The 245,000-nt window shown below is 37.0% G+C and overlaps 1 protein-coding gene across 5 annotated transcripts; it reads left to right on the top strand.

The window, feature by feature from the left end:
* Positions 1–113,425: 113,425 nt before the first annotated feature.
* Positions 113,426–229,272, top strand: ZNF608 (zinc finger protein 608). 5 transcript variants are annotated; one of them, XM_087715860.1, is made up of 10 exons: positions 113,426–113,713; positions 116,755–117,772; positions 170,986–171,241; positions 214,550–214,637; positions 216,246–218,673; positions 222,315–222,732; positions 223,225–223,397; positions 224,642–224,795; positions 227,600–227,681; positions 228,272–229,272. In XM_087715860.1, the coding sequence occupies exons 2-10, from the start codon at positions 116,915–116,917 to the stop codon at positions 228,276–228,278; spliced, it is 4,464 nt and encodes a 1,487-aa protein (XP_087571986.1). In that variant the 5' UTR covers positions 113,426–113,713; positions 116,755–116,914; the 3' UTR covers positions 228,279–229,272. The 5 variants fall into 5 exon arrangements, with proteins under 5 accessions (XP_087571986.1, XP_087571983.1, XP_087571987.1 ...); XM_087715857.1 differs by lacking the exon at positions 227,600–227,681; XM_087715861.1 differs by lacking the exon at positions 228,272–229,272 and having other exon boundaries at positions 227,600–227,685.
* The last annotated feature ends 15,728 nt before the right edge of the window (positions 229,273–245,000 follow it).

The raw sequence follows: 245,000 nt of genomic DNA, 5'->3' as shown, positions 1-245,000 counted from the left end.
TCAGCAAGGTCTCACTCGCCATCTTCAGGGTGGTGTTTTCGGTTTCATGTTTGTATGAGTAAAGTATGGTTGGAGTTGCCGTCTTTCTATAAATTTTGGGCGGGGCGGGGTTTGCTGGCTTTGTTTCAGTAAGTGGATTGATTTGCTGTGTGGTTGTATCATGATTGGTAGATTGGTGCTGATTGGTGGTGGCTGTGTGCCCATTGTTGTTTTGTGTTGTAACGGCCTGGGTGTGGCTCGTTTGTTGACTAGGGCTGGTTTCCAGATGTCTGGTAGGCGGGAGGTATCATCACGTTTATTCATGTTGTGGGGCTGTTTTTCTATTTCGATAGCTTCCATAATTATTCTCTTGTTGAAGTGTTCAGTTTTGGAGATTAATTTGGTTCCTTCAAAATTAATTTTATGTCCTGTAGCTTCGTGGTGCTGGAAAAGGGAGAAAGTTTTTTTCTTTTTTTCTTACTGCCTTCTTGTGTTCTGTGATGTGTGCCTTTATTCTCCTGTTCATTTGTCCTATGTATCTTGCAGGGCAGATTTTGCATGGTATTTCGTAGACTCCTTTGTTTTCTAGCTGGATTTTGTCTTTGGAGTTTCTTAAGATGTTGGCTACTTTTTGGACAGTGTTGAAGGCTGTCATGATATTGTGTTTGTGGAGAATTTGCTGATTTTATCTGTGGTGCCTTTAATGTAAGAGAGGAGGGCAATGCCGTTGTCCTGTTCTGTGTCTCAGTTCTTGGGGGGAGTCTCCCTTTGGATTAGGTTGATAATTGTTTTTCTTTGGAATCCGTTAGAGATTAATACATTTGTGAGAGTGTGTAATTCAGTTTTCAGATTGTCTTTGTCGGCTAGGCGTTTGGTCCTGGAGATGAGGGTCTAGGCTACAGATTTGATCTGTGCAGGGTGGTGATGGGATTCTGCATTTAAGTAGCAGTTGGTGTGTGTTTTTTTCCGGTAGATGATGTGTCCTTGTAGATTAGGATGTCCAGAAAGGGAAGTTGGTTGTTTGCTTCTATTTCCATAGTGAATTGTATTTTGGGGTGTAGGCTGTTGAGATGTGTGAGGAAGCTGTCCAGTTTTTCTTTCCCATGTGGCCAAATCATGAAAGTGTCATCAACATATCTAAGCCATATGGGTTTGGGTTCAGATTTATCTAAGGCGTTAATTTCAAAATGTTCCATGTATAAGTTTGCAATGACGGGTGGGAGGAGTGCTCCTTCTATCTGTTTGTATCTTTGTCCATTATGGATGAAGTATGTGTTGGTTAGGCAGTGGTTGGTCAGGTCCAGGATGTGTTTAGGGGGGTTGTGCTTGTTCTGGATAGCTTTCAAGGCTTCTTTTATAGGCACTTGGGTGAACAGGGATATGACATCAAAGCTCACGAGTAGGTTGCTGGGTTGTAGGTTTTGTTTCTTTATTGTTTCTATGAAGTGCAGTGAGTTTTGTATGTGTGAGGTGATGGATTCTGCATAGGGTTGGAGTTGTTTGGTGAGGAATTTGGCAAGATTCTGTCGAGATGAGCCTATGGAGCTGACTATGGGTCTGAGTGGTGTTCCTTCTTTGAGTATCTTGGAGAGGCCATAGAGTTTGGGGCATCTGGAAGATTTCTCTCTGGGGATGATTCTTTGCTGGATATCTTCACTGATGGGAGAGGCTTTTATTTTGAATTTGGTGGGTTTTTTTCCAGGTAGGTGGTGGGGTCTGTGTTTAGAGGTTTGTAAGCGGGGTCTTGGGGTAGGTTGGATAGTTTGCCTTGGTGGTCAGACATGTTCATCACCACTGTGGTGTTACCTTTGTCTGCTGGGAGAATGATTATGTTGTTGTCTTTCCTCAGGTTGGTGAGTGCTCTTTCTTCTGGTTGTTGCTTCTGGGTGGATTGCTGGAGCAAAGGACATTAGTAACTGCAAGTCTGATTTTCTTGGCTTCATCTGGGTTGATTTTGGTGAGTGTAGCTTCAACTCTGCATATGACGTCTTCAGTGGGGATACGTTTAGGGGCAACTGCAAAGTTGAATCCTCTGGAAAAGACATTGGTTTCAGCTGTGGTGAGGGTTCTGTCTGATATGTTGTGTAACTGTTTGTTTCATGAGTTGCTGTAGAAGGGGGGTTGGGCTTCTTTTGTTTTTCTACTCTGTGGAGTTTGTTGGTGTGTGTGTCTGTCTTGTAGAAGGTTTCTGTTTTGCCTCTCCATAGGGCTAGTTGTTTGGATTTGTCCCAGAGTTCTGGGTGGATTTTGTTGCTGAGTTTGAGGTGAAGAGTGAGTAGGTTCTGATTGGTTTGGTCTAGTAGGAATCTTTTCCTGTGGAGTTCGTTTCTGATTAGGGCTAATTCAGTTCTTTTCGGGATCCTTTCGGTGGCTGAGGTTTCTTAAGAAACCCCAAAGACAAAATCCAGCTAGAAAACCAAGGTGTCTTATGGAAGCTATTGAAATAGAGAAACACCCCTACATCATGAATAAACGTGACCATACCTCCTGCCTACCAGACATCTGGAAACTAGCCCTAGTCAACAAACGAGTCCCAGCCACAAAAAACAACATGGGACCCAGAACAACACAGGATGCCACCACCAATCACCCTCACCAGACTCAAACCCAAACCCATAGACGAAATGCAACCACCATCCAGAAGCCCAACCACAGCAGCATCACCAACTTCTGCACCTCCCTCCGACCCCACACAAAGCAAACTGACAACACATGGCCAGACCGCAAACCTGGAGCCAAACCAAAGCCCGGGATGTTACATCACAGCCATCTGCTCAGGACATTACATCACAGAACTCAGGAAGTTACAATGCAAAAGCTCAGGATGTTACAATGCAGCCAACCTACCAGGATGCTGCAGCACAGAACTCAGGATATCACTACACTAGAAATCAGGATGTCATCACACAGCCCAATACCCAGGTTGTTACAACACAAAAGACTAATGGGCACACAGCAAGTACCTCAGCCACACAGGATGTTACGACTAATCTTCATACATCAACTCCATCAACTAATCAAAATGTAACAACACAGCCAACCAACCCGCTTACAGAAACAAAGCCAACACTCCACACACCCCCATCAATATTTATAGAAAGATGGCAGCTCCGATCATGCTTTGCTCACTTTGCTTTAAAGAGCAGTATTTTCATGCAGAATTTTTTCACAACTTGTTTGGAGGTCTGTTAAAGATCTCAACAAAAATGGACCTGGTTGGACAGTAAAATATGCTGGGAAATCTTTAAAATGTACACTGTCTTATAAAGCCTCCATTGAAAACAATATGTTCTAAAATACATGCTTAATTATTTCTTTTTATTTTTTTTATATTGCACTTTGCTGATGTTATTAAAATGGTTATGCAACTATTATCTTTTTAACTATTGGCACATGCAGAGATAATCAATCCGCACAATCCACTTTCCAATAAACCTGGGAAGCAATGAGAAATTCTTGGGTATGTACATAGTGGAATGTATATAACATTGTATTTTGTTCAAAAAATCCTTCTTTATGAAGGATTGATTTTTTTTTTGCTTATCAAATCACACTGAGTCATCTGAAAGATTCCATACAAAGAGAAAGAAATAAAATACAACTATATATTTCTTTTTCGGAACAGTCTCCATCTATAATACTCCATCTACAATGTTGAGAATTATCATTATTCTGAGATTCAGGAAGCTGCAGGTTTCAGAAATTTTTCAAGACTTATGTAGTGTCCTGTACTATCAAATTTGTACCATCTGCTCCCAGAATTAATAAAATTCTAGTCTTTTAGAAGCAGGGTATTGGCTTCAAGAGCTGGGATTAGGATATATAAACTGAACAAGTTTAGATCATTTATTTGTATGTGTGAAAGAATGAAGAGGGAGAAGTTTCTATGCTGTAGCAAAATCTGGGGGGGTGGGGGGATCAAGATAGTAATTCTAAATCCAGGGCAATCTATTAATGATTCAGTGTTTTCATCCTGACTGTCAGCTGATAAGCACATTCTTTTCTTTAGTTTTCTCTCATTCATTATCCCTCCTTCTAAAAAAAACAAAAAAAAAAACCCAATCCTCTTAAGGATTGCATTAAGGAATGAAAGAGTGCGATGAAAGATACTTTTTTCTTAATACCTCATCAACTGCTTGTGTAAATGTTTCATTAACATACTGCTTGATCGCTATTAATGTTGTCTCTTTCCCTCCCCATTGCAATAATTCTGTTCCCTGCACAGCTCTGACATACAAGTCTTCTCTGTAATTGGTCCTGTTTTGTTCTACTGTGTTTTTCTTTAAAGAAACAGGCAGTAATGATGGGGGATAAATTTATGTGCTTTGCATTTGAATGCAATTTATCTAGGTTTCCATTTTTGATTGCCTCAAAATTCAGGAAATCTTTCCAAAACTGGACTAAAATTCAGTTTCCTTTCAACAATGTACACTTTTTCAAATTGTTTAGTGAAATGCATTCTGTTTTTTAAAAAAACATGCTGAAGGAAAAGCAGCACAAGATCATTTAAATACCGTTAATTATAATAATGCATTATATTAGAATGATGCATTTTAAGGGGAAATGGCAAAAATAGTGTGCTTTAAACAACATTGTAAAGAAAAGCCTTCTTCAAGCATTTATTTGAATGCATTAGAGTGGAAACGAAAAAGAAAAATAGTTCACAGACTGGGCCTGCCCTTATTCCTACATTCGGATGTTGGCTTCAGATTCTCCTGGTCACTCCAGCAAATACACAACTCTGCATAAGATGAGGTCCTTCTTTGTTGGGGTCCCCCATGACACCAAAAGCTATACTTTGCCAAAGTAAATACCTTCCCAGAGGTAGTATAAGAGATTAGGAGGCAGAATTATAATGCTGTTGGTTTAAATAATATATACAAGATACACAAATCTTAATGCAAGTTCGAACAAAGAGAAAGAAATCAAATTGGTATGGGAAGAGAATGACCTGCATTTAAAAAAGAAAAAGCTGAAAGAAATCAAAAGGGACAGACATGCTAAAATGAAAAACTAGGAAAAGCTGAATTGTCAAATCCACCTATCTTTGACAATCTCGGGAAACATAGAAGAAATCATGTTTTAAGATATTGTGTGTGTGTCTTGTGTCCCCATCTGTGTTGTACACATTTAATACTACAAACGTTTATAGTACATATACAAGACGCACATTGAATTTGCGGTGAGTTTTTTCCAAGGACACATATACATTTTAGAAACATCAATGTTACTTACACAATTTAATCCTGTTTCCTAAACATGTGCAGAAGAAAGAACAGCAGCCTCTATTAATTCAGACAGGAGGCCCAAAGCAGTATTTGTAATCGTTTGAACACCAGGACAGTTGCCAACACGATCCTGCTTTTTCATGTTCTGGACTACACAGAGAGCTAAACTCACATTCCAGGCAAAAGAGCTCACTCCCTTTGGAGAGTGGAAAAAGGAGAGTCTGGGACATTAATGGCCTCATTCTCTCCTAATGTTGAACACACCCACGCTTGAATAGGGTTGTAGCACTCATAGCAAAAAAAGGCTTGTTTTTTGCCAGTCAGAAACAAAGTAGGCATGTGTGTCTTAAAATAACCAACTGCTATGGCCTCTGGCTATTCACTTTTGAAGTGTTTGTTTCTGTGGTAATGCTATATAGTCTAAATCAACTCTACTTCAATAGCATGCTTTTTGCTAAGAGATAAGTCCAGCTTTCCATCATCAGACTATTTCCAATTTAGTTATTTTCAGATGCACAGACTAGAAGAACATCTTAGTACTGGGAAAGTTTTACAAAAAAAAAAAAATCTCAAAAGGCAGTGACAAACTCCATCTGTAGAAAGAAGATATTGACGAAAACAACGTGGACAATGTCTGTGCAATAATCATTAAGAGTCAAGGTTAATTCGGAGGTGTCTTCATAGTACAGAGTAATAAACTTTTCCTCAGTTCCACCACAAAACTGCGAAACCCTTATCTGCGCTGACATAAGTGCGGGGGGGCAAATCCGTGCCATCCGAAGTGCTAAGGAAAAATGCGACCCTACCGCGATGACATAATCACGGAGGGCAAATCCGCAACTTCCGAAGCACTCAGCACCCTAAACCTAACCCTAAACCTAACCCTAACCCTAACCCTAAACCTAACCCTAACCCTAAACCTAAACCTAACCTAACCTAACCCTAAACCTAACCCTAAAGCAAACCCCTAAACCTAATCCTAACCCTTACCTTAATTTAAATTGGCTTTCTGACGCCGCGCTGTTTTAAAGTGCCCTTCTGCCGCCGCGCTGTTGTCGCGGCGGTGATGATGCGCGGTGATGACGTCACAACTTTAGCGACACGGTTTTATCACCGCTATTTTGACGAGCGCGGTTTTGTCGTGCCACGCTTTTCCTCAGTGCCATGTTTATTCTTTCAATTAATATCACTTTAAATATCTTCTTTGCCACACCAGCGAAAAATATGTTTCCATCTGTGCATTCACCAATTCTAACGAACTTGATTATATATATGATTGAGGGCTATGAGAAGACTTTCTATAATCTTTCCAAATCCTACAATTAGGGGTAGTATTCAGCAAGTTGTGATCAGTAGCGAAAATTTTGGATAGTTCGGAGAACTGGTAAATACCAACTCTGACTGGCCCCGCTCCCAACTATTCTCTGCCTCCCGAGTCCCAGCTGATTGGGAGGAAATGGGGATTTGCAGTAACCTTCCCCTGCCACGCCCACCAAACCAAGCCATGTCCAACAAGCCACACCCACAGAAACGGTAGTAAAAAAATTTGAATCCCACCACTGCATACCATGTATTGCTATAGTTTTAATATGTGTCAAATATCATTCAAATAAACCAGGACAGTTCTAATATTTGCAGAACAAATACGATCGTACTCAAAAATAACTATATTTTTCAGGAAATAAGGAATAAGAGCTTTTAGAGAATATACTTTATTAGCCTCTATGACATATGGGAGATCAATAAATATTTCTATCCTATCCCAATGTTTATTTGCTTAAAATATTTGAAGAATCCATTTTTTAAATTAGGATTTTAGTATCAAAAGAGAAGTTAGTTTATATATTCTCTAAAGTAGCTTTTCTAAGTTGACCTCCCCTTGAACCTTCTGCTTAAATCACTGGAGAAATCACATGTTCCTGTCTGGAGGGCAATTTAATTAGGAAAATCTCAGTGGACAAAGAGCTAACTTCATTACCAATGCCACTATTCAAAACAAAATCAGATAACCATCACTGGCCCAGTCCCAGCTATGTTTTACCCAAAGCAGAGATGTGATTATACTGTATATGTCTTGTCTATTTTGACCCTGATGTGAGATATGAAGTGGTAATTTTCAGCTTGGAACTCATATGCTTAAGTATTATGGTATATTGACTGCCATATCTGTAGCAATCAGATTTTCATATGAATTTGGGACAGGGGTATACTTTAAATAATAAGAATGTAAATTTAAAATAAATATTATGCTATACAATATGAACAGTCCAACCTGTTAAAAGTAAAGTTTGCCTTCAATTTTTCCAGCAATAAAATGAAAGTAAATTGCCATTCTCTTTGTCCACATTATTTTTCAAGTCTGGTAAACAATTTTGGATTTTTCTAGTGTCTCTTAATCCAAGATATCGCAAGATCTTCTGGTTATTTTTATTTAGTTCGTTACTTGAGATTAACCAAGGAGATCTAAATGCTACTGGTATCAATACTTGTGTGTGTGTGTGTGTGTGTGTGTGTATTAGATTTTTACAACCCCTGGTAAGCCCCAATTATGGGAGGAAGCTAACTGCTTCCATCATCTGTCAATCGGCTCGTCACAAGAGTCCATCACGACAGAAACCCAATATTTTTACTGTTGCCTTTGTTATATTTGTGTTTTTTTATTTGTTTATTTATTTATCAGCACAAATAAAAAACATATATACACACACACACACACACACACACACACACACACACACACACACACACACACACACACACATATATATATATATATATATATATATATATATATATATATATATATATATATATATATATATATATAGTATGTAGGAGTCACCTCTACTAAGAAATGCCTGCTTATGGGACCCAGGAAGAGAGCATTTTTTGCCATGGCACCTGCCCTGTGAAATATCATTCCCCTGGAACTTAGTCCTTGCCCTTTTGACCTTTAGGAAGGGCCTGTAGACTTGGCTTTGCCATATTGCCTGGTGATCTGGTGGTGGTGATATCATGGAGCCTGCTAAATGGTTATTCTGTTGGTGAGTTGAATTGCATTATGTTTTTAATTGTTTTAATTGTTTTTAATATGTTTCAATAGCTTTTTGCTGTTTGATTTTGGCCTTTTTTATATTGTTGTTTGTGTTTTCACTTTGTGAACCACTCAGTCACACAGTTGAGATGGGCATATAAACTGAATGAATATATAAATTATATGAAACTATATATTGTATACATGACAGTATCACTGTGCTTGTTATTACATAGTTAATGTATCTGAAGTTCAGGTTGGTTCTCCAACCATAGTGTAAATTAGAATGACAAAGCAAAGCCGTCCAGGTATTGTTAAATTGTAATTCAACTATGGAACAGCAATCTCTCAGATACCATTATGTGTACTGTTGTTTTTTTTAAGAAAACAATTACACTATAGTTATTGCATCAGGTTTGCGGACTGAAATGTTATGTTCTTGTTCATCCTTATGTTAGGGGAAAGTGATCTGAGTTTTGGTATACTGATAATCACTTTAAGGTTGTAGGCTGTATTGTATTATTGGTTTGTTTCTTTTTATTGCAACATTTTTAATCTAATTTATGGAAGTTGGGATACATAGCACTCCAAGTTATTGGCAATTATATTTGCCTTTAGGTTTATTATAATAAATAAATAAACTCAGTTCTAGGCCATTTGACCAATAGTGAAGAAAGTTGAAAATTCTCTAACCCTAAACTAGACCTATTGTAGTTGCCCTGCTTCGGACAACATAAGAAATTGTGTTTAGTTTTTAAAATGTATATGGAAATTTCTGATCTCCATCAATAAGTGAAAGAAAAGGAAAAGGATGTGGAGATGAAGATTTTGCAAATCACCTTGCCTAAATGGAAACATTGTTTTCCATTATATGTGTATCAGTCTAAAGTTGAAAAATACAGTTATATTATTTTATATTATGACATTAAATATAAGTACCACATTTTCTCAGAGACTTTATTCTTTGCAGGAAATAGATTGGAGGGAGAAAATATAAAGCAGCTAGTGAGAAGTTTCTTGCAAGGGGAGGAGGTGGGATTAAACTGTTGACAAACAGAATATTTTTTGTGACTATAGGAATCCCATTTCCAGGGAAACTAAGGCTAGAAAGCTTAGGCACAGCATCTCAGAGTTAATTAAAGGAACGAGTGGAAAGCATCAAGGCTGCCTCCCTCCTCTATGAATAATTCACTGCTATATCCATTATTAAAGACTGTTACTTCACCACAACGATTTCCAGCCTGCGATGGATTGGTCTCAGAAATGAGAGATAAATTGCAACGAGGCCTACAGCTATATTAATAAATTGATCTGAACATTTATTTGCTCATCTAATTAGTACTGTAGTTTTTCCAAATAGTGGAGTAATGTATTACCTTGACAGTCTTTACCTGCTGTAAGATATAATTAACAGGTTTTTTTAATTATATGTAGCTGTGCATGTATGTGTGTGATCGGTGTGTATGTATATGCATTTGACCGTGGGCTTGTTCTCTTCAGGCAATGTACTGCAGACATGTCCAGATGTTAATATACTGCTCAACAATTGTACTGCCAAATGCCCAGCTTCTTGAGATTGTAGATTGTTAATTGACTTTTAAAATGCTCTCCCGTTGCCATCTTCTGCAAGAAACAAAACTGTCTTTATTGATATTGTATCTTTTCAGGATTTTGTAAACCAACTTGAGAGGCTGGATAACTAAAAGACACGTATTAATGCTTAAAAGAACCAGGCGAGCAAAGAAATTAAAATACCTTTGTGTTGCATGTAATGGAGAATGTTAGTTATTGAAATTTTAAAGTTTTGGGCTTTGTCTCTTTTGAATATCACATCTCTGTTTTTTTTCCCTAAGCGGTTTATCCTTAATCAGGAAAACAACTATAATTAACCCCAGTGCCACAGATGGCCCTCTGCTCTGTGTCTGTCACCTCACCCATGACTTAAAAGCTCCCACTAGCAACTTCCTAATCAGATAAATAGCAGAGAACATTTGTTACCATGTCTTCTTAATCCTTTCCCCCTTTCCATTATATATTTGTTAATTGCTTCTGAGCATGTGCAGCAGCTGCATATGCTTAGAATTTTCCTCCACCCCATGTTATTAATGTTATCACTCAGCAATCTTTCCCCTCTTTAATATGGTGGTTATTACTTTGCAACCACAGTCAGCCTTAGAAAGCTTCAGTCTAATCCTGGAAAGTAGGTGTTCATTGAGGATCACTATTTCTTTCTTCTCAATATGGCATAACAGCCTTCCCATATTTGCATTGTGACCCTGGGTTCTAACCCATCTGTAGCTGATAGTGTTTGTAGCCAAGTCAAGACTCTCTACTGGCCACTCCTAATTCTGAACTTTTCAACCTTTCATCCTTCCATTGCTTATCTTGTCAAAGAAATGGATGTTCAGTGACTAGAGGAGAGTAGACTTTCCTGTGACAGTCCATAGTAGCCAGATGATGTGGAGATTTGCCTACAATGAGATGAAGCACAGCAGATAATGTGGATATCTTGAGCTGGTGCAAATCAGAAATTTACTTTTGATGGATAGCAGGAAAGATGGGTGGAAGTTATCTTTCAAGCAAGCTGCATAAGAGCAGAATATGAAACCATGTGTTCCTGCCTTCAAGAAATGATCAGTGGCCTTTTCTCAGGAGAAGGCAAGCTAGTCATGTGGATCAGTCTTGAAAAGGCCTAGGAAGTGTTGTTCAAAGTGGTTTTATCATTGCAAACTAAACACGCTTAAGAGGGAAATCAAAGACATAAAACATAAAAGAAAAACATGACCACCCTATAATGAATTGTGAAGTAACTTTACACCCATAATTAATGATAACTTTGCACGTGTTTCTTAATGTGTTGAGCTTGTTTCTAATTCAAGAATAGTGTTGGTAACTTTTGGGAAAGATATCAAAATTGATTTTGAATACAAAGGGTTTTGGAAAGTGGGAAGAGGGGAGCATGCAAACAGTGGGGCAGAAGTTTGGAAGGTGAAAATTAGATTTTTTTTAAAAAGGCTGCAAAACGCAGTCAATCATATTCATCCCCCTTATATCCTAAGCAGCTGCAGTCAGCAATGTTTCTAGCACACTGTTAGTGATTTTACCCAATAACTGTTGTTTCTTTTCTTTCAGAAATTTAATTTGCTTCTGTTATGCCAAGGTCACAGATTGGGAAATCTTCATGAACGTTAAGTGTCTGCTTTGATGCCAAGGGTCAGTGCATTAGTACAAAGGGGGAATTAATCCAATGTGCCAGCACACCCAATTATATTTAAATCGCTTTAAGTGAATGACTGTGGGTTCCTTTTCTTCATTTCCATCTGGACAGGCAGAGGCAAATCAAAGGAGAACTTCACACATGAATATTCAAGATGAAATATTGCTTCATTGTCAGCTCTAATTGCTAGTTTTACCTTATTAGTAGAAGCTTTTCTGAAGCTGAGGCTGACATCCATTTGTTTGCACACTGTTATTAGTCAAGACTCACTGAAGTCTTGTAATTAACACCTCCACATTATCTCATGCAGTGAAAGTAAAGAAAAACACATATGACTCACTTTGTTTCGGCTTTGTTCTTATTTGCTGTAGCCAGGTCCTTGAAAGGGATATAAGTTTATCAGAATGCCATATGGGAAGCAAAGCTATGACAGTCTCATCATTCCATTTCACACACCCCCACTCCCACCAAGCACTACTAACTTAATACTAATCAGCTGTAAAACTACAGAACTGAGCATTATATCATATATCTATATATTTATATAATATTGTGGGTGTATGTTGAATGGCATGGTAGCCTAATGGTGAAGATGTTTGTCTCCTACTCAGAAGGTGAAGAGTTCAATCCTAGATAGCGGCAGGTGTTTTTCTCCTAGAACACAAAGAAAAAATACCTGTTGTGAACTCTGCCTGTCATCAAGAAGGGCAGTAAATACTGATACCCTGAATTAAGGGATTATAGAGTTGTACAAAAAGGTGTGTGTGTGTGTGTGTGTGTGTGTGTGTGTACTATAGACGTACACTGGGTGTGCATGACACATAGGCATGTATAACAAAGAATCTGTTTTCCTAGGGGTAACAAAACTGTGATTTATTTGAAATGTCCTTGGGTTTGAATAGCTTTGAACCTAAACAAGATTGATTTTAACAGATTTAGCAAATGTATAAATCTAAGTAAGCTGCCTTATAATATGAGCCTCTACTCCAAAATTACTTTGATTTGGATATTCAGAGAGATATAGTGTATTTTAACAAGTGTTTAAAAAGATATAGTGTATTTTTAAAAAAGCTTTTATTCAGAAAGAATGGTTTTATCTACATAGTACTTTCAAAAAATGCTAAAACAATACGTTTCTCAACCTTGGCAGCTTGGAGATGTGTGGACTTCAATTCTCATAATTCCCCAGCCAGCCAATTCTAGTTGAACTCCACACATCTTCGAACTGCCAAGGTTGAGAAATACTATATTACAGGACTGTTCTGTTCTGTTGAATGGTTTCTCAGTTATATTTTTGTCCAAGGAGCAAAAACATTAAGAGGGCTTTTGATGAAATCTGTCATATCTGGAAGGATAAAATGAAGCTTGTTTGAAAAAGGGGTAGTCAAATATTTTTCTGATATTCTATGTCCAGAAACCATACAGTTCTGATATACCTTGTATAACTTCCCATGTCATTTGAAAAATAAATAAGCCCCCCTTAATTACTTTTCATTTATCATAATCTATCACAACTCATTAGTTTCATGCAGCTGTCCTGAGGTTTTGCAGGTTTCATCTCTATCTGTGATATGGGATAAAAGCTGACAACCATCCCCATCCAAATAATGCGAGACTTCTGCATTATGCAATAGCAATAAAATAATTGTTTTTAAATACTATCCTTTTGGGATTTTGCTCTTATTTTAGAAAGGAACACTTCTATGATGTATTTAAGTTTTATAGCAATTTCCCAACAAAATATGGGGGAAATAATTGTATTTCAGGGAGGCTTTCCAAGAACGTAAATGCTTCTTCACAACATGCTGATAGATAAATTAACACAGTATTCAGAATACTTCCTTTCCTTAAAAAGACACAATTTGATCTGGAACGTTCATCCATTCAGCCAACACTGAATTGAAACAAGTTGATTTATTATTTGTTTTTTTTAAAACAAAAAGAAAAGAACACCTCTTGCACAGCCTTTAATTATGACTGGCTTTAGCTGTTTATAAAGTGTTGTTATTTGTGTGATCTGTATACCAATAGTACTTGACTTATAACCATTTTTTTCATGGTGGTTCAAAGTTACAACAACCTTGGGAAAAAAGATTTATAACCTGTGCTGCACTTACAACTATTGCACCATCTTTCCAGTCTTGTGGCTCCAATTTGGGCTCACATCAACCAATTCACATTTATGACTAATTGCAGCATCCTGGAGTCACATTGTCATGATTTGGGGCCTTTTATTCCAAAGTTGGGAAAATTGGATTCATCTAAAAGTTATGTGACTTGCTTACTGCCCACTGTAAAAAAATTGTCATACAATTGTGTCCAACTTGACTTACAATGGCAACGAGGTACAACAAAAAGTCTGGCCCCAATTGTGGTTGAAAGTTGAGGACTAATCTTAGAGTTATGTCAATGAACAAAAACAACAAAAATGGAGTCAAATTAAGATGTGTACTCTGAACTGAATTAGGAAGGAGTAAATTGTTTTGTAAGGCCCGGGCAAAGACTATCCATTCTTCCCTTTGTATGGTTGGAATTGAACATGTGAGGGAAGGCATGCTTACATGTACATACTAATGTACATTCACACACATATGTATATAGACATAGGTCTAAGGGGTCTAATGTTATCAATTTGTTCTGAAAATATGTTCTTGAATGCAGGAAAATGGATAACAATAGCACAAGCTGTAGCATTTAGACTTATGTACCACCCCATAGTACTTTATAGCACTCTTTGGACTGTTTGCAATGTCAGCATATTGCTCCCAACAATCTCAGTCCTCATTTTACCAACCTCAGAAGGATGGAAAGCTGCATCAATCTTGAGCCTCACCAGGATCGAACTGCAGGCTATGAGCAGAGTTTGTCTGCAATACTGCATTCTAACCACTCCACCATCAGGAGCATTATATATAAATATAATAAAACTATGACTCTTCAATAAGTTGGCATTGAATCCAGCAATTATTAGAGATTTAACTAAATTAAACTTCAAAAATTCATCCAGTTTTATTTTAAATGTTCAAACTGTCAGGAAAATATTCATAAGGCATATATGATATCTATTATTAGCCAATAGTGTCTGTGAGAGAGGTCAGTAAAAAATGATTGCAGGGGCACCCACAATGAAATCCCAATTCCCTTTGTACATTCCCAATGCATTTTTCGGGATGATGGAAATCCATATATCTGCTTTGTAAAATGTTTTTTTGTCACTAGCTAAGGAAACTTTAATGAAGCTCTTTATCGAATGCATTTTTCATTCTTTCAGTTATTGATCTAAAAACACCTCTGTGCTGTTGTTTTATTATCATATTTTTTATGAACAATTAGTCACCAATACTACTGTTTTATTGTGACATGGGAAAATTGTTAACATGAGTACTTTCATTACTGTGATTCTCCAAAGGTTAGTTTTACTTTTTCAATTAAAATATCTATAAATATATGCAATAAAAAGACAGTAAATCATACAAAATTATAATCTCTCTCGCATGTGCCATATCTTATTTCACATAGTTAAAATAGTTACATCTAAGATCCCAATAAGGAATATGTTATTTCTTTTATGCATTCTTAGTGTTGTTCCTTTCTATATGTTGCCATTAAAACTTTTAGTTTACTCCATAAGTTAGTAAGTATTTACATATAGCTAATATGAATGTTCATTTATTTGATGCAAATGCAAAAGCCATAAAATGATTTTTTTTTAAATCTTACAGTACCCTGTATTTTCTGGTTATGACACACAGCTGTAAAATAGGAAAATAACAAAGATTGTTCAGAATCAAAGCATTGAATAGTTAGATTTATTGTCACATCATTGTAGAAAACTTTTTATCCCATTGCAAGATACGATACCAACCCTTTTTTTAACCATTTATTCATTCATTTCCAAAATATTGTATTACCGTCTCAAAAGACTCTGGACAGTATGTCACAAAGCACAGACAAAAGAAGGCTGCCATAATAGTCACTGTAAACTATCATTAAAATATAATTGAACACATAGTTATCCAATTATAATCAATTAGATGAGGACTGTTTTTGGTCAGAAATGCTTTCAGTGCCTTCTTGAATGGCAGAAGCAACAGGGCCAAGTATACCTGTAAGGGCAGTTTATGTGGGCAACTACAGAGGAAACATCATTCTGGCCAATGGCCTTCTCAGAGGTGGGTCTCTAAACATTCTTCTCTGTATCCTCCACCCTGCCTCTCCCCAAGTGAAGCAGAAACATATTGGACAAGGGTTTTCAACCACCTTCAACTCATCAGGCTCAAATTTGGCAATACCATTTCAAACTGAAAAATTCCAAAACTTTGGAAGCAGTATACTGCTTCCATACTTCTGGCTTATGTCATGTGATTCACTAAGCTAGCGGCTTTCCTAGGTAATAATTTTACTGCACTATCAGCATGTTCCATTTACAGAAAATTTACTGTTCACTCAGACGATGTCAATACTATCTAAGAGGGGTTCCAGTATTGATTTGTTTCCACCATTGATTTCCATATTGTAAAGTCCATTTTTTTCATGTGAAAAATTGTTCACATGAACATTGTCATTCATCCCTCTTTTGCAATGCTTCTTTTCAATTTGGAAGTCTGTCCTTCTAAGATCTTGTATCTGTTGAGTTTCATTTCTCATATTCTTATTCTGCCATATTATTTCAAAGGAGTTGGTTCTATTTACAAAGTAGATCTTTGGAATTTTTTTTTAATTTTTATTTTAAGGGAGAAGAAAAAGAAGAAGAAAATACTTGTTTTATTCTTTTCAGTGCAGAGAATTTCTATTGGGCCCAACCTTCCTTAGAGAAAAGAGGGGGAAATTATTGAGGACATGGCAAGAATTTGATTGATTGATCTGAACAAACCTAACTCCACTAGTGACTTATCATATCTTCTAAAATTATCCAACTGTCACTGTGCTAAGATAAAATAATAAGGACAAGCTTCATATAATTTCAGCACTGTCTGACTGATGCTAAGAAAAACCTATAAGTGATTAGTGGAAAAATGCCCAGAATCAGCCATAGCCTTACACAACAGCACTGCATATCAGAACAAATAGACAAAAGGACAGTTTTTTCCCCCAATTGTCATCACTCTGCTTAACAACTAATTCCCACAACACTGTCGATAATTTACCAAGAATGTGTTACTATTATTCTTCTCTACCTTCTTAGTATCTACTCTCCCCAATTATGACTATAAACATGTTGCTTGTATCTTTCAATCTATATTGTTTTTATTGTTTCCTAGTACGATTTGATAGCTTATTAGTAACCTTGACAATAACTGTGTTGTATTTTTTTATTCTTGATGAATGTATGTTTATTCTCCTTATGTACACTGAGAGCATATGCATCACAGACAAATTCCTTGTGTATCCAATTACACTTGGCCAATAAAGAATTCTATTACATAGTAATATAAAAACAAGAATAGTAACAAAGCTCTATAGAAATGTACCACTAATTTGGATGTATGTTTCACTACAGTAGCATGAGCTCGGATAACTACATGAGCCAAGATTATCCTCTTATGCTTCCAGGATTTGTTGCTTGCCAGAGGACATTGCTTTTGAATACACACAGTCCCATATTTGAAATACAAAAAGCCCAGGCCAACAAAATGACAAGTCTGAAACTTAATTGACCATTAAGCAGTTATATGTTTTCAATAGGATACAATGATTTGGAATTTGGCATGAAAACTGTAACATAGATATTATCAGCTGCGAATATTCCATTGTTCCATCACTGAGAAATAACTATCTTCTACCAGTATGTCAGTCTGCATGTGGGAGAGATGAAAGTGATAGCAAAAAGGAGACACATTCTAGTGTGGACAAACCAGTTTTTTTTCTAGATCTTTGTCCATGGAGAAGATATTTGGAGGGTTTCAAGTTTATTCAATTGGATAAACTTGTGACTGAGGACCTTGATAACCCTTGCTGCAGATTTGAGTGCCAACTAGACATAACATTCCCAGTAATGGTTATTAGAGAAAAAGATGCTATGCTCACCTGTATCTTATTTCCAATCCTTGGTGGTGTAAATTAAATTTCAGCACAAGGCTGCAGTTCCTTCTGAAATGAAGTATGAAGCACAGAAAGGTAAGTGTTACATTACTAGATAGTACAGATACTTTTATTGATTTCATTCTTCCTCTTGAATGGTTACTTATTGGAAATATCATTTTAGAATCAAATGACATATTTTTCAACTGATGAAATGAGAAAAAAACCTTAAACCACCCTCTCCGTCAAAAATGATGCAGAGTTTTGGAAATTGCACACAGCCACAAGATTAGTATGGGGATATGTAAATTAGCAAGTCTATCTTTTCAAATTAAATATATCATGGCACAATGAAAGTATCTAATAAGGGACTTTACCTCAGGGGTCTCCAATCCCTAGGAGGCCGACTTCCGGGCCTTGAACCATTCAGAATCGGTCATGGAAGTGGTGGGTGATGTGCATCCCCACTTGTGCGAACAGTGTGTGTGTGTGTGTGTGTGTGTGTGTTGCATTTGTGCAGGCATACATGGGTGCCATGGGCGCAAATGGAGCTGGGTATGCTTGCCCGCCACTCATGCAGAACCATCTCACACACACACACACACCGCCTGCTCACAAAGCTGAAAAGGTTGGGGAATTCTGCTTTACCTTATAAAAAGGATTAGTATGCCATAGTAGAAAAGGTATGTATGTATGTTAGTGGGAAGATAGACTTTATTCTCCTTTCCCATTGTTTTTGGTTCAGTTGAATTAAATATTAAACTGGAAACCACCCAGTACTATGGCAGCTGAGGAAATGCATAAGATCTCAAGAGTACTCATCAATCTCAAAATGTTTGCTGCCTTCTATATGATAATGACATATTAATGGACATACACACACACACACACACACACACACACACAAGTCTATGTATATGTATATGTATATGTATATGTATATGTATATGTATATGTATATGTATATGTATATGTATATGTATATGTATATGTATATGTACATGTACATGTACATGTACATGTACATGTACATGTACATGTATATGTATTTGTACAGTATATATGCTCTGAGGTATATATGCTATTATAATAGATTTGGGAGAGGGAAGAAAGCATATTTAATGTTAAAATATTCAATGAATCTGAATATTCATTGCAAAGCTATTGGTTGTAACAAGCAGTTAACATTCATTTTGTTGCTTGACCTCCCATGAAAGGTTAATAGTCTAAAATCTGGTCATTAAGTGTGGTAACAAATGTTTTTCAGGGAAATTATTGCTTCCATAAAGTCCAATCAATGGCTCCTAGGCAGCAGCAGCAGCTTCTGATTCCCTGTTCTGACTAATGAAGAATTAACTATTTTCAAGCAGTTAATAAAGACTTTTCGACAATCTGATGCAGAGCATGATTCCCTTGCTTTGTAATTAACATATTATCCCCAGGGTGCTCTCACATATGCAAACCAAGGGTTTTTTTTTCTTCCTTCCAGAGATGACAAGCCACAAACACTATACTGTTTCAGCTCAGAGGGAGTTGACTACTAAGCCAAAGCAAAGAGATTCTCTGGAAAAAGGGAAACATTGAGTCTTTACCAGTCACTTACCAAATCATACTGACAATGTTTTGTGATGATTGAAATTTTTACATGCTGCTTCCCGACTAGTTGGAACTCCGGATCCATTAAGGAGCTCCAAAGACAAACAGAAACTTTGGCAACAGTACATGAAGAAGTCAACGGCATTGTGTGTAAAAATATGCAACCACACAATCAAAGCACATCACAAAAATAAAGGGAGAAGAACATGTATTCCATGTAAAGGTCATCCCTTTCTTGCTCAAGGATATAGAACATTTTAAAGTCAAAAGTAAAATCATGTTTATTCTTTGCAATTTTTAAAGGCATCAATGGGTCTTGAGTCAGTGATGAAAAGTATAGCCTAGTTCAATGTTTCTCAACTTCATGCATGCCTGAAGGCTGTGGAGTTCTGAGAATTGAAGTCCACACATTTTTAAGTTGCTGAAGTTGAGAAACACCAGGTGAGTTTGTGTTATCTCCTGACCTTCTCCCTGATTTCTAATAAGGGAGTGGAATGGCTTTCTTTGTAACTGAAAAATTTTCAGGCTTAGCTTCAAAACCTGTCACTTGTCAGTTCATTTGATGACAAAGCCAAACTGTACACCTGCCCAGGGAAAGCTCTTCTTTCTTTTCTTTAGCTGGTATGTATGAAAAAATGCTACGCAAAAACAACGAACAGGGTCAGGGACTTCTCTGGGGCTAGAAAGTATCTATCGGCTGGAGTACAAGCCTCAGCAGATTTCCAGGGATGCTGTCCTGGTTGGATTCCAACCCTTGATGGAAGATTTGGTGAATTGCAATATGTGCAGACTTAATGACTTCTTACCAAAGACCACAATGTCTAAACTGTTTAGACTTTAGAATGACATCTTTTCAATCAGTCTAAAAACTGAAATGATTATTCAACTCTGAATTCCCTGTACCATAACTATAAATGTTTTCATACTGGCATTTTATTTATCAACAATTTAAAACTACACTTAACATTTTTACAAAATTGATTAGTTTGGATGAACAAAGGTATCAGTTAAACTTGTTTATGAGGCATAATGTGGAAGCTTTTCTTTCATGGCTAACCTTGAAATGAGTTTGTGCATTGAGCTAAAACAAAGCTTACAGTAGCTGAAAAAAATTCAAAACTTGTGCTGTAACAACCACCAGGCCTAAGAACTTACAGATTTTAACAAGCATCACATTAAAACTTTGAATAATGACATTTTTGCTATTACTCATACTAATGCAATAATTTATTGCATTAGTATGAGTAACTTATAATCCAACTTTAATTTGGATTTTACTCTGCCCTCAGTTAAGGTCTAGAATAGGTTACATATTATTTTATAGAAAGAGGTTTTGTTGCACCAACATTATAGCATTTATATTTTCAGCACAAAAATACAGTAGAGTATATATTTATAAGTAAATTGATCATAGTGTCCATTGAAAAATTCTCATTGAATTTGAAGAAAGCTGGATTGGAAGCAGATAAGTGTGATTTTTAAAAATGGATTGTGAGGGAAATGACTTTGCCTGTGATATTCTCTGGAAGTGAAAGTTGGACTTTAAAACGGAATAGAAAGAATATTGATGTTTTTGAACAGTAGTGTTTGACAGGGTTCTTGAGAATTAAATGGTTAGTCAAGAAAACAAACAAATAGGTCCTAGAACAAATCAAGTCAGAATTCAAAGCTCAAATTATCATATTTTGGGCACATTACGAAAAGACCTAGCTCTCTGGAGAAGTCTACAGTGCTGGAAAAGGTATGATGAAAAAGAGAACAATCAGAAGCAAGGTAGTTGGATATAATTAGAGCCAATGGGTGCATAACTGAAAGAGCTGAAGGGGACTAGTTGGCCACAGATTTTTCCTGCAAAAAATACTTATATGTTGTTGCTAAGAGTCCACATCTACTTCTTAATTCCTTCTTTTCCTTTCCCCCCTCCCCCATAAAGACATTTAAAAACAAAAGCCTATCCCAACAGAGTCATGATCCTAAAAAAATTAATCAGAAGTGAAAACTGAAGAAAAAGAAGTACATTTTAGGGAAAGAAAACCATTAACATGTTCATGTTAATTTATATCAACCTCACCCTCTTCAGCTTCACAGGTTGTATAAGCATAACGGAACAGAAATTAAGCTAAATTAAGTTTCTCCTCTTCATTTTTCAAAGTTATTGATGATAATGGTGGTAGTAATGTTTATTCAATCAGTGAGAAGAAAAAATATTGGTGGTTTCTAAAGAAAACTAGGAAGCTTCTACTATCTATGCAATAATCAAAACCAAATCATTATTGCATTGAATAACAAGGTCAGAATTTCTGATGATGTCCCTGGAGACAAAGAGGCAACTTGTTCCCAACACTCAAATTAGACAACATTCTACCTGGTGTCTTTTCTTCATAATGTATGTTGTTAAAGGGCTACATCTCAAATGTTTTGCAATCATAGTACACTATTTTATAGGTTTGATTTATATAACAATCTTAAACCAAGAGTCTCTGATGGATAGTTCAACAAGAATACAGGATATTAATGAAACTAATCAAACCCTTCCACACACAAAAAAGGAAAAGCTGAAGTGGTAGTTGTCCAAATGTTATTTTCATAGCATTTTGAAAAATATCTGAGATTTAAAGCTATAATCTTGTTAAGTACTGAATAGCTTATCCAGGTAATGGCACAAACTGAAAACAAAATTAAATACATGACATTCAGTAAATTCCATCAAGCAGATCTGCCTCTCCACAGAACTTGGATCCTATGCAAAAAACCGAAAACTATAAAGACGTCAGGCAATGCAGTAAATAAATAACAGTACATGGCTTTTATTCAAATATTTGCTGCAGTGAGGATTTCATGTACATGCTTATAAAACTAGGCATGGTACACAATGACTTTAAGAGATGTAGGTCATACATAGTTATGAACTCTGGTCTTCATCTGGAAAAACATGCAGTCCTTAGTGCCAGGAAGGCAAACATAGTTCCAATTTACAGCATCCCTTCCACCTGTCATTGAAAATGTTATAAACACAGTATTTGTTTTCTCAATGAAGATTTTAGAACCTTGAGGCTTGGCTTTTCTCTTTTTCATCTTATAATCTATAATTTGTATTGACTGATTCTTGAATTCACGATTGCTTTCCCATCAAAATGTTCTTATTGCCATTTGGTGCAGTCAATTTTAAATGATCAAAATAGTTTCCAATTAAAATCCGACCATCTTTTCTTCAGCCTAGCACTGCAATTCCCTTCTGTGTGCAGAAGGAAGCTGCCTCTCCCATTTTGGCAGACAACTCTTTCCCTCCATCTGCTTAATGACCCACATGAGCTACTGCAAGTGGGAAAGTCAGGATCAATTGAGCAAGGTGTTCATGTGGGTGTCTCGCTTAATGATTGCAATGACAGAAATTGCAGGCTCAACTGTGGTTGTAATTCAAGGAATATATGTCCTGTTATGTGATATGAATAGAATAGTGGAAACAGGATGGGAAAATAAGAAAAAAGTATTCCATATTGGGATTTTTTGAAAAACCAAGACTGGCAAAAGAATAGAAAACAAATAGAAACACTCTATGAACGATTCTCAATGGAGGGATGTACAGTAAAACATTCTGCCTGGGCTTGACACTATTGATTCTCATGCCCATCTTACTTTCTTTTTAAAACCTGAGTTATATATTTAGGTTAATATTTTTAGGGCCAGGCTATTATCTTTCTAATTTTTTTTATTCCATTCAATTATGTCTGATTCTTAGAGACTGCCTAGACAGGTGCTTGCCATTTTCTTGCCATTGCCTCTTTCCTAGGGCTGACAGAGAGTGACAGAGAATGAAAAATGCAAATTTGAAGGTGTCTAGGCAACTAATTACTGTTTTGGTAAACATTTGCCTGTAAAATGTCTTTTCACTAAATCTCACATAGAAAGCAAGCACATACTGCATATGCATAGACAACCTTGCATGAATTGTGAATACCAAACAGCACTAAGGGCTCTTTTTGCGCATAATCCATAGGCAGAAATTTGTTCAGATTAAACTATTCAGCATAGATGCATAAGGTCTATTTTCCTAATACTCAGATCATTTCACAAGCAATTCATGGATGAAACCCAGAGCTATACGTAGTTAGTTCATAATGAATAATTAAACTGACTCCAATAGCAGTGCTAAGAAAGGCTGAAATGTTGGCAACGGGTTAGCCTTGGTTTATTTTCTGAAAGGCAAACAGAACTATTTCATTTCGAAGACAGTGATATTATATTTAAAGTTATCTATTAACATGGGCAATTGACTCAAGTAGGATTTATGAACAGATAGTGCAATGGAACACTTGCATTAATTAGAATCTCACTGAACTGTGCAAGATAAGAGCATTTTGTAGAACTTTCAAAAGTCAAGGAGATCTAGTGGTAAAACAATGAAATTAGAATTTGGTTTCTGAATTGTGATAACAAATGAATAATTGAATTCAAATTGATAAGCTGCCTTCCTGTGCAGGGTCTTTCTCAGACTAAACATGTATTCTGTTACAAAACACATATTGAAAATCATGAAGGGCTTAATCACAATTCCAGAAACTATAAACTAGATTAAATTTCTTTCAGAAACAATCAGGCCAAACAACCCTACTGGCTAAAAAGGAATTCAATACTCAATGCTTTAAATAATAATCAATGCTTTAAAAAAGCCTAAGAAATTAGGGACAGGATGTCCTGATGGTCATTTATCTGACTAAATATAACTTGGAACTATACCCAGCAGACTAATGGGATGCAGCTGAGAGTCTCCAAAAATTACTACTGAATTAAAAATGTTCATGTAGCATTAGGAGATTATTACTGAATAGGGAGTGAGTAATCAAATGAAATATAGCAATAGTACTAGCACTTAGACTTATATACCGCTTCATAGCCCTAAGCTATGAAGAGTCAGCATATTTTCCCCAACAATCTGCGTCCTGATTTTACCTACCTCAGAAGGATGGAAGGCTGAGTCAACCTTGAGCTTGGTGAGATTTGATTTACCAAAGTCTCTTCTCCCAGTCTTTCGGGCACTGCATTTTGTCTTTACTTTGGTTTGGGCTACAGGACAAACTGAACATCTGGCTTCCAAAGAGGCATCTGTCAACCATGCTTCATGTCACTTTTTGAAGTGATTCTCAGTTCTCCAGCAGGATTTCTATAATTATGGGATTGGCACTCTTGTTAACTCAAGTTCTGTTTTATGTGTCTAACTCTCTTTTGAAAACGTGCTAGTCCCATGTCAAATAGAACATCAATTTAAACAAGGAAAGAGAGCCACGTTCTTTGGGTCTCTGGTTCTGTCACTAACAAGTAAATGTGTTACCTATTTTTTACTGTTCACATTTATGTATTTGGAGGAAGCAGTTCCACCATTTTGTTTACCCTACGCTTTACTTCTAAATATTATAATGCCAGCACTATTATTAAAAGGAATAATTCTGAAAGACATTAAAAACAGCAATCCAGTGGCTTTTCAAGCAAAATGCATTGGCTTCTTTTCCTTTAAACCAATTAAAGGTTAAGATAAATAAATCAGCATGCTATCTCAAATTATGAAATTCACATTGGCCTATTTGTCCACTGCAATTCTCTACCTGTAATTAGAAACTGAACCAGACAGAATTGTGTAGCATGTTTCCAACATGTTCTGAAATTATGCACAATTTTAAGAGCAAAGTTATTTTTTTGGTGTGATGATAAATTGTTCTGACAAATAAATATAGGATTTGATTTTGTTTTATTTGGTTCAAGAGAACCTATTATAAAATGTTTCCTATGTAATGTTTTGACATGGTAAACTACAACTTGAATTATTTTAAACAGGCTGTGTTCCTACTCAAAATATGTTAAATTGCAATTAGCATTCACTCTAATTCACATTAGCCCAAACCTTAGCCCCTTTACTTCTTCACCTTTGATATATAACTCCAAGTTTCAGAATGAAGGAAAATGATATAAATTTTCAATAAAGAAAACATTATGTTATGGCAGTATTAAATGAGCAATCTGCAATCATTTTTAAAATATTAGATTTTATTTCCCACTACTGGGAAGGTTGTATATTATGAAAAATATTTTCACAAAGAAGAATTGAATCCAGGCTATATATAAATTTAAAAAGTGTTTCTATCTATGTGGTAGGTAGGGACATGGTGGCTCAGTGGCTAAGATGCTGAGCTTGTCGATCAGAAGGTTGGCAGTTCAGTGGTTTGAAACCCTAGTGCTGAATAACAGGATGAGCTTCTGTTACTTGTCCCAGCTTCTGCCAATCTAGCAGTTTGAAAATATATAAAAATGCAAGTAGAAAATAGGGACCAACTTTTGTGGGAAGGTAACAGCGTTCTGTATGCCTTCAGTGTTTAGTCATGCCGGCCACTTCATGGAGATGTCTTCGAACAGTGCTGGCTCTTCGACTTTGAAACGGAGATGAGCACCACCCTATAGAGTCAGGAACAGATTCTTCTGACGCACACTAAAAAGTTGGTTTTTCCAGCAAGCTGGCCTGGCCTGAACAGAATAAAATAAATAATTAATTTAATTGTTAATTTTAATCTAATTTTTAAAATTGTATTGTTAATATTAATTGGGTTTGTTTTTGGATACTTTATTTAATTTCCTTTTTAACTTTTGTAATATGTGTTTTTTTTAATGTTGTACGCCGCCCTGAGTCCTTTGGGAGAAGGGCGGTATATAATAAACAAACAAACAAACAACTAGCACATATGTGCAAAGGGAATCTTTACCTTTACCTTTAACTATGTGGTAAACTCTTCTAGGTTAGCCTAAGTCTTATATTAACAGGGTACATTTACTCCCTCAGATAGAAAAACCCAAAATTCATCCTAGCATCTCTTCCTGGGATGATTTGTATTATCACTGCTAATTGCTATGTTCAAATATTTTAATATAATGAAATGTTACCAAACAAAATGAAATTTGACAAGGCCTTGAGTAAATAGGCCAAGAATAGAAATGTAAAAATAAAAAACGTAATTTTTCTATTAAAACAGAGAAATGGGGCATACTCATAATTGAAACTAAGATTAACTTAGCATAATGCATCATGATTGGAACTAGTTGGCAAATATGGTGTGTGACCAAATGACTTTAATAACAAAATCTCCAGAAGAAAATTACAGCGCTAACAGCATTTGAACTTGGCAAGATCAGCACCTTGTCCATTGTTGATTCTCTTCAGCTGAGGTACCAAGACTATAAACAAAAGGAGATTTTTCCATGAGGATTTCCAAGATAGTATTAAGGAGTTTTCTGGACTTACAGAACCTATTCTTGTATTACAAGCAGAATGTTATGAAATGTAAACATAGCCCTCAACATAATGCTGTAGGACAACAAGTACATTGTAGTATTCCCCCGTTGTTGTGATCCATCATCCAACAAGCATTTTTTTCAACTGTAAAGCCACTCCTCTTCATTGTATATGCAGCTTACAAATAAATGTGAAAACATGCCATGCCTACTAAATGAAACTCTTTGCATAGATTTATTTAAGCCTCAAGACATTTTAAATTTAATATTGTTTTCTTTCCAGCAAGAACTCAGTTCTCAAGGCAACACATAAAAAAAACATAATTCTATCCAAGTTAGAATGCTCTGCATCTTCCGAAATCAAAATAAGGTTGTAATTTACTATGCATATCCATTTTTTAAATTACTCAGATGCATAATAGCAACATACATCAGCAAGGGATGACAGCTGACAATTCTTTTATTAAGAAGTTGTAGTTTTCCCATATGCCAGTTTTGCAGGCAAGCAACAGAAATCCATCAAAATTCTGTGTCTAGCTGAAGACAAAAATTAATGCACAATGTGCTAAACTGATTATATAGTTCATTGCTGCATACACAGACAAAAGCAATACAATAGCAGAGTTGGAAGGGACCTTGGAGGTCTTCTAGTCCAACCCCCTGCCTAGGTAGGAAACCTATACCGTTTCAGACAAATGGCTATCCAACATCATCTTAAAGACTTCCAGGGTTGGGCCATTCACAACTTCTGGAGGCAAGTTGTTCCACTGATTAATTGTTCTAACTGTCAGGAAATTTCTCCTCAGTTCTAAGTTGATTCTCTCCTTGATTAGTTTCCACCCATTGCTTCTTGTTCTACCCTCAGGTGCCTTGGAGAATAGTTTGACTTCCTCTTCTTTGTGGCAACCCCTGAGATATTGGAACACTGCTATCATGTCTCTCCTAGTCCTTCTTTTCATTAAACTAGACATACCCAGTTCCTGTAACTGTTCTTCATATGTTTTACCCTCCAGTCCCCTAATAATTTTTGTTGCTCTTCTCTGCACTCTTTCTAGAGTCACCACATCTTTTTTACATTGTGGCGACCAAAACTGAATGCAGTATTCCAAGTGTGGCCTTACCAAGGCATTATAAAGTGGTATTAACATTTTACGTGATCTTGATTCTATCCCTCTGTTTATGTAGCCTAGAACTCTGTTTGGCAGTTCAGTTTTTTGGCAGCCGCTGCACACTGCTGACTCGTATTTAAAAAGTTGTCCACTAGGACTCCAAGATCCCTCTTAAAGTTACTACTATTGAGCAAGGTACCACCTATACGGTACCTGTGCATTTTGTTTTTCTTGCCTAAATGTAGAATCTTACTCTTTTCATCATTGAATTTCACCATTCAACAAGTCAGTATTCATACAAAAGGAAGAAAAAGCCAATTTTTAATTGTAGACATGGCAGTATCAGAATCCTAGCTCCTTCACCAATTCTGTTACCCCTGGTATCCATTTACATTCTAAAAATGCTCATCTGTAAAATGAAACATGTTTATTTTAACAGATAAATATTTTAAAAGATACTTAAATATTTTTAAATATATGGATGATGAAGCCATACTTCTGAAAGCTAAGATAGTGGCATGCAACAGAATAAGTTTACAAAATGTAGATGCTTCACAATCTATAAAACAAGCTATGTTCTCTACAAACAAATTACGTCGCATTACTTTATATTAAACAAAACAGTAACTAGTCTAGAACACCTAAATGAGAATGGATTTTTTTTTTATAGAGCTGATTTGGTGTGGTGATTAAAGCATCAGGTTAGGAACCAGGAGATTGTGAGTTGTTGTCCTGAGTTAGGCACAAAGCTAACTGGGTGACTTTGGATCAGTCATTTTTTCTCGGCCCCAGGGAAGCAGGCAATGACAAACCATTTCTGAAATTTTGCCAAGAAAATTACAGGGACTTGACCAGCTAGTTGCCTGATTTTAAGGCATACACACAAAAATGGTTTTTGTTTTTGTTTTGTAAATCTTAAACTATGGTAACTTACTGGATACCTGCAGGCAGTTTTCTTGGCAACTACCATTAGTAAAAAAATGTTCACTGCAGCTACTGAAGATAAGGCATTGGTTGGCAGTGAGGCAGAACAACAGAGTGGGACAGGGCCTTATAGGTCTTCCAGTCCACCCCCCTGCTAACCTATACCATTTCAGACAAATAGTTATCCAATCTTTTCTTTAAAACATCCAGTGTTGGAGAACCCACACCTTCTAGAGGCAAGCCTTGCCACTGATTAATTGTTCTAACTGCCAGGAATTTGCTTCTCAGTTCTTAGTTGTTCTCACCTTGATTAGATGCCATCCATTGCTTCTTGTCCTGTCTTCAGGGGGCTTTGGAGAATAGTTTGACTTCCTCTTCTTTGTGTCAGCTCCTTAGATATTGGAACACTGTTATCATGTCACCCCTAGTACTTCTTTTCATTAAACTAGACATACCCAATTCCTGCAACCATTCTTCATAGCCTCCAGTCCCTTAATCATCTTTGTTGCTCCTCTCTGAACTGTTTCTTGAGTGTTACATATTTTATGTTGTGGTGACCAAAACTGGATACAATATTCCCAGTGTGGTGTTACCAAGGCATTATAATGTGGTGTCAGCACTTAGTATGATCTTGATTCTGTACCTCTGTTAATGCAGACTAAGAATGTGTTGGCTTCTTTGGCAATGAGCCTTTCTGTCTGCCTTAAGACTATGACTGGGGTAATCAATGTAGCAGCAAATATGTCTATTATAGAATACTTCTTTTTACATTCTCCTTAACATGGTACTTTTCATAAAAGACATTTTTTTTGTTAAGCTGCTATCCTTTGCTATATAGTGGATATGACTAGCCAGCTTTTTTCAACCATATCTCTCTTTCTCCATATCCATGCAACAATGCAGACACCTAAATAAAACAATTTTCTCTTTGCTGATAAGAAGATCACAGTAGATAGTCCTTTAGATTGTAATAGGCACTCATTCCCACAGGACACGTTAAGGAGAGATGGAGGGAAGATGAACTTTTTTGCACCCAAACCAGGGAAAGGATAGCTGGTCATCCTGAAAAAGTTTGGACAATTTTTGGAGAGCTGAAGACTCAACAGTTCTAGAGTTCCAAGAGAGCATAACTCAGGGAGAGAGTCATGAAGAATGAAAATCATCAAGGGAATAATACTAAATAATACAGAGGGCACAGTCAGTTACTGTAAGGTACATGGAAGGAAATATAAAAGATTTGACCTGTGAAAGGATCACCTGTAAAGTAAGATATTGCCAGTTTTTCTGATTGAGCTAAAGAAAAAGCAAAACCTGCCACTCATATCTATGAGCTTTTTTGATACTGTAATAAAAAATGTATATAGAGGTAGAATTGGAATAGAGAATTCATGAATTAAGTTTCCAAATAATATGCAATATGATTGGAGTTGATTGGTCAAGCCTTAACAGTCCAAAGTGGTCAACATGTTTATTGAGAAGAAAGAAAGGAAGAAATGAAGACAGGGAGGAAGGAAGGAAGGAAGGAAGGAAGGAAGGAAGGAAGGAAGGAAGGAAGGAAGGAAGGACAGTGTAGTTTTGAATGCTGGCTTATTAACAGTAAATGAACTGTTTGAAATGCTACAGAGAACAATTAGAAGCTTTAAATCATATGTGCAAAAGTTTGAAATGTTATATGCTTTATCAGTAAAGTGTGAATAAAAAGAGAACCAAAAAGCGGAATGCCAACAGTCTTTTCAATCAAACTTCAAATCCTTGTATACACTTCTGTGCTAGTACAAATAAACTGATAAACAGATCAGATTACAGTCCAGATAAATAGATCACAATCAGAGCATAATAGAAGTCTACGAAGCCTCCATCACAGTAAAATGAAAATCTGTTTCAAATTACCCTACTCTACTTCAGAATAATTCAGTGAAATCCAAATCACATCCCTACTAACAACAAATCCTTTATGTGCTACAATTCTTTCCAATGAAGGACTTATGATGTTAAATCAGAAAGTATAGTGCAGCCATTCTATTATCCCTTAATGGATCTTTTTTTCCTGAAAAGAAAAATAATTTAAATGGCACACAAAGACATTTGGATCCCTTGTAAAATTGCAGGAATAAAGCAGGATGACTGCACAATAAAAGCCTCATCTGGAAGTTACCCTAAGCGTATTCCATTTTAGTTTATCTTTGAGATTTATCATCTCATTTCTCTGGGCTAAATATATTCTGGTTGCTCCTTCTAGCTCATTGCTCAAAGATCTGAAGCAAATGAGGATTTGAGGTTGTGCTAAAGCACCAGATATATTGCTCAACAGCTTCATGAAGACTGGGCACAACATGACGTTTGTGCAAGAATATTTCCCATACATAGGATTTGTACAGTTGCAGCTTCAATGAAAAACCATACAAATAAAGCTGGCATTTACAGATTGCCATATCATGGGACAATTGAATATACAGATAGTAGGAATAAACTACAATCTCACTGAAAATATTAGGAGTTTCATTCTGCACTGGTCAATAATCATGAACAAAGAAAAAGAATGTCATTCATTCACTCACTCATTTTAGAGGCTGCCCAATTCCCTAAGACTCTGGAAAGCTTAAAATATTAATAAAAACAAAGAAAACAATAAAATGAAGAAAAGAAATCATATACATCTAGAAAAAGAGGTATGTATGTAAGATATAGATAGATGATAGATAGATAGATAGATAGATAGATAGATAGATAGATAGATAGATAGATAGATAGATAGATAGATAGATAGATAGATAGATGTTCCAGCATAACTCTGAAATGCCTTGAGCAATTTCAACCAAACTTGGTACACAGGTGACTTACGCTCTGGAAACAAATACTTTGGGGGTTAGACAACTCTAAAATCCCTCGGGGTGTGTGTTCTGTTAAGATACAGCCTATTTTGCCTTAAAATGACTTCTACTGTACTGCCATAAAATGACTTCTACTGTACAGTGCAGTGGAGTTGTCATGGTAATGGCTTCACAGTACTCTACAAGGGGGGGGGAATCCAACATTAGAAATTACGTATGTTTGGTCCAGACATTTTCCCCCTATAAATAAATACCCGGGCAATGCCAGGTTATCGGCTAATTAAAAGTAATTCTTACCTGTATCTTTTCCTAAGTCAAGGCATCACTTTACAAAGTTCTTACACATCATCTGTGGTTCCTCTTTACATTTATATAAAAGGCTACATTTTGGGAATATCAAACATAGATTTCTAGAAATAAAGCTAAAATTATTGGAAGAATTCTTATAGGAATAGCTGATGGAAAGTGGGTGGTAGCAATGGTGAGAAATTACTTAACCTTTTCCTTATACAGAATTTTAATTGATCCTTTCAAATGTGTCCCAGCTGAAGACATTTTTGGATGGATTTTGTGAGATTAGGGGAAAAGGGAAAGGTGCCTTGAAATGAGCTGTAGATGTCCTCAATTTATAACCAATTGGTTTATCAGCTGCTTAAAGTTACAATAATGTTGAAAAAAGTGATTTATGAGTGATCCTTGTACTTACAATTGTAGCAGTGTCCTCCATGATCATGTGATCATGATCTCAATGCTTGACAAGCAGCTCAAATTTATGACTGTTGCAGCAACTCAGAATCATTTGCAACCTTCCCCAGACAGCTTCCAACAAGCAAAGTGAATGAGGAAATCAGCAGGGAAGGTCACAAATTGCAATTGCATGATGTGCTACTTAACAATCACAGCAAATAAAGATCATAAAATCAGATGCGGTCATGTGATGTATTGCTTAACATCCATATCACTTAATGAGGAATTTTCAAGTGACTTTGTAAGTCAAAGATTAACTAAATATTTACTGAGAAAATCAGTGGTTGATGATCAGTCTTCATACATCCTCCTATCTGCTGATTATGTCCAGCAAGGTTCCTTTATTTGGTATATGATGAAAATCCAGGGATCGGAATTTTTTCTCCAATGATTGCAACCATTTAATAAGATAATTGAGAGCATTTTTTGCCAAATAAAGCAACAAATTCATAGAGTGCCAGTTTTGTAGGCAGCTATATATTGGTGCAATGAGTTCTGGGTAATCCTGTGTAAGAATATGTATGTGTACTAACATTTCATATTGCTAAGCTCTTCAAAGCAGTTCCAAAATTGAACTTGCCAACAGCTGTCACATCCTCATATATTGATATATATTTGCATTTCCAATGAAGCAGAATTCTCAGAACCGACCACTAACTGCCATAGAAATGTTTGTGTGTGTAACAACAGATTATAATTTTCCTTCCTATTTCAATCATTAGAAAATTTGAAAAAGTTTCATGTTTCAATTGGATTTCTAATAATTCTATGGAAATGTCTTCTGTAGTGTGCCATGATGTTGACATTCTCTTGGTCTACTTGGGGATTTGACTTTCAGTGAAGAGTGACTGTCTTGTGCTTTTAAGCTTAATATTGTTTTTATGTTCTTTAATTCAGCATTCAGTGAAATGTCCACTTTATTCGATATAACTGCTCACATGGAAAATTTATTTTACTTACTTGGTTCTTCAGTATGGAGCTTTATCCTTATTAGAACATAATTCTTTTATCTTGTCCAACATCTGTACCTTTTGTCCTGTATTTTTCTTAGCCTATCAATCATATCTAAAATGTATGTATAGTTGCCATTCTGTTTTTAATCCTTCTTTAATCATTTGAGTAGTGTTTTTGCTCTGTCTGTAATATATATAATTATATATATATGAAGGTCATTATGAAGATTTGAGTTATTTTGTCAGTTATTTTGACTTTGTTAATTGAAGGTGGTGATGTCACATTCCAGTAATAGTCCTTATGTGTCTCCATTTTATATGCTGTGTAATTTAGATATCCATTATGATTTCACTTTTCTGTTTTCTCAACTACCAGATTACATTTTACTGTCTTATGTTATTCATTCAGCTGTTTATTTCATCATTCTTATTTTCTACGCTTCCAGCCAATGTGAAAATGTTCTCATCAACATCTCTTATTTAATACTCTGGTTCTAGGTATCTGGTTACTTAGAGTAAATGGACTGCTCAAAGTCTTCAATAAAAATTGTGACAATGGAAATCTGGAACACTAACGAGGTCACCACTGCTTTCAATATCTTAACTGAAGTCTTTGAATAGGTCATTCATTTTGTAAATGGCAAAATTCTATCAGAATACCATTTATTTCATACCAGGTGTGCATATATTAAGTTTTTTGACATGCATAGTGGGTTTATCAGGGACAATGAATCATCCAATGCAGTATTTATTAATAATGACACAATATCTAAACTTAATTGGATGCTTTAAATCCACTCGTAGTTTTTTTTAAAGATATCAGTAAAATGATTTCTTTCCCACACCCCTCCCCCCTGAATATCTAATTTGTAATAATTATTTGCTTAGAATAATTATCCCATAAGTGGGAACAATGGAATGTTAGTTTTCTACATTTTCAAAGCCCATAGAGTCTAGCTGGTGTGACATTTTTTTTAAGCAGTGATTATTTGAAAATATTTCAAACTTTTTTCTCAGTCTTAGCAGACATTGTTTGGTATCTGTATAAATCTGGACCTAAAATGATTTTACTAAGGGAAGGGAGAATGGATATCTTGTTGTAATTTGTCCTGTTCAGTATGACTACATCATTTTCTTTATTTGCTCTAAGAATGATAATCTATTCTGGTGTTTTAGCTTTTTATTTCCAATAAAGCATTATCTACCCAATCTTTTGATAAATTGACTCCCTGCCCATCCAAAATATCACTGTAAAGGAATTTTAGCAAGTCCAAAATAATGTAACAGGCAAAAAAATGTTAATAGAAGGCATATTTAAAACCTTTCAAAAGTCTGAGAAACTGAACTAACAACTGTTTCCAGCCAATGTACAAATGTCAAGAGACAATGACTAATAAAACTGGGCTTTTTGATTGAAACTCGGATAGGTTAAGTGATATAAATATTTGACATGTCTATAGAGATTCCCAGTCATCCAGGTCATGGTTGTCCCAAAGGTACTTTTTCAAAAGGCAATTGGGCTGTCTTTGTTTTTGCTTGAAGATGTTTCACTTCTCATCCAGAAGCTTCTTCTGTTCATTTGACCCATAAGCTCCTAATCCATTTCCACCCATGCTATATACATAAGCAGGAATTTAAAACTGAATTCCACATAAGCACACTGTGTAGATAGATTCATACCAACATCTGCAGCAAAAAATCCTATGTAGAATATGTAACGTCTCCTCCCCCACTCTATTTTACATCATTTTTTTTGTGTGTGAATTAGAACTATATATTTGAAATATTGAAAATGGCAATGAACACAAGCATATATATACACTTAGGTATCTTCTGATACTTGAAGACATGAATAAAATTAATGCTAAAATGAACAGCTTTCTTACATAAGTAGAAAAATGTTTTGATAAATCACTTAAACTATATTACTTGTGTTTAACTAATTATGTATTATTGTTTTATTTCTGTATTTATTTCAGTTCAGATTCTAGTGGGGTAACCATGTTAATTTCTCTGGTTTTTGTTTTGCTGCAAATAGGGCAAAGACACCTTAGTCATTAAGGTTCCACAAAACTAATACAGTTAATTAATCAGATGGTTAAATCTTCCTAATGTCAAGGCATGGGTACTTTGCAGATTAACATGATACTTCAGATCCATAAATAAGGATGAGAAGGGCATATTCAATCAAATGAATTTTTAAGTAAGAAAGGTATTTTTGATCTCAATGTAAACTATCTGAAGTACAAAAAGACAAAGCTAACAGCCTTATGGATCACTATGTGTAATCATTGAGGTTAATGCTGGGAAATGAAGGACAGTGCTTCCATGGAAATACCAAGCTTCTTCTATTTTTCTGAAAAACGTTAGCTGTTTAACATTTTAAATTTTAGGACCAAGATTGTTGAGAAGAATGCCTCATTTAAAGAATAGAAAACTAACTAAACACGATAAAGTAATTTCATATTGCGTAAGTAGAAGTATGCATAGAAAGAATTCACACCGTTCTTCAACCTTGAAACTATGCTAATAAGTTTAGGGTGATAGACATGAATATTTGAATAATGGAGCTGTTATTCTAGCCTAGCAAGATTGTCTCAGGAGACACATAATTGTGTATTTGCCAGGCCATGACTAAATACAGCTCCAAGAGTGCATTTGGCATCTGTAGTGTAGATGAAGAATCTTGATGCAGTCTGTGCCTGCATTTTTTTTAAATTAAATTGCATTTTGGTGGGAAACTATATGCCTCCATTCTTGATAGAAGGCATATCTATCTATCTATCTATCTATCTATCTATCTATCTATCCATCCGTTCATCCATCTATCATATATCTATCCATCCATCCATTCATCCATCCATCCATCTATCCATCCACATATCCATAATCCATATATCTATCCAGAATTTACATCCATTTGTCATCTAAAACTTGAGCATTCCAAGAATGATTCTGATTGCAAAAAGTGTGATAGCATTGCAAGTATTCAATTAATCTTTAGTATTTTTATTTTAGTGGGCGATTGGGATGTATATATACATCCATACTCCCCAGATATATATATATATATATATATATATATATATATATATATATATATATATATATATATATATATATATATATATATATATATATATATATATATATATATATATATATATATATATACATATATATATATATATATACATATACATATACACACCTCTGGGGAGTATGGAAGTATTCTGAAGCAAATTATGGAATCAATTGTGTGCATATACATGCCAAATGAACATTACTGTTAGTACAATCAAAAGTAAAAACAGAGGCCCACCTACCAGCTGCTCTACTGATCTCCTTAATGGAAAAACCTGGAGAAGAATTGCAGAATCCTGAATGATCTGAAATGAATAGATTTATAATTATCTAGACTAGTTTCATCGTTTTTTGTCTTAGGTGTTTTAAGAACACCTGAAAAGATTGTAAATAGAGATGTTTGTGTGTGTAACATGGACACACACACATAGACACATTAGACTGAAAGCTGATTATAAAACAGATCACAACCCTAACAATATGAGTAGCTTCAGGAGAAACCATCTGCAGATCTTCATCCTATAATATTCTGTATTTTCTTTTTCTTTTTACAACAGTCTTGTCCTGCCAATAAAAGATCAAATGTTTTCATTTACTGGGCTGAATTTTGAGAAAGTACTTGATGTTCCCTCTGAATCTGCTCTTAGTTACAGATCATTAAAGAAACCGGTCTACTGGTGATTCTGTAAACACAGACATGAGTTGAAAATGCTCTTTTCAAAGCAGAATGCACAGGCCTAATGTTAAGTGATTTCCACTTCAGTCTATCTTGTTTGTACAGTTTGCAGTTTTCAAAACTATATGGTTAGGCAAAAAGTTGAAGAAGCAAAGGAAAAAGGGAAATAAATCTGTTTAGGCACTGTGTCCAATTTTTACTAAACCTTTTATGCAAAACCACAGAAATTATAATTCTCTTGAAAAACACTCAAAGGAAACAGCATCCACTTCCTTATGTTCACAGTGATGTGTTTTAGATAAATTACCATATCCTAAAAACTGATAAGGAGGATGTTGCATGGCATTTTTCCTTCTAATTGTCAACTTAAAATTCCTGAAATATTTGTTGAGATTCATAGAGAGAAGGAAGAAATGTTGGAAAGGATTGTCTTGAATGTTCTTCCAGCTCTGCATACATCTGAGAAACAGAGAGGGGGGAATAAGAATAACTTGTTAGTTTCTTTATAATATTTTAGTTTTGAAGACTCGCTGGTGTTTTCGGCTTTGTGCTTGTGCGAATGAAGCGTGGTCGGAGCTGCCGTCTTTCTATAAATCTTGGTCTGTGTATGTGGAGTGCTGGCTTTGTTGCTGTAAGTGGGTTGATTGGCTGTGTAGTTGCATCCTGATTGGTAGATGGAGTTGATGTTTGTAGATTGGTCGGCTGTTTCGTATCATCCTGTGTGGCTGAGGTGCTGGGTGTGTGTCCATTGTTGTTTTGTGTTGTAACGACCTGGGTGGTGGGTGGGGCTCATTTGTTGACTAGGGCTGGTTTCCAGATATCTAGTAGGTGGGAGGTATCATCACGTTTATTCATGTTGTGGGGGTGTTTCTCTATTTCGATGGCTTCCATAATTATTCTCTTGTTTAAGTGTTCAGTTTTGGAGTTTAATTTGGTTCCTTCAAAATCAATTTCATGTCCTGTTGCTTTAAGGTGCTGGAAAATGGAGGAATTTTTTTCTTTTTTTCTGACTGCGTTCTTGTATTCTGTGATGCGTGCATTTATTCTCCTATTAGTTTGTCCAATGTATGTGGCAGGGCAGATTTTGCATGTTATTTCATACACTCCTTTGTTTTCTAGCTGGATCTTGTCTTTGGGGTTTCTTAAGATGTTGGCTATTTTTTGGTCAGTGCTGAAGGCTGTCTTGATATTGTGCTTGTGGAGAATTTTGCTGGAAGGTAAAATTAGGATTCAAAATGATCTTGATGAGCTTGTACAACAGGACAAAATTAACTGGATGACACAGATGGAGTGACAAATCGAAGGTCCTGTATCTTGATAGGAGGAATCAAATAAATACAGGCAGAGGAGACAATGAGGAGATGGATAGCTAGATGATGGAGGAGAGAGAGAGAGAGACAGAGACAGACATAGACACACAGAGAGATCCTGATCCAGCTAAGCATCAGAAAGCACTTAATGCAGACATTTAAAAGTTCAATGCAGTTTGCAGTGTCTTAACAGAACATTGCTGGGATATTTGCAGTATAGGTAGCTTGCTGCATCATAATTGATAATAGCAAATTCAATTATATGTTTTTTAAATTCTGTTTTTAAAGGCCTTTATTCCTATCACTGACAGTTTGTCAAAAGACCCTAAAAGCAGTATATAAAATATACCTTAGACTGAGTTAAATCCAATGTACATTTCCAATATCTTTTGCAACAAACATGCTCAACCTGCACTCTTACAAAGTAGCATGGTTAACAAGAAGATTATGTTGCATGACCTGACTACATGTGGAGGGCATCAGATCAAAGAAGATTACTCTACTTTGACCAAAGTAACTATCCAAACTCTCAGAGTTTTTTTCTGCCTTTAAATTGATTCTTTGAAAAGAAATGACTGGAGGTAAACCTGGGGTCTTCTGCATATAAACATATATTCAAAAGGGTGGATTGTGTTCTTCAGAAAGAACACAATGACTATTTGTGCAGAGGCAAATACTGTTTGTCAACGCTCTTGATTTAATGAACTTTTTCTAACATGTAAATTAAAAGTTGTTCCTTCTCGATGAGTCAGAAATTTATCTCAACATCTTGTTGCTTTTTTGCCATTTAACACTCTTTAACATCAAGCCACTTTTTACATCACTTCACTGCTTTTTGCAATGGAGACATGAAATAAAATTAATATCTCTGTTTTCATCACCGAATTATGAAAATATATATTAAAGAGCAGTTGCTAGCATGGCAGGGCTTAAAGAGATAACTCATAAAAATGGTAAGCATTCTTCTTCTCCTTGTTCATTAATGTCCTGATTATTAAATGTAGAAAATAATATACATTCCTGAGTTATAGCTCAATTTATTCCTTTCATGATCACTAATGAACCCTGATGCAAATATTGTTAGGCTTGAAGAGACAGAGAGATAGCTGTTTATTAGTTTCAGTGACCTCTTGCCTTAGGGAATGAGGAAATGATCAGACATGTGTGAGCACATTTAAATAAAATGATGTCCTCATTAATGAAAGGTAAGGTTGTTTCTCTGAGTTTGAAATATCTCATAGATTACAGGAATATGCATAAAAGTTAGAATGCGGGGAACTGTTTTCTATTCATTTAAGCAGTATCTTGCATATATTGCTATAACTACACAAATATTTTAAAAAGATCTTCCAAATGTCCCATGCACAAAGCAATCTTACATTCAAAATACAGTATGTCAAAGTGTTATTAAGAACCTCAAAGTCCTCTTAGCAGTCCTAATAAGGTTTATCTAATTTCTGGAGAAGTAAATTGACCTTCAAATATGTACAGATTTAGGCTTCAAAAGACCATATGTTGTGGTTCTCAGACATACACAAAATACAGGAAACTTTTAAGCAAAAGATCAATATTTCTCCCCCTTCAGCTAATTGACCCAAATGGCCAGATATATCATTTTCAGCAATTGTGAATGAGCAATTTAAGCCAGAAGCATCTGTTTCTTCCAATGTATTTGATGTGGTAGTATTTTTCTCAAAATATACTGGTATCAAGATTCCATTATGAATTTGTGTGAATGAAATCAACAAAAATCTCTGGACAGAATTAGAACTAGAGCTCACTTGTCACACATGTGGAGAAGCATGAACTGAACATATTTTGTCTCCCTTGGATTTCAATTCGAGAGATAATTGATCTACAAAGGAGCTTATGCTGCAGTGAAATTGCTAGTTTTGAAGTAATGCTTCTGTAGAAAGAGGGGGAAATAGTATGTTAAGGAGGATGTAAAAAGCATTTATGCAGTGGTCCAAATGTCTGTATTCATAATAATTTTCATTAAAACCTGGAAGTACATATGCTATTTCAGTCTACTAACACAAATTCTTCAAATAACATGAAAGAAAAATAAAGTCATTCTATGTCATGCATGTCACCTGTATTTTTGGTAGACATTATCTTTCAATCTGAAAGAAAGCAAATCATTTTAAAAGAGGAAGAATAATTTTGTGAAACCATTTTAACTGGAGTTTAGATTTTTGACACATATCACAAGACACATCAATGCTAGGATTCTGCACCACTTCAAAAGCATTTCTGGACTTCTGACTTTATGACATCAGCTGATATTTATGGCTCAGCTGAAATCACAGCAAAGTAATCTTTCTGGAAAAAAATGCTGTTCTATCAAGATTGTGGTTGCCCTGTTTTCCTCTTTATAGGAATTCTCTGCCACTGTTTTCTGATATTTGAGCTTGGGTCTTCAATATGTAATATGTAATATGATATCTGTTTTTGTTTTCTCTCATAATAAGCCCTTTTCAACATAGCATAATTAATATTTATTTATTTATATGTCAACAAGTACAAGGAAACAAGTATGAAAACACATGAAAAAATGGCACAAATAAATGGATATAAATAAGCAAAACATAGCCATAGACACATAAAAAGAGTACATATAAATGGGACAGTAGAATCGAGACAGTAGGCACGCTAATCCACTTGTGCATGCCCCCTTAGGGACCTCTTAAGAAATACATAAAGCTCATGGTAGCTTAAGGCAAAAGGTATGGGGGTTAGAGGAACTAACAACAAGATCAGGTAAGGTGTTCCATATATTTACTACTCTATAGCTGAAATCATTTTTCCTGAAATCAAGATTAGAATGGATTACATTTAGTTTGTATCTATTGATAGCCCCTGTGTTATTGCAGTTGAAGTAACAGTAGTCATTAACAGGTAGGATGTTGTGGCAGATTATCTTATGCACTAAGGTCAGGTCAGGATATAGATGGCTCCATCCATTCTCAGCAGGAAACTAAGGTCAAAAGCATCATCAAAAGAAATTCCTAAGAAATTCTACAGCATCCTGAAAATGAACATAAACAACAAAAAATTCTCACATGTCAGTAATATTTCCAGGAAATTAATAATAAAATAGTAAATGACATTAAGATACATTTTATAAGTAAAACAAAAAGGAACAATCTAAATAGGTATTGCTGTTAAATTTTTATGGAAACCTACATGTCATCATATTACTACCGATTATTTCAGATAGTTGAAAATGTCTTTAAATCTAACCTGGAATATTTGAACATCAGGGAAAAAAACAATTTCTGTTTTAAATAGTTCCATTTAAAAAAATATGTGAGTTGTAAAATATTTTGCTAAATACTATGATTTAAAACACCATTCAGAGACCAACACTGATTCAGTTAGGGGTAAATCTTAGTTTGGGAATAGAAAATAACATTGAAAGGACACTAGTATCTCCTCCAGTTGCTTAAAATGTTATTTAAAATATTTTTTAGAGTTATATTTGTTATGTTTAGAGTTATGACAGTCTCCCATCCTTGTTCTTGTTTCTAATATTTATGATTTAATTCCAAGCTCTGTGATATTATTAAAAGTATAGTGGCAAGTTGCTATAATGACCTTTTCATTTTGTTCTTAGGTGGTAAACAGTATTTCCTGCTTAATATACCTTAGTGTTGAAAAATACAGCAAGAGACACTCTGGCACACTTAATTTTTGACCTCGGAGAGATCTTATTCTCTCTTGGAAAATAACAGTGACCTCTTCGGAACTCTTAGCTCAGCTTGGATAAAATGAAAACTTGAATTCCATTTTTTTTAGCTTTAAAATATTCCAACATTTCAACCTTACTTCTGTAGCTGAAATATCTAAAAAGGAGCTGTTAGGTGTTGCATTATATTGGCATTTGACTATTCACTCCTGTCATATTTCACGATATATCTTATTTTTGACTCTGGATATGCAGTGCTATTTCATTATAGTTCTCGATATCTGTTTCATGAATCTTGGCATATTTTGACTCTATTATTTTCCAAGAATCATCTACCTTGGAATGAGAAAGGATATTTTGGCAGGAAACTTTTAGCTGATGCTTGTAGCATATCCTGATAATTTTTTACTTTGCCATTTCAAATCCCTTTTAATTTTATTACAACAAAATTATATTGTTTAACATTTAAACATTAAAAGTAAAAATGTTTAGCATTTACTTAAAGTTGATTTTTTTCTCTTCCTGTCAAACCCAAATTGTTCAGGATTCTGTAACTTTTTCTGGTCTTCTCTTTCTAACACAACTGACAATCATGTCTCACTCCTTCTAGCATATAATTTTGTTCTCAGGAGCTTCTCTGTAGGAGCTGAGGTTAAAGTTGCCACAATACCTACAAGCTCCTTTTATATCTCAGAACCATTCATGATCATTAGGGCTATACAAAACATTAGTAATGTGGTCCAGTTGATGGTGATTTGATGGAATCACCCTTTAAAAGTAGCTCAATATTACAATATCATTCTCCATTTATAAAAGTTAAGCCAACTAAGTGTATTGATGCCTCTCTTTTTTTTGCAGCTGGGTTGAAACTGAGGCCACATGATGTTCTTTGTTTGGGCAAAATGTGTCAATTAGATCCCATATGGTGTAGTAGTTAGTGTTGTTAGGCACTGTGAGACTGAGACTCAAGTGATGATGTTATTTCAGTTGCTTTCTTCCATTTACCTCAGAGAGTTTTTATTGTGAAGGAAAACTGAAAGGAGGAAGTGCTATGCTGGTTGTCTTGAATGAAGGGTGGCATATAAATTTAAAAATGAAATATCAGTAAGAATGATGTTGTTCCCTTTGCCAAATAGGGTTCCTTGCTGAGTGAAAGCTGAACCATCTCACACAGCTTAATAGACATACAGCCTTTGGACTAATTTCTAAACTTCTACACATGAGCAGTTCAAATCCCTCAAGGGAACAAGTCTTTTCCTTAACAACTTGCTGAGCCTTCAGGAAAAGAGAAGAAAGCTGCAAGGAAGAGGAAGAAAGAAAGAAACAGATGTGTCAGAAAGAGAAAAGTATTTCAGCTTTGTTGTATGCCACCCAGAATTGCTTGTTTGATGAGATGGGTGGCTATAGAAATTGGACAAATAAATATATGCATGTCAAAGAAAAAAGAATTGGTATGCTTATCATATTTGTAGTTTGTGTCTCTGCATTTGCTTCTAACTGATTTGTTTGGAGCAAAGTGTATTTCAACAGAAAAATACTTCCAACTCATCAGATAAGCTGAATGTACCATAGATTTGAAGATGCCAAATAACAACAAAATCCAATCCTGATTATTCTCAGAGTCTATTTGTTCATTCTTGGAAGAAGACTAAACATATAGGAACATAGCCAAAATAATGGGTGTGATGAAATCTCATACATATACATCATAGTCGGATAATTTTGGACCACTGAAAACCATTTATGAAGGCCTAATAACACATTAAATTAATCAAACTCATAAGAAATGTGGGATGGAAGAGAAGATTAATTCTCTCTCCCTTCCTTTCTTTCTGTCACAGTCAAAACCTCCTGCCTTTCTGAATGTGAGAATGAGAGTTTCCATTTAAATGAAAACAGAAGGTTTAGATAGCAATTCTTTAAAAACTGTAGCAGACAGAAAAGAGTTCAATGCTCCTTTTAATGAGGCTGCTCAGAAGAAAAAATGCCATGCATGTTAATTGCAGTGGAACAATTAATGTCATGTCTACCTTATTCAAGAATTTGTATTGGAACCTTTTGAGCAATGGGAAATGAAAGAAATACGGGGAAATATTCTCATTCAGCTAAAGCAATGGTCCCTTAAATACAGTAGGCTAACCTAATCAACATTGGCTATTTAGGAACCTGCCTATAAGTGATGTTGCATCTCAACTTTGCATTAACCATTTTGAATGTTACAGCACATATGCCTACCAAGTTTTCTTGGCAACAGTATGGAAATGATTTACCATTGTCACCTTGTTATTTCAACATCTGAGTTAAATGTATAACCTTGGAATTCCTTGGAACATTGAACAAAACATATTTGTTATGCGTAGACAGGCAAGCATAAAATATGCTGGTCCAATGTCCAGCTAAGACCAAATGAGGCTTGCCAACTGTCTTTTAAAAATTACCCTATCTTTTCTTTTTCTGTTTCTCTATCCACAGTTTTCTCTGTCTGTCCTTTCTTCAATGTCCTGCCTTATGGTGATTGTATTTCATTCAAGAAGGAATACTTATTTCTTCAGCATCCATTATAAGGAGAACTTTGAGAAGTTTTATTTATCTTACATTTTTAACACCATTTTAACAGAAATAGCTGCTAATTGCTCAAATAGAACTATAACAGTGTGGACAGATAAAAGACAATATGTAGCCAAAACATCTGGGCAAGGCTCATGATTTCATCCTTATTTAGCACATCAGCTAAAATATCATTGATGACATAGGTACAAATAGAAAGTAGAGAAGGGGGTAATATACAGGAGCTGTTGCCTAGGCAAAAAGATGATAAAGCATTGTTAAAGTCCAAAATAAAATAATATTTCTAAAAAATATAATCAAGCAACAAATCAGCAAACACCTAGAAGCAAACAAAGTAATAACCAAAAGCCAACATTGGTTTGTCAAAAACAGATCATGCCAGACTAATCTTATTGCATTCTTTGGCAAAGTGACAGAATTAGTGGACCAGTGGAATGCTGTCCATATAATTTACTTGGACTTCAGTAAGGCATTTGATAAAGTAGACCATAATCTACTACTAGATAAAGTAGAAAAATGTGGGCTAGACAGCATCACCATCAGATGGATTTGTAACTGGCTGACCAACCATACTCAACATGTAGTCCTCAATGGAACTACATCTTCATGGAGGGAGGTATGCAGTGGAGTACCCCAAGGCTCTGTTTTAGGCCCAGTACTCTTTAACATCTTCATCAATGATTTGGATGAGGGGATAAATGGGGAACTCATCAAATTTGCAGATGACATCAAGCTGCAGGAATAGCCAACACTCCAGAAGATAGGCGTAAGATACAGAAGGATCTTGACAAACTTGAACATTGGGCGCTAACAAAATGAAATTCAATGGTGAAAAATGTAAGGTTCTACATTTAGAAAAGAAAAATAAAATGCACAGGTACAGTATATGTAGTACCTTGCTCAATAGTAGTAAGTGTGAAAGTGATTTTGGAATCCTAGTGGACAACCATTTAAATATGAGCCAACAGTGTTCAGCAGCTGCCAAAACAGCCAACAAAGTTCTAGGTTTCATAAACAGAGGGATAGAATCAAGATCACGTCAAGTATTAATACCACTTTATAATGCCTTGGTAAGCCCACAATTGGAATACTGCCATTCAGTTTTGGTCTCCACGATGTAAAAAAGATGTGGTGACTCTAGAAAGAGTGCAGAGAAGAGCAACAAAAATGATGAGGGGGCTGGAGGCTAAAACATATGAAGAGCGGTTGCAGGAACTGGATATATCTAGTTTAATGAAAAGAAGGACTAGGGGAGACATAATACAATATCTCAGAGGTTTCCACAAAGAAGAGGGAATCAAACTATTTCCCAAGGCACCTGAGGGTAGAACAAGAAGCAATGGGTGGAAACTAATCAAGGAGAGAATCAACTTAGAACTGAGGAGAAATTTCCTGACAGTTAGAACAATTAATCAGTGGAACAACTTGCCTCCAGAAGTTGGGAATGCCCCAACACTGGAAGTCTTTAAGAAGATGTTGGATAGCCATTTGTCTGAGCTATCCTGCCTAAGCAGGGGGTTGGACTAGAAGACCTCCAAGGTCCCTTCCAACTCTGCTATTGTATTCTATTCGCAAGCAGCTCAATCACACACCTCCCTAATTCACTCGAATATAAGAAGTTACAGAACAATCAGACTTCTAAGACTCTGTTATGATAGCAAACCTCAATGAAAGTAATTGTGCTTCCCGGGGAATGGATTTCCCAGTCTGGTCCACCATGTCCTGTTTTCAGCCTCATGGTACTTCTGGTATCCCAGCATATGCAATTTCCTCTTTCTCATTTTCAACCCATTTTTCATCCTCTTCCTCTTCTAACATTGTGTCCATCATGCTGTTAGTGCCATGCCACTTCCCATCTTTTCTTTCTTGGAGACATGTGAATGGCTTGGCACTTGAGATCGAGTTCATATTCCTTTACCTGTTCCTGCTTTTAGGAACAGATAAATCTAGACATGGGAACATTCAGACACTACAGCTTTCCATCAACTGAGTACTGGATTAGGCATGACTGGACAGTCCCCATTAGGTACAGATAAAACTGCAGAACTCCTGTTAAAATTTGACTGGAAGAAACAAGCAGGGCCTCTCAAGGTAATGTGAAAAATTCCTGAAATGTCTATTTTACTTGAAGAAATGAGCGAGATGAACAAAAGAAAAGAAAAAGCGAAGAGTAGCAAGTCCTCCTCCATACTAAATAAGAACTGAGCTAAAGAAAGTGAGAATTATTTGCAGGGAAATGGACAGGAAACAGCTTCCAGTTGCAGCTGCATTAAAATTTTGGATTTCTCAATTGACTTCTGTGGACTAGAGGAATTACATTCCTGCCAAAATGTAAAAATAGCTTCTGAGCATATACCAGAAAAATCATCAATCCAGAAAATAAGAGGTTATCCATACTCTATTTATAATTAGGTGTCTCTCACTCTGCATTTACCCTGTCCTCCTTTTCCAGCCACTAAATTCCTCTCTCTCTCCTTCTCCCTCTTGCTCTTCCAGTTTCTACTTGATCAAAAAAAGTTACTCAGTGTTCTGTGTGCACTAAAAACGATCACTCATTTAACTGTCTTATTGAGATGTTCCCTTTTGTTGTTCCAAATAATTCTTATGTATCTGCTAAAATCTATTTTTGAAGCACAGATCTTGCTCTGTTAAGCAACAGAAATGTTAGTACTGTTCCCTGAACAGCAAAAACAAAATAAAAGATACAAATACTGAGTATGAATAACTTCTGTTTCCTAGGCTGACAGGAAAAAGCAGTACTGCAAACTTCTGCATAATATTTAGGAGAAAGTTTAATTTAACCCAGAGATGTAACAGAGCTGTACTTAAGTCAGTCGCACAGACTGCAAAACTAAGTCCTTGTTTAAAATTAGTCCTGTTGTATAAACAGAAAGTACCATTTCTGTCTTCTGCATACGATGAAACAGTCCTGAAAATTAAGGTTCTGTGGCCAATCTTACAGGAAAAAATAAAATAAGGTGGTTATCCGAACAAGGATAAGCATAGTAGTCTTTAGAGCAAAAAAAGAAAGAAAAGAAAGGAAAGAGAATGGACTATGATTTTATTCTTTAACCTACAAAAGTGTGTGTGTGTGTGTGTGTGTGTGTGTGTGTGTGTGTCTGTGTGTGTCTGTGTCTGTGTCTGTGTCTGTCATTACGAATGATAATGACAATATATCATAAATTGGAGGTGAGTCAATCAGAAAGGTCGGCAGTTCGGCAGTTCAACAGTTCTAATATTTAGCACCATGTAACAGCATGAGCTCCCGTTACTTGTCCCAGCTTCGGCCAACCTAGCAGCATGAAAGCATGTAAAAATGCAAGTAGAAAAATAGGGACCACCTTTGGTGGAAAGGTAACAGTGACCCGTGCACCTTCGGCATTTAGTCATGCCGGCCACATGACCATGGAGACGTCTTCGGACAGCGCTGTCTCTTCACTTTGAAACAGAAATGAGCACCGCCCCCTAGAGTTGAGAATGAGTAGCACATATGTGCAAGGGGAACCTTTACCTTACCTTAAAACGAAGGATTTCATAAAATCCTTGAGCTAATTTCATTTTACCTCTTATATAAGAAATCAGATCAATTTTCTGAAAAAGCAATCTTTTCCCTCCTTGCAATACACTGTAGGTAAGAAAGAGAAGAAGGCATCAAAAAGAAAAGATGCCAGTAGCATAATAGATGTCTCCACTAACTTGGGGCTATAGTTTCACCCTAGCCTGCTTCAGACCTAAACAGTACACAGCAGCCATAGCTACAAACTCAAAAAGTAAAAAAGAAGTTAAAAAAAAGGTTGTCTACCCTCAGCACAGCAAACATTTCAAATACAGTAAGTTATACATTACTTTTTAATTATAAGATATTAGGCCATTTCAATGTAACATGACAAGATGCCTTATATAAAGAATAATAGGGAAAAACCCAATAGAACAAAAACTAAAATAAAAGAATCCAGAAAAACAACCCCAACTAAAACTAAAATATCATACAAAGGGACCATTAATCATTTTAGTCCAAGAACTAGTAAAATATACACATCTTGAGAACTGCTTTAAATAGGGTTGGGGGAGAGGACACACGTTTCAGGAGGATTATTGTTCTGGAGGCTGGCATCATGATAGACCAGTGATACCTCATGGGTTCCATCAGAACACATTTTAATCAATGGGACCCAGAGCATGTCAGAACATATGTTATGGGTAGAAACTACGAAACATAGGGGTGCTGCATATTTCTAGGACCTATGCCACAAAGGACTTTATAGGTGATAATCAGCAATTTGAATTGCACTCAGAAGCTTAAATGTGATGCCTACATTAAAACATTTACCATATTTTTCGGAGTATATTTTCCTCAAAAAAGAGGGTGAAAATCTGGGTGTGTCTTATACTCTGAATACAGCATTTTGTTTCCTCCCAAAACCCCGCCCCTTCACAAAAATGGCCATGCAAAGCCTTTACAAGGCTTCCTGGGTGCTGAGAAAGGCTCCTAGGTGCTGAGGAAGGCAAAAATGAGTGAAAAACAGGCCATTTTTTGCTCGCTTTTGCCCCCCTCCAGCCTCCAGGAGTACTCTGGAAGCCTCCCAAAAGCTACACATGTCCTCTTTTTTGACAAAAACGGGCACGTTTTGACAAAAAATGGGCCATTTTTGAGAGGTTTGCAGAGTGCAAAAACTTTTTAAAAAAATTTTCCTCTTCAAAATCTTGGTGCATCTTATACTCTGGTACATCTTATACAATTAATAGAGAGGAAGGAGACTTGTGGCTTCCCTGATACTGTTAAGTAAAATAAAAACTCACCATTGTGGTTTATACTAAAAGCTGTAAGAGAAAATAGTGGGAAATTTTGAAGGCTTTTATTTTTTAAACAAGAATCACTCAATGTCAAAGAAAGAAGTTAAAATAATATAAGGCATTAGTAGTAAAATGGTCATACAAAAGCACTAATCTCATAAATACTGCTTCTGGATGTAAGCATCACAACCTTTGTTTTAACATTGAGGCAAGATTAGTGAGATAAAGGAGCAATGGGGAAGAAGTTATGCAAGCCACAGTTAAGACAGCCTGAAGGTCAAAGTTGTAATATTAAGTAAATCTTACATGGTTTTATAAACTTTAATTTATTATCTATGTGCAACTGACATTTTAGCTCTTGGTTTAATATCAAACGTTTCAAAGTAGTGTTGTAGAAAAATGGTCGATAACCCTCTTATGCAGTATAATTGGAATTCTCCATGTTAGAACAGTTGGTTTAGGAGAGATTTTTGTAAATGTTAATAGCTGTCTTTTTAAATGTTGTAAGTCTGAAATGCTATGAAAAGCAAAAGTTTAAATGTCAGCATTTCTATAATTTCCACAAAGTGAACATGAGATACTTTTTTAAAAAAAGGGGGAAACCTGATGTCTGATTTCGGATGTCAAAAGACATAATTGATCTCTACATTGTTGCTTTTTGTTTAAACTTGTAACAAGCTTGTATTTCAAAATGGCACACTAGACTTTGTACGTACAGGTATTCTTACCAACTCATAGTAAAAAACTGGGATGAAGATGATGAGACAACCAAATGCATATTCCGGATTTACTACTTTGTTTTTTATCACTAGTCTTTCCAATAGTTCCATCAGTATTTTAAGTGCCTGGAACAAAACATTTCATTTTACCAAATGTCTAACCATTAATGATAATTTCTGTGCTCAGGTTTTTATTGTCATGCAATAGATATGAAATGCATAAAATTATTTCACTTTCTTTGTTCTAGAATCTCTGGAATTTTTTATAGCTTCATGGCATAGATACATTTAACAAATCAACTCTGGAATTTCCCTTCTGAAGAACAAATGGCAAAATGAAGATGGTTCTAATGATATGACACAATGTAGGGCTGGAAAGTAGATCAGATTTTCATAATTCCTCTCTGAATAAGAAGAGGACTTGAATTGTCTTAATTGTCCAGACATTGCTCCTCATAAGAAGATTGCAAGGCAGAAGTCTCCAGTTGGATTAGAGCTCTGGGGGATGGAAAAATAGCCATTTTGTTCAAACCATGGTTGGAGCCTTTCAAAGAACACTTGGTTTGCATTACTTCCTTTTCTAATCACTTTTCTAAATTGCTAGTTAACTATTTTTGGTCATTAGAAACCGTCAGATTAATAAATTAGAAACAGTGGGTCAGTTGCCTTCAATCTTTTAAAAAATGTTAAATATAAGTTTAAGGACTTAAACAAATTGGAATAAATAGTAAGCTTGAACTTTAATTTCCAAAAGTTACAAAGGATCAAGGTCAGTAGTTGGTTTCCATTTTTTTTTACTGCTGGTTTGCTCGTGAGTGCATATTGGACTGGGTGGGTAGGCGGAGCCTCCTGCTTCTCCTACTACCAGTTTGCCCGATCTGGGCCGAACCAAGAGCAACCCATCTCTGATCCAGGTGATTCAAAAGAATATTTTGGAATTAATTATAATCCTTATCGTAAGAAAATGCGTTTGTTTTGAGTACTATTTATTTATTTATTATTGATAAAACTGATAGGGTGGGGTATTGAAGGTTGGATATTAGAAAGAAGTAAAGATTACAATTAATGGAGAAGAACACTTAAATTTGACTTACTAATACAGAATGACCCAAACAAAGAAATCAAGACATTATTTGAAAAGAAAGTTGTTAAAAGTAAAAGAAAAAAATATAAAGTTGGTTTATTTAAACAAGGTTAAAACAGGTATGTTGTTATCACTGGTAACTCTAAATCACCTTTTGCTGATCAGAACTAAGTTTATGAGGATTTGAAGATTTGTTTACAAATAAGAGATAGGATATGAGAAGAGTTCATTTATTGAATTTGAAGAGAAGGGGCAAGTAGCTAAAAGAAATTGTCATTTCTTTATATATTTCTTTTCCTTTCCTTTATTTATTTTTCCATTTTTTGTATTCTATATTTTTCTGCACTTTCTATTATTTCTTTTTATTCTTTTCTTGTTTTAACTTGTAATCTTCCTCAAGTTGAGCTTATCTCTTGGTGATTGCACAGACACAAGTGGAACAGCATTTTTCAGTTACCACCATATTCCCTAAATCATATTTATAATTGAAATATAAGTGAAATTATTCTTGAATAAAGCAGCTCTATCAGATTATTATGAGGGATAATCCCTCTTGCCTAGATATTATGCTGGCATCACACTTTGTAGAATATATTTGATTTTGGCTTATGTGAAGCCAATCAATTGCAGTTTATTCAATAAATCACAGTTAAGCAAACTATAGCTTGGCACTTTACTTAATAATTTTTTGGGATGTGGAAAATAAGTGCTGGCAAATCTAATGTGGAATCACCAAAGAGATAAGAAATATACTTTAAATGAACTGGGGCTGTCAGAATCCTATAACACCTATGTAGTTATCCTGGTTCCCCTGGCATACAAACTGGCCACAGTTTATCACATAATAGTTCCTCAAGATGGTCTTATGCTAATTTGTATATTAAACTGAGACTTATTTTGTCACTGAACTTGAAATGAGATTGGCACCTGTATTGTCATAAGCAATACTAAACTACATTAGTAAAAGTAGACATTCAGATCATCAGATATGTACTAAATATTTATTATGTAAATGTTTGTAAAAACATTATTTGTAAGTAAAAATGCCAACATACTTTATCCAAAACATTGTTTAATTATGACCTAATTTTTTTAAGAAAGCATTTGTAATTTTGTGCATTATAAAAATGGTGTTTGTATTTCAATAACCAATGCAGTAATGATGAGATAGAAAACTTCTTTGCATATTTTAGTCCCTTCTATTTTGACACATTTGCAAATTTCTCAGAAAGATTTCTTAAAATAAGTTGCAGAAATAAAAATATCAGTATTGTATAATATAAAGCATTATGTCAAACTAACAGGTTATTATAATTATGTAGAAAAATTCTGATGTATTTTCTAGGAATAATACTTTTCAAATTTCACTTTGTACGTGTACATATTTATATAAGGCATGCATATAAGACAGAGAGAAGCATCTATTAAAAATGTGTGTGTTTATATGAGAGAGAAAATAAAAAGGAAGGAAGGAAGGAAGGAAGGAAGGAAGGAAGGAAGGAAGGAAGGAAGGAAGGAAGGAAGGAAGGAAGGAAAGAAGGGTTTATGTCTCAATGTTTGCATATAATTTAGTTATTGATGCATGTTTCTGAATATGTATACATTAATATATGCACGCGCGCACACACAAATATACACATATTATTAGGTGATGGATCGCATGACCTTGAAATCAGCACTAGCATTTTGTCGGTGGAAAAAGATTATTTGCAAAAGTGATAACAAATTTATCATTCTTAAACTTTTAAAAGGTTAATTATGTTCTCTACATGAGCATGGAATAAAAGCCTGTTTTATCTCTGATGAGATAAAGATGAACCCCACAGGACTTCTGTTTCTTCTAACTTTGCCTGGAAACCAAAGTATCTGAGCTGTCAATTAATTCCTATCAGCTCACAGATCTGTATGAACTACGTTTGATTTTCTGATCCAAAACCTGATGACTCTTAATAGCTGGAGCTGTCTACTGACTTTAAACATTCTCAGCAAGAGAAACTTGTTATTTTGTTATTTTATGGAACTAAAATAAATAAATAAAGGGAGAATAAGATTTTAAAAATGCAAATTAAAAACACATAACTTCAGTTTTAGCTAGCTAATAATAAACCATATATTTTCCCCTTGCTCACTTGAACTCAAAACAAACAGCAAACACTGCTCATCATCACAAATCACAGGGTCAGGCTGTACAATATTAGGATTAGGAGGCTTTTTAATTGCCACAAAATAGTGAATGGCTAACAAAATAAATTTTAGAGACAAAAAGCAAATTATGTTATGCATAGTCCTCATGTTATGATCACATATATTCAGTGACCATTGAAAATTACAAGAGTGCTGAATGGGGAGGACTTAGGGTCCATGAAGTTGTGGTCTTGCAGCATCTGTAGTCACACTCTCCTACGGCCCCTTGCAACCCACCCTTGAGCTCCTTATCCAGGTCTCCTGCCTCTTTCTGCTTAATGAATCCACGGGTCCTGAGATTACCATAGCAACCAAGGCTACCAGGATTACCACCATTAACCAATGTGGTCACATGATATCTCACTTTATGACTACATCACTTAGCAACTGCGAGCCCAGGCTCAATTGCTGTCATAACCCAAGATTTACTTGTTTCTGTAAAGAACTTATTGGATGATGCTCTGCGAATTCAATGTAGTTACAGAAATGTGGGTGCGGGTATTTTTCTGCCACTGTGTAGGCTCAATTCTAGCTCTAACTAGTATCTGGGTGGATTCAATTTGATTTTTATTCTATTGTTTCTATACCCATTGGATTTCCCATTTCATGCAATAAACCATGGAACCATTGGGTCCCAAGAGCAGCTGAATCTTTGCCTTTGCTAAGCTCCATATTCTAAAGATCGGAAGACTCTTGACTGAATCATCTGTTACATTGCCAATAAAATCCCTCCTAGCAATCTTCCTATCTCTGTGAGGCAGACCATTTTAATTAGTCCCTTGCTTCTGCAGAGGACTGGAATGCCAATGAGTCTGAACTCTATCAAATGGTAATCGCTATGCATTAAATGATGAGAATGATAATGTGTAATTTTAAATCCTTCTCCAAACTACAAGAAATACAGTACCAGACTGAGAAAATGCCCCTGCTATATGATCAAGGCCAATGATTCATTGAGATAGCTCCCCGGGTAAGCAAACAGAAAAATCAATTTATCTTGTCAATGGAATTTAGCAGAAAATTCAAGAGGGAAACTTTAATAATCCTTCATTGGAGAGTGTGAAAACAAGAAGAACTAACAGGTTTCTGCTGTAGATGGTACAGGAAGTCCTCGTTTAACAATTGCATGTTTAGCAATGGCTAGAAGTTACACTGATGATTGCCCCCCCAAAAAAAATGTACTCATGATCTGATTCCACAGTTCCAATGGCAGCATTATCCCCTGTGACCATATGGCTGCATTTTGGGTGCTTGACAACTGGCTCATCTTTTCATTGGCTCCTCATCTTTTTATTTATTTATTTGATTTGTCAATCGTTTACAAGATAATAGGTATAATAATAAACATGAGTATGAATAAAATGGGTACGAATAAATGGGGTAGGACAGTAGAGCTTATGCACGCCCCTTACAGACCACTTTGGAATGGGGTGAAGTCAATAGTAGCAATTTAAGGTTAAAGTTATGGGGATCTTTAGGAGCATTTGAGTGTTCTGCAAACATGTGATATGATTTGTCAGAAACTGGCTACTCCCAGATTATATTCTTTATTTGGAATTGGTGATATTTCTGCCATTTGTGGACTACTCACCCTTCCCATTCCTAATCAGCAGGAAAAGAGGGCAGCTGTTTCCATTTCTAACAAGCATATTTTCCTTGCAAAGTGTTATCTTAAAAAACTCTGGAGAATTGGCAACGTGCCTAATGACTGAAGGAGTATAATCATGATCTTTTCTTCCAAAAAGAATGAAAAGGAAGATGTGAGAGCTCCAAGCCCAGAGTGATATCAACACTAAGGAAGATTCTAGAGTTCGTACAGAAACAAATCTATGAGCACTTCAAAAATCTATACCAGAAATCAATATGGATTTGTCAAAAAAAAATCTTGCCGGATTAAATTAAACTTATTCTTTATCAGGTTACTGGTTTATCCCACTCAACATATCTTATTGACTTAAACCTCTCTCAGTTCTTATCTTATTATTTATGTATCAACATTCTTTTGCTGTTCAAAACAGATATTGTGAAAAACACATCTCTCAGCACATTTAACTAGCTTTCTGAGAAACCAAGAAACATAATTCCCACAGTCTTCTATGAAGTTTGGGAATGATGTCTTTTGATTTCAGAGGTTGACAAAACATTAAGTTAGTACTCAATTAGTTTGGCATAGTAGCTGAATATAAGCAGAACCATACTCAAAATCTTGCAGATCTGCCAGAAAGACAATCCTATTCTAAAGGTAAAGGTTCCCCTTGCACATATGTGCCAGTTGTTCCTGATTCTAGGGGGTAGTGCTCATCTCTGTTTCAAAGCCGAAGAGCCAGCGCTGTCTGAAGACGTCTCGGTGGTCATGTGACTGGCATGACTAAATGCCCGAACGCTCACGGAATGCTGTTACCTTCCTACCAAAGGTGGTTCCTATTTTTCTACTTACATTTTTACATGCTTTCAAACTGCTAGGTTGCAGAAACTGGGACAAGTAATGGGAGCTCATTCCATTATGGAGCACTAGGGTTTCTAACTACTGAACTTCTGAACTTTCTGATCAACAAGCTCAGCGTTTTAGCCACTGAGCCACCATGTCCCTATTAATCCTATTTTACAGACCTACAATTTCTAAAGTAATAATTGCATTTTATTCTGCAATGGTCAGAGCCCATCTTCAGAATTTATCTTTGTAAGCAGCCTGGAGTCACAGAGTAAATTCAGAAGCCATATAAATTTTCATAAATAAATAAATAAAATTATGTTCAGTTCTGTGCACTGTACCTTAAATCACAGGTACACTGAATTCAGATACACTGGGACTACACATTAAGTACTATGAAGGAAAAATGAAGGAAAAAAAGAATGAATTATTGAAAAGACTGAGGAGGACTATGTTGCTATTCATCAAATATTCGAAAGATGTCACACAGAAGAAGCTCAAAATGGGTTTCATTGTTGAAGAATGCAACAATGTAATAATGGATTCAATATATTTACATAATGAAGTATGTAATAATGGGTTCAAGATATAGGAGGAAGATTTTGATTTTTAGAAAAAAAAACCTTTTCCAACAGAATGCAACCAGTTATCAAGAAGGGTAATTGGGTCCTTGTCACTAAATTTAGTTAACTGAAGAAGAGCAATATGTCCTACTATGTATGACCCACTATTGGATAAAGGGACAGGGATGACTTCTTTTGTTCTTATTGATAAATAAGTGGTCAAATTGGAAATAGTCAGGCATTTAAATAATTAATAAGAAGCATTTATATCACTGCCTTTCATTTTTGGTGTCACCATTAAATAAATATTGATACTATCCTCACTGAAAATTATCAAGTTCCAATGAAATGGAAACATCAGATGTAGAAAATATCACACCGTTTGTCTTTCTCTACCTTAAACACTATTCTGAAGTCTACTTAAGAATATTTCCTCTTACGTTTTTCTTTAGAATGCTTAAAACCTCTTATCAGGGTTTTTTTTTTAATAGCACCATGCTAGAATTAGGAAAGGATGTGTAGGCTGATGGATATTTTGACAAGTCTCTCCAGTATATTGCTAAGCTGTATTCTAAAGACTTCTAAATGAGGCTTTATTTCCCAGTTCATTAAGCAGCAGAACATTCAGAAATATGTTTGCAGGATATCTTATTATTTATGGATCAATATTCCTCTGCTGCTGCTAAGCAGAGAATGCAACTCCAAAATATATAATTAGCCTTCCTACAAACTGTGATACAATAACATATTATAATCTATGTAAATGTACAAATGTTCAGCTGTGCTATGTATGGAGCTTAAATATTTCTTTTTAAAAAAATCCACACCATGCAGATATTATTACGATACAGAAACGAACAATATTAGGTTTCCTTCTTGTTTATAGGAACAACTGAACTGATACTCCTTGGGTATTCAACCAATTTTGCATAGTATGATTTTACCACCACCCAACAGCACTAATGTGTAGAGCTATTAGGACTTTTGATTCAGGGAGTTATATATTTCCTACCTTTGCTTTGTTGGAATGCAGCTCTTTTCAGAATCAATTGAATACCACTTTTCCTGATGCAGAAGTACAATAAAATAAGCAATGGGGCATTTGAAAGAACGAGGAGTTTGATATTCTTTAAAATTGTGCAAAATTTACTTCACATAGTATGAAATATTTAAGATTTTGCTAAGGCAATCTACTACCCCATCAAATATGGCCTTCTCCTCCTATAACTCCTACAAGCATGGTTTAAGATGTGGTGGTTATAAATTATGGGAAATGGAGATCATCACACCCAGAAGATACTGGATACTTTCTACAGATAAGACTTTCTATCGGTAGAAAGCTATAATCAGTAGTGTGTGCAGTATTTTAATCATTTAATTATTCAGCTGCAAGCTGAAACATCCTATATTCATTTGATTTTTCTGAATAACACATAAAACCCATGACCAGTTAGTTGACTTAATTTATTAGTCAAAGTACACCTGAATTAAGCAATATACTTGGATTTAATCTGTTTTAGGCTTTACTGGCTCAAATCTGGTTCAACTGGGTTATGGGCTGGGCTCATAAGATTGTAACAGACATTCTGTCAATCAACAGATTAATGTGTGTGTATAATTGTTATGAGCAAGACTTTCTTTCCTTGCCAACATGCCATGGTATTGCACAAATAAAGCCCTTGAGCTAACATTAATCACTGAGTTTCTTTTCCGTAATGATTGTTTTTCATTTGGAGTGATCAAACTTCAGAGATGGCCACACTGCAACAACACCTTTCATTGCAGCAATGCTGAAGTGAAAGGAGAAAAAAGGACATAACAGAAATACTGGGCAGAACAGCACTCAACATTTTGCCAAGCATCAATTGCCAGAAATACATCGATCATCAGCAATGAGGTGGCAATGACATTTAATCAGTGAGGTGACTTTGGACATTATCAGAAAAACAAAGTGGTAGAAAATGTAATCAGAACCACAGTATTCATATAAGAGAATATTCATATAAGAGAATATTTAGCCATAGCAGAACAAATAAGGACAAGCAATGTAGACAAGCCATGGGATTCTCATCAATATAAAAATATACATCCCTCTCATAATGATATGGGTCTATGGACTATACCAAAGCAAAGGAAAAAAGTGCATATGCGGATTTTAACATCAGTTAAGGAATTAGAAAACAGAATCCTTTCAACCATGTTCTAAATAGTATTAAAACATTGGTGTATATCCTTTACTGATTTTTTTAAATTTCTGCAGCATTAACAAGTGACTCTGGGTGGCATATATAATAAAAACATAAAACAATTAAAACAGTATTTATCATGAGTGTCAAACTCAAGGTCCGTGTGGTCCTTAGATCCAGCCCGCGGAAACAGTGAAAGAACAGCCCGCGGTGCCTCTGCCAATGAAAATAAGAGATTGGGATGGCCGAGGGGGATCTCCTGAGCTCCATTTTCACTGGCAGAGGGTTGCAGAAGGACATCACAGCTAAAAACAGAGCTCGGGAGCCTGTTTTCGCTGGCAGAGCGCTCAGGCCACCACAGGTGCCCCCAATATAAATGATGTCAAGCTGGCCATGCCCACCCTGGCCAAAGCCACCCTGATCCCCTGAGGTCAACAGAACCTTGATGTGGCCCTCAGTGAAATGAAGTTTGACACCCCTGATGTATATGACTGATTGACTGACTGACTGACTGACTGACTGACTGACTGACGAATATTTCCCTGGATATATAGCAAAGAAATGGAATACTTGAGGCTCCTGGTCTAGGCATATACCCAAGTATGTGTGGCCTTATGAAAGGTCAATAGGGGTCATCCTAATCTTTGAAGGGAAAATGTACTAAATATGCGCTCAGGTACTTTGAAGAATAAGTTGACTTTCTCTTCCCTGTGACAGCCTCTCAAGTACTGGAAGATAGCTAGATGTCAGCACTAATCCTTTCCTTTGTTAAGCTAGACATACCTATTTTCCTTTACTGTTCATCATGTGGTTTAATCACTAAACCCCTTGTCATCTTTGTTGTTCTTCTCTGCACCCTTTCTAGGGTCTCAGCATCCTTTTTTGTATTATGGTGGCTAGAACTGGATACAGTATTCCAAGTATGACCTCACCAATGCAGCATAGAGTGTTACTATAACTTTTTGTAATATTGATGCCATCCATATCAGTGGCTAGCCTTTTTTGGCAGCTGCAACACACTGGTAGCTTATACTAAAATGATGGTATACTAGAACACCATGTTCCCTTTCACAGTCACTACTATTGAACCAAGTACTGCTACTCTATACCTGCATTTGTCTTTTTTCTGCCTAAATGCAGGACCTTGCTTTTCCGACCACTGAACTGAATCTTGTCAGATAGGCCCCAATGTTCAAATTTGTCAAGATCCTTGATTTGACTGAGAAAATGAGTGGGAGAATGACTAAGAGAAGATGATCCCTTATTAGGTAACCCAGCCCCAAGCCATGAAAGGGCTTTAAATCAGCATCTTGAATTGCATCTAGAAACATACTGGCAGTCAATGCAACTCATCTAGCAGTGGTTTTACATGTGTTGAATATCTTACCCCTTTTACTCATGTGACATTCTGCAGCAGTTGGAACTTTCAGATGCTTTTCAAGGGCACGTTGTAAAGTGATCCAAATGTAAAGCATGTTGCAGTGATCCAGATAATGGTTATGAGGGCATGAGTGACTGTGAGTAAAACCTCCTGATCCAGGAATGGGCACAACTGCTGCATAAGCCTAAGGGGTGAAAGGCTTTCCTGACCATGGTTGCCACTTGCTGGTGGAAAATCTTGTGTCTGGAAGGCCCAAATAGTCAAAATCACCCAGTTTTGCTTGAATTGAGTCAAAGCCAATTGCACAATATCCAGACCCTTCCAGCCTCCAGGCTTGGGGACAGGACATTCACAGCATTATGCAGGTGGACCAGATGGTGATAAAAAATTAGGTCTCATCAACATATTGATGATACTTCAGAGTTACCTCACCCCAAACCATCAGATCATCTCATCCAGAGGCCTCATATAGGTGGTAAATTGCAGAGAAGAGAGAACTAGCCCCAGGTTACCCCACAAAATAGAAGTTGTGGGCTGGATTTCTGTCTCTCCCCTCCCCCATGAACACTGACTGAAACTAATGCTGGACAAAGGAGGAGAATGTAACATGGTGCTACCACACCAAACCCCAAGGGCTTGTCTAGAAGGATATCATGATATATGGTATTAAATGGCATTAAGAGGACATGAAGAGCAAAGAAGGTAATCTATGAATGCTAGCAATTCCATTTCAGTCTCATAACCTAGCCGAACCTTAACTGAAAGAGTCCAGATAATCTGGTTCATCCAGGCAGCTGGATGAAGCTGCAGTTGTCATGTGATCATCTTACCCATGAACTCTTCTTTTCCCAAAATGAGATTGGAGATTGGATAAAAGCTGTCAAGTCTGCTTGAGTTAAATGATGGCCCCTTCAAGAGAAAGAATATCATTACTTCCCTCAAGGAATTATTAATCACTTCCCAGACCCAATTTCGCATAATGTCCTGGGTGGTCCAACCAGGAGGCACATGAATCTAACACAGAGGTTGCCACACTAGCAGGTGCAAGAGCCTTGTTTACTCCCTTAGGTGAAACTCCACCCAGTTCAATCTTGCAAGACTTAGTTTCCTTAGCCTCACTTGGAACTGCTTTAAAGCTTTAACGTTAATATGTTAATGTATTAATGAAGCGTGGATATGAGCAATTTTCCCCCTAGATGTACAGCATATTCCTCACAGTGACTCTGGAGGTGAAACCGAGTATTACTTCCTTGAAGGAGGAACCTGTTCTCCGAAATTGGGCCACTGGGTGATTAACTGTGGACACAACAAGGGTGGAGTAATAATGATTCACTGCCCTTAAAGCAATGAGATAGGCTCTACTTTTGGCTCCAGTGTTCTATTCCAAAGGGTCGTGGAGCACACACCATGATTATGTAGTATACCTCAAGCTCATCAATTGTTATTCTTTTTTATGAAAGACAGACAATTCCAGCTACATTAAAACTTTTGAGGCAGATCTTTGGTTCAAATCATATACTGCAGGATCCAATCTGAGTTGGTCACAGGACCAAAGGTTTATTCTTCTAAGCTTTCAGGCTCATGCTAAGCCCATCATCATGGAACTTTTCTCTCTCCAGAATATGGGTACAGGGTTGTTTTATTTATATGACTTGTTGTATTTATATGGCTCCTGAATGTGTGTTGCTTTTGTTTATTGCAACATGACCAATGATTTCGGGTCTCCTTGCCTAACCGCTCACTCATGTTCTTGCAATCTTAGCTTCCTTCCCATCTCTCCTACATGGTCACTGGGGCAATTCATTCAGGAAATCCAGTAAGGAAGCTAACCACCAGATTGTGAGAAAATGAATGAATGGTTAGAAGAGGAGACTCAAATTAATTGGTAGCCTAACATTGCAATGAACGTGCATTCAATTTCAGAGCTACTACCATTGTTGGCTGAGCAGGGACAAAAATAGCCAGAGAAATCATTGAAGCCTGGGAAATGTGTCCCTTGTCAGTCAATAAGAGTGCTGACTTACCACCATCATATCAGGTACTTAGGAGCTGAAGGTGCAGCAACACAAGGAAATAATAATTAACAACTTAATAGCCACAACACCTTTATTAAAAACTAAAAGTCATACACAGTAAGGAACCATATAAATACAATATATAGAACAGCACAGTGCATATATTCTGGACAGAGAGAAGTTCCCTGATTATAGTTTCCAGCACAAGTCGGAAAATCTGGAAGAATAAACTTTGGTCCAAGTAACTAACTCAGATTGATCCTGCAACATAATCTCGGGACACTTATATTTACCTTCATTCTCAAATCCTATATGGTGCACAGATGAGAATTTATTACAAGAAGGCTTCAATGAAACTGGTACAAACAACATTCTTGAGAGTTATACTTGCTGCCCCTAGAGAGATAACAAATGCCCAAGATGGATTGGAAACAGAAAAAGCAGAAAAAATATTCTCTAAAGTTTGAGGTAACTTCTCCCCTTCTACACTGCTGCAAGACATGTTAAATGTTAAAATTAATGTTAAAATTACATTAATTCAGGGTACATACTACCCATGTGATGCTATGAGCTAAAAACAATCAGTTTACTATTGCACTGTAAATTTTACAGGAACTAGTAGATCAATTTAATTTTAGATCTATTGTGTATATAATGGAAGAATGGAAAATGGTCTTTGAGAATATCTGAAACCCTCCATTAGTTGCTGAGTAGCTAAGTTGTATGCTATCACAATAGAAATAAGGCAAAAACTAGTACAAGGGTAATTTTATTGATTTTCCCCTCAGTCTTATTGTGCTGTGGTTTTATAGATTATAGTTATATTGTTAAAATGACACCCTTTAAGGTTTTAGAAATTATTTTGTACTGGTTTTAGTTTCTTGTGTTCTAGCCTCATAGATTATAGCTTTAATGCTAAAAATATTATGTGCTTGAGAATTATGTAGAGTTACACTGCTAGTGTTGTATATACTATTATATACTTTCTCATCCTGCTTGTTTTGAGATTTGTACTTTCTATTTGTTTGGCATTTTGTTTATTTTGTGCTGGTCAGTGACTGAACAAAGATTTCCTGACAGTGAACTTGTATTTGGTGGACCCATTGCATCTCATTTATTACATATTGTTAATTGCATTTTTCTATTAAGGTGTTAATTGTGAATTGCTTAGAGTTATAACATTTTCTCTCCAGTGCAAACTCTGGAGATCCATTAGGCTATCTTTACTCAGTCGATTGCCATACCAGCAGGGAGTGAGGGAAGCTGTATATTTGTAGTGTTTGCTAAGGAAAATCTGGCACAAGAGAAGCATTAGTTTTGAAATACAGCCTCCATAGGCAAAGTATTGGCTACTTTGTGAAAGTATTTATATTCAATGAGAATATGATTGTAAACTTTGACTTTCACTTATATTTTTTGGTAGTCACTATTCCACTATTGTGATTTACAGGAGAAAATACTATTTCAATGTCCAATGTCTCTCTCTTTCTCTCTCTGTCTTTCTATTCTATCTATTTTCCTTGAATTACTTTCTTCTCCCAAAATAAGAATCTAACTATTATGCAAACATGCCTTGGATATTCTTGATTTCCTTCATGTTAGGCATGCTTTCAAGGATCATCCAGAATTTCAAATTATTAAGAAGACAGTGTCTGGGGGGGAAAGTACTGAGACTCCCAAGTTGCAATCTTTATCAACTTAACTCTGACTCAAAGATTAAAGAATTGTGGTAGAATCATTAGACAGGAGTATACAAGTAAGTTTAACATGATACTGCTGTTCCGTGCTCTGTAACCATTCATATACTTTAAAAAGTCAAGGTAACAGTCTTTTATAGTTTGATGAATACTCTGTCCAGGTCATAATTTAAAAGTCTCACCATTTCTCAAAGTTGAACTAGATGATACATTCTTAATAATGCTTCTACATTTCTGGGTTATATTTATTACATGAAAATCATATGATGGTCCATTCATATTGGGCAACTATATGCTAGATAGGGAAGTCTGCTCTTTGTACCAATATTTTTTGTGGGGGAAGATCCTTTCATGTAACTATAGGTGGATTAAAGCCAACTCCATTGATGGCAATGAAGCTATTATTCAAAATAAAACAAAAACAAAAACAAGAGAATGAATAGCTAGATTTAATTTTTTAAAAACAACAACCAGAGAGAAAGATTATTATCTTTTTATTGTATGTGATAAGTGCAGATCAGCCCAAAAAATGCTTTATGGTAAATAAAGTTGGAAATCTCTGCATTGTTCAGTTTAGAATTCTTGCTAAGAAGTCTTCGTGCTTTGTCCAAAATGAACTATTAGAGTAACCATTTTGATGGAGGATCTGTTGATTAAATTACAACTGGGAAGCATGAAGTTACTTCTGCATTACTTCAATTTGGAGAACCACTGATTAAAAGATGATGCACTGTCCATAATATAATTGAAGGAAACAAAATTGTTTTCTTTTGTTCAAGAGTATAGTACCAAAAAATAATCGGTTTTTAAAAAGTTTAAAAATGTTTTGGTTAAACCTTGGGAAGAATATTATTAGGCTATGAATTGTTTAACCATGGAAGAAAATGACTTTAAAGGCAGTAGACTTTCCTTTATTAGAGGATTCTACACCTACCAATGTTTTCCCATCAGCAAAAGATTGGAGTAGGTAACTCAAAGGGTTTTTTTCTATTCCTATGGAGGCTTTTTCAGTTCTTTTAAGTACCACTGATTTTCACAGTCCTGAAATAAAATAAGCACACATGGGCTTGCAGTTCAGTTAGAATCTCATAGATGTGTTTTGAATGTCAATCTGTTTATGCAGGGTGATTAGGCAGAGAGGTTATCACAAGTCGACTGTGTATTTCTGCACCATTAAAAAAATAACAATATCACTTAAAATATTCATCCAGGATTCTTTGGTAATTGAACTGGTTGTATAATTGTATAATAAATACAATGCAATTTAGTATTGCTTTACTTTGTGCCATGGAAATAGCTAATCCATTCTGATTTTTTTTTTTAATCTGGTTATAAATTTGAGGTGATCAGTTACCATTTAGCTTTTCCAGAGATAGGTAGGTTATCTGATCTTTCCTGAAACTTCTATCTCTAAAGACCCTCAAGCAAAATATCTACTTATTTTAGAAGGTGTTAAGTCAGAATTTTCAGGTTTCACCTTCTTGCTGTTTTGTTTTCCAGACACTGGCAATTGTTCATTGACCCACACATGAACTTTTCTGTCTTTCTCTCTACAGCTTTCTCTACCCTTTTGCAAACACTCAATTCATGTCATGTATATCTATCCAGATCTCAGGGTTCTGTTTAACTTAAAGAGAGTCTGTGATTGCCAAAATAAAAACACTTTCAGAAATGTTTATAACTAGGGGTTGTCAGGATAAATTCCAAGAGTTAAAAGAAGAGAAAGATCTCCAGGGAAATAATATTTTCATAGCTCAGACTTCCTCTTCTAGTAGCTCTTCCTTTTTCATCTTTATCAGCAGCAAAAAAATCTACAGCAGGCATGCATGCAAATTTAGGTCTTGAAATTTAAATTGCCTTTTTTATTTGACAAGAAAAATGGTGTTTTATAGCAAGCAAGTATTTTTTTTTCTTAAATTGACAGGATTATATATCTTGAGTGATTTTTTCCCCATGTTCTTTTTTAATTCTTTGGACTTTCCTCCACCCTTAGTTTTGGATGTTACTTCATCAGAGTAACAAAGACTACAAAACAGCTAAGTTATGGGTAACCTCACCCCCAATATTATTTTGTTTCATTCGGTAAATATATCTCCTGTAAAATTATTGAATGTGGTTTTGTTGTTTATTAGTAAACCTACTAATTATGAGTTCAAAATCTGATGGCTAAGCAAAATAAAAGAAGCAGGGACACATATTCTGATGAAGAGAACTACCACAGATATTTATATGTGCTTCAATTAACCTACGTTTGATTTTAAATGTAATCCATAAAGCCCTTGTTGTGGCCCGCCAGCGAACAGTGGAACAGATTTGGACAGTGAGGAGGTTAGGGAGGAACATGAGCCAATCCTGGAGTCTGGTGAAGGCTCTAATGAAGGCTCTGTGTCGAAAGCAGAGTGGGGGCCAAAGCCGTATGCCAATTATCAGTTGCCTTCAGAGGCATACATCAATGAGGCAGACAAACAGCTGGAGCCTATTCCCAGTGTGCTCATCCACAGAGTTGCCAGATGAAGGGAACAGCTAAAGAACAGGGGTCAACTTGGGAGTAAGGCCACAGGTGGATGATGAATCACCCCTCCCAGAGGAATAAAAGAGGAGTATGCTTTGCTCTTGGGAAGCTAGGTCAGAAGCCCTTTTGCAATTAAGTGAAAATACAAACACAAAGAACTAAGAGTTTCCTTTACAACTACATTTGCACTACATTTATTTAAAGAAATATAATGCACAACAGTCTTTCCCCGTCTGGTGTATTAGAAATGTAGTACAATTTCTCTATTTTGCAGTCAGGATGGGAGTTGTAGCTTAATGTGTGGAAAACATCAGGTTAGGAAATCCTACCATGGCTTCAAAGATTACAAAATCTAGTTTCACTTTAATTTAAATATCATGTTTAGCTTTGAAGTACAACATGAAAAATTACAGTGAAGAAAACCAACAATAACAGCATCCCATAATGGGTGGCATTGAGACAATCCAATTTAAACCAGATCGCTGGAACTTTATCAAAATCGTCCTACTGTTTTCAAGTAAAACATATTCAAGTAAATCAGATCTAGGCTGAAATTACTCAGAAACAAATTAATGGTCTTAAGAATGTATGAATTCAATTGTGAGTGAAGTTAGTTTGGAATATTATTTTTACCCTGAGGAAAATATATGGTTTCTTTTCCTAAGATGGAATGTCTGAGAATGTTCTCCTTAGTAAATACACATTGCCTGATTCATTACCTTTATTGCTGATTCATAGATAACTCTGAGGTAAGAGTTTCTCTAGCAAGAAACTGATTCTCCTTATTCTCAGAATTTTTTCTAGCTTTTTTTTTTCCTCTTAAAAATACGTTTATTTAAGCTTTTGTCATCTATCGATAGAAATTTGCCATCTGGAAGATAGCATCAAAACAAATTCTAATTTAGTGCTCAACATTTTCTTCTGTATATATTTATGTGCCTTAAAAGTCCAACCTACACGCCAAAAAGCTAAGTTTAGAGAACAGAATTTTGCATAGGAAATGGAGAGAAGGGGGAGAGAAAAGAAGAAGAAAGAAAGAGAGCAGAAAAATGGAAAAGGACATGCCAGAGAGAAAATGTTAGTTCAGTGTTTTTTGTGGGGGTCTGTTCTTGCTTCACTGGGACAAGAAATACTACCTATTATTATTTACTTCCGAAGAAGTCTAGTTCTTAATAGAAAAAAAGTTGTCCAACTGCTGACCTTACATGCAAAATACTGTACATATCCCTTGCTTTTGCTGGACTGCCTCTGCTGATTTCTTTTGCAGCAGAGTCCATGGAATATATAGGTATGCATGCATACACAGATATACATATATATCTATATACACACACACATACATAAATACATACATAGTATAAAAGCCAACTAGCAAAGAGCCAGTCTGCTAACAAAAAAGGAACACTAAAACAGAACTGTAATAATTGGATGACAGTTCACTGAACTGAGAACACTGAACTGAGAACATGGTGAAATCAAAGGATGGTAGATTTAAATGATTCACAATGTAACTGTCTGGATGCTGTTACTATAATGGATAAATGACAACACAGAAACTATTAGAGGCATTTTAAAAGCCTTAGCAAAACACTAAACTGTCATAAGGGGGAAGGGGAACATGAAATTTGGTGCGTGATTTCACAACCAGGCCTGTTCAGAATTCATTCCCAGGTTTACCTCAGCCAGTTCCTGGTTCACCTGTTTCTCCATTATACTTTTGTTATGCTTGGATTTCTGCTGTACATTCACATATGATGAGATTTATTCTTCACATGCCTGACTTCTGGACTTCCTCTGCTTTCCCAAGCAATAGACTATATCTGTGGAAGTGGTGAAAGGATGGGTAAAGCTACTGCTGAAATCAAGATGCTGCCCGTGAAAAGCAATGTTTTTCAAGATTATCTAGTACAGGTAGTCCTCAACTTAGGACCACAATTGAGCCCAACATTTCTGTTGATAGTGAGACATTTGTTAAGTGTTTTTGCCCCATTTGGTGACCTTTCTTGCAACAGTTGTTAAGTGAATCACTGCAGTTGTTACGTTACTAACATGATTGTTAAGTGAATCTGACTTTGCCTGTCAAGACAGTTGCAAAAGAGATTCACATGATCCAGGGATACTGCAACTGTCATAAATATGAGTCAGTTTCTAAGTGTTTGAATTTTGACCACGTGACCACGGGGATGCTACAATGGTCATAAGTGTGAAAAACTGTCATAAGTCACTATTTTCAGTGCCATTGTAACTTCGAATGGACACTAAATGATATATTGTAAGTCAAGGACTACCTATAATAAGGCTTAGTCAATAGAAGGTAGTGGGGGTTATCAAAAGTACTGGGAAGACCTCAGCTTTCAAGGTGCACAAGCTGATCTATTTAGATTCATGTTTAGTAGGGTTATACCAAATAGTAGAGAAGGTGCAGGGTTACAAAATAGTCAATTTCTCACATCCCTTGGCATAGCTGAGAAAATTGGTATAAAATAGTTATTACTTAGCAGTTCTTACTTAGCAATCTGATCACGTATTTCAGCAACTAATCTTAGATAAGGAGGCTTTGAGGTTGCATCAGAGGTGGTATTCAGCCAGTTCTGACCAGCTAATTGGAGTCCCAGCTGATTGGCTGGGTCTTCTTCTGTTGCCCTGCACAGGACAACAGAGCTAGAAAGCAGGTTAGTGGGGTGTGGAGGGAATGGAGATTTTACAGTATCCTTGCCCTGGAGTGGGATAGGAATGTTGATTTTGCAGTATCCTACCCCTGGCATGCCCACCAAGCGATGACCACCAAGCCACACCATGCCCACAGAACCGGTAGTAAAAATTTTGAATGCCACCATTTGGTTGCATCAAATGTTCTAAGAGGCTGCTTGTGGTCTGTCTACTTCTAACAGTTTCCATAAGAATTCCTTTGAAAACATAAATAGCTTCTGCCAGTTCTTCTTTCCAAAGAATGTACTTTTATGCTAGTAGTCAGTAAGTGCACAGCTCACTCCTAAGGGAAAGTATTAACTAATTCACCATGCTTTGTTTTTGTTTTGTTTTTTGTTAAATAGCTGGCTTTGGTGAATTTTTTTCTCTTGTCCAAACTGCTATAACCTCTGTTTCAACCACTAACTCAAGTTAAACTGGACATTTCCCAATATAACCCTTGAGTTTTTCAGATCAGAGCACAGAGTATATATAAGGCCCCATGCTTATCATGGGCCACAATGCAGGTTCAAATTCAGATTCTGACAATGTTACTGCAGCTGCGTCTGTGGATTATCAGCCTTGGGAATCTTAAAGCCACGATTGTTCTGAGGAAGCTGATCCATCACAGGCATCTCCTGATCAGATGATGGCATGTCACACACACACACCCGCCCCATGCCCCAGCTCACAAGGCATGTAATGGCAAGTAGTGCAACATCATTCAGTGAGGCTCCTTGCTTGGCAAAGGAGAAAACCTGAGTAATTGCAGCCAACTACCAGCAAACAAATATACGTAGCTGCTTTTCCTTCAGTCTTCATTAGATTCAACCATTTGGAATTCCAGCTTGTGACTCTTGCTCCTTTGTTTCTTTCCTTCCTTGACTGGTTTACCTGCTGACTCGTCTCTAATTCTTGGAATGAATTTGGTCCACTCTGTTGCTGCCTGAACTTCAAAGGGACTTATTTAGGCAACCACACTTTGCACAACCCTTGATTCATATTGTCTACTGCTATTTACTTACAGTAGCTACAGTAAATAACTCCTTAGCAACTTTGTGTATATCTGCGTGTTTGCAACCTGAGATACAACTATCTATCTCAGATTGCAAACACGCAGATGCATGACTTCCAGTGGTGGGTTGCATGCAGTACGCCCTGTTTCAGGTGTATCAGTGCCTGCCCAGAGCACCGGGTACCATTCTGGTATGGTGCTCCAGAGAACCCACCCACCCACCCGCGATCCTTACCTGTATTTAAACTCTTTGGCGCTTCTGCACATGGCGTGTACAGTGCCTGCACAATGTTCTGCCAAGCAGCTGGAGCATCACAGAGACTCACGGAGGCCTCGCTGGAGATCCAGAACTCACCACTGATGACTTCCTTTGTGATCATCTTTTTTAGGGTTGTTGAACTGGCGGCTTGTGGGCCAGATGAGTCATGCAATGGCCACGCCCACCCCAACCTCACAAAGGGAAAAAACATCACGAAACATCACATGACGGCAATGTGACAGCGCGAGTTTGACACCTGTGATCTTTTTAATGGCAAGTGGATCAAATGTGATCAATTAGCAATGCCTGGGACTGTTATGGGAATGCATATTTCCAGGCTTCAGAGGACTAATGCAATATACATATTGCTGTAATGAAATAAAGGCCATAAACAGTAAGACAACTTAGCAAAAGGATCTAAAAGACTTATTTTTAGGACTACTTAATAGAAAAACTGAGAGAATTGAATGGAGTCTTGAATGCTATCATTATTCTTTGGTTGTATTTCTTCTTCTCCCTTCCAGATTCTGAAATACATGTGTCAAGTTTCTTTTAATTTCATTACTGATTATTTAGTAATTATGATAATTAAGAAAGGAATTGTAAATTGGGGAATTGATAAGGACAGAGGCAGTGGGCTTCCATATCTAAAACCAAATCAATTGACATCAGCCTAGAGGCAAAGCATTCATTGAAGGTTTTATCAATTGTGCTTCTTAATTTTTAACTCCCTCAGACATTTTTTCAAGAGGGAGAATGGAATGAACTTCAGTATGCCTCTTTCTAATATGAACAGTCTAAACCAGAGCTTCTTAGATGAAACAAAGGACTTGTCGATTTAAGGGGTCCAATATCATTTTCAACTGCTTTTCCTTGTCCCCAGAATGCTTCTTAGGGGGCCACCACAGGTGGAAACCTGACAACAAATGATAATTTTATACCCACCTCCTGCATTATGGCGCAGTGGTTAAATGCAGCACTGCAGGCTACTGCTAGATCAGCAGTTCAGCGGTTCAAATCTCACCGGCTCAGGGTTGACTCAGCCTTCCATCCTTCCGAGGTGGGTAAAATGAGGACCCAGATTGTTGGGGGCAATATGCTGACTCTCTGTAAACCGCTTAGAGAGGGCTGAAAGCCCTATGAAGCGGTATATAAGTCTACTGCTATTGCTATTGCTATTACTTTCTCTCTCCTGATGAAGTTTTATTTTGCTTTATCCAAACTCTGCATCCCGATGCCATGTGATTTCAATTTGTTTTACATTTAATAATGTGTCCTCATAACATTTCTGTTTTGTTATCAGATTTTCATTCTGGATAGTTGTGTGTGTGTGTGTGTGTGTGTGTGTGTGTGTGTGTGTGTGATCTTCACAACATGATTGAGGATACATATGTAGGTGCCATGAAACCGAATACTCTGCTTTCTCTGGGAGAACAAATGCTTTCTATTCTGGAATGTCTGGCTTTAGCAATATGAATTCTCAGGGACAGAAGCCACTGTGTCATTTTCCATCATTAATAAATCAGTCATCATCATAGGGACTTACAGCTGGGGATGAGTGAACTCTATTATGGTAAGGGCACCTCCCATGCCAGTTACTGTGTTAAATCCACAGCCAAGTGCTATTATAAATGCACCCTTAATTTAGCAGTTTTCCTTGAGGGAAAAAGATTACCAAAGAGAGCTCCAAATTAAATAAATAATAAAAGGCTTCAATTTTCATCAAAAGCTTTTCACTACTTCTAGAAGTGATGAAAAATATCGTCAGGAGACATGGACATTTTTAGTTCTTTTAGCCATTTAGCCTGAAACACAAGAAGAACAAAGTGTAATTCCCTTGAAAACTGTTGCTAACTTCAGATACTCTAACCCTGCTTTTATTCTGCATTTTGTTCTATTTTTTTTAAAAAAAACCTGGAAATAAATAAACTTATATATGATTTATCAGAAGCTTTACATAAATTAAAATTGTGATTAGGGATGATAACAATTAACAGAGGTTTTTTTTAAAGGAGGGTGGTGGGAGAATCAGGCAGAATGCTGAGGTTGAGGAACCTTGGGCTAAATAACAGCTTGAATAAGGTTCAGCAGGCTACTAAGATGAAACTGCTATGATAGGGAAATACCATTAGTATTCAAGTCTTCCTCAGTAGCACATTGAGTGCCATTTGACTGGGAGGTCCATCATAACAGCACTACATCATCAGACACTTTGTGTTGTTTTATCCATGTAATTTTCTTGATAAAATATAGGAGTGGTTTAACCATTGTCACCTCCACAATATGTTTGGGAGGTGCTTTTGCTCTTGCTACTAATCTGATCATCTGTTTCCAGGGTGATAGATATGTTTTATTCTCCATGTTCAGGGATTTATTCTCCATGTTCAGGAATAGTTATTAGCTTACACATCCCTCAAATAAGTTTTATTCCTGACATATACAGGAAAGTGTTGGGAGTGTGATGAAGTGGTATTAGTAGCAGCTGTGCTCTGATCTATTGGTGCCAGTGAAAAAGGCCAACAGCATGTTTGTGACACATAATTCCTGGCATAAACAGAGATGATATTGTTGGCATACTGTCTATTGGGACTTCACCTTTAATGTATATTGGAATTGGGGAAGGTGATGATACTGCTTCTGGATTTCAATATGAGCCACACTGCTCCAACCTCAGTATAACAGACTATGTTAAATTAGCTCAATATAAATAATTCACTGATTTCTTGACTCCAATCTGCTTCTCTAATTGTAAATTTTTAATAAAATATTGATGTTGTGGTGTTGTGGTAACTTAACAAATACTTGTCTTAGGTGTTTTGATATGTGAAAGAAATGGCAAATGACAACCTATATATTTCATTTGTGGGGGAAAGTGTGCAGAAATTGCCAGATTCAATCCAGCTAAAAGGAACTTGGGACACATTTCATTGTTAACAATTTTCAATGATTACATATCATTAATGCCCCAACAGGAGTGTCTCCTCTATCCAAGTTAAAAGGAAACATCTTTTTCCTTTTTTAAAAGAACTCAAAATTGTAACATAATAAATAATTTCGCAGAATTATATACACTTTTATTTTCTTCCTTTTCTGTTCTAGCCACCTGTGGAGAAATGGATGGGCTACGGTGGAGTGGGACTCTTCCAGAATGGAATTGAGATATCTTGCTGAGTGCTGAATTCTAGCAATTGCATGTCTTTATTTAAAGCAGATTTTTTTTTGTAACAAAACATATTACAACAATCTAATTTGAAACTGGGTAGGTTAATGATTATTCACAGAAACTAATACATGGTGTGCTTTACATTTTTCTCACTGAATATATTGTATCTTAAACCTTATTTCAACACAGCATCACTTTTCAGACTGATCTCTCTTATCTGGAGCCTGCTTTAAAGAATGACTATGGTAGGAAGTATAATTTATTACAAATAAAGTGTGAATCACAAGCACTTTCTCAAAGAAAGCCCCTTAAATAATCCTGGGTACAAATTTGACAGTCATTTCAGTAGCGTATGACAGGTTATTGGAAAGGTTTAAGGCAACCAGCTCAGACTCAAGCTTTCAAAAATTCATCACTGAATATTTGTTAACCTTGCTGTCTGTGATAGTTGTAGCACCAAGATAATAACCTTCAGATGGAGATAAATTGCTATCTTTCAAAAGATTATCTTCCATCTTAATCGAGTTTGCTCTTACGGCTAGGAACAGCCAGTGACCTTGTTACTTAAACAACAAACATTGCCACTATTTCATATTTATACTTGCATTTCGTATTTATATTTAGCCTACCAAGCTCTCCTTCAGGACTGTTAAGCCTTTATAAGGTTAAGTTAAGCAAATTAGATGGCTTGAAGAGAGTAACAAAAATATCCTACCAACATTTACATAATAAAAAAACAAAATAACAAACATCCTTTTATACATTATCTAATAACTACAGAGCCACTAAACTAAGGTCAGTCCAAATAGCTAACATGCTTATTTTAAGAGCAATGTGTCCATTTTACAAATGAGCAATTTTATCTGCTTAAATGAACAACTGCCTCGTGGATTTAATGTATGTCTGTAAGGGCTGAAACCAATGAAGCGGGAACCAGTGATTCGTAGGTTAAAGATGACTGTTATGTACACCAAATACCACTACCCAAGGGCACTGAATGACATGCCAAGTATCTGTTAATTTGTAAGGGAGAAAGGATTATATTTTAAATCTTTGAAGAAATATAAAACATCCTAATATTTTTGTACTCTAGCAGGCAATCAACTGGAGTGTGCAAGTTTTCATTCTTCAATATGTTAGTTTCTACATTATTATCCCTACTCTCTATTAAATAAGCTCTGTATTTGTATCTTATGCTGAGAGGTTGAATTAGCTATTAAGTATCTGAAGACCAAAGAATTATCACCAAGCCTATGAATAAAGCAATGCCAGATGAAGAGCTCTTTCAACAATATAATTTTTAGCAATACAGAACATAGAATAATAGAATTGGAAAACATCTTGGAGATCATCTGCTCCAACCGCCTTCTCAAGCAGGAGATTCTATATAATTTTGGACAATGGCTTCTTACTGAAAACTTCCAGTGATGGAGCACCCACAGCTTCTGGAGGTAAGCCAGTGCAGGAATCCAGATGTGCATAATTTGGTGGTGAGTGCATTCTCTTTAGTTGCAGAGTTTATACAATCTTCCATTAGTCATCCAGAAACCTTTCTTTCTTTTTGAAGGCACTTTCAACTCAGCATGGTGTTCCTACTTGCTAATCCTTCCAAAGCAGTTTGGAGTTTATAGTGCAGTCACTGTTTGTGTTATTGACCTCAAAATGCTGACAAGAGCTAAGCAACATGATGAGTTAACCAGTGCTTATGTCAACTGATCAACCAAGAGTCCCCAAATTTTCATTTGTTCAGTGTTCCATTCTCTGACTTATAGTAATTCATGGAACTTAAAAAAACAAAAAAACACAACCCTGTTGCTCCCTCTGTGTTTTCAGTGCATAATTTCCATGTTTGGCCATTTAACAAAAAAACAAAACAAAACTAGAGATAGAAAGATAGCTGTCAAAATGGTATTCCAGAAAATGGAGACGATGGTCCAGCATCCTAATTTTGCACCCAAGTGCTTTTCCTAACAACTGCAATCAATCATGGCTATTAGTTGGGAAACAGAACCACTCTGTGTCTATGGGGAGGAAAAAAGAATTGTGGCTTGGAGCTGAGGAAACAGTATAGTGGATGCTACTGATTTAAATAGAGAAAATTAATATGGGATAGTTTCTCCAGAGAAGTATCCAGCCCCGCTTCATTCGCGACTGTTGTGTATTTTAATATTGTTATGTATTGTCTTATTTATCCCCTTCCCTGTTTCATTGTGAGCCGCCCGGAGTCCTTCGGGAGAGGGCGGCATACAAAACCAATAAACGAACAAGATTGTGAAACTGACTAGAAGTGAACTAGAAAAATTAAGTTTCTGAAAAAATTAAAATTATTGCAAAACTTGGAGTTCAGACAGCTATTAAGTTAAATCAAGTGTTCCTGCAGTCAGGAAAAGAGCTTCCTCCCCCAAACCCTGAGCCCTCCTGTGCCAATGTTACACAAAAGGACATTGCAAGTTTAGCTGTGCTGCAGATGAGCTGGAAAACAAGCAAACCTCATGGCCCAAGGAGGAAAATGTTGTGTGAACATAGTGACGTGGCATGGATCCCAGATTTGCACAAATATTTTGAGTGGAAGCGCCCTGAACAGGGCTATGAATAATTCTAGTTGGTCTGATATCAATCATGAAATTTCCCCTCACTGAGAAAATACCAATGGCCAAATGCACAAAAGGGAGAACACATAGGGTTCACAGTAAAGCAAAAATACTGTTTCTGTTCCTATGTCCATTTTTTGCCAGTCGTTTGCCCTGTGAAAGAGAAACAATTGTTGGATGAACAACATGTACTTGTACAATACATCTATTTATGATCCTTCATTTACAAAGGGGGGCAAAACATGTCACATTACAGAGATTTTTTTAGAGAAGATGAGGGTCAACTATCTTTGGTAAGGAAAAGATTTCTCATCATCTCCTATAATTCTAGAAGTAGATAAGAGTAAACATTTATCCATATGGCATACAAACAGTCTGGAATATGATATCATTATATGTGGCACTGACTGCTCATTTATAAGGCTTCTCAGTGGTCTAGAAACATTTTTACAGGACAGATGTATTGATGGTTATTAACTTTGATAACTAGATCTATTTTCTAGATCTTCTTAATAGTCTATACACAAGGTACATACAATAAAGTATGGAAGAGGAGTGTGCTTTTAAAGGTATTCTTCAACTTCTGATCATTCATTTAGTGCCTGTTTGAGATTACAATGGTACTGACAAAAGTAAACAGACCAGACCTCACACTTATGACCATAGCAGCATCCAAGTGGTCATGTGATCAAAATTCAGGCACTTGGCAACTGGCATACATTTATGATGATTACAGCAACCGGAAGCATGTGATTGCCATTTCACCTTCCCAGCCAGCTTCTAACTAGAAAAATCAATGGGGAAAGCTGGTTTCACTTATTGACCATGCAATTCACTTAATAACTATGGCAAAAAGGTTGTAAAACCAGGTGTGATTCACGTAAGAACTGCCTCACTTAAAGTTCTGATTCCAGTTGAAGTCATAAATCAAGGACTATCTGTGTCTTCTATCAGTGAACTTCCTAGATGTATTAGGTGGGCCACTTTTGAGATGGAATGATGATGGGATTGCTTAGGCCTAAGCAATTAGGAGTATTCACATGTTCTTATTTATAACATTTGAAAATAGTTAGATGGACATGAGACAGGCATTATTGAGAAAGGTATCATTTTAGAAGAAGCCTTTAGTACAGAGGTGTGAAAATGATGCACTGTGGGCCAGATGCATCATGCACAGTTCATGGCCACCCTAGCTCCACAAAGTGGAAAAACATGACAAAATGTAATGTCACTGCAACGTAAAGCCGTGAGTTTGACACTCATGCTTTAGTACTCTCTAATATTCTCTGATTACGTAGAATTATCAGATTACTGAACTCTAATAAACTACTACTTTCTCCCAGGGACATCATGTTTACCCCTTACTTACACATACACATAACTATTTATTGGTAGTTTGTGTTTTAAAGGTGTATTATAAAATAAATGTGGTGTCATTAAAAACTACAATCAGAATATGGTAAACAATGGACTTTTGAATTGGACTCTAAAGCAAACCAGCACATAATGCAGCAATAATGTTATATGTGCCAACCTTTACCTACTTCAATAGTAGCCTCATGTAAAATGCATTGCAATAGTCCAAATGGGAGATGACCATGGCATGAATGACTGAGAGAAGGGCCTCTGATCCAGGAAGAGGTATAAATGGTGCACAACATGAAGTTGAGCAAAGGCCGCGCTAGACATGAGTCTTTAACTCATTCAACTTGTTGAAGAGAAGTTGTGACTCAAGGAGGACCCACAGAATACAATATAAATAAAAAAGAGCCAAGGTGGCGCAGTGGTTAGAGTGCAGTACTGCAGCCACTTCAGCTAACTATTAGCTGCAGTTCAGCGGTTCAAATCTCACCGGCTCAGGGTTGACTCAGCCTTCCATCCTTCTGAGGTGGGTAAAATGAGGACCCGAATTGTTGGGGGCAATATGCTGACTCTGTAAACCGCTTAAAAAAGGCTGAAAGCCCTATGAAGCGGTATATAAGTCTAACTGCTATTGCTATTGCTAATATAAAGGTTTATGCTAATGCTGTCTAACTTTCCATCCCTTTACAACTTACTTAAAAGTGATTATTGTGCATTCTACCCTGTTTCCCTGAAAATAAGACCTCCCCAAATAATAAGTCCAAGCGGGCTCGAGTGCATGCACTAATATAAGCCCTCTTTCCAAAAATAAGTCCTCCCCTAAAATATTTAAATGCATGTGCAGATGGTTCCCACCATTTCCTGGGAGGGGAAGAGGGGAAATGTCCCACGTGCCCCACATACACCTGACAGCCTGACAGGATGATATGTATTTCAAACTGTGCAGCTTATGTTGCACAATGAGGCAAATTTTTATCATACTGTAATCTCACAATTGCTAATATGTATTTACTAAATAGTCACATCCTAATACCACAACTTGCCATTGAAACCTATTCATTATTCAGTTTTATCATTCTAAGAAACTTAAAGCTGTCCACATCAGATTGTTGCACTAGTTTTTTTACAATCCTTTAAGTCATTTAGCTGAGAACTTAGGGTGGATACACAATAATTCAGTGAGTTAGATGACCACAGGCTTTTTGTCATCCTGGTCTAACTTTAATCATGACATTATTTTCTTAGAAATCCAGTTGAACTGAGATTTATTTCCAAGTACTGACAGGTCAGAGAAAACTGTTAGTGGCTGTTCATGCTAATGTATGCTGCACAGTAAAGTTATAGTTGCCAAAGGAGTGTAGAACTTAGATTTTCCTAGTATTAAATAATTTATTTGGATATAAACCCTACTTGTTTCAACACAATATAGTTCTGTGTGTATATACTAAGGGTCACAATTTCAAGGACAAAGTGGATGTGACAGCAGCAAATCTGTTTAGGGAGACAGTTGTGGGGACTCTCTGTTTTGCATCTATTTCTAACTCTCATATAAATCCTCGAACTTCAGGACAATCATGTCTCCCACCATTTTGAATGTAGTTTAAAATAGATCTAAGATTGATCTAGAACGTTGAAAGTATTTTCAGTTGTGTTAGATGCTATGAGCCTAAGCATATTTATTTGTATTTGGAGCTCAGAGAAATACTGTCCAATAAATATTTGTTCTAATCTGGCAAAATAACTGAATACAGAGAAGTATCCACTCATTTGTTAGCCAGTAACAGAATAGCTTGTCCCATCTGCCAGGGCCATGACTAAATATACATCCCTTCCTTCTCTTTACAAAAACAAAACAAACAAAAAATTGGCCAGCTCTCCGTGATGGCAAACCTCTATTGTCTTCAAGCTCCTAATAATTATTGGCATGCCAATAATCCTGCCTTTTGTCTCCTTTACATAAACCTGCCAGCATGTTACTATGACTAAATTGGAGGAAGGACAACCAAGGATCCTGTCTAATAGGAACACCAAGTTCTCCTTAAAGAAAAAAGCAATGATGTACCACAATTTCTGAAGAAGTGTTTGCTGCCTTGAAATATTATTTCTGCATACACAGTTACAAGTTACAACGGAAGGGGAATGTATCCAAATTATTCACAATTCCAGTCATATGATAAGGCTTTATGCATTGTCACTCACGGGCATCTCCATTTGAAAGACCATCATCCTTTCTAAGATCTTTTCATGGAATATAGTATCACATTCAATTTCAGTTCTTAGAACAATGAACTCTGGCAGTCTTATTGCAAACAAGGAGAGTTTGATACTTTTCACCCAACATTTATTTAAAATAGATTGGTTCATACTGAATCTGTTATCACACAAGATGAAGTGAAATCTCTATAAAATGACAAAAGTGAACTGGTAAGTTTTATGAAGGATTTGCCATTTTATACTACAGAAAGTCAGGTGCCTGGAAGATGGAAAAAAGATGACTGGCAGATAAACCATTCAATTACTGGGAATAGTGTATCCAACTGTGGCTTCTAGAACCATCTATGGAGATAAGGCAGCATCCCATGAAGTCCCATTTTAATGTATCATTATTCTCCATAGGCCACCCATTCCTCTGTGACATTATCTACCTTCTTCTTCCCTTTATGTTTGTTTCAGCCCTTCCTGCTTTAACAGGAAGATACGGTTGAGCTCATCCCTCACTCCTGTCCCAATGAATCTGCCTGAAACTTGGTAGGATTTATTTGAACATTGACATTGATGTATAATCTGTTGAAAAGCAAGTCAGAATGAATGGATCTCAGCTTTTTTTCCCTTGGCATTTGATGACATTTCTTGTTTTCAATCAACTCTGGTTTTCTGGGGGTTAAGGGGAATATAGTAGTAACAAATCTATGAACTTGGCAGGCAATCATTTGTAGAAATTAGCTCAATTTAGAATTAACATTATTTTAAGTCATACATACTTTTCTAAAAAGAAAACGTAATAGTATTTAAAGGTGCTAATATCTAAAGCATAATATTTATCTGAAGTCCGGTTACTTTCCTCAATAACTGTTGAAAAACTAAAGAAATTAACCATTGTTTCATTCCCCCCCACACACAATTGTTTGTTTTTTGATGGCTTCTCAGTGGAAGATATGCACATTTGGGATGGATTCACATGTTAAAATGAGCAGCTTTTTTCTAGGCGCTTAATATGGCTAATAAACAAATTTTGTGACCATTTTTTATGGAAATCAGAAAGCCATACTACCTTAGTATATTTAAATCCCACCATACATTAGTAAGGGTACAGTAAGAAAAAAAAATTGCACAATCAAATGCACTTAATGTCATTTTATTCTTTACAATAAAGTAGTAGGAATTCTACACATGTGAATTCTGCAATTGTCATAAGTGTGGTGAAAGGGTCATGTCACTTTTCAGTGCCATTGTAATTTTGAATTGTCACTAAATGAATCATTTTAAGTTGAGGACTACCTCTATCTCATATAAAAATACATTTCACATCAAAATTAGTCTTAGATTTCCTTTTGAACTCATTCACTATAGATGCGACATTAAATGGTATTACAAGAGTGATATTTTGTAGTTATATTGATCCTCATATGCATTATCTCAACAACAGTAACTATGTGGCATACATCAGTATTATTTTAATCCTAAATTACATGTACATGTATGCAGAGAATTAGGAAGACAAATGATGTCCTTGTCAAGGAAATTCATGGAAAAACAGTTTTTGAACTCAGAAATGCTATAATCATAGCTCAGTTTTTAGTGACTGTGCACATCTTTCTAAAAAGACATATTAAATATATAGAAGTGCCTAAAAGCTACCATTTCTGGGTTGGGAAAGAGAGGTAAAATAGCTGTGTGCTCTCTGGTCTCAGATAGCTGTTTTAGGAGCTGCTCTGGAATGTCCCCACATACAAGTGCATAAAATTACTTTTTGCTTCAGCCCATGTATTTCAAAGCATCTTTTCTGAAGGATTGGCACAGTCCTGTTTGCTGCACTACATCAATTCTGTTGTAGGAAAAAATGAATTAAATGTTTGTAATTTTTTATATAATGCTGTTACATTTTTGTCTGATTTACTGCTGATGGGGCGGGTACTTGAAGCTATGTCTAGTAGATATATATACTTCCACTGTGTGGAAGTACTGCTAAATCCAGTTCTGTTACTGGCAGTTCAAACGTAATTTGTTTTACATAGTATCTTCCTTTCACAAGCTGGTGAATTATTTGTGGCATCTTCTGGACAAAAGATAAAAGGGTCCTATTTATGCTCTGATAATCTGATCAGAATATTGTAATGTTTTCTACAGGAAAGCAAAACATAATTGGTACAAACATACGAGAGGTGGGATATGACTGGTACGCCCCAGTACAGACGTACCAGTACCTGCTGGGAGCACCAGGTACTGTTTTGGTACAGTGCTCTGGAGGGCCCGCCCGCCCACCCGCTCTCCTTACTGCTATTTGAGCCGATTGGGGCTTTCGTGCATGGAGCGTACAATACCTGCATGATGCTCCGCCAAGCAGCTGGAGCATCGTGGGCAGTAAGTACACATGTGTGTGCTGCATGTGAGATGTGTGCGTACATGTGATGGACACCGGGCCCCGTTGCAGCGTACCAGTTGTAACGGGATCCGGAAGCCACCACTGAAACATACTATGTGAAATCTAGAATTTTGAGACTGGCAATCAGAGATAGCACTACAGATAGTCCTCAGCCACATTACTCAAGTTTCTTATATACTGTCTGCAGGACAATGTGTCTACCTTTCTAACCTACTCACCCATCCATCCACCTATCTGTCTACCCAACGTACATATCACACAAGGCAGTGGACTTATGAGGTCTCATTTCATCCTGAGCAAGAGGAACTCCAAAGTTTACAAGTTAAACTTCAACCTGAAAGAAGGCAACAAGCAGCTAACTTTTTAATGCTGCAGAATTCAGGAGCAGCATGAGATTGTGGACAGGGATAAAGCAAGTGATGAGCAAGGACAAAGTAAGTAAGGCTCCCATTTTTCCTCTGGCTGGTGTGTCTTGCAGCTGTCTCTCTTTTTAGTATTCTCTTGTTCAAAGCAGAGATTGGGAAGGGAGGGAAGTCAGCTCACAGGGAAGTCTGAGAAGGCTTTTCAAATTTGTCTGAGAATCAAATGTTACTCAAAACCACCAGTCATCTATCCCTCTTTGCTTTACGCAACAAATACTAGCCAGTTTTAAAATCATACCTGATTATTATTTAGTGACAGAAGCAATAGGTGAATAGGGCATTTATACTTTTCAGCAAGTTGGAAAACAAAAAGTTAAAGAAGTGGGAGAAATTTCCTTCTATTCAGAATAGACAGAAGCATTAAGGAGGATTTCTTGTCTGGGTCTCTTGAAAATGCTTGAAACGTGACTAGCAGATTGCTATGTACTTGGAAAGCTAGGCCATTATGTCAAGTACCTTGAATGTGTAAACAAGAATTCTCTGGCCTTTCCCTGCAGAACTTTTCTGAGGGTTTGGAATTTAAAACTGAATTAGGTTTTTATTTTTCTCCGTTGATTTTGCTCTGTTTGCTTTTCTGGTGTTTTATTGCTTGATCTTTTATTGGTTTTAAAAAAATGTTTAAAGTCTGTGCATTTGTGTGTTTTTTTAAGTTATCCATTAATCTATCAGAATAGCAACATTGAAGATATATTGTATGCATTTGTAAATACATTAAATAAGCAGTTGGTACTGTGGGCATTGCTAATCACTAATTGCATTTGTCATGTTTGCAAAATTGCATCTGTTCCTAGATTAAATATGTACTGGTGAAGACACTTGGACCAACATTTCCCAAACTGGTGCCCACTGATATATTGTTTTAACTACCATGATCTCCACCATCATATATTCAAGAATTGTTATTGCGGATGACTGGTCTAGACCAGGACACTGACTGATGACATGGCAGTTTAAGATGGCATCAACAAACACATATTTATCATAATTCATTCAGTGATAACTGTATTTCAGAAGAAGAATTAAAGCATGCAAGCTGTTTAATAAGAGATATTATATTCATAGCTTTTGTTTATTAACTATGGAAAAGAGCCATATTTGCTTTGAATAGTCAGAAACAAAGAAGTGAACAGTTTTGAGCCAGACAGCTAGTCTAAAAGATAAAATGAAAGACATTGTGTTTAAAGAAAGTGGGATAAAACACATAGATCCAACGTCAGATAACCACCACCCCTTTAAACAATTAAGGATATTTTTCAGAATATTTCCATAAATTTCAATTGTTTTTTATTTGCAGAGAGCAAGCAAATATTAAATATACAATAAAACTGTATAAAGTAAAAATTAAATCGATACATTTTTGTTTGAGGCTAGCCCATTATTTTTGCTACTCAAAAGCCCTTAGTCCAAGAAAAACATTGTTTATGGAATTAGGAATGTGGCATGTAATTATTACATTCCTCTATAGTACCAGTAAAAATCTGTTTGTTATTATCTATAGGATGGAGTGTTTTTATAGTGCCACAGTTTCACCTCCCCTCCTCTTTATTTTTGCCACTGATTACCTTACTGAAAGTATGATGACCATCTGACATTTCTGTGTGTGTCATGTGTTAGTGTTCATGATCTCTAACAATCTCTATGAAGCACAACCATCATAGGCTTGATTAAATGCTTTAAACGAAACATTTATGCCTGCAATTTAATCTAGCACATTGTGGTGAATGAAAACCCAATCAGATGAGAACATAGCCAGTTGGAGCAAATAAATGCCAATGGTTGCATGCACCAGTGCTTTGCCAGGATATTTTTTTTCTCACTCTCTCTTTAAAAGAGTTATTTAAAGTAAAACAAAACAAATAAAGCCAATGCAGAAAATGGGGCAATCTTTTTTGCAGTTCTCAGCTATGCAGTTAGAGCAATTTCAATTACTGTACACAATATTAGACTGGTCAGCGGTACACTTAATATCATTAAAGTAATTAAGTCTGGCAGTTTGTAAGGTCAAATCAAGGTAGCTGTGTAACAACAGCACCAGCAGAAAATTAGTGACATTTCTGAGTAAATTATATTCTCCAGATTGTTGTCTTAATGCTAAATAAATACTGTTATGCTAATGCAGGGACTGATTACAGTCTAAAAATTAGCACAATCCCTTTTTCAATAGTCTTCTACGGTTAACATTTTTAAAACATAATTAATAGCTTTTGCTCAGTGGATCTGGTAATATCTCTGTGCATCTCATTTACATTCCTTTATAATATGCTGACAGTGCTAAATATCTCCAAGAAGAGGAAAGGTTGGGGGAAGGGAGCTGCTATTTCACAAACTAGAACAAAATGGTTTCTCCTGCTTTCAAGCTTTTCACAGAAACAGCTGTTCAACTGTGATTTGCAGTGCTTTTTTTAACATGCATTAATAATGATCAGGAAAGGTTCTGTAGTATTGTTAGGGATGGGGTGGGGGTAAAAGGGAATGAAGATGTTTGCCGTTTTCCTGTTTTAGGGATGTGTCCCAAATCTTTTGGGGAGCCCATGTGAAATGTAATTGCTCTTTTGACCTCTATCTTCCAGATCCCAGGAAGAACTACATGAGTGGATTATTGCAGGAATGAAAAGCACTCTGACCTTGTGGACAAAACCCCTTGCTGTATTGAATGCTGCCCATTATGCTAAAGGCAAGGCAGCTCCTGGAGAGTGGCTGGAATTTGAGGCAGAGCAGCTTTCTGGGCAAGCAGCCAGCAAAAACTTCACAGTCAGTCAGTCAGTCACAGCCAAGCATCCTGATCAGCCAAAGAAACTGGGAGGTGGATTATCTGGAACTTGCATTAGCACACAGTCTCAAGTGCTTTCAGACTCTGATCACGGATTTCTGCCTCTGTAATATAATTTTGGATTAAGCACCTGAACTAGCAAAACAGGGCAAAAGTAAATGAAAGTTGGGGGAGGCATAAGACACATAGAGGTAGAATAAAACCATCCTCTATTATAGATATGGGTTCCGGCCAATACTACTGCCTGTTCACTTGAGTGTGTGCTTTGCACATGCGCATACCCTTAATGTGTGCTGCTCCAGCATGCACAGTGCAATTAAAATTGTTCAGAGCATGCACAGAACTGAAAAACAAGATGGCGGTGCCAATGGGGCCAAACAGGAAACCGATTCATGGGTGTGGCAGGCCTGGGTCGCTGCCAGTTCCAGCGACCTAGGCCGCCAAACCACTACCAGTTCAACTGAACTGGGCCGAACCAGTAGGAACCCACCACTGCTCCATTATGTGGGATGGCTTACTTTTGTAACCATCGACATAACATGAAAACCTCTTTCTCTAATAGGAGGAGATAATATACAACTGTACAACTGTATAGTTGTGCTATATTAGGGTTTTGGTTTTTTGTTTTTTTTAAAGAAAAGTGGGAAAGGAGACATTATTTCCATAACTGAATGGTTAAAAAATACATACCTTTTTATTGCAGCTTACTAAAAAATACTCTGAGTTTCTGAAGGTTCTTTGTTCTCCAAGGACTAGACACACCACACAAAATCTTTCATTGCAACACACCTTCCCAACCACAGGTTATTGCTCTTGGTCAACTTCACTGTTTAAGACATTGCAATGTGATGTTGTCACATAACTATGAATTTAATAATCAGCCCTTTATACATAGTCTATTAATACTCAGTTCAAACAAAAGTGTCAATATTTTTAAGGTGAATACAACTTTTGCCTTTTTTTTTTTTTTTTACAAATGTTCCTATAGGAGTTGCAATAAAGTGCTGCTTCAGTGTGATTATTCCTTTTCTAGCTGTTGTCTGTTGTCTCAGGCAAAGCTCTGAGTTCCAAGCAGGACTTCCACCAAGGTATATTGCTCACCATAGACTGTGATCTTGGCGGCTGAGTAAAACTTCTCTTGCCTATTTGTGGTAGAGGCCAATTTCCAGATGTGACTTCCACTTCTTCATTTATTGGTCCTTTGCTTTCACCTTTCCTACACAGCTGTCTTCTCACTTGTCTTAGCATTTGTTTTTGTAAGCTTAAAACCTAGGTGAGGTGAGGCTGCCTCCTCCTTAATTGAGCTGGGTGTGGCTCAATTAGCTAAGTAGCTAGAATGTAACTTCAATTCCCTGTGAATGCAGTTATGGGGAATGGATGAAGGTCTGAGGGAAGTGGGGAGGAGTAACGTCTATATGACTGCAGCTAAGAGCCTATAGCAACAACACCAACTTCATTCGCAGACATATTAAAATGAAACAATACAACATTATTCTTAAACTTGGCTTTGCTTATTCCACTTTGATGAAGAAAATTACGCAGTACTTCTGCTTTAATCTGAAAATGTACCAAAGACTGTGATTATATTTTGGATGGAGAAAGGAGGGAATCCAAATTTTGCCAAGGCCATCTCACTGTCCTTAAAATCAGGCAGAACAAAAAGAGTAGGCAATTGGTGTTAAGTGGATTACATATGCAAGAGTTGTTATTACTAGATGTCTGTGGAGATTCTCAGTCATTCAAGTCATAGTTGTCTCAAAGGTGCTTTTTGCTAAAGGCAACTAGTCGTCTTTTTCCTTGAGGAAGAAGAAAATGTTTCACTTCTCACCTACCTCAAATGTTCTTTTGATGATCTGCATTACTGCTTAGATAAGTGCTTTTATCTGGCCCCCAGGTCCAGATAAGGCCAACTGATGCCTATGCAAAGCCAACAGTGCCCTCTCTACCGCTTAACTGCCAAGACATTAAAACATTGAATATGGTGAAAAGACAGTTTTCTTCCAGGCAATGCCCCATACCAGATTCCCCACCAATATTAATTATAAACTTTTAAAAAAATTATTTAATACTAAATAGGAGTGAGCAATATAAGCAATTTATTTTCTCATCCACAGCTGACTTTCGACCACCATCTGACGGCTGTGACCAGGAGGGCATTTGCCCAGGTTCGCCTGGTACGCCAGTTGCGACCCTACCTGAACCGGGAGGCTCTCACAACAGTCACTCGGGCCCTTGTGACCTCTAGGCTGGAATACTGCAATGTGCTCTACATGGGGCTGCCCTTGAAGAGCATCCGGCGACTTCAGCTAGTCCAGAATGCGGCCGCGCGAGTGATTGTGGGTGCACCTCGGTTCGCCCACATAACACCTATCCTCCGCGAGCTGCGCTGGCTACCTGTTGATCTCCGGGTGCGCTTCAAGGTGCTACTCACCACCCATAAAGCTCTCCATGGTAGTGGATCTGCGTACTTGAGAAACCGCCTCCTGCCAATTACCTCCCTGCGACCTATAAGATCACATAGATTGGGCCTCCTCCGAATACCATCTGCCAGTCAGTGCCGACTGGCAACTACACGGAGGAGGGCCTTTTCAGTAGCAGCTCCGACCCTTTGGAACGATCTCCCCGTGGAGATTCGTACCCTCACCACCGTCCAGACCTTCCGCACAGCCCTCAAGACCTGGCTATCCCGTCAGGCCTGGGGATAAGATCACAATCTGTCCCCACCCGAATGAAGAATGAATGTTGTGTACTATTTTACTCTTATGTATTGTTTTATGTTTATTGTTTATACCCCCCCTCCCTATTTTATGTAAGCCGCCCTGAGTCCCCGCGGGGAAAAGGGCGGCCTATAAATATTAATAAAATAAATATATCAAATAACCAGGGCCATAGGAAAAAAATGCAAATGTTCAGCACTTTTAATGCATCCCCCCCAAAAAAAATAATAATAAAGGAAAATGCAAATACAAAAATTACTGAATATTTTAACCACTCTCCTAAAGATTATAAGATCTAGTCTTATATTTATTGAAATTATATACTTTCAAGGGTATATTTTTCACTTTTGAAAATCCTTCAAACCCTACTTTTAAACTTGAATTTTTCACCATGCCAAAGAATTTTTTTAGCAATTAAAATAGATTAAACTTGAACAAGGTATATAAATATTTGTTTTTTAAAAAGCTGAAAGTCAAGTGTGGCAATGAAAGAGTTAAAAGCATGATAGCTCTGGAGGAATCTGTGGTAACCTGAATCTGTCAGGGCCATGTGCCAATTAGGACTGGGGTTAAAGCAAGGGTTACATCAGATCGTAAGTAATATTGCTAGTTTTTCTTCTATTTCTGAGACTTCATTACTTCAGTTGCTCTGTTTCTTTCTCCTTCTCCTGCTAATAGCTCCCCATCTCTATCCCAAGATTTATATTTCTAAGAAGATGATATAGGTTTACCAGTAGTTTATACCTACATTTCACATACTTCACATTAGAGTAGAGGTTACATGAAGCAAAAGGCCAAATGTGAGTCACATTTGTGGCCTTCCCTGGATATCCATCTAGAAAATTATAGGCTTTGAAAGTTCTATAGGTATACATTTGTTTATTTATTTAACAAAATTATATACCACAAAATTTCAAGGGCATTCCATGTAGAAAATTCAATTCTGGTCTGTAAGAAACCATAGATAGGAAATTCGTTTGTTACTTTCTTTTCTGAAAAACAGAATGTAACCATTTCTCCAATCCAAAAGACAATAAAATTAAGTGAATATTTCCCTTATGGTTGGTAATAGGCATGGCTGTTGTGGAGGAGGTGGGCCAGGTTATATATCTGTCTGAAATTAGGTACATAGATAAATTGCAATTAAGTGGGACACAGGAATCATGAATGACAAAAATGCTATTAATGTAAGCTCTTCTCGGGCTAAATAATGAGCACCAAGAGATTACTGGCATGCATGCTAAAACTGGATATTTCTAACTTGACAGAATTTTAAAAGAATGTGCCCTTGATGGTGGGAAGCAGGTTTTTGTGGTTAAGACATATGCTCCACATCCTTTAAAATCAAAAGCAAGCCAAGAGCAAAAGGGTCAAAAGTGTATTCCATTTTTAACAATGTGTTAGGAATTTCAGCCAACCAACACATTCTCAAGGAGATTTGTGCATATATTCAGTTTTGGAAATTATTCCCAGCTGAATCACTGTATCCATCTCCACCTGCCACTGTATGTATGTAAAGATGTGAAACAGCTCAACAGCAAAGCCACTTTTCCAGTTTCAGAAATAAGTAGATACTCAATTTATTCAAAGTGGGCAGCCAGGAAGGCAATATTTTATTGCTGAAATACTCATTCTGTTAAGCAACGTGTAAGTTTCTTTATTCTGTGTGTGTGTGTTGTAGAGTGTATTCCCTGTAAAGAAGTCAACTTCTGGCAGACAGTACATGAAGTCACTTCATTTAGGAGTTACCCTGAGCCCTCAGGCAGGGGAAGGGGTCATTAAAAGTAACAAGTATCTGAAGAGTACAAGAAGAATAGTAGCTTTTGTTTCCTTTCAACTTCTGACATTAAAATATGCTGGCAACAAAGTCCCTTTAGTGAATCCAACAATCAGAGCTGCTTCTTCATTTAAGGAAATGAGATTTAAACAAAGAAAGTAAGAAGGCCACAATTATACTGTAAACTCTTCTCTACAGCAGATGATCAGATGTACAGATGTACTCAGGGCTATCTAGTACATTTACTACCTGGAACAGACCATTTTTGAACATTCTCCCTTCTTCATTGCTGAAAGCTAATTTAACGTAGTGGTTTAGGCACCAGACTACAAACCAGCAGTCACCAGATGTCTGCAATGACTTGGAGGCATGCCCCCCCATTTTTTTAAACCCGGTCCTTGCTGTGCTGCCTTTGACTGCCAAATAACTGATTGGTGTGTGGGCAAGAGTGCTCAGACTTCACACCCAGTGTCAACTGTTTTGGCAGTGCCCCCTCTTACTGCCTGCACTAGGGTGCCTCCCTGCTCCCTTGGTACACAGCTGTATGGAAGACACTTATTCATACATGTAGGGATCTGAGAGAACAAGGTTTATATTTCTTAGAAAGAAGGCTTCCGCATACCTGTAGGCATGCAAGTGATTAAACAGTAGAGTACTTAAAGCAACCATCTCTTTCTAGGCTCACCTAGTTGCTTCTGAAGCTGCTGTCTCTATGTAGAAGCATATGCAAAGCTGCTCCACTTCCTTTGTGCATTCTACTCCATGTGTCCCATGTTGGTAGTGTTGGTGGCTAAACAATAGAAAGTCTGCACTTTGCATAGTTATAACATATGCAGGCAAGATAAACTCAGTAAAAAATAACATAAGTCAACTGATTATTCTCTTTATCCTAGATGCAGCACTACATATCAGTATAAGAAAATGTACAAGCTCTAAATAAGGTATCTAGAATGAATTCTTGCCAGCTGGCAAAGTCAGAAGAATTTGAAAAAAAGAAGGTAGATTTTCTTGCAAAGTATTTGATTTGTATTTAAATAATCTGAACTATGAAGCTTTTTTTTATTCTAATGAGACCATCTTACTTTTAATAATAAAGTCTCGTGTACCTTTTCCTTAAAACTGGAATAGTTTCTTTTTTTAATTTTTGGGTGCTAGGGTTAGGCAATGATGCAGCGCAAGTAAACAGGGTTGAGATTTACACAGTTTGTATTTTTTAGAATGGCCAGGAGAGGTGGGGAGTTGTGAGGGTTTGTGTGTGTGTGATTTTAAGAAGTGTTAATTCTGGTAACCAGCAGAAAAAGCTTAGCAACATACAGTATGTGGTCTATGATGATCATACCATTTTAAATCCAAGAAAAAAGATCTAATTTATATATTAATTTTCACTTTACAGACTAAATGTTAAACTACTTTGCTTGGTAGTTGGAAAAGTTGTAACTGGGAACTCCAGCATTGTCGACTAGATTGTCTAGAAAAAATAAAGTAATGCAAAGGCAGATTACCTCTCTAATAATGCCAGGAAAACAGCAAGTATGCAAACACTAGATGACATGCCTTATCTCATAGCTTTTTAAACATTTTTTTAAACCTAAGGCTTATTTTATAATAAAATATTTGTATTTGCTGCTTTGCTTCAGTATTGAATCCTAACATGCCATTCATCTGGAATGGAGTAACATGGTTCTGGGAATAAAGGAAAAACATCTTACTTGCAGTGTCTCCAGGTTTTTAGGGGCACATTAGAGCTTCTGGGGTTGTCCTTTAAATGAAGACAGGCAAAAAGTGGTCAAACATATAGCCTGGCATATGTACCAGTGCCAATTTTTTTTGTACTATTGGTTTTGTGGGCCTGACTTTGTGGATGTGGCAGGGAAAGGATACTGTAAAATCTCCACTTCCTCCCCACTCCAGGAGAAGCTTACTGCAATATCCCCATTTCCTCCCAATCAGCTGGGACTCGGGAGGCAGAGAATAGATGGGATGGGGCAGTCAGAGGTGGTATTTACCGGTTCTCCAAACTACTCAAAATTTCTGCTACTGGTTCTCCAGAACTGGTCAGAACCTGCTGAATACCACCTCTGGTATGTACCACATTGTTATTCTCACAGTGTACCCAAAATAAGATCCATCAAAAAATAGTTTTTAATTTTCATGCCGATAGTCAAAGGCTGAGTTATAACAATACATTAATCAACGCAGTATTGTTTATTTCAGCTGGTGTATTTTTTTCTTCCTTTAGATATAGATGACAAATGTCAGGGTATGCCAAGCACAATGAAAATCAATTCAGTAAGAATTGCTTAGTTTATAATTGAGTCCACTTATGAGTGTCTTTTAGTAAAAGTAACACTTTCCTACTTTCAAAAATATTTATAAACAGCTTGCCTTTTTGAACTTTCACTTTGGGTGCAGTCTGTTTATTCCAAGTACCTAGAAACTTTTCAAAAATGTGAAAAGCATTCCACTAGGTATTTTGAGTGTCTTATGAGGAAGGTATTTCATATCAATAAATCAACATAGCTGAATTAGAATGTTGACTGCTTTCTAGTTATTAAAGCATAAAAACCATCAATCATTGCTCCTGTGTAATAACAGGTTTATCTAACTTAGAGGGTTTAGGAAAAGTACAGCTTCATGGACTGCACTGAATCTTATTTTTCCAATCTTTTCTCAGTTGTTGTGTAGCCATTATGAAGCAACTATTATACTTCATGAAACAAGTTTGTCTTGTTTCTGCATTGGCAAGTGGAGTTTTTCTTCAATAATTTAAATTAATTTCTCCTATCATAACTTAGCTTAGTAATTCAGTAACAATAATTTATTCAATAATGTGTATACCATCTTCTCATGTGTCTAGCCTTGTTTACTCTTTGTACTTTGCCATCATCACTGTGGGTATCTGTAATTTATCTCCAGGAAGTCCTTGATAAACCAGGGAATGCTTGCTTGGAAATAATCTTACCCAACATTTTCACCACTTTTTAGTTCCAGATCTCATCAAAACCAATTTCGTTGTATTTATTTTGTACAATGACAATAAAGACTATACTATGTATGGTAAAATTGTTAGTGGGAAAATCCTCAACTTACTGCATAAAACTCAAAAGAATCTACAAAGCATCTGTGCTATGCTAAAATATTAATAAATAGATAAAATAAATTTGCCTTGATTTTGTTTGGTATAAGGTGTGGTGCAGAAAAAGACAGGCTTTGAATAGTCAGTTATTTTACTCTAGAACCATAAAGAATATTTCTGAAAACTTGCTGGTTTGTTTCCTGCCCACCTTGAAGAGCTGATAGTCCATAATGGTTGTTAGTCATTATTTCGCAATGTCCACCTCCTGCCATTCCACCCATCACATTTTGAAGCTTCCAAAAGGATCCACTACCCATTTTTGGATAGTAGCACTTTTCCTCTCTTAAATCAACTTAAAATCTCCAAGTAGTCCTTCAGCTGCACTATGAAGTCTCAGTCTACATTACATGTAGTGACAACTGGCCATCTGTAATGGGCTGCGATGTAGATGACAGATGTCAGGATGAATGACAGGTGGAAGAGCACAGCCAGGGCAATAATCAGATAAGAGATATCTCAGCCCAAAGAAAGAATGGGGTGAAGAAAAGCTTCTCATAAAAGACCCTCCCTAATTCTCTGGAAAGTAAAAGCAAGGGAGGAGAAAAGTCTATTCAAACTTGCAAGATTGTGTCAATGCATCCTTTCAATATAGGTAATGTTGATACTCATAGTTTTGGTTTCATGTCAGAACCATCTTGAAGGGATGCCATCAATCTTACAAATCTGCTCTTTTATAAGAGGGAGAAGATCAAAACTTTGTGTGGGGGTCTGCTACAATGAGCTCTGCAGTAGACCTGCTAGTCAGGTGCCAGAAATGAACTAATAACTATCTAGACTTGTTTCAAGAGTCTTGAGGCAATGGTATATTATTTGCCATAAAATGAGTTGGTTAACTTTATATATATAGATTTCAGCATCACTTGCTTCTGAATATAATTAATTATTTTAGGCACATGGCCAGCTGTGTTTTCACATCTGCACTGTTAGATATATGATTTTATACTTTGTACTTATCTTTATGAACTTCACATATTTTATGAGAAACATCAGAGAGAATGGTGATATAAATAGCTCTGAGTCATTGAAAAACATTGATTCTATTCCAAAGACAAATGGGTAACATCCAGTATCAAATGATAAGTGTTAGGATGGAGGGAACACTGGCTCTTTATATTTGCACCCAACATCACTGTCCAATTTTGTCAGCTTTATGTGATTGATAAGAATCAACTTTCACATTAATAAAAAAGAAAAGTAAAAAATGAATTAGGAATGAGTACAATATTTCAATTTGAATTGCCTTGAATTTTAAACACCCATTTTGAATGCAAAACAGTGGCTCCAGGTTATTTGGAAGTGTTTCTATTTTAAATCAGTTCTAGTTTTGAAGACAAAGCATTTCCCAATATATTCATACAACCCATTTTACAACCATTGATTTGATTTGATTTCACATTTCAAGTGAAGATATGCCATTAAATTATTGATAAGCACCTAGTGAAGCTATACTATCTCCCTCACCCTTTTGATAAGTGAGCCAATACTGTTAGCACTGAGATGCAATTTATTCATGTAGCATATTCAAAAGTTGCTCTTCAGCTTAAGGATATTCAGGACAAAGCACAAGATGACTATAGTGAAGGAGAAACTCAATAGGAAAATGCAACAGTATTTCAAGTATTTTTTAAAAAAACATTCTGTAGCATCAATAAAAAATTCTCCACTGTGTTACATTATGAAAGGTTTGGGTTTGATTTTTTAAAATAGAAAATCACTATATGGCATTAGAGTATGGTGGTACGTAAGAAGTACTGTATTTTCACGACTATAAGCCGCACTGAAAATCCTAAAATTTGATCCAAAACCGGCAGTGCGGCTTATAACCCGGTGTGCTTTATATGTGGAAAAAGATCTCCCAGCTGCTTTCGCGGCTTCCTGGGGCGCCAAGAACCTTCGCGCTCTTCTCCGCTCCTCGCGACTGCAATAGATGTCCAGAAGCGGCTTTTGGGGCTAATGCGGATTGGATTTCCAGCTCGATAGCCCCTGCTGCTTCTGGACGTCTATTGCAGTTGTGAGGAGCCGAGGAGAGTGTGGAGAAGAGCGCGAAGGTTCTTGGCACTCCAGGAAGCCGCGAAAGCAGTTGGGAGAGGCGCACGGCTTGGTTTCTCCTCCCTGGACGTCGCAGCAGCAGCCCCAAACTCACCGATCTCAGTGTTTTTCGCATCGGGGTGTGCTGCAAGAGCATGCCCCGATGCGAAAAACCCAGAGTTCGGTGCGCTTGGGGCTGCTGCTGTGACGTCCAGGGAGAAGAAACCAAGCCGTGCGCCTCTCCCAACTGCTTTCGCGGCTTCCTGGAGCGCCAAGAACCTTCGCGCTCTTCTCCACACTCTCCTCTGCTCCTCACAACTGCAATAGACGTCCAGAAGCGGCAGGGGCTATCGAGCTGGAAATCCAATCCCCATTAGCCCCAAAAGCCGCTTCTGGACATCTATTGCAGTCGCGAGGAGCGGAGAAGAGCGCGAAGGTTCTTGGCGCTCCAGGAAGCCGCGAAAGCAGCTGGGGGAGGCGTGCGGTTTGGTTTCTCCTCTCTGGATGTCGCAGTAGCAGCCCCAAACTCACCGATCTCAGTGTTTTTCGCATCGGGGTGTGCTGCAAGAGCACGCCCTGATGCGAAAAATACAGAGATCGGTGCGCTTGGGGCTGCTGCTGCTGCGACGTCCAGGGAGGATAAACCAAGCCGTGCGCCTCCCCCAGCTGCTTTCGCGGCTTCCTGGAGCGCCAAGAACCTTCGCGCTATTCTCCGCTCCTCCTCGCGACTGCAACAGATGTCCAGAAGCGTCGGGAAACATGCGGCTTATAACCCGGTGCGCTTTATATGTGGAAAAAGTTTGAAAAATTAACGTTAATTGATACTGCGGCTTATAATCCGGTGCGGCTTTTGCTCGTGAAAATACGGTAATCTATTTCACTCTCAAGTTTCTTTATCATCATTTATCTCTTTCTCATAGTTTATTGTAGCAATTATAAAATCCCGAGAAGATTTTTATGTATATATTGTTCATGTACAAAAACTTCTTCCAGAATTTTCACATGATGGTAGATTCTAAGAGTACCTGGGGATGACAGTTCCCTAACAGCTTCTTTTATGGTTTCTACCACTTCCCAAAGCCAAAAGAGGCTGTGTGTAAACAATGGATGAGTTGCTAAGCAGACTGCAAACAATGTAACCTGCATGTTTTTTTGCTCTTAAGATCAAGGAGAACACCTTGCTTCATAAAGCAGCCTTTAGAGGATGCTTTGAGCAAATCTTAGCAAAACCAAGGGTCCTCTTGAAGATCTTTACTTCTGTTATTAAAAATGACACAATGTCAAATCTGGTAGACCCAACCCCACTCTTTCCTTAGCATCTTGCAAAAGTTTATATCTAATTCTTGGTTTTCCCTTTGTCATATGAACTTGGAAAAATCCTTCTGCCATTGTTTAAATGGAGTATCACTTGCAAGTGATACTCCATTTAACGTCTGAAACAAAAATAAGCATCTTTGTTAAAACATTTACCTTAATTACAGAAATTATACCCAATAATGATAAATGCAATTTATTCCATCTTAATAAATCCTTTTTGATATCATTCCGAAGAGGGAAAAAGTTACTTTGAAACAGTTTTGCATTTGTCAATATAACCCCCAAGTAGTTCACTTTTTTCCTCAACCTTAAAACCAGACTTTTTAATCAATATATCACATACATATACAATTATTTAGATCAAGTTCAATTCAAGGTGCTATAGGTACAATGCCGTATATGTCATAGGGCCTAAGATATCTGAGGAACTGCTTTTTCTACAATCCATGCTGCCCCTCAGCATCTTCTGGAATAGTGGGTGCATTCCAGGTGTCCTCTATTAAAGGTTAATATCTTGTGAAATCAAAGAACAATGCCTTCTCTGTTGGAGCTCTCACCTTCTGGAACAGTATCTCCCTAGAAATACTGGACTGTGCTCCCTTCCTAGGGCTCTGGAAAGTTCTGAAAACCTGGGCTTGGTCACAGGCCTGGACTGATGTTTGTTTTGTTTAATGGTCCCTGTTTTGTTTTGGATGCCCTCCAGAATCCACTGAGGTTGGGCGCTAATAAATTTAAGTAACCAAAACCTTTTGAAACTATTTTTTAAAGAAAGTCCTCACATTATTTATATGACATGCAGAGGCCACATTTCAAAAAAGGTTGGCAATGGGTAGGAAAAGGGGTAGGAAAATGAGGTGGTATTCTGTCGGTTTGCCCCAGTTCAGGCGAATTGGTAGCAGCAGTGGGAGGCTCCGCCCACCCATCCAGACATCATCATGGATGCTCTGTGCATGTGCGCGCAAGCTCCCAGTTCCAAATCGGTAGTGAAGGTAAGAGAGAACTATTAATGGTAGGAAAATATAACATAAGCTATATTTAGACTGATTAAAATTATTTTCAATGAAACATTGAATAATTTTTAATGTTCTCTCACATGAAAATTATAATATTGGAATAGAATATTCTGGATGTGAATTCTAAAATGATCAATGGAGTGACAGATGTCACAGCCAGATCACCCTCACATTCTAAAATGTAGTTGAACTATTCATAAGTTCATTTTGCTCAGTTATAATCTGGAGGAAATGTGTTTGGCTCTTGCCTCATCTTGTCATCTACTCCATCAGTCCCTTGCAGCCATGGATTCATCTCTGTCGTCTCGTCTACACGCTTTTTATCTATGGTTGGAGATAAAAAGCAGCTTCTAAAACACAGCCGATGAGAAAAGCAGGCAGAGCTGGGAAGATCACTTCACTCGTTAGCGCATTAGAGCTGAAAAAAAGCTTTGAAAAAGCTACATTTGGAGTATAAGACACACCCAAATTTTCAGCCTCTTTTAGGGGGGAAAGTGCATCTTATACTCTGAAAAATATGTAATTTTAAGACTGTGACAAATATTTTTAAAAATTAATTTTGTCATCATGACCCACCTGCACACTTCTTTTTAATAAAATCAGAAAGTCAAAGCAGCAAGCTGATTTTTTTATTTTTTATTTTGCATTGATATCAAGGATACCAGAGTAGAATATAAGCTTTTTGTAAATATATGAAGATTCATCTTAACCCAATGCTTTTTAATGCTTCCCTTTCAATTTTATTTCTCAGACTTGTTTTTTTAAAGGGTGACAATTGACAATTTCATCTCTTCTATTTCTTATGAAGTAAAGAATATATTTCAATTATCAATAGATATAGAAATATCTATATTTGTTGCAATGTATTTCTTTTTTTAAAAAATGAAAATTTTTATTTACTTTATTAACACAAAGGTATTAGAATGGCTTCATAAACTGATGCTTTCCAGTACTGCCACAGAAATAGTTAAATGATACTATACTGAAGCTGAACATTCAGATTTTTTTTCCCTGTGAAATTAATGCTTTTAGGGTGAATTTATGTCTGTCAACAAGTAATGATCATAGATGTGAGTTGGCTCATAATCCAAAAGTACTAGGTTACAATGTGTTGTCATGGAAACAGTGTTTTATTGCATTTTCTCTACTTGATTTAAATCATTTGACAATCATAGCAACTGTTTGCCTGTCTTCCCATATCATATTTTTTTTAAAAAATGCTAATGATAGACGGACAGACAGAATTTTGCTACGAGAAAGAAAAAGAAAGTGACAAGCTTTTATTTAACATAAGACCTTTGGTGAACCATTTATCTCACAAACTGTAAAGTTCAATCCATGATTAGTCACTGCAAAGCTTTGTCTTACTATGGCTCATTTTGTTGATTGCATCATATATCTTTTATATTCACTAGAACTTTAGCTTGAAGCAGCATTTGTTCAACAAGAGCCATGTTTCCTCTGACACTGTTTTATGTCATCTGAAACATTATTCTTTGAATCCAGGACCCATTTTCAATTGAGCAAAGGTCTGTAACTAAATACTGCATGTCTGTATTTATTCAGGATCCAGAGTAAGAAATATCCTTGTTCATGTAACATTAATCACTTTCCCAGTGTTCAGCTGAGGTCATTGCCACATTCCTAGCAGTATTACACCGAGTCAAGATTAATCACGTACATTAAACCCTGCAAGAGACCCAGTGGAAAGGATTTGAAATTACACATTTAGTAAAAGAGAAAGGGGGGAGGGGGAGGAAGAAGGAAAGGGAAAAAGATTTTTAAAAAATGTGTTAGTATATCAAGAATTGGATACCTGCTTGGATTTGTCTTCAATTTTTGCGCAGTTTACCAATGCCAGCTTTTCATTAGAAAATAAGACTACAGGGAATGATTAGTGTTGTCTTGATATTTTATTGCTGCAAACCACCATGGGGGATCTTTTTTACAGCTGAAAGGTGAAACACAAATGGCCTGTAAATAAATGCAAGTTAATTAAGTGATCTTTAGACTAACTATGATTAGGATGGAATGAGAAGTGTACCTACATATACTCCAATTGAATGACTATGCTTAGGTTATATATTGTGCTTTGGTGGCTGATACAGCTCATTAAAAAAAGAATGAAATATATTCCCTGTTCCAGAGAACTATAGCTATAGATGAGTCTATGTACTCCTACTAGGAATTACTCCTACAATGTAGTATTATTGTGATAAAGTCTACCACACATAACTGTGTAAAGATCTAGCTGATATTGGAAGTTGTGTTATGGTGGAGAATGTCTCATACCACATTTCACACCTAGAATATACAAGTTTGGATTGTGTCTGGATTTCCTCCAAATGTCAGTTGTTTCTGGAAGAGGAACAATTTAATGTAAAATCAAAAGCTGCTTTCCAAGAACTTCCAAGAAGATTGCAGTATTCCAGACACATTTTCTAAACAATTTAAAATCAAATTTCATTCAAATATTCAGTTTGTATACCCATCTTACACACTATGGTGGCTCACAACAATTAAAAGACCAAAAACATTAATAAAATTGCGAAGGAAAAATGTATTAAACCCAATAGGTTAAGACTATTAAAATCACTGCAATCAGTAACCAAGGTACAGCACAGTCATGACATTCAGGATAGCCATCAAATAGGCTATACTGAATATATGTACCACCAATAAATCCCCAAGTGTGGTGATAGAGCTGTTTTCAGAGCCTTCTGAAAAGCCAATAGGATTGGGGCCAATCTAGGGGGGGGGGGCTGCATTCTAAAGGTTAGGTGTTTGGGGAGAACAAGCTCTCTTTTGGGCCCCATCAGATGAGATTCCTTAATCGATGGGACCTGAAGCACATCATCCCTATGTGACCTCATGACACAGGTAGATATAGAAAAAATGCATCTACTGCTTTTTGTTAAACTTAAAATACCTGAGGCCAACATTGACAAAAATATATAATGGTAAGAGAAAACACGAATTAGACAGAAGGTTCCAGCATTAAATGAATCACAATGTCAGGCCTGCATTTATATTCCTTTTAGAATTTTGGCCTGCCACACTTTCTCTTATTTAATTATGCTGTTTCTTTAAGTATAGTCAATGGGAGGGGGGATTAGAAGGAGTAGGATTTTGGAATGTATTGTTTTTCATTCCTTGCTAGAAGTCAAGGTCATCCTTTGTCTCCGCACTTTCACACCTGACCGGAAGAACCTGAGCATGGACACCAGCGTGGAAGGAGATTGGACCATGTGATGGATTGTGGGTGTGGGGACAAGATCATGAACTTTTAACTGGATGGGATTCTGATGTAACTTCCAGAGTTGGGATCCCACAGCTATGTGCCAACATGCCTGCTTTATTAAATTGGAACTTTAAGCATAGTTTTGCCTTCGATTCTGATTTGATTCTACATGGTATTTGGAACGCTGACACACAATTAATTAACATTTATTTTATTAGATCTTTGAAGAGAACTTATTTTAATTTATTCTGAGTTATTCACAATCTGAACTAGGTATGATTTAAGGGCATCCAGTACAAAACAAACATTGTAATGTATTTTTTAAATTTTTTAAAAAATGTTTTCCCTGTAATTCTTGTGAGCATTACTTTGATTATATGTACATTTGTCTATGAAAAGAATCAAAAATTTTATATGTATTTAGTTGTAGTTCAATATAATTTATACTGAATTAATTATCAACTTGAATGTTTCTACAATTTCATCAATATCCAGAAAAACATGGACCATTTTAAATGAAATAAACTAAACAAAGAAATAGTATTTTAATTAGCAAAATAATTTAATCAGATCTAAAACTGCTCAATATAGTTAACTAAATATTACAGAAAAAAATCAGCCTTAGCAACTGAAAAACTGAAAATTCTCTAATTATAGTGAAGTACATTTACAACCCACTTCCCACCTTCATCTATTGCAGTTGACCAGACCAGAAGAGATGAAGTAGCAAAGTCTTAGTGTTTAGTTCACTTTTATTAGGGTTTCCATTATATTTGTATATTTTATAGTAATTCTGTAAGCCTTTCAGGTGAGAATAACTCCCAGTGACATGATATGGAAATGAATGAACATTGCCTTCTTTAATGGTATTTTGTCAACTTTTCATACTAACCTACAGCTTTTGAATTCCTAGACGGCCCCCATCCCAACCAGGACCAAATTTGTTTTGTTTTATAGATATAACACACTTGGCCAGATGATTTTATACACATATTTAATTATTCAACCCTTTACTAACTATTTGCTCTTTCATGTGTTCCCTGTACTAGTCTGTTATAATAAATATTTACCTTAAATTGCAGTGATTTGAATACATTGCCAAAAAGGCATAAATAAATGTGATCAGTATACACACACACAAACACACAAATCTGTACATATCAATAGTTGTTCCATTTTCCAGGTCACTGGCGCATATGATCTAATAGACTAGTTATGTGGATTATTGCATGCATTTGTTTATACTACATTTTATAAATTCCATCACAGAACCCAAGGCAACTTTTTGATAATCTCCTACTCAGAAACAGATGGATTGCTTGGCTTCAACAATGCATCCTGTTCTCCATACAGTGTAGTAATTGATCAAAGTATTCTGTTTTAATGTAATGTTTTTGCAGGAACAGATTTTTTTTAAAAAAAATCCTATTTGCTGCGCAATAACTTTATCTTGAATGTAAGAATTTTTCTTATTTCACATTTATTTTATACAAGGATACAGTGAAATCTCATTTAGCAAATTAATTGGAAAGATGGACACACATCATTGAGGAAATAATATTGGAGAGTAGTTTATAACATAAAAAATAGTTACTTGTATTAATTAATGTCATTTGCATGTGCACATACAAGTGCATTCTTTACAGAGGATCACTTGAAATTTTATGAAGGTATATAAAAGAACAGTAGGTAGCCAGATAACTTCTATAATTTCACATTTCAAGCATTAATATGCTTGCTTAAAAATAAGTATCACATTTAAACACACTATAGAAGCACATACACATTTCTATTCTGCTTTATTCTGAGTCTTGCTATTTAGTCCTTGGCAAGTTACTATTTGCTAAGCTTTATTGTACCAAGACATATTGGAATAATACTTGAACTAACCTCTTGTGCTTTGAGATCAGCTTTAGAAATCATGCTTGTGTGCTTGCTGATGAGATCAGTGAGCACAATGATAGCCCACTTTGGGGGTTCTCTTCCAACAGAATATATATTTATGTATCACTTCCATTTTGAGGACCCATTTGTTTCTTTAACAGCTACTTTAAGTGTAATTATTTTAAAGCTCATGGTGCAACCTTCTACATTTTTTACTCTGCAGTCCTATTAATTTCAATGGTTCAGTAGGTAAAAGAAGTCAAAAGAATCAAGAGCTGTAATCCTCTACTCATGTTCTTGAGAGTGAGTACACAAAGATCTTACATTGTGAGGGGTATTTCTAAATAAATATGTCCAGAAATGAGCTGCAGAATGAATAAGCGCAGACAGAAAATAAAGTGGTATGGAATGTCCACTGTACTTCCATCAATATAAGAAGAATGCAGGAGTGACCATAAATTAATTGCATATACTGATTTCATTATTTTTATTATTTTTCTATATCTGATAAGAAACCTCTCCAATGAATAGAAATCACTGTGGACACTTGCCTCCTAACAAGGTAAAACAGAAAGTACACCATCAGGAAAATTATTCTAAAATAAAATAAAATTTTCATTGACTATCGGAAGATGAACATCAAAAGCCTTTCTTTTTAAAAGAGGAGATTTTCAAAAGGTCAGAGTTTACTCTAAATGTGAAGTATAATATCTTTAGAATGTAATAATTAAAAAAAACTATTACAATTACAGTAGTCTTATCTGGACCCTGCAGCTGTATTTCCTTGTTTTGCATTGGCAGTGTGTATTGGAAGGTTATGACAAACCATGAAAATTGCATCTTAAAGAGTTTTCTTTCTTTTCCTATGATCTGATTGAAACAGACAGCTACATTTTGTGTATATATAATTAGGCAGTAAAATAGTCTTTGAAGGCAGATATCATTTAGTATGTGACTCACACACAACAGGCTTTCATTCAACAGCTAAAGACTGATCTTTTTAATGCCTTAACTTGCTCAACCTGTTTTCAGGATTCTATACTCTACAGGAGAGTGAGGAGAGAAGAGAGAAAAGGGAGAAATGACAACAATCAAATTTTGAATCAAATTTCTTCTGTCATCTGAGAGGGAGAGGGAGGGGGGAAGGAGGGAGAAAGAGGGTAGGAGGGAGGAAATGTGAAAGACTAAGACACAGAATCAGAATTGGATAAATATGAGAATTGGATCAATCTGAGAAGGCATTGCCTCTGCCACCCACTTCCGTCCTCATTTAATAACCAATACGGCAATGAATGCTGCACCAGCTCTGGGTGTGCCTAATTCTCCTTATAAAAAGCTATTGCAGCAACAATAAAACTAAGGTTTTTTTTTCATCATCACTTCTCAACAAACTAATACCATCGATTTTCTTTCATTTTCAATGCAAAGTTGTTTTTTTAAAGAAAAATAAATGGCATTCTGTTCTGTCAACAATCATAACATTCAAGTGAACCATCCTCATAAAAGCAGAGCTATCTTACAAGATGTGATTCATCTATTGCCACAACAAAACATTTTCATGCACGGTAGAAAATACAAAAAGCACCCAAGTTGAATAATGCTTCAGTTTGTTCTTACGCTTTCTGAGCATGTTTGTTCCTGCTTTATTCCTTAATACAGGTAGTCATCAACTTACAATCATAAATTCAGTGACCGTTTAAAACTACAACGATGCTAAAGGACTTACAACCTGTATCCAAAGTTATGGCCATTGCAATGATCCCATTTTTGGTCAGAAACATCTTGTGCTTCTATACAGTCTTGTGCTAGCAAGAGAATAAAAGGTTACAGAAGAGAAACTGGGTCCCCAACTTTTGACTTCATCCATGAATTGGCATCATCCATGCAAGCCCCAATACATTAAGTTTGTTGGAATGTGGTTTCCAGCAAGGGAAAAAAAAGACTTTTATAAAAGGAGAGCAGGATAAAACATTTCCAGATATGCCAACATAAATATTTCAAAGTTACTTTTTCATCACCTTTGTAACTAAACAATTGCTATCCAAAGCACTTGTTAGCTATCTATACTACACTACTAAAGGACAAGTCCTTGTCTTACTTTCTATTTTAACTGTACCATATATTGACGAAAACACTTTCTCATATTTTCACATTCAACTTTCTTCACAAGCATTTTGATTTTGCAAGTGGACAGCATATAGTTCACTGGTAGTCTGGGTATGTTGCGTACATCTACACAGCATAGTTTCTCTGCTTGGTAATGTTTCTCCACACCCTCTGTAAATCTCAAAACTTGCTGGCTTGTGTTTCTGATATGTTTGGAACTACAGACCTAGCAGGCAACACCTCAGTAGCTAGGCAGCTCAAGTAGCCAAAAACAGAATGAATAAAATGGTGCCAATTTGTGCCTTCTGTTTCAGACAACTGCTCCCATACCTTCTAGTGCTCTGTGAATTAACACATCTCTTCCATCTTCCTTCACAAAGACATTCTGACCACAGTCCAGAATGTCATGTCCATATGTACATTGGTACTTAAAGTTTGTGAACTTTTCTGAATTTTCAGTATTTCTGCATAATTATTCCCTAAAATGTGATCTGTTCTCCACACAAGTCGTAAAATAAATAAAGAGAACCCAATTAAACAAATGAGTCAGAAACATGCTTGTTAATCGATTTATTAAAGTTGACCCATACTTACATACACATTTTACAGTGAGCTGCAAAATATTTCTTCCAATAGTTTTCTTTGGGAAAAGTAGCAAAATAAAATGGATTTTTGAAATAATTAAGAATGCATTGTGAGGCCTCAACATTTTTGTTCATAGGGTTAGATCAGTGTTACTGAGAGAATGCTGTGAACACAACATTTTAATGAATTCTAAGTGAATATGTTAATTCAGCACATTCTGAAAATGTTACATATCAGCAAAACCACTGCAATAATATGTTGTTTTAGCTTTGTTTATTATAGAAACAATAACAATCTCTCAGTGTTTTCTCTTGAAATAGCATCTCTGGAATTTGTAATCTACTTCCAAATCTGGAAAGTCTATTGTATAGTAATGTGATTTGGTTACAAAAAAGGCATAGCAATATTAGCTTAACTTTTAACAGTAATTTCCAATTGACAGAAGATAATCATTCTGTTTCTTTCTGCATTGGTCAGACCCAATCTCAACTATCAGAATTCCTCAGTTTATGACCATTCACTTAATAGAGCCGAGGTGGCGCAGTGGTTAAATGCAGCACTGCAGGCTACTTCAGCTGACTGCAGTTCTGCTGTTCAAATCTCACTGGCTCAAGGTTGACTCAGCCTTCCATCTTTCCGAGGTGGGTAAAATGAGGACCTGGATTGTTGTTGGCGGCAATATGCAGACTCTGTAAACCGCTTAGAGAGGGCTGAAAGCCCTATCAAGCGGTATATAAGTCTAACGGCTATTGCTACTTAATGACTATTCAAAGTTACAATTACGCTGAAAAAAATGACTTAGGGCCAGTTCTTGAACCTAGACTGTTGCAGTGTTTCTGCAATCATGTGATCAAAATTTGGCAACTGAAATGTATTTATAATAGTTCCAAAATTGTGGAGTTATTTTTGATTGCCATTTGTTGTGATCTTTCCTGGGGGCTGCCAACAAGCAAAGTCAATGGGGGAAGCTGGATTTATTTAATGTCTATGTAATTCACTTAACTACTGTGGTAATTCACTTAACAACCTCAGCAAAAAAAGGTTGTAAAATCAAGCATTATTCAACCACATAGGTTAGTGGAGGATGTTCCACTCCCAATTGTGGTCCTAAGTTGAAGAGTACCTATTTTTTGGACACCATTATATCATTTGAATTCTATTGATGGTAGCAATTATATTTCTAATAGGATATTATATGCAATCATGCCATTTATAAAACAGGTTTCTTGGTTCACCATCATGGGTTTAGTATGTGTGACTTTTAAACGGAACCTTTAAAAAAAAGAGTTATGTCCATTTATTCAGTTGTAACAATAATGTAACACATTTACATTAATTTATATGACATCAATTTAATTAACAAGCAACTTTTAATTTTCATTTCTAAATATTTATAGTACACCAATTAGAATTGTTTCAGAGTGTATGATTTCGGATAAATTTGGAAGGGCAATAAACATAGTTAAGTTCAATATTCTACAGGTTACATACAAAATAACCTAATAGAGCTTATATTCGAAAAAATGAACCTTTATGACATTTATCAGAAATTCTGAGGAACTGATATCAATCACTGTATATACTGGTATCATTAAACCAAACAGTTTTAATAATTTATGAATGGAAGTTTGATTTTCTATAGACTAGGACATTTGTTTGATTAATTGCTTTTCAGAAATGTATATAAAAAAGAGGATTTATCCCGTCCCCCCCATGATTAAGATAACCTTCAAGGAAATATACAAAGACATTTAAAAACATTTTTTTAAAAAAATCAGACATTCAAGAAAACTAATTCCATGGGCCCACTTAAAGACATATGTATGTAGCATGTGAGTATTCACATTATGACTACAGTTCAGCCCAAAATTTCTGTTGCTAAGTGAGACATTTGTTGTGAATTTTACCCAATTTTATGAGTTTTCTTGCCACAGTTGTTAAGTTAGTAACACAGTTGTTAAGTGAATCTGGCTTCCCCATTGACTTTGCTTGTCAGAACGTCAAAAAAGGAGATCATATGACTCCAGGACACTAAACTGTCATAAATGTGAGTCAGTTGCCAAGCATCTGAATTTTGATCACATGACCATGGGAATACTGCAATGCTCGTAACTGTGAAAAATGGTCACATCACTTTTTTTCAGTAATACTTCAAAGAGTTACTAATTGATCTGTGGCAAGTTGAGAATTACCTGTACTTCTCTATTTAAAGAGTTGATATAACTGCCTATGTCATGCAGTAATTCTACAAACATGCTCTCCCTAGGTAGCTCACAACAACCAGTTAAAATAATATACTTTCCCATTTCCATTTTGTTATATTTAAAATAGTGCCCACATTTTTTTATGATCCAGAACACTCTTTAGTAATGCAGATAATGTAATAACAGATGTCCTATCGGCTTTATATAAATAGGCATAAAGACGTACTATGCTGCAGTAAGAGATCTGAACTTCAGTGTCTGAAAATCAACCAGTGAAGTGCTATAAAGGACTCATCCATAATAACAATTATATGGCATATTTACAAAACTCTTTATAAGATGGAAGGCCTTCAGAGAATACAAGCATATTTCTAGCTTATGTTTATTACAGTGGATCTTCTGATTAATTTTCTCTTTAAGAAATTTAACAGAAGCATAAATTAAAACAATTGGCCCCAACACTATTAATCACTTTATATAGCCAAAGGGGTTAATATAATTATCCCCCAAATGCCTCTTTTTTCTCATTATTTTCCCAATACATCTTCAACAGTCACAATGAATCACACAGGTCTCTAGCTAAATAAGGCTTTCTTTTATCTACACTGGTGCTTTGCTACAAAAGCAATAAACCCAAACCTACTCAGTTCACATGTGCATTAAATGATGGATGTTTGTCATCTATTGATCAACATGGATAATTGAATTTTGAATCTGCCTTGCAAAATATATCCAGCTGTAAATATGTAAATTGATTAGAATAGTAAATAAAGAAAAAAGCAATTGGAAAGTTTGTCATCTTTATCTCTGAATGCCAAATTCTACTACAATTATGTCTTTTGTTTTCCTTGGACAACAGCCATAGTCCGGTCATACATCTTTAAGAATAATAGCAGTTAGACTTATATAGCAGTTAGACTTATATACCACTTCATAGGGCTTTCAGTCCTCTCTAAGCGGTTTACAGAGTCAGCATATTGCCCCCAACAATCCGGGTCCTCATTTTACCCACCTCGGAAGGATGGAAGGCTGAGTCAACCTTGAGCTGGTGAGATTTGAACAGCCAAACTGTAGAACTGCAGTCAGCTGAAGTAGCCTGCAGTGCTGCACTCTAACCACTGCGCCACCTCGGCTCAAATAAAGAGAAAAACTACATACAAAATTCTTAAAGATGGATAAAAAGTGCACTCACCTTCAACTGGAAGTATGCAAGATGGGCTTGTCACTTAATTTTTAAAAATAGTTCAGAACTATGCTATTTTGTTCTTTGAAATATTAATAATCACAATTGCATCTAATGTTATGGAAGTGGGTCCTCATTTACATCCTTGCTTCCCCATTTGTTATAAAGTCCCTCTAAGAAATTTTGAGAATTAACATGAGCGTAATTAGTAAGAGTACCACATACCAGTCATCTTTGTTCTACAGGCAGTGAGGCACAATTATATGCAATTCTGGATGACAGCTGGATGTGCACATATTTATATCTCTCTATAAGTGACTTTTAGTTGAGGCCCTTGTGTAGACTTCAAAGGCAAAAAGTTGGCCTATCCCTGCTTGATTAAGAATTAAAGTTTATGAGATTATTTGTGGGGTGAGCAATTAAATATGTAGATATATATGTTCAGGAGGTGTAATCTGTAGACACATTAAATTATTTGTTTTAATGACTGTTATAGCAGCACTATATTATGTGAATGAAAAACTTCAAATATTTGCCTGTTAGCGTATGTCACTGTACTTTTCAAACACATTTAAAATAAATGCATTTTTCATTTTAATCAATCAATACAATTCTTTGGTCAACTAGGAGATGAAGAAGAGGAGGAGGAGAATGGGACAATTAAAATTAACCATTGTAAAATCCCCCTGATGTGATTAAATTACTGCTGCATTTCACTTTACCATTCAAACAATTGGGATCTGAAATCAAAATAACGGCAAAGTTAAACACAACTAAAGTTAAATATCTTCCATCTTAAACAAACTTAGGTCTAGGTAAATCTAATTATATATATGAAATAAAACTTTTGAAGAACATTAGATGACCTTTACGTAGATGCAAACCTATGAGAGTAAGTAGGTAATGGTAAAATATTTTAATAACTACCATACCAACAACTATCATTGTTTTAATTGTAAAATGGTAATCAATCCTAATAAGCTCTGTATTTTTTATACAAAGTAACTACTGTTCTAAAACCTGGGAACTAACAACACAACCAGCCTACCTTTAAAACCTTACTACTTCTATTTTGGCCGTATTTTGTCTTCCTTTTCCTGTGATAATAAGATGAGACAGCCATTCCTGCTTTATTAACAACATGTTGCTGCTAAATATATGAAGAATCCACATGGGCCTGCTAATATGCTCCAGGTAATTGTGCCTTTTACAAAACAGCATGATTCAATAACTACGCCCATTAAAGTAGGCTTATTTTTGAAAACACCTACCCCTTTCCCATTAACCATATTCTGAATTATAAGAATATTGTGGGATGTAGTGATGCTATTTCACCCCTGTCAGTTTCAGTTACAAAAACATTTGTTCAATGGACTGTCCTTCTGTAACATTCGGATTGTATAATACAAATAAAGCAGAAGCATGTTTGCAATCTCACCCAGTGACCATTCCTTGGCGAGAGAACAGACTAACTATTCAGAAGCAATTTTCTTCAGACTGAATTTATGTGCTGACCGTATAAGATCACTTCCCATAATAACCCTCCCCCTACCCAGTGTTAAATACAATCTGTCTCCCACTCACTGTAATAATAATGTGCAAATGACTGTAATTTTGCAGACATGAAACAGCCTAAAGTGAAACATGTCTAAACAAGAGGTTGATTTTGAAAAATGGGGGCTATTAACCAAATAAGTAAAATATATATTATTCAAAAAGAAAAAAAAAGAAAAGAAAAATCCAACAGTGACCTGTGTAAGTACTATTTTATTTAATTCCTCCTCCAAAAAGCCCTAATCATCTCAATGTTGATTTCTTATAAATAGTAATGTGAAAAGCAGTGAGTAAAAATGAGATGAAATATTTGCAATTTCATTGAAAAAACAACATGGGAAAAATAAAAGCAAAGGAAGAAAAATATTTTCAGAGGTTCATGTCACTGACATTCTCTTTATCCAGAATTATTATTATTATCCAATAACTTAGTTCAAATATGCTTTTAGCAATATTCTGTAAAACAAAAAGATCCAAATATCATATGCTGATTAGTTAGCATAATATACATTTATCAATGTTCATACTTTTCCCTTTTTCTACCATCTTTCAAATACCTTGACAACATAGTTATATTTTTATTTTATAATCTGATTTCTATTTAAGTAAATCTTATACATAGTTTCAGAATACACCATGTTTTAGAGTACACATATATAGGGGTTGTCAAAGTGCAATCTTATTAAGACTTAATTGTTCACAGTTCTGTTAAAAATTACTTTGAAGTCTCATCTACAAACTTTATTTAACACACTGGCAAAAACAGTGCTTCACAATTAGGTGAAAAAACAGCACAACAAAAACATTTCAAAGCAGTTTACAAAGTTTAGAGTTTTATTATTATTGCTAAACATTTTTATTGCAATCTTCATTTCTTTAACCAACAAATTTCACCTTGTTTCAAAAGCTCATTTGCTATTGTTAGCATATTGCTGTGTATTCTGAGACACTGTGTGGGAATACAACCTAAGAATTGGAACAAAGCTTTATTTAAATTGCACTGCACTGCTATAAACAGACCTATTTTCCAGACTCCTCACTTCCAAGAAACCTTCCATTTTTTAGCAAGACTGTAGTTATTTAAAATGCATCAAAGTGTTTCTCAAACTTGATTATTCCTCAATTCAACCGCTTTAAAATTTACTATTTTTCCTCCCAGTTTGCTGCTGACATAAGATCCTGTAATGAAGTTCAAGTCATTCATCTATTTACTGTTATCTATTTAGAGAGAGTGGGGGGAGGGAGACATGGGGGGGGGAGAGAGATGGCTGAATTTGCAGTATTTATGAACTGAGATGCTTAATACACTACTGACATTTCAATAGGTATAGAACTGGCTATCTCAGCTTTTCCTGAAATAGCATTAGCCTCAGCATTAACTACTTCTCCTAAATTCCCTTTACTACAGTATATCCCATATAAAGTGTCACTCAATCACTTAATCCTTTCTCCAAGTAAAAGAGACGGTTTTCTGGCACTAATTTCCATAACTTTTTTGTAATTTCCTGAATAAGAAGGTTATACAACTTTTTCTGAGCTTCAAGAATCTGCTATGCAAAAATATCTTTTATACCAAATTGAATTTGGATAGTGGACACGGTAGAGGGAAACAATGATTTAGTTTTCTCTTTGCAAGACCAGATTATGTCGCAGAACTAAAAATTAAAAGGGCTCTTCTTGTTGCATTCAAGATTTCCCAATCAAATATCCAGATTGCCTTCCTGGAGGGTTCAAATTTTACAAATGAATCTACAGACGCAAGTTCTTACTTTTTTTAGCAGGCAGTATCAGAATTATAATTTTAAGAGATGAATTACAAATTGTGATCTTTTTTACTAGTTAACAATGAATTATTGGCATGGATTAATATAATTACTCTGTGCTTCATAAGGTCTACATCATAACTGCAAAGTGCATAACTGAACAAAGCAAAATTTATTTCTATACAAATATAGTCTTGCATTATTGTCATTAAACTATACTACAGTTCACACATTGCACTAATGATTTTGTTAAATTTTGTTGAATAAGCCACAATGGTCAGGATCACAAAGAATTCTGTGCCATAAATATATAAAAAATAACAAACTACATGAGTAGTATAAATTAAACCAAATCAAACAAAATCACCTAATAAATTAGTGACATATGTGGCTATTTCATGATTGGTGTGTTTGTAATCAAAACCCTTCCTTCCATAACATTTGTTGGATGCAAAAGTACCAAAATTTAGTGGCAGTGCAGAACTGTTCCAACCATTGTTAACTCATTAAAAAAGAAACTCAATTATGGAAGTTTTTTGCAGAAGAATTTTAGAGCAATTGGCAAATATGTAAGATGTGAGCAAGAATAACTGGGCATTGTGTACATTGGCTACACTTGTAAGTCTTTTTGACCTCAACAGCAGTGGTAAGCACACAAAGCGGTTCAACCCTAGGTTTGATCAAATGCAATTCTTGCCAGGCAAATATATTGTTTCAAGGAGGCTCATCATATTTATTCATCCAGAGATTTAGCACCAAATATCGAGCCGAGAACAGAATAGCTTTTAGGTATCAAAATATCAAACCACACAATTGAGTGCAAGCTGTTATAATCTGAAACCCCATACTTCAAATTTTATACTTTTAACATTTGGAGAAAATTGTTCTTTATCTGTTGAAGTATTTCTTTAAAAACGCATTCCTGATTCCCATTGATGAAAGATAACAGCAAAACCAAAAGCTTTTAAAGAAGCTATAAAACACATATGTCCATCTAAACAATGGCTGCTATTAACTATCGTGCACATGCTTAATGGTTTATTAGGCATGACCTCTGAGAGCACTATCTTCCAATAACTGGACGTTTTGATTATTTCAGGTTTTGCTTAAGTATGTAAAATAGGCTGTCTGGAACAAAATAACATACTCTGTACAGAAAGAGTGGGGGAAGGGCTACCGAGATAGGTTCCGCCAATGCAGACTTTGCAATTTTCTGACACCAGAATATACCACAGCTTTAGTACATTCTTGGTTGTACATCTACAACAAAATATAATTCTTGATGAAGTGCTTCACTGCAAAGAGGTTAACTGGGGGAAGGGCGACCAGAAAATAATTGCATTCTCACTCATGTGTTCACGCGGTTGGTAAGTGGTTTCTTCCTATTCCAGTTCACTGCTTGCAGCAGTAAATCAGCAAGCTGGAAACAAAAGGGTTACTCCTCTCCATAATAAAAATCGAAATGCCCTACTTAAGTCATATTGTAAAAATGAGCAGAAAATAAAGTGTGGAAAAACGAAGGGAGAAGGGTGAGAAAAGGCGATCGCGCAGCATGTCGGCTGAATACCCCTGCAAAGCAAAGAGAATGGGGGAAGGAGAAAGAGACTGTTTTCCTTTGGGAAAATATCTCTCCCTCTCACACGCACCCCTTTCTGCTCTGGAAAACACACATCAATATCAGAAAAGACCTACGTACAGAGTCAAATGGTACAGAGAGTCAGTGGGGGGGGGGAGAAAACACTCGGAGAAACAGTAAGATTTTTCAATTGGTTCTTGGAAAAGGCGCACAAGGAAGCCATTAATTGTGGCTTTGCCTGCAGACGCAAATCTTAGACGCTGAAATGGTATAAACGAGGGAGTCCCCACTATTCCGTCTCTGGGATATATGGTGCAGTCCTACCCCCTCCTTACCTGATCCTTTCATTTAAATAAAACGTATAGGCTAATGCCGTAATTGAAATAGGAAACATATTTATATCTTGCTGTAGCAAGAGACTTGCCTAATGGAGGACTCCTATAGGCTGAGGATTGCAAAATACAAGACTGTGTCTGTATGTGGGTGTGCGCGCATTTCTCACACCCTCCGGCAGCTAAGAAGAACCACCATCCAATGAGACGGCTCAGTTTCATAAAAGCTGGCTTCTGATTGGACAGAAGGGAAAGGGCATTGGGAACAAAGAAAAGTCCCTTTCAGGTACGGGAGTCTAGGCTTGCTTCACACTCTAGCTTCTCTCCAGTTCTGATTTCTGCTGTTCAGTAGTGCAGTAAAGGCAGCTTGATTTATGCAGTGTGTGTAAGAGAGCGAGCTCATGTGAGAAAATGAAAGGCTCTATGTTTTCAAGTTTTTTTTATTTCAATTTAGAAAAAAGCCTTTAATGGTTCACGAAATCTGGTGCTCTTTTCTTCAAAAGCCCCCCCTTAATCTGTCGAGGAAATTAATTTTTTTTCCAAAAATAAAAAAAATCGACTGCAACCATACACACTCATTGCACTTGTAGAAGGAAAAGGTCAACTCGATTCGATACAGTAAGTACGACTTCGTGTGTATCGATAGCACTTAGAGGGGATATCTTAGAGCTATCTTATCTCTTATCTGTCTCTTTTTCATATGAAAAGGGGAGCGAGCGTTAAGAAAGATGTGCATTGCAAAGAAAGCTTGGTTGTAGGTGGGTTTAAAACAAAAATACACCAAAGGGTACGTAGGAGAGGGTGAAAGCATTGCAATTTCTCACACAAATCATCCTGGAAAGTACACTTGAGGGGAAGAGCAGGGGGGAAGGAGCGCGCTAAAGCGTATTACCTTTTGGGGTTTAACTGACCAAATGGGGGAAATTTTTTAAAAAAAAACATTTAAAGATCGCCTTGTTCCTTGCTTCAAGATCAGCCCTAAAACAAAAGCTTGATAAAGAAAACCGAATTTAAGATCCTTTGGAAGGGAAAGATTTTCTTCTGTCACATGCAAATAAACAATCTGCTGTTAAAAGTGGGGCAGGAGGAGGATGCCCGTGTGTTGTGGGTGCAGTGAATATTTTTCTACCACCCTTAAAAAGCTGCTCCGGTTCCCCTATCCCGCCCATAGAACTGCCATGATCCAATAAAGAAAATACTAATTTGAATGCCACGGAATGTTTCGTTGTGCTGTAGAGAGAAAGAGAAGAGAGGCATTTAAAAATCCGCCACGAAGCCATCCTCCTCATGGCGAATTCCTGATGGCACCGAATTCAGAGAAAGGGCGAGAAAGGGGACGATCGCCCTCCTCCCACTGCAACAGACGGTTTGCAAACCTGGGGTGCTCATTTCACCTCTTATATCGGGAGTAGTCACTTCTCGGGAGCAGCGTTTCAGATGCATAACTTGTAGCTGCTCCAGCCCCAGCAGGTAGGGAGGGGGAAAGAGGGGATGAAGGAAGAGAGGAAATAGATTCCCCCCCTCCGCCTTTTAAAGACCAGATCAGTATTTTCTTGATACGGTTGTCACCCATTTTTTGTTCTCACGACAACCAATTGAGCCCTTGATCCTCACGTGATGTGAAAAGCTTGAACTGTAACAAAATCGCTCCTTTTAGGTGGTTGGTTGCTACTAACCCGCCCATCCCCCTCCCTCCTTGCCTCCCTCTTCTGTTTTCTCCCTGATACATTTCCAGCGAACCGACTCTGCAGTTTCCAATCTATCAACAATTCATTACCGTTTTTTTATCTTCCAAACACCAGCTAATTAAAAATACTAAAGCCAAGATCGAAAGGCGAGAAGGGAAGAAGGAAATGTGAAAGATGAACCAGCGTTGGCTGAAACATTTTTCGAGAGTAGAAGGGAGGACCAAACAAAATCTCTGTTCTAAAAATAATGACACATTTTATCTCTTCGGATTCTTAATTACCGAATGGCTCATTCTGTGATCTGTTTGATTTAAAACTACATCTCCTCTCCAGGAACTGGTATTTAATTGGGGGGAAAAAAGACCTATTCCCTCAAAAACTTTCAATCATTTTCTCTGTTTAGGAATATTTGCTTCATTTTCAGACTTTCTTTTTTTTCAACACTCCATCAGATGTTTTGATAACTGGTTCATCAGACCCTGATTTTATTCCCTCCCTCTTCTCCCTTCCATTCCCCCCCCCCTCAAGTTAGTTCAAGAAGTCAGATCTGTGAGCACCGGAGGAGGAAAAAAAACCCACTTCCCAACTAACAGGCGGAATCCAGCCCAGATTTTCAGTCCTTTCCCTCCCCCCCCCCCTTTCACTAATTTTCCTCGATGTTAGCACATTCTGCCTTGTAACAACCGGACGCCTGTAGGTTTGTTTCATGGAATCATTACTTACTGATCAGGATGGCTACAGAAGCTGGAACTGAAGACTGGATGTGAACTTGCGGAAAACGTTTTTCAATTTTTATTTCTTTATTACAATCATATCTTGGTGCTTGTTCAAGGAAAGAAGAAAAAAAGGATTTTTTGTGTGCTTGTGGCTTCTGGTGTTTTGAATGTGAAATACTATCTTTCAGCCTGTGAAGTTGTGAGGAACAAAATACTTAAGAAGGAAAACCATTTTTTTTAAAAAAAAAAGGTGGGAGGAAAGAACCTCTTTTGTGTGCCAAAAAGGAAGGAAATATGTTTCTTGACGATTACAGTGCCCGAAATGTTAGTTGGTTTTTACTTCTTGATTACTTGCTCTTTAAGTAAAATGAAGTGGGATATTGAGTTCTTGCTGAGACCAGCAAGAACAGAATTTTGATTTCTCTGGCTTAATTTTAAAAAAAAATGATAAAGGATTAAAGGTAAGCAATGTACATAATATATATCTAAATATTTGGACATGGACATTAAGAGAAAAAAGATTCCTTTAAAAATAATTTTAGCTAAGCTGTGTCAAGCACACACTCTCTTGCGGTTAGAGGCCACCTTGGTGTAGAACGTTTAAAGTGTATGTCTTAATCAGTTTCCTGTACAGTCAGTAATACTATATTTAACAGTCTGAGCAGTAGGTGACCTAAGTGGACATTAGAACCACTTTGAGATGTGTTATCTTAAATGCATTTTAAATAAAAATGGTGCATTCCTTTCCCTCAGATTAAAATCTTAGAATGAATGTACTTTTATTGTTATTTTGTTCTCAGAGATACTTCCTTACAGAAACAAGCTAATTCAGTCTAGGGAACAGATACAGAACTTGAAGGGGGTGGTGATTCCCCCCCCCCCCATAATGGGGAAAATGGGTTTTAGAGAGAGAGGTTTCCTCATTGTGCTTAAATGATACAGAATCACATTTGATAGTTTTGAATTTTGTGGAATTAAATGCTGCAATTTAAGAGTATAATTATTTGGGCTTGGGGTTTTTTGGTTGGTTTGTTTTTTGGTTGGTTGGTTTTTTGGGCACATGGCATTTTAAGAAATTATCATGGATGATGGGATGCAACCGTAGAAAAGAGGCTTATTATCAAAGGCTTCAGTTTTACAGACATGTCAAAAATTAATATATGGAATGTCTTTTCTTATGTGCCTCTAATATCAGTTTGACTGTATTCTGATAAGACCCAGCCAAGAAATATTCGACTTTTCCCCTTCCTCACAGGAAAAGGTGGACCTGGACTTCAGGGTATATACCCAGATATACCTGGGGGAGGAAAGCAAGAAGAGTTACACTTTAAAAAGTCCCACGGAGATAAACGAATGTCCCCTCATCTACAAAGGAAAGTTCGTCTGATTTTTACTCAAGAGTTCTCATCTTCAGGATGTCATTGAACACTTCCACTGCTGGCAAATGTGTGGATCCAAACACAGTTGATACCTATGACAGTGGTGATGACTGGGAAATCGGGGTTGGGAATTTAATAATTGATTTGGATGCAGATTTGGAAAAAGACAGACAAAAGTTTGAGATGAATAATTCTACCAATTCCAAGGATTGTGGGAGTCTTGCTTCTAGTGGAGTTAATCCTACCTCAGCCTTAGCTGATGGCCTAAAATTTTCTTCTGTTCAGCCCCCTGCTTCTCAGGGGAATTCCTCACACAAAGAAACTAGCAAATCAAAAGTGAAAAGGAGTAAAACTTCGAAGGATGCTAGTAAATCTCTGCCTTCTGCTGCCTTGTATGGAATTCCTGAAATCAGCAGTGCTGGCAAGAGGCAGGAAGTCCAAGGGCGCCCAAGCGAGGCAGGTGGCATGAATTCAGCACTGGGTCAAAGTATGAACAGCAGCCCAAATGGCAATAATAGTACCACCAGCATCAATAACAACACTCTTGCCAATTGTGGGAAAACTAAGGAGGAGAAAACAGGTAAAACCCAAGCCAGCAGAGGCTCCAAGCGGGATAAAGATGGAGGGAAATCCAGGAAAGACCGGCAACTTGATCTACAGCAAGGACCCTCAAATAACTCTAGCCAAACTGCTCCTGGGCACTTGTACAGTTTTGGGGCCAAGGGAGGTTGTGCTGGGAGCAGCATCCCTTTCAATTGTACCTCCTCCTCCACAGCTGGGGATGTGAACAAAAGTGCTCCAGATTCAGGGTTAATGGGGAACTCTATTTTGGTAAAGAAAGAAGAGGAAGAAGAGGAAAGCCACAGGAGAATAAAAAAGCTGAAAACAGAAAAGGTAGGAGTAATTCACCATTCATTGTTCGATAAATTTTGTACAACTCTGCTTCGGTTTGTATGTGGTTCATTATTTCTTTATAGTTAATGTTCTGAATTGCCTACCTATGGCCTGGGGTTATATGTTATCTGACATGGAGTGTTTGGTTTTTAGGAAAAGATGTCTAAATTGTCACTTTGATGGGTTTTGCCTTCATTGTGTTTTATCTTGCAAGTTGGGAGGTTGTTGTGATTGCTGTTTGGAATGAAGCCTTTTGTGTGTATCCTACATTGAAATCCTGGTGGTGTCTGTTGGAGGGGGGGGGAGGGGAGTGGAGGTGTTCTGTCTCTCCAGGTATCTGAATAACTTGCACCATCCTTTGATTTACAAGGAAGAGCGATTAAACAGGTTCTTGATTCCTTTAGCTCCTTGAATTAGAGAGATAATCTTGGTGTGGGTGTGGGGAGAAGGAGTTGTTAGAGAGTTATTGCCTCTTGTACAAAAGCCAAGACGCTCTACATAATTCAGAAACTGCCATAAGGCATGCTTTGTCAGCAGGCATGCCGTGTGCTTAGAAGCTGTTTGGTGCAAGTCCAGTGGGGGAGGGGAACCCACACTGTCCTGAAATCTGTGTGTACAACCTTTATCTCCAAATATAGATGAACACTTTGTCCTCTGTCCAGAAGTCTCTTTTCTTCTTATCTACATTCTCAGAGAGTTCCTGGATGTGCACTGCGTGTTTGTTGAATAGCTGAAAAAATGTGTGTGTTTTTCTTCCTCTTCACTAAAGTCTGAAGAATGTGCTCTGTTAAGGATAAATGGCCTTGCATTGTGAGGGGAAGTGGAAGCTACTGATTTCTCTTGGCTGCTCACTGGGGCAGGGTTTGGGGTAAGCACCAATTGTTCTGTATCCAGAAGACAGAAGGTTTCTTTGTCATCCAGGGAGCTATTGTTGCGTTATAATTAAGACTCAAATTAATTCCACAGGTTGTTTAAACAAAAGACAACCCCTCCCTACTTCCATGCAGAGCAATGGTTTGCAACATGATTGTATACAATTGTCTTGACATTATTCCTCTTTACAATTCCCAGCCTAATGTCCAAAAGTGAGAAAGTTTTTAGCTGGCTTATTTAGTACACTACAGCTTAAAGAACTCTGAAAATGTGCTATTTAAAAGGCATTTGGTGAATTTGCACAATATACTTTAGTAAATATTAGGCTCCTGTAACTCCTCAACAGGAAACTGTTTGCTGCAAAAAATTGTGTGGTTTAAAAAATGATCGCCAAGGTAATTAATTTAGAGCACATAAACCTTATATAATATATAAAATTGATTTCTAATTATAAGCCTGCAAACTAGGGCTTTGAATGGTGATTCAACACTACCTCTTTCTCCCCCCCCCCTCTGCTGCTACCTTCAGCCAATTGAAAAAAAACACTAGCTCAGTTTACATCCTAAATTTGGTTTGTCTTCTGAGTTAGTGCAGTGTTTCTCCTTGGTCTGAAAACTATCCTAAAATCCAATGCTTGTTTTTTTTTTAATTAACTTAGTACAGTAGGCATTTGCTTTTGTTGCCAATAGTCTTCAAATTGTAGTTCTCTAATCTGCTTTAACTATCTAGATAAATTGCCCTAATCCAGTCTTCACAATAGTTGTGGTTAAAGAGTCAGAGCCATTTGATTGGATTCAGTGGATGCCTGGAATGTGGGAGGTGCTGCCCTTTTGTAACCCCCTTAGCCTTTTAATCTTTCAGCCAAATGTTCACATTCAACAATTTTGTTTAGCTGGCAATCTGAACATTTCAGTATCTCAAAGGCTGCTGTCATGGCAACAAGAGATTAGAGAGTGGTGTGGTTTTCTCCAGTTTTTGTGTTCCTTTTCATACTAGTCGCACAAGAAATTATATGAGGAATGAATTCATACACAAGCAAGTACATTTCAGCCAGTGTAATGTAAATGAGGTAATGTGTAAACTAGGAACAAACCAGTCTGGAGTAGCTTTTTGCCAAAAGAACACTTCTCATTTCAGTTCTTGTCTGTATAGAATTGGTAGAGCTTGAATTACTAGTAACACCCACTGCTGCAGCCTTATATTGACTTTAATGGCTTCACTTGTTAGAGCCCTGCAGAGCTGCCCATTGTCTCTGGAAGGAGGATGTTGGCTTACTGTCTTAAACATCCTGAGGTTTTTTTTTCCTTTTACTATTGAGGGAAATTCCTTTTAATCAAGTCATGTGAATGTAAAACTAATAATATGGCTGTTTTTCAAACAGGATTTAAAAACAAACAAACATTCAAGGGCAGCCTTGCTTGGAAAAAAAACCTGAAAATTAAATTGGCCTTTATTGAGAGACAAGTTGGGGAAGAGCCCAAAATAAAATCTTTCTTGGCTTCAGCATGGATCTGGCAACAGTGGGTGAATGAATCAGTTTATACACTTAAATCTGGATGTCTTTTAACTTGTTTCTTTTTTAAATTAAGCAATCGCTGAACATTTAAACTCTGAGGTTTCTTTCTTGGAATAGGGCTTTTTTTTAACAACAACAATAACAAAAAGACAGTTAAAGCTTCCTTAATGGTGTGATTCCAATTTATTTTCTTATGTATTGCTGAATTGCCAATTTTAGGTTTCTTCTGTTTATCTTTTGAAGCCATGTGAAAATATGTTCAGTGGAATCTTTTGGCATCCACTAACTATTTCTTTTAAGTTTGCAAAATGTCAGAGGTTATGTGCTTGTTCAACCCTTTTGGTATTTAGCATACCAATTACATGTTTCAGTGAGTAAAACAAAGGAAAAGATTTGGTTGCCAGGATGTGACAGGAGGGGCTGGAATGTTAAAACCTGCTCCATTTCAACATTGCCAAATTTCAACTATCAAGTTACAGAAAAAATTAATCAACCTAAGATTTGGCTGTCTGGTTTTTTTTGATATTTTGCCTACTGTTTTTTTGCGTGTTTATCCAATACTTTGCATGATAATTTTATATAACTTCATATATAATGTTATATAATGTGTATAATATACCTTAATGCATTTAAGTAGGATATGTGTTGTTAATTGGTTGTTCTTTAGAAGAAGAAGTAGAGGATGAGCTGTTCACTGTTTTATCAGCATGCAGAGTAATTTTCTGTTGTAATTAGGTTGCTTCTTTGTATTCATGTACATTTATTATAGTGTGAAACTTGTAACTGGTTGTAGTACACATTCTGAACTTTTTCATGTTTCCTTTAATGTTGAAGGATAGTGAACATTTTGAAAATGTTTTGACTTCATGAGGTTATGGAAGTATATGTTGTTTGTATGTAAATATGCCCATGAATGCTAGGATTTGGGACTCATTTATTCATAGTTGAGTGAGAGAAGGGGCAGAAAGGTCACGGGTTGTAGCTAAGAACAAAGTCCATTGTGATTTGACAGCAAACAGTTTTGAAAGCTACATAAGAGATTTAGCTGTTGAAAACACTGATAACTACTGGGTGCTTAACAATGAGCTCAGTTCAGAGTTCTTAATGTTCTATATAGGGTTGTCTAGTAGTGTGACCACATTTGGCTGGGAGCGGGGCGGTGGAGGTGAAGAGATGCTGTCTTTAGGCTGAGGAAAGCTTTCTTTGTGAACATACTGACCTCCTCAGACAAGGTCCATTCTGTATTGAATTCCTCAGTAAGGTTAAAGTAACACTGAAACAGTAGAGAATGGTGAGAAATATTTATACAGCAGAATATTTAAAGAGATTTCCTCATTGTGAACAAATGGGAAAAACAAATTGATTTGACATGAGATAGCAGAAAATGTTACCATTATAAATAATTTCATAAATACCCAGTTGAAAAAAAGCAAAAAAATATAAAGCTATATTGATATTAAATTTATTCTCTTTATTTTAAGAAGTTTTCCTTTAAGCCCTTTTTAATGGTAGCTATATAAGTACTATTTTTGTAAAGCAGCATTTCATGGTTCGGTAATTGAAAAGAATGTTAATGCTGCCAAGCATAAATATCATATAACCACAGAGGTGTTCAATAACAAAATTCCAAGTAAAGTGGAATGTGTGCATACTACTTCAAGTTTTCAGAGTAAAACAGAGATGAATAAACTCATTGGCTGATCTTTGTTTTTAGATTTCAAATGTTTAACTGTAACTTTATAGAATAATCATAAATTGCTAAAATAAAAAAGCTCAGGGACGATATATATTATAGTCACCCATATTTTTAATGAAAGGTTAGTTTGACACTGAATAATTGAGAATACACATAATCAACTCCAGCAGGCAACCACAATGAGGGTCAGTTTTTCAAAAGACTCATTACTTAGCAAGTGGTTGAATTATTCCATCATTTTTTTCCCAGAGGCAAAAAAGAAAAAAAGAACTTTGAAGAGAGAGGGAAATCTCCCAAAGGATAAATTTAGTGAGTTAATACCATTTATCAAATCATATGTGATAAAAGCTGTCCACTTACATTTCTAAGAAATGAACTCTTTAAAAATGTTAAGTAAAATTATTGATATATTATGTGAAAACAATTGGTTTTTTTTTTAATGGAAGCTCTAAATTTCTTAATTCTTAAGCAGTAAGATTCTTGACTGTTGATCATGCACCTTGGATAAAACATCATCCGGCCTTTGTTTGAAGTCTGTTATTGAAGCTAATGACTGGTCTTGTGCCCCCTTGAGATAAATGACATTATCTCTGAGTAGGCTGACAGGAAACAGGCATGTTAATGGTGAAGCTGCAGGGAGGATCTGCTGTAGTTCTGACAAAAGAGTTAAGCATGGACCCCTGGTTGTGATCATTAACAAACAATGCATTCCTGCTTTTCCTGGCAGGGCTGTGATAATTGGAAAGCTACTTTATCAACAATTACTTAAACCTTAAAACTACTTGTCCCCATCTCAGTTATAAAAAAATCTGGTCTTTTTCAGAGGAAGAAAAAAGCTTTAGCATTCAGTGGCAGAGATTCTGTTCTATGTATGAATTATAGTTGCTATAATATCACTGGCCTTAAAATGAAAAACAAAACAAAATACCAGTGTAATGAATGAACCTTGTTGGGCTCAATTCCCTGGGGGAACCTATTAAAAGGCCACAAAAACAAAGCAATAGAACACTGTTAGTTGTCATCTACAACTTATCTCAAGCCACTGAAACATATTATTAATAAGCTACAACCCATATTGCACAATGTCACTGCATTTTCTATTATCAGTCCGTTATCTGCACTGGATATCAGACCCATGTTTCAATATTGTCAACCACCCAACCTTTAACAGATTTTCGCAAGCAATACAAACAGCAGACAATATGGAACACCACTGGTAACAGCTCAAATGTCAACTTTGCCTCACATTTATGGCAACAGTACATCACAGACCCAAATACTTTATGCACAAGATCAGAGATAAGTTTACATGTTCTTCTTTTAATATTCCACTATTTGCCAAAAAAAAAAAGCCATTCTGTGTTTTGTGTTGAACAAACAGACCAAATGTTTCACAAAATAACAAATTCCTACAAGTTTGACATCAATGTTCAAAACGAAGATAAAATAATGCTGGGACATTTTAACCCAGGATATTCAAGATCTCAAGGTAACTGTTCTGGAACAGTGAAACTACACCAACAGGTTTGAATGAGAGATTGCTTACCTTACATCAAAGGTTTCAACTATTTTAGAAAGTCTTAACAAATAATGGATTTGAAATACATTACTATTTCTAATTGATAGGATAGAATCTATTTCACATTTTACTTACTTCAGCATTACCACTTCTACATCATCAGGATGAAGTTATGATTTGCTATAGTCTGAAAAAGTATTACCAGACACCTGTTTTTTGGCTACCATAGACGAAGATGGCTTAACTTCTAAAATGCCTCTTAGGAATATAATTGGCCATATGGCACTTATATATTGTACTTGTACTTGTACTTGACGCCTCTTCACCCATCGTGGGTATAGGCGACTTCCACCTTATATATTGCATCATTAAATTATTTGAACAATCTAAATTTATAATCTAGTTTGAAACATTTTGAGATCAATATTATATCCCCGTAGTACTAGTTCTAAAAGCAGTAAGAATATATGTTTATAATGTTTATTGAAGTGTGCAAACAACTTGAATTTCATGGAAATTGAAACTTTTAAGGATTTATAATGGTAATCATATACCACAGGGGTGTCAAACTCAAGGCAGATGCTTAGATTGGGCTTGCGGGACCTCCCTGGAAACAATGAAGGTCTGGTCCGTGGTGCCTCTGCCAGCGAAAATGGAACTCGGCAGAGCCACGTGGCTGTCCCGGGCTCCATTTTTGCTGGCAGAGGGTTGCAGCAGGTCATCACAGCTAAAAATGGAGCTCGGGAGCCTGTTTTCACCACAGAATGCTCAGGTCACCATAGGCACCTCCAACACAAGTGATGTTGAGCAGGCCAGCCCACCCCCCGCAACCATGATGTCGCCCTCAATGAAATCGAGTTTGACACCCCTGACATAAACAGTACATATTCATGTCTTTACTTTTTATCAACTGGAATCTGCTACTTTTCCTTCGGCCCTGGGAGAAAGAAGTGCTATTCAGAATGCTACTACTTCAATTCAGTTTAGCCATCTATTCTTATATATGACAAAACAGAATAATTCTTATTTATTGAACAGATTACTAGTATTAATTAAAATATGTATTAAAGATTCTGAATATTTGTTGACTGGTTTCTTGTAACAACTGTATGCTAAACCAATATATATACTCTACAATCTAGATAGAGAAGTAAAGATTTGCAGCTTTCATGGATAATTTCAGTGAGGATGTTCCATGAGCCTCCAAGATTCTTATGGTATTTTTTAATATGCTGTATTTTCATAGGAAGCAGTCATATTCCATCTAATGATGCGTTTAATTTTTTATTAATTAAATATATTAATGTATTTTAATTCATATATTATAGCTGTTGTAATGGCCATACTCAAAACTTAAAGGATTTCTACTTTTACCTAGCACGTGCCTATGTCTTCTCTGTTTTTCTTGACTCCATCCCTGTGGTTCTCCTCTTCAGTTGATCCCATAGCTGTGAGAACACATCAAATAGGAGAAAGTGACATTGGAAACTCCTGAAAGCTAAGCAGAGGCAGTTTGTGAGCTCAACTTTGGTTTCACATGACACTTTCTAAGATTTCTCACTGTAAGCAATTGCTCAGCCTTTTTCTATTGCTTTCTCCTTGAATTTAAGAAATAAGGTGAATTGATCTCATAAGTTCTGATGTAGCTAGTAAAGAAAGATATCTGCAAATACACAGACTTAAAATATGTTGACATTTCTTCCCACTTGTTTCATGTCGTAAATCATGGAAAGTGAAAAATCAGAAAACAGCAAATAAGGGCAATGCATACTAGAAATAGTCCTCAATAGAAAACAAAAATAAATTAGAAAGGAAAGATGGAGAACAGGTGCCTTAGGATTTGGGTGACACAGAAACCAGCTTCAGGGCTTTTCCAAGTAGAAAATACATAAGAGCAAAAGGTTGTCCTTTAGGAACAATTGCAGGAAGAAGAACTTTGAATTAGAGGTTGACTAAATATTATAATTGTATAATTGTCAGGAGCTTTGAAATAAAATCATAAACTCTAGGAAAAAGTGGCTTTCTTTTCTTTCTCGAAGTAACCAAATCCTGTGATGTCAGAAATTACTGTATTTTTGGAGTATAAGACACACCTTTTTCCCTCAAAAAAAAGGATGAAAATCTGGGTGCATCTTATACACTGAATACAGCATTTCTGGCCTCCCTAAACCCCGCCCCTTCACCAAAATGTCGTGCAAAAGGCTGTGCATAGCCTTTAGGAGGCTTGCAGAGAACTGCTGGGGAGGGCAGAAATGAGCGAAAATCAGACCATTTTTTGCTCGATTTTGCGTTCCCCAGGAGCACTCTGTAAGCCGCCTAAAGGCTGTGCATGCCCTTTTTTTGACAAAAAGGGTCTGCTTTCACGAAAAATGGGCTGTTTTTAGGAGGTCTGCAGAGTGCAAAAACTTTATTTTAATTTGCCTCTTCAAAATCTTGCTGCGTCTTATACTCTGGTGCGTCTTATACTCCGAAAAATACGGTAAGCTATGTTTTCTATAAGAACATTTAATAAAATGATTGAAAAAAATAGCAGCAGATCATAAAAGAAACCAAATGAGAACAATTGTTTGCATTTATGAGGGAGATGAGGTGAAATTACATCTTGTCTCTAATCAGATGCTTATTTGTGTATTTTGATAGAATGTGAAAAAGGATGGACACTTTTTAATATGTGAAAATAATGAATAGTAGGCAGTATGTGGTTCCGTGGAAGGAAGAAACATTGAAAGAAAAAAATGACTTGAAGTGCACGTTTATTTTTTGTTGTTGCTATATGGAAATGAAAGTTGACTATGGCAGAAGAATTAAAGTATGTTTAATGTAGTGGGAATTTATTACTTGTAGAAAAACAAGAAAATACAAGGTCAAGAATGGATAAGTGTTAAATAAATAGGGATTGTTATTATCAGATTACAATGTGCACCCTTGCAATTAGAAGCCACTTGGGACTTCTGTGGTATCGTGGCACCTATTTGACAATCCACCCTTTGAGCCTTATGGATCCAATTAATTTTTAAATGGCACTTAGGGAATTTTTTATTCTTCTGAACAGTTCTGTTTAGAGCCTGGTAAGCAGTTGGCAGTGGGAGTTGAATTGAGCACTAGATTTTATTGCCCCTAAGTAGACTCTTTTGGGGGATTGGTTCAATTGGTATCTTGGTTTACCAGTAGAATATAAAAGGGAGTGAAGAATGCAGTAGAAGAACATAGTGGTTATTTGATCTAAAAAGAGAATGTGCCACTAGACTCAAGGTGCTGATGGTTAATGCCAGATCTGTTTGCAATAAGATCATCTTCATTATTCATGCCTCTGTGTTGAATGGAGCAGGAAATGGCTTGGTGAAGGCAACAATGCACCTTACTGAAAATATGTCTAGCTGGCATCAGCTCTTCCAGCATGCTTCAGAACATTATTGGGAAGCAAAGGTAGTTCTGGTCATGTCAACCTTCCCAGATAAACGAGACAGGGAACACTTACCAGTAACTTGGGTCCTTCTGGACTCACGGTTTATAGTTTCATATTCTGAGAGCTTCAGGAGGCTGAAGCTAGAAGGTTCCTCTGTGCCAGTGCCAATGCTTTGAAGCAGCCCCTCAAATGGATATTTGCTGTTGTTTTGGACATAATTTAAGGCTGAAGTTTTATAAAAGGCATTCATAGATGTGAGAATGGTAGAGTAGAAATAAAACAGGTGAAATAGGGTGTAGTAGAAATGTAATAATAATGAAAATGAATAGGATTAATGTGCAAGATAAATATATAAAGAAAGAATGAAAGGGTTAAGAGAAAAAACAAAGTTATGGTTGAATGATTCAATGAGTTTTTCAGAAAGAGAGATGACAAGAGACATTATGAAGCATCATGTGGTGTGATTGAAGCAAGAATGGTTTCTAAGACTGAAGGGCATGGAGATACACAGTGAATGGTGTAAGCTAAATTTAACTATTATTTTTTCTATATATAGAAATATATTTTATATATCTATACTATATATAAAATATAATATACATATACAATATCTATATAATAAAACATATCTTACATAGTGTATATCTTTATATTTTTCTATATATATTCTATATATTTAATTTCTTTTGCTTACTATTTCTGTTTGTACACTTTCTCTAACATTTCTTATTCAGAAAATTGATATCATAATTTAAATATATATATCCGTATATTATTTTTGGTCTAAAAAGGGTGAAGCCAATCAATGATGGCATAAGTGCCACAGCTGCAGTCCAGGGGGATGGGGGCTTCATAATCTTTTTCCTTCCCATGAAAAGGGAGAGTCCATAAATTCAAAGAAGGAAAGGAAGAATTCCCTAATGACTGAGATATTCAGCTCATATTCACTATTGATCTTTCTTTTGTTAACATCTCTCTCTATTCCAGAAACAAAGTTTCTGCTATGTTTTTGCAAAATTATCTGATAAACAAAATGCCAGATGCTTTACATAATTTGTTTCTGATATTTTATTGTGGTGAAAAAGTCTCTTCCATCCCCATGCAATTGGTGGTGCAGTTGTTGTTTGTTGTTTATTAGTTTTGTATGCCGCCCACTCCCGAAGGACTCCGGGCGGCTCACAATAAAACAGGGAAAGGGGATAAATAAGACTATACAAAGAATATTAAAATACCCAACAATCACAATTGAAGTGGGGCTGGATACTTCAGTAGCCCCCCAGCCTGCCGGAACATCCAGGACTTAGTAGCTTTACGGAAGGCCGGGAGGGTAGTAAGGGTCCAGATCTCCACGGTGTTGATTTTGTTAATACTGTTGTTAGCGATAGCAATTTTATTTTGAAAAGCCAGTTATTCACAGGTTAGGCAAACTATTCCAATATAATTGGATTCCCTCCCTTCAAACAAGTGTTTCTCCTTACAATTCTCCTGCTGTGCAAAAGAAATGATGACTGAGCAGTGCTCCTGATTTGATCACTACCCTTCTTTCATATCAGTGTCTGTGATGTGCTTTTTGGTGTATGACTCTAAAATCTGTACACAACAACCTTTTCAAATGATCGTTGTAGAATGATTGTTTCCTCTTTATTAATTCAAAAGATAGAGAGATGTGGTAGAAGTCATATCTTTGCACATTTTATTAAGAAATCAGTTTAATGCTGGAGAAATTCCATAAGTGAACAGTAGCTGGATGTTTGATACAGAATTTTATTTATGATAGGAAATTTGATATAAAGCTTGATAAACCTCCATCTTAATGTACTATAAATGAAGTCATATAATCTCCATGTAGATAAGATCAATTTGTTACCAGAGTGATGTTTTTTCGGGTGTGCCAAATAGAAGTTACATTAAAATGATTGTGTAATTAAGCAGGTAGTTTCTAATTCTTCATCAGAAATAAAAATAAAGAAAGGTGTAACTTTAGAATGGGTTGAAGATTTATTTTAAATTGATTTAAATAAAATCAATTTGATTTAGTCAAGAGGAGTCAATGATTTAAATTGTTTCTTTGCCAGTTAGGAATATTCTATACCAGTAGTCCCCAATCTTTCTGGCACTATGTACCAGCATTAGTTGCAGTGGGGGGGAGGGCATGTTTTACACATGTGCCCACTGCTCATGCAAATGGAACTTTGCATGCTTGCCTGCTGCTTGCGTGGCCCGGAAGTTGGTAATCCATGTTGTACACCAGATTGTCAAACCCAAAGCCTGCGGGACAGATCCTGCCCACTGGGTGCTTAGATCTGTCCCCCGGGGCTGCCTTGGAAACAGTGAAGGACTGACCTGCAGGGCCTCTGCCAGTGAAAATGGGCTCAGGAGCCTGTTTTTGCTGGCACAGTGTTTGGGTCATCACAGGCATCAACACAAATGACGTTAAGCTGGCTACACCCAACCTGGTCATGCCCCCCCCAATACAACCCTCATGAAATCGAGTTTGACACCCTGTTCTACACAGTAATCATTTATAGTAAAAGTGCAACAGGAATATATTTACAACAGGAATATATTTTATTTAGTACTCATACTGAGAGAGCATACTTATTTTTAGGAGCTACATATTATTTAAAGAAATTATTTAGTTTCCTTTTTGTATGGATTTTAAACAACATTGAGGTTATGTATAATTATATCAAATAACCAAAAAACCTGAAATAATTAGAAACTGAACTAGTTCCAGTTCAACTGTTTTGCACTTTGGAATAGATTTTTGTCATGATAAGGGCAGAGAACAATCAAATTTGTAACGTATATTTCTTCAGTCTTTAATTTTTCAAAGAGTTAAACATTATTATACACAATTTTAATTATTATAAACAACATTACAATCAAACAAAATGTGAAATGTAAGGGAACTGTAGTATAATATAGCCCACATCTCTTTTTGGTATTGGAGTCGTCTACTACAGCCTCCATGGCTAGTGGTTATCCAGTCTTTGTTTAATACTTCCAGCAAAGGTAGAGTATACCTCTTCTCAAGGCAGTTTGTTCTGTTGTTGGATGGCTCTTCTATTAGGAAATTCTGGCTAATGCCCAAGCTGTTTGAGGAGTTCTTGGTGGTCTCTGAGCTTGGTTGTTTTCCAGTAGAATTGAGGGAGAGGTTACATGTGGGTATTCTCAAAGTCTGATTGGTCCAAAGACTGAGGGAAATTTCTTTAATGTTCCACCATTCCCTATTGGCTCCCAGTTTCCTCTCAGTCTTTGGTCCAAGCACTGCTTTGGCTCCTTTGGAAGAATGGTTCATTATATTTCATTACCTAAATTGGTAACATCTTCAGTGCTAGTACTGAGTGGGATTTGCTCTCAGTTTATATGCTACTGAATTAACCTGTCAGTATTGATGGGAGTGTTCTTGAAGGTTTTTTTGGTTTGGTTGTGTTTGGTAGTTTTTAATTGAACTATTTACTTTGTCATTGTAATTGAATTCCACCTGCCAGTTCTTTTTCTACTCTTGAGAGCTATAGAGAATAAATGGATGGTCTTCAAGTATTTGTAAACTCTTATTATTCTTTAGGTTTAGGGGAAACATACCCAATAAATGTTCTTTGTAGGATATAGGTTTGAAAATCTTTACTATTTTTGTGCTACTTTTTTGCACTCTTTCTAGTACTTCTGTATCTATCTTGTTTTGTGGTGACCAGAAATGGATGCAGTACTTCTAGTGCAGTTTAAACAGTGCAGCATAGAGTAGAACTGTACCTCTTTTTGTGATCTTGATTCGTTGCCTCTTTGATCACATTGAAAGACTGCAGTAACTTTTTGGTAGTTGCAGCACACTGTGATATATCTACTGGATCTTTCTCACAAGTACTGATGTCAAGCTATATACCATCTAGCATATACCTGGCTTTTCTTTTCTAAATTCAGAATTCTGCCTTTCCTACCATTAAACTGCATTTTGTTGGATTGGGCCACATTTTCAAGCTTTATCATGAACTTTTCTTCCGTGATATTCACCCAGACTTCTGTCATCTGACTATTTGATGGGTATCCTTTTTATCTTCTCATCTGAGTCATGCATAAAAGTGTTCAGTACTAGGGATAGAACACAACCAGAGATATCCCACTTGATACCTTTTATGTTAACATAGTGCCATTAAGAATCATGTACTGAATATAGTTATTAAATTATCAGTGATTCTTATCTGGTAGAGCGATCATCCTTTCCTGCGTTATTCCATTTCCTCAATCATGAGGTTATGGTTATGGTGAACTTCATAAAAAGCCACACTGAATCTTAAGTCTAAGCCACTATACTCACAGCATTCCCTTAATCTAATAATTACCACTAAATGAGCAATGAAACTGTATGCTATTAGGTTAGAAGCTTCTTCAGTTTCTTTAAAAAATGTATAACAGTATAACAATGGTGGGTTTCAAATTTTTTTAGAACCTCTTCTGTAGGTGTGCCTGCTTTGTGGGAGTGGCTTGCTGGCCATGTGACCAGGGGGAGTGGCTTGCCAGCCATGTGACTGGGTGGGCATGGCCAACTTGTAAAATGTGGTGAAACTCACTTAACAATGCTCTTGCTTAGTAACCAAACTCTGGCTCAGAAACTCTGGCATTTGAAGCACACAAGTCTTAAAGCTGTCAAGTTACAAGACCCTTGCACCCCTAACCCTTAAAAAAAAACCCAGGGGTGTTCAAACTTGACAGCTTTAAGACTTATGGACTTCAACTCCCAGAATTCCTCCTCTTGCTCTTCATCTTGATGATGTGCGGATGGCAGGGAGAGGGAGCTGGAACCGGTTCTAAACGGCACTGTAGATTTGTGGAACCTCTTCTATAGAAGAGGTTAGAACTGGCAGGAACCCACCCCAGCAGTATAACAAAACTACATGCCAAGCATTTAAAATTACTTTGACAATTTACTATAGCTTTCACACATAAATATTTAGCAGTGTGTATTTTGCTGTTTCAGTAAAAAAAAGATGCCTCCTTTTAATATGCAAACATATACAGGTAATCTTCACTTAGACATTACAATTGGAATCAGAAATTCCATTACTAAGCAACCTGGTCATTAAGCTACACATCACATAACCAAACCAAACTTACAGTGTCATCATTCAGTCATTAAAAAGACATTGTAGCACTGCAACTTGCAATTTAACTGTTGGCTTTTCCATTGTTTCTTCTTCTCAGAAGCCAGTTGTGAAGTGTGCAAATGACAATCACAGGATCGCAGGATGCTGTTATGGTTGTAAATGCGAGGACTGGTTGTAAAGTTATTTTTTCAGCACTTTGTAACTTCAAATGGTCACTCAACATGTTATTCATTAAGCAAGGCTACTTGTATGATAGAATTGCTTGAGTTCCTCTTCACCCATCAAGGCTCAGGGCAACAAGTCTTCCGTCTGTATTATTTCTACATTCTCATATTCTTCAGTTATATCTTATCAAGCACTCTTCATGCAGTAATTGCTTTGTGGGATTGAGTGTATGCTGTTAAAGTGATTGTACTAAACCAGTGATGTAAGTGTTCATTCTTAATTGCAGAGAACAAAAAGGTTGTTGCATAAATAAAAAAGCAAACATTTTTTCATTAGCTGTTTTGTGATATCAACTATTGTTTTTAGAACAAAGTTGTAAAGGCCAATTTCTGCATGCTTTTTTACAGCTGCAAATGCTAAAATAGGAAGCATTGATAATGACATTGAATCAGCCATCGGAATCTTAGATTTTGAGGACAGAGCCTCCAAAGTAAAAAACACTAGTATGGTTTTGCATAGTTGCTGCTTCTTTAATATTTCTGGGGGAATGTACTGATCAAAGTGGAATTGCAAAAGGCATGTCTTCTTGTAAATTACCATAATGTAATAGCAGCTGCGGTATATATTTATTCACATCTAGGAATTCCATTACAACCTTAAGAATCCCATTAAAAAGCTAGGATTGTAGCTTTGTATGATTGTAGTCCTTAAGAAAAGGATTATGATGTCAAAAGAATACATAATTTGTTCTCGCTTAATAATTGTAATTGGGACCATAATTTCCACCTGTACGTGATGTGATAATGAAGTACAAATTCATGTGACTGCATTTCTTAGTGACACAATCCATGCAACAAGTAGGGCTTGAGGGTCATTAATTGAGGACCTCACATAACCATGACATGTGATTTCTTACCGACTTCCCCTAAGCAAATTCAGTGGAGAAGCCAGTAGAACATTTCATAGTGTGTATGGGCTGAAGGGACGCGGTGACTCAGTGGCTAAGATGCTGAACTTGACGCTCAGAAAGTTGGTTCAAATCCCTAGCACCACATAATGGAGTGAAGTCCCGTTTCTTGTCCCAGCTTCTGCCAACCTAGCAGCTCGAAAGCATGTAAAAATGCAGGTAGAAAAATAGGGAATGTAAAATAGGGAACCTTTGGTGGTAAGGTAACAGTGTTTCGTGTGCCTTTGGCATTTAGTGATGTCGGCCACATGACCACGGAGATGTCTTCAGACAGCACTGGCTCTTTGGCTTTGAAACTGAGATGAGCACTGCCCCCTAGATTTGGGAACAACTAGCACATACTGTATGTGTGAGGAGAACCTTTACCTTTATGGCCTGAAGAAGGGCTGCTGCTGTATCGCAGGAGTTAAGCTGGGTGGGACAGAGAAAAGTGTGGTGTGAGCATGTTCTACAGTAGGAGATCTCTGTGATTTCATCCATAGCCAGGTTCCTCAGGAGAAAAAGGAGCAAGAATGACTTGCAACATTACCAATTGGATTTCCCACTGATTTTTCTTGTGAGACGTTATTAGGGGTTGTGACAGGCCCAGAGACAACACTGCGGAATCCAATTGAGTTCAATCCTTTATTTGTCTATTCCTAATGGACAGAATCTTGCCATATTAAAACTGTACTTTCTAATCTACTATGTATATAAGAGATTATCAGAGACATTATTAATGATTGTATAATCAAAAGAAGTATATTCACACTGCTTGAGCACATTAAAACTAGTGAAAGAATGTCTAACCACAATATGTCCCAAAAGTGATTTTCGAAAAGGCAATTGGACTTTCTTGGGTTTTTCACTTCTCATCCAAGATGCTTCTTGAGAAGCAAAACCCAAGAAAATCCAGTTGCTTTCTGGAAAAACACGTTTGGGACAACCATGAACCTATCTATGACTGAAAATCTCCATAGACTCTAATCACAATAATTTCGTCAACATTTTCTTTGATTTTCTTCAAAAACAAAATTCTGAAAACTAAACAGGAAAAAAAGTGAGTGTAAAAGAGAAATTGTAGTTTGTATGGGGAGGAAACCAGCATGAATATATCTGTTGTCAAAACCACAAGACAAGAACTTAGAGAGCTGTAAGAAGCAGTACAGGAAAAACCCAACTCCAGGTTTCATTTCTGTATTATAGATTTTATTTATATTCCTTGCTGGTTTGGCTAAAAAGGACAAGTTAAATTTTCTCTTATGCTTGTTGCAATTTAGTTTTCCTTTAACAAAAAGTATTCTTCAAAATGGGTTATGAGCACTATATAAATAAAATATATATTGTAGAAAAAAATAAGTCTCAATCATATTTTGGGATTATAATCTGAAAGGTGTTGGTGTAGAGATTGGGATGTGGCTGTCTACATGTGTATATGCCCAGAAAATATATGATATTTGGGGGAGGACGAGATGAAGGTTGGCATTCCATTCCATTGCAGAAGTGGTATTCAGCAGATTCTGACCAGTTCTGGAGAACCAGTAGTGGAAATTTTGAGTAGTTTGGAGAAATACCACCTCTGACTGGCCCCACCCCCATCTATTCTCTGCCTCCTGAGTCCCAGTTGATTGGGAGGGAATGGAGATTTTACAGTAACCTTCCCCTGCCATGCCCACCAAGCCACACCCACCAAGCAATGCCACGCCCACAGAACCGGTAGTAAAAAAATTTAAATCCCACCACTGTTCCATTCCATTCTATTTTCCCCTCTTCATAATTTAAATTTAAAATCAAATTTAGTTCTTTAACTTCCTGAGAAAAAAGTAAGACCATAAAGTATGAATAATGAATTTTATCTTCAGATTGACAGTACAAGTCTATTGCTATTTGTTTTTCGGGTAAGTCTTACTGTTCTGTTGTAGTTACTGCTAAATACGTGTGCATAGGTTTAATTACACGAATACACTATTTAACTGACAACTGGAAAGACCTTCAAAAAGAGCTTCTGCAAGCTTTTCAGAGGATTCAGCTGCTTTAATGCTTCAAATGGATGCTTTATTTGTGAAACCTTGTGAGGCACCTTTTTCAAAGCTTTGTGCTGTGCCCAGCTCTGCAGTATTATTAGTTTTCACTGTCACTTCTGAACTGTGTATTTCTGCCCCTTGAGTGACAGTAATAAGAGAAATATATTCACAGAGAGCCTGCTCCTTATGAGTGCAGGGTTTAAAGCTAAACATTTTAGCTGTAATGTATGTATTCTGTTGAGTAATTTTAGGAAGCCGATACTTAAGTTTTGGAATTGATTCATGTTAACCAGGAAGCAGATGGCATTGCGCCACAAAAGTATAATTTTACTTAAAAGAACTTTAAAGATTTTGATGTTTTTCTTCTTTTTTTCTTATTTCCCTGATGGCTTCTTTTTATTGAAGGGTAACTTGAGGAGATCTGGTAGCAATTTTATTGCCTTCCCATGACAGTTTCAAGTAATAGCATGGTTTTTGGTTTCTAGTCAATTTTTTTATACCAGTCAGCTTGATTCTGGTTTTTATCAGTTTGCAACAGACTATTAAAAGTAGGTTTGAAATTTTCTTGACGATTCTAATTCTGTTTTTATATTTTTGCAACAGCAAAAGAGTGAACTTGAACTGATCATAATATTAGCTTCTTTTTTCATCTTCTTGATTAAATAAAGTACCTGCCTTGAAAGACCTAATTTCTCAAGGCATTTTTGAGAATCTCTGGTGTTACTAGTAGTTCACTGTATATTGCTTAATTTTGCACTGCTACATTCTTTTTATTAGGTATTGATTTTATCTCAAATTGTTGTTAACTATAAGCTTTATTTAGAAACATTTTCTTTTGATTTGTTCTAATGCTCTATGAGAGGAGCTTTTTCTTCTTCCTCAGAAATTAGATTTCTTTGTGGTTTGTTTTTAATTGTTTTTTCCCCACAAATTTGGAGAGAGACTGAGCAAAGAAAGGCAGAAGAAATTATGTTGGCTATGGAGACTGTAATATTGTATGTCACCTTCAGAACTTAACACATTGCCTCAAAAACACATTGCTTCCAACAGCATTTGAACATTTTAACAATGACTATGCAGGTTGATTGTTGTTTTGTATAAATAAATAATACACTCCTTCCTTATAATTTATCTTTCTAGAAAATGAATAGTCAGGGTCAGTTAGAGAAAATAAGGAAATTCTTTCCAAACCAATTTTCTTTCAATGAAAAAAAGGTGCATTCCATAAAGACACTTTATGCATATAAAGCTACAGTGCCTATGTCTCTTATTGGATGCCACAAGGGTGAATTCATTATTATTTAACATTCATCCAGGATTAAATGAGAAGATAACAGTCAAGGTATGTAAACCAAAATCAAGCCATGGTCTCAGATCTTAATCTTTGATTCCATTCTGGATTATACCTTGAAGTACAATATATCTCAGCATTATATTGAAAACTGCTCAACAAATGATGTAAATTGGTATTTAATTTCTATAGTTAGTATATAGAAGTCTTGTCAAATTTCCCTGACTTAAGTATAGTTGAACAGGACCATTTTTGGATTTGCATTACCATATTTTTCTGGTGTATAAAACACCGGAATACAAGACTTCTTATTTGTCTCTTCAAGATTTTGAAGTGACAATTTTTTAAAAAAAGTTTTTGCACTCTGTAGACCTCCCCAAAACAGCCTGTTTTCCAGAAACTGGCCCATTTCCCCCCCCCCAAAAAACTCCGGCATGAATAGCCTTTAGGAGCCTTATAGAGTGCTTCGGGGGGGGGGGAAATTGAGCAAAAAATGGCCCATTTGTCACTCATTTCTGCCCTCCCTAGCCCCCAGGAGCACTCTGCAAGCCTCCTAAAGGCTCTGCACGGCCATTTTGGTGAAGGGGTAAGTTTTCAGGAGGCAAAAAATGCTGTATTCAGTGTAGGAGACGCACCCAGATTTTCAGGCTCTTTTTTGAAAAAGGGAAAGGTGTGTCTTATATTCTGAAAAATATGATAACCTTCCTTTCATGATAGAAAATAATTGTTTTGTTTTTAACAGCAGAGTATTATTATTAAGACTATTATTTTAACAATTTTTGGACATTCTGTTCTTTTAAAATGTGGATACAATAAACAAGATGGCAAACATACCAATTGTCCTTTGTCCTTCAGATTTCCCACAAAAACAATGTGAGATAAGTTGAGTTGAGAGATAGATTGGCTCAAACTAACCCAGCCAGTTTTACATCCCTAAGGCGGGACTGGACTTACCATTTCTTGGTTTCTAGGCCAACATCTTATCCATTTATCCAAACTGGCTCTTGTTCTTTATTCTTTTGATCCTAATAACTGGATACTTAATCAGATATACAGATACATATTTGGACTCAAAAGTCTGTTACTGAACTATGCAGTAATTAAGCAAGACATCATGTTGTCAGAAGCACCTGTAAAGAACAAAAATGGCAATTGCATTGCTGAGGTGGTCATAAATGTCTGAAAGTTGAGAAATGCCTGAATCCTGATCATGTGACTGAAGGGTCAATATGATGGTCATAAGTATGAGGACTGATCATAAGTTACATTTTCAGTTCTAGAAAAACTTCAAACGCTTGCTAAACAGGATGATCGTTAAGTCTGTATATGTCTTTGCTTTTGCTGAAATATTCTCAGATCTCATTGAAACTTTTCTATACCATCCTTGTCCTCCCTCCCTCCCCCCTCTCTCCCTCTCTACCCACCTGTGTCTCTGTCTCTATCTCTATCTATCCATCCATCCATCCATCCATCCATCGCTGAGAGACAATCTCTAATGAAGACTGCAGAAAAGATATGGGCCAACCATATTCCTTTTTCAACTTCCATTGCTGTCCAGAGAGAACAGCATCTTGGTTTATATTTTCACATTTTTTCTCTCTATACACACACAGACACAAAATACACAAACGCACACTCACAGTGCAGCTTGTGATAGTGGGAAAGTTTACGTTTTTCCTCCAATTTGATGAGAACTCCTCACATATCACTTGAGATTGGTCAGGTCAGGAATTGGACACCACAAGAATCACTGGAACTCAGTTTTATTGTTAAAAGGTATAGAAAGATTCCCTCTTCTTCTCTACCTAAGAGAATCAAGGGTGCGGCAAACTTCAAACTTTCTCTATCTCTCCTCCTTTCTGGAACTAAGTTAGTGTTTAGATAACAGCTGTTGAATTCATTCTTCAAAGTCACCTCTGTACCACACATACTGAGAACGCCATTCACATTCCCAGCATTGCTCAGCTGGGAAATGAGAAATGCTAGTGGCTGGAATGATATAATTGACATGATGGATATGAGAGGGATGATGTTCGTGAAGCATCTGTGTACATCTTTTCAGTAATATAATACTTCTGCATTTGCCATCTTGTGTTTTAATTTTGTAACCTCAAACCACAACTTCAACCCTGCCAAGAAAATTACATGAATGTTGTCACCAGAAGTCAAGCTTATCTCAAGGGCATGCATACAAACAAAAGCTTTCGCCAAAAGTGTTTTAAAGTTTTGCTAATTTTTACTCTTTGAAAGCAAGTTGAAGGAAATAGATAAGAGCATTATTTTTGCATTTATAAATTTGATGTTTTTAAACAAATCTTATTTTTTACTTTTGATTTTTTTTCATTATTATTATTTTTTGTCTGTGATTATACAAATAACTTGGGCAAATAACATGACCTGATTTTGCCTGGGTTTGAAAGCTAAGCAAGGTCAGGCCTGGTTAGCATTCAGATGTGGAATGCCATATATGTAGGCAAATTGGGAAGTAAACAAAAAAGCATTCTAGAAGGCAGTGGAAAAACCACTTCCATACTGTTGCCAACAACATATTTTAGCCAGTTATTTTCATAATACCTCAGATGTTCTCATAGAATAGCATTTTTGTTGATTAAACACTATGCCCCCTATGGTTCTGGACGACAGAAAAAAATACAACTCATTCTAAGCCTACCTGTGCTGTTGTTCAGATGAGTAAAATTTTAGTTTGTTTGTCATGTTTTGCTTCATTGTCATCTATAATCTTGGCACTTAGTTCTAATTCCATGTTAGTTACTCAGTTGGATCAGCCTGATGAGGAAAAGATAGGCTTTTTCCTAGCACAGCTCTCTTTTCTTTTGGAATAATCAGGAAGATTGTTAAATTCTATTCAGCAATTGTTGTAAGGGGACTCAAGTTGTGGGATAAGGAGATTTTGCAGATATATTGGAATATATATATACATAGAATTTTAGAGCATTGTGACTATTATTCATCCATAGTTTTCTGTATACAAAAAATAAATCTTCCGTTGTGTTCAGAACTTAGCTTGAAAATGCCCCTTCTAGAAATGTATCTGGACCTGATGTAGCTCATTCTGGCTGGAGCTTAATTGCACAGGCATTTTAAAGTTTGATTTTTATTTACTTTCATTCTTCATACACATGCACACAAATACTCCATGTATACAGTATATATTTCTTATTTCTTGTATAGTTTTAGGATGAAGGATGATATTGTAGGAAGTTAGCACCCACCCCTCTCCTAGAATTATTAAATATTCCAAAAAATATTAAAAAGGCAGAATATTAGTTTCATTACCCCTGCATGGCCCAGGGGAGTCTGGCATCCAATCAGGATACCTCTCCTTACACAGGAACAGGAAGCTCCAAGGTGGGGCCCAAGAGAGGGTATAAATCTCAATCAATATCTCTCTCTATCTCTCTCTCTCTCTCTCTCTCTCTCCCCCTCTCCCCATCCCTCCCTCCCTCCCTCATGGTCGATTGCCCAGGACCTCAAACTATATGGTCCTGTCCACCATTAAACCATCTTTCCAAACAGTTTCCATGTTTCCAGTGTTTTTCTTCCCACTTGGAACTGAACCCAGATGGACATTTCTTAAACCAATTTCAAATGTTTTAACAAAGTAGTGGGTATATCTTGGAGTTTTCACACTGTAATGATCTTTTCAGGTGGATATTTGGTAGCTGTAGTAAGACTGTTTCTTTTTCTTTTCATTTGGGAAATATTGCAGTTATCTGTCCTTTACAATACTCCCACTATTTATTAAGAGATGGTTCTTTTTTATATATATATTTAAACTTTTCCTTTATTTTCTAGACAATAATTTGGCTCCCAAAGGTTCTTTCCTGTGGGGCTAATTAGTATTATGGTGTACTCTGCTCTGTCTCAGTGTACTACACCTGAAAAATCAGCCACTCAGAACTAATATTTAGTTAAAGTTAAAAACTTATTTTTCAGAGTGCACCTCTAAAATCATAATAAATAGCCAAGAATTATTTATTTTTATCCTGCCTTTATTATGTATACAAATAACTCAAGACAAACATGTCTTCCTCCATCTTTTTTCTCTATTAATTTCGATAAGAGTACTCTCTCCCTATCAACCCAAATCCTACACCTGGGAGCGTTGATTGATTGGGTCAAGTGTTTCTTTCTCTGGATCGCAGGTCCAGCTTGTTGAAGTTAATTAACCAGATCCAGAAGGGTCGTTGTGTTCCTGTAGCCCTTCTTTCCAGCTTGCTGGGAAAATCCATCTCATGCATTGAAGTGGTCCTGTGGGCGCGACTACATGCCAGGAGGCTGCTGCCATATCAGAGGGCTGATTCTAGCAACTCAACGCTCAAGGTCCCTAGCCTTGGTTAGGAGACAGTTGGTGGCACTGGCCACAATGCTACCTGGGGAGGGGCCCCTCTCCACTACCTTGTTTGCCCTTAGTTAAGAGGTTCCTCAAGGGGGTGGCCCACCTTTGTCCACCACCAGTCCACAGGTTTCCTACGTGGCACCTTCTCACGGTACTACGGGCCCTTATGGTTGAGCCTTTTGAACCACTCCGGACGGTTAGCTGGAAGCTCCTCACTTGTAAGGTTATGTTCCTGGTAGCTATCACCTTGGCTAGGTGAGTCTCGGAGCTGGGGCTCTCTCCTCCAGGGAGGATCTATGCACGTTTCACAATAACAGGGTAGTGCTATACCTGGACCCGGCTTTCCTGCCAAAGGTAAACACGGTCTTCCACCGGGTGCAGGAGGTGGTTCTTCCGGACTTCTGCCCAGACCCGACCAGGGAGCGGGAGCACAGCTGGCACCATTTAGATGTAAGAAGGGCCTTACAGATTTACCTAAGGCGGATGGCAGAGTTTTGTAGGTCTGAGGCTCTGTTTGTGTCATTCCAACCCTCGTCGCTAGGGAAGAGGGTCTCCCTGTCCACCATTAGCCGCTGGATCCGTCTGGCCATAGCCCTCGCCACGAGGTGCAGAACTTGCCGGTTCAAGCCGGCATCACGGCCCACTCCACTAGGAGTGTGGCCATCTTGGCAGCCTGGGCCTCCGAGGCCCCTATAGAAGACATCTCCAGGGCAGCGACATGGGCATCCCTGTCGCCCTTAATCTGGCACTACAGGCTGGATGCCTTTGCATCTTCCAATGCGGCATTCGTCCGCAGGGTCCTGCAACAGGTCCTGTCGGATCAGTGAGGGCCCACGCTTGGGATGAAACTTGGGTATGTCCTATCTCTGGACCATCCTGCAAACTCACTCTGGAAAATGACAGTTGGTCTTACCTGAACTGTTATTTTAAGAGGTGTTTGCAGGATGGGCCAGTTTCCACCCTAGGTTAGATAGACAGTGTTGGAGGAGGAGGTGTCTCCTTTGTGACTTGTTTTCAGGATCTTGGGAGCGCATACTGCATTGAAACTGGAGTCAGAGGAGAGGAGCCCAGAGGCGTGGCTTCAGCTTCAACCAGTCTCGAGGCCAATTGGCTGTGATAATACCATTTCTAGCCCTATCCAGACAATCTGTATATTTGGATAACGATAGCTCATTTCTTATGTTATTTGAACCCTAAGAAAGAAATTTGTTTCCCATATCAATTTGCACTTGACAACAGTTAAATTTAGTGTGGGTTTGACCAGGCAGGCTATTCCAATAGATAATATTCTTCACTATCACCTTTTCCCTTAAACATTTCCATTACTCTTTTTTTCTTTGTTTGCATTCTGGGTGAATCTCATTTATACTGATTAAAATTTGCCAGTGCAACGTAGCAAGCATCATAAATTTAGTGATACTACTGTGTAAACCAAAAGCTTCTCCATCCACTGTTTGCTTTGTGGTAGATTTATTTATTTTCTGCATGCCATGTGCCTCAAGCTAGAAAGCTAGACTTTTAAGGTTGTGTATCATCTAGTCACAGCAGATGGCCTGTTTCCAGTAATATGCTTTTATTTCTATCTCCTGTCTCCTGGCTAACATAATCTTGAAAATAATGATCATTCTTTGTATCTCTTTATAATCCCATAGTAACTGGAGAAATAGTTCTGCTATTACCAGTAAGAATTTGTTATGAATAATGGAAAAATATACTTAAATTAATAATTTGACTGATAATTACACTAACAGATCAAATTGTGTAGGCTTTTGATAAGTACAACATGAATAGATGTTTTGCATTTTGATACTTTCCTTCCGAGCCTATACAGAAAATAATAGCTTCATAGCTTTGTGCCCTTATTGCTGAGATATGACTGAGAAAACAGCATGCCTTATAGTACAGCACATTCATTTTCATCTAGTACCCGTTTATTGCCCTGAGCACTGTAAATCTGTCAGCTCTTCACGATGCTTTCACCTCTTTCTTCATTTGCTCCAGCTTCTAGTTTGACAATGTTCCCCTGAGGCAGAATTCTAATCTGCTTCCAATTAGTTGCAAAATGTGACTGAAATTTCCACATTATGACTGCTGTTTTACTTGCACGAACACATCTAGAAACAAATTAATGCTCTTGAATATTTATTTTGTGAGCTCTTAGATTTACTTTCAGGAGGAAATTGCAAAATGTTTTCAAATGACGTACTAGGGCTACATTTTCACTAAAATTTTAAACCTAAATCTGGACTTTAAATATATATTTTTTCTAACTAAAAAGCGAATGAAATATTTTTGGCATCTTGAAGTTCTTGATCATTTATTATGGATGGAGGGGTTACATATTGCTGAGTTTTCAGTAATTATTTCATTCTGTTTTCAGTAATGTCTTTGTACTGGGAACAAAAATAAGCAAAAAGTCAGTCCTTTAACCTCTGTGTAAAGAATATATGTTTTAAAAATATTGATCTAGAGGGCCTAATGCAGGGGTGTCAAACTCAAGGTCCAGGGGCCAGATCCAGCCCACTGGGTGCTTAGTTCTGATCCACAGGGCCATCCTGCAAACAGCCCATTTTCGCTGGCAGAGCTCTCAGACCACACAGGCATCCCTGACTCGAATGACATATAGCTGGGCACCCCCACCCTGCCTCTCGAGGTCAAACACAACGCTGATGCGGCGCTCAATGAAATTGAGTTTGATACCCCTTCCCTAATGCGATAGCTTACCATGTGCTGCACCTATGCTTTTCACCTTGATTATTTCCACAATTAGTATACAGTAGAACCTCTGATCACAACCATAATTCATTCCATAACTTTGGTCAAAAACTGATTTGGTTGTTACCTGAACCTAATTTTGGAAATATGGGGCTTACAAAAAAAATGGTGCAAAACGAAAATTGTGAATTTTTGGGGTGGAAACTAATTTGGTCGTGGTCAAAAGTGTTCGTGACCAGAAATCTGCTAGATAGTATAGCTGTGTAATAGATTCCCCAGACCATGCCATTCTGGATGATCTATGGATGATTTAGAAGCTTTCAAAAACAAATTTGCAATTTTTAGATAGGGCCTAGTCCTAAAAAATCAGGGTGGCTGTGGCTAGAAAAATCAGTGTTGCTGTAGCTAGTCCAGTATTTTCTGGAATCTTCTATCTCAAAATTATATGTTTTGTAGTTATGTACCATACTGTTCGCAGTATAAGATGCACTTCCCCTTGCTAAAAAAAGATGGAAATGTTGGTGTGTCTTATACACCGAATACCGCCATTTTTGGCTTCTGGAAATCCCGACCTGCACACAGGCTTGTTTTTGCCAAAAATGGGGCATGCAGAGGGTTTGGGAAACCTGCAGAGTGCTCCTAGCGGCTGGGGAGGGCAAAAACACAATGTGTGTGGGGTTTGGGAGGTGAAAAATGGGCCCATTTTTCACAAAAACAGGCATTTTTGCCCTTTCCAGCCCTCATGAGCACTCTGCAGACCTCCCAAACTCTCTGTGCCCCGTTTTTGTAAAAAACAGGACTGTTTTTGGTTTCCCAAACTTCCCACGGGTGCCGTTTTTGCTCTCCCCTGTCCCCAGGAGCACATTGCAGGCCTCCCAAACCCACTGCGCACGCCGCTTTTGTAAAAAACAGGCTTGTTTTTCACCTCCCAAAACCCCCACGCATCATGTTTTTGCCTTCCCCAGCCCCCAGGAGCACTCTGCAGGCCTCTCAAACCCTCTGCATACTCCGTTTTGGCAAAAACATTTTTTTCTTGTTTACCTTTTCAAAATCTTGGTGTGTCTTATAGTCTGAAAAATACGGTATATATTGTAGGCTGAGGGTTGACCGAGGTGGGTAAAATGAGCACCCAGACTGTTGGGGCAATATGCTGACTCTGTAAACCGCTTAGAGACGGCTGAAAGCTCTATGAAGCGATATATAAGTCTAACTGCTATTGCTATTGCTACTTAAGGTGTTAAGATTTAAGTATTAAATCACTCTCTCAGATCAATCCACCTCAAAGGAGAGTTGTGGGGAAAACAGGACGAGGAAGGAATGTTGTGTACATTATGTTTGCCTCCTTGAGTTACTTATAAAGTACTACACAAAACTTAATTACAGTATCACTCTTATATTGTATACTGAAATGAATCTGAGGAATTCATGAAAAAGGGTCCTAGGAGGTCAAATAGTAATTATCAAAATTAGCCAAGAAAGAAATGAAGTTTTAACTGTCATCAAGTAACCAGAACTAAAATAAATCCCTAGTGCTATGGATCTTTCTCAACAGGGAAATTTGAAATCTTAGTTTTGTCTGCTGCAAAAGTTACTCAATATCATATAAATCTACTTAAAATTAAATGTGAAAATGGAATAAAGGTATGTAAATTCTAGAATATAGTTTCTGGAGGTTAAAAGAGGTTAAAATAAAGTTCTGATAATCTCATATTCTGTAGGAAAGAATTATAACTATACAGTTTGGAGTAACATTTTAACAATCGCTGGTTAACAGCTCTGTATTTATCCCAAATAGATATGACATATTGATTAATATAGTAGTTAGCAAAATTGTGTAATTTTCAAAATGTGCATCCGTTTTAATTTTTTTACGAACATTTCAAAATACCTTGAAGTAATCTTTTTTTTTTTTGCAATCTGAAATACAATGAAGGAATTTTATAGTTTTAAAAAGGGCAACAATCACGTCTTATTGTACAATAGAATAATAAATTTACAAATACATTGATTTGAAAAAGAATTAAACAAGTATTTCAAAGGTGCTGTTCAAAAAGTAACTAAACTTTCTTTTCCCCCCCTTAAAAACATTTAGTTTCTCATCCTAGAAGTTTCTTCAGTTCTGAAAAATGTACTTACAAGTTAGTATATCGTTCTGTAGCATTTTGTTGATTCTAATAAAGATGTTTCTAAACAATATTTTTATTCATGAATTATGTGTATGTGTGTGTGTGTAAAAAAAAATCAGACAGCTCATTCTTTTTTGAAAGGCAAAAATACATATCACAGTCCTGCAGTTTTATATCTTCTGGATGAATTTGTTGCTTTTAAATATCACAAGAACAAAATAATAAATAGAATCTGTGAACTTCTCCATTGGATTGTAGCCAAGTAGCCAGAGGAAAAGGGGGAAATATGAAGAGCTTTAATTGTACAGCAAATCATTTGTTTGCAAATTAAGACTTATTCAGTAGCCAAATCTTCTGGACAACTAGGTAAAAGAATGAGATTCTGAAGTCTAGGGCAGGAATCACCAACCTTTCGGACCTCAGAGAACACTAAATTCATAATTTTAAATCCCGCGGACCACTAATATGATCTGCCTAATGACTGGCTGGGTGGGCATGGATAGGTAGTTATGTGACTGGGTGAGCATGGCCAACTCAATGTCACCCACATTGAGGGGCGCCTCGCCAGCCTCTACTCATCCCTCCCCTCCCAACCACTCCTTGACTCCCCACCTGGGCTCCTTAGGGTCCGAACAGGAAGTTGTTGGAGCTAAGCAGCCACCACAAGAAAGAGTTGGCAAAACAGCTGGCTCAGTTCAAATTGACCAAGGAGGAGGCTCGGCAGAAGCACCTCACTAAGGACTACGAGCATAGGCTTTCCAAGCAGAGGAAAGACCTGTGAGAATGGAAGGCCAGGTACTGGCGCCTGGAAGCTCAGCGGGCTGAGATACTCCACCAGTTCGAGGACCTGATGCAGTCTCACTGGAGCAAAGTCTTCTGGTTTTCGCCATCAGTGGCACTTCCCTCCAGCTTTCGTCGAAACCCCCACACCAGGAGGCTGAAGCAGACCCCAAGTCAGAATTTCTGCCCCCTCCAACCCACACAAAAAGACCCAGAAGGGGGAAACTCTGCAGCAAAACAAATGTTTATTGCACGTTTCCATCCCAGGGGGCGTAGTTTGAGGACCCCTGATTTAGTGCAATATAAAAAATGCAAATATTTTTTCTGCGGACCACCAAAAAGTTTCTCGCAGACCAGTTGGTGACCACTGGTCTAGGAAATGAACATCTGGCTTCATATTTTGTGACACATTTTTGCTATTCACATCCCCCTCCTCCCTTGCAGAGGCATAAGGGGGAAGGGAAAATGGATTGTTTGATAGATAAGGCTGCAACACAATGTGCATATTTGAAAAGGGAACAAAAGATTACAAAAAGAGAACTATCAGGTTCTTCTGTCTGTTAGGAACCTGACTATTCTAGAGCATCAGTTGTTATAAGCAAATGGAGCTTATCCCTTTGGTTTGTTTCAGTTGGAAAAAAATAGAACTAAACCAATGAGACATTGCTTTGAACTTGAACAACTATATTTGCTCAAACCTGTCTTTCCTTACATGGTTCAGTCATCAACAAGACGGTAAAATTACAGAAGTTGGCCATTATTTCACTATTCTAAGTAATTAATGTATAGCAGGAACTGATAAAATATATGCAAACCCATGTCAATCACTTTTCAATGGGAAAAAGGAGACCTAGTTTTATTCTACTTAGTGCTATATCTATGCTAAATTTTGGACTCTTGGAATAAATCATACTAACTTCAGCTCATAATGGAAATAAGGTGGATATAATTATCCACACATTAATGTTTTCCCAAGGTGCTTCTACTTTGATCATTAGTTACATAGAACAGGAATGGGTAACTTACAGTTTCAATTTTCCTTTTATTTGTGATTACAAAGCCCCTTGCAACTTATATAGCTAAATTTTTATTTCTTAATAATTTGGGCAGGAAACATATGTATAAGTAATCCTTGATTTATAACTATAATAGGGACTGGAATTTTAGCTGCTAAATTATGTCATTGAATCATAATGTGACTGGACCTGATTTTACAGCAGTTTTTACTAAATTGTTAAGCCAATCAGATGGTCATTATACAAATCATATTGCTGTTAAATGAATCCACCTTTCCCAAGTAACTTTGTTTGTAGAGAGCCAGGTTGGAAGGTTGAAATCATGATCATGTGACCCAGTAATGGTATCCTATTATCTTCACTACCAGTTTGGTAGCGAGAGCATTCTGCCATCGAAAACAGAGCTCGGGATGACTCCCTCCAATGTTCCATTTTTGGCTGCAATGGCCTCCTGCAACCCTCAGCCAGTGAAAATGGAGCACGGGAGGGCTGCCCGTGGTTCTCCTAAGCTCTGTTTTTGCTGGCTGAGGCACCACATGCCGGTCCTTTGCTGTTTCCAGGGCAGCCCTGCAGGCCAGATCTAACCACCCCACACATTGGATTTGGCCCCCAGGCCTTGAGTTTGACACCCCTGCTTTATAGAGAACTAAAACTTGAAAACAATTATTCCTCCAAATCCTGCTTTTTTTATTTGCATGATAAGCAAGAGCTTGTGTCCTTATTCCTCACAAGTTTACCTTTAGCTTTCACCAGGATATTTGTAGACAGTTTTAGTCCCCAAATATAGTACACATTCAAAACATCAAGGTAGAGATATTGAACAGAATTCCTGCTTTACAATAAATAAATATGTTTTCCTTCTTCACTTGCTTATTTGCTAGCATTTAAATGCATTGACTTGTACATAGGTAACTGCTGTTTACCTCCAGCAAGTGCAAGTGTCCACCATATATGTATAGGTCAGTGATCACTAACCTTTTTTCCTCGGGTGCTGAAAGTGCATGCATGCCCACACCCATAATGCCATGCCCCCCGCATGCCCCACCACCCACACATGTGCACCTGCCCCCACGTGCCCTGTTTTGGGCCTAACAGGCCTCCCTGAAGCCTCCGGAGCCGGAAACGGCTCGTTTCCGGACTTACAGTAGGCTCGTTTTTCAACCTCCCCAGGCTCTGGAGGCTTTCTTGCGGTCTGGGGAGGGCAAAAATGGCCTCCCCCATGCCCCTGGAGGTCGGTAATGGCCCGTTTCCGGACTTCCAGTAGGCCCATTTTTTGCCCTTCTAGACCCTCCATGTGAATCCTGTTCTTACCTGGCATCCAAAATGGGCTGTGTGGAGACTCCTGGGAGAGAAGGGGTGGCGGGGCCAGCCAAAAATCAGCTGGCCAGCACACGCACATACATGCTAGAGCTGACCTAGGGCAATGGCTCACATGCCCGCAGAGACAGCTCCACATGCCATATGTTCGCCATCATGGGTATAGGTAACGTTCATGCATATTTTTCCATATAGTGTAACTTTTTAAATTAATTTAGATGTTGTGTTAAGCACTATAAGTATATATTTTAACATTACAAAGTGTCTGGAGATGCATAGCAGGAAGATAGAATACTAATGTGGTTAAATTTGATTGCAGGCTTTGCGTTCACTTTCTAAGACAAAATAAACTTCATGGGTTGTGGTGGAAGGAAAAACTATCCCTCTCTTTATGAAACATAAGAAGCACATAGATATTAAGCATTTTTTGTGCCAGATGATTTCATGATCAATGGAACTCCCTTCAGTTACAAAATATTTAATAGTCTGGATAAGAGTGTACAATTGTCACCCATTTTCTCATAAGCAAGTTTCTGCTGATCTCAGTGGGAAATTTTTTCATGCAAGTGAGAGAAGGATAGCAGGCTATGAATTAGGTGATTGTATCATAGTTAGCTTATTAGTTGCCATGCTGTGTTCTGCCCTACCCACTCTGCAGGCAACTGGAACAACACTATGAGATGAGATTTCCCTACTGTGAAATCGGGGAGCTTTACCAACCACTGAAAGCTCTCTCTCTTTTTGTTATAGTTACTGCAGTTCATAAGAGAACTAAGAAAATACATACAAGCAGTAATTTATCTGCACAGTAGTTTCAGTCATTAAAGATAATTCATTGTCAAAGTAATGTTAAGGATTTCACAGTATACTATTTCTTGCAGCAATTTTGTGCAATCTTTTTATTTTTCTAGTATTATAAATATGTGATACTGTTTTTCAAAACAATAACAAGTAATGCATGGGAATATGGAGACCACCATGGCTAAATTAGGGATGGTTCTGAATCTTAGACCTAATATGAGAAATGAATATTTATTTAGAATGTAATGGTATTCCTGGGTAAAACTTTCTTGTCTCTAAAAGAAACAAGCCACTTTTCCCATGCAAAGCTGAATTGTTTTTCAGTAATATTTTCTTACTAAAGTTCCATTAAATAACAATAAATAGTATCTGTAGACATTTCTGAAGCATGTCTGCTGAAGCATGTTGCATAATATAGTTTTTCAGTTCACCCTGGCAGTTTGTAATTGAGAGTTGATACATACAAAATTTAGAATCTCTTGGCTTGACACTTCAAGATGGAATTTTTCTCTGCATTTTTTTTCTTTTCTTTTTTGAGACAAGTACATTCCAGTCTCACCAAACAAATCCAGTTTAAACTTTTGGTGACATAGCTTTATCACAAAATTGATGGGTAGCTGGAACATAGCCAGTAAACTAAGGCAGGTTATGTTCAAGAAGCCCACTTATATGAATACTGGGTAGCAGATTCACTTATCTCATGGAGGGGAAGCAAAAAAGACAGCATAATAAATATGACGGCAGGGTTGTGCAAATGATTCAGAAAAACACTATCATAGAAGGTTCAAATTACTTTATATGCTAATCCTTACAACTCAAACATTAGTTCCGTATTTCTGAAAGGATGAATGTATGTTAAAATAAGTGAAGGAAGATCTGATCCAGGCTACTTCTGATTCACACATCACAATTTTTTTCCAGCATATATAATATCGTAGTGGGTTTCTATTAAGAAAGCATAATGTCATATTAACTGATATCTACTGCAATTTTTAATAAAGCACATTATATCTTATGTTGGGATGCTAAAGCATCATTAATGCAAATATTTTCAATTCTTATTTCAAAGAATAGTGAGTTCTGCTTTGAAGAACTCTGGATTTTACCTATTAAATCAGATTATCCTGGACAAGCCAGGGCTTGCAAGTGCAGAAACTTCAGAATGCAAATACATTTTCATGATCCCAAATATTTTATAAAATATCTCCCTTCCATTAAAATGAATGATAAAAAAATCCAAAGTTTACAGTTTGTATTTCAATCTTTTTTTAGTTTTGAATTATTTCAATAACTGTTTAAATCTTGTAATTTATTTTATTTAATTATTTATTGGCACGTCAAACAAAACAAGAATAAGAGAAGAAAAATACAATGAAAGAGACCATAAAGTATAAAGTAGAAATAGCTCCCTATTGATATTTTCCAGCTTTAAGTAGAGTAATGGAATAGTGGTCAGGGCAGTAAGAGAAAGCAGATTATGAAAAGGGAATTAGCGAAAAAAGAGTTGACAAACTGGTAGAATTATTATGTAAAGAACTATTTCTGTTTTTTAAATTGCACAACTTCTGGAAAGTTGTTCTAACTTTCTACCACAATCAACTGTAATTCTCATCTACAATAAAATTTGAAACAAGTCTTTGCTTTACATGTTTTATGAAGAAAAATAATGTGTAGTACATCAAGATTTAAGTATGTGTTTTATCTAGTAGTATGGAACACTTATTTCAGTTCTGAGCACATTAAATGGAACTAATTCCACTGAAATTAGTGAAATCACAGGAATTTTACTCCCCTAAATTTTTAATATTCTTATTATGGTACCAGTTAACATGAGTGTGTATTCCTTGGTCTATTATGTGGCATTTAATTTTCTTTTAATGGAAACTAAAATTCACATTTATGAAACATCTCTAACACAGGCTTATCCAGTTTGACTACTTTAGTGCCAAATTTATTCAGCCCCATGTGTTCTTCTCATTTGCCTAAAAAGGGAACATCCTTGTTACATTTGGTTACAAGCTCATTGTGATTCTGCTGCTGAAAGGGTATTGCATTGCACAAAACTGCAATACTGGTTCAAAGACTTAAATTTTAAGTTGTAGTTTTTTTCACTGTAAGGATCAGGGAAAAATCTCTTTGGATATCACAGAAGAATTTTCGTTGGTGAACTCTGTATTCCTTTGTGCAGCTGTCCTATCTTGAAAGGCTAGGTGGATCTCTTTAGTTCAGCCTGGGAGATAAAGAACTTTAAGGACAGAGCTGGCACCAGACCAACTGTAAACGTTGTGCTCCTCTAGTCCTGGTTTATCAGTTGCTCTGTCTGACACTTGTAATCCCAGGGGGAAAAAATGAGAGTCTTGGAGGTAAGATTTCTAATTCTTAAAAAGAGCTGTGACAGTACATTATTAAAAGGCACCCCTATGATTGAGATTTATTTCACACCAGCATGTGATCTGGCACTGAAAAGAGGAATATCCCAGGGCCCTTATCTTCTGTGTATTGCATTAGAGATGGATTGAAGTTGAAGGCAAGAAAAAACAGACTTTCAGTTTTGACTTAATTGAGGAGGGGAAAAGACTAGGTAAAATCTAAATACCAGAATGTTAACTGACCATGTAAGGGATTTGTGTAGTTATCACTATTTTTATTGTCCTTGCGTCTGGGGGTTGGGGTTTTTTTTTGTACTATCACTTTTATAGACATATTTAGCAGGTCATGTCTTTCTTATCATGAAAATGCTGGATGAGATAATTTACTGACTTAATTTGTGTTATTAAAGAATGGGAGCTGGATTAATTAAGCAAAAGTAATTCCAGATGCACACTTAATGCTATTTACAAGATTGATTTATCAGATGTAGTCTTTATCTTAGAGTCTCAGTACTTTGAAAGTCTGCAAGTTAGAGGCTGGCACCTTAATCTGTAATTGGGATGCCTGACAGTTCAACCGCCATTTCTGGCAACTAAGTACTGTTTTCAGTTCCAGTGAGTGGGTTTAGAGTTGCTGTTTCAAACTCTTTCCTTTTACTTCTTGTGAGGAATTACAGCTTTTCAGGTTTCATATCGCTTTATTATAGTTATAAGCAAGATTTCTGCTTCATTTAGAAAACAAATGCACAAGATGTGTATCTCCCCACTTCATTATCTTTAAAGATTTCAGATGAAAGGAAAACAGGTTCTTTTTTTTTTTTTCCGCCTGGTTTACAGTTAACCTTCTGTTGAACTTGACAGTTTCAACTGGCGCAAACCCTTCACTACGTTCTGGAACTCTCTCCTTTCCATGTTTACAGAGAGAAATTATGGGAGTTAACCAGTGATGACTGATACAGTTTTTCACTCTGGAGAGTAGATGTTTCATTCCTAATTTAAGTGGCCTTGACTGACAAGTTATTTTAGCCAAAAGAGGCAAAGAAATATATTTTAGTGTAAATCGGTAGGAAATGCATACCTTGTCATACTGCTTTCTTAGTAGTTTAAAATAAATAATAATGCATAATTGAAAAGGCAAGGGTGTTTTTATTATACTGGGTGTGGTTTTAATACCCAGCCTAAGAATGTAAATTTGCAATGAAAAGATTTAATCCAAAAGAAATCATCTATTTTTTTTACTAGGAAAATAAGTTTCTCAAAAGACTTATATCTGTGTGTTTAAAAATGTAAGTTTTATACAATAAATATGGATTCAATAAGCTTCCACTGTTTATAGACAAATTTCTTGCTCCATTTATTTCTTTAAAAAAAACTAGTAGTCTCTGTATCTTTGAATATTTCATGTTTAATCCATTATTTTAAAATAAGGTTGCTAGATTTTTTTAATTGGCAATACTTAGTTTGGCAGTTTCATGATCTCTTAAAACAATTGTAAATTATGATGTATGATTCTTTTAGTGAATACAAGGCTCTTAACACGAAGAAAACTATAACTATATTGAGTCTTTTAAATGATAATTAAGAAATACAAATTTTCTTTTTTCTACACAATTTTTCTTTAGGTTTTTGAAGGAAATACTAATTGCCAAGCATTGAATAAAAGTAATTATTTATTGAAACACGGTCTTCCAAGTTGTTCTCATATTTTGATTATTGTGTCATTATGTACTTTAGGAACATTCATTACTAGAGTGGAATATTTAGTTGTATAATAATTTGTTTTTCAATTTAAAAATGTCAGCTTGTAAAAATTCATATGCTGGTATCAGTTGGTTAGCTTTATATGAATTACAAGTGCTTTCAAATAGCATTCTGCATAGAGTACCTGACAATAAATTACATAAATTTGAATAAAGGGCAGATTTTGACTGCATATTCATATATAAATATGCTCCAAGTATAATAATTGAATCTATATTCTTGCTGAACTCATGTAAATATTCTTTTGGTGAAAAGTGTAGTCACTTATAATTACTTATTTAACATATATTACCTGGCACTTTCCCGCTATATAAGACAAAGATACAAACTATAATTCATTCTCTTTGGCAGAGTTCTCTGAAATATAAGTAATTACCCACAATGCACAGTAAATAATCACCATGTGAAACCATAGCAAGCTATGCTTCACTCCTGGACACGTCCATGTAGTATTCTTGACAGCTGTATGGAAGTGTTTTGGATTGTTGCCTTCTGAGATTTTTTCCCCAACTTCCCAGTATCCAGCTCTGGTATTTCCCCCAGCTCTTACATTCAATTGCTACTCAGTCCCAATCTGCTTAACTTCCATACACAGACAAAGTGATACCACCTGATGATTTAAGGCTTACTGTAGGAGAGTTATCATTTTCCCTTTGTGTTGAATATAAAAGCTATTTTGAGGTTGATCTTTTCTTTTATCTTTTTGTCTTCCGCATATATATTGCGGAAGTTATCCATACATATATATTGTTTTGTTGCTGCAGGTGTTATTCTTCTTATAGCCCACAGTCTTTCCAGTCTAGTCTTTGTGCCTGATTGGCTAATTCTCACTAGCACTTCATTAACAAAAAATAAGGTAGTAAAGTTTTATCTGCCTCAATAATTGATAATTTTATAGTATTGTGTTGTCATTCTCAAATGTTCCACTCAACACATTTTTGCTAGCCAAAAATATGCACTAGCAGACTAATTGCAGGGTGAGTATTCTTACTCTCTAATATACAGGTGTCAGACTTGCCACGTCACTTTGCTGTCATTTGATGTTTTGTGACATTTTTCCCATTCGCGGAGCTAGGGTGGCATGGCCTGCATGTGATGCATCCGGCCCACAGGCTGCCATTTTGACACCCCTGCTCTAGTATAAGCCTGTTTCAGGAAGATCAGATGAGGAATTAATGGAACTCAATTTGATGATATGAAAACACTACTGTGTTTCTCCAAAAATAAGACAGAGTCTTATTTTCTTTTTAGACACAAAATATGGCTTGGGCCTTACTATGAGGGGAGGGTTTATTGTTTTGAGTTTGCCAGGCAGCTGGTCTCTTGCAAGCGGGCTCCCAAAGAGCCGGGCACAGCCTCATGGGTGAATGGCTGTTTTGCACTGTTGCAGCAGCGCAACACAACAGCCATGAAGCGACCACGCTCACAAGCAGCCATCCGGCAACCCCCTTTCCAGCTGGGCACAGCGCCATTCAATGACTTAGGGGTATCACCAAGCCACGTGAGCACCTTTTGCTGCCGCCCGACTCCTGCGGCTTGGCGTCTTTGAAATGTCAGTGAATGGCGTTCTGCACAGCTGGAGAAGGGGTTGCGCGAGAAGCTGTTCACAATACCTGGCCCAGCTCATTCATTTATTAAATTAAATTTCATTTATTAAATTTATAGGCCGCCCAATCCCGGAGGACTCCAGGCAGTTTACAATGAAAGAAGAAAAAAAAGAAAAAGAAAATAAGCTCTCCTTGCAGAGCCAGGGCACCTCCGCTGCTGTCGCCACCGCCATCCCAGCATGGCTTTTTTGGTGGCTTCCAAACCTAGTCTTCTGGCAGTGGCTGCTCTGGGCATATGCTCTATGGTTGTACACTCTACTGACAGGCAACCCACAACCATAGAGCGTACGTCCAGAGCAGCCACTGCTGGAAGACTCCGTTTGGAAGCTGCTGAAAAAGCCATGCTTGGATGGCGGTGGCGGCAGCAGAGGTGCCTTGGTTCTTCAGGGAGAGCTGGGCCAGGGCATTGTGAGGCTGGGAGGCGCGTGACCAGGAGTGGAACAGCCGCTCACGCAACCCCCTTCAGCCATGCAGAGCGCCATTCACTGGCATTTCGAAGGCGCCAAGCTGTGGGAGCCGGGCGGCGGCAAAAGGCACTCACCCGGCTTGGCGATACCCCTCATTGAATGGCACTGTGCCCGGCTGGAAAGGTGGTTTGCCGGGTGGCTGCTGTGCCTGGCTCTTTGGGAAGCCTGCTTGCAAGAGAGCAGCCGCACGGCAACCCCCCTCTTCAACTGAGCACAGCGCTGCTCACCAACGTAGCGGCATCCTTAAGGCGGCAAGCAACGCGATCACCTTTGCCACCCCCTGGTTCCCGTGGCTTGGCATCTTCGGGATACCGCTAGGTTGGTGAGCGGTGCTCTGCCTGGTCGGAGGTAGGGGGTTGTCCAGGGGGCTTATTTACGGGGAAGGGCTTATATTTTTGCCCACCAGAAAAATGTGGCATGGCCTTATTATCAGGACATCTCGTATTTTCGGGGAAACACAATATGTATAATTGAAAAATCACTTGTTTACTAAATGTTACTATAATAGTATGAACAATCTCATTTGAGTATATATGATATGTGAATTTGAAGATTGATATGGAAATTGAATAAAATTGCATAAACTTTTTTCTTATGTGATAAGCCACCTCAAGGCTGCTTAGATTCACCTTGATAACACAATTTGTACTTTGGGAACAATAGTTTTCATGATTGAAGTAAGAGGTGATGCATTTTACACTTAATGTAGCCACATAGCATTCTTTTTTACTACCTCCTTAATTACAAAGGCCATTAAAGCATTGTGTAGGAGTCTTTTATAGGTATACAAGTATAGTAGCTGATCAAGCAAAACACCTTTTAACATATTTACAAAGCCTATTATTTAATTATGATGAAAATGGTCTGCTAATATGAGCCTTATGCCCAGTATCAGGATATGCTTTTCATCATGAGATGATATATACTATTTCTACAGATACAGTTTATTTAATATTTAAAGTAATATTCCAAATTATATTTCATTTCATTTCATTTATTAAAATTTATAGGCCGCCCTTTTCCCTGAGGGGACTCAGGGCGGCTTACAATCACAAGGGAAGGGGGTGCAGTATCAAAAGACAAAACAAAATGTGAACAAAGAAAAAAATAATAAAACACAACTTTCGTTCAGCAATCAACACTCGGGCGGGTAACTTGGAAACCTATCCCCAGGCCTGCTGGGAGAGCCAGATCTTGAGGGCTGCGCGGAAGGTCTGGATGGTGGTGAGGGTACGAATCTCAACGGGGAGATCGTTCCACAGGGTCGGAGCTGCAACAGAAAAGGCTCTCCTCCGTGTAGTCGCCAGTCGGCATTGACTGGCAGATGGAATACGGAGGAGGCCCAGTCTGTGCGATCTAATTGGTCGAAGGGAGGTAATCGGCAGGAGGCGGTCTCTCAAGTACCCAGATCCACTACCATGGAGTGCTTTAAAGGTGGTCATCAGTACCCTGAAGTGCACTCGGAGACCGACAGGTAGAACCAGACCGACAAATTATAGAACCAGATCTGAATGCATTTTATTATGCAAATACACATTTCAGTTTTCTGTCTATACCTTGTGTTTTCAGTTTTGAGGTAGAGTAGTGAAATATTTTTGTAAACATAAAATGAGCCAGTATGATTAAAAATACAATGGAACCTTTTTCATACCTAACAAAAGAATTACACTAAATGTGATTTTATTATTTACAAGATGCCATAATTTATCTCTTTATATTATTTAAAATAATTTAGTGTGCATTGTTTTGTTCTGCTTCTATACAGAGCTATACTAATGTCATTCATAATTAATTGATGATCCTTTTCATTTCCACTGGTATGTATTATTCATTTATTAATGGAACCCTCTATAAATCTAAAATGTAATAACATGGATTGCCCTGAAAATTGAAAATAACACCTACACATAACACCTGTAATTTGACCCAATGTATTTCATTAGCATGTTATGATTGGGAAGCAGTGAAGGGTTTTGGGTGGATTGTTTTAATTCTTATACTATTCTTCTGCAATTAAACATATTATAGAATTATTGAGTTAGCAACTGCTTTATAAGGAAGGTTACTGAACTTTTAACCAGTACAGTATGCTAAAGTATTATATAGTAACAATTGTATAGTTCCCCAATTATTTTGAAAAATAGTGATTTGAGAATATTTTTCCAGGTTTCTGACAGTTTTTTTAATTACTAACATAAAGTTCATAAAGTTATAGCAATATACCTCAAACAAGCAATTCATGACATTATCCTTTAAATGCTGAATTAAAGCAGTTACCCATGAAGGAATGGACCCAAATTCCTACATGGTGATGTGAGAGACTAATCTACCGTTATAGGAAACATTTTCTCACATTAAAAAAGTACAGTTAGAAATAGCAATGGATTTGAGCAGAGATATGTCTAATAAGTCTAATGCATCTGTGCATTCAGAAAATATTCAGACCCCCTTCACTTTTGTCAATTGTTTTATGCTGCAGCCTGATTCTATAGTTGTTTAAATTCATTTTTTTCTCATTAATCTATGCTCTGTAACCCATGATGACAGGTGAAATCAGAATTTTAGGAATGTCTGTAATTTTTTTTAAAAAAAATAAAAACTGAAATACCACATTGGCATAGATATTCAGTCAGTCCTTTGTTGAAGCAACTTGGCAGCAATTACAGCCTCGAGTCTTTTTGAGTTTGATGCGACAAGCTTTGCACACCTGGATTGGGATATTTTCTGCCATTCTTCCTTGCAAATCCTCTCAAACTCAGTTAGGTTGGATGGTGACCGTTGGTGGACAGTCATTTTCAGGTCCCTCCAGAGATGTTCAATAGGGTTCAAGTCAGGGTGCTGGCTGACCCACTTTAGGACATTCACAGAGTTGTCCCTAAGCTACTCTTGTCTTGTCTTGGCTGGGTGCTTAGGATCATTGTCATGTTGGAAAGTGAACCTTCAGCCCAGGCTGAGATCCAGAGCACTTTGGAACAGTTTTCATTAAGGATATATCTGTACTTTTATCCATTCAGGTTTCCTTCAACCGTGATCAGTTGCCCAGTTCTTGTTGCTGAAAAATACCCCCACAGCATGATGCTGCTACCACCCTGCTTCACTGTTAAGATGGTATTGAGCAGGTGATGAGCAGTGCCTGGTTTCCTCCATACATAACATTTATATTGAGGCCAAACAGTTGACTCTTGGTTTCATCATACCAAAGAATCTTGTTCTTCATAGTCTAAGAGTCCTTCAGGTGCTTTTTTGCAAACTCCAAGCAGGCTTTCATGTGTTTTGCACAGAGGAGGCTTCTGTCTAGCCACTCTGCCATAAAGCCCAGACCGGTGGAGGGCTGCAGTGATGGCTGTCCTTCTGGAACTCTGACCCATCTCTACACAGGATCTCTGGAGAACAGTCAGAGTGACCATTCTGCTCTTGATCACCTCTCTTACAAAGGCTGTTTGATCAGTTTGACTGGGTGACAGCTCTTGGAAAAGTCCTGATTGCGCCAAACATCCTCCATTTGAAAATTAAGGAGACTGAGTTCTTAGGAACTTTCAGTGCAGCAGAAATTTTATTGTAGCCGTCCCAGATCTGTGCCTTGCAATAATCCTGTTTCTGAGCTCTGCAGGCAATTCCTTTGACCTCATGGCTTTTGCTCTGCTGCCGTATGCTTTATCAGCTGTGAGGCCTTCTATAAGAGAATTGTGTGCCTTTCCAAATCATGTCCAATCAATTTAGTTTCCACAGTGTCCAATCAAGGTATAGTAACATGTCAGCAATGATAAAGAGAAATGGGAGGCTACAGAGCTAAATTTCACATGTTATTCCAAGGAATATGAATACTTATGCCAATGTAATGTTTCAGTTTATCACAGATGGGCTGCTACACTGCAAATTTTAATTTGGTTTACATCAAAATTTATTTCTCCTTTTCTAGCAATAATCTGAGGAAAGTCAAAACCTGGCTATTCTGGCAGGCCTGGGGCTGTTGACCTCATTGTTGAGGTCCAACCCTGATCGTAACGAATGTATGCGTGTTGATTTTACCCTGTTTTTATTTTCATTTTTTATTATTTCTTTTTTTCTTTCGTTGTAAGCCACCCGGAGTCCTCCGGGATTGGGCGGCCTATAAATCGATTAAATAAATAAATAAATAAAATAAACAAAAATGCCCCTTCAGTGTCAACCAACTTTTATTACATATGTTCAAGAATGCAACAAGATGCATTCTAAATATTAATATCCATCCACGTAAATCATGTTTGTGTTCTGTATTTCTATGTATGCTTATTGGTTACTGGTTTCTTGGTATAGTAAAGTTTGAACTGTTATTTGTAGTAACACTTCCTTAGAATCTCATCTAAGTTATTCTGCTTTAAAGATTCCAGATGCCACTGAAATATTCAAGCTGATGTTTCTCTAAGAATCAGAGTGATATTTTATTGACCAAATAGTTTAAATATATGATTGCAATTGCTACATTTTTAAGAGAGAGGCATATGACACTTTTCTCTTAATGCACAACTTAGAGTTCTGCAACCTTTTACAACTTCCCATATGTTAATGAAAACATTTCTGAAAATTGGCAAAGCGACATACCATAATTTGTGCCAGCTATTTTCATAGGCCAGTTTGAAGCATGGGAAGAGAGAAGAATGCCTTGTTTTAGTGGTTGAGTCAGTCTGACAGGCTTTCACATTGCCCCTCCTCTTATTAATATTCTTTTTGATGTGAACTTGTAAAACACAGGATTGGTTGTTAATCTTAAGGATCTCGAGGGCTTTTGGCATTGGTCCATAATTTATGTGTTCACATGGCTGTTGTCTGACTACTAATGATTAGACAGCCGTGCTATCTCCCAGCTAAATCAGTGTTGCTTATAAATCACACTTGATAAATGGCAGTTTCATTTCTTCAAAGGCTCTGTATACATCTACATGCTTTGATAAAACTGCCAGGGGCATGTCATGATTTTACAAGATTTTAGGTTGGGCTTGTTTACATTTGGTCGGGCAAAAGATTTGAATTTCTATGAAGGGTAAAAGCACTGATCAAAAAAAAATAAATACATGCTGAACAATAGAAATATGCTGGAAAAATACTGATCTTGTGTAGAATGTTTTTTTAAGCAGGTAGAATTACAAAACATACTTCACCAAAAATATAAATATTCCAAATATTAAAATATAACAAAATTAATTTGTTATCACGTGAATTAATAGTACTATAACTTGACTTAATTCATCATTCTTTTGAGTAATTTTATGGAATGTAATTGTGTTACACTGTTTTGCCTCTCATAACATAATATTTCTCGTGTACATCATGGAATGTGATAATAGACATTATTTTCAGGATTCAGTAATGTATCTCCATCATTTCTCAAGTTTTTCATCCATTCACCCTTGATTTATTTGTATTGTATTAATATAGGTGTTGTGGAGCTGCACTTTTCCCTCTCAGAATTGATTTTTTAAATAAATATATTTAATATAGAGTAGTGGTTTTTAAACTGGGTTGCAGCATACATCTAATTTGGAATATTTTCAGAAGTTCTTTAACCAATTGTGTTCTTGGATAGACATCCTAGAACTGGGATGGCGAACCTATGGCACGTGTGCCACAGGTGGCATGCAGAGCCATTTGTCAGGGCACGTGAGGCATTGTCTTGTCAGATGACCAGCGTGCATGCGCACGCTGGCCAGTTAACTTTAACCTTTTTTTGAGGCCATTTTTCGCCCTCCCCAGGCTCCAGAGGCTTTATAGGTGGCCCTAAGGGCAAACTGGAAGTTTGGGAAAGGACTTCCGGTTTGCTCGTAGGGCCGGTTTAAGCCCTCTGGAGCCTTCAGGGGCCTTCTGGAAACTTTCCTGAAGGCTCCAGAGGACTAAAAATGGCCCAACGGACAAACCGGGACTTGGGGAGCGCCCGTCATGCGCACATGCATGCTAGGGGGGTCGCACATTGCATTATGGGTGCGGCACGTCCACGCATGACCTCCCTGCGCTCCTTCCCTTATGGCACACGAGCCAAAAAAGGTTCGCCATCGCTGTCCTAGAAGATGGTTTACTAATTACATGTGATGATTAAATAGAAATAAAGTCTGCTTCCCTTTACCTTACTTTCCCAGCTTCCCCTCCAAGGGATGGCTGGTGAGGATATAAGGAAGCTGCCTGTCCCAGAGGGCTTGGTTCTGGGAATGGGACTGTCGTTGGATGAATGGAAGTGAACCATAGGATCATTGTAGTTGCAGCCATGGGGTAATACGATAAGGATTGGGTCGCTCTCGGGGACTGCTGAATTATTGTTTTGCAACACTATATTCTGGCTCCATGAGTCCTAATGCCAAAAAGACCCCTGATATCCCTCCTAGATTGTTAAAGTGGCCCAGGGGGTATTGCTTGAATAGATTCTGGTGCTGATTAATAATTCTTTGTGGAAGAAGATTGTTCCTTTACCTCTTACATTTGATTCATCCTTTTCTCAAGAAGTTATCACTGGATCCCACCATAGTGAAATATGGAATTGGAATTGATTTTATTTGTAGGCCGCCCTTTTCCCTGAGGGGACTCAGGGCGGCTCACAGAAACCAGGGAGAGGGGAATACAATACAATACAATACTACGACAACAACACATAATAAAATAATACGCAACATGCATACAACATTCGGGCGGGGTAGTGGTCCTTATCCCCAGGCCTGACGGGCGAGCCAGTTCTTCAAGGCTGTGCGGAAGGCCTGGACGGTGGAGAGGGTACGAATCTCTACGGGGAGCTCGTTCCAAAGGGTCGGGGCCGCTACTGAGAAGGCCCTCCTCCTTGTGGTTGCCAGCCGACATTGGCTGGCCGATGGGATGCGGAGGAGGCCTAACCTATGAGATCTTATAGGCCGTAGGGAGGTAATTGGCAGAAGGCGGTCTCTCAAGTATCCAGATCCACTGCCATGTAGGGCTTTATGGGTGGTCAATAGCACCTTGAAGCGCATCCGGAGATCAACAGGTAGCCAGCGCAGCTCGCGGAGGATAGGTGTAATGCGGGTGAATCGGGGTGCACCCGCAATCACTCGCGCGGCTGCGTTCTGTACTAGCTGAAGTCGCCGGATGCTCTTCAAGGGCAGCCCCATGTAGAGCACATTGCAGTATTCCAGCCTAGAAATCACGAGGGCCCGAGTGACTGTTGTGAGGGCCTCCCGGTTCAGGTAGGGTCGCAACTGGCGCACCAGGCGTACCTGGGCGAATGCCCCCCTGGTCACAGCCGCTATATGATGGTCGAATGACAGCTGTGAATCCAGGAGGACTCCCAGGTTGCGAACCCTCTCTGAGGGGTGTAAAATTTGACCCCCCAGCCTGAGTGTTGGATTAATGGCCGAATTTTTGGGAGGAAAACACAACAGCCACTCGGTCTTTTCTGGGTTGAGCACAAGCTTGTTAATCCTCATCCAGTCCATGACGGCTTCGAGCCCCCGGCCCATTACGTCAACCGCTTCATTGATTTGGCACGGGGCGGACAGATACAATTGAGTATCGTCCGCATATTGATGGTATCTAATCCCGTGCCTACGGATGATCTCTCCCAGCGGTTTCATGTAAATGTTAAATAGTAGGGGGGATAAGACCGAACCCTGCGGCACCCCATATTTCAGGGGCCTTGGGGACGATCTCTGCCCTCCCACTAACACCGACACCGAAATATGGTGGTTCTATAGCAGCTAGAGAGGACTGGATGCTGGATGGGGTTTTGTTTTTGGAATAAAAATGTATGAAAGGGTGCAAGTTTTGGAAAGTAAGTTATGCCCAAGACATGTTGTGCTGAAAGATAAAATGCTTAAAAGTAAGATAGAGGTTTTTGTTGTTGTCATTAGAATAACATTCTAATTCTGAATTAGATGTTTGTATTGTGTAGAATGTATGATCAAATGGCCCAGCATATTTTTTTATTGCTTTTTTGTTAAATGTAGTATTCCCACAGTTGCAAAAGGAAAGTCCCTAGTACTTTTATATATCTGTATTTATACCAACGTAGTAGGAAGGAGGGAGTGTGTTTTGAAGAGAAACTGTTTTGGTCACTGGATTTCATTGTGGGATTTTATTGCTCCAGGACTGTAATTCAGAAGAGTTTTTAGTACATCAGAGACCAATTATCGCATCCACAGCTTAATTTTAGGGCTGGTGAAGAAATGGTGGAGTAAGTATGTATGTATATAAAACAACAATTATGACTAGACAGAATAGCAACATTCATTTCCCAGTCTCTTCTTTCTCTCTCGTTTTTGTTTGGTTGAGGTTTTTTTTTTAAAAGTGTGTGTGTGTCATGTGAAGAGCTCTTACTCCAGTCCGTGATCTATTTATTTACAGATATTCATTGCCAACTTTCTAGTACAAGTAGCCTTCATTAGCTGATGCACTCATAGATCTGGGCAATAGAAAACCCTGTTATCCTTGTAGGTGCTAATAGTGATCCCAAAAACTGCAATCATGTGAGAGGAGCAGAGAAAAATATGGTAGCAAAACCTGTCTTCCATTTTGCTTATTTTTTTTCCTTCAATGGAACCTGTTCTGTGATAAATATCAACAGCAATGCCCACTATGTCCTACACCTGGGAATAATCTTGCCAAAATAACAGTGAGGAGCTGCAGTGTCATTTGTTCTTTATGTTAATTTTCCTCATCTTGTCACATCTGATATTGTGCAGATATTGGACTTATATATTTTTTCTTCTCTATGTCCCATGCAAGATTACTGTCTTCCTGGTTTTGCTGTTTTGTCTCTAATTGTTTGTCTTTATCATCTTCTGAAGGTTTGCCACAAACCTCCTTAAGAACAAACAAACAGCAAAAACAAATTATTTTTTTATTAATTTTGCAATTACTGATTTAGAAAGAGGAAGGTAACTTTCTGGGAAATACAAGTAGTCCTTGTTTAACTGTAATCGGGACTGGCAATTTTGTTGCTAAGCAACACAGTCTTAAATTGCCATGTAATGTAACTGAACTTAAGATGGCAGTTCTGATGCAGTTGTTAAACAACCAAATCACTTGGTTGTTATGTGCAATGTCATATGATGCAGTACTTCTTGACTTGCAACAGTTCATTTAGGGATCATTTGAAATTACAATGGTACTTAAAAAAATGACTTATGACTTATATTTCACACTTATGATAGCTTTCACATAATCTTGTGATAAAAAATCAGACCCTTGGCAACTCACTCATATTTATGATGGTTGCAGGATCATAATGTTGTGTGATCACCTTTTGTGAACTTCTGACAATGTCAATGGAGAAGCCAGATTCACTTAACAAACTTTTTTACTTCATTGTCAAACTTTTACAGTTTCATTGATTCACTTGACAACTGTGGCCAGAAAGAAAATGAATGGTAAAATGGTAAAATGAAGCAAAATTCATTTAACAATTGTCTCAGAGAGAAATGTTGGGCCCAATTGTGATCATATGTCTAGGGTTTCATGGATGTTCTGCTTTTATTTCTGCTTTCTATTAAGGACTTTAATGATTCCCAATCCCTTTCTTTCCAGTCAACAAATTTGTTACATAGGCAACCCCTGATAGTTTGGAACTAAACTGCATAACTACCTGAGGATTTTTTTGTGAATGTTTATGCTGTGTGCCTCAAAATGATGATGATTGGTTTTTGGCAAGAGGAGTGAGATACTGCTCTGGAGCCTAGTCCTCTATCTTTCTAGTTTCTCTTCTCTTCTATGCCCCATTCCTGTGACCTATTGTACTTGATTAGATTTGTTTGAACCTAAATTCTAGCATTTTAAAATAATTTTTGATTAAATTCTATGGTACACATAGGTTAGGTAGGTTGATGCTAAAGTATACTACATCTGGAGATAATATGGAGGAAAGTACAGAAATAAACTGCATTATCTTTATTCCAAAAGCATGAAATTAAAACTAGAAGGCCTCTGTTACTAGGAGACACTACAACAGCCAAAATTCATGTAGTGCAAACTCTGGCTCTCTCTCTTGAACTTAGTTCAAAGATAAATATTGTTTTATTTTATCCTTACTTAACTGATGACTGATTTGCAAAGAACATCTGTTTTTGAGGTCAGCTGCTTTTACATTTGCCTGCATATTTGGCTTCTTCTTGAGAAGCTTTTTTTGTTTAATGCTGCCAACATCTTGAAGTCTAATGGCAGCAGGATAAACACAGAAGTGCAGAGCTTCTATACTCAATTCATGCTTTTTTATTTTTGTTAGGCAACTGACAAATGTGATTCAAAAATCATATTTCAGTCAATTTCCCATATATTTGGAATGCAGGATTATGGATAGAATTCTAGTATAGGATCTGGATTCTATTGTTTCTTTTTGTGTTATATTTGTTTACATGTAAAATTCTTCTTCTTCAGTCTCTTATTGAGACTATGAGGAGACTCCTGTAATTTTGACAAAATTGTCTAATCTGCTGCTTTAAGTTCTGATTAAGCACATGAGTGGTTCTAATATTTAAATTATATTGTACCCATTCATCTTTATAGTCTCCCTTGTGTTTTCTCATCTATGCATTTTAGCAATTAATAGCTGAATTTGAAATAAAGAGAAAGGGGAAAGTCTTTAACCAGCTTTCTCACTTTGGAATGTTAGAGATATGTTGGACTTATCCATAATGCCAGGTACAGGTATCTGAATCAATTATGGGAATTGAAGTCTAATGTAACTAGATTTTACCCTTTTGGATAAGGCTGTTCAAAGACTGCTAGTGTTCTCTCTGTGCAATATGAACCTCAAAAATCTCAAAGGTGATAACATTTCATTGTGTGATTACATACATTTCAAACTTCTTTTTTCTCCTAGGCGGTGCTTGGAGTGTCCAAGCATGGGTTAACTTTAGCTTGCTGATTACCTATATATAGTAGTTGATCTAGTATTCCACATTTTGTATATAAAAGTGCACTAAAGTGACTAGAAACCCTTATTTCCCAGTAGACTTCTGGCAACCTTGCCCTATTGCATCCTGTTATCTCTTCAGAACAAAATTTCATTCAGTTCTTTGGAGAATTGTTAATATTGTCTTACTATAATTAAGTTCTTTTTCTGCAGTAATGTATCTTTTGATTCATTTGTCAGATTTCAAGTCACAACAAACCAATGAATTTCTACACTGGCTCATTTATAAAAGTGTATCTCTACTATTCTTTATTATATAGTAAAATGCATTATTCTATAAGCATCCCTTTTAAAGGCATGCTTTATAAAGCATCTTGTAATGGTATGTGTAGGGATGCGGTGGCTCAGCGGCTAAGATTCTGAGCTTGTCGATCAGAAAAGTTGGCAGTTCGGTGGTTCGAATCCATAGCACCGCGCAATGGAGTGACTTGTCCCAGGTTCTGCCAAGCTAGAGATTGAAAGCATGAAAAAATGCAAGTAGAAAAATAGGAACCACCTTTGGTGAGAAGGTAACAGCATTCTGTGCACCTTCGGCATTTAGTCATGCTGGCCACATGACCACAGAGATGTCTTCGGACAATACTGGCTCTTTGGCTTTGAAACAGAGATGAGCACCCCCCCCCCTAGATTTGGGAACGATTAGCACATATGTATGAAGGGAACCTTTACCTTAATGGTATATGAGAAAGACTTTGGAAGAGTGGGCAAAGAGGAACAGTCTAAAGAACAGTCAGATATGAGACAGCATAATCCACATATACTTAGTGGGCAGAACAGTAGGCTCAGAAGGAACCTTCACTAAGTTCTTTGCTGTAAAGGTGACCACGTGATAATTGTACTTTCAAAGATTCTGTTAACATAGATTTATCATAAAGTAGAACTAGTTTATCTGGTTGTGTTTCCTGTTTGACCTACCTGTTATGGCTAACATCAGTCTTTCAAGTTTCATAACAGTCTCCCAAACAGAAAATTTAGGAGTAACCTCAATTCTTAAAGAAATCTGTTATCTGCCTAGCACCTGGCAGCAGCATTTTATTGCAAAACCAGCAGCAAGTGGATATCTAGATGACTAATTTACATAATGTCATGATGTAGCTAATGCAACACCTGAAGCAGAATTTGCCTCAACCAGTAGCAGAGCAACCAACTGTTAACTCGGCCCTAATTTTGACATACGAGAGGGTATGCACGCTTATTCTTCTCCCTCATTCTAGTTTTTTATTGTTACCTTTTAACCAGTAAACAATTATAGTTTGTTTTTCAAACTCATATGTTAAAGTGGGAAAAAATTCTGAAATGATTTATCTTGCTCTGATTTTTGTACATCTCAAAAACTTGGCATTTTCTATATCCGCTGCTATTCCATCTCCTAAAAAATACTTGGCAATATTCTCTTGGTTGACTGAAGAACAAGTGGCCTTTCTAGAGTAAAAATAGTTCTTTTCCTCTCAGTCCCTCCAGCATCCCAAAGCCTTCTGCCCCTTTTTTGTGCAGACTTCAGATGGGGCCATGGATGCAGTTTTATTCCAAGGGAGACAGATTTATTACAATACAATACAATGGCAGAGTTGGAAAGGAACCTTGGAGGTCTTCTAGTCCAACACCCTGCCTAGGCAGGAAACCCTATACCGTTCCAGACAAATGTCTATCCAACATTTTTTTTTATTTAAAATTTTTATTTTTGAATAAACACAAACAGATAAAACACAAAAAAAGCCCCCACCAAACCATCTTCCATTACAAATTGCAGAAAGTGTGTCGATTGGTTACAAAAGCTTCCGTGCATCCCTTCCACAGTCATCACCTACAATTCATGTCAAATCATATATTTTACATCAAATATATTTATATATATTACTGTCATCATACCTTAACCTTCATTTGACTGTAATTGTTTTTACGTCCTTTTATCTAAAATATTCCAAGTTTAAAGCAAAACCACAAAATGGCATTCCATTAGCTCTTCCCAATATCATCCAATAACATTACATCTTTATAACATATTTGAAATAAAAAATGGTTATATTTAATAACAGAATTTCTAAATCTCCTTTCGTAATTACCAAATTTATATCAAATTTCCTCTTATCAAACCAATACACACACACACACACACACACATACACACACACACACATATATATACACACATTATTATCATTATCAATCATTTATTTAACTATATCGATTATCACTTAATTTTTACATAATGCTCTAAATTTAACTAAGTTTGGCTTAATTTTTATAATAAGCTTTCATATATCAACCTGTGACTTTCCAGTAATAGTGCAGTCTTATGTCTCTTGTCATTTGTGGCATTAGTATTCTGGTTAATTCCTTAGTAAATTTTGTATAGACTTCTCTTCGCAACTTGTTCCTTGTTGCATATCTTGTATAAGCTCAAAACCGTCCATCTGCTTCTTCAATCAGCTTATCTTTGGTTATCACTAGTGCTTCTAACAAGATTTCGCTCATTGGTTCCATAAATTCTCTCCTTTCTTCTTCTATGCCTTGAAATCTGGAATAAGGCTCCGGTCCATCTTTCTCCCCTTTCCATATTCCAGTCTTTCCATTTCCAACCATGCTGGGTTCACTGTCGGTATCAACAATTTTCTTATCTCTTTGTTTATTTTTTCCTTCAGTTTTTAGAGCTCTGATTTCCACTTTCTTCATTTGATGAACATCCTCAATTTTTCCATCAAATTTTACTGTTCTACAATCTATGATCTCCAATCTCTTCTCAATTTTCTCTGTTACTTCTAATAATTGAATTTCAAACATAATCTTTTGCAATGTTAAGGTTTCTTTTTCATGTTGCGCCATTCTTCCAACTTGTAAACACTGCCACTCTGGCATTCAAAACTTTTTATTATGTTTAAAGCAAGTTCATTTATAAACTTTCAAGACAAGGCTTTGTTTTCATTCCACTCCAGCTGCCAATGATGTTCCCGAAGAGCATCTGTTTAAACAACCCATGCTCTTCTCATTATCACTCTCTGTAAACAAGCTGAAGAACCTTGAAATACAAAGTCAAATGATGAAAAAGAAAGGACAATATTTACAAGACTCAAGACTCCAGCCTCCAAGTGACAGTTTTAGTTCCTTTCCCTCTGTTCTTATAGCCTTCTTTGTATTCCTTTTGTATCTTCTTTATATTCTGGGCTTAAAGAAAACAAAAATTCTAAGTGGATCAAAAGAAAAAAGACTATCCAATCCAGCATTATAAAAATAAAGAAAAAGATTTTAATCCATAGGTAAAAGAAAGAATATAAAAAGTAGAAGAAAAATTAATCTGTTCAATTTAAGGAATAGGAAACATTTGCAGAAGTTCCATCCATTAAAAAAAAGGATAACAAACTATCTAATGTGGCTTAATTTCGCCATTTATTCTCTTCTGTTTTCAAATTTAATTTAGCTTTCATTTTTTTGGGTAGACTCTTTTATAACAAAAGGATTTCCTCACCAGATGGACACACTTTCTCTTTCCATTTTCCTCCCATTCCGGAGCTGTCCCAACTTCAGCAGCTTCAAAGGCTGTACTTCTGTCACCGGCAAAAAGAGCTTCTCCTGGTTCAATCAGGGACTTTGCGGTGTCCCTGAGATCAGTAGGATGTACTCTTCCTTATCACTGTCTCTTCGGGACGGTTTAGGTGCAAAAGGACTGTCCAGTGGCAAAAGTATCGACTGCGATCTTGGAGCTCCAAGATAGCATGTCGTGTCGTCAGCTTCCTCTCTTTCCCCAACATCATCTTAAAAACTTCCAGTGTTGGGGCAATCACAACCTCTGGAGGCAAGCTGTTCCACTGATTAAGTGTTGTAACTGTCAGGAAATTTCTCCTCAGTTCTAAGTTGTTTCTCTCCTTGATTAGTTTCCACCCATTGCTTATTGTTCTACACTCAGGTGCTTTGGAGAATAGTTTGACTCCCTCTTCTTTGTGGTAACTCCTGAGATATTGGAACACTGTTATCATGTCTCCCCTAGTCCTTCTTTTCATTAAACTAGACATACCCAGTTCCTACAACCGTTCTTCATATGTTTTAGTCTCTGGTATTGGTCTTCATATATATTCAATTCTTCTTGAGAATCTAGAATGTTGTAATCTATTGGCATAGTGCATATAGAGATCTAAACAGTGTGGACTTTTGTAACTGACAGATGGAGAATGATGTAATAAAAATAAAATTGTAATTACTTGCCATTGGCATCTGGTTGGACACTATCATGACAAAATGTTGAACTAGTTGAACCTTGGACTGATTTAATATAACTGTTAGATTCTGCTGTTTTTATGCCACGAAATTAAAAAAATGAATTTCTTCCTAAAGTAAGATTTTTTTCCCCTCCACATTACTGAATTATTATACAGAATTAATATGTTTATTTATTGATACATTTCTAACAACATTCCTTTTATTTTAAAAATAACATTTTTTCCTTTGTGTTTACTTCTAGGTTGACCCGCTCTTTACAGTGCCTGCACCTCCGCCTCCTATTTCCAGTAATTTGACAACTCAGATTCTACCTTCCTATTTTTCACCATCTTCGTCCAACATTGCAGCCCCTGTGGAGCAACTTTTGGTACGGACTCGTTCAGTGGGTGTGAACACTTGTGATGTTGGAATAGTAACAGAACCTGAATGCCTTGGACCATGTGAACCTGGAACCAGTGTAAATTTGGAAGGGATTGTATGGCATGAAACTGAAGAAGGTAAGATGTTTTCTTCCATCTCTCTCTCTTGGTTGGAACATTGCATTTGATTTAAAATAAATATTGCTGATAAATAATAAAAGGTATGCTTTGTTTTGTTTCTACTGGGAAAAAAAATATTAGGTTAGTCTAAGTCTCAATCTAGCCATAATTTTACAAATAAATTAATCTTTTCCGGTGTTTGTTGTTTTTGAAGGATGGGGTTGGATTCTGTTCTAAAATCTTGTTACACTATTACATTGATGATATTTAGGTTTAATGCATTATAGGCACACTATAAAATATACATAGATACTCTTACAAGAAGAATTACAAAATTGTGCAATCATTACATTGATATTAAAATTGTTTCATTTTTAAAAAAACATCTACAATATTCCAGTAATATATACAAGTAGAATAAATCGTTGTTAATGAATTTGCAGCAAATTTGATAAGTCTCTTGTGTGTATAGGCAAAAATTATAATTGCATGTTAGATGTTTAATATTTTGTTGAAGTGCCCAGAGAGCTTTGTGATCATTGTTTGGGAACTGGAGATTTAGAAGATAACCTCAGTCAACTGCAGTTTCATATAAATATATATTTCCTTAAAATAACGAACAAAAATTCAAGCTACTGTTTGAAAAATGAATTGAAAATTACTAACAAATAGTCTAGACACTAAAAATGAATTTGAAAGATAATTATTTTTGACAAATTAGAAGCCACACAAAAATGTAACTGACATGCTTTTCAATATTGTTTTTTAAAAGATTCCTCTCACTTGTGAGAGTGCTGCACAATTACTATATCCACCTGCTTTGGAGAATATGGTCTGAAATATTGAGAATTATTCAAATGGATTTTTTACAGATGTTTCCTTCTTTATGTTTTAATAGTCTTTAATTACTAGTGATTTAATAGCCTGTGTAAAAGGAGTGTGGTTATTCGTGATGATAGGATGCTGGGCTAATGATCAACAGGTATTTGAGACCCAGTTACTGTTACCGAATGGGGTGAGCTCCTGTCATATACTCCAGCTCCTGCTGACCCAACAGTTTGAAAGCAGGCAACCACAAGTAGATAGATGGCTATCGCTTTGTTGGGCAACTTAACAGGAAAATGAAAGGAGCCCCCAACTGGGCGTCCCATGGGCAACGGAAATGTCACTGTTCAATCCTTTCAACACGGAAGCATTTTGTTGCTTCTGACACGAATGTAGTAATAGCCTATGTGAATTGAAACAAAGAAAGGGAATTTTAAAAGTGACAACGCATTCCATTGATAATAAATCCTAATGTATTTTGGTTAGAAAAGCTTCCGCAAAGTTTAATTCTGTGGAATGGAGTATGAAATATTATCAGAGTGCATTAGCTATGTTAGCAAAATGTTTTAGAGACTGCCCTTCTACTTGTCTTCTTTATATGTATATCTTCATCAGATTCATAAACTAGATTGACACTGTAAGATTATTTTTAAAGGTCACATAAGCAGTTTTAAAATACTTCAAGTGAGATAGCTATCTATTTTGGCTTTAGTGTTCACCTTAGTGAATTTCACAGAAAGTCAGAGTCTATGAGAAAAAATTATGGTGACATGGAAGAGCAATAACTTTTAATACTGTTATTTTTGCTGAGTAAACTAAACATCTGACCCCACAGAATTAAGAAACATCCCTTGTTAAACGTCTGGAGGGCAACAGTATGCTATGTTCTTACGTACTTTCAAGAATGACATTTTATCTGTTTTTCTTCAGTGCTCAGATATATTCAGCCAAGAAGACTTTTATTTATTGATAAAATATAACACCTGATCTGTGCTTATAGATTCCTGTTCCTGTTGTTAGTAAAAAGAGTAGTCTATCAACCTTGTTACTTATCTATCCCATTCTGATTGTGCATTTACAAATCTGGGCAATTGGTTTGGCATAAACAAGATAAAGATAAATCCACTATCTCCAAATGTCAAGTGTAAAGAAATTTTAAACTTGCTATATATTTTTTTTGACAAAACTTCTCAAATTATACTGATAATATAATGAATAACTTGAAAGAGTGACATATGATACTGCTTAACCGCATAAGCTTCTTAAAGGGAAAAAAAGGAATGCTTCAGATTTTTCTTAGAAATTTACTAGATGTGCTATGTTATGGAAAACTAAATATATCTTAATGTAAACTTAATTGGAAGTAAATGATTTTAATTTCATTGCTAATATGATTTTACTATGGGCACTGGGTTTAAAGTTCTGATTTATATGGTAGTAATGGAATACATTTTTTCTTGACGGGCGCTTGCATATCATTTTAAATAGTGAGCCAATAGATCAGGACATTGTGTAAACACTCATACTTGGCTAATTTAAACGGGAAAAATAATTCAGTATACAATAAGCTAAATTCTAAAAAAATTATAAACTTTATTTGATCACACATATAGTGATACTCAGTATTCATCTGGGATTCATTCCAGGGTGTGTGAAGAGTACTAGAAACAACAGATACCAAGCAAGCCATATTACTTACCACGTGACCTTTTATTTTGGATGGAAGGTGTAGCAAATCATTATGTAACTAGAGGTGGGTTCGGTCTGGATTGGGTGGCAAGTAGTGGCAAGAGGAGGCCCCGCCCACCCGCCCAAGCATTGAGCCTGCGAGCGCACAAGCAAACTGGTAGTAAAATAATTAGAAACCTACCTCTGGATGTAGCCAATCCCAGCAAGTTCTATCTTGTGCGTTGAGTACAGGGAGAAAGATAAGTATTGGACAAGATTTTTGCTTCAAATGCGTCAAGTACCAAATTTACACTCTGTAAAAAACCTATGATCAGAACAAAATTACTTTTTCGCTAACCATCTTACCACAGGGTAACATTGAGTGGTTTACAATATTAAAAGGACGGAATTATATACAATAATATAAAAATATAAATATTCAACCCTAACTGAAAGATGGGAAGGGAGAGGTAGTAGGATGAGCAAGGAGATGAGATATTTATGAATCTGTCAATTAATCGTAATATGAAGCCCCCTATTGGAGCCCCAAGCCAACTGCCAAAACCTGGTCTTTAGGCAACATTATAATTTTTAATCTTAATTTAAATTAATTAAATGTATGTATTCAATATCAGATATTTTAACTGCACTTTAATGCTTTTAAGATATTTAAAATGTGTCAAAAACAATTCAAAAAATTATGCAATACTACAACATTTATGAAAATATAAATGTGTTGTGAGGTTTTAGTAGCCATTACGGAAAGACTACTTGGAAGCCACATTTAAACTAGAAGATATTTGCATTGAATTCCATATAAGAATAAATTAAACTATGAAATATTGCAAAAATATATGTTAAAATAACAGTTTCTTACTTGAAAATAATTAAAAATATTTGTTTATGACAGTAATACCAGAATTTACCACTTAGTAGCTATGGTAGCTTCTGGAAAGATAGCTTTGTTGCTTTCCTAGGGAAAGCTTAAGAAACATATTTGGACTAATTTGAATTGTTAATAGCCTTAGGAAATTATAATAGCTGTCTTGCTTGTTTCATCTTAGACGCCTTTGCTATATTTGTAAGTCAGCAGGTGGTTTAATAATTAAATTACTCACATGCTAACAGGCACAAGTGTGATTGAGATATCAATGGTTCTAGTTATCTACATTTTTATTATTCTCCACCAGTTCTAAGGATACATATATTAAAAAATTCTCTATAACCTAGTTTTTATTGTTTTACAGATGCTCAAAATGGCTGATGGGTAAATGTGCCTGTGCATATTTTATCATCATCATTATTAGGACCCTTAAATATTATCAACACTATATGCTATTTTTATTCTTTCCATAAAGGATGCAAATTATGTTTTCGAATGATACCTGTCAGAATGAATTATGCAATGATCCAATATGACTGTACCAGAGGTGGCTTCCTACCAGTTCAAACCAGTTTGGCCAAACTGGTAGTGATGTGTCAGCCTGAGTTGCAGAACTAGTAATGACCACTGCCTGGCCACGCCCCCAAACTAGTCCATGGGAGGAGAGGGCAGTGGTAGTGCCAGCAGCGGCGGACAGTGCTTTCATCCCTGTCCCAGCCATGGTAGCAGCGGGCGTCCTGGAACATCCTGGAGATTTCCTGCACGGCTTTGGCCAGGATACGGCGAGCAGCAGCCCCAAAAGCTGGCAGGGTCCCCAGCGCCGCAGAGTAGAGTCGGCACTGCCTCTGCCAAAGGCTGCTTGCCTTTCAGGTATAGTGTCTACACCAGCTGCCTCTAATCTGCAGTTTACTTCATGAACACCATGCTCACATGTAAACTGAGATTAGAGGCAGCTGGCAGATCCTGGCTTACTCGCTCAGCTGCTTGCTCCCCAGAGCTCACAGGCAGCAAATGAAACCGCTGCCTCCTGCCTCCGTGCATTGAGGAGGCCAAGCAGCAGTGGGAAGAACATGGAGTTCAGAAAGTGGCTGCCAACGATGCCCTCAAGTAAAGATTTGAATGGGAGGCTTGATCCCACTTAGGAGCCTCAATTTACTCGTGAGCACCATTGGCCTTTCTCTCTGCCTCTCCTGGCCAATGTTGCTCATGAGTAAACTGCAGCTAAGATCTCCCGCGAGTTGCACCCTCCTCCCAGCTTTTGCCCACACCTCCGTGGCGGGGATGGGGCAGTCCGGCAAGCCGGGCGCCCAAAAATGGCACTGAGGCACAGACAAATGTTGAGAGGGGGGTGCAACATGTGGAATGGGACTGGCTGGCGCGCCAGCAGGAGTGGGGTGTTGCAGCTGCAACTGTGGGAAAGGCCAGTCAGAGGCAAGAAGGGGTGCTCCTCCCGTGGCTCCCCCAAATTGCTCCTCACTGCAAGTATGTCTCAGCCGTTTTGTGCAGAGAAAAACCTTGCACAGTAAATAAAAACTTCCCAAGAGTGTGAGAAGTTGTTGCCTCATATTCATGAGAAGTTTTTCTTTATTGTGCAAGGTTTTTCCCTGGCTGAGAGATGCAACGGAGCTGCCAAACTCTGGTAAGATGCATGTCTTGCAGTGGGGCGCAATTTGGGGGTGGCAGGTGTGGTAGGGTGGGACCACTAAAGAAGGGGAAATGGGGGCAGGGGTAGATAGGTAGAAATTTCAAAAACTTTCCTACCTTTTCCTGTGGGCATGGCTTGGTGGAGGGAGGGTCGTATGACTGAGTGGGCATGGATATGACTGATGTCAAGATGGCTACATCCACTCAGTCCCCCCCACAGCCACACCTAGCCCTGCCCACTGAACCAGTAGTGAAAATTTTTGAAACCCACCATTGGACAGTACTATATTTATATGTCTGTACTATATTTATTGTATGATGTCACCTAATTACAAAATGTATCTTGAACAGTTACAGTGATTCCTCAATAAAAGGCAGTGATAGGTTGGAGAGAGTGTTAATTATAATTGGAGTAATATTGTGTCTGGAGAAGGTTATTTGGCATGAATTCTTAAAACGGTAATACCTTCTGATCTAACACTGAAAATGACTGTATTTGAAAATGACCTGATTATGTAGGTCACTTATATTCTCTTTTAAGACTCTTAACTACTGTCACACTATTTTACTCATCTAATTTTTTTGAAGGTGATAAGAATAATGATGCTTAATGTCCTTCCCCAATATTTAAAGATAATTTGACTATAACATTTGAAATAGTGTATCAAACTTGTGCTTTGAATTATATTTACGTTAATTTTTTTCTGAAGTAATCATGTTTAATAGCTGAGCTCCCAGATTTTGAGATATATTTCTTTAAAAAGGAGTTAAGTATTTTGACTTGTAAACTTTCAGTAGATAAGGACACTGTTTCTGCCTAACATAGTCTGTTATAATGATTGTTTGTTTGTTACTGCTGTTACCTGTATATTTTACCTTTTTAAGTATCAGTGGTAATATCAAAACTGTCTTTAATGTCAAAATAAAAATGCAACTCTTCTGTAAAATGTTAACATAACATTAACAACATAGTAATTTTTGTGGGGTTTTGGACTATTGTTTCCCATTTCCTTTTAAAAAAATGTGTTTTGAAAGAATAGCAGTCATGGACTGAGATCATCAGTGAAATGGACTTTAGATATTTCCTATTTATGTGTAGAAAACTTTGTATATAGAGTCCAGCAGGTTAGGGTGGTAAAGTATAATGAAATAAGGGAATACTCATAAATTATTTCATATTAGAAAATTCTTAGAAGGAAGTTGCTGAATTGCTGCAGCTAACTTCTACAACCACAGTGTATTTGGCACACTGTATCCACATAGTTTCTGTACCCTGCACACACTTGGCAAGGCTACCTGAAACAGCCATCCAACTATCTCACTTTTACGTACAGCATTCAAAAGAGTGATTGCATATATTTCCATAGCAAGAATATTAAAATGTTGAGTCTGTAGGTTTGCAAGGAAGCAGCAAACTATGCAAATAACAGTAAATAAAACTTGTCTTGATTCTTCTCTGCAGAAAAAGGACAAAGACAAGCATTGTACAAGTAAACTTTGACTTACAATACTGGAAAATTCATTGTTAAGCAGTGCAATAGTTAAGTGAGGCATCATGTCACCACACCTGATTTTAAAAACTTTTTCTGACACTGTCATTAAACTAATTGCCCACAATCATTAAGTGAGACATCACATGACCTCAGTTTGTGACCTCCTCCTGGCTTTTCCACTGACTCTGCTTGTCAGAAACTGACTAGGAAGGTCCTAATGGCAATCACATGGGTGATTGCAGTAAGATCCTACGACTGTGATAAATGTTGGGTAGTTGTCAAGCACCCAAATCACAATCATGTTTGTGGGACATTGTGATGGTCAGTATACAGACCAGTCATTAATCACTTTTTTTAACACTGCTGTAACTTCGAACATTCACTAAATATATGATAATTAATCAAGGACTATCTGTAACTAACCTGAATAATAGGCAGAATTATCCAGAGAAGACCTAATGGGGTCTTCTCTGATGATACTCCCTATCCATCCATCCATGTCACCAAAATTAATTATTGAGCTTTTAGAAAATGGCAGCTGATGATCTATGTAATCCTAGTATTTCTACTTTCAACATTACATTTCTTAAATTTCAGTATAAAAGTTTATAAGTACTCTGGTGTTTTATTTATCAATATATTTGTGATATCTTCAGGACAGAATATTTGATTTCAATAAATAGTTCATGTTGGGAAGTGGAACAATAGGTTAAGACTATATGTATAAATGTGGTAAGCTAGCTTTGTAACTGGTTTTGTCCCCATGGCAGCCATTTTTGTGAATAAATACTTAAAATAATTCCTACAGGAAAAAATTCCAAATCTGCCTTTTGGCCAAAATATTTGTGGATTCATCTTATCTGCCATTCTGGTTTCTAATACCTAGCTGTGGACTAGTGTTTAGACAATATTTCATCATTGTAAGGATCATACAAGCATTTGCACAAATGACAAATAACAGCTGTAGATTACTGTTCTTACTAAGTTTGGAGGCAGGGAAACTTCAGAAAAAAAATTAAGTACAATAAAATGAGATCATGTGCATTATTAATTGTGTTTTCCTCTTCAAAAAATTAGGAACCATTCATGTGAATCTCTCTTTGTATAGTCATTGTTACAGTACAAATTGAGATGATTCTTTTCTGGTAACTAAAAATATGTTGCAAGATTGAATGGGGATTGCAAGAAAGTATATTTCACAGGTTCAAGTGAACGATGGAAGAAAAAAAAAGTCTACATTTCATTGGTAGGAAGTCTCTGCAAGAAATCAACCTTAAATAGAGTATCAGAGAAAAAAAATGTTGCTTAAAAAGTAAGAGGTACAATCAGGAAATAAGATATAGTCTGACAATTACTTCTAAGAATTCAAATTACCAATGGAGATTTGCCAAAAGCTTCAGCACAACTAACACAAGTCTTTTTATGAATCAAATATTTGGCATCCAAAGACTAAGTGGTATGTTCTTTCTCGCTAGTCTGTATGTGTAACCCATTCAGACTCACAGTATACTGTAGGGAATAAATTGAGAAAGGAAAAGATGCTTTTCTTTTGCTGTTACTGCTAAATGATACAGATTTTTTTTTTTACAATAAGCAACACTAGATAGCTTGAAAGAAAGAACTAATTGGGTTTTTTCTAAAAATAAATAAAGAGACTTTAAATGTCTGAGAGAAGTATGTATAAACTCATCTTGAAAAAGGAACTACTAAATAATAATAATAATCTCTGTTACTGAAATGTATCTTGATGTTGAAACAAATTTGACTGTTAGCCAATAATAACTATGATTTGTTCGAATAATGATGTATTTTCTTGAAAGCTAAACACAAATCAAGCCAATGCTGCTCCTGCAGCATTTGTTTCTCTTCATCATTAGGATGATATCGCTTCTTAAAAACAATGTGTTGATTTATCTTCTTACTTACAATTCAAGACCTTGACTTCATGCAAGTCTTGGATTTTTCTGTATAATATCCATTCAGGTGTTGAATGGAGGATGCTCTGCCACATTGGTTATCACTTTGCAAAAGTTAATATAACGTGCACTTCACACAAATTCTTTACTTTCTATGTTTGTATACTTGTGCAGAGGGGGTGAGGGAAGGAAGGAAGAAGAAGAAAAAACTGTATAAAATTAACTTTAAAGTTATTTTTTAAGCAAGTTATAACTCAACCACACTGGATGATATTGTCCCATCTTTTCATTATGTTGATTATGAGTCATTTGAAAGACAGAGAATCCAGGACTGAAAATCTGGAGTAACAATTTTCTTTCCAACACAGCAGAGCTATCAGTTTAGCTACACTCCACGCTCAATCAATCCAGTATTTGGCATACATAGATAAATAACATATGTTAGTATATAATTCAACATCAAATAAATATATTTAAACTTTATTTCTCTTTCCAACAATGTAAATATTGTCAAAATGATATGAACATAGAACCCCAGTTCCCTTACAGACACAACTCCATGGAGTTCTCTGGAAGAGCCACTACGGCAGGGCCCCATCCAGTGGAAGATCGGGGACTGTCCATGGAAATGTGTGAGGTAATTGCATGCACCATTTCACAGGGCATCACTGAGAGGCTTCAACATAAGGAGGTTCAGTCCACTAGACCACCTCACCCTCAGTTCCAGTTTCTGGCAGCAGAGATTGTTCCTGGAGGCCCCAGTCACCTACTACTTCTGCAGTCAGCAAAGAATCTATTTGGGATGAGGAGGAGCAGGTGACCAGGGCTTATTGGAAGATGAGAACCCAGTCCCCAACAAGCCCACCTTTTCAGGCCTGTTTAAGCTGTCTCTTTTTAAGGCCATTTTGAATAAGGCCAGGGCCTCAACTCACATGGGCAATTCCACGCAGGGAGTGCAGGATGCTACTGAATCGCAGGATCCTAGTGACGGTCTCTTTAAGAAACCTGCTCTAACGCAAGACCTGGTTTCTGCACTGTTTGTAGTCATCATCCAGCAGGGTTCCCTTGCCAATCCTAGTGTGGGCGATAAGAAACTCTGTTCAGTTGAAAACAACCTGGAGAAGCTCTTAAAGCTTCCCCTGGTGGACACCCCTGTGGCATCCTTGACTTCTAACTCTATCCTCCCGCAGATCTCCTTGAGGCCCTCAAAGCGGAGAATAAGAAAGCAGAGAAGGCCTGTTATAAGACTCACCAGGCAGCGGCATCCACCTCCTTCTTTACCAGGGTATCTCTCCTCTGGCTACGACAATTACAATCCAGACTTCCGTCCAAGGATACTAGGTTACGCCAGGATGTTTAATTAAATCATAGGAGCTGTCAAATATTCGTCAGATGCTTCCCTCAATGCAGCCAAGTTTGCATTGAGAATCCTGGCATCCAATGTGACCTCACACAGGCTTCTTTGGCTTTGCCATTGGCAGGCAGACATGAAATCTAAATGGAAGCTGGCATCCACCCCCTTTAAGGGAGGGAAGTTATTTGGGGAGTCTCTGGATCCTTTCCTGGTGGAAACCAAGGACAAGCATAAGGCCTTCCTTTCTCTCCCGCAGGGTGCAGAGAAGGACCCTTCAGGTAAGAACCAATGGTCTTTCTGTTCATAGGAGTTCAGACTGGAGGAATTCCACCTTCTTTCATAGGCTATCCTTTCAGGCCCCTGATCCCCCAGTCAGTGCCGCTACCTTTCAGAAATCCTATTCCGAATGATCGTTCCAAGGACAGATCTTCCTTTCGTGAAGGGGTAGGCAGCAACTGGCCAATTGCCAGCTCTTTCGGGGAGGGTTCCTCCAAATGACCCTACCAAAGGAACAAGTGACCACCAACACATCCCTCCTACATCTCTCCCATTGGTAGCTGTCTATCTACAGCTGTACACCAACCAATGGGAGTTGATTACCATGGACATGTGGGTCCTGAACACAGTACACTGGGCCTAACCCTGGAATTCCTCTCACCTCCCCCACTGACCTTTGTCCGTTGCCCAATTCCCACCTCTCTTCTCAAGAGGTGTCTCATGCAAGCAGATTCAACACTTGCTAGACATACATGCCATAGAACTGGTTCCCATAGGTCAGGAGAGAAGGGGCTTCTACTCTGTCCTTTTTCTTGTTCCAAAGAGCTTGCGCGGGTGGAGAGCCATATTAGATCTAAAAAAGCTCAACATGCATCTGGTCTACAAATGCTTCAAGATGCAATCCCTCCAGACAATCCTGAGTTGCATCAGGCAGGGTGACATACAACATCAATAGACTTTAAAAAAGCATACCTTTGTGTCCCCATTCAGCCATCACACCGAAGGTTTCTGAGGTTGCACTACACAGAAAGGCATTACCAGTACAAAGCCCTGCCGTTTCGCCTGTCATTGGTCCCCAGGACCTTCACAAAAATTCTTGCCACAGTAGCAGCTCACCTCCGCTTTCGCTCAGTGAGACTCCAATATTATGTAAACAACATACTTATCCACTCGACGTTCATCTCCCAAGCTCTTCGTGACCCCCAAATCGTCCAAACCCTGAAGCACCACAGGTTTTCTGTGAACCTGGAGAAAAGTCACGACTTTGACTACCAGTATCTTCCACCCGGGAGCAGTCATTGACACAGTGAGCTGCCAAGTGTTTGGTGTCACAGTACCGTTTGGTCAGCATCAGGTCGTTGGTACAACATGTTCGTGTCTCCAAGTCAGTAACCATAGTGACTCTTTCCCAGTTGTATTGTGCTTTGTTATAGTTCCCTGGGCTCGCTTGAACGCAAGGGAACTCCAATGGTTCCTCCTACCTTCCAGCGAGTTGGCGCCAGCAGTTCCACAAGGGTGGTCCAAGTTCGTCCGAAGGTTATGTGATCACTCAGGTGGTGGCAATCCCAGGCCATGACAAAAGGGTGCCTATTCAAGGAGCCCAACTGTCTCATCATCACATCAGATGCTAGCCTGTATGGCTGGGGCGCACACCTACAATCACAGGTAACACAGGGCAGGTGTTCGCAGGCAGAACTCTCACACAACATCAACTAGATGGAACTGAGAATCTCCAGACTTGCCTCCGTCACTTCAGGAAAACATTGTGGGTCAAAACATCTTGTTGCTGATGGACAACATTGTGACCAAGGCACACATCAACCCCCAGGGTGGGACTCGATCCAGAGTTCTCATGGCGGAGGCGGAGACTCTGGGATGGGCAAAGCATCACCTCAAATCCCTGAAGGCAGACCACATCTCGGGAATAGACAAAGTAAGAGAGACTGGAAGAGCAGGACCACCATAGACAACTCAGAGTGGCACCTGTGCCCAACTTTGTTGCACCAGCTATCACAATGGTTTGGTCTCCCAGTAGTTTATTTATCTGGCAAGGTCATACAAACCCTCCATGTGTCCAGGAGATCTTCCACCATTCGAATATACGATGCAACTTGGGCTACATTCTCCACTTGGTGCCAGTTGCATCACATTGAATCTATCGCAGCGTCAATTCTGCAGATTTTGGACTTCTTACAGGACGATCTGGATAAGGGCTTATCTCCCAACACCTTCTGGCAACAAGTGGCAGCTCTATCCACCATCTTGTCAATAGACTCTTCTCAATCACTCAGCCAGCACCCTAGGGTGCACACCTTCCTGAGGGGGGCTGCTAATCTTCACCCTCCAACTTTCCATCGATACCCAACCTGGGATCTTTCAGTTGTTTTGCAGTCCCTGACTTCGGTGCCCTTCGAGCCTCTCCTTTCATCCAGTCTCCGGTATTTAACTTTTAAGACTGCCTTTCTCATCGCCATTACATCAGCCGGAAGAATTTCAGAGCTGGCAGCATTTTCAGTCAGGGAGGACTTGTGTATCATGCATCCTGACAAGGTTATTCTATATTTGGTTTCATAGGGCTCAGAAAATAATTCTGCCAAATTTTTTGCCCACATCCCCGACATCCCAGGGAATGCATGTGGCATACCTTAGATGTCTGTCACATAGTCTGCAGATATATCAAGAGAACGTCTTCCTTCCGCAGATTGGAGTCATTTTTTGTGTCTTTTCAGCTGGGCTCCATGGGCTGGAAAGTGTCATCTTTGACCGTTGGATGTTGGTTGTGGGCTTGCATCAACCTAGCCTACAAGCATCAAGCCAGGCCGGTTCCAGCCCATATAACTGCACACTCCACCAGGAATGTCACAACCATGGCCACTTGGGCAACACAAACATCAATTGAAGAGATATGCAAGGCGGCAACATAGTCGTCCCCTTCCCCATTCATCAAGAACTACGTATTTGATTCATTTGCTGCAACCGAAGCTTCAGTTAGAAGAAGAGTATTGCAAAGTATCCATTCGGAATTACAAACCCTGAACAGACCTTCTTCTCACCCTGGAACCACATAGCTTGGGTGTGACCCATGCTTGGACTCTCCAAGCAGCACACAGTAGAATGACTATTGGCTTACCTGAACGGTCGTTCTCTGGGCTCTGCGGGAGAGTCCAACTCCACCTAGGTGTCTTGCAACTGGTCCTGGATTCGGCGACAGCAGCAGTGTGTCGCAACAGCATCATCATGTCCTCAACAGGATCACGGCTTCATTTCAAAACTGGCTTCAATAAGGAGCAGGAGGTGTGGCCAAAGAAAACTGAACTCGGTCCTTGGGCAGATAGGCTAAAGTTAACTCATGCTTGGACTCTCCCGACGCGCCCAGAGAACGACCATTCAGGTAAGCCAACAGTCATTTTCTATTTTACTTATCTTTTTTTCTGTTCAATTGTGTCCAATTCTCAGAGGAGATTGCTTGGACAAGTCCCTGTAGTTTTCTTGGCAAAGTTTTTTTAGAAGTGATTTGCAGTTCCTTCCTAGGACCGAGAGAAAATAACTAGCTCAAAGTCACCCAGCTGGCTTTGTGGCTAAGAATGGAGTAATTTATATACACCAAGATGAAAAATTGGGGTTGGGAGGAATCTAAAAAGAAGTGAAAAATCCACTTCTGTTAGGAACCATGCCATCATTGTTAGGTATTATGGCTTCAGAATTTAATGCAGAATTTATGGGACAGTGGATATTCAGTGAGAGCATTTACTATTTCCTCCTTTCCCATGCACTTAGACAGTTCCTAATCTGTCCATCAAGTTTTCTGCTTCAATAAATTGGAATTATCAGTCGAAAATATGGCTTCTGGTTCTAGTATCAATAGTTTAATGTAATTTCTGATCCTGCTCTCAGCTTATCCTGAATTTTGCTCTATATTGTTATTTCTAATTTACAAGTTAACACATTGATGAGATTATGGCAAAATGTCATTGTATCAGAAAGGCAGCTGTAGCTGATTCTAAAAACATCTAAAAGAGTTTTCTGAAATTGGTTCTTTGTAAAATGATAATGCTAAAAGTAAAAATCTCTTTACAAGGATTTATTAGATATAGTATCTATTGACAAGCAATCAATTTGTGTCCTTTGGTTGTCTTTGGATCTGATAAACATAGCAGCAGATGTAGAATTAAAATCTGGTTTCAGTTTTAATCAAACTAGTGTTTCAAAATTGTTTAATACCAGCTTTCTTACTTTGAAATGTACGTGTACATACCATGATGAGTTCATCCTAGCAACTGGAGTTTGTGGAGAGAGAGGAAAGAGGAAACAAAACGTCAAAATGATTTGGAGGTCATTTGTGAAGAGGTTGGGTGGATAATATCAAGGATGGTTGACAACAGCTTTATATGTATTACTAGTAAGACTGCATTGTTATGTAGCTTGGCAGTATGGCATGAATTTGATTTGGCAGAAAGGTATGAATAAATATCTCATATTCCAGAGAAAATAAATAATTTTCTGGCATTAAGCTTTTATAGGACATAGTCCATTTGATCTAACAAAAGATTCGTCCTTCTCCTCCATATTGTCAAGTTATTAGAAAATATTCCACAATATTATGCAATTACTTCTCTAGGATACCAGAGATATTCAAAGATTTCAGTCAGTAGTCTATATGTTATACACCCTTTTTATAATTGCAGTATGCATTATACATTTGATTCTATTCTGATACATAATTTCTACTATTATGGGAAGGTTTTCCATTACTTAAGTGAAATAATGTGACTGTATAACATGGTGTTTGCTTGGTTCGATCAATATAATTGTTAAACGCCTGACTCCTGCTGATTTAGAGTTTTGTAATGGCTCAAAGTATATGTTAGATCAATCTGATAGCAAAAACAAGCAAATCTAATTCATACCTTCCCATTGCAAATATATATGTTAATCTCTAAGTATATGCTTCTGGATGGTGAGATGTTCTGATTAGAGTGGGTACATATATATGGGGGTGTGTGTCTGCCCTCCCCGTGTATTGTGTTTGCATGGTTTTAAACTACTGCATGCATGTATTGAGAAATTACATAAGTGTGCAGTCTGCAAACACAGCACTCTGAGCCACATGATACAAGAGGGAGTAGGATAGGATACTTAAATTGTAGCAATTGTAGCATTTCTCCCATAGGAATATTTTCCCCACGGTTCCTAGCAGAATCCAACCCATTTTCTATCTTAATCTATTTCTGGCTTCTCTTACCACACCAAATTTGGTCCTTTTCTGTTTTGTTTTCAGAAAGTTACCTTGCCAATTGACAGAGAATCCAAGGCCCTTGATAATTCATTTCCAATATTTCACTGAGTTGGAAAGCATAAAAAGCATAAGATAAGCAAACTGAAGGAAAACTCAGTTGAATGTGCTTTCTAAATACGTATTTCATTTTCAAAGTTTTTAGATAAATCAAGGATGGATAGATAGCAAAGCAAATATAGTAAAGGGGAGTTGTTAAATTTTATGAAGAAAGCTTTTTGCCAGTTAACATGAGATTTGCATCTAACTGAAAATATGTCCAATTGATTAAAATTAACCGAGTTCTTCTTATAATGAAATCAAATTATTTGTTTTCTTTGAGAGATTTTCACAGTAACATTTAAATCCCAATGTTAAACAGGAATATTTTCTTGTGTTGAAAAATTTGATTTTAAGAACAGAATTAATGGATTTTCAAATTTTAAAGCTAATAATAATAATAAAAATAACAATAAATTTCATTTTTATTTTCTGTGTATGTAATAAATGTATTTTCAACAGTCCTACATACTTATTCTAGCATTTCACTTTTGCATCTTTTTGTGGGTGTGAGGAGAAAGGAATTTAACTTCACAGTCACTCTAAGCATTTTTATTGTGCTTTAAGGCATTAAAAGACTAAATAAATTAATAAATATCCTCCAAAAACTTATTTCAATTTTCTGAGGTGAAGTTATTTTATTGACTTTCTCCTATGTTATTTTCATAGTTTGTTTAATAAGTCAAAAAGTGTGGTTTGTTGTTGCTTTATTTGAGGACTGTTACTGGAAAGAGGAAATGATTTACAGCAGTTCTTGGATGTGAACTGATTTTGTAATCATGTACTGCAAATCAAGGAAAAATAACTGAGATTAAAAAAAAATGCGGAACAGACCACTAGAGAAAATAAACCAAGCCAAAAACTGAAAATCAAATAAAGTCCTGGCAGCTCTTCTTACAAAAATATATGAACCCTCAAAACAACATCTAGTCCCCCCCCCACACTTGCAATTATATATTACTTCTTTAAGTACTGTATATGAATATGAAATAAGCAAACAATAAGTAGGCTGCAAAATCATATTCCCACCCCCTTTACACATTGTGCAGCTGCTCATCCTGGCAACATCCATTTTCAGCAAGTAGGTTCAGTCTGCCAAATAAACATGATTTTATTTTTTTTATTTTTTGCTACTTATGGTCTGTTTAAATGATTGATTTAAAATAGTGTGAAATTCTGCAGACATAAAGAGCTAAAAAACAATATTCTTAAATAACTCTTGACATAATCTGCACTGCATTGTCCAAAAGGGGAAATATATATTATATGCAGGTGGATATTTTTTTAAAAGACATTTTTGCAAAATAGCTTCTTCTTGGAAAATTAAATACAGCGTCTGTATTTTCTTATGAACAGAATTTGCAGAATACTGAAAAAAGCCATTCACCTAAACATATACCCAGCCTATAATTAGAATCAGTAGGATTTAAAGCTTGAAATTTTGGATTGCCATACACAGTATAAGTTCCACTGTGGCACCAAGTTGTCTTCCAGGTCCTGTTTTTTTTTCTGAAGTATAAATTTGATGGGCTAAGAGTAAATATTTCATTCAATCTAAAAACATCTCTGCCTGTCTAGACAAGAATAATCTAGGAGAAACATATTTTACAGCAACTTAGTTCAATAAAGGCAGTAGCCGAAAGCAGAAGAGCAGTCTACATTCAGATACATAGTTTATTCAGGCAAACCTGCTAATTTGTTTTCACCTTCAAGGAGAGTTGGATCCTTTGTATTTTGGGAGCAGTGTCCAATGTAATTGTTTCCTACCCCTTAATCTTCAGTCTAGTTGACAAGGATTAGTGTGCACAGAAAAGCATGAAATGTTGAGTACATTTTTTGTGCTTCTCTCCTTTTGAAGTCCTTGGAGCTGTGCCTGAAGTGTGATGTGTGATACAGAAGCACAGTACCTGTTTTGATCATTTGCAGTCATGAAACTGACATATGTCAGGATATGTTTGTATGGTGAAAAAATATAAGAATATGATAGGTATGATGTGCAATTAAAAATACTTTAGATTTGAGTCCACTCCAAAATTTGATGTCAGTCAAATCTTTTCCTTAGAAGCCTCCGTTCTCTTTTTCATTCTTGTAAAAATAACACAGTATTAGTTGGCTAGAGGTGAACCTTTTGAAAAAGGGTTTCATTTTTTTAAAAAAGTGAAACAACAGTAAATACTGTTAATCGTGTTATATATGGTAAACTGCCATATAATGCAGTGTAAGGTAATTTTGGATGTTACAGCAAAAGAATTGGGATAATCTTATTTACTTTTTGATGATTCCTTGACTAAATGTAATTCTGATGTGAGAAGAGGAAGGGAAACAAGATTCTTTCTTTGTTGAAATCGCCTAATGTTCTCATTGCTAGAAGGATGTGCTTTATTGATCATTGTAACCTCTTCTGCTTTATTACAGTTTCATCATGGAATCTGTTTTCAAGGACTCCTTCTGAGAATTAGTTGGAGAAAAAAGCAATTTGCTTGTGTTTTCTAATCATAAAACAGGCTGAACAGATGGCAAGCCAGACCTGAAATAGTTTATTGGCTGCCTGCCACCATCCTATGAATTTTTATTTGTATAGATAACAATTTTATTTTTCCCTTTTTGGGGAAAATATGTGTGTAAGTCTTGGGAAGATTAATCCTTCATTTCCTGAAAAATGTATGCTTGTAGAACAAATGTTGGAGCAATGTGCCATGCAAACCCTGCATTGTGTCAATTAGGAGGCGTAACATCAGGAGACTACCCAAGCTGTCAAAGGCCAGAGCAGCTTTCAAAAGTTCTTTTATTCATGACTCTTCCTGAAAGGGAAAGAAATTTTCCTTTAGCCTCAAAAAGGGAGCAGTTAAAATAGCATTCCACAGCAAGCCCATTGTTGAATCACTGACCTCATAAGGGCTGAGTAACTATTTCAGAAATAAATCTGCCTACAGCATTTTGGAACTATTGAGAGAATAGCAAGTGGAAAGAATGGCTTTACATATTTTGGTCAAAGCTAGCATACATGTAATGTGGCTCATTCATCTAAAATGTAAAAATAAAATTTAGCATTTCCAGTGACTATATTAGTGATATAGAATAAGAGAAATTTGTCATCTATCATATTAGTACATTTAATAATAACATTTTTGACTCTAAAAGGAAGATTGAAGGAGGCAAGAACCTATAAACCTTTTTTTTATTCTTGGATGTGCTCAAGATGAATGTTGTTAGAACCGTGAACAATGCATTTCTGGTTGCCTGGAAACCCAAACATTAGCATGTAAGGGAAAGCTGATGAGTTTGTTCTGAATGCAGAAATATCATACAATTTGAACAGCATTTATTGATTTTATTTAAACTCTATTTTAAGGACTTTTTTAGATAACTGTATTTTATGGACATTTTTATAGTTTTCTTCTCATGAGTTATAAGGCAGATAAAGTACAAAGTGATTTATTACAAGGAAAAGCCATTACTGGGGATTTGTTTTATAACATAAGGCAAAATAATTATCTTCTTGGTCATCCAGAACTGATACTCATTGATTGGAGTCTAAGCCATTTTGAATTTCAAAAAGCTTCAGGTTGTAGTTAAGTGATAATGGGTTCCATTATCCTTCATGAAATGAAGTCATTGGACTTTAATTGCATGATTTGATAGAAAGTAAGGGTGAATATAAAATCTAAATCAAAACTAAAAGTCTATTTTTTTTTCTCCAAGGACCTGGTAAGATTTGGAAAATATGGAGTTACTTGAGTAGCACATGTTTCAAATGCCTGGTTCTGCTTTTGTAATTGAATGTCTTTCCTTTGTATTGAATTTCACATCTGGAGTAGTTTTCTTACAGACAGCTGAAAGTTTTCCTTACAGTGTAACTATTTATTAAATTTGAACTATGAAACCTGATCACACCGCTTTCTTGAAAATGTTTTGTCTGGTACAGTAATCTGTGCAGAGGTGAAGCCAATGGATCTTGCCACCTTTGGCTTTCTTTCCTATACAGCATGTATGGCTAATCATTTGTCCAAGTTTTCCATTGTCAAAACTTATATTTCAGGCAAGACTCAGCCTGGGGACTTATTTTTCATCACTAGTTGTAAAAGCAAAATCTGGAACTCTTCCGGCAAGAAAGTGCCTCTAAGTATCTGCAGAAGTCTATTCCCCTCTGTATAGAATAACAGCAGTTATTCCTCACACATCAATGATTAAACAGTATGGATTCCAGGATGATTTCAGTCCTGCCACTTCTCACTTTACACATCAAACATTCACTGTGTAACTCACTGAACTGAACCAATGGTATGCTTTAACTGCCTTGAAAGAAGACAATATCAGCCACTTCCAAGCTAGTAAACTGCTGAGCAGAAGTGAATCTCCATGAATATTGAACGTGTGTAGATACCAGGAAAATGCATTCCGTCAGAAGATATTTTTGCACTCTTATGTCATAATTATTACTTGATAAGTTCATTTGCATCTACAGGAATTTTATATATAGAAGATAGCATTTCAGTTTGCTGATCTGATGATGGCAGAATAATTTTAAAAGGCAGTACAGTGGCATTTTCATTCAGCAATGGGCTTGAGGGATGGAATCTACCTAGTTTTCTTATGACAGAAGACAGAACATCATGATTCTTAGCAATTTAGCCACCAGCAGTCGTCTGCAGGAGTTTTCAGATCAGCTTTTTGAAGCTTAAACAGAACTGTTAGTAGTTGGGAAAAGTGATTGAAAATTCTACCACCCTTCCTTGTTTCAGTGATGAAAATCTTCAGTTAGTGGGGAGAATATTCATCAGTCCCTGTCTGGCTTCTTATTTCACTTTTTGCCTCACATGTCAGAATTTCTCACATCCCTGAAGAAAATAACATTTCAATTTGGCAACAAAAATCTATCATAGAAACATAGCTTTTTACGGATAGTATAAAATTCCACTTCATTTAGAAAAAAAATAACTTCCAAGAATATAATCATGTACAGCAATGTAAAGCATAGCTAAATTATTATGAGTACATCTTAAATATTTGGTTATGATACTATAATTGTACTCTTCATATAGTTATCTGAACAAGTCTTTTTTTCTGAACTAAACATGTTTGTGTTTTTATGACTTAAGTTACATGATTTACTATTTGGTGGGATTTAACATTTGGGTTTGATGTACTTTCTGCTATCACACAAATAAACAAAAAAGTGTAATTGTAATCTCAAACAGTGGCCTGTTGGCTATTGTCAGTTCATTTAGACAGACTTCCTGTCTTTAGAGTTCATTGGAATCTTCAGGAAAATTGATTATTCTTATAGTGGTATTGAATTTATATTGTTGAGTAGATAACATTTGCAGTCCTCCATAGGTCTTTTGGTAGTTAATAGCTTAATCCTTAAGACATAGATATAACATTACAGCATCGATATTTCTCTGTTCATATTTTATCATTCTCTTCTGGGCTACCAGCCAATTTAACCTGTGCACTTTATTTCTTTATCTGTTCTTCACCTCCACTGAAATCTACATTGCACATGTATCTGCAGTTTGCTTTCTATTCACAAAGGCATCCAGCTGGGAAAATATAATGTGTACAATACTCTGTGCTTCAACTGACATTTCTCATAAATTGCAACAAAAACATTGCTATCAGCAGCTTAATAGTAGGTAGAATGCAGTTCTACATATCATGTCTCAGCAGGATGCAGAATCTGTGGTTATGAAATTTTCTATTTGTGAGTCAGGAGAAGGCAAAAAGACACTTGTATAGCTGATTCAGGTTGGAAGGAAAACCAGGTGAAAACAGATTCATTGAAATCCTGTCTTTTTGAAAAGATGTTATGGGAACTGAACAATGATAGCATCATTCTTGCATTTTGCTGAATTGCTAGCATTCGAGACCCAAAACCCACAGGAGGTTTTTGTGATAAGCAGCTCAGTAAAGGCTACATCCTTTTCTTTTCTGGAGGGATGGCCATCTCTCTCTCTTTTAAAAAGAATAATAAACTCAATGCCAAAAGACTGTTTAGAACTATGTTGGGTTATAACAGAAATTTTAATTCGGATGCCTCTTAGAAGTAGCATTTTTATTGCACTGCATTCTGAGAAATGAATTTGTTCATTTCATTGTCAGATTCCTGCAGGGCCTTCTGAAGTGCGTGATATCTGTTTCCAGCTGCATAACTAGCTATAAATATAATCTGTTCCTCATAATAGTTTCTAAAGAATTATCCCTCCTTTCTTATCAAAAAGTCTAGATTGGCACAAGTTCTCTCACTGAGCTTTATTTTATGTGTGTACATTTAAACCCATAGTCCAAATCCAACATTCTCATTACTGCATTATCAGAATCCTAATTATTTTAAAGAGATATGTTGAAGTATGAAAATATTAATTTGATGTAGCAAGCACCAATAGAATAAGAAGTAATTACTTTTAATGAAGGACTATTTAGGTATGCATTTTAATGCAGAAAATAGGGTTGTGGCTACAAGTAAAACATACATTTTTAGGCATTTTTAGTGTGTTTAGTTATAGTACGGAAAATAGTTTGGGGAATCACTAATCACCGAGTTAACTCTATAGAAATATTATCTATTTGTGCAGTTACAACTGAATTTCAGAGCATTTAAGAGACAATTCCCCAATGACTAACCATCGAGTGGCAAATGAGCAAACAGCCCTGACTGAAGTCATCATATGAGTTACACCATAAGGACTACCTGTGCTAAAATAATTTCCTTTGGAAATTCATCATCAAAGTCCAGATTGTGCCCTTGCTGTTCTACTCATCCTTGCTCTTTGCATGATGTCTGCAGTCTCCCTAGTACATTCCAAATAATTACAAAATCTGGATTCTAGCCACTCTTAGCATCTTCCCATTATTGATCTCTATCCCCACTAGCATTTTTATTGCTTTCAACTCAGTCCAGAAGAAAGACTTGAATAAAGTTCCTCACCATGTTCAGAATTAGAATTAGGTTACATATCTCTTATCAGGAAAGGGTAGATTCATATTTATACATGCCTGTACACCAGAGCAATATAGAGGAGTGCAAAAAATGGTTTTGCCAGTCTTTTATGAGGGAAAGGCAAAGGATTGCTTTTGGAGGGCAATAAACAGAGCAATTAGCAAAGTTGAGGTGAAAAGAATGCATGGTAAGTGGCTTACCAAGTGTTCTTTGCACTTGATTATTGGCTTTATCAGATTGAGCAAGAGTAGATTGAAAGTTCTCCCTTATTAGCTTTAGGAACAGACAACACTATGTCAAAGTATTTTCCATTGATAGATACTGAGGTGGTTGTGAAAATATGGGTTCACCTTTAGGGGTGTATTGATACAGTTTAGAGATAAAACACATGGCAGTGAGGTTACCTCTGTTCTTCTCTCTTACTTCACTGGGATTTGTTGAAAAAAAATTGAGAAATTGGAGCATGGGAAGAATATGACTGCGTTTTAACCTACATCTTTATTCATCTCAATTCTGTCAGTGTGAGCAGTCATCCTCTGAACTTCTTTTTTAAAGAGAAAAGTAATTTTAATGTGTTTTGAACAAAACAAGGAATTTCATGAATTTGCATGAAATAACGAACAAGGTATGCATACAAATACAAAATGAGAAACTGTTCCCAGTTAAAGTGCTTTTAAGAATTTGAGAAAGTGTTTCTTAATAAAAAAATCACTACAGTGTAGAAAAATAGCAAATAAAGTAAAAGAAGGTGGGGGTGGAGAAAAATATTTAACCAGCTAATTATTTTTTTCTGTCTTAAAAGTCTTGGAGATACTATTCACTAAGTTCTTCAAATGTCCACTAAGAAATTCATTTGATCCTAAGGAAGGTGACACCACCAAAAAAGTTAATATAAGATTGTTATTATGAATGAAAAAGGTAACCTAATAACTGCGAAGAATCTATAAGCTGAATAGAGACGTTTGAATATCATTCAGGGTGAGACTACTTTATAATAGTATATGTGCTAGATAGGAGCAGTGTTTCTCAATAAATTGTGAAACCAGTTTTGGATATACATGTACAGACCAAAGAAATGCCATATTAGATTTACATTCTGCATATAAAATGTATATATCCTGAAAAGCAAATTAAATGTGTTTCATCCTCTACTTTCAGTGTGCTTCCCTTTGGTACACACTGGCAAATGTGCACCTGCACACATAGTTTGAAGACACAGCTTTATGCTCTGTTGCATTGTTCTATTTAAAAAAAGTCTTGTTTTCTTTATTGCCCTTATCTATTACATCTATAAAATTTATTTAAGCAGTGCCAAATCTCTCTTTTGAGCCTTACTTCAAAGACAATAACCTCTGTCAAACTGTTGCAAGGAGATTTGTTGAATATGACTGATCATTAAATTGCAAAGAGCTAAAGATAAAAACTGGCTGTAGGGAACCAATGGAAACTGCAGATAGATGTTAACTAAGAAACATTTGGATCCTGTTGATTTCCTCTTATTCTAGTTTTGCTTTGTCACTATTTAACTGTTAATTTAAAAAAACATTATGGAATTTGCTAATACTAAGGCAATATAGAAAATTATGAAACCTCAAAACAATATATACTGTACTAACACAGGGGATAAAAATTAAAATTGTTGAAATTTGTAGAAATATTGTAATCCTCACTGCTATTGGTAGATCACAGCTTAAGGGCACAATTGGAACAAGGTAGACATTAAGGAAGAGTTACGTGACCACTCCACTTAGCGACCACAATCCTGGGACTCCCAGCTGCCATCATTAAGCAACAATCATAGATCATTAAGTAGATGGAGTCCCGGGTAAGGAGCATGAGGGTGTCTCAATGTGGGTGAAGCCCTGGTAGGTCCAGTGAAGGGTAGTGCAAGCCCCAATTGAATTGGGATGAAATTGCAAAGCCTCACCTATCCACTGGGCCCAGCATTGCTTAAGATGCTGCACAGGTACTGCCACACCCATCACTTGCCTATCTCCCCTGCCAATCTATGCACACAAAGCAGAAACTAAGCCAATCCATGGCACTTGCCCTGCATCGCAAGAATGGCAGGCAGAATTTGGACAAGCGCAGGGTGCACAGTCTCATGAACGTGGAGAAAAAACTGTCTTGTCATATAACTGGATGTGCCTCATGAGCTTTTGAAGAAAAACAAGGTGACCTCAGCACAGCACAGCTAATGGAGCATAGGGCAGCAGGGGCAACTGGGGCTTTGCATAGTGGTCCTGGCATGGCTGGCGGTGGTGTGGGGCTTGAGGCATTCTTCTGTGGCAGCAATAGCAGTGGACCTGAAGTCAAGTCTTGGGGGTGGAGCTAGTTGACTGAGAATGCTGAAGATCCCAAGCCTATACTTCAGCCCCAGCCCTGGTGCTGCCACTGACAAATGCCACATCAGAAGGAATTGGGAGGGGGGCATCCCTGCAGCCATAATTGTGAGGCGCCTGATTTTTGATCATGTGACTGCAAGGGTAGTGTAACAACTATTTCAGCATGTGTTGTAAGAAAAATTTTTCAGCACTGTCAAAAGGTTACTGAATGAATGTTGTAAGTTAATGACTATCTACAGTAATCCTCTGTGGGAAGAATATTTCACAAGTGGGAATTACCCAAAGCTCTTTTTCTTATGAATGTAAAACATATTGAAAGTACTTATAGAAGAGTTTAGGATACAAATTGACAAATACATAAACATAACTTTTGTAGTATATTTGGATATCTATCTGCTGGGTGTTCTCCAGGACCTTTAATTGAACTTGGAAATTAATGGACACCTTACATAATATGTTTTGAGTCTGTATCACATAATTCTGTCTATATTTAGAATTTGGTACATTTTATTTACCCAATTCAGATCAAATATATATTAACTTAGCAATCATAATGAATATAACAACTTTGTTCTTTAGTAGTTGTATGCATATCTTTAGGTTTTGTTCACTTTCTCATATTTAGATTATTGTATGTGTTTCCAAATGTGTGGGAAGTGAACATCAATATTTTAATTGAAAGGCAATTCCTGGAGATTGCTTGCATAGAATAGTATGAACCTGCTCAATAAAACTTGGTTTTAGTTGTATTGTGGTTTACTAGACAAAATATGCCAAAATACTTAGATAGTTGTTATCTTTAGCAGGGCGGAATATAATAGTAAAAATAAGGAGCATAGATTTTAGAATTAAGGAAAAGAAATAAAAATAGAAACAGAATTATGTGGAATTACACTATTGTGAAAAATGAAAAAGAATGGTGGAATAGTAAAGAGAAAGAAAATGCATGATAAAATACTTGTAAAAATAATAGAAAATGTATGTCAAAAAATAAGAATAAGAAGCAGAAGTTATATAATAAAGAAACTAGCTGCAAAGAATATGATCAAGAGCATTGAATGGTTGATACTAAAACAGAAAGAAAAGATTAATTGTTATGTTAATGGAAATAAAAATTGGAAATGGAAGAAAAGAATTAAACAAGGAATTATTAATAGATTTAATGAAATTAAAAATAAGGGATGGAAAGATTTTGGGTAAAACTGATAGTACAAATGGTTGAAATCTTTTTTCCCCCTGATTTGTATAGGAATAATAGTTCAGGAATGAATTTGAAACAAATGTTTAAAAAGTTTGTATCCAAGAAAAAGTGATAAGTGAATCACAAATGTAAAAGAATTGAAATATGGTGAGCCTGCAGATGGAGGTTTTGTGACTGTTGAAATGTTAAAATATTGATGTGGCTTGCTTATGGAATAGGTCTGTGATTTGTTCAAACAATGTGTGAGCATCTGTGCCTGATGATTGTAATTGTTCCCCAATACAGAGGGGAAATATAGCAAGATTGAATGGGAAAACTTCAAGGGAATTAGTTTTTTGTGTATTTACAAAGGTATTTGACAGAATTTTGATCAAAACTGTGCAAAAATGACTGTGAGCCAAACATGGGAAATGCAATACATTTTTATTCCAAGGAGGGATATTTTCTTACTTAGCAAATCACTGAGAAATGTATGAATGTGAGAAAAAAGTAATATGAATGTAGGTTTATCTAAACTTAGGTTTTATTTAGCTTCTTTATCTTCTTTATCCAGTTACTCGCTTTTTTTTCCAGTTGTTTAACTAGCTACCAATCCATCAGACCAGAAAGATATACTTCGCTTTCTTTTCATTTAAAGTCCAAGATAATTGATTTTTAGAATGGCTGCATCTGATTTCTGACAAAATGATCAATAGCTATCTTTATTGCAGGACAGGAATGACATTCACTTGGTTCTGCTTATTTCACTTTTGGGATCCTGTTAGACTCCCGTATTTAATTTTAACCTTTCAAAGATTGCAGATTAATCAAAATACAACATTGAAACATTACTAACATACTAGATCTTGCAAATTTGAATATTTAACATATTTAGTGTTTAGTATTCTGTGTACGTTTAAAACCTGAAAATTATAAAGGAAATATGAGATTAATAAGGTATGCATAATTATTTTCTTATTACCAGTGAATATATATTGCTGGAGTCCAAACCTGTTTTTCTATAATTAGTTACTGTGTTATTTTTTGGGATTTTGTAAAACAATTCTATATTTTTTTAAAATCAAAACAACATAATAAATTAACTTAATTGTGCAAAAATATAGTCCTGATAATTTTTTAAAAATTATTACACAGCCTTTTTTGTGTTTTTATTTTAGTGATATGGCACAGGAATTAGGAATTGTGCAAAGTTTATTGTCATTTTTATTTAAGATTTCATTAGCCAAAATAATTCCTTGTCATGTGTTGCTTTTTATTTTATATATTTTTAAACTTGTTTGAAATAACACAATTGTTTATACATATTTTGATTTATTCAGTTATAAAATTTATACACCACTTTAATCCACAATAAATGAAATGTGTGTCCAATTTTATTTTTTACAGGCAATAAATAGTTTTTTTTTAAATTTAGTAAGTATATTTAGAATTTTCTTCCCACATTCAGTATATTTTCACAAATTCCTTACCTTTATGGAAACTCACTGACCAAGTTGTTGAAAAAAGTCTGCCAAGGTTCAAATCAAAATGGCAGAAAGGCAAACTCCCAATACGCAAACTACATCTCAATCTAATACTTAAATTACAGATAACGTTGAGAGACAAGAACTTTCCATTCAACTGACTACTCAGCCAAGGTATGCTCTGACTTCTAGATGTCAGATATTATATGTACCATATAGCTTGGACAGAACAAGCTACTAATTCTAAGAAGACAACAACCACCATGCAGTAGGTGTACAATATACACCATATTTGTAAACTTTTTTTGTTTACCATCACACCAGAATATACAATTATATATACAGTATATAAAAGTGTTAGGCAGTTGTGCAAAAGTACTGTAAACTAAGAATGCTTTTTGAAGAAGTGTTAATAGTTTATTTTTATCAATTAACAAAATGAAAAAGAATTGAACAAAGAGAAATCCAAATCAAATCAATATTTGGTGTGACCCTCTTTTGCCTTCAAAACAGCATCAATTCTTCATCTTGCACAAAGTCAGGGATTTTGTAGGATTAGAGTCAGGTGTATGATTAATCAATTATACCAATGAGGTGCTAATGATTATCAATTTCATAGGTAGGTTGAAACAATAATTAACTGAATCAAACAGCTGTGTAGGAGGCTTAAAACTGGGCGAGGAACAGAAACTCTGCTTCTAAGGTGAGGTTGTAGAAGACAAGTTTCATGTCATAGGTCATATACCATGGCAACAGAAAAAAGACAACAGGTAAATTATATTGAATCAGCAAGGCAAAGGTCATACCAAATATATTGATTTGATTTGGATTTCTCGTCTTTTCATTTACTTTCCATTTTGTTAATCAAAAATAAACTTAACATTTCTATTTTTGAAAGCATTTTTGCCCAACTGTTTAATATTTTTGCATAGTACTGTATATATATATATATATATATATATATATATATATATATATATATATATATATATATATATATATATATATATATATATATATATATATATATATATATATATATATATATATATATATATATATATATATATATATATTACGTATCTCTTCTTCCACCTCTAACCCACCTCTTGGTTTTAAATCAATTCTGCCAAGGTTGGGGGTAGGTGAGTTGGCTACCTAGTTGAATACATTTCAGAATGAAGAGCCAAGTTGCAACTACCTCCTAATTTTATTATCTAAAATATTAATGAGGTATTTTTGGAAATGGCATAGGATACTGAAACTTTCTTTGAAAAATGCCACCTATCCACTTAAAGTAATAATAATATAATTAAAAATATCTATTAAGAAATCAAGAGGGCAAGAAGGAGTCTAGCTGACGCCAAGGGAATTATCTATGGGAACACTGAGAGCAGGAAGAGGAAAATAAGAAGAATGTGAACAATAGGAGCTATGGAGTTTCACTTGGGCCTAATGCAGAGAAGCTGTAAAAGCTGTCAAGAAAAGTGATTGATTGGCTCTTGCATTCCAGTCCCTAGTGCAAAGCAATAATGTTCCTGCCTCTTTGGAGACAGTTTTATGTGCCACTTGGGGTCACCGCTTATCAGACGGAGGGGGCCAACATTTCAAATGAGGCTAAAGTGCAGTCGATAATTCAGATGAATTTGTGCATGTAGTCCCAAAGTGAAACAAGTCAAAGCACTTTACGCTGATAGTGATATTTGAAGGTAAATATGAGTTACAATTTGTAGCTGATTTCATTTGAGATGGAAAAGAGTAGATTTTTTAAAAAGAAATATGAGAAATCTGCAGCCCACCCTTAGAATCTCAAATAGTTTTGGCCTCATTCTATTCAAGTTAAAGGTAGACTAGGTTTACTGTGTATACAAGAAAAAGGAAACTGTATTAGCTGCTTGGATCACTGCAGGTCAAGGAAAGTTCAAGTCAATGTGCTCCTCATAAAAAACAAGAAAAGCAATCACCCAATGTGCTTGGGGAAAAATACAAGAAAATTGACCATTTAATTTTGAGAAAGTGTAAAGGAAACATTTTAAGGTTTTTTTTTGTTGTTTTTTTTTGTGGGAGAAGCCTTTCAAAATATCACTTTCTAGGGATAAAATTACATGAGATACTTCTTTGTAAAGAAACCAATTGTAAAGCATCTGTGTGGATATTAGAATAGTGGCACTAATTTAGTTTGTTTATACAAGAAGCAATAGATAATCTGTCTTTTTAGTAAGTTACCTAATTCTAGTAGAAGCTAGCAAAGGATGTGGGCTGTCATTATTTACAGTTCAGTAAGCTTATTAAAGGACAGAACCTTTCAAAGTGCTTGAATACATTTCAGCTTCTCTGACACAATATAATATCTTTAAAGTGTAGAAAGAGCAAGGGAAGGAATCATTGCTTTTGGCTTCTAAAAAGCTTAAGACTTCAAAGAGAGCTATTTGAGATCTAGTTTTCTTCTAACATAATAGGTTTGCTTGACCTCTTTTTTGTTTCGTGACTTTATTTCTAGAAAGGCTAGTATTTGAGTACAAATTGCATTGCCTGAATTCATGGATTCTTTAATGGGTTTAAAAGACACAAAACTCACAATGGCAGTGCTTTTTATTTTTCTTTTTTTAACCAGGCACAGATCAAATCAAACCCCTTTGTGACAGATGGTGTAGCATACAAAGTCCTTAAAATCATTATATGGTCATCCAAGAAAAACACGCCATACTATATTCCTTTTTATTTACAATCACATAATTTATAAATACATAGATTGTATTATAAATATAATACCAGATTCTTACTACTATAGGACACAGTTCTCATGCAAGTGCTCTGATTCCTGTATTCTGACATCTTGCCTGTGAATGATGTAGAAACATTCCTGAGACTACCATTATCTTTCTTTGGATACCAGTTATCAGTCCCTGTCATTTGCTATAATGAAAAAGCAAGTATTTGCATACTGTTATGAAAGATGTGTGCTGTGTGTGAAGAACAGGGAATGGGACATTGACTAATCAACTTGTAATAGACTAAAAGTTGCAGGACACATATCAATACTTTTTGTGGCCTAATTCTGTTAGAACTTATATAGAGCAATATGAATACATAATCTTACACATTTGACTGTGCAGCAATCCACAACAGTCCATTGATAATTAATGATAAATTGATAAAAGCTCATATTTTCAGTTTTCACCATTTTTACTCTGTAGTTCACTCTGAAACCTTAAGGGCATGAGTGTCAAACTTGCGGCATCACGCTGCCATCACATGATGTTTTGCTATGTTTTTCCCCTTGGCCGAGCTGAGATGGGCGTGGCCTGCACATGACACATCGGTTTGCGGGCCACCAGTTTGACACCCTGCTTTAGGCCAATGACAATATATATATAATAGCAGTTGAATTGAAAAGGATGCAATTAAAATAAAGCTGGTTTAAAAATAAATCTTTCTTTTTGAAAGCTGCTCCTTGTTATTAAGGGCACATTGGCTTTGGTATTTTTGCCATTCCCAACCTCTTCAAAGAGGAGACAATAATGTCTTTAAATAGTATGTGAAATTTAATACACACTTGCATATTGGGAAAATGGAGCCCAGTGACTTTCACTATTTTTCAGCTGCTTTTTTAAATTGCTGTTTTAAATTCCATTGAGTGGAATAATAAAGGAGTGATCATGTCTACTAGTTGGCCTTTGTAAAGACTGACTGACTAAGAGGCTTTATGATTTACAGAGGCCACAGCTGGCTGCCAACTGAGCTGCAGGGATGTATTCTCTCTTGGGTCTGGTAGCTAAAGATGAAAAGGACCCCAGAGCTGGCACAAAAGCAAATAAAATGCTTTGACTTTAAATAAAGCATCATAATTTATATGAGGCTCTGCTTTTCAGTCCCAATAAGATTCATGAATCAGCCGCAGCTTTTGGAGCTTGTGCTTATCTAACTGTCTGATCCTACTGTATTTTGATAACCATATCCTGAAATAGACATCATTATTTTTACCTCCTTATATCCTCTCCATTCCCTTATCCCCGCTTTCTTATTTCAAGGAACAGAATCGACTCCTTCCTCCTAATGTTTCATTATCTGTTGTTGGATATTTTCCTATTGTTCACACCTGGCAGCCTTTTATAGCCATAGAAAACAGTGGGAGAGTAATTGCCAAATACACCTTGAGGTTTATTTACTTATGGTTTACATATGCCCTTCCTGCTGAGTTCTTTCTAAGCCTTTCACTGTTTTGAGAGCAGGAAACAAAGAACTCACAATATCATTTTAGAAGTTAGTATATGCAAGGTTTGGTGGAAGTTTAAAGGATTTTTTTTTTGCACAGGTTTGTAATACAGTCTTATTAAATTGTTTATAGTTGCCTTCTTTGAAGTCTTAAAATAAAGCAAGATGAAGGAAATAATTGTCTTTTAAAACATAAGTTTAAATGTGTAACTTGATAAATGTGTGTTTAATGTGAAAGTGGTTACCCTCTTGAGGCCTGTTCCTGTTACATATTTTTAAAGAATAACATTCTTGGAGAGATGAAAAAAATAACTATTTTTAACACTAAAATTGAAGACACTGGAATAAAAGTAAATAAGTCAAGATGGAAGATTTCCGAAACATTTAAGTCCTTTCTGTCCAGTTTGAACAATCTTTCCGGGGTTCATATGAACAAACTGAAAGTGTTCATACATTCAAATGGTAGAAAAGATAATCCAAAAAGTTGTTTGTATAATCTTCCCTTGATAACAAAAGAGAATTGTTCTGCAGTTAGTGTTATGAATGTGATATTTTGGGATTTTTCAGCAATGCTTTTTAAAAGGTATGGGTGTTTTTTTTAAAGAAAATCTACATTATTTTAAAATAATACAGCTTTCTCGTCTGTTAATTGATTAGCAAAAGATTTGCAGTACATTACTTGCAGATGCTTCAGATTAGGAGTGCAGATCATTTTGCTTATTAGCTGCTTTCTTTGGGGAAAATTCAGCAGTGATAGCCAATCTTTTTAATCTTCGGACCGGATGGAGTAGAGGAAGAGGGGATAGTTTTGTGCAAGTAGCAGGCACGTGTGAGTATGCAAAGTTCTATTTGTGCAAATGGAGTTTTGCATGCTTGCCTGCTGTTCAGTACATAGGATCATTGCTAGCTGTTAATTTTTCTGACATGTCCAATTTTTCTTCCTTATGTTGTTCTCTCACTTTCCCTTCTCCCTTCCATCTCACCTCTTCTTATATCAGCTTTCCACTTTGCCTCAGTAACCTCACCTCAGGGAGAACCACTCTGGAGATTTTGAACATTCAAAAGCATGGAAAAATAGCTTTTATAACTACCGTATTTTCACGACCAAAAGCCGCACCGGATTAAAAGCCGCAGTATCAATTAACGTTAGTTTTTCAAACTTTTTCCACATATAAAGCGCACCGGGTTATAAGCCGCACTTTTTTTTGCAACATTTCCCCCCACTGCCTGCATTCCGTTTCCTAGCCTGGCTGGCCACTCGTTCATTTCGTTTCCCTCCCTGCCTGCATTCCGTTTCCTAGACTGGCCACTCATTCATTTCGTTTCCCCCACTGCCTGCATTCCGTTTCCTAGCCTGGCTGGCCACTCGTTCATTTCGTTTCCCTCCCTGCCTGCATTCCGTTTCCTAGACTGGCCACTCATTCATTTCGTTTTCCCCACTGCCTGCATTCCGTTTCCTAGCCTGGCTGGCCACTCGTTCATTTCGTTTCCCTCCCTGCCTGCATTCCGTTTCCTAGACTGGCCACTCATTCATTTCGTTTCCCCCACTGCCTGCATTCCGTTTCCTAGCCTGGCTGGCCACTCGTTCATTTCGTTTCCTAACCTGTCTGCCTGTAAGATAATAAATGACAGTAAAAATATAAAGCATAATTATTCTTTTTCTTTGCCATTCTTATATTATTATTATTCCATTTGGAAGGTTATAAGGTATAGTTTAAAATGCTTTGAAATCCCCATTCCCTCCCCACTCCAGGGGTAGGATACTATGAAATCCCCATTCCCTCCTCACTCCAGGGGTAGGATACTATGAAATCCCCATTCCCTCCTCACTCCAGGGGTAGGATACTATGAAATCCCCATTCCCTCCTCACTCCAGGGGAAGGATACTATGAAATCCCCATTCCCTCCCCACTCCAGGGGAAGGATACTATGAAATCCCCATTCCCTCCCCACTCCAGGGGAAGGATACTATGAAATCCACATTTCCTCCCCACTCCAGGGGTAGGATACTGCAAAATCCGCCTGGGGAGAGAGGGAAAAAGAGGAGGTGTGGGACAGATCGTGGGATCACTGGTTTCTGAGCTTGATGGGCAAAGATCCCCCACCCCACCACCTCTTAGGGAAAGAGGAGGTGTGGGACAGATCGTGGGATCGCTGGTTTCTGAGCTTGATGGGCAAGGATTCTCCACCCCACCACCTCTTAGGGAAAGAGGAGGTGTGGGACAGATCGTGGGATCCCTGTTTTCTGAGCTTGATGGGCAAGGATTTCCCACCCCACCACCTCTTAGGGAAAGAGGAGGTGTGGGACAGATCGTGGGATCGCTGGTTTCTGAGCTTGATGGGCAAAGATCCCCCACCCCACCACCTCTTAGGGAAAGAGGAGGTGTGGGACAGATCGTGGGATCCCTGTTTTCTGAGCTTGATGGGCAAGGATTTCCCACCCCACCACCTCTTAGGGAAAGAGGAGGTGTGGGACAGATCGTGGGATCGCTGTTTTCTAAGCTTGATGGGCAAGGATTTTCCACCCCACCACCTCTTAGGGAAAGAGGAGGTGTGGGACAGATCGTGGGATCGCTGTTTTCTAAGCTTGATGGGCAAGGATTTCCCACCCCACCACCTCTTAGGGAAAGAGGAGGTGTGGGACAGATCGTGGGATCACTGTTTTCTGAGCTTGATGGGGAAGGATCCCACTATCTTACTATTTTATTTTTCTTTATGTACACTGGTCACCTTACCCAAGGGACTTCAAGTTTGAGCGTAAAATCGGGAGGGAGAGATTTTCGATCTTTTTCCATACATAAAGCGCACCGGGTTATAAGCCGCACTGCCGGTTTTTTGTCAAATTTTAGGATTTTCAGTGCGGCTTATGGTCGTGAAAATACGGTATGTAGAAAATCATTGCATGTTGTTTCACCTTTCTATACATATGAAAGCACAGTATTCAAATACCTTTTTTAAAATTAAAAACTAACAACCTTTTCAGGATCTAGCTTGGATCACTGAGACATTATTTCAGGTTAAAGATGAAGTTTATCATTTTGATCTTATTACCTGTGCTTATTTCACCAAAAAAGGTGTTTTTCCCCTTTTTGGGGCATTAAAAGATTGATAAAGTAGCTTTGATTTTTCTCTGTATTAAGAATTACAGAATTAAATATCACTTTCAACTAGTTACGAGTTTCTAGTGTTTCAGTGGTAGGAACTAAATGCTAAAAGTAATAGAATTAACTTTATGCCTCATATTTTAAGTGATTTATGTATCAATTAATACATGAATTAAACAATCTAATTATCGAATACTTGACATCTGGTATAAGAGTAGTGGGGTAGTGAAAAACAGTAGAAGCAGGAGTCTGGTGTGGCTGACAGCCCAGCCACATCCAATTTGTACTCTTTCCTCCTCACCCTTTGCCAAACAGAAAAATTATTTACCTGCCCAGCATAGTCCAAAGAGTGTGAAGTGGAATGGCACTGACTTAAATCTTCTCTCACCTCACCAGAAATTAATTTGGTGCTTATTGAAAAGAATTTTTGTTTCTGCCAGGCCTATACTGGAACCAACCCATTATTTATATTTGCTTAAACTTAGTGTACATCATCAGGGAAAAATGTAAGAATTCACTCCAATATAAACTGCTGTAAAAATAACATTCTTTTAAAGAGCACTGCTCTATTACCATTGGGTTTTTGTTTTTTGCTTTTTATGCTAAAGAAAACCTTGGCTCAAGAATTAGGTGACACTTCATTCAGAAATGTTGAATTCATGTTGAAGCCAGATTTTCTACTATAATATACAAAAGCAGAAGGCTACTAGAGATGCAAGAGAAGAAAAATGATGAGAGCTTATTTTAGTAGCCTAGGCAGTTCAGTATTGACCTCCTGTCTTCCTGAGAAAGAAATAGATGGTGGTGAATAAGCTAGAGTCTAGTTTTCCAAGAAGCTCAATGATTTTCCCAAATCAATACAACTCATTGGGCTTCAGAACAAAGGCTGCATGGGATGTGACAGTGATAAAAGTGGCCATGTGCTCTTTTGAGTATTAAAGCACAACAGCCCATGGGGAAACAAACCTTTTTTATAATACTTTTCATGTATTAAGATGTAAATATTTTAAGATTGTAACTTCAGTAATTTCATAGTACAGATTCTGCTGTTGTTTTAGTTTGTTATATTTTATTGTACACTAGTATATATTAAATCATGCAGGTGATTATGTAAAGCAGTCAGATTATATAGAACATTTGTTGAAAGGTAACATATTTTAAAGTCTTGACAAGCAATATGATTAAATAGAACAGTGAATCTTCGAAGTAGCCACTTTCCAAAAGAAATTTTCTTGATCAGGCTGTCTATATTGCCAGTCTATTTATTAGAAGATCCTTCAGTCCCTTCATCTTTAAATGCACTGTATTTTGGGGACTAACAGCACAGCAGTATATCTCAGAGGTTTATAATTGTGGCAGAAATGTGCTAGTATATAAAATGTGACATTACAGTGCTTGTTATTAATAATTCCCCCAAAGAATGAATGCATACATGGGGGGAAAAGTGAAAGGAATATTTAGACAAATTGTATAGGTACTATTTGGCCGTGCTATTAAGTCCGTGAAAACACAGTCAACTTCCATTAATGCAATTCTTTCACTTCTGTTACTTACTGTCTTTCCTACTAGAACTTGTCGAGTCAGCATGCTCTGGATCCCATCAATGACCCGGGTGATCTGGTGGGTTCCAGGAAGCATGCCTTCTCTGTTATGACACCTATCTTATGGAACAGCCTATCCCAAGATCCTGCCAATCCTGAGCCTTTGGCCTAACAAAAGGCTATGAAGGTTCTTCCCCTAGGTACTGAGACCAGGATGTTGATTGATCTCTGGTTTGGAGGTAATTTGTATGATGAGTTGATAATGTGATTTTTAGGATCTAGATTCTTTTAATTGATCTATATAGTTGGTTTCTTTTTATTTCTATCGCTGCCAGAATTTCTTGAATAGATGGATGGCTGCATAAATATAGTAAATAATATTCCCATCTCCAAATTCTGTTTCTTGATGTGGCATTAGAATACATTTCAGGGGAAAAGCTTATGCTTCTTTTTATCTCCATCCATATTTCAGAACTTTATTTCTGCTTTTGATTTGAGCACTAGCACATATACTGTATCCCCCATATTAATTTCTTTACTCTAGTTTTGTTTCAAAATCTGATAGAGTTTGGATTGAAAAGGCTGCTACAGAGAGTGTCACTGTCATAATTCCCTTCTTTTCTTTTGTTGGGTTGGAAAAAGAGATATTTCCTTTGTCTCAAAAATTCTGCAGATAGAAAAGGCAATCTGAAACATCCAGCAGACTTTGAGCAGTAGGATGCCTTCATCATAAAACAGAAATCCATCTTATCATTGATGAGAAAATCTGATCATCCTCAGGAAGGTATTACTGTGACAGAAGTGGGACAATAAAATGTCTTAAGCATGTGGAATATAGAGCAGAAAGGAACCAGGTTAGGGTTTATATATCTATGTACTATCATTGACTTTCCAGTTCCATGCTTTTCTGGTTGAAGCACTTTATTCACATAATTCACTTCTGCAGTAGGTTGGCTATTTTCTGAGCTTTAATCAAAAGAGACCTGAACATGGCAGGCTTGAAGACCCCAGCTAGGGGAGTCTACTCCTTATCCGAATCCTCGTCATCTGACAGCTCGGAATCCTGAAGGGCCTGGTCCTCATCATCCTCCAAAGTGGAAGACCCCAGGTTCCTATCTTCCTGGGCCGGAGCCGCCCCTGATTGGCCCGTTGCCATTATCCTCTTATCACATTTCTTACGCTTTCTGGAGACAGAGGAGCCTTTTGTTGGAGGCCTGCTGTAATACCCTGTCTAATAGCCTCAGTAATGATGGATGCCATATTGGGAGAAGAAGTACTACTATGCAGGCCGGCAGCTACCCATACCATAGGGAAGATGGCAGAAACTGCGGCCCCTGGCTGTCAGTCCCTTCTGGGACAGAGGTGGAGGGGCCTCCTCCATGTCTAGGTCCTCTATCCCTGAGCCCTCACTGTCTGTAGATAGAGCCCTAAGAAGGAGAGGGAACTGTCATCACCTGGGTCACTGTCTCCGACCGTTTCTGTGCCTCATTCTGGGCCTTGTCAATTTGCTTGTCTATGGCCTTTTGCCTCCTGAGTTCTGCTCTCTGTGACCTTTGACTTGCCCTTGGTTCTACCTCCCTTCTTAGGGGAAGGGGATTTGCGCCTGCTGGATAGGTGAAAGGTAGATGGACCTTCCAGAGGATCACCCAACAAAGAGGATAAGGCCTCTCCTGCACCTCCATCCATTCCTGTATACTATCTGACTAGATATTGAAGGTTAACAAATGGAGGTGGATATCCCAATTAGGGCCCACTAGGGCCCGGCTTCTGAGTAATGAGCAGAAGATGGTCCTCCTAGACAGGCACGCCTGGGCCTGTCTCTTGCCCGCAACAAGCGACCCAATGGTCCCTGTGCCAGAAGCCTCAAGTGTTAGCGAGGCAGGGCACTAAGCTCCTCACTGGGGGAGCAGATCTAGTTGACCCCAATTCCTAACTGTACTTACTGGAGGCCTAGGCTGATTCAGTATGAGCCCTTATCCTGTAATGAGCCTGATGACTTAGAGGGAGTCAGCTGGAGTGGTTATTACGGGATCGCCCCCACTAGAAAAACCAGTGTTTCACAATTAGCGACCATCTCGCACTTGCAACCAAAATTGTGATTGCCACCTGTGGCGGCCAAAATGGCAACTGCAATCCTCTCCAGAGTCAACAGGTGCTTCTGAGCTTCTGTAACAAAGGAGAAGCCTCTCCCAAAATCCAAAATGCTTGGCACCAAAAAATGGCGCCGGCTGCACTTTCCAGAGACAAAGATGCTCCGGAGGTTAACCAGGCAAGGAGAAGCCTCTCCCTGCCTCCAAAGGATGAGCATCACCTGCTTACACTCTCCGGAGCTAAAAAAAAAATGCTTTGTAGGCTTGACCAGGCAGGGAGAAGCCTCTCCCTGCTCCCAAAATGGTGGCTGCCACCTATTTGGAAGCAAAAATGCCACCTGCCGCACTCTCTGAAGCTAAAAACTGCTCCAGAGGGTTAAACAGGCAAGGAAAAGCCTCTCCTTGCCTCTAAAATGTCAGGTGCCACCTGCCAGCACTCTCCAGATTCAAAAGAAGCTCCGGAGGCTCCAAAGGCATAAGGGAGCCGATCCCAGCTCCCACGCCTCCAAAAAACTGACGGGGACAAAAAAACCTCCCTCTCCCTGGCCTTCGCGTTCCCTGTGGCCCTCTGGATCACTTACAGGGGCATCTGCGGCTGCAGATGCCCTCCAGCGATCAGCCACACTATTTCCAAAGGAAGCCAGACAGCCTCCAGGGATCCAACAAGGAAGGGATCTAAGTAACCTAAGGGAAAGGGAGAAAAGGGCTTTAAAGAGGGGAAAAGGCAAGTAAAGTATAACACTATTCAGGGAGAGATCAAGAGCAGGTCTGGTTCAAGTGGTGGTGAGTCACAAAAGCTGGGGAAGCTCAGCAGGAAGAGACAGGACTTAAACTTTGTAGACTCAGTTCTATTGGATGTACATGAGAATAACCCACACAGGGATGCTGTCTCTACTGAGTCAGGAAAGGGAATATATATCTATATCCTTTTAAGCTGTGGTCTGTGAATCAGTGACTTGGTGATTTCAGTTACTATTTTAATACAAGCAAGTAATGCATCAAGTACATAGGTTATTAGGTTGAATATTTTTAAAAATGCATTTAAAAAAACCCATTTGGCAGAAGGAAATTAGTACAAAGAAAAGTCCATTACTTAACTTGAAAAAAATAGTTTGCTTACACTTTACTCCTGATAATTTTCTAAACTTTGTTTTTTTTTTTAATCTACTTTAGCAATTCAGATTTTTAGGCCATGATCCTTTTGTGTTTATTTATACTATTTCTAGATTGTCCCAGTGATTGTGAGAGTCTGGATAGTGAATAACAAAAATTAAAATGATAAGCATCAGAAAAAACATAAAACAATTGTGATGACTTCCATTCAGCTTGACACAAAACAATCTTTTTACTTGTTATTCAGAAAGTTTAGTTTATAGTTTATAGTTTATAGTTTATTAACATTTATAGGCCGCCCTTTTCCCTGAGGGGACTCAGGGCGGCTCACATAAAATCAGGGAAGGGGGATACAAACAGTGACGTAGACACACATAAGTAAAAATAATGAGCAACATTCATTCATCATTCGGGAGGGGCGGCTATCTTTGTCCCCAGGCCTGACGGGCTAGCCAGGTCTTAAGGGCTATGCGGAAGGCCTGGACGGTGGTGAGAGTACGAATCTCCACGGGGAGCTCGTTCCAAAGGGTCGGAGCTACTACTGAAAAGGCCCTCCTCCTTGTAGTTGCCAGCCGGCACTGGCTGGCAGATGGAATTCGGAGGAGGCCCAATCTATGAGATCTAATTGGTCGCAGGGAGGTAATTGGCAGAAGGCGGTCTCTCAAGTAAGGAAGGTGGGAGCTATTTAACTTTTAAACATAGGTTTCAGTTTTTAAAGAACTATAGATATCTATCCAGATAACTTTGCAATTTAGAAATTTAATTGAAATATCTCAAAAATATCAGAAATTGTGGCTAAGACCTTTAACTAACAGTTGTGCAATAATTTGGCTTTCATTCCAAATAGGTCTTTTGGAACACATGGGTGTAAACATAGCAGGTGTTCCCAGCTCTTTTATGCAGAGGAGTCCCTTTACAGGATTATGTAGCAGGTGCAGAAGTAAGATCAACCACATGATCTTGAGAAAAGTTGTGATTGCTTTAAAATATTGCATACAGATGATGCAGTCTTACTCCCTCTTTGGAATTAAAAAATGCTGCATCGTCTGCCAATCAGATTATGGCCAACCAATATACAATCATATCTACAGATCTTTGCCCTATCCACACATGTACTGAATTAATGGCTACTTATTGCATTATAAGACTGTGCCAGTCATTCAATGAATGAACTATATGAAAAGGGCCTCAGATGTGCTCTTTGAAAGAGCCACAACCACTTGCTTCATTAGGTATCTTGGTAGAAATCTGATCTGTGTTCAATCATACATGCCCAGATTATTTTAAGGGAGGGTTTTAAGCAGCTGCAGCTGTTTCAAGGAAAAATTCTAGTCAGTTTACACAAGCGTATTATGTAATAGTTCATAGAGACATTAAACATTATTTGGAGAACAGACAAATGTTTAAAGGATAACCATGTCAGTAACTACCAACCATGATCATTAAGTCATTTGGGGGATAGCAGTAAGAGACTACTATTGTTCTCATGTTATTTATGAGCGTTTTCGTTGTCATCAGTGGAACTCAGTTCCTTCCTTAACCTTATTTAAATCTATATATTACTTAAAAGTAAACTTGGCTTGGTGTATATTGGCACAGAGAAACAGTGTTCTAAGGAACACATAATTTCTACCATATATTTTAAAATCAGGTTGCATCATATGGGGAGTACCGCACATATATAGCTGGCAGTTCTGAGTTTTTGGCCTATCTTTTCTCTACCAGACCTCATTTTGTGCAACAATGCTCCATTTCAATTTAAAAGAGTATATGGGCTATTGAGTTGACTTCATTGGGGTGCTTTTCACATTTACAAAAATAATATTGCTATATTTAGACATCAAGCAGGCTCGAAATTAGCCACTCTTAATTAGCTGATGAAAAACTAAAAGAAATAGTTACTACAGTTCACTAATTTAGGTTTGACTTTAATTTTGCCATTACTATGCTATCACACATAGTAACTTATCAGCCTAGATAATTTAAGGCCAAATTGTTTCTTGTGTATAAATCATTACTCTGCCAAACAAATTCCTTTTTTCATGATCCAGAGAAGATTTTTGAATGCCTAACACAGCCCAGTTCAGTAGACAGTAACCGATCAAGTTGACAAGCCCAGATAGTGCAAACAAAGCAGAGCGTAATTACAGAAGCAGGAAGCATTTAAACAAGCCTCTTGTACTGGTGAGATTATTCCAGGCTCACTCCCTTCCCTTCCCCCTCACTGTGTCACTTTCCACAGGGTTGTGTTACATCACTGTTTTTCTTTCTTTTTGTGCCTCTGCTGCAGTGCTAAGTCCAACCAATCAGATGGCAGCATTGTCAGCCAGCCCTGGCCAATCAAGAGACTGGATTTCAGGGAAATATGAAGCCCTTAGGGAAAGACAATAACAAAGGGCTTTTTCACTGCAGACAAATGTTAAGTGTCTGTGCAGACTTTTCCTGTTTTTTAATGCTATTATTCCAAGAAGGGAGGCCTTGTTGTTTCTTTCATGTTTCTCTTTCAAGTAATTTTAATTATACATTTGTGGTACATCAGAGATTCAAGCACAAAGAGATTTAGCCTATTGCGTCTTAAGCTAAAAAATGCATTAACCTTCGAACAATATAAATATATTCCAGCAATTTAAATACAGCAGATAGGTTGAAAATGTTAAGCAACTGGAAAGGTCTCCAACACCACAGAGCAGTGCCCTGGAGAGCAAATGATGAGAAGAACAGATCCATTCTGCATCTGTTTGAATGTGTATTTTTATAGTTTAATCGGGAATGGGAGTATTTTCTTCTCTTTGCACTTTTGTTCTTAATTGCAAAAAATGAATTTCATTTTTCTAAATTGTGAGACCACTACATTCCATGGCTTTTAGTTTTATTTAACAAAGATTTTATCATCCATATCTAGAGTTTATGTTTTTGTTCCTTTAAAAAAAACAACCCTCAACTCGGGATATATACCTTATGTGGTAGCCTCCTGCATTTACAATAACATGCTAAAACCATGCAGGAACCATTTTCCCTCCTCTGATATACTGTTGAAAATGTTTAAAGGAAATCCCTTCTTCCTTAGTACTTTAGCTAATAGCATTTCAAAATACTTTCCTGCTGTTAAAAGCTCCCTAAGGAAATAAGTCGCAGGTTACATGTTTTCTTTACATTGATGTTCTGGTCTGGGAAAAAGGTTGAATGCAAATTAGAAATCACACTAGTGACGTAAATTAAGCCGACAAGCTGGAAACATGAGGCAGGATGTCATTATTTATTTAGTTATTTATTTATACATTATCTCTCAGTTAAAAGGCTTGGATTGGAATTAGAATATACAAATGTGTAGCGTGAGGAAAAAAACGTTCATATTTGCCAATTGGTGCTACATATTTACAATGAATTGCAACTCAATATTGTTGTTCTGGGTCTTTTTTTAGCATGTCTTATTATAGATATTACGGAAACAATTACTTGTGATGATATATATTCCACATCTGGTGGAACACAGGTATTGTCTATAAGCCTAAAAATTATAAATTGTCTTTTATTTGAGGGAGCTGCCCAGAAGATAAATATGATAGCTTTTCTTTGTTTAATAAAGAATACTCATTGACACATTGGTTTTCAATTTGTTTTTTGTTAAATATTGGGAAATAGTTCTAATTCATTTTTTCTAATTTTTAATACTCGGGAGGAATGCCTGCTTAAGTAAAATAAAGAGCATGCAATATTAGTCATATTAATAATATTTATAAATATTAATTCTGCAGTACAGTATTTATATTGAATTATTGCCTCTAAAGTAAGTATCATTTCAAATAAATATACTCTGTGTCTGTACTCTGAGACGAGTTCAGTTTCCTCATGCCACCCAATGCCTTGTGCACTAGTTACTGATAATCAGTTTTAATTATTGCAACAATAATTATGCAATAATAAAAAAATGTAAGTCACTGTTGCCTTTTTAAAGCATACACAGTAAAAGTATTTCCTCCTCACTTTAGTATCTTGATTACTCCCTCGTTCTTTGTCTTGCACGCATATACATTGTCTTGTGGGTTTTAAATGGAAGTCACTGAAACCAACAAGAGGAAGTTAGCAAACCGCAATCTGTGATAGCAAATGAAAATTTAGCTATTTTTACCCATTATATTTCTGAACTAGGTCAAAAAATCATAATTCCCACCAACAATCCTTTGTTTCTTTTTCATCTGCAGGTGTCCTTGTTGTTAATGTTACTTGGAGAAATAAAACCTATGTTGGAACGTTGCTTGATTGCACAAAACACGATTGGGCTCCTCCCAGGTAAGTAATTATCTGGAGGGTGGGGTCTGCTTTCTTGTCCACATTCTGACATGTGAACTAGACAGTTAATAAGTTTTTTTAAAAAATTCATTTCAGATCAGTGAAACGATATGTTGTCGTGAAAGTAGGCCATGCAGAAGAAATTGTTTCCAAATAAGTTGCAAATTAATCATGTTTTAGGTGCATCCTCTCTCAGTCCAATATCAGAGGATAGGGTCTGTAATTGATATCTCCACCTTCCAAAGAGTCCAATTCCAACCTGTTAGACCAGATGCAGCAGCCTGTTTTTTAATGGGCTTTGTATTTATCTGACTTTTCCAAAACCTGCAGAATGTACTCATTTCAGATGTATTTCAGTGCATCTATTTTGGCTCTAATTTTAGAAATTAGGCAGATCTTGCCATCAAAATTGGCAGTTTTGTTCTGAGTTTCAGCACTAATGTCGAAGACCATAAAATGAGATCTGGTGTATGTCTCCTGTAGACTATTATTTGCCAAATCCTTAGCTGAATACATGAATGGATTTCTTAAAATAAGGAATATTGAATAAAATCCAGTATATAGTTAGAGAAAATGTGGGAGGCTTCTCCTGCTTCCTCCCACATCTCACTAAGTTTGATTTTAGCATGTTAAGGTGAAAGAAAAGGAGAAAATACTATAGTGTTAATTAACAATTTTATGTTGTTTGCGGTATTGCACTGTTTATCTTTTTATGTGTCTGGTGTTATTTCATTTTGATGATTCTGTGTATATGGTTTAAATCTTGTTAAATCTTTTTAAAAAGAAAATAGTTAGAAATAGCAAATAAATGACCTCCTGCAAGGCTTGCGTGGCTTATCAAAAATCAAAAATGTAACTGAGTATCTTACTAAAATAATCAACCCCACAGATTACTACCCCTTTCTTCTCCTACACTTCAAGATCAATGATACAACGGTGAATCAGAAAACAATAATAAGATATTATGAACAGCTAGGGAAGAAAGTTAAAGAATTAGGAGCACGCATGCTTTTTTTCAGCTATACTTCCAACAAAAGACCAATATCCAGTGAGGGAGAAAAGGATTTTAGAAACAAATTACTGGTTTAAAAACTGTTGTCATCAACAGAACTTTGGCTTCCTGGAACATGGTCTGCATTACCTATATGAAGGGCTACTGGCAAGGGATAGACTGCACCTCAAAAGAACTGGAAAGAATATATTCAGAAAACGACTGGCTCATCTTATCAAAAGGACTTTAAACTGAAATTGAGGGGGGAGGAGCACCAATCTTCATGACCTTTAGAACCTCAGTCCAAGCAAAAACCATTAGATAATCAATCAAACAAGGAAGCAAGGAATAAAAACAAACAAGAAATAAAAAACAAAAACTTAATGAGGTTTTTCGTTTTCAGCTCTATTCTGATTGATTGATTTATCCTTCTCCCTTTCTTAATTTCAGATGATTTAGGGAAGGGTCCTCATCATCCCTATACATTACTGATATTTTGAGGGAGGGTATCTGGGTGTCATATATGTTGATTTGCCATTGAGACAGTTTTTATTAGAAGAGATTTGATTTTTTTCCTCCATGTACCCAATTCTGATACCTAATTTTATTTATAACAGGTTTTGTGAATCGCCAACAAGTGACCTGGAAATGCGAGGAGGTCGGGGCAGAGGAAAGCGAGCAAGGTCTGCAGCAACTACAACCACACCAGGGACTGACATTACCTTTACAGAATCCAGAGGACTACAGAACAAGAACAGAGGTGGTGCTAATGGAAAAGGAAGACGGGGCAGCCTTAATTCTAGTGGCCGCAGGACACCCCCCAACTGTGCCGTGGAGGATGTGAAAGTCAGCCCTTTGTCAAACAACAAGAGGAAAAACAAGCCACCCATGGAGCTGGACTTGAATTCCAGTTCAGAGGACAACAAATCTGGAAAGCGTGTGCGCACCAATTCTAGAAGCACTCCTACCACTCCACAAGGGAAACCAGAGACTGCTTTTTTAGACCAAGGTTGCTCTTCTCCAGTGTTGATTGATTGCCCCCATCCTAACTGCAACAAAAAGTACAAGCACATTAATGGATTGAGGTATCATCAGGCTCATGCACATTTAGACCCAGAAAACAAACTGGAATTTGAGCCTGACAGTGAAGACAAAATCTCAGACTGTGAGGAAGCACTTGGCAACGTGGCACTTGAATGCAGTGACCCAAGCACAAGCTTATCACATTTTGATCAGCTGAAGGGGCCCCTGTCTCCTTGTTCCCTGAGTACCCCTGGAACACCAAAGGGGAAACGGGAGCAGGCCCAGAATGGCAGGAATTCTGGCAAAAAGAGGGGCTTGAACAATGAACTGAATAGTCTCCCAGTTATTTCCAATATGACAGTGACTCTGGAAAACTGTTCAGTGGCAGAAAACAGTTTGGCCAGTGAAATGCCCAAGCTAGAAGCTGAAGGACTAATAGACAAGAAAAACCTAGGAGAAAAAGACAAAGGCAAAAAAGCCAATAACTGTAAAGTAGATAAAAATCTGTCCAAGCTGAAAACTGCCAGACCGATTGCCCCAGCTCCAGCTCCCACTCCGCCTCAATTAATAGCTATCCCCACAGCAGCTTTTACAACCACCACCACTGGGTCAATATCAGGACTGCCCTCCCTGACAACCACTGTTGTGCAGGCTACACCAAAGAGCCCTCCGCTAAAACCTATTCAACCAAAGCCCACAATCATGGGAGAGCCAAGCACTGTCAGTCCAGCTCTCACATTACTCAAAGACAAAAAGAAAAAAGAGAAGAGAAAACTTAAGGACAAAGAAAGCAAAGAGACTGGGAATCCTAAAGTGGATTTGAAGCTGGGAAAATTGGAGGACACCAAGGGGTCTGGGAAAGAGATTAGTGGGCATTTTTTAAAGGAACATCTCAGCAAGAATGAAGTGTTAGCTAATGGACTGTCAGAGTCTCAGGAGAGCAGGATGGCAAGCATTAAAGCTGAAGCTGATAAAGTTTACACTTTCACAGACAATGCCCCCAGCCCTTCGATAGGGAGTTCCTCCAGAATGGAATGCAGCCCTTTAGTGAATGGACAGTCTTCAGTGGCGCCACTGCATGTGTTGACACAGAATGGGGCAGAGGGTGCTGCTGCTAAAACTAACAGTCCTGCTTATTCGGATATCTCTGATGCTGCAGACGATGGTGGTTCTGACAGCAGGTCAGAGGGCATGAGGTCAAAGGCCAGCTCTCCTTCAGATATTATTTCTAATAAGGACAGTGTTGGAAAAGGACATTCTTCAACCCCGGTACAATTACCCCAAGTAAAAGAGGCTCATTCTCCTTATTACCATGGCTACGATCCTTATTATTCTCCAAGCTACATGCACTCTGGACAGGTCAGCACCCCCGCAGCTGGGAACAGCAGCAATAACCCCCAGGGAATGAAGATCAAAAAGGAGGCTGAGGAAGAGGCTGAGAAAAAAGACAAGGCAGAGCCTCCCGAGTCCAAAAAAAGTGAAGCTGGTCCCACTAATTTGCAGCCTCAACACCAGTCTGTAATAACTCAAAGGCACCCTGCACTTGCCCAGTCACTTTACTATGGCCAGTATGCCTATGGGCTTTATATGGACCAAAAATCCTTAATGGCCTCTAACCCTGCTTATAGGCAGCAGTATGAAAAATACTATGAGGACCAGAGATTAGCAGAACAGAAAGTGACACAAACTGGCAGAGAATGTGAAAGGAAAAACGAGCTCCCCCTGAAAGATCTGGGAAAAGATGACAAGTTGAAAAATATACCCTCTGCTACAATCTCAAAAGCACCTTCAGCTTCGGAGACCAGTAAAAACAACACTAAAATAGGGTCATCAGTCCCTAATAAAACTGATGAGACAAGTAAATCACAGATGCTTTCGAATCATCAGCAACAAATTCAGTCCGATAGCTTCAAAGCAAAACAAATGGAAAACCATCAGCTTATAAAGGAAGCTGTGGAAATGAAATCTGTTATGGATTCTATGAAGCAGACTGGAGTAGATCCTACTACAAGGTTTAAACAGGTGAGAAGGCGGGAGAGAGAGGGATGGAATTATTCTAAGCTTAGATCCTAGGGTTTTAAGCTATAATCTTTTGGCATTTAGCTGCAGATACTTCTGCCAAGGATTGTGTAGCTTATGTGGATGTTTTTTCTTGCTTTCTCAAACAAGATTTGTTGCTATGCTCTCACCAAGATTTCAGGATAGTAACAAATGACCTCCACAACCAAGCCCTTGATGCTTTGTTCTGAAATTATATTTTGAAAGACAGAAATGGTGACATAACTTCAGGGATTTGTCTGAACACTTAGTGGCCATTCCCTATTCTTCCAAGGTTCACAGCCACTAAATATCAACGGAGTGTGCAAACCACACCAGAGCAGGGTAGAAAGAAGTAGAGTTACTTGGCTATTTCTAATAAGGATATTTCTAAACCTTGTAGAGCCGTGCTCGGCTTTCAGTCTGGAATGCTGTAGTGAGAATTATTTGCATGCCTTTTCTTCTCATGCTCTGCCAGAACTCTTCTTTCTTTGGATATTTGTTATGTTAAATTAACTTTCTTTTTGCAAGCAAATTTGAGGGTTGTTGCAAATTTCTAATGACCAGCAGTGTTGAAAGGGGTGAACAGGCAGAGAGATTGCTCTGAGACTTTCAGCAACTTTCCCCCAATTAGCTTTCTTCTAAGACTAAGAAGAAGTTCAGACTCCATAATTCCCAGCCAACTAGCTGGGACTGACAGGAGTTGGCATCACAAATTTCTTGATTATAGTATTAAAAACTACACATAATTGAGGAAGGCATAATGCTTCCAAAAGTCATTTACATGTGTAAAAACAATAGTAATAGCAGCAATATTCATGGGGAGGATTTATTATTTGATGGGTTTGTGGCAGAATCTGAGAATCCCTGTCTTATATCAAGTGGCAGATATAAATCTCACTGTATAATTTGGCTTATTATATCAATAAATCAGCAAATAGGAGGATAATGTTTTAATGCTATGCTTTTCAAATATTTTCAAGTATGAGAAGAAGAGACTTAACTTTTTTCAGACAGGGTAAAATATAAATAGATATTTCTCATACTAATCTTTGATGGAAGTCATAAATCTTCATTTTTATATTACACAGCAAGATCTTTATTCATAAACCCATCCACCCCCAAGATGAAATATTTTATTTATGTTTGAATGAATGAATGGTTTAGATCAGTGGTCCTCAACCTTTCAGGGACCGGTTTTATGGAAAACAAATTTTCCACAGACCAGGGGCAAGGATGGTTTCCTGCACAACATAGTACCTGTGTATGGAGAGATGAAGCTTTGCTCACTCACCCACTACTTGCGCAGCCCAGTTCCTAATAACTCATGGACTAGTCCTGGTCCACAGTCCCGGTGATTGTGGACCCCTGGTTTAGTTGATAGAAAATTGCTAAAATCTGCAGGATACCCAATTTAAAAAACCACAAAATAATAGATCAAAAATGTACATCAACAGGAATCAATTTACATTGGTTTGCAAGGCATGTGGATCATAATGGTGCTTTTGTTGTTCAGCTCTAGAATTTTCAACAAAAGTTTTCTGTTTTACGGAATTAGAGAGCCAGCTGGTATAGCGGTTAAAATCACCAGGCTAGTAACCAAGAGACCATGGATTCTAGTCTCGACTTGGACACAAATTCAGCTGCGTGATTTTGGGCCAGTTAAGATTTTCTCAATCTGCTGCAATAATATGTAGCATGTAAGTACAGGTAATCCTGTACAATGAACCTCCAAAAGGTACTTAGGATCTGGATTTGAATTTCCAATGCTGCCACCTGAGGCTCCCTAGTCACATGATCAGTCCACATTTTTGCAATCACATAACCATGTTCTACAACATTTTTTGCCAGAAACTTGTATTTATTTCTGGTTTTTGCCAAGAACCGCCAATAGCGGATAATGAGTTCACTTAACAGCTGGAGCATTTGCTTAACAAACACCACATTGATTTAACAAATGAAGCACCTTTTTTATGATCCTGAAAACATTTGATGAAATGTAAAATACAAGTTCTAGTTCATGAGATTGGAATAATTTTTAAAAAATGTTTTGATAACAATCAAAATAGTATGATAAAAAACAGAAACCATAATCTTCAGAATTCCCCAACCTGTTCCTCAGTTTGGAGATATTACAGTCCCCCCCAAAAATTAATACTTTCATGCATTGAATTAGATTCAGACTTAAAGAAGAATACCTATTGCAGTCAACGGAGCTCAGTTTTCAGTTATTTAAAAGTGTACGTTCTAAGTCTGGATTTAGTACATTGTTTGTTGTAATGAATTTAGTTAATAAATACCGTAATAGATTCAGAATACTTAATTTTATCTACAAGTAGTTAAAAACCATTTTCAGTCTTCTCTTATGCATACTTACTCAAGCTCCATATAAGATTGCTTGTTACTATATATAAAGAAGCATACTGTTTAATACCTTTATCGTATAAAGTGTAATTGAATATGCAAATGTACTACTGCTACTCTTTAATTACATTATAAGGGTGTTTTCCCCCCTACTTTTCTCCATAAATGTGAATTTCCGTTTCTGTATGGTAAGAGTGAGGCCCTTGTCCAAAGAGCTCTGTTGCATATTTCCCACAGCTGGGCAGTCTCAATTTTGTCTATGTTGCACAGTAAACGTAAACTATTTCAGTTTCAAAACACAAAAAATGGAGATTGCTGGGCAAAAAGCATACAAGTAAATCAATTTGGTTTGTGGGACTTGTCATGCATTTATTGCACTTCTTTCAAAACTTTTCCCTTCATCATTCAAACTTTTCCCTTCATCATTCATCATTCATATATATATACATATATACATACACACACACACACACACACACACATACATACATACATATATGCTTATTTAGAAATCAAAGTGTTATTTCTGCCTTCAAAGTTCCTAAAATAAAACCAAGATGACAGTTGAATCTTTAAATTTTATATGTTATGTATTTTTTCCGTTAAGGTAGTGAAGGTCCATTTAAGTTCGATGAAAGCAATTTTTTGTACTTTATATTAATTTTTAATGAAATACTATTGCCATTCATTCCTGTCCATGACTATGGCTTTAAAAATTGCAAGCTTTTGCTATTTTCCTAAGGCAAACAAGACTTCTATATGACAAACTGTATCCTCCTGCATTGCACATTAGTCCTTTTCCAGCTTATGGAGGTCTCCAAAGCAGTATGTGACATCGCAAAATGACTTCTACCTTGTGAAATTTAGATAGAGGCTAAGATTACATTCCTAGCTCTCTCTCTATAAAAAAAGCAAAAGGCCAGCTGGATGGAGTTAGTGAGGCGTTTCTGCTGTCTTGAAGCTATTTTCTGCTCAGTAACTGCAAGAGATCTGCCAGGAGAACAGACTGAGATACCAGTAAAAGAAGTGAAGCTGAGTTATGTCACATGCAAACTCCAGTGATAAAGACATGCCCACAATTCCAACACAAATTTCACTCAGGTTGACATTGCATTTTTTGGAAGCTGCAAAACCCTTCTCTGTTTGCCGGCTCCACTCTTGACTTTTTTGGCTCTGTCCTCTGGACCACAGTGGTTATAGGATGTTCTTTTAAAGTGTAAATTTTAAAATGGTTCCCCTCCCTTTTTTCCCTTTCCTATCAGGACCCAGATACAAGAACATGGCATCATTATGTATATCAGCCAAAATATCTTGATCAGCAGAAAGTGGAAGAACTGGACCGTGAAAAAAAATTAAAAGAAGATAGCCCCAGAAAAACACCTAATAAAGAAGCTTCTTTCTCCAGCCTTCCAGTTTCATTGAACAGCATTAAAGAAGAGCCTAAGGAGATGAAGCGTTCTGATTCTCAGCCACTGGAGGAGAACAAGATAAAAAATGATGATCAAAAGACTGCTGTAAATTGGAAGGAATCCCGGGGTACCAGAGTGGCTGTTTCCTCTCCAATGACTCAGCATCAGTCATATATACAGTACTTGCATGCTTACCCTTACCCACAAATGTATGATCCCAATCATCCTGCATACCGCGCTGTTTCTCCTGTTCTCATGCATAGTTATCCAGGTATGTATCAAATTAAACTGAATAGGCCTATCAGTTTTGACTTTGACTTTGACTTTTAGAAGCAAAGGAAAATTAGAAGCTTCAGAGATTCAATTTCTTTTGCAAAGGTCTAGAAGTGAAATAAATTTAACATAGCAGTTATTTTTTATGAATTATCATCATTTCCAAATACAATTTCTGCCTCCATTGGCATTCCTCTGGGCTATTACACTCAGGATAGTGGCTTGCCTATAAAAAAATATTGTAAGCATTTACTCTCAGAACCATTACAGTTATTACTTCTTCTACTTAAATCCCTAAATGTTTGAATTTGCAATATGTTCAACCCTCTTTATAACTTTTCATTTGCCAGGTTCAAATAGCCACGTTTGACAAGAGAAATCTAATCCCTTGAATACAATTTTTGTAATTTGCATTTCATGCATTTGAAATTGCCTTATTCCCCAATTGTAAATAGTAACTTGAGAGTACCTTTATTTTTTTTATTTGCAGGGGCCTATCTCTCACCAGGATTTCATTATCCTGTTTACGGAAAGATGTCTGGGAGAGAAGAGGTGGAAAAAGTCAATACCAGCCCTAGCATCAGCGTAAAATCAACCACTGAATCTAAAGCACTGGATTTGTTGCAGCAGCATGCCAACCAGTATCGCAGCAAGTCACCTGTGGTAAGATATAGCTTGTTCTTAATGAATTGCATTAATTGGATAACTGGAAGAGTGAGGTTAACTTTAACTGGTACATATACCTAAATAGAATTGAGATAGTCATACATTAAGAAGACTATGTTTATCATAACACGTTCCAAAAACACCTCTAAACTACCACCTGTTTCCACCTTTTCACCATCCCCTGCCAGAAATATTGCTGCTTTCAATGATTTATAGAAGCTAACATTGTACTATCAGTAATGAATAAAATGATTCAGATGATGACAGTTGTCAGAGGTAATATCAGTGAACTGAGGAAAATAATCTGCAGGGATGATATGATAAAGCAGGGCGATATACATAACCTTAAATACAAGCATACACGGAGATATCTTTTTTGCACAGAACAAAACTTTACATAATCAGCATGCAGTTATTTTAATAGAAGTATAGAAATCCATACATTACAAATGATCACATTGTGTTGCATGATGCAAAAAAAATCATATTTGACAACAAATCATGATTTAAGTTAGTTTGTGCTTTCCTAAAGGAATCAAAATTAAAGAAGCATATGCTACTTTTAATTGTACTGTGTATTCTGTTTCATTGTATTTTCTCCTAAATGATACTTAAAAATCTCAAAGTACAGTAATAAAGCTAAAATAAGTTTATAAACCTTAATCAGAATAAGGAACACAATAAAGCCTTTGCACCTCTCCTTAGTTTTTGGAATGTCACCATCAAATTATTTTTTAAAAATAGGTGATTTTTTTTAGATAAATTGAAGAAACTTTAATTGCTGTAAACAAAAGCTCCATATTTGATTAAAATAGTTGTCTTCTTTTTCAAGCCAATTGGGTGTAGTTTTGTTAGCAGAGTAACTGGAATAACACAGGTGCAGGATGGTACAAGGTGTCAGTGGTTCAGATGACAGGTAAAATATAAAGTCTTCTTTGAGTCATGCTCAGTTTTCTAATAACTGACAGATGTTGCACAATGCAATATCTCTATGTAGTTTTCTTGGCAGCAGGACAGAAGTGATGGGTCCCTCCCCCCCCCCCCAATCTAAATAATAGTCTGGGATTCTTTGTTGGAAGAACTAATTTGATTCAACCATGCTTAGCTTTTAACATGGCAAAGATGTTGCCACACACCTGGGATATATTGGAGATACAAGACATTAACTAGAAACTGAATAACTCACTTCTAAAGAAGTGTGGAGTCATCCATTAATTTTTCTCAATATGTTTTGTTTTTAGCCTGTGGAAAAATCTACAGCTGAACGCGAGAGAGAAGCAGAAAGGGAACGAGATCGTCATTCTCCCTTTAGTCAACGGCATCTTCATACACATCACCATACACATGTTGGAATGGGCTACCCGCTAATTCCAGGTCAATATGATCCATTTCAAGGTGAGTATCAACTTTTCCCTACCCTTTATTCTAAAAAATATTTGCTTTAGGTAGTGACCACATTGTTTACAGAACCTGTTGTTCATTGGGGCTTATTGCCAGGATATGGGTACAGAAAGGCAATCTTAAAGCTAGCCCAACTGGCTCAAATGGCCATAGCCATCTAAGGTGCAGTGGGCTGACTTAAAGGGTGCTATTTTCATATCTCTGCATGGCTGATAGGAAGGTGAGGATATTATGCAACGGAAGTGCACGTGTGTGTGTGTGTGTGTGTGTGTGTGTTGTGTTGTGTTGAAGCTTCTATTGATTCAAAGACTGCCTTTAGCCATACCTAACTCTGTAGTGGCATTGTGAGCATGCCATTATTCTTGGTCAGGTTTGGGTACACCATAACTTGGTTTGTTCATTCCTTCTGTTCTCCTTATTAAGTTCTTAATACTCCTCTATCCTTGTGCTTTTTGACCTCTCAGCGGCCTTCGATACCATCGACCATGGTATCCTTCTGCGATGGTTGTGGGAGGTGGGAGTGGGAGGCACCGTTCTTCAGTGGTTCTCCTCCTACCTCTCGGACAGGTCGCAGTCGGTGTTGGTCGGAGGGCAGAGATCGACCCCCTAGGCCCCTCAATTATGGGGTGCCGCAGGGTTCGGTCCTGTCCCCCCTCCTATTTAACATCTACATGAAGCCGCTGGGTGAGATCATACGCCGGCACGGGATTAAATATCATCAATATGTGGATGATACACAGTTGTATCTGTCCGCCCTGTGCCAACTCAGTGAAGCGGTAGAAGTGATGTGCCACTGCCTGGAGGCTGTCAGGGTCTGGATTGGAACGAACAAGCTTTCGCTCAACCCCGACAAGACCGAGTGGCTATTGATGCTCCCTCCCAAAGATGGCCCAGCTATTAAATCTCTCAGCCTGGGGGGTGAAATTATACGCCCCTCAGAGAGGGCTCTCAATTTGGGAGTCCTCCTGGATCCACAGCTGACTTTAGAACATCATCTGTCGGCTGTGACCAGGGGGACCTTTGCCCAGGTTCACCTGATGCACCAATTGCGGCCCTACCTGGACCGGGAGGCCCTTCGGATAGTCACTCACACCCTCGTCACCTCAAGACTGGACTACTGTAACGCGCTCTACATGGGGCTGCCCTTGAAGAGTGTTCGAAGACTTCAGCTTGTCCAGAACGCAGCCGCATGAACGATCGTGGGTGCACCTCGGTACACCCACGTTACACCTATCCTCCGCGAGCTGCACTGGCTGCCCATTGGTCTCCGGACACGCTTCAAGGTGCTAGTCGTTACTTTTAAAAACCCTACATGGTATCAGACCTGGGTACTTGAGAGACCGCCTCCTGCCAGTCACCTCCCAAAGACCTATCAGATCCCACAGACTAGGCCTCCTCCGAATTCCATCTGCCGGCCAATGTCGGATGGCGACTCCTTGGGGGAGGGCCTTCTCTGTGGCTGCTCCGGCCCTCTGGAACGATCTCCCCGTTGAGATCCAGACCCTTACTACCCTTCCGGCCTTCCGCAAAGCAACTAAGACCTGGCTGTTCCGGCAGGCCTGGGGCTGTTGAACTATCCAGCCCCATTCGAGGTTACGACTGTTGTTGAATTTTAAATTGCTGTTTTTTATTTTATTTTTGTATCCCCTCCCCTTTTTATTGTTAGCCGCCCTGAGTCTCTCGGGAATAGGGCGGCATACAAACCAAATAAAATCTAAATCTAAATTCTTTTGACAACATACTGCAGCCAATAGGGCACCCTTGCTAGCAGAAGTGTGTGTGTTGGGGGGGGAGAAGGGAGGCAGTTGGTTTCCTACGAGTAGAAAGGCCTTTTGTCTTCTGAAACACCTCAGTATTGATAGGGAGTAAAAGTTTGTTGGCTTACTGAGTAAGTATTATTAGGATTCTGCTGCTAATAAGCCATATAATCCACTATGGGTATTTCGGATAACATGGTGAACTTAAGGTTACATTGATTTTAAAAATCCAAAGGGTTTTAAAACAGAGAATATGTAAATAGTATGAGTAGATTTATATAATTTTTTTTTAAAAAATGGAACAAGATTTCTGTTCGCCATTTAGTTCATATAGTTTTAGAACCAAGATTGTTTTTATTAAATAATATATTACTGGAGGTTAATCATAAGCAGTAGAAAATAGCATTTTTGCTTTGTCCCTGTATTCTACTAATATTAAAAGGCTACATTTCTTACCTGATCCAAAGAGCTTCTGTGATGTTTATAGCTGAAAAAGTGTTAACTCATTATGTTCATTTAGTGCCCTGCCAATGTCTCTTTTATGTAAAGTACTGACTGCACTTTATGGTTCCATATGCCTTATGAGATATTTATATGCATTCAGAAAGAAAAACACTAAAGCGATAGCTATTATGCAAGCATTATGTTTTGAGAAGCTATAACATCTTTGCTGTAACTCACACTGACTTTTGATTCTTGTTGTTTCTGGTGCCTATTATTTTTACTGAGATTCCTATTCAGGAATTCATGCAAACCATTTAGCACCATGCAGTACAGTACTTGGAAAATAATACAATAAGGCAGAAAGCCTTCTTTTCTTATAAAATGCCTATTAGGTGGAATCTAAAAAAGGCATGCTGGTTAGAACAGCTAGGCAGGGCTTTCACCAGCTTGCTTGCAGTAATTAGGTATGCCTTCTGCAGAAAATATAATGGTGCTGTTGTGATTCATGTCTTGTTAATACGGAGGTCTGTAGCTATTGTTGACTTTTGTAAGTACCAGCACACATGTCCTGAGATATACCATTTCACTTTTCTCCAGGGCTGACCTCTGCTGCCCTTGTTGCTACTCAGCAGGTGGCTGCTCAGGCATCTGCATCTGGTATGTTTCCTGCACAAAGAAGGTAAATATTGTGAATTATACTCAGCTATCTTAATAGGAAAGGGAAAATTGTTCTATATTTTGAGGGCAGTCTTTGTAGGAAAGATACTTTGTCCGTTAATGAGAGCATTATCGTCCTCATCATAACATTTTCCACAGAGCTGTTACCATAGCGTAGTTAATTGATCACTGAAGCAGATACTATTCTTCTGAAAAAATGAATCATCCTGTCCATCATGTAACAGCAGGTCATTTAGATTTACACAGAGTATGATTTAGCTGTGTATGTAAGTGTGTGTGTGATTGTGTGTGTGTGTGTGAATACATATATTCATCTTCGTGATGTCATAAATCTGTAAGAAAAATGGGCACTTTGAGACAGCACATATTTTTAAGTAAAATATCTGCATTTAAACAGCATTAGTATTCAACTGTACCTAGTGAATGGAAGCTCTATCTATAAATAAATGTGCATTAATTAACAGATAATTAAATATCTGTCTGATTTGCTATAGGATAACAGTATTTTTACCCACTTATTGAGACTGTTGATGTTACAGAGTTAGAAATAGGTTATTCTAAAAGGTTTTCTTGTTTTCTGTTTCTTTTCAGAGAATGATAAATCTGGACATGTACATCATCATGTGACTGGATCACATGAAAATAAGCGCTTTATTACAGACATCAGTTCCATGGTGTTAATTTGAAATGCCTTAATGGCAGGCAAAAACCAGTCATTTCATTTTTGTAAATTGCAGATTTTTATCTCAGAGTAACAAATGTTGCTGTATTTAGACTTCTGTTTATAAATATATATATATATATATATATGCTTATATATATAAATATAAATATATATATATATTCTTTACTTTTTTGTATCTGTAATTAGGCTCATACAAAGAGTCTAATACTAAGTTGTAAACCACACAAGTAAATGAAAAAGTGTATTTGTCTTGTTTAAAAAGCGTTATCCACAAAAGGTTGTTTGTTCCTTATTTTCTTCCTTTTTTTTCCTTTTTAAAAATTGTAAATAACTAATGTTATGTATCTGTGTGCCTGAAACTTGCATACTCTTCTAATATTGCCCACAACCTCAGTAGAGGCTAACTGTGATAATGACGATGACACTTTGGTACAATTTAGATGTCTATTTGGTGGCTCCTATTAAGATGCATCAGTATAAAATGTTACTGTATTAACTGTTTCATTGTAATTGTGTATTGTGAAAAATATACATTTGGAAGGCATGGGCTTGCCAGTACCACAAAAACTGTGTTGTACATAATGTATAGATTTTAAAATGGGAAAATAATGAGCATCTGTGAATAATGAAATGTCTTTTTTTATAATCTTGAATGGCAAATAACCCAATAGCCTGCATACCAGAAGACGTCTGTGATTGTTCTATTACTTGAATAGTCCTGCAGTCTTTTTTTTAATGTTTACAATTATCCCGTTTTAGAAGAGAGACTTTAATGCCATTGCCTCGTTACTTGTTTTATGCTGTAATCTAGTTTATTTTATGTAAGATGTATATTGAATGCTTTCATTTTTATACTTGCCTTAAATAATTTGGCAATCAGAATTAAAAAAAAATGCTGTTTTTTGTATTTTCTGGTGTCACATGGTTATTCGGAAATCATTGAGCAAAGAGCACTTTCTCATATTTATACAAGAATTTCTGATCAAAATTTGGGAAAGGAAATTCTAGTACATAATCCAGAGGAAGTTCAAATCTTTTGTCTTCTCCTTTCTTGAAACATAGTGTAACATGGACTTGACTGGCATACCTCTCCCCTTTGGGAACCAGGGAACTGTCTGAGCAGTCTGGAAAAGAGCTTCTAGAATAAAATTTAAATGCCCTTTTACTAAAGTGTAGAATCTTGTACCTTGAGTTGAAATGGGCTGCCACTGCCCAAGCACAGGGGGCAAGTTGTCTCTTCTTCTCCAGGGGATAAATTGAAAGAAAAATAGAAAGAATCAAATAATTAAAACTGTAGAGTTTAGGAGTGGAATGCTGAAGTGTCAGAAGAAAAAGAAATGAAAACTGAAGAAAAGCTAAGCTTCCTCAGAAGGAAGAATGAAACTTCTGGAATCTTTTGAAAACCTTGGTTATTACCATATAGTCTTTACTTGATATTAAGGAGAAGCATACCTCTTTGGGGCTTGGGTATTTTGCAATTGTATCTATAATTTAATAGAGGTTTTGGGCTACTCTGAGGGGAGCTGTGATCTATTCGGTTTTTAAGTAGTGGCATCATTCAAGCCAGAAAATCAATGAAGAGCTGAGTTTCAGCTAGATAAGTGAAATTGCTGAATGCAGAGCTACAGCAGATCTGTATTGGTAACAGCTTATAGTAGAAACAACAGAGCTTCCTAATGATTTTGGATATAATGCTAATAATTTAGTACCAAATGAATCAGCCACATATTTATCCCCAATATTCACTTCATGTTTCAACTTACTTACTTAGCTTTCTTTCTAATCTGAACTGCAGATTCTCTTATTCATTTAAACTATGGTTTATTCATGGCAAATTTTCAAATCAAAATTTCATATTAATTCAACAAAAGTATTTTAATTAACAAATTGCCCAAGCTCAAAAATAGTTTTCTTTTAAAGAGGGGAAAAATATTTCAAAGCAGCTTGCAAAATAAATACCAAATATAAATTAATCAACCTAGGTGGATGGAAAATGTCTTGATTGCTGATCATCCCCTGGATTTATGGCTGGCTACTGATGGAATTGAAGAAGCAAAGAGTACATTGCAATTTTTGCAGAAAAACAATGTTTCTCACCGTTAGCAATTTTAGGATGCGTAGATTTCAACTCCAAGAATTCCCAGCATTCTGGCTGGGGAATAGTAGGAGATAAAAGTCCACAAATTTTAAAGTTGCCAAAGTTGAAATACACTGCTCTAAACCATTACATGTGTTTGTGAGAGAGGTGGGGAAGTATTTTGTTGTTGGCCTTCATTCATGTTGAATGAAATCATGCTCTTTGTTCAACAAATCATAAACAAAATCACATTAGAATGATAGGTGAACATGGCAAATTCTAAGAAACAAAAATAAGTTTCCTGTGCAGTTTTAACAAGTAAAACTAATCCTATGTAGAACATTGATGAGAACAATAAAAGAGATGGAGGATTTTGATTTAGAAATAATCCCTGAAGGCATGACAGGTTTTTTAATTATTGCTTCAATTTACATGTCCTGATTGTCAAGACTGAGCATACCTATAAATAATTTTAAATTACAAATCGTTATATACAGTAGCAAAGCTTTAAGTTGAAATACAGAGGCTCACTGAACCATCCACCAACGATGAGAATGCTTTGGTTTTTCAAGATTTGGGGGGAAAACTCCAGATAGGTTGAAGAGATCAAGACTGATGGATATTGTCACTTCTTCTCACCAATTGCCAAGGCAGCTGTTGCATTGGTCCGACACTCCCGATCTTCCCAATGCTTCCCATGCCTCACCTCAGCTGCTGATGGCCTTGTTTTCCTACTCTCATCGCAGAAACAATCTTTGCCCAAAACAAAATAGTCCCATTTCAAAAATAGACCCAAATACCTAACATCCGTTTTTAAAAACAACTGCTTTTTATGCATTTAACCTGTTGTGTATCAGCCTCATTTTTCCATGTTTACAATACAGGTAGTCCTCTACCTACGACCACAATTGAGTCCAAAGTTTCTGTTGTTAATTGAAATATTTGTTAAGTGAATTTTGCTCCAACTTCTTCCTACAGTTGTTAAGTGAATTACTGTAGTTGTTGAATCTGGCTTCCCCATTCACTTCACTTGTCAGAAAGTCACAGAAGGGGATCACATGATCCTCGGATACTGCAACCATCATAAATATAAGTCAGTTGCCAAGTGTCCAAATTTTGGTCACATGACCATGGAGACACTTGTAAGTGTCAAAAACCATAAGTCACTTTTTTCACTGCCGTTGTAATTTTGGTCACTAAATGTACTGTTGTAAGTCAAGGACTTCCTGCATTTCCATTCTATCTATAGATTATATAGCTATTAGAATATCAGGTCAAAATTCAAATCCCTACTAATTTTCCCCCAACTACCGGTAAGTGACATTTAGACAGACTTGATAACTAATCAACCCATTAGGATTGTTTTGAGAAGAAAATACTTGTTGAACCACATATGTGTTCTCTTGCACTTCTTGGAGAAAAGTAATATAAAACATGTATTCGATATTCTCTAGAAACTCAGAATGATACAAAAAATATCTGCACTTCTGTTTTCTCCACAATAATCCCATGACTGATGCCCATCCCATGAATTTCCATAATTGAAGGCAGGCTGTGATCTGAATCTCCTATGTTCCATGTCAGCACTTTCAGCCAAATCCACACTGGGATGAATTTACATTCTTTTACATTTATTTATTCAGTTACTTCTTACCAAGTTTGGAGAGAGACAACCTACTTGTAACTCAGGACTGTGATCTCTTAATTTCCCATATTTTTTTTCAACCTTCCTTTGTAAAATTTACCTATCGCTTAACCGAGAACCGATTTAAATACGTAATTGTGTACTCTTGTATATGGGATGCAAGTAGTTAAGATACTGGACTTAAGAGACACTAAGCTTCATCTCAGCCTATCCCACGAGGTCATGATTGAGAGAAAAAATAGAGAACAATGTATGGTACTTTGCTTTTCTTCAAAAAATTGCAAGATTAAAAATCAACCAAAAATATTAATGAGACCTGTCAATTCAGTGACAACTATTCTTGAGTGAATATGGTATGATTCCAGAGTTTTGTTAAAATTTGATTCTGAATATATTCCTGATCTCCTTTAATTAGAATGGCTTCTTAATGGTGCCCTTTTCCTACATATTCCATGATAAGAAACAAAACATTTGACTTCTCTACCAATATTCTTCTTGGTCAATATTCCTTTTACATCTCATTTTCTCGGCATCTTAAATTCTTTTTAAAGCATTAAAGCAGAATATTTCTGGAAAGCAGAAAATACTATGCCGCAGACTTATAACCATCAGTTAAAATGAGTTCTGTTGCTGTTCAATTTGATTTCTTGCTAGAACTTTGGTTTTTTGAAATTTGCTTCATGTGGATCGGCTTCATGCAGTGCTGATTGGGATTGCAGAAGTGATACATACCACTGCAAGGGGACATAAAGTTCAGGAAAGCTTCTCCAGTCTTAACCACAATAGTTATTACGATCTCTGGAAGAAAATAAAAAGGCTCCCATGTCACCATCTGACTATTTAACAGGAGATGCCAGAAATGGTAGCTCACCATAATACATATAACAGTGGAAAATATTTTGTTACACTGCAGTATTGCTAAAAAAGACAGCAATTATTCCATAAGAAGAAGGGATTCATAAAGCTTTAATCTTACATGCTAGTTGACAATTTTCAAACTGTACAGCTTATATAAAAAGTTGCTAACATAAAATACCCATAATACTTCAAACTGAAGAATCAAATGATAACTGCAATTATTTATCTTTATGCCTAGAGTGGAATGAACATTAGCATTCTTGTCCTTGTGGTTTTGCAGAGCTACATTCAACCTCTTTAAAGACTAGCAATGAGAATTATTGATTTAGCAACACCGACCTATTCTTTTCTTGAATATTTAAATGTTAACATGTAGGCACTAATGCTCTACAATTTAACATTCACTAAGGAAGAGGTAACTGAAAAAAGTATTGTGGGACAGTTTGTGAAATCAATATTATATTCCCCACTAATAAAAACTTGAAAGAGGTTTACACTAAAATGTCTAATTGATTTTCACCTTGCTAGCATTAAGAATTCTGGTGTTTCTGATATAATTTAAAACTGCTCAAAATTAAGGAAAATATTACCCAAATGAGTGGAATAAATAATTTTTAGAGTTTTATAACATTTTTGCACCCAAAAGAATCCAAATTATTCCTGTGTTAAGTTCTACTCTATATAGTTTTCCTGATATATTTATATTTTTAATTAGTGTATTTTTATTGTATTATTGCAAGCTATTTTAAAAATGCACAAAAATACAAACGAAACAAATACAACAAAATACAAAGCAAACATTAAAAAAATATTAAGCAAAACCAAGAGGAAAATTATTCTCCATCCAAGGATGCCAGCTTTATATATCAAGTGTCATAAAGAATACATGACAATTTTAAATAAGTAGGAAATTATTTACCAGTTAGCACTTCTTTTCCTAACCTGGTACCTGGTTATAACAGACACATGTGTGTGTGTGTGTGTGTGTGTGTGTGCGTGTGTGTGCGTGCGTGTGTCCGTGTCCGTGTCCCCAAAGCTAGCTTTGTGTCTTAAGGCAGGACTAGAATTCAGAGTCTCCTGGTTTCAATCAAGTTGAAGTCATTATTCAACTACAAAGCTAAAGACACTTGGGACAGTCTCTTCTTTTCCCTTTCTGCCTCACGAGGTTGCTGTGATATTTAATGATAACATGAATTACAGTTCTATAATATCTGGACTGACCCTATTGGGAAAGCTGCCTTATGCCTTCTTTAAAACTATTCAAATGTTGATTGCAAAAATCTGGATGGTCACTAGACAGCAGCAAAGAAATACTATAAGTAATGTGGTTTGGCATTCCATATATAATAGCCCATATATATTTTCCTGCTTTGAATTCTGTAATTCCACAATTTAATTAACAGAACTATTGTTTTTCACCTCACTTTGAAAACGTGTGCTTCATTTTCAATCAGAAAATACTGTAACTCATACTAAGAAGAGGATAATAATCAGACCAATAGGTATGGTAAGTGGGATTTTACACTAGGATGAAAAAAGAGATCATTTCTCCAGAAGCCCTTCTCAGAATTCAAAGTCTAAAATATTCACCGCCATCTTTTATTTTGAGGTAGGGCATGTTTGCAGAAGTAGGTTAAAGAAATAAAAGTGATACCTTAACTCTTCAATGTTTCATGACTTAAGAACCCCCTCCCCAAAATTCTGCCCCAGTCTTCTGCAAAATGAAACCTTTGACATGTCATGTAATGTCCCTCAAACCTATTGAATACATCACACTCTTCCTCCAAACTGTTCATTTTCATGATGAAGAGTCAAGGAAGGGATCAGTTGATGTTGTATTTTCCCTCTCTGTTCTGCTGCCATGGCGTACATAAAAGAGTTAAGGCTGGAATAACCCAAGGCCACTCTCTTTGGGACTTTCCATGTTAATTACAAGCAGGATTCTTTCCAGAGGCTCTGCAGAGTTATATGTCTGAACTTTCTCTCTGTGGGAGGGAGAGAAAGAGGGAGAAATGTCATATAAATTGTTCTTTGATAGCATCTCTTGTCTCTATCTCTTGCCCATTGTTCATGTCTCTCTCCCTGCTGTTGCCTGCCTTTGTCCCATTTTATCAATGAACTCTTTTGTTGTTTGCCGATGTTTAATAATAAAGCTCTATTTTTGGCTAGCTGAACTAAGTGGTGCGTACGCTTGCCCTGTTCTGATAGAGAGAGGGTGCTGGGTGCAAACCAAACTGGAAATTGCTCACAGTACAAAGCCAAAATAGCTGCAAAATTGTAATCCTTAATGTGACAGAAGGGAACACTTATTAAACAAGAGAAAGCATGTTAAATCTATTGAATGTTAAGGAAATTAAATGAAATGGGATTTAGTTTTTGCTTGGGATCTCTTCCCAGCCATTTGAAGTACAGCCCCTGAGATATCACTTAATGGTCAATTGAGGTTCCTGGCCTATTAAAAAGTTGTATAATCCTGTTTTAGAAGCTAGTAGCAGTCCTCAAAGAGATGTTTTGTACAAACATTTCTTTCTCTTACATATGTGCAAACACATTCAATAGCAGCAATTAAAATACTTATTAAGAACTTCCATTATGGGAAAAAAATTAAACTACCATTGTTTATTTTTATTTGTATTTGTTAATCTCACCATAAGCTATAATAAAAATGTACTCCAAAAACAATTTAAATAAAAAGTCACCCATCCCTCAATCAATTTCTAGCAATTAATTTATAAACTGATGCATTTGGGCAACCAGATGGAGTAAAAATGGATAAGTTTCAGCATTTTTTCTTAAAAACATAACCTTCCAACAAAATTTGGCAGCTTTAAAACTGACATCACTATTAGGATTTATGGGACGACAAGACATACAAAATACTTAACTGTTAGGGGGTTTATTTAAGGTTAGAATTAAACACAAGTGACCAATTCCATTATAAAACTGGCAGCATAGTAGTACAAGGCAGAGTTTCAACTGTTCTTTGATGATAGGGGCACAGCCTCTTTGTAAAAGGAATGCATCAATATCTTTGTTCCAATAAGGCTGAAGGCAGTGTGCTGAAAAAAACTAAGATGAAAAGCTGTCATATTTTACCGTCTCAAGGTTATATAGCTATTTAGCCAGAGCAAAACCTTAGCTTAGATTTCCCTTCTGAAAGCAAAAGTTGCTCTTAGTTTAATCTCCCTTTAAACCAATGTCCCTTTTTTGTCATCTAACAACTCTAGATTTAGAGAAATCTTTATCTTTAGGGAAAACTAAAGATAGATAGACTATAGTTCCATCTACAAGGTCTTCCAAGTTGATTGAAAATGATGATAATAATGATGATGATGATGATGATGATGATGATGATGATGATGATGATGATGATGATGATGATTATACAATTGTATCACAGCGGCCAGTTGTTTCGCCGGATTTGGCATTGGTTACTAGTCGGGCCCCACCCAGGGGCCTAGGACGTCGTAACGTATTTTCATAATATGCGTGCAGATCCAAGCAGTGCGGCTTTTTGCATTTGACTGATGGTGATTTTGTCAATTTTTAACTGTTTTAAATGTAATTCCAGTGCTTTTGGAATAGCACCCAGTGTGCCAATTACCACTGGAATTACCACTGCTGGTTTGTGCCATAGTCGTTGAATTTCAATTTTTAAGTCCTGGTATTTTGCGATTTTTTCATGTTCCTTCTCGGCGACCCTGCTATCACCTGGTATTGCAATATCTATGATTGTAACCTTGTTTTTCTCAACCAGTGTGATGTCTGGTGTATTATGCGCCAGTATTTTGTCCGTTTGTATATGGAAATCCCACAAGATCTTGACCATCTGATTTTCGGTGACTTTTTCAGGCTGATGTTCCCACCAGTTTGTTGCTGTTTTAATATTACAATTTTTGCACAAATTCCAATGGATCATTTGCGCTACTGAATTGTGCCGCAATTTATAATCAGTCTGTGCGATTTTTTTACAGCAGCTGAGTATGTGATCAACAGTTTCATCAGCTTCTTTGCAAAGTCTGCATTTGGCATCATCAGAGGATTTTTCGATTTTGGCCTTAATGGCATTTGTGCGGATAGCTTGTTCTTGCGCAGCCAGGATTAGTGACTCTGTTTCTTTCTTTAATGTACCTGTTGTTAACCATAACCAAGTTTGTTCACTGTCCACTTTATCTTTTATTTTTTTCCAGAAATTGGCCATGCAGTGCTTTGTTCTGCCAACTCTTCATTCTTGATTTTATCACATCTTTTCTGTATTCTTGTTTCGTCTGTTGGACCTTCAGTAGATTTTTGTTCTTTACTTCGATTAATAGATGTTCTTGACTTTCTTTTAAATAATCAGCCAGTGCATGTTTTTATTCTTCAACTGTTTGCTTCACTTGTAATAATCCTCTGCCACCTGATTTTCGGGCCAGATATAGTCTATCAGTATCACCACGTGGATGTAAACTGTAGTGCATTGTCATTAGTTTCCTGGTTTTTCGGTCCAAAATGTCCAAATCAGCTTGTGTCCAGTTAACTATACCAGCTGTGTATCTTATAACTGGTATTGCCCAGGTATTTATGGCCTTGATTGTATTTCCACCATTCAATTTAGATTTCAAAATTTTCTTAACTCTGTTGGTGTACTCTCGCCTGACAACAGTTTTTACTTCTCCATGCTTGATGTTATCCAACTGCAGAATGCCTAAGTATTTGTAGGCTTCATTTTCTTTGCATTTAATTAATTGGCCATTGGGCATTTCAATTCCCTCACATGCAGTGATTTTGCCCCTTTTTATGGATACAGTGGCACATTTTTCCATGCCAAACTGCATTGAAATATCGGTGCTGAATACTCGGACTGTGTTTGTCAATGATTGGATTTCTGTTTCTGACTTTCCATAGAGTTTCAAATCATCCATATATAGTAAATGTGAAATTTTTTCAGCTTCTTTGGCTGTTTGGTAGCCTAATTTCATTTTTTTAAAGATTACTGATAGTGGGATCATTGCGATGATGAAGAGAAGAGGTGAAAGTGAATCACCCTGGAAAATTCCTCGCTTGATATTAACCATTCCGTAGATCTCATTCCCTACTGCCAACTCAGTTCTCCATTGTTTCATCGCCTTTTCAGTAAAGGATGTAATATTTTTGCTAATGCCAGTTGTTTCTAAGCATTTTATGATCCAACTATGTGTCAGTGAGTCAAATGCCTTTTTGTAATCAATCCAGACCATATTCAAGTTCGTTTTTCTGTTCTTACAATTTTCTAATATCATTTTATCAATTAGAAGCTGATCTTTTGTGCCCCTGCTCCTTCTTTTGTTGCCTTTTTGCTCTACTGGCAAGATGTTGTTTGTTTCTAAATAATCCATCATGTTATCTGCAATAATGCCTGTGAGTAATTTGAAGGTTGTTGGCAAGCATGTTATTGGTCTGTAGTTTTCAGGTGTTGTTCCTTTAGTTGGATCTTTCTGAATCAAGTATGTTTTTCCAGTTGTCAACCATTCATCAATTTGGCCCTTTTGTAAAATTTCATTCAGTTGCCTGGCCAATATTGCATGTAAACTGGTCAGATATTTGAGCCAGAAACCATGTAATTGGTCCTTTCCAGGTGATGTCCAGTTCTTTGCCTTTTTAACTCGATTTTTGACCATCTCAGTTGTTATTTCTAATACTTGCATTTGTTTGTTGCCAATGCTTTTCTCAAAGTCATGTATCCACTTTGCTTCCTTGTTGTAGTCCTTTGCATTTTCCCACAATTCTTTCCAGAATTCAACTGTGGCCTGCTTTTCTGGTTTTTCACTTTTGGTGTCACCATTCACATTAAGACTTTGATTAAAAAAACCGTTGGTCTGATCAAAATTGCTGATTTTGTTTATATTGGATGATTTGTGCCTCATATCTTTCAATTTTTCTAGCTGTTGCTGTTATCTGCTGTTTTACAATCTCTACAGCTTCATTGATGTTTCTTGTATCCAATCTATATCTTCTGATTAGCCGATCTATGATTTTGTTGTTTTTAAGCCGTTGCTCATGCATGTTCTTTAAGTTACTAGCATCTGCCCTTAATTTTTTGATTTTTTGTTCTAAACGGATTTTCCACTTTGGCTTTGATGCTTTTTCTGTTGTGTGACTAGGTACTTTAATTTTAATGCCTAGTTCATTAGTGACTATTACAGCTGCGCTGTACATTAACTGGTTTGTTTCCAAGATGGATCCCGGTTCAATTGTTGAAAACACTGCATTAACCATTTTCATGATAGCGGCCAAAATTTTCTTAGGCACAGTTTTTAGTGATGGTAAACGTTGCCTTTCCTCGTTAAGCAGAAAATGCTCCATGATCTTATCCTTCAATTCTTTTTGTTTTTGAGTTAGTTCATCAGTTGGTTCAGTGATAACTGGTTCTAGTGGTGGTGATGTTATTTCCTCCCCGAGAGCTTCTTCTGGGAGTTCTACTATAATGTCTTTAGTTGTGTCTTGAATATCAGTTATTTCCGCTTGTGATATTGTTTTTTGGGTTTTGCAATTTGCCTGAATTTCCTCATGTTCAACTTCACTAAACACTTTATTCCGTATAATAAATCGCCTTTGATCTGCTAGTCGTTGTTCACTAACATTTGAATCTGGATATTGTTGTTTCCATAATTCATACATTCGCTTTAAATAGCCTCTTTTTTCTGGCTCTGAGTTGTAGTAACAGGCCATTATGGCACGGTTTTCATCTGCACTATATTTTTGTCATTTTGTTGGCTGGTCCACTTGTAGCCCACTTGTCGACGGATGTCCAGGGACCCCAACATCCGCCGCGGCCCTTGTTAACCCGCGCGACGACCGATGCAGTATGGAATTCTTATTTGTTTTTTTCACCATATTGTATGGGTTGGCGGTTTTTTTTTTAACGGGACCAGATGCCAACCTGACCACAACCCTCCTCCTTTCTCATCCGGGCTTGGGACCGGCAACGGCGGAGTTATTATTATTATTATTATTATTATTGTTGTTGTTGTTGTTGTTGTTATTAAAAGAAAGTCAAGAACATCTATTAATCGAAGTGAAGAACAAAAATCTACTGAAGGCCCAACAGACGAAACAAGAATACAGAAAAGATGTGATAAAATCAAGAATAGAGGGTTGGCAGAACAAAGCACTGTATGGCCAATTTCTGGAAAAAATAAAAGATAAAGTGGACAGTGAACAAACTTGGTTATGGTTAACAACAGGTACATTAAAGAAAGAAACAGAGTCACTAATCCTGGCTGCGCAAGAACAAGCTATCCGCACAAATGCCATTAAGACCAAAATCGAAAAATCCTCTGATGATGCCAAATGCAGACTTTGCAAAGAAGCTGATGAAACTGTTGATCACATACTCAGCTGCTGTAAAAAAATTGCGCAGACTGATTATAAATTGCGGCACAATTCAGTAGCACAAATGATCCACTGGAATTTGTGCAAAAATTGTAATATTAAAACAGCAACAAACTGGTGGGAACATCAGCCTGAAAAAGTCACCGAAAATCAGATGGTCAAGATCTTGTGGGATTTCCGTATACAAACGGACAAAATACTGGCGCATAATACACCAGACATCACACTGGTTGAGAAAAATAAGGTCACAATCATAGACATCGCAATACCAGGTGATAGTGGGGTCGCCGAGAAGGAACATGAAAAAATCGCAAAATACTAGGACTTAAAAATCGAAATTCAACGACTATGGCACAAACCAGCAGTGGTAATTCCAGTGGCAATTGGCACACTGGGTGCTATTTCAAAAGCACTGGGATTACATTTAAAACAGTTAAAAATTGACAAAATCACTATCAGTCAAATGCAAAAAGCCGCACTGCTTGGATCTGCACGCATATTACGAAAATACGTTACGACGTCGTAGGCCCCTGGGTGGGGTCCGACTAGTAACCAATGCCAAATCCGGCAAAACAACTGGCTGCTGTGATACAATTGTATAATAATAATGTAAATCAGTGGAGGTACAGGTTCTTTGGCTTCTATTGAAAGTGCCTCTAAGGAAAAGCTAGAACTGGGAACCTACAGAGAAGCTCCAAAATTAGATTTCAAGAAGTTATATTGAAGTGCCTACCAGAAGCAGACATAGTATTCTTATAGATACAGACTTATGTGACATCAAACATCAATGTTATATAAAATCAACAAAAATATACTTCTCATTGTTATTTGGTAATGCTAAATTAAGCAGTAACAAATGTAAATAAATCCATCTTAATGCCAGCCTACTTTCTACTAGTAAGTTGCTTTTAACTCTCTAAACAATCCCAGCATTTGAAGGGGAGATGTCTTGTATAAAATTTGCCAATTACTTTAAATAAGCTGATTGGACAATACTTTGGCAGGACCACCTTATCCACAAAAGCATAAATTATTTTAGCATCTTTCTTCTTTCTATTTAGTACAGCTTTTTTAATGAGTTCTGAAAGAGAGCAGATACACATTTGGAAGGAGCGTATGCATATTAATAAGAGGATTGAGTTGTCCTATATTGTACATCATTAAACACACTTAGTTTAATAGATGCAAACTGACCAGCCCCCTTACATCTACATTTTTCACTCATTGATGCCTGTAAAACCCATGAAGTGATTCAGTTCAACCTCTGCTAGTTTAATAATTTGGACTGTTGTGTTTGTATAACATCAAGCAGAATTATATAATCCTGCTTGACACTGTGAACTGCTCAGAGAAGGCTGTAAAGCACTGTGGAGAAGTATATAAGTTTAAGTGCTATTGCTATTCTGAAAGGAGATATCACCTCTTTTGGAAACTCAGAGATGTTACAAGATAGGAGCATGATGATATTCCTGCTCAGGGATGAATAAACTGTGTTCTTTGCCATGAGAGTGACAGTAAATCACCCATAAGATTTGAAGCCAGCTTAGGCAGAGGAGGATGTTAATTAAGAAAAAGCTCTTCTGAACCAGGACTTTGAAAATCCCAAGTTGATGAACTAGATGAGTATTGTCTGTAGGCCATCTCCCTTACCCCCTGCATTACCCTCCTATATTGGTCTCAATCGTCTCTCCCATGTATCCAGAAAAACTTTAAGAATATTTACTGCTCTTCTCTTCTGTTGCCAATTCCCCTTATCATTACAAAGTCCTATTATGCAGCTGTACAATTTTTCACCTCCATCTTTTTCATTCTGTTGTTTAGACTGGGCTCCTTCATCCCTTTCTGGTTGTTCCTGCATTTTATTCCATCAGTCTGGCAATCCCAAAATAGATGGAGCTGGAAAATATTCCTCACCCCCTCTTTGTCTTCTTTGGTAGCCACTACTCCAAGAAATTCAGAATCATGTTCAATTGTAACACATCCAGATCCTTGTAACAGTGATAGGCTCATGTGGATGGAGTTTTCCTGAGAATGGTAGATAAAACACATGCAAGTGGGACATATTTGTTTGTTGCATTCTTTTTCATTTTGGATAGCCTTTCATTGAACAAAAAATTCTAAACAGTGTCCAGAATATCCTTCACTTCATACTTTGCCTCTCTGGTCACCATGATTGTGGAAGATTGCTGTTCTAATCTATAAAATGCAGGTGAGATACCGCCTACACAAGCAATAAGCAATGGAAAGCAAGATGAATCTTCATCAATGCCAACAATTGCAAACAAAGGCCACTCAATTTATTTTCCAGACCATTAGGAAAGGGCCAATTTATTTCAAATACAGTACACCTTCTTGAGGAATTGGGCAAATGTTGGCATTCCTTGTGTCAGCAGCCTGCTTATACAGTATGTCAACTCCATGCCCTCTTGCATCATTTGCTCAGCAATTTCCCAAAGAGATGTTTTTTTGCATACCATAGCAGAATGGCTACTCATTATACTCAAATTCACAATTTCTGGTTTGAGTGTCTACATCTATTCCCTTTTAGAAATAGTCAACTTCAGATGATAAGTGGATCAACATTAGGGAAAGGGTGGATATTCAAACTAATGAGTTCTTAAAAGTAAGATTGGTGGAATCCTATAGTGGAATTTCCTGAGAAAGGAAACTTTAGAGCTTCCCTCAGAGTTTCATTAAGATCACTTAGGCCAGATGAGAGAATATTCCTGTTTTCCTCCAAAGAGGCTTGTAGCTATTTAAAAGGTTAATGTGGGTGAAAATATTTGAGCATCTCAACATACTATAAACTTCTTCAGATACTTCTTCACTCTTCATCTTTTTAATGCAGGTACAGTTTTGACTTTGGTACTGTTACTTCTTTGGCCACTAGCCCAGATCAACTGTCCTCTGACTAAAAGCTAACAATATTTTTATCTAAAAAAAAAACCCTCTTACTAGAGTAATTTTGGAATGAGGGCCAAAACATTCTAAAGTTTAATAACATAGAAGGATTATTGGTTGTCTGAAATCAAAACCATTCTTTTAATCCCACTTATATTTGGCTACCTTTCAACAATTTCAAAATCAACTTGGACCAAATTGTATTGTAATATCTGACTCAAAAAAATAATAACATCTTCCTTTGCTGTCTGATTCCTCTTGTTAATGCAACAACTGGCATTCTCAGTTTAGGTCCAATATCAGCCATTTCTCTTTTCTGCTGCCTATAGTATATAAGACTCCTTCATCTTCTGTTTAGACAGTTAAGAAATCTCAGTAATGTTCTCCTTTCACCAAGGCAAAAACGACCAGGTTCCCAAAAGTGGATGGGCTCAGTTATAGTGGTGATGAGTGCAACTCTAAAATGCCCAAAATATCAAATTAGGGGCAGGTCATCATGGAGAAAATCTATGTGGTCACTAAGAGTTGACACCAATTGATGGCACATGATCGAACAATCAATTAATCTTCCTCTATTTTTTTCTATTAGCCTAAAGATTGGAGACTTCCTGGAGCTAACTTTGCCTAGCTTTTGGTAATCAGCCAAAATCACAAAAGTAGCTATGCACTACTTCCTATTGTAACAATACATAGCACCCCTTACTTCATTTATAGCCCTGGATAAAATAATGCTTTTCTGGATTACTTTGTATGTTAAAATATGTCATGCATATCTTCTTTTAAGCAATTTCATTTATTATTTTAGTATCATGTGAATTGTGGTTGATCAATTGCTTGAAGCTTCTTCAGGATAGCAATTCCAGTGAGAAATGATCTCTTTCACTGCCATCCCACTTTGTATTGGGAATCCAAATGGACTAACAATTTACTTTTACTTCAATTGGATACTTTCAGGGCCCTTTCTCCAACCCCATCTCTTGCCTTGTGTGGATGCTGCCAGTTCTCTCACTCCAAGATTAGAGGTGGTATTCAGCAGGTTTTGACCAGATCTGGAGAAGCGGTAATGGAAATTTTGAGTAGTTTGAAGAACTGGTAAATGCCACTTCTGACTGGCCCCATCCCTATCTGTTCTCTGTCTCCCGAGTCCCAGCTGATCGAGAGGGAATGGAGATTTTATTGTATCCTTCCCTATCACATCTACCAAGCCATTAAAATGTCATATAATTAAAAGCAATATTGGGTGGAATAAAGATGATTTTTTGCATATTAATTTTTTTCATAATTAGGAGGCAACTCTTGTTGTGTCTCACTTATTTTGACCATGTCATGAGAGGAGATATACTGGAGAAAGCTGTTATGTTTGGAAGAGTTAGCGGTAAAAGGAAATCAGGCCATCAAAGAACAGAGTGACTGGACACTGTCAAAGCTGACACTAGCCAGAGCATAGAAGAATTCAAAGAAATAGTGCAAGATCAGACAATGTAGAAAGATCTGGCCAATAGATTCACCAAGTCTTGGTTTCGACTAAGGGAATAACATCATCATCCTTTGCTGGGATATCTATGCTGTTTTGCCACTAACACATGCATAACAGCTTTTAAGGTACTCCCTGAGAGACAGTTAAAAGCTTGATACATGGTAGGCCCAAAGTTGTATTTAATATAACATTACCTCCATTTGATGAATCTCATTTTAAACAATAGTAACAGATTTCAGGTCCCCATTTCTCCTTTCCTTGACCACAGAGCATATAGAACCAATTTTTCTCTCTGCTAGTATCTAACAATTAATAGCTTGCTGG

The sequence above is a fragment of the Thamnophis sirtalis genome, unplaced genomic scaffold (assembly GCF_051295495.1).
Source record: "Thamnophis sirtalis isolate CommonGarterSnake01/CBP01778 unplaced genomic scaffold, rThaSir2_p1.2 scaffold_5, whole genome shotgun sequence".
In the NCBI taxonomy this organism is placed as follows: domain Eukaryota; kingdom Metazoa; phylum Chordata; class Lepidosauria; order Squamata; family Natricidae; genus Thamnophis; species Thamnophis sirtalis.
Note: the sequence above shows the minus strand (reverse complement) of the source record. Positions and strands in the feature narration are given on the sequence as shown.

Bases quoted from the DNA above. Each gene is read 5' to 3' on its own strand.
- ZNF608 (XM_087715857.1), top strand. From the start codon at position 116,915: ATGTCATTGAACACTTCCACTGCTGGCAAATGTGTGGATCCAAACACA. The intron at 222,733-223,224 runs GTATGTATCAAA...TTTTATTTGCAG, and splicing joins TCTCATGCATAGTTATCCAG to GGGCCTATCTCTCACCAGGA. The intron at 224,796-228,271 runs GTGAGTATCAAC...GTTTCTTTTCAG, and splicing joins TCAATATGATCCATTTCAAG to AGAATGATAAATCTGGACAT.